Raw genomic sequence first — 288,358 nt, 5'->3', positions numbered from 1 at the left:
CCGAATCATTACAACGGAACGATTTGATTAGTGTAGTGTTAGCTAGCTACATAGTTGTCTTTGCTGTCTTTGTATCTAAGATAATTGTGTAGTTTAGAGTAATTATCTAGCCAGTTATCGAGGTTACCTAGCCAGCAACACTTTCAAACAAAGTCAACAACGCAGCCACTGCTGGCTAGCCTACTTCACCAGTCAGCAGTACTGCATCATTTTAATCATTTTAGTCTATAAGATTTTTGCTACGTAAGCTTAACTTTCTGAACATTCGAGACCTGTAGTCCACTTGTCATTCCAATCTCCTTTGCATTAGCGTAGCCTCTTCTGTAGCCTGTCAACTATGTGTCTGTCTATCCCTGTTCTCTCCTCTCTGCACAGACCATACAAACGCTTCACACCGCGTGGCCGCTGCCACCCTAACCTGGTGGTCCCAGCGCGCACGACCCACGTGGAGTTCCAGGTCTCCGGCAGCCTCTGGAACTGCCGATCTGCGGCCAACAAGGCAGAGTTCATCTCAGCCTATGCTTCCCTCCAGTCCCTCGACTTCTTGGCACTGACGGAAACATGGATTACCACAGATAACACTGCTACTCCTACTGCTCTCTCCTCGTCTGCCCACGTGTTCTCGCACACCCCGAGAGCTTCTGGTCAGCGGGGTGGTGGCACTGGGATCCTCATCTCTCCCAAGTGGACATTCTCTCTTTCTCCCCTGACCCATCTGTCTATCGCCTCCTTTGAATTCCATGCTGTCACAGTTACCAGCCCTTTCAAGCTTAACATCCTTATCATTTATCGCCCTCCAGGTTTCCTTGGAGAGTTCATCAATGAGCTTGACGCCTTGATAAGTTCCTTCCCTGAGGATGGCTCACCTCTCACAGTTCTGGGTGACTTTAACCTCCCCACGTCTACCTTTGACTCATTCCTCTCTGCCTCCCTCTTTCCACTCCTCTCCTCTTTTGACCTCACCCTCTCACCTTCCCCCCCTACTCACAAGGCAGGCAATACGCTTGACCTCATCTTTACTAGATGCTGTTCTTCCACTAATCTCATTGCAACTCCCCTCCAAGTCTCCGACCACTACCTTGTATCCTTTTCCCTCTCGCTCTCATCCAACACTTCCCACTCTGCCCCTACTCGGATGGTATCGCGCCGTCCAAACCTTCGCTCTCTCTCCCCCGCTACTCTCTCCTCTTCCATCCTATCATCTCTTCCCTCTGCTCAAACCTTCTCCAACCTATCTCCTGATTCTGCCTCCTCAACCCTCCTCTCCTCCCTTTCTGCATCCTTTGACTCTCTATGTCCCCTATCCTCCAGGCCGGCTCGGTCCTCCCCTCCTGCTCCGTGGCTCGACGACTCATTGCGAGCTCACAGAACAGGGCTCCGGGCAGCCGAGCGGAAATGGAGGAGAACTCGCCTCCCTGCGGACCTGGCATCCTTTCACTCCCTCCTCTCTACATTTTCCTCTTCTGTCTCTGCTGCTAAAGCCACTTTCTACCACTCTAAATTCCAAGCATCTGCCTCTAACCCTAGGAAGCTCTTTGCCACCTTCTCCTCCCTCCTGAATCCTCCTCCCCCTCCCCCCCCCCCCCTCCTCCCTCTCTGCGGATGACTTCGTCAACCATTTTGAAAAGAAGGTTGACGACATCCGATCCTCGTTTGCTAAGTCAAACGACACCGCTGGTTCTGCTCACACTGCCCTACCCTGTGCTTTGACCTCTTTCTCCCCTCTCTCCCCAGATGAAATCTCGCGTCTTGTGACGGCCGGCCGCCCAACAACCTGCCCGCTTGACCCTATCCCCTCCTCTCTTCTCCAGACCATTTCCGGAGACCTTCTCCCTTACCTCACCTCGCTCATCAACTCATCCTTGACCGCTGGCTACGTCCCTTCCGTCTTCAAGAGAGCGAGAGTTGCACCCCTTCTGAAAAAACCTACACTCGATCCCTCCGATGTCAACAACTACAGACCAGTATCCCTTCTTTCTTTTCTCTCCAAAACTCTTGAACGTGCCATCCTTGGCCAGCTCTCCTGCTATCTCTCTCAGAATGACCTTCTTGATCCAAATCAGTCAGGTTTCAAGACTAGTCATTCAACTGAGACTGCTCTTCTCTGTGTCACGGAGGCGCTCCGCACTGCTAAAGCTAACTCTCTCTCCTCTGCTCTCATCCTTCTAGACCTATCGGCTGCCTTTGATACTGTGAACCATCAGATCCTCCTCTCCACCCTCTCCGAGTTGGGCATCTCCGGCGCGGCCCACGCTTGGATTGCGTCCTACCTGACAGGTCGCTCCTACCAGGTGGCGTGGCGAGAATCTGTCTCCTCACCACGTGCTCTCACCACTGGTGTCCCCCAGGGCTCTGTTCTAGGCCCTCTCCTATTCTCGCTATACACCAAGTCACTTGGCTCTGTCATAACCTCACATGGTCTCTCCTATCATTGCTATGCAGACGACACACAATTAATCTTCTCCTTTCCCCCTTCTGATAACCAGGTGGCGAATCGCATCTCTGCATGTCTGGCAGACATATCAGTGTGGATGACGGATCACCACCTCAAGCTGAACCTCGGCAAGACGGAGCTGCTCTTCCTCCCGGGGAAGGACTGCCCGTTCCATGATCTCGCCATCACGGTTGACAACTCCATTGTGTCCTCCTCCCAGAGCGCTAAGAACCTTGGCGTGATCCTGGACAACACCCTGTCGTTCTCAACTAACATCAAGGCGGTGGCCCGTTCCTGTAGGTTCATGCTCTACAACATCCGCAGAGTACGACCCTGCCTCACACAGGAAGCGGCGCAGGTCCTAATCCAGGCACTTGTCATCTCCCGTCTGGATTACTGCAACTCGCTGTTGGCTGGGCTCCCTGCCTGTGCCATTAAACCCCTACAACTCATCCAGAACGCCGCAGCCCGTCTGGTGTTCAACCTTCCCAAGTTCTCTCACGTCACCCCGCTCCTCCGCTCTCTCCACTGGCTTCCAGTTGAAGCTCGCATCGGCTACAAGACCATGGTGCTTGCCTACGGAGCTGTGAGGGGAACGGCACCTCCGTACCTTCAGGCTCTGATCAGGCCCTACACCCAAACAAGGGCACTGCGTTCATCCACCTCTGGCCTGCTCGCCTCCCTACCTCTGAGGAAGTACAGTTCCCGCTCAGCCCAGTCAAAACTGTTCGCTGCTCTGGCACCCCAATGGTGGAACAAACTCCCTCACGACGCCAGGACAGCGGAGTCAATCACCACCTTCCGGAGACACCTGAAACCCCACCTCTTTAAGGAATACCTAGGATAGGATAAAGTAATCCTTCTAACCCCCCCCCCCCCCCCCTTAAAAGATTTAGATGCACTATTGTAAAGTGGCTGTTCCACTGGATATCATAAGGTGAATGCACCAATTTGTAAGTCGCTCTGGATAAGAGCGTCTGCTAAATGACTTAAATGTTAAATGTAAATCATCAATATGTACCCATTGTTTCTCTTTAGTGCATTTAACTATATGTCGCAAGTAAAAGCCTTGGAGAGCAATACAATTCCATGTCTGGAACGTTAAAACCACCAGCAGACTTAGGAAGATGTAAAACCTTCCTTTTTATTCTATGTCTGTTATGATCGAGTATACTTTTTTAAAAAGAATGTCTTAGGTGGGGCAATTGGTATTACCCACATTTTTTTTAAACGGTGGCAGCCATGCCATTCTAAAGAGGTATATTCTCCCTGTAAGATTTATGGGAAGATTATTACATTTAATTCGATCTGCTTTCATATTGTTGAGTAATGGGATAAAGTTATCTTAAAATATTTTTTGTTTGTTGTCACATCCTAAGTATTTCATATATTTTTGTGGTCCACTTAAAGGATTGTTGTAGATCTTGAGTTATTTGTTACATTTTTCCGATTTCCATTATTTTGTTTTTTCCCACATTAATTTTATATACTGAGATTTTTGAGTATTCACAAAATATTTTTGCAAAGGGGGCATTGCGTTTTAATATTGGTCAGGTATATAGTTTAATGTTTACCAACCTGTTACGTTTGGGTCCTGTCTAATTATTTCTGCAATTGGTTAAATTGCTAGTGCAAACCGGAGGGGGGAGAAGGGATATCCCTGTCTGTGCCCCTTTCTAAATCAATTTCTTTAGATAATGTATTATTACTGTATATTTTTGCTTTAGGACACACAGCTACAGTATGTCATAGTACACTAAGATACGGTTATGGGATGGACGATCACACATAGCCTCAAGTAAAGTAGCTGGGGATGTTTTCAAGCTTAGAGTTAACCACTGTTTCATCCTACCCTGTGTACCCACTGTATCTCAACAGGAGTAGACTTTGCTTGGTGACTCAGTTATGTGGCCAGGGCCGAGGAGGGTAGTCGTCTACTGTTTGTGTGTGTGTGGGTGTGTATGTGTGTGTATATCTGTGTGCGTGTGTGTGTGTGTGTCTATCCATGTATGTGCGTGCGTATGTGCATGCACAAGTGTGGGAGGTGGATAATATTGACACAAAGACAACAACTATTTGTCCCAGTTCTCACAGTGAACGCTCCGACAGCCGGGTTAGAGACAAACAGCTCTGACTCACCACCGGGTTATCAAGAAGCTGTGACCCTCTTATCCTGCTGCTTCGGTCCTGTAATTAAACCTATAGAGTTACCCAGAACCTAGCTACACCTAGCTGCACCTAGCTACTCCCGTGACCTGCATGTGAAGTGGATCAGCCTGGCTTCAGTGCACCTTAACTGAGTGAAGTCGTCACTTCCTCTTGAATTTGCAGACGTGTTGCTGTGCGTTTTGTTGCCAACCTTACTTTACTAGCTGACAACTTTACGTTTTTTTTTTTTTCTTTTTAATTACCGTTTATATTTTTAGTTTTTCCATCACAACTTTTTTCCCTCATTCAACTTTTTCACTCCGGACGCTTTATCTGGACATGGTTCGTCAGCACTTTCAACAGCCGAAGCTAAGTAGTAACATTAACATGATGTCTTCTAATTGCAGTCGTTGTACTCATAATATACAGGAGAACGATCGCCTTATGGCGAGGATAGCTGTGCTGCATGCCCAGCTTCAGACGCAATCGTTAGGCAAGGGTAATTTCAGTGTAGGAAAGGATGAAACAGCGTCTGTGCCACCAGTAAGTACAGATAGTAACGTTAGTATAAATCCCCCCGCACAGTCCCCGCAGCCGGACAACTTTCTCATGGCTTCTGGAGGGAAATGCTGTAGGAATGCTCAACTGGTGTCGCTCATTCAGCCGACAGAAACTTTCAACCGGTTTTCCCCATTAAGTAGCGAGTCGGAGTCTGAGGCCGAGTCTTCTCTTGTCTCTACTCCTCCCGTTACGGGGTCTGAGACGCCGAAGGCTCCCACCATTAGCTCTGACAAATTGAAAACCCTAGTCATTGGCGACTCCATTACCCGCAGTATTAGACTTAAAACGAATCACCCAGCGATCATACACTGTTTACCAGGGGGCAGGGCTACCGACGTTAAGGCTAATCTGAAGATGGTGCTGGCTAAAGCTAAAACTGGCGAGTGTAGAGAGTATAGAGATATTGTTATCCACGTCGGCACCAACGATGTTAGGATGAAACAGTCAGAGGTCACCAAGCGCAACATAGCTTCAGCGTGTAAATCAGCTAGAAAGATGTGTCGGCATCGAGTAATTGTCTCTGGCCCCCTCCCAGTTAGGGGGAGTGACGAGCTCTACAGCAGAGTCTCACAACTCAATCGCTGGTTGAAAACTGTTTTCTGCCCCTCCCAAAAGATAGAATTTGTAGATAATTGGCCCTCTTTCTGGGACTCACCCACAAACAGGACCAAGCCTGACCTGCTGAGGAGTGACGGACTCCATCCTAGCTGGAGGGGTGCTCTCATCTTATCTACCAACATAGACAGGGCTCTAACTCCTCTAGCTCCACAATGAAATAGGGTGCAGGCCAGGCAGCAGGCTGTTAGCCAACCTGCCAGCTTAGTGGAGTCTGCCACTAGCATAGTCAGTGTAGTCAGCTCAGCCATCCCCATTGAGACTGTGTCTGTGCCTCGACCTAAGTTGGGCAAAACTAAACATGGCGGTGTTCGCCTTAGCAATCTCACTAGGATAAAGACCTCCTCCATTCCTGCCATTATTGAAAGAGATCGTGATACCTCACATCTCAAAATAGGGCTACTTAATGTTAGATCCCTCACTTCAAAGGCAGTTATAGTCAATGAACTAATCACTGATCATAATCTTGATGTGATTGGCCTGACTGAAACATGGCTTAAGCCTGATGAATTTACTGTGTTAAATGAGGCCTCACCTCCTGGTTACACTAGTGACCATATCCCCCGTGCATCCCGCAAAGGCGGAGGTGTTGCTAACATTTACGATAGCAAATTTCAATTTACAAAAAAAAAAATGACGTTTTCGTCTTTTGAGCTTCTAGTCATGAAATCTATGCAGCCTACTCAATCACTTTTTATAGCTACTGTTTACAGGCCTCCTGGGCCATATACAGCGTTCCTCTCTGAGTTCCCTGAATTCCTATCGGACCTTGTAGTCATAGCAGATCATATTCTAATTTTTGGTGATTTTAATATTCATATGGAGAAGTCCACAGACCCACTCCAAAAGGCTTTCGGAGCCATCATCGACTCAGTGGGTTTTGTCCAACATGTCTCTGGACCTACTCACTGCCACAGTCATACTCTGGACCTAGTTTTTTCCCATGGAATAAATGTTGTAGATCTTAATGTTTTTCCTCATAATCATAATCCTGACTATCGGACCACCATTTTATTACGTTTGCAATCGCAACAAATAATCGGCTCAGACCCCAACCAAGGAGCATCAAAAGTCGTGCTATAAATTCTCAGACAACACAAAAATTCCTTGATGCCCTTCCAGACTCCTTCTGCCTACCCAAGGACGTCAGAGGACAAAAATCAGTTAACCACCTAACTGAGGAACTCAATTTAACCTTGCGCAATACCCTAGATGCAGTTGCACCCCTAAAAACGAAAAACATTTGTCATAAGAAACTAGCTCCCTGGTATACAGAAAATACCCGAGCTCTGAAGCAAGCTTCCAGAAAATTGGAACGGAAATGGCGCCACACCAAACTGGAAGTCTTCCGACTAGCTTGGAAAGACAGTACCGTGCAGTATCGAAGAGCCCTCACTGCTGCTCGATCATCCTACTTTTCCAACTTAATTGAGGAAAATAAGAACAATCCAAAATGTATTTTTGATACTGTTGCAAAGCTAACTAAAAAGCAGCATTCCCCAAGAGAGGATGGCTTTCACTTCAGCAGTAATAAATTCATGAACTTCTTTGAGGAAAAGATCATGATCATTAGAAAGCAAATTACGGACTCCTCTTTAAATCTGCGTATTCCTCCAGGGCTTAGCTGTCCTGGATCTGCACAGCTCTGCCAGGGCCTGGGATCGGGAGAGACACTTAAGTGTTTTAGTACTATATCTCTTGACACAATGATGAAAATAATCATGGCCTCTAAACCTTCAAGCTGCATACTGGATCCTATTCCAACTAAACTACTGAAAGAGCTGCTTCATGTGCTTGGCCCTCCTATGTTGAACATAATAAACGGCTCTCTATCCACCGGATGTGTACCAAACTCACTAAAAGTGGCAGTAATAAAGCCTCTCTTGAAAAAGCCAAACCTTGACCCGGAAAATATAAAAAACTATCGGCCTATATCGAATCTTCCATTCCTCTCAAAAAAATTTGAAAAAGCTGTTGCGCAGCAACTCACTGCCTTCCTGAAGACAAACAATGTATACGAAATGCTTCAGTCTGGTTTTAGACCCCATCATAGCACTGAGACTGCACTTGTGAAGGTGGTAAATGACCTTTTAATGGCGTCAGACCGAGGCTCTGCATCTGTCCTCGTGCTACTAGACCTTAGTGCTGCCTTTGACACCATCGATCACCACATTCTTTTGGAGAGACTGGAAACCCAAATTGGCCTACACGGACAAGTTCTGGCCTGGTTTAGATCTTATCTGTCGGAAAGATATCAGTTTGTCTCTGTGAATGGTTTGTCCTCTGACAAATCAACTGTACATTTCGGTGTTCCTCAAGGTTCCGTTTTAGGACCACTATTGTTTTCACTATATATTTTACCTCTTGGGGATGTTATTCGAAAACATAATGTTAACTTTCACTGCTATGCGGATGACACACAGCTGTACATTTCAATGAAACATGGTGAAGCCCCAAAATTGCCCTCGCTAGAAGCCTGTGTTTCAGACATAAGGAAGTGGATGGCTGAAAACTTTCTACTTTTAAACTCGGACAAAACAGAGATGCTTGTTCTAGGTCCCAAGAAACAAAGAGATCTTCTGTTAAATCTGACAATTAATCTTGATGGTTGTAAAGTCGTCTCAAATAAAACTGTGAAGGACCTCGGCGTTACTCTTGACCCTGATCTCTCTTTTGACGAACATATCAAGACTGTTTCAAGGACAGCTTTTTTCCATCTACGTAACATTGCAAAAATCAGAAATTTTCTGTCCAAAAATGATGCAGAAAAATTAATCCATGCATTTGTTACTTCTAGGTTAGACTACTGCAATGCTCTACTTTCCGGCTACCCGGATAAAGCACTAAATAAACTTCAGTTAGTGCTAAATACGGCTGCTAGAATCCTGACTAGAACCAAGAAATTTGATCATATTACTCCAGTGCTAGCTTCCCTACACTGGCTTCCTGTTAAGGCAGGGGTGATTTCAAGGTTTTACTGTTAACCTATAAAGCGTTACATGGGCTTGCTCCTACCTATCTTTCCGAGTTGGTCCTGCTGTACATACCTACACGTACGCTGCGGTCACAAGACGCAGGCCTCCTAATTGTCCCTAGAATTTCTAAGCAAACAGCTGGAGGCAGGGCTTTCTCCTATAGATCTCCATTTTTATGGAACGGTCTGCCTACCCATGTGAGAGACGCAGACTCGGTCTCAACCTTTAAGTCTTTACTGAAGACTTATCTCTTCAGTAGGTCATATGATTGAGTGTAGTCTGGCCCAGGAGTGTGAAGGTGAACGGAAAGGCTCTGGAGCAACGAACCGCCCTTGCTGTCTCTGCCTGGCCGGTTCCCCTCTCTCCACTGGGATTCTCTGCCTCTAACCCTATTACAGGGGCTGAGTCACTGGCTTACTGGTGCTCTTTCATGCCGTCCCTAGGAGGGGTGCGTCACTTGAGTGGGTTGAGTTACTGACGTGATCTTCCTGTCTGGGTTGGCGCCCCCCCTTGGTTTGTGCTGTGGTGGAGATCTTTGTGGGCTATACTCGGCCTTGTCTCAGGATTGTAAGTTGGTGGTTTAAGATATCCCTCTAGTGGTGCGGGGGCTGTGCTTTGGCAAAGTGGGTGGGGTTATATCCTTCCTGTTTGGTCCTGTCCGGGGGTATCATCGGATGGGGCCACAGTGTCTCCTGACCCCTCCTGTCTCAGCCTCCAGTATTTATGCTGCAGTAGTTTATGTGTCGGGGGGCTAGGGTCAGTTGGTTATATCTGGAGTACTTCTCCTGTCTTATCCAGTGTCCTGTGTGAATTTAAGTATGCTCTCTCTAATTCTCTCCTTCTCTCTTTCTTTCTCTCTCTCGGAGAACCTGAGCCCTAGGACCATACGTCAGGACTACCGGGCATGATGACTCCTTGCTGTCCCCAGTCCACCTGGCCTTGCTGCTGTTCCAGTTTCAACTGTTCTGCCTGCGGTTATGGAACCCCTACCTGTCCCAGACCTGCTGCTTTCAACTCTTAATGATCGGCTATGAAAAGCCAACTGACATTTATTCCTGATTATTATTTGACCATGCTTGTCATTTATGAACATTTTGAAAATCTTGGCTCTCTCTAATTCTCTCCTTCTCTCTTTCTTTCTCTCTCTCGGAGGACCTGAGCCCTAGGACCATACGTCAGGACTACCGGGCATGATGACTCCTTGCTGTCCCCAGTCCACCTGGCCTTGCTGCTATTCCAGTTTCAACTGTTCTGCCTGCGGTTATGGAACCCCTACCTGTCCCAGACCTGCTGTTTTTCAACTCTTAATGATCGGCTATGAAAAGCCAACTGACATTTATTCCTGATTATTATTTGACCATGCTTGTCATTTATGAACATTTTGAAAATCTTGGCTCTCTCTAATTCTCTCCTTCTCTCTTTCTTTCTCTCTCTCGGAGGACCTGAGCCCTAGGACCATACGTCAGGACTACCGGGCATGATGACTCCTTGCTGTCCCCAGTCCACCTGGCCTTGCTGCTGTTCCAGTTTCAACTGTTCTGCCTGCGGTTATGGAACCCCTACCTGTCCCAAACCTGCTGCTTTCAACTCTTAATGATCGGCTATGAAAAGCCAACTGACATTTATTCCTGATTATTATTTGACCATGCTTGTCATTTATGAACATTTTGAAAATCTTGGCTCTCTCTAATTCTCTCCTTCTCTCTTTCTTTCTCTCTCTCGGAGGACCTGAGCCCTAGGACCATACGTCAGGACTACCGGGCATGATGACTCCTTGCTGTCCCCAGTCCACCTGGCCTTGCTGCTATTCCAGATTCAACTGTTCTGCCTGCGGTTATGGAACCCCTACCTGTCCCAGACCTGCTGTTTTTCAACTCTTAATGATCGGCTATGAAAAGCCAACTGACATTTATTCCTGATTATTATTTGACCATGCTTGTCATTTATGAACATTTTGAAAATCTTGGCTCTCTCTAATTCTCTCCTTCTCTCTTTCTTTCTCTCTCGGAGGACCTGAGCCCTAGGACCATACATCAGGACTACCGGGCATGATGACTCCTTGCTGTCCCCAGTCCACCTGGCCTTGCTGCTATTCCAGTTTCAACTGTTCTGCCTGCGGTTATGGAACCCCTACCTGTCCCAGACCTGCTGTTTTCAACTCTTAATGATCGGCTATGAAAAGCCAACTGACATTTATTCCTGATTATTATTTGACCATGCTTGTCACTTATGAACATTTTGAACATCTTGGCCATGTTCTGTTATAATCTCCACCCGGCACAGCCAGAAGAGGACTGGCCACCCCTCATAGCCTGGTTCCTCTCTAGGTTTCTTCCTAGGTTTTGGCCTTTCTAGGGAGTTTTTCCTAGCCACCGTGCTTCTACACCTGCATTGCTTGCTGTTTGGGGTTTTAGGCTGGGTTTCTGTACAGCACTTCGAGATATTAGCTGATGTACGAAGGGCTATATAAAAATAAAATAAACTTGATTTGATTTGAAGTGAGCAGTAAGATCAGTATCTCTTTAATAAGGGGTGTTCACAGCCAGGCCCAGGGAATTTATACATTCAAAGTTTGTTGGTAATATCTATTGTATACATGATGAAATGCATTTGAAACAGATTTTCACCAATTCTGTGTTTCAGAAAATACAAACAAAAAACAACTTTGTTTTCCTATAGGGATATACTGTATTTACATTTTGAAATGTTAAAAATGTATTTTCAGTTTTCAGGTTTATTCAAGTACAGTGATAATATAATTGAACATATTTTCTGTGAAATCTTCAGTGGAAAGAAGTACAGATGGTGCCCCCCCCCTGAGAGTTTTAATGAGGCAGGGTGGAGGGGTACTGGATGGGTCATGGAGGTCATGGGGTCAGGAAGTAACCCAGGTCTTGGTCTCTTGGGTCACCAAACAGGAAGTAAAACAGCTCCTCAGAATATTACTCACCAGTGAAATGATCACGGCAGAGGACGCAGGGTAATGTAATCAGAGAAAACACAGGTGGAGTGCTGAAGTGTACAGTGTATCTCAAATAGGCTAATGGAGGCTAATGGAGGTGGGAAGAGCAACAGAATTTGGAAAAATAGATAGAATTTGAGCTGTTGGGGTTATGGCTGCCTTCTGCTCTTCCTGTAGTCTCTCTAAGGGAGTATGGGAATCTAAGACTGGTCAATTAAGTTCTTATCGCAGAAGATATCAGATAGTGTAGCTACTGTATGTCATCTTTGGAAGGTAAGATTCTTCAGTGTGCCTTGGTGAACTCACGGTAGTGTTTGAAAAGTAAGATTTGTCAGTATTATTGATTTCACGGATGTTGTCACTGTGTCAGAGCCTCCATACACTAGAGAACTAACTCTCTTCACAACAGAAAGAGTTTATGAATGCAGATAATAGAGGCAGTCTTTGGTATGATATGTAGGGTGTTTGAAATCAAAATAGAAATGTTCATTCAAGTCAGTATTCTGAGATGAATGGACTGGTGGAATATTGGGTGTTGGCTCCCCATGAGTGTTCCAGTCAAATTGCCATTGTCTGAGGTCTTAGTTCCTTCTAGTAATTATATTTCTATGTTGGAAAGGGCAACCGTCTGGTAAGCTAATTTCAAAGCTTCATGAGCGATCTGCGTCGTGTAGCATTTAACATTTGTGAAGGTTTCAAATGGCCAAAAAAGCTATTCACTACTAAGCTTTTCAAAACATAGCTTTCCCTGGTTATTAATAATAAACACATGCATAGGAATGGGACTATTTCAGCGCAGACAAGATCTAGTAAGGAACTGAACAACTCTTCAGACTGGATTCAATCCGCTGCTTTATCATGGTTTTATCTGCATTTTGGTTTATCTTCATGTACTTGTCCCTACACCCTTAAAATAGCTTTACTGTAGTCTTCTACCTGGTATGTTTTACAGTAGACAATTAGTGATTTGTTTACGTCTGTTCCTCATTTTTTGGTCAACCCTGTGATGTGAACTGAACTCTATATCTTTTCAAAACAAACATTGCACATCTAATAGTCTCATAGAGTAAAAGCAGGTGCGCTGGATCTACTCTTTTTGGCCATTCTCTGGTGTTCTGTAGTGGAAAACTTAGTGGGTCGAGCATAACACGTCAATCCTGGTACCCATAAATAGACAAACTAGACATTTTTTTACAATTACATTTTTTTGTAAAGCTTGCATTCAATTGCCACACCCTGTTGCACACAACAAGCTTCCATTCCCCCTGTCACAATGGGATTTATGGCTGATTTAAGAAGAAATCATCAACCCTGTTACGATCAACCCTGTTACTTTATTCGGCACTTACTATAGTAAAGAAAACAACTATTGAGATGGACAAACTTGTTAGAATGCTCTTTATGACACAATGTTACAATTAGGTGAACGTTTCTTTTGACCAAGTTACACTTCTCAAAAGGCACAGAATTGGAGGAACGACCCTTTTATGAGTTATTTTACAACCATCTAAAAGATAACTCTCTGACAAGAACCAAATAAAACCGATTAATTTTAACTGTTTGTTAATGATTAAAAACTAAAATAATAATATTACCTAATAATTAACTCTACACTACTTATACACAATTTAAAACCAGTCATCAATTTAAAACCATCATTATTTTTCTATTTCATTTCCCCTCCTATAGCCTGGGTATGTTTCAATTTCACGGTGGAAACCCCTCCTATAGCCTGGGTATGTTTCAATTTCACGGTGGAAACCCCTCCTATAGCCTGGGTATGTTTCAGTTTCACGGTGGAAACCCCTCCTATAGCCTGGCTGTGTTTCAGTTTCACGGTGGAAACCCCTCCTATAGCCTGGGTATGTTTCAGTTTCACGGTGGAAACCCCTCCTATAGCCTGCGTATGTTTCAGTTTCACGGTGGAAACCCCTCCTGTAGCCTGGGTATGTTTCAGTTTCACGGTGGAAACCCCTCCTATAGCCTGGGTATGTTTCAGTTTCACGGTGGAAACCCCTCCTATAGCCTGCGTATGTTTCAGTTTCACGGTGGAAACCCCTCCTGTAGCCTGGGTATGTTTCAGTTTCACGGTGGAAACCCCTCCTATAGCCTGGGTATGTTTCAGTTTCACGGTGGAAACCCCTCCTATAGCATGCCTGTGTTTCAGTTTCATGGTGGAAACCCCTCCTATAGCATGCCTGTGTTTCAGTTTCACGGTGGAAACCCCTCCTATAGCATGCCTGTGTTTCAGTTTCATGGTGGAAACCCCTCCTATAGCCTGGGTATGTTTCAGTTTCACGGTGGAAACCCCTCCTATAGCCTGGCTGTGTTTCAGTTTCACGGTGGAAACCCCTCCTATAGCCTGGGTATGTTTCAGTTTCATGGTGGAAACCCCTCCTATAGCCTGGGTATGTTTCAATTTCACGGTGGAAACCCCTCCTATAGCCTGGGTATGTTTCAGTTTCACGGTGGAAACCCCTCCTATAGCATGGGTATGTTTCAGTTTCATGGTGGAAACCCCTCCTATAGCATGCCTGTGTTTCAGTTTCACGGTGGAAACCCCTCCTATAGCCTGGCTGTGTTTCAGTTTCACGGTGGAAACCCCTCCTATAGCCTGGGTATGTTTCAGTTTCACGGTGGAAACCCCTCCTATAGCATGCCTGTGTTTCAGTTTCACGGTGGAAACCCCTCCTATGGCCTGGCTGTGTTTCAGTTTTATGCGTGACTTGCTAATGTCTCTGTCCTTGACATACACAGCCACCTCCTTGGGCAGGCACTAGTTGATTTTTATCGCTTTTGAAAGCCCCACTTCCCCAAACCGGGTACTCTCTGTGGCTCAGCATGAATGTTACATTGACACAAGTGAAAAAAGGGAACTCTATGTTGGCTGAGCTCTGAATCCCACCGTCAACAGGCTTAATTATGAAGAAGTAATACCTGCGCCTTTATTTATGTGAAAATAAATATGTGTGAAAGCTTTTAAAACATTTGGTTTATTTGACTTTGTGTTTTTTCGGCGCCACTTCACTCCGCTGACCCTTTTTTCCATAAGGACTCCTCTAGAGGATAGGACGGTCGGCCAAGGAAAACTAAAAGTGTTTGCTTCTGTAGACCAATCAGAATGAGCTGATGGCGATCTGTGGTCCAATCAGAGTCACTGATAGATTTTTCTCAACCTCCATGTTGATTTCATGTATTGCCAGTCCTTGCAGCTGCAGCTTGATATTCATTTGAGAGTGGTAACATTTCCCCAGCCTGGTCTCTCAGCCTTATACCAAACCAGGTATTAGAGCTGCCATTGAGCTGAAACACAAACCCAGGATTGTGCCTTAAAGCGACTAAGTAGATCATTTATTTGTGATCTTCATAATGCTGCTACAGATCACGTGTGGTTAACATATTGATTCTCAACGTCTGTCTTATGGACATTTATGTTGAGTCCCAAATTGCACCGTAATACCTATATAGTGCACTACTCCTATGGGTCCTGGTCAAATGTAGTGCACTACAGTATATAGGTAATAGGGTGCCGTTTGGGACAAAAACTTATGTAGCTGTATGCTAAGACCATTGTATTGACTCGAGGACCACAGCCCACAGTGTGGTAACTCCTATCCAGATGTTATGTTTTTAGGTTTCAGCAAATGGCAAGAGAAAGATAAATCAACATACACTCAATGATATGGTTCGTTTTAAAAATGAGATTATTTTTGCTATACAACCATTTTATTTTCTTAATATGAGGTACTTCTAAATATTAATCAACCAGAGGTTAATGTAGTGTGTTTACCGTATTCTACTGGCATCCAGCAATGCTCGGAACCAAACGAGGAGCTAAGAGAAATATGGATTCCAACAGGTTTGAGAGACTCTTTACCGCACACACACACACACACACACACACACACACACACACACACACACACACACACACACACACACACACACACACACACATCACACATCACACATCACACACACACACACACACACACACACACACACACACACACACACACACACACACACAGGCACGCATGCATGCACACCACCACCACACACCCTTCCCTCCGCCCTGTTTAAGCCATGCATGAGTATTATGAAAGCAAGACCTCCTTCACACTGCTCTGGAAGTGACATGACACCGATGAGGCACCGATGAAGCTGCTGGGTACTTTAGCCACATCTCTGCTGGATCCGATCCCTAGTGTTAATCATGGGTGAGGTTGATTGCTGGCTGGGCTAACAACTGGGCTGCTGCCCAAAGTATGTGTGTGTGTGTGTGTCCGTCCCTAGGTATATGTGTGTGCGTGCATGTGTGTGTGTGTGGTGTGGCTGTAAATGTATACGGGGGATACCGAGGCCTCTCTAAATACTGGGGTTGGTCCTGTCAGTTGGGCGACAGTTTGAGAAGCCTGCGTTCACACGTCAGGACCAGACCTCAGCGGTGGTGGGGCGGCGGCGAGGTCATGATGACCTCACCCATCTGTGGCTTCCCTCCCGTCAGCCGCCAGTGTCCTTATGTATGTGGGAAAGGGTCTTCAAACCTGTCATATCAACAAGCTCTCACAGTCTCACTGCAGAAATAGACGTTGATCCACGTTTCTCCAAACGTCAAATTTCGAAGTAGCTCCAAGGTTAAGGTTTTGTATAGGGTTAAAACTTTAAGCTTAGACACTCATTCTGAATGGTTAAGGTAAGAATTACGTTTGGGATAGGGTAAGAAAATCTAAATAAAAAACGAGTGTCCACCACTGTGGTCAAACACGCAACCTTCTGATCCAGAGTCATGAGATTACGCCCATCCATCACCCCCGTCCATAACGCCCTGGCAAAACCTTGATGGTAATAGCGCTCACTGTTGCCCCCCAGTGGCCGGTTTTGAAGACATTTCCCAACGTCCTCAGGATGTGGACAGATGTCCAATTTCGAAGTCACTCTTGAGCGATCTGCCTGGTCATGCATATATACGCACGCACACACACACACACACACACACACACACACACACACACACACACACACACACACACACACACACACACACACACACACACACACACACACACACACACACACACACACAACCCAACACCCTTCCTTACATACTGTATCTCCACTCTAAGGCTCTCAGCCACGTTCTACCATTTGCAGATGTGAGGTCAATCCCTGGGAAAAACAGATGTTTTACAACACACATACATACATTTGGTGGCACAGGTCACGACATAATATGGAAAAGATTTCAACTTGAGACATTACTGAATATGATGTTTGTTAATATTCAACCTAGGAGTCAGTTAGCGGGTAAGCACTATTCATGGATCCCTGTCAATGCATGATATGATTACTGGCAAAACCAGTACAACTTAGCATTTCTGAGACTATTTCTGAGATTGGTCAGGCAGAAATTATGAATAGTACTGTGAATGTCAGAATAGTCTGTCTGTATTTGGCAAAGTCTGTATATTTTTACTGTCACAGCGAGGATTGCAATTTGGAACCGCTGCAATTACGTGTCACACAGACACGCTGACACTGATATCCTAGTCACCCCACTGAGCCAGACACTCTGAAAATGACATTCTAGTCACCACACTGTGCCAGCTGTACCGGCCAAAAACACTGAGGAAACCAATTAGGGAGCAGGACAAGGATGGAGGATGGTGGGAGAGGGATGTGTTGGGAGGTGTGAGGGTGGTGTGTGTGTATGTGTGTACAGTGCATTTGGAAAGTATTCAGACCCCTTGACTTTTTCCACATTTTGTTACATTATAGCCTTATTCTAAAATGTATTCAATAGTTTTTTTTCTCATCAATCACCACACAATGCCCCATAATGACAGAGCAAAAACAGGTTTCTAGAAACCCTGTATTTGGGGAGTTTCTCCCATTCTTCTTTGCAGATCCTCTCATAGCTATTTTCAGGTCTCTCCAGAGATGTTCGATCGGGTTCAAGTTCAGGCTCTGGCTGGGCCACTCAAGGACATTCAGAGACTTGTCCCGAAGCCACTCCTACGTTGTCTTGGCTGTGTTCTTATGGTCGTTGTCTTGTTGGAAGGTGAACCTTCACAGTCTGAGGTCCTAAACGCTCTGGAGCAGATTTTCATCAAGGATCTCTCTGTACTTTGCTGCATTGGAATTCAGGCCAAATAGTTCAGTCTTGGTTTCATCAGACCAGAGAAGATTGTTTCTCATGGCCTGAGAGTCCTTTAGGTGCCTTTTGTTAAACTCCAAGCGGGCTGTCAAACTGTATGTCTTTTACTGAGGAGTGGCTTCCGTCTGGCCACTCTACCATAAAGGCCTGATTGTTGGAGTGCTGTGGAGATGGTTGTCCTTCTGTAAGATACCCCCATCTCCACAGAGAAATTCTGGAGCTCTGTCAGAGTGACCATCGGGTTTTTGGTCACCTCCCTGACCTAGGCTCTTCTCCCCTGATTGCTCAGTTTGGCCAAGTGGCCAGCTCTAGTCTTGGTGGTTCCAAATTCTTCCATTTAAGAATGATGGAGGCCACTGTGTTCTTGGGGATCTTGAATGCGGCAGAATTTTGTTGGTACCCTTCCCCAGATCTGTGCCTCGGCACAGTCCTGTCTCGAAGCTCAACGGACAATTATTTCGACCTCATGACTTTTGCTCTGAAATGCACTGTCAACTGTGGGACCTTGCATAGACAGGTGTGTGCCTTTACAAATCATGTCCAATCAATTGAATTTACCATAGGTGGACTCCAATCAAGTTGTAGAAACATCTCAATGATGATAAATGGAAATAGGATACACCTGAGCTCAATTTCAAGTCTCATAGCAAAGGGTCTGAATACTTATGTAAATAAGGTATTTCTGTTGTTTTATTATAAATGTACAAACATTTCTAAAAAGCTGTTTTCGCTTTGTCATTATGGGGTGTTGTGTGTAGATTGATGAGGGAAAAAAATATTCAATACGTTTTAGAATAAGGTTGTAATGTTACAAAATGTGGAGAAAGGGTCTGAATACTTTCCAAATGCACTGTAAGTGTGTGTGTGTGTGTGTGTGTGTGTGTGTGTGTGTGTGTGTGTGTGTGTGTGTGTGTGTGTGTGTGTGTGTGTGTGTGTGTGTGTGTGTGTGTGTGGGTGTGTGTGTGTGTGTGTGTTTCGCATTTGTGTGTGTGTGTGTTTGTTTGTGTGTGTGTGTGTGTGTGTGTTTGTGTGTGTGTGTTTGTGTGTGTGTGTTTGTTTGTGTGTGTGTGTGTGTGTGTGTGTTTGTGTATGTGTGTGTGTGTGTTTGTAGGCGACAAAGAGAACGCGGAACTCTATCTTGTAGTAATAAACCCTTTGATTAGACAGGTGGTCTGAAGCCTGAAGGAGTGGCATTGGCCAGAGAGAGAAGGATTAATGATCATCATTCCTAATGTCCGTCTGTCCATCCCCCCTTCTCCATCCCACCTCCTCCTGTTATTGTCTCTGTTTATGTTCTAATGTCCAGACTCTTCTCTTGTTTTTGTGTCATTACGTTTTCATTTTTATTAAACTCTCCAACTGCATCTGGTTCCTAACGCCCTGCGTCTCCATTACACTGTGAGTCTGCCTGGAGTGCCATAGAGGTGGGGTTTGCTCTTTTGTGACTATTCCATTCGTTCCATTGTGCTAGACAAGCTCAATCAAGTGCATCTTAAGTATTTGAAAAAAATATATACAGTATATACTATTTGAACCCTAAAAGCAGTGCAACGTTTTTTTCACCCAGAGGGGTGTTACCACTTCCCTCTCTCCAGACAGGGTGGTCGGTCACTGCTTGCAGGCTTGCCAAGAGGGAGAATATATGACTTACTCTGCCCAGTCAGGACCCAGCCCTGATGTCAACGCCACAGGGCCAGGGAGGATTCTGCTGTTCTAATCAAATCAAATCAAATTCTATACTTTGAGGCCACATGGCCAGGGAGGATTCTGCTGTTCTAATCAAATCAAATCAAATTCTGTACTTTGAGGCCACATGGCCAGGGAGGATTCTGCTGTTCTAATCAAATCAAATCAAATTCTGTACTTTGAGGCCACATGGCCAGGGAGGATTCTGCTGTTCTAATCAAATCAAATCAAATTCTGTACTTTGAGGTCACAGGGCCAGGGAGGATTCGGCTGTTCTAATCAAATCAAATCAAATTCTGTACTTTGAGGTCACATGGCCAGGGAGGATTCTGCTGTTCTAATCAAATCAAATCAAATCATATTCTGTACTTTGAGGCCACAGGGCCAGGGAGGATTCTGCTGTTCTAATCAAATCAAATCAAATCATATTCTGTACTTTGAGGCCACAGGGCCAGGGAGGATTCTGCTGTTCTAATACAGTAGACTTTGAGGCCAGATGTGAACAGAGACATATTAGACCAAATATACACATGAAAAAGAAGGGTTTATTACTTCTGAGCCCCAGACACAGAGCCAGTGAGCATAACACAACAACATGTCATGCACAGACATTTGGTGCATGTACTATTTTGCAACCCCTACCCACAACTCCCCCGTACCCCATCAACCAATCAAAATCACTTATACCCAACAGAGAGCAGACCTTAGTAGCTAATTTCTCCTGCCTCCCTTATTACCTCAGCCGCTACATAGCTTCAATTTGTCATGTTATCTCAAACTTGCAACACCGCCAACTGCCTTTTAATGGCACAGTCAATGAAATGAAAGTTTACTTCAGGACTGCTCTTGGCTATGTTTTTATTTTAGTTTGCTTGCTGTTTAGCTTGCCGTCTAGCTTGCTGTTTAGCTTAACGTCTAGTTTGCTGTTTAGCTTACTGTCTGGCTTGCTGTCTGTCTGCGAGCAGATTTCTTCCTGAGTGGGACTGCAATGCAGACCGATATGCTTGAAAAGAGGATAAGTCACAATCAGCAAAATGTAAACTGGACTAGAGACATGTTTGTGAGGTGACAACGTTTTGTTAACAAGCAAAATTGTGCAGGAATGCTGTTCAACTAATTGTTTACAACTTTATCTAACTAGCTAAATACGTTGTCTAACTGTGTGGCATTAATGATTCCCTTCTTCATAGCTAGTTACAGTAGCTACCCCACCGCTCTTTGCTAGGAAACACAACGGTGCCGTGTAAATGGCTAAGATGTCTCAACTTCTCTTAGACGTTTGTGTCGTCTCAACTCTCCAGTCATATTACTGACAACTAAATACTAAGGCTTCTTACTTCAGTGGCAGAGTAGTGTATTAGTTCCAACATGTATTATAATCAATTCTATTGAGTTGATCAATGCAGCTGAACTGTACTTTTACAAACTAAAATAACCCACATAGAAACCTTCAGCACATGATACAGTATATTCCACTCTTCAATCACACCAGAAGTTGAACATCATTACGTTAGGTTACGGAGAAGTACGGCGCTTGGCACGCCTCCTCAGGTATCCTTTAGTTTAGTCAAACCTTTTAACACCACTATGCTTGGAATAGTTTAACTGGGACCAGATTGGTCTCAGGCTTTAAAATCAAGGACAGTTCTCCGATACACGTGCATACACACACACACACACACACACACACACACACACACACACACACACACACACACACACACACACACACACACACACACACACACACACACACACACACACACACACACACACACACCTAGAGATTAATGGCACCTAGCCTTGTTGACGACAATGGTATATATCCATGCTACATCTCTAATAAACATCTACACAGTGTCTTTCCCTTCAGATAGAGATCATGATACATCTCTAATGAACATCTCCACAGTGTCTTTCCCTTCAGATAGAGATCATGATACATCTCTAATAAACATCTCTTCAGTGTCTTTCCCTTCAGATAGAGATCATGATACATCTCTAATAAACATCTCCACAGTGTCTTTCCCTTCAGATAGAGATCATGATACATCTCTAATAAACATCTCCACAGTGTCTTTCCCTTCAGATAGAGATCATGATACATCTCTAATAAACATCTCCACAGTGTCTTTCCCTTCAGATAGAGATCATGATATCTCTCTAATAAACCTCTCCACAGTGTCTTTCCCTTCAGATAGAGATCATGATATCTCTCTAATAAACATATCTTCAGTCTTTCCCTTCAGATAGAGATCATGATACATCTCTAATAAACATCTCTATATTGTTTTTCGTCTAAAAAAGTAGTCATGATACATCTCTGATGTACAGTATCAGTCAAAAGTTTGGACACACCTACTCATTCAAGTGTTTTTCTTTATTTTTATGATTTTCTACATTGTAGAATAATAGTGAAGACATTAAAACTATGAAATGACACATGGATTAATGTAGTAACCAAAAATGTTTTCAAAATATATTTTATATTGAGATTCTTCAAAGTAGCCACCCTTTGCCTTGATGACAGCTTTACACACTCTTGGCATTCTCTGAACCAGCTTCATGAGGTAGTCACCAGGAATGCATTTCAATTAACAGGTTTGCATTTTTTAAAGTTAATATGTGGTGAATCAGTTGTGTTGTGACAAGGTGAGGATGGTATAAAGAAGATAGCCCTATTTGGTAAAATACCAAGTCCATATTATGGCAAGAACAGCTCAAATAAGCAAAGAGAAATGACAGTCCATCATTATTTTAAGACATGAAGGTCATTCAATCTGGAAAATGTCAAGAACTTTTAACTTTTTTTCAAGTGCAGTCGCAAAAACCATCAAGCGCTATGATGAAACTGGCTCTCATGAGGACTGCCACAGGAAAGGAAGACCCAGAGTTACCTCTGCTGCAGAGGATAAGTTCATAAGAGTTACCAGCCTCAAATTACAGCCCAAATAAATGCTTCACAGAGTTCAAGTAATAGACACATCTCAACATCTACTGTTGAGAGGACACTCTGTGAATCAGGCCTGCATGGTCGAATTGCTGCAAAGAACCACTACCGAAGGACACCAATAAGAAGAAGAGACTTGCTTGGGCCAAGAAACACGAGCAATGGACATCAGACTAGTGGAAATCTGACTTTGGTGTCATGAGTCCAAATGTAAAATGTTTGGTTCCTACCTCCGTGTCTTTGTGAGACGCAGAGTAGGTGAATATATGATCTCTGCATGTGTGAGTGGATCCCACCGTGAAGTGGTGGGATCCACCCACACTTAACCAGCATGGCTACCACAGCATTCTGCAGCGATAGGCCATCCCATCTGGTTTGCGCTTAGTGGGACTTTCATTTGTTTTTTAACAGGACTATGACCCAACACACCTCCAGGCTGTGGAAGGGCTATTTGACCAAGAAGGAGAGTGATCGAGTGCTGCATCAGATGACCTGGCCTCCACAATCACCCGATCTCTACCCAATTGAGATGGTTTGGGATGAGTTGGACCGCAGAGTGAAGGAAAAGCAGCCAACAAGTGCTCAGCATTAGTGGGAACTGCAAGACTGTTGGAAAAGCATTCCAGGTGAAGCTGGTTGAGAGAATGCCAAGAGTGTGCAACGCTATCATCAAGGCAAAGGGTGCCTACTTTGAAGAATTTGTTTAACGTTTTTTGGGTTAATACATGATTCCATATGTGTTATGTCATAGTTTTGATGTCTTCACTATTATTCTACAATGTAGAAAATAGTAAAAATAATGAGTAGCTGTGTCCAAACCTTTGACTGGTACTGTACTGTATATCTCTACCTTCAGATAAATATCCATGATGGCCATTGGTGTGTCAGAATCAGGTTTAGTGTGTATATGTGGCCATGGCATCCCCTCGTTAAGTTACCCCATCCTGTTAATGACTGAAAGGAATACTTATTATGTCTTTATGTGTTAGTCAACTTTATTTCATGAGCTTTACTGCCTCTCTGGGGCGACTATAATCCTGTGCTTGTATTTTGGGAACAACTTTTATTTGTGTTTGTATGATCCCCACCAACCTACTGTCCCAGACTCCTTTTCTCTGACATTTTTGTGTTGAGCACTGTCTACACTGCACATGCACATGCACATGCACACCACAACACACAACTTACTGAAGCTCTTAACAGGTTGTGGTGTTTTGTACTCAGTCCACATGGAGTGGGTCCATATTATTAGCTATATAGGATCAATACGTGTTATTGTAGCTATGTCTGCATTATTACATTATAAAATAAAGGTTACATTTAGGTTAAAGGTAAACCAATATTGTCTTTAGTTGGTTAATAGTCATGTGTTACAGAGGTGGTTGGTGACCCACACATGTGATGAGCAACATGATGAGAATGAATGTCTAGGCTTTAGGCTAACAGGCTAACATAGTCACAGATATTACCCGGGTTTGAGTCCAATCTGTCCTCCCAGGTTCCCCGGGTTTGAGTCCAGTCCGTCCGCCTAGGGGCCCAGGGTTTGAGTCCAGTCCGTCCGCCTAGGGTCCCCGGGTTTAAGTCCAGTCCGTCCGCCTAGGGGCCCAGGGTTTGAGTCCAGTCTGTCCGCCTAGGGTCCCCGGGTTTAAGTCCAGTCCGTCCGCCTAGGGGCCCAGGGTTTGAGTCCAGTCTGTCCGCCTAGGGTCCCCGGGTTTGAGTCCAGTCCGTCCGCCTAAGGCTCCAGGGTTTGAGTCCGTTCACACATGAAGTAGCAGACTTACTTTGTTGAGCTGTAGTTGTTTTCTGACTGTGTTTTTTCTCACTCAGCCTGGCAGGCCTTCTGCTGCAGAGAGTTGAGACTCATAATACATGTGTCTGGCAGTGCTTGGATTCTCTAGGTCCAGATGATGTTTGGCTGAAGCGCAGCACACTTGTCAAAGGGAACTTAGTGATGTTTCATAGGCAATTATTCCCCCTGTGCTGAAGTGTATCCACACACACACACACGCACACGCACACACACACACACACACACACACACACACACACACACACACACACACACACACACACACACACACACACACACACACACACACACACACACACACACACACAGCACAGGTAGGGATCTGCCAACAAAGCTGGGCTTGCCACAAAATAATTGTTTCCACACTGCGCTGTATGATGCATTACAAGACATTTTCTCTGCAGTTTATCCTATAAAAAAGCATGTTTTTACATTTCCACTTCATATGAGCTGAGTTGTAAATTACAGCTAAAATATGAGTAATTGCTGGCCAGTTTAAGTTTTTTTCAATTGCTTACAAGCATCGGTTAATACTGAAGCCACTTTTTCAAAACTCTTCAGTCTGCATTACCAACATGCATCTTAGCTAAACAGTTAATCTCACCTCGAAAACTCACTCAAACCACCAAAACACTTAATACATGTCTCAAAATTAGCTCGGTCGACCATAACACTGGCAGCGGTTCTCATACATTGTCACTCATAACACACTGACCTAAGAGACACTAACAGGGACCATTACATACATTATGAACTTCTCTTTGAAGTGTGAATGATTTCTCATAAATCACTATTTCATTATAGATTAACACCTTTTCACTTTGACTGTACTAAAGTATATGTAACAAGAATGAATCAGAAATGCAGCAATTTGCTTCAATATACTTCATGTTATCTATATCTTTGCATATACAGTGGGGCAAAAAAGTATTTAGTCAGCCACCAATTGTGCAAGTTCTCCCACTTAAAAAGATGAGAGAGGCCTATAATTTTCATCATAGGTACACTTCAACTATGACAGACAAAATGAGAATTTTTTTTTGTAGGATTGTAGGATTTTTAATGAATTTATTTGCAAATTATGGTGGAAAATAAGTATTTGGTCAATAACAAAAGTTTATCTCAATACTTTGTAATATACCCTTTGTTGGCAATGACAGAGGTCAAACGTTTTCTGTAAGTCTTCACAAGGTTTTCACACTCTGTTGCTGGTATTTTGGCCCATTCCTCCATGCAGATCTCCTCTAGAGCAGTGATGTTTTGGGGCTGTTGCTGGGCAATACGGACTTTCAACTCCCTCCAAAGATTTTCTATGGGGTTGAGATCTGGAGACTGGCTAGGCCACTCCAGGACCTTGAAATGCTTCTTACGAAGCCACTCCTTCGTTGCCCGGGCGGTGTGTTTGGGATCATTGTCATGCTGAAAGACCCAGCCACGTTTCATCTTCAATGCCCTTGCTGATGGTAGGCTTTGTTACTTTGGTCCCAGCTCTCTGCAGGTCATTCACTAGGTCCCCCCGTGTGGTTCTGGGATTTTTGCTCACCGTTCTTGTGATCATTTTGACCCCACGGGGTGAGATCTTGCGTGGAGCCCCAGATCGAGGGAGATTATCAGTGGTCTTGTATGTCTTCCATTTCCTAATAATTGCTCCCACAGTTGATTTCTTCAAACCAAGCTGCTTACCTATTGCAGATTCAATCTTCCCAGCCTGGTGCAGGTCTACAATTTTGTTTCTGGTGTCCTTTGACAGCTCTTTGGTCTTGGCCATAGTGGAGTTTGGAGTGTGACTTGAGGTTGTGGACAGGTGTCTTTTATACTGATAACAAGTTCAAACAGGTGCCATTAATACAGGTAACGAGTGGAGGACAGAGGAGCCTCTTAAAGAAGAAGTTACAGGTCTGTGAGAGCCAGAAATCTTGCTTGTTTGTAGGTGACCAAATACTTATTTTCCACCATAATTTGCAAATAAATTCATTAAAAATCCTACAATGTGATTTTCTGTTTTTTTTTTCTCATTTTGTCTGTCATAGTTGAAGTGTACCTATGATGAAAATTACAGGCCTCTCTCATCTTTTTAAGTAGGAGAACTTGCACAATTGGTGGCTGACTAAATACTTTTTTGCCCCACTGTAGCACAGTTTTCCCTCAATTGTTTACACATGTTTGCTGAATCTTTGGGCCATTTTCCCAAACATCTAAACACAAAATCACAAAACTCTACAAATCTCTAGCAAAAGCAAACACTGCATTGAAAACTGTTCTCTCTTTCCAAAATGTTTTATTTGCATCAAAATGACACACACGCGTCATGTGAATAGATCTGTCTACCAACCAACACACTGATGTGCTCAACACAAAACACTACTATGAATATCCCATCAGTAGGTTTATGCTTTATGCATTTTCAGTGTTACACTGTAGTCGGTTGTAAAAGCATGTTACAGTAATGTATACCTACTCAAATATACATAAATAAACACACAAAAATGCAATACGGTAACAAAAACATTGTCATTTATTTCCAAAATGCATTATTTTTGAACACTTGTGTTTTGTATGTAACACTTTCTATACCCAACAGGAGAAAACCAGGAAAAACATTCAGCAAGATAAAGGGTTTTCAGTATAAAAATAAAAAATGAAAGTGGCTCATTCTTTCAAAACTCTAAACACAAAAAAACAAAAACACAAAATGCAAAATGTAAGAACAAAGACATCAGGCTGCATCCTGCTTCCTATTTGATCTGACCACAGCACCTCATCTACATCACAAGCAATGTTCTTCCTGGATAAACACCGGAGAAAATGTGACTGCAGCAGACTGGTGGAATGCCACATTATCCCACACAACGAAGGTAGGGGAGTTTCTTGCCCCTCTCTCCTCCGCTGGCACAAGTCGATTATGCAGGTCATCAAGAAAATAAATGAGTCTCTCTGTATTGTAGGGGCCAATGAGTGGTTTGTGTAACAGCAAACCATCATTGGACAGTGCTGCACACATTGTGATGTTAGCTCCTCTCTGGCCTGGGACATCCACGGTTGCTCTCTGTCCAATCACATTTCTTCCCCAGCGGCGTGTTTTAGCCAGGTTGAATCCAGCTTCATCCACAAAGATGAATGTATGTGCAGTTTGCCTGGCTTCCATCTCCATTACTCTCTAAAATACAGTAAATCCTCAGTTTTACAGTACTTTACATTATGCATCGCTGTGTATGTACCCTGTTTGGTTATTGAACAGACATCTTACCTGGACATATTGATACCGGAGTTCTTTCGCGTTCACCGTTTCTCCCAAAGGGTACAACTGCTTCATCCTTATTTTATGTTTCTCTGGGACTCTGGCCATCGTTGCGCTGACCGTATTCACATTCCCAAAAATGATATTGTCTGCCAGCACTCTGTCCCGAATTTCCCGCATTTTTATTGCATTGTTGCGAATTATCATGGCAACAAAAGCAATTTCCTGCGCATCTGATTCAAGATTCTGCCTCTTCCTCCTGTGGGAGGCAACCTTTGGATCCTACTGAAAAACACAACCAATATATTTCAAAATGTCAGTACATGTAAAAAATGGGATTATACTGCATTGTACTGTAATATGTACAGTTGAAGTTGGATGTTTACATAAACTTAGGTTGGAGTCATTAATACTCGTTTTCAACCACTCCACACATTTCTTGATAACAAACTCTAGTTTTGGCAAGTCGGTTAGGACATCTACTTTGTACATGACACAAGTCATTTATCCAACAATTGTTTACAGATTATTTCACTTATAATTCACTGTATCACAATTCCAGTGGGTCAGAAGTTTACATACATTAAGTTGACTGTGCCTTTAAACAGCTTGGAAAATTACATAAAAATGTCATGGGTCAATTGGAGGTGTACCTGTGGATGTATTTCAAGGCCAACCTTCAAACTCCGTGCCTCTTTGCTTGACATCACAGGAAAATCAAAAGAAATCAGCCAAGACCTGGAGAAAAAAATGTAGACCTCCACAAGTCTGGTTCATCCTTGGGAGCAATTTCCAAATGCCTGAAGGTACCACGTTCATCTGTACAAACAATAGTATGCAAGTATAAACACCATGGGACCACGCAGCCGTCATACTGCTCAGGAAGGAGAGGGGTTTTGTCTCCTAGAGATGAACGTACTTTAGTGCGAAAAGTGCAAATCAATCCCAGAACAACAGCAAAGGACCTTGTGAAGATCCTGGAGGAAACAGCTACAAAAGTATCTATATCCACAGTAAAACGAGTCCTATATCGACATAACCTGAAAGGCCGGTCAGCAAGGAAGAAGCCACTGCTCCAAAACCGCCATAAAAAAGCCAGACTACTGTTTGCAAAAGCACATGTGGACAAAGATCGTACTTTTTGGTGAAATGTCCTCTGATCTGATGAAACAAAAAGGGAACTGTTTGGCCATAATGACCATCGTTATGTATGGAGGAAAAAGGGGGAGGCTTGCAAGCCGAAGAACACCATCCCAACCGTGAAGCACGGGGGTGGCAGCATCATGTTGTGGAGGTGTTTGCTGCAGGAGGGACTGGTGCACTTCACAAGATAGATGGCATCATAGTACACTGTAACTGGGACTGACAATCTGATCAGCCCACTCAATACAATACTACACTGTAACTGGGACTGACTGTCTGATCAGTCCACTCAGTACAATACTACACTGTAACTGGGACTGACTGTCTGATCAGCCCACTCAGTACAATACTACACTGTAACTGGGACTGACTGTCTGATCAGCCCACTCAGTACACTACTACACTGTAACTGGGACTGACTGTCTGATCAGCCCACTCAGTACACTACTACACTGTAACTGGGACTGACTGTCTGATCAGCCCACTCAGTACACTACTACACTAACTGGGACAGACTGTCTGATCAGTCCACTCAGTACAATACTACACTGTAACTGGGACAGACTGTCTGATCAGTCCACTCAGTACAATACTACACTGTAACTGGGACAGACTGTCTGATCAGTCCACTCAGTACAATACTACACTGTAACTGGGACTGACTGTCTGATCAGTCCACTCAGTACAATACTACACAGTAACTGGGACTGACTGTCTGATCAGCCCACTCAGTACAATACTACACTGTAACTGGGACTGACTGTCTGATCAGCCCACTCAGTACAATACTACACTGTAACTGGGACTGACTGTCTGATCAGCCCACTCAGTACAATACTACACTGTAACTGGGACTGACTGTCTGATCAGCCCACTCAGTACAATACTACACTGTAAGTGGGACTGACTGTCTGATCAGCCCACTCAGTACACTACTACACTGTAACTGGGACTGACTGTCTGATCAGCCCACTCAGTACACTACTACACTGTAACTGGGACTGACTGTCTGATCAGCCCACTCAGTACAATACTACACTGTAACTGGGACTGACTGTCTGATAAGCCCACTCAGTACAATACTACACTGTAACTGGGACTGACTGTCTGATCAGTCCACTCAGTACAATACTACTGTCACGATCGTGTGGAGGAGAGACGGACCAAAACGCAGCATGTGGAAAATAAGCCATCTTCTTTTATTTTTTCTACGAAGATGAACATGAAACGAAACACTATTACAAACTATACAAAAACAACAAACGACCGTGAAGCTATAAACGTAGTGCACACACACAGGCTACAAACGTTCAACATAGACAATTCCCCACAAACAGCTAAAGCCTATGGTTGCCTTAAATATGGCTCCCAATCAGAGACAACAATAACCAGCTGTCTCTAATTGAGACCCAATTCAGGCAACCATAGACTTTCCTAGATACCTACACTCAACCATAGACACAGCTAGACTACTATACTAAACATAAACCCAACTACTCTAATAAACCCCCTAAATCTTACAACCACCCTAGACACTACAAAAAACACATACATTCCCCATGTCACACCCTGACCTAACTAAAATAATTAAGAAAACAAAGAATACTAAGGCCAGGGCGTGACATAACCCCCCCCCTTAAGGTGCGAACTCCGGGCGCACCAGCACATAGTCTAGGGGAGGGTCTGGGTGGGCGTCCGTCCACGGCGGCGGCTCCGGCACTGGTCGTGGTCCCCACCCCACCATAGTCACTACCCGCTTACGTAGCCTCCTCCAAATGGCCACCCTCCACATTAACCCCACTGGATTAAGGGGCAGCACCGGACTAAGGGGCAGCACCGGACTAAGGGGCAGCACCGGACTAAGGGGCAGCACCGGACTAAGGGGCAGCACCGGACTAAGGGGCAGCACCGGACTAAGGGGCAGCACCGGACTAAGGGGCAGCACCAGGATAAGGGACAGCACCAGGATAAGGGGCAGCACCAGGATAAGGGGCAGCTCCGGACTGAGGGACGGCAGCTCCGGACTGAGGAACGGATCCTGGCTGGATGACGGCTCTGGCGGATCCTGGCTGGACGGCTCTGGCGGATCCTGGCTGTACGGCTCATGGCTGGCTGACGGATCTGGCTGCTCATGGCTGGCTGACGGATCTGGCTGCTCATGGCTGGCTGACGGATCTGGCTGCTCATGGCTGGCTGACGGATCTGGCTGCTCATGGCTGGCTGACGGATCTGGCTGCTCATGGCTGGCTGACGGATCTGGCTGCTCATGGCTGGCTGACGGATCTGGCTGCTCATGGCTGGCTGACGGATCTGGCTGCTCATTGCTGGCTGACGGATCTGGCTGCTCATGGCTGGCTGGCTGACGGCTCTGGCAGATCCTGTCTGGTTGGCGGCTCTGGCAGATCCTGTCTGGTTGGCGGCTCTGGCAGATCCTGTCTGGTTGGCGGCTCTGGCAGATCCTGTCTGGTTGGCGGCTCTGGCAGATCCTGTCTGGTTGGCGGCTCTGGCAGATCCTGTCTGGTTGGCGGCTCTGGCAGATCCTGTCTGGTTGGCGGCTCTGGCAGATCCTGTCTGGTTGGCGGCTCTGGCAGATCCTGACTGACGAATGGCTCTAGCGGCTCCTGACTGACTAACGGCTCTGACGGCTCGGGACAGACGGGCGGCTCTAATGGCTCGGGGCAGACGGATGGCTCAGACGGCGCTGGGGAGACGGATGGCTCAGACGGCGCTGGGGAGATGGATGGCTCAGATGGCGCTGGGGAGACGGATGGCTCAGATGGCGCTGGGCAGACGGATGGCTCTGGCCGGATGAGGCGCACTGTAGGCCTGGTGCGTGGTGCCGGAACTGGAGGCACCGGGCTAAGGACACGCACCTTCAGGCTAGTGCGGGGAGAAGGAACAGGGCATACTGGACCCTGGGGACGCACATTAGGCCTAGTGCGTTGTGCCGGAACTGGTGGTACCGGGCTGGGGACACGCATCTCAGGGCTAGTGCGGGGAGCAGCAACAGGATGCACAGGACTCTGGAGACGCACAGGAGGCTTAGTGCGTGGTGCCGGAATTGGTGGTACCGGGCTGGAGACACGCACCATAGGACGAGTGCGTGGAGGAGGAACAGGGCTCTGGAGACACACTGGAAGCCTGTTACGTGGTGTAGGCACTGGTGGAACTGGACTGGGGCGGGGAGGTGGTGCCGGAAATACCGGACCGTGCAGGCGTACTGGTTCCCTTGAACACCGAGCCTGCCCAACCTTACCTGGTTGAATGCTCCCCGTCGCCCGACCAGTGCGGGGAGGTGGAATAACCCGCACCGGGCTATGTAGGCAAACCGGGGACACCATGCGTAAGGCTGGTGCCATGTATGCCGGCCCGAGGAGACGCACTGGAGACCAGACGCGTTGAGCCGGCATCATGGCACCTGGCTCAATGCCCAATCTAGCCCTACCAGTGCGGGGAGGTGGAATAACCCGCACCGGGCTATGAACACGTACAGGAGACACCGTGCGCTCTACTGCGTAACACGGTGTTCGCCCGTACTCCCGCTCTCCACGGTTAGCCTGTGAAGTGGGCGCAGGTCTCCTACCTGCCCTCGGCCCACTACCTCTAAGCCCCCCCCCCAATAAATTTTTTGGGCTGACTCACAGGCTTCCTACCGCGTCGTTGTGCTGCCTCCATTCGCCGGTATCCCTCCTCACACTGCGCCAGAGAATCCCAGGCTGGCTCCGGCACTCGCCCTGGGTCGATCGCCCACCTGTCGATCTCCTCCCACGTAGTGTAGTCCATATTACGCTCCCATTTCCATTCCTCCTTGCGCTGCTCCTGTTGCCGCTTTTCACGCTGCTTGATCCCGCATAAGTGGTGGGGAATTCTGTCACGATCGTCAACGGGACTGAGAGAGGACCAAGGCGCAGCGCGTGGAAAGTACATCTTCTTTTATTTTAAAGAAGGAAAAAACAAAACAACAAACAGAACAGACGACCGTGAAGCTATACAAACATCAGTGCTGACACAAAACACTTCGACATAGACAATTCCCCACAAACAGCTAAAGCCTATGGTTGCCTTAAATATGGCTCCCAATCAGAGACAACAATAACCAGCTGTCTCTAATTGAGACCCAATTCAGGCAACCATAGACTTTCCTAGATACCTACACTCAACCATAGACACAGCTAGACTACTATACTAAACATAAACCCAACTACTCTAATAAACCCCCTAAACCTTACAACCACCCTAGACACTACAAAAAACACATACATTCCCCATGTCACACCCTGACCTAACTAAAATAATTAAGAAAACAAAGAATACTAAGGCCAGGGCGTGACAACTACACTGTAACTGGGACTGACTGTCTGATCAGCCCACTCAGTACAATACTACACAGTAACTGGGACTGACTGTCTGATCAGCCCACTCAGTACAATACTACACTGTAACTGGGACTGACTGTCTGATCAGCCCACTCAGTACAATACTACACTGTAACTGGGACTGACTGTCTGATCAGCCCACTCAGTACAATACTACACTGTAACTGGGACTGACTGTCTGATCAGCCCACTCAGTACACTACTACACTGTAACTGGGACTGACTGTCTGATCAGTAGATTTCTATTGCTAGGGGAGTTTTATCATTAATCTGACTGGTATGTGATGTATTGTAACTGTACGTTCTCATGGCTTCTTCAATGTTTACAGCAAATTACATTACATCAACTGCACACTGCAATGCAGGGAAAGAGCTCTCACGGAATAATTTCAACGTAGTGTTTTACACCTGTTGTATCCTGTACACGTGGGGAATAAACTTTGAAACATTGAAAACACTGAATGCAGGCAAGGCATGCAACGGAGATCAGCAAAGGGAACACCTCTTTCTGTTTTGGCCAAGAAATGCTTTAGAATTGTGGGATTCAGTCAGTTTCAGTTGGTGTATACACACACATGCACACATGCACACATCATACACACACATGCACACATGCACACAACATACACACACACACACGGAGATAGTGGTGAGATGTGAGTCACACATGCAACGCCTTGCCTCTGCTGAAGGACTAGAGCTGGGCTGGGGTGGTGGGTTGGTGGATGTAGCCAGGGTGTGAAAACCTAGATAAACCTTGGGTGGGGTTCAGGAAGAGAAATACAAACACCTGTCACCTCCGTGTCAAACACCAGCAACCAATTAGAGACATTGGGAATGAGGAAGTAGAAGTGTTCCAGTTTGCCAGTGTTCTATCTTTCAGGAATGATTTAGTTTGTCTTCTACACAGATGTTTGTCAGGACATGTTTGTTTACTTGTCAATTATTTGAGATTAAGGAATGTGATGGGAAATCACTCAGATGTAGAGAAAAGTACCAAGTTAAAGGGTGGTGAAAAGAGTGAGACAGCTAAGGGCAATTTACAAACCTTATTGCGGAAGATCAGCTTTAGAGCTTGAAATGTAAAGACAATGTTCCCGCCGGAGCAGAGACATGCCTTCATGGCTAACGCTGTATATGTCCCTGAAATAGAAGATACCTTCACATTTCCATTGAGGAATCTGTAATGCTTCTGCCATACAGACTGAATAGAGCCCTTAGTAACACTTGACACACTCCTGTCGTGTTATCAGGTGAGATCAGGTGACTGGTGACACTCCGACACTACAGTCTCACTTGTCACAGAAGTGTCGCGCCCTCTCAAAGCACTTCATCTTCAACAGCTGTTCATTCCTGGTTGGATAAACAAACTAATCCTTCACACACTCTTTCACAAAATGAAGGCTGAAACAGTAGATAAGATGATTCATTATGGAATCTTTTCTATCTCATTTTCTTATCTACATTATACACAAAGAAGTTGCTCCTACTTACGTTATAATGCTGTAATAACAACTTTGTTGTTACATGATACTTTAGAAAATACTTTGTATTTACATATAAATGTAGTTGAGTGGCTGGATTGTGTAATTTCAGTGATACTGCATGGATATAACAGCAATAATATAAAACACTGATGTATTGTTCTGGTTTGAATAATTGAGTCTATTAAAATCTTAATGAGCTTGCTGATGGACAGAAGATTGACACAACATCTAAACATCACTGAAGTCGTCTGGGAATCGTAACGGCTGCCTACCTGTTTTCCTGCTTGGATTCAAACTTCATGAAAGAGCTCCTACCCACCTTAACCAGACCTGGGTTCAGATAGAGTTTGAAATCATTCAAATAACGTATATCGTTGGCTTGCCGGGAGTAGCAGAGAGTGTTTACATTTTTGGGAGTATTCTGTCTGTCCATTAAGCCAGGCAAGTTCAATCAAGCACAGATAAAATATTTGAAATAGCTTCAAATCATATTTGAACCAAGATCTGACCCCAGCGTGAAACTCACAGCTGTAAACCCCCAGTAGCTTAGTGCCTAGTTAGAGGTCAGAGGTCAGAGGTTAATGGGGTGCCCTGGGCTATTCAGCAGGACACTATCCTAAATATAAACTGTTTTTATTGGGGAAGAGCTGTCATTTGACCCCAGGGAATATGTTATGGACAACTTTGCAGTCGGTAGTTATTCAGTGATTCAGCGCAGTAGCTGCTGTTAGTTGCGTTGGTTCTATGCCATGAAATTAACTAACTATGCCATTGAAGTTGTTTACTCGATCTCAGAGTAAATCCAGGAGCAAAATATGTTTTTTATAAATCGATTGAAAAATGACTGTGTCCTGCAGCAATCAGGAAGGATTTAAAAATATTTTTTCTATTTTCAAACTGAAAATGAAGATAGATCGCCCATCTGTTTTTAATCAGCTTCCAATCACGTTCTCTCGTTGGGTAGAAGTCGAGACTACACGTTTTCTCATTGGCTCATGAGTCCAGTTGGTCTACAGCGGAGAAAAAGCATCAATGGGCATGCTCTGCTTCTGGACCTCCTGCTCAACAGATATAAAACGCTGTCCTCCACTAAACCCAGACCCTCCTGTTTCCCTCTCTCTATGTAGACATGTCCATACGCTGTCCTCCACTAAACCCAGACCCTCCTGTTTCCCTCTCTCTATGTAGACATGTCCATACGCTGTCCTCCACTAAACCCAGACCCTCCTGTTTCCCTCTCTCTATGTAGACATGTCCATACGCTGTCCTCCACTAAACCCAGACCCCTCCTGTTTCCCTCTCTCTATGTAGACATGTCCATACGCTGTCCTCCACTAAACCCAGACCCCTCCTGTTTCCCTCTCTCTATGTAGACATGTCCATACGCTGTCCTCCACTAAACCCAGACCCTCCTGTTTCCCTCTCTCTATGTAGCCATGTCCATACGCTGTCCTACACTAAACCCAGACCCCTCCTGTTTCCCTCTCTCTATGTAGACATGTCCATACGCTGTCCTCCACTAAACCCAGACCCCTCCTGTTTCCCTCTCTCTATGTAGACATGTCCATACGCTGTCCTCCACTAAACCCAGACCCTCCTGTTTCCCTCTCTCTATGTAGACATGTCCATACGCTGTCCTCCACTAAACCCAGACCCTCCTGTTTCCCTCTCTCTATGAAGACATGTCCATACGCTGTCCTCCACTAAACCCAGACCCTCCTGTTTCCCTCTCTCTATGTAGACATGTCCATACACTGTCCTCCACTAAACCCAGACCCTCCTGTTTCCCTCTCTCTATGAAGACATGTCCATACGCTGTCCTCCACTAAACCCAGACCCTCCTGTTTCCCTCTCTCTATGTAGACATGTCCATACGCTGTCCTCCACTAAACCCAGACCCCTCCTGTTTCCCTCTCTCTATGTAGACATGTCCATACGCTGTCCTCCACTAAACCCAGACCCTCCTGTTTCCCTCTCTCTATGTAGACATGTCCATACGCTGTCCTCCACTAAACCCAGACCCCTCCTGTTTCCCTCTCTCTATGTAGACATGTCCATACGCTGTCCTCCACTAAACCCAGACCCTCCTGTTTCCCTCTCTCTATGTAGACATGTCCATACGCTGTCCTCCACTAAACCCAGACCCTCCTGTTTCCCTCTCTCTATGTAGCCATGTCCAAACGCTGTCCTCCACTAAACCCAGACCCTCCTGTTTCCCTCTCTCTATGTAGACATGTCCATACGCTGTCCTCCACTAAACCCAGACCCTCCTGTTTCCCTCTCTCTATGTAGACATGTCCATACGCTGTCCTCCACTAAACCCAGACCCTCCTGTTTCCCTCTCTCTATGTAGACATGTCCATACGCTGTCCTCCACTAAACCCAGACCCTCCTGTTTCCCTCTCTCTATGTAGACATGTCCATACGCTGTCCTCCACTAAACCCAGACCCTCCTGTTTCCCTCTCTCTATGTAGACATGTCCATACGCTGTCCTCCACTAAACCCAGACCCCTCCTGTTTCCCTCTCTCTATGTAGACATGTCCATACGCTGTCCTCCACTAAACCCAGACCCCTCCTGTTTCCCTCTCTCTATGTAGACATGTCCATACGCTGTCCTCCACTAAACCCAGACCCTCCTGTTTCCCTCTCTCTATGTAGCCATGTCCATACGCTGTCCTCCACTAAACCCAGACCCCTCCTGTTTCCCTCTCTCTATGTAGACATGTCCATACGCTGTCCTCCACTAAACCCAGACCCTCCTGTTTCCCTCTCTCTATGTAGACATGTCCATACGCTGTCCTCCACTAAACCCAGACCCTCCTGTTTCCCTCTCTCTATGTAGACATGTCCATACGCTGTCCTCCACTAAACCCAGACCCTCCTGTTTCCCTCTCTCTATGTAGACATGTCCATACGCTGTCCTCCACTAAACCCACACCCTCCTGTTTCCCTCTCTCTATGTAGACATGTCCATACGCTGTCCTCCACTAAACCCAGACCCCTCCTGTTTCCCTCTCTCTATGTAGACATGTCCATACGCTGTCCTCCACTAAACCCAGACCCTCCTGTTTCCCTCTCTCTATGTAGACATGTCCATACGCTGTCCTCCACTAAACCCAGACCCCTCCTGTTTCCCTCTCTCTATGTAGACATGTCCATACGCTGTCCTCCACTAAACCCAGACCCTCCTGTTTCCCTCTCTCTATGTAGACATGTCCATACGCTGTCCTCCACTAAACCCAGACCCTCCTGTTTCCCTCTCTCTATGTAGACATGTCCATACGCTGTCCTCCACTAAACCCAGACCCTCCTGTTTCCCTCTCTCTATGTCCGTACGCTGTCCTCCACTAAACCCAGACCCTCCTGTTTCCCTCTCTCTATGTAGACATGTCCATACGCTGTCCTCCACTAAACCCAGACCCCTCCTGTTTCCCTCTCTTTATGTAGACATGTCCATATGCTGTCCTCCACTAAACCCAGACCCCTCCTGTTTCCCTCTCTCTATGTAGACATGTCCATACGCTGTCCTCCACTAAACCAGACCCTCCTGTTTCCCTCTCTCTATGTAGACATGTCCATACGCTGTCCTCCACTAAACCCAGACCCCTCCTGTTTCCCTCTCTCTATGTAGACATGTCCATAGGCTGTCCTCCACTAAACCCAGACCCTCCTGTTTCCCTCTCTCTATGTAGACATGTCCATACGCTGTCCTCCACTAAACCCAGACCCTCCTGTTTCCCTCTCTCTATGTAGCCATGTCCATACGCTGTCCTCCACTAAACCCAGACCCTCCTGTTTCTCTCTCTCTATGTAGACATGTCCATACGCTGTCCTCCACTAAACCCAGACCCTCCTGTTTCCCTCTCTCTATGTAGACATGTCCATACGCTGTCCTCCACTAAACCCAGACCCTCCTGTTTCCCTCTCTCTATGAAGCCATGTCCATGCATGGCTCAGTGCAAAGCAAGCAAGAAAGATGCTATGTGTCAGGTTAGCATCAGCTCCCACAGTCAGCCAAGTGTGTTGAGACAGATTGCACTTTTGCCTTGCCCTGACATCTCTGGTTGTCTGCATTTTGCCAAAGAGCTGTCAGAGATTCAGAGGGGTGGAGGGGAGAAGGGGATAGGGGAGAGGGGTGGAGGGTTGGAGTGGAGAGAGGAGAAGGGATGAGGGGTGGAGGGGAGAGGGTTGGAGTGGAGAGGGTTGGAGTGGAGAGGGGTGGAGGGGAAGGGGAGAGGGGAGAAGGGGAGAGGGTTGGAGGTGAGAGGGGTGGAGGGTGGAGGGGAGAAGGGGAACTGCCTGGTGAGCCTGTTCTTGTCTCAGCGTCTGGACCCAGTGAGTGGACATCGGCGGCTTTCCGGCCAAGGGCTCCTAATTGAGTCTCAGGGCGAAGAGGTGTTGGTAGACCAAACGAGGAGAAGAAGGCAGTGCGTGTGCGTGTGCGTGTGCGTGTGCGTGTGCGTGTGCGTGTGCGTGTGCGTGTGTTGTGAATAGGACCACACACATATAGGACACACACCCACACATGCACCCACACACACACACTGTGTGAGCTTCGTGGGCTGATTGGACGTGACTATTGGTGGATAGGGCCATGGGACAGTAAACCTCTGACACTGGGCAGGAGCAGCAGCAGGAAGCACAGTGGATTAGACCTGGGCCTGGCTGAGGCCTGCATGGTACACCATATCCCACAAGCAGTTATGTTCTCACTAAATGTACTACATTATTCACCAAGAAGAGCAATGCTTTCCAACCTTGTGTCGATGCCAGTGAGTTTATTTTGTTGTAACTTTGATTGGCTGTGTGTATAGTGGGAGATGCCAGGCTCTCTACTTCATACAGGGATAGTATATCTGACAGTCATGAGTAGCAGTCAATACGTCATTGATGTGTAGAAACCAACATATCACATATTAATCCATGCGGTAAATGGATCATGTTTCTAATCCATCAATGGAATCGGTCTTCAACAACTTAATACACAACACTATGACTAGGGCCAGGGGTTCGTCCTGTACAACCTGAACCAGAAAAACCTCTTGGACCAAGCTGTGATACGTTGTAAAACACTAAGGGCTTTATCCACAGCCTTGTTCTTAGGTAGTGTCTCATCCAGGTCAGTGTCTATATAAGTACTGCTTGAAATAGACTCAACCTGTCTCCTCCCTCCCCTCATCCCCTCATCTCCTCCTCCCTTTCTCCTCTTCCCCTCCTCACTTCCTCCTCCTCCCCTCCTCCCTTCCTTCTCCTCACCTCCCCTTTTCTCCTGGCTGAGGAGGATTCCACCAGTGCCGTGATGTCACCAGTTCTTCCTCACACCTAGCCGAAAAGGGCTCAGCGCCGGCCGGTTCAGCCAACCGCAGTCTGGCCGGTTTCCTGTCAGACCATCCCCGAGCAAACAGTGAGAGACGGATGGCAAACACACAGGGCCCTTCCACCTGTTCACACAGCCAGGTCAAGGGTCTGATCTTGGTCAGGTCCCCAGACCTCAGGGAAGAGTGGCAGGGCCCCAGAGCGGCAGCGCCCCAGAGTGAGTCAATGCATGTCAACGATGGGCCAAAGTCAGCGATGTGTTATAGAGAGGTCCGCTAGGACTGTGAGGAAGTCTATGAGGATAATGGGTGCAGGGCTCCGCTTGATGGGTTCAATACAATTCTTTATTTAGCCAGGATAGTCCACTCAACAACAATTCTCACTGCTTTCCAGGAGTATATTTTCCAGGGAGTATAACTAACAGAGGAATCAATTACTCTTCACTGTACACATACAGTACCAGTCAAAAGTTTGAACACACCTACTCATTGCAGGATCTTTCTTTATTTTTACTATTTTCCTGATTGTAGAATATTAGTGAAGACATTAAAACTATGAAATAACACATATGGAATCATGTAGTAACCCAAAAAATGTTAAACAAATCAAAATATATTTTATATTTCAGATTCTTCAAACACTATGATGAAACTGGCTCTCATGAGGACCGCCACAGGAAAGGAAGACCCAGAGTTACCTCTGCTGCAGAGGATAACGTCATTAGAATAACTGCACATCAGATTGCAGCCCAAATAAATACTTCACAGAGTTCAAGTAACAGACACATCTCAACATCAACTGTTCAGAGGAGACTGTGTGAATCACGTCTTTGTGAGACGCAGAGTAGGTGAACGAAGGAGGAGGTGTGATGGTGTGGGGGTGCTTTGCTGGTGACACTGTCTGTGATTTATTTAGAATTCAAGGCATACTTAACCAGCATGGCTACCACAGCATTCTGCAAGGATACACCATCCCATCTGGTTTGCGATTAGTTGGACGATCAGTTGTTTTTCAACAGGAAAATACCCAAAACAAACCTCCAGGCTGTGGAAGGGCTATTTGACCAAGAAGGAGAGTGATGGAGTGCTGCATCAGATGACCTGGCCTCCACAATCACCCGACCTCAACCCAATTGAGACGGTTTGGGATGAGTTGGACCGCAGAGTGAAGGAAAAGCAACCAACAAGTGCTCAGCATATGTGGGAACTCCTTCAAGACTGTTGGAAAAGCATTCCAGGTGAAGCTGGTTGAGAGAATGTCAAGAGTGTGCAAAGCTGTCATCAAGGCAAAGGGTGGCTACTTTGAAGAATTTAAAATCTAAAATATATTTTGATTTGTTTAACAGTTTTTGTTTACATGATTGCATATATGTTATTTCATAGTTTTGATATCGTCCCTAATATTCTATAAGGTAGAAAATAGTAAAAATTAACAAAAACCTTGAATGAGTAGGTGTGTCTAAACTTTTGACTGGTATTGGACGTGTAAAGAAATACATTTCAATTTTTATCCACAACTTTGTCCACAACTTTGTCTATAACTTTATCCACAACTTTACCCACAATTTTGGAAAGTAATAAATGAAAGCACCAGAGTTGAATGTTCTCAGTAAAGCATGCCCAGACTAAAGACTAGCCTTATGTTCTTTGGCTGCTGGACAATTTTCGCGCTGTTTTCCTACAAGAACAATCGTCAGATTTCTTAAGTGGGGAAGTCCGACCACCTAGGTACATTTATCCTCTGTGTGTTCGTGCAGCGATTCAGCCAGCATGTTTATGGAGAGGTGATTGGGGGACAGGTGAGTTGAAGTTGGGAGACCCTTTGTTTTATTTAATTTTCCACTGGGCACACACTGGTTGAATCAACGTTGTTCCCACGTCATTTATATTAAATTACATTGAACCAACGTGGAATAGACGATGAATTGACGTCTGTGCCCAATGAATTTTCTCTGGTAATCCACAACTGTGCTAGCTAGACCTCGCTTAACCCCATTACTTTACCTCCAATCAACACAGGGATGTTAGGCAACATATAATCTCTGTCTCTCCATGATGTCTCTCTCTCTGGATTTTGGCAAAAACCTGTCAAAATATCCCCTTCAATCGCTCGCTCATTTGTACGTGTTCAAGAACGGCAACAAGACCTCCACAGTCATTTCCAGAAAAACTGTCCAAATTACTTTAGTCTTAAATGATCTCTAATTGGCCGCTGTGTTGGGTTACTGGCGGATGCCGTCCAATCACTTTGCCTGTCAGTGAAAGGCTCTACTCATTTCCAGCTGGTTAATGATGGCCAAACGGGTGCTTACCAACATCACGCCATTTTCCAAAGGTTACCACGGATGACTATTAAATGGCTGCGAGGTTTGTTTTACTAAATGCCATTGTCACTTATGGTGTAGCTGCTAGCTGCTAGCTCCCAGTCAGCCCCTCTACGACTGGGAATCATTTCTCTCCAGGTACAATGAAGACTTGTTTGAAAAAGTAGAGTAGGTCCTAGAAAATAACGAATAATGATCATGCTGCAATACGTCTATGTCGAGCCCAGTGGTCCGTTGAGAGGTTTGTGAAATTACACAAGAGGAACAGGGGCTGGTCCTTAACCCACAAACCAATTGCTCAGCATTTAATTTCTACAAGAGCAACTTCATTTTACATTTAGTTGGGCCAAAACAGAGGTTTGATTTGAAAATCCTCTCTTTAATAACATGTTACATTTTACAGCCCTTATTGTTATTGTGTTGATGTTGTGGATCAGGCAGACTCCCTTCCATTAGTTCCTGATGTGTTTTCCAAGCATTCACCAGGGACACCGCCAGGGACACCGCCAGGGACACCACCAGGGGTGAAAGTAAGGTGATAGGTCCAGTACTGCATCCTGCAAAATAAATAGTGCGGTACTCCATACCTTTAAAACGTGAGCCGATCACAATTAATGCAGCATGCCCAAAAGACTATAGGCTACTACACCATTGGTTAACATTACTGCAGGTCAGCCACATGAAAAATTTGCAAATTGACACCTAACTGGGTGGTATACGCTCCAAATTGCATTGTGGTTTGAGGAGAACACTTACATTTTGTCAATGCAGAGATTTGTGGCCGAGACCGAAGTCGAAGCGCACGAGGACAACAGTGGCTTCATCAATTAGGCTACAAATGTAGGCCTAATGACAATCGCAGAATGTCATTACAATACACGTAGTTGTTTTATAACAGATGTCTCATTCCATTCATCAGATCGCGGGTGCACAGCGCACTGTTGAGGTTTGGATGGTGAATGTGTTGTTGTGAGTGGACGAATGTGCACGTGTAGCCTGCAGGAGCACCTTGGTTAGATGACTGTTTGACCATCAGATGAAAACATCATGACTGGTGGTGTGTATGACACACTAAAAGGCATAGGCGGTGTGTCCATAAGGCTAGAGGAAACTAAAGTAAATTCAAGTAAATTGGCAAAATTATATAGCCTAATTAGCTTACTCCTCTCTATACATAAATAAATACACTCATTCAAAATATGCTAATACAACAGAAAGCATGATTTGGCCACAGAGGATCATTAGCTTCTTTAAAAAGCTGTGGATTGTTTTAAATAGCATAGACTGATGTCGGAAGGGCCTGCAATTTGGGCAGCACGCGCTGCAAATACCAAATAGATGATTGTTGAGTTGCGACTGTCCGTGAAAAGCAGAGAGTCCCAGCCAGGCATGTGCAATATTAAAAAATGAAATTGCGGAAAAACTGTTTTGGAAAGCAAATGGCTATTGCATTAATGAGATGACAATGGAAATACTCCAATCTGTCATTCAGTTATCAAAATTCTTAATTTAATTGAGCTAATAGTAGCCTCTTATTGGCACCATTGGAGAACATGGGCCATATCCCAGGTAAATGTGCATGTTCACTGTCTTTTTCACTGGGTCAGTGCCACTTTTGTTTGTTTTTGGACAATCATTTCCTCCTCCAGGTCAGATGGACAGACAACATGGTTTTTATTGATCTGTTTGCCAGTGTCAGCAGAGTAGGCTACCTTGTCATTTTTGTAGTATAAAAAAATGTGTGCGTGCACTTTTGTGTCCTGTACCGGCAAGAAATGAAATCTACTTTCCCCCTTGACACCACATATACTATTGCAGTAGCCAGCAGCCATGCATTCACCACGTCAGTGTTATCTTTTTAATACCTGGGCCCACCTGTAACCTGAGCCCTCTAAGAAGCAACAATAGCAGGCTTCTCTCTGCATGGGGTCGTGTTGCATCAGGGGTCAGAGTGGAAAACACAGGCTCTCTTTGTGTTTTCCCAATGAAGTCTAGGACGAGAGGTAGCTGGGTAGGTAATCAAGGCAGGAGCCGAAAGCATACACCGCTTCCAAATCAGCTCCAGCTTCAGCCAGACCCAGCAGAATTTATCACAAACGTATTAACTTCTACCGGGACTCAAATTGAAACCAGCTCAGGCTCGGCTCACGCTCCACAGGCGCTGAGTGTGAGAAGTGACAGAATGATTTAAGGAGGAATCTAACAACAGATGATGAAGAACTGGGTCGAGAAGGAGGGAGGAGGAGGGGGGGGAGAAGGAGGGAGGAGGAGGGGAGGAGGGGAGAGAGGATTAGGAGGGGAGGAGGAGGGGAGAAGGAGGGGAGAAGGGTAGGAGGAGGGGAGAAAGGGATGAGTGAGGAGGAGGGGAGAAGGGGAGGAGGAGGGGAGAAGGAGTGAAGAGGAGGGGAGAAGGGGAGGAGGAGGAGGGGAGAAGGAGTGAAGAGGAGGGAAGAAGGGGAGGAGGGGAGAAGGAGTGAAGAGGAGGGGAGAAAGGGAGGAGTGAGGAGGAGGGGAGAAAGAGTGAAGAGGAGGGAAGAAGGGGAGGAGGGGAGGAGTGAAAAAGTGAGAGTTTATTCAGAGAAAGCTGTAACCCTGTAAGTTTGGACTTCAGCCCCTCTGTGTGATTATTCGGTTAGTCTCACACGTCTCGCTTTCCCCCAAAACGGATTATTTCCCGTCTCTCACCACCCCCAATTCAGTCATCTCTCAGTTACATATCCCCTTTTTTTATCCTATTCTGTGAAGTTTGGAAGCTGGCACTCCTTCAGCACTCTTTAGGTACTGTAATGTGGTGTGGTCTGGCATACTGACGCATCCGGAAGAGCCATCTGCAAACCCAAAGGCTGAGAGTGCAAGTGGGCTTATCCTGTATGGTTACAGGTGCCTTGTGCTGTGAAGACACATTCTACAAACTGGCACGTTGAGGTACTGTTGACTTTACAGTCTGGTAGTGATCTTTAACAGTCTACTGCATCTCCACAGAAGAATCACAAGAGTGGCTCAGCACGTATAAACCTCCAGTGTACTTCCTCAGTGTTCTGACAATGCCTGCATCTCTGTCCACCCTGTATAACCTTAGAGAATGAGCCTGCATCTCTGTCCACCCTGTTTAACCTTAGAGAATGAGCCTGCATCTCTGTCCACCCTGTATAACCTTAGAGAATGAGCCTGCATCTCTGTCCACCCTGTTTAACCTTAGAGAATGAGCCTGCATCTCTGTCCACCCTGTATAACCTTAGAGAATGAGCCTGCATCTCTGTCCACCCTGTTTAACCTTAGAGAATGAGCCTGCATCTCTGTCCACCCTGTATAACCTTAGAGAATGAGCCTGCATCTCTGTCCACCCTGTATAACCTTAGAGAATGAGCCTGCATCTCTGTCCACCCTGTTTAACCTTAGAGAATGAGCCTGCATCTCTGTCCACCCTGTATAACCTTAGAGAATGAGCCTGCATCTCTGTCCACCCTGTTTAACCTTAGAGAATGAGCCTGCCTCTCTGTCCACCCTGTATAACCTTAGAGAATGAGCCTGCATCTCTGTCCACCCTGTTTAACCTTAGAGAATGAGCCTGCCTCTCTGTCCACCCTGTATAACCTTAGAGAATGAGCCTGCATCTCTGTCCACCCTGTTTAACCTTAGAGAATGAGCCTGCAGTTGCAGAGACACATACATGTAAATGTGCTGCTTTACCCTTCAGTTTTGTATGTGTACCATAGTATATACAATAATGTTAGTGAAATGCATCCGGTTCAATGGCGTGTCTAACATTGGTTGTGTGTGCGTGTCTGTGTGAGCATGTGATTGGGTGCGAATGCATCTGTGTTTGCATGTGTGTGTCCGTCCCTCCCACTGTTCCTGGGCTTTGTTAGGCCAGGTGTGTCTGTTCTGAGTGCAGTGGCCCGGGGAGCCGTGAGAACAAGATCGTGGGTCTCTTCTCTTCCCTCAGCTATCTGATTTATCTCACCCTCTCTGGCATTTTAGCAAACAATAGTGGCCCCTTCAATATTGATCTGGATCTCTCTCTTTATCTATCTCTATGGCTGTGTCCCAGATGGCACTCTATTCCCCCTATTGGGCCCTGGTCAAAAGTAGTGCACTATATAGGGAATAGGGTGCCTTCTGGGACTCAGGCTTTGTGTTGCTCAGGTCCAAGGGAGGCTGCTTTAAATCAGGCCTTGCTGAAGTTTATTTGAATATGTAATTAGCCATGGGTGGGCACTGGGCCTTTGATTATAGGAAGTGCCTGGGGGGAGTGGATGTAAGGATGGCAGAATCTTGACAAAACACTCCAGACTGATCAATCATGAGCTCTGACAGAATGTTTTGTCCCTAATTTCAGAGCACTACGTTTGGGGATAGAGGCATTCTCTTGGTCCTTGGTCACTTTATTCAGGGACAAGGCAATCGGATCTGGTATTCTCATTTCCTCCTTTGACTCTTTTCCCATGGTGTGATGCACCTCAAAGACTGTAGATCCACAGTCTTTTCCCAGGGTGGTGTGATGCACGTCAGCGACTGTAGATCCACAGTCTTTTCCCAGGGTGGTGTGATGCACGTCAGAGACTGTAGATCCACAGTCTTTTCCCAGGCCGCAATGCACATCAGAGACTGTAGATCCACAGTGTTTTCCCAGGCCGTGATGCACGTCAGCCACTGTAGATCCACAGTCTTTTCCCAGGGTGGGGTGATGCATGTCAGCAACTGTAGATCCATATTCTGGGAAGACCCATTTGTGACCAAGCTTTAACTTCCTGACTGATGTCTTGAGATGTTGCTTCAATATATGCACATCATTTTTCTCCCTCATGATGCCATCTTTTTTGTGAAATGCATCAGTCCCTCCTGCAGCAAAGCACCCACACAACATGATGCTGCCACCCCCATGCTTCACGGTTGGGATGGTGTTCTTCGGCTTGCATGCCTCCCCCTTTTTTCTCCAAACATAACGATGGTCATTATGGCCAAACAGTTATATTTTTGTATCATCAGACCAGAGGGCATTTCTCCAAAAAGTACAATCTTTGTCCCCATGTGCAGTTGCAAACCGTTGTCTGGCTTTTTATGGCGGTTTTGGAGCAGTGGCTTCTTCCTTGCTGAGCGGCCTTTCAGGTTATGTCGATATAGGACTCGTTTTACTGTGGATAAATATACTTTTGTACCTGTTTCCTCCAGCATCTTCACAAGGTCCTTTGCTGTTCTTCTGGGATTGATTTGCACTTTTTGCACCAAAGTACGTTCATCTCTAAGAGACAGAACGCTTCTCCTTCCTGAGCGGTATGCAGTGCCTTAGACTGCTGCGCCACTCGGGTGCCCAACTCATGTGGCACCCCATACTTTAGTCTGATAAATAATGTAGTGAGAAGTATCTGTGTGTTTGACACACTTTATAAGTTTGTGTTCTATAATGTGTTTTAAGAGCACAGCAAACAAAAATGTGTCGTTAGGACGTCCCTGGAACATCATCGTACCCTGGATGTCCCCTGTTTTTTTATTTTGTTTCTTTAACCTTCCTTTGAACTAGGCAAGTCAGTTAAGAACAAATTCTTATTTACAATGACCAAAAAAAAGCAAAAAAGGCCACCAAGAAGCAAAGGGCCTCCTGGGATTAAAAACTAAAAAATACACAAAACACACATCATGACAAGAGAGACAGCACAAGTTTGCTGGGAGGTCACGTTCTCTTTCTAATCGGTGAATGGCACATTGCATTCTACATTTTGATCCCGGAGTCCAGTGAGACAGCTTTAACTTGAGCTTCTTTTGGCTCCTGTCCTGCCTGGGGGGGGGGCAACTTCTAGGATACTGGAATGAAAATAAGTGGTTTCACCTCTCAGCTTTATTAGCCTTCTTAGGCAGCCTCTCTTACCCCCTCATGCCCCCCTTTTCCCTCCACCGCTATCCCTCCACCCCTATCCCTCCCCTCCCAAACACTAGCCAGATGGCTGGAAAGTTGACTTTATTTAAATCTGCTAATTATGGATGTTTTCATACTCCCCCTCGTCCTCCATCTCTCTGACTCCACCCCCTCGACCCCCTCCTTCAGATCATGGCTGGGGCATGATGCATGGCATACCAGTGGACCACAGCCCCAGCTTATAGAGGAGACCTGTGAGATTGACACTGTGTTGACATGTGAGGGGAGGAAGGGATTAGAGAAAGTCACACAGACTGATCTGCTGCGTTGACAACAATGACCTGAGTTGGACAGGTAAAGGTTAAAGTAGCAGGTTTGATACCTCACTATAATTGGCTGATTTGTTTCAATATGGGAAGGAAATATTGGGTGTTGAAGATTGCATCTTCTTGCTTTGAAAACGTATTAAGTTACCAATGTAATGACACAGTCATAACTGCAGTAAGAACATTGTAGTTGCATAGCAACTGCTGTGTAATGTTACCCTCAGTTCCATCTAATGATATTTGTATTTGTATTTATTATGGATCCCAATTAGATGTGACTAATGCAGCAGGTACTCTTCCTGGGGTCCAGCAAAATGAAGACAGTTCATACAATTTTAAAAACATTACAATACATTCACAGATTTCACAACACACTGTGTGCCCTCAGGCCCCTACACCACGACCACATATCTACAGTACTAAATCCATGTGTACATGTGTGTATAGTGCGCATGTTATCGTGTGTGTGTGTATGCATGTGTTTGTGCCTATGTTTGTGTTGCTTTACAGTCCCCGCTGTTCCATAAGGGGTATTTTTATCTGTTTTTTAAATCAAATTTTACTGCTTGCATCAGTTATTTGATGTGTAATATACTGTAGTTCCATGTAGTCATGGCTCTATGTAGTACTGTGCGCCTCCCATAGTCTGTTCTGGACTTGGGGACTGTGAATGGACCTCCTGTGGCAGAGAGCTAATATTAATAATATGCATGTCAATCTCTCCTGGCTGAAAGTGGAGGAGAGATTGACATGCATATTATTAATATTAGCTCTCTGTGTACATTTAAGGGCCAGCCGTGCTGCCCTGATCTGAGCCTATTGCAAAGTCATTTTTTGTGGCACCTGACCACACGACTGAACAGTAGTCCAGGTGCGGGCCTGTAGGACATGCCTTGTTGATAGTGCTGTTAAGAAGGTAGAAACCAGGGCCTGTAGGACATGCCTTGTTGATAGTGCTGTTAAGAAGTTAGAGCAGCACTTTATTATTGATATACCTCTCCTCATCTTAGCTACTGTTGTATCAATATGTTTTGACCATGGCAGTTTACAATCCAGGGTTACTCCAAGCAGTTTAGACACCTTAACTTGCTCAATTTCCACATGAATTATTACAAGATTTAGTTGAGGTTTATGGTTTAGTGAATGATTTGTCTCAAATACAATGCTTTTAGTTTTAGAAATATTTAGGACTAACTTATTCCTTGCCACCCACTCCGAAACTAACTGCAACTCTTTGTTAAGTCATTTCAGTCGCTGTAGTAGCTGACATGTATAGAGTTGAGTCATCCGCATACATAGAAACTCTTGCTTTACTCAATGCCAGTGGCATGTCATTAGTAAAGATTTTTAAAAGTAATGGGCCTAGACAGCTGCCCTGGGGAATTCCTGATTCTACCTGGATTATGTTGGAAAGGCTTCCATTAAAGAACACCCTCTGTGTTCTGTTAGATAGGTAACTCTTTATCCACAATATAGCAGGGGGTGTAAAGCCATAACACATACGGTATGTTTTTCCAGCAGAAGACTATGATCAATAATGTCAGAAGCCACACTGAATTCTTACAAAACAGCCCCTACAATCTTTAGTAAAGGGGGCTTTCCCCCAAATAAGAGTGGCAATATTGTCCAAGTTGTCAGACCCCGGTGGCTTGTCATTGTTGATAGGTACCAATCATTTTCTCACCTCTTCCACACTTCCACAATGCTTGTCTTTCATTATTAGGGCAGATATACTTGGATGTGTAGTGTCAGCTTTTGTTGCTAGCATGGCATCCCTAAGTTTGATAATCTTGCCAATGAAAAAGTCATGAAAGTAATTGGCAATATCAGTTGGTTTTGTGATGAATGATCCATCTGGTTCAATAAATGATGGAGTTGAGTTTGCCTTTTTTCCCAAAAGGTCATTTAAGGTGCTCCAAAGCTTTTCACTATCATTCTTTATGTCATTTATCTTTGTTTCATAGTGTAGTTTCTTCTTCTTTTTATTCAGTTTAGTCACATGATTTCTTTATTTGCAATACGTTTGACAATGGATTGTGCAGCCAGACTTTTTTGCCATTCTTTTTGCCCTCTCAACCATACAAATGTCCAGTTCGTCATCAATCCATGGGGATTGAACAGTTTTTACAGTCATGTTCTTAATGGGTGCATGCTTATAAGTAACTGGAATATGTGGCCCTGTGGACCTGTGCTTCTGTTTCCTGTAAAAGATCCATGACACAATCTTCTAATTACAACAGACTATAACATCCTTTTTTAATATCAATATTACGATTTGGAAACTTTACAGTGACTGCAACCAACAGTTTTGTGAAATCCACACTAATCGCTCCGTGAATGTGACTGTAGCTTTGTGAAATCCACAGCAAATGCTCTGTGAATATGACTGTAGCTTTGTGAAATCTACAGCAATTGCTCCTGGAATGTGACTGTAGCTTTGTGAAATCTACAGCAATTGCTCCTAGAATGTGACTGTAGCTTTGTGAAATCCACTGCAATCGCTCCGTTTAATGTGGCTGACTGTAGCTTTGTGAAATCCACAGCAATCACTCCTTGAATGTGACTGTAGCTTTGTGAAATCCACAGCAATCGCTCCATGAATGTGACTGTAGCTTTGTGAAATCCACAGCAATCACTCCTTGAATGTGACTGTTGTCTAGTACATCGTCCCTTTGTAGGACACACACTCTCGACCTGTGAGTTAAAATCAATATCACCCTCAGCCCAATTAGGAATCACTTCTTGGAAGGACATTGCCTTCTCAAGCAGGGACTTGGTTCAAACCCCACAATTGCACCTGCTTCTAATCGTTTGACCTGGTAAAGCTGTCATCCCATTTGGGACACACACCTCAGTGGGCACCAGGGTTGGGGTCAATTCCATTTCAATTCAGGAAGCACACTGAAATTCCTATCCAATGCTTTTCAATAAGAAGATTTTGGAATTGGAATGGGAATTGCAGTGTACTTCCTGAATTGACTGGAATTAACCTTTTACGGGGGCAGCCCGACACCGGTACACTTATGACAACATCCAGCTCAAAGTGCAGGGCGCGAAATTCAAAAGCTAGTTTTTAAAAATATTTAACTTTCACACATTAACAAGTCCAAGACACCAGATGAAAGATAAACTTCTTGTGAATCAAACCAACATGTCCGATTTTTAAAATGTTTTACAGGGAAGACAAAATATGTAAATCTATTAGCTAACCACGTTAGCAAATGACACCACTTTTCTAACTGCATCAGTTTCTTACTCCATCAGGTGCTATCACAAATTCGACCAAATAAAGATATAAATAGCCACTGACCAAGAAACAAATTCATCAGATGACAGTCTGATAACATATTTATTGTATAGCATATTTTTTTTCGAAAAATGTGCATATTTCAGGTATAAATCATATTTTACATTTCAGCTACAAATCAGAAAGTGCACCGAAAGCAGCCATAATATTTACAGACACCAACAGACACCAACGTCAAATAGCTTATTACTCATCATAAAACATTTCCGAAAAATATATAGTTTGCAGCAATTGAAAGATAGGCAACTTGTGATTCCAAACAATATTTCCGATTTATTAAATGTTTTACAGCGAAAACAAAATGTATCGCTATATTAGCGTAGCCACAATAGAGAGACACATTTGGGCGCCCACGACCCGTTCACATGCACGACAGATATATGAAATAACATCATAAAATGAGTCTTACTTTGGCTGATCTTTCATCAGAATGTTGAAACAGGCGTCCTCTGTCCAGATGAGTCGTTGTTTCGTTTCAGAATGAGAAATATCCCTGTTCATTTACCATTTCCAGTAGCCGTGGCCCAACGTAAACACAGTCATACGACGGAACACGGCAAAACTCCCGAATAAAGTTTCAATAATCTGATTAAACTATATTGAAAAAACATACATTACGATGATATGGTCACATATATCCCAAAAAATTCGAGCCGGAGACGTTAGCCGTTCGTTAGGAAGGCAAAACAGAAGTCCATCCCACTTCCTTCAGAATACCGGAAGTTGGCGCTCAGGTCAAAGAAATAGGTTTTTTTCCACCACAGACCAAGAGGAGCAAAAAAATTTCTTCTCTGACATCCTCTTTACACCAATAGGAAGGCGTATAGACTGTCAGCAGACTCGTAGGTGTTAAGACCATGTATAGGCATCAGATTGAAAAGAGCATAGATTTCTGACATTTCACTTCCTGGTCAGGAAAAGTGCTGCAGAAGGACTTGTGTTTCACTCAGAGAAATAATTCCAACTGTTTTAGAAACTAGAAAGTGTTTTCTATCCAAAAAGAATAATAATATTCATATTGTAGAAGCAAGATTTGAGTAGGAGGCCGTTTGAAATGGGCACGATTTCGCTGGCTACTCAACACTTTGCCTTGCAGCCATAAGAAGTTAAAATGGAATTGACCCAAACCATGATGGGCACCTGTCCTCCTCCCACCCCTGAACCTTCAGTCCCCAGTCCTCTCCTGCTGACAGAGTTATGTTCATCATTAAAGCTCCTATTAAACCAAGGGTCAAAGGCCAGCCAGCAGTCCAGATGACATTGTTGAGTCATTAAGTGTAATTGTGGGTTTGTGTCACTATTTGTGCTGGTGAAAATCGTCTTTATGTCTTTGTTCTTCTGAACCGTCAACTTGCGGCTGTTGGAAACAGGAACAACAGTTACAGTCAGCTCCAAAAGTATTGGGACAGTGATACATTTGTTGTTGTCTTGTCTCTTTAATCCAGCACTTTGGATTTGAAATTATACAATGACTATGAGGTAAAAAGTAAAAAGACTGTCATCTTTAATTTGAGGGTATTTTCCTCCATATCGGGTGAATCGTTTAGAAATTACAGAACTTTTTGTATATAGCCGCCCCATTTTAGGGGACAAATTCACTTACAGTGCATTCGGAAAGTTACAGCCTTATTCTACACACATCAGTCTATATAAGGTCCCACGTTTGAAAGTGCATGTCAGAACAAAAACCAAGCCATGAGATTGAAGGAATTGTCCGTAGAGCTCCGAGACAGGATTGTGTCAAGGCACAGATCTGGCTGTCTGGCCAAACTGAGCAATCGGAGGAGAAGGGCCTTGGTCAGGGAGGTGAATAAGAACCCAATGGTCTCTCCTGCATAATGATGAGTGAGAAAGTCAGAGATGCACAAATACAGAATCACAGCCCTAAGACATGCTAAGCGCTCACCATACATTAACAAGGGAGGTTATTTTTTTTGGATGTATGATATTTTTAACTTTCTCACTCATCATTATTCACAATTCATTCAGGACTATCCGTAACTGTGTTAGCATCCACATTAATGTAGAAGTGTTAAGAAAAATATTACATTCTTATTTACAATAAAAGTAACTCCAAATGATTTACCATGAAAAGCCAACTGAAAATTATTCATGATTATTATTTGACCATGCTTGTCACTTATGAACATTTTTGAACATCTTGGCATAGTTCTGTTATAATCTCCACCCGGCACAGCCAGAAGAGGACTGGCCACCCCTCATAGCCTGGTTCCTCTCTAGGTTTCTTCCTAGGTTTTGGCCTTTCTAGGGAGTTTTTCCTAGCCACCGTGCTTCTACACCTGCATTACTAGCTGTTTGGGGTTTTAGGCTGGGTTTCTGTACAGCACTTCGAGATATTAGCTGATGTACGAAGGGCTATATAAAATAAAAAATAAAAAATAAATAAAATAAAAATTCATTTCTATTGGGCACAAAATAATCTGAAACACATTTTAAATAAACAGCTAATGCATCCAACAAGTTTGTAGAGTCACAAGCTTGATGTAATCATTGCGTTTTAGGAATATGGGACCAAATACTAAAAGTTTGACCTCTTTAATTCACATATAAGTGAAATAATCCCAATACCTTTAGTCCCCTAAAATGGGGAGAATATTTACAAAAAGTGCTGTAATTTCTAAACGGTTCACTCGATATGGATGAATATTAAATATTAAAGCATTAGACCTCTCACTAAAGGCATCAGTCATACAAAAGTTATACTTAAATACAAACTGGTTCACTAGTAAATTGGTAGGAATGTCTCATCCTATGTTCAAGAATGGCCTTTTTCCCTTTATTCAGATTACACCTGCTCACTTTCGGTTGTTTGAAAAGGAAATAATCTCCAAAATATCTTTATTTTTTAAAACAAGCCTTAGAAAGTTGGTTGCAATTTCAGTTTAATCCACCTGAAAAGACAGAACAAATATTACAACAAATATTTTGGTTAAACTCAAATATACTAATTGATTTAAAAAAACGAATGATATCATAAATAGGACTGGTGGAGTTATGTCACACATGCAGCTAACACAGACATATGGAAATGTCTGCTCAAAAGTGTGATAAATAAAAACATATACCAATTTATTTTAAGGACCAAAAACTGACAGCTGTGCCATATAAATTGCAAAATAGTTGAAGAGATTTTCGATGTACCTATTCCATGGCACATGGTTTATGTGATATGCAAAACTTCACTTTTTTCAATTTAAATTACTACACAAAATTCTTGCAACCAATAGAATGTTATATATATGGGGGATACAATCTTCCCAGCTCTGCTGTGAGGAGGCAGAGTCATTAGATCATTTATTTTGGTATTGTCCATATGTAGCTCGTTTCTGGTCACAGGTCCAGGAATGGCTGAAGAATTGCAACATTTGCCTATAACTAACTCTGCAGATAGCAATACAGGGTGATTTGAAAAGCAATAGTCAATCAATCAATAATAAAATTATTTTAGCAAAAAAATGTATTTTTAATTTACAATCTGTAGAAGCTTTGAGAATAGAAAGGTTCAGTACTTTTGTGAAGCATCACAGCACAGTTGAAAAAAAAAAAAAAAAAAAAAAAAATTGAAAAATATATGGCAAATAGAAATCCAAAATAGTTGATGTTGAGAGATAGATGGGAGGGGTTGACTGGAGCTGAAGGGTGGGACTAATAACAAGATAACCAATGCAAAACATACGGGGTCTGTAAAATGTATATAGGTTCAGAAATATTGTGAAATAGCAAAGTTACAAATAGAAATCAAACTGGATGGACATCAGAAATAAAGGAAGGACTAAAAACAAACAAAATATAACTATTGTAAAATATATTGTGTCTGTAAAATGTGTATAAGACGTATGAACTGAAGGTAGAAGTGTTTATTAGTTTACTCCAATTGGGGGAAGGGTGGTAGGGTTTGCGGGGAATAATAAAGGTATATTCTTAAAAAAGTATGTATATCGATATAGGTATGTGTATGTATATATGTGTATATGTATGCATGCGTGTAATTATATGGATATATATATTTACCCAAAAATATATGGGGGATTGGAAATGATGCAGACAATTACATTGATGGAAGCAACAATCTTTCCACAATATTAAGCTGATCCACCCCTTAAAAAATATATATACATTTCTTAAAAAAAAAAAAAATTGAATAAAAAAAATGTACTAAATAAACTAAAGTAAAAAATGTAATAAAAAGTAACACAATTATATAACAACAACGAGGCTATATACAGGGGGTGCCGGTACCGAGTCAATGCGCGGGGGTACAGGTTAGTCGAGGTAATTTGTACACCGCTTTCCGTGTGGTAGCAGAGAGAACAGTCTATGACTTGGGTGACTGGAGTCTTTGACCATGTTTTAGGCCTTCCTCTGACACCGCCTAGTATATAGGTCCTGGATGGCAGGAAGCTTGGCCCCAGTGATCTACTGGGCTGTACGCACTATCCTCTGTAGTGCCTTACGGTCAGATGCTGAGCAGTTGCCATACCAGGCGGTGTTGCAGCCGGTCAGGATCCTCTCGATGGTGCAGCTGTGGAACCTTTTGAGGATCTGTGGATCCATGCCAAATCTTTTCAGTCTCCTGAGGGGGGAAAGGTGTTGTCGTGCTCTCTTCACGACTGCCTTGATGTATTTGGACCATGATAGTTCATTGGTGATGTGGACACCAAGGAACTTGAAACTCTCGACCCACTCCACTACAGCCCCGTCACTTTAATGGGGGCCTGTTCGGGCCCTCCTTTTCCTGTAGTCCACAATCAGCTCCTTTGTGTTGCTCACATTGAGGGAGAGGTTGTTGTCCTGACACCACTCTGCCAGGTCTCTGACCTCCTCCCTATAGGCTGGGTCATCGTTGTCGGTGATCAGGCCTACCACTGGTGTGTTGTCAGCAAACTTAATGATGGTGTTGGAGTCGTGTCTGGCCACGCAGTTGTGGGTGAACAGGGAGTACAGGACGGGACTAAGCACACACCCTTGAGGGGCCCCAGTGTTGAGGGTCAGCATGGCAGATGTGTTGTTGCCTCCCTTAACACCTGGAGGCGGCCCATCAGGAAGTCCAGGTTCCGGTTGCAGAGGGAGGTGTTTAGTCCTAGGGTCATTAGCTTAGTGATGAGCTTTGTGGGCACTATGGTGTTGAACGCTGAGCTGCAGTCAATGAACACATTCTCACATAGGTGTTCCTTTTGTCCAGGTGGGAAAGGGGAGTGTGGAGTGCAATTGAGTTTGCGTCATCTGTGGATCTGTTAGGGTGGTATGCGAGTTGGAGTGGGTCTAGGGTTTCCGGGATGATGGTGTTGATGTGAGCCATGACCAGCCTTTCACAGCACTTCATGGCTACCGACGTGATAGTGATAGTCATTTAGGCAGGTTACCTTCGCTTTCTTGGGCACAGGGACTATGGTGGTCTGCTTGAAACATGTAGGTATTACAGACTCAGTCAGGGATAGGTTGAAAATGTCAGTGAAGACACTTGCTAGTTGGTCGGTGCATGCTCTGAGTACACATCTTGGTAATCCATCTGGCCCCGCGGCCATATGAACCTTTGTAATGTAACTGGTGAATTTCTAATAAGAATGAATAATATCTGCTGTCATTACATTGGGGACATGCGTAATAGCATGCTTGCCCCATGAAATGATGTCATTGACCAAATCTGAAAGGTCCCTAAATCAAATACACAAAACCACAACTTCTACCTCTGTATGACATCACCACTCTACCCTCAATGCTGTGAGAGAACTTTAGGCTCTATGTCGGCCACTTCCTTCCCTCCCTCCCTCCATCCCTGCCTCCCTCCCATGTCACCCCTTTCAATAGTCCCCCCCCCCCCTGACAAATAGCCCACTTTGGTAGCCCTTCACTGTGTGGCTCATCTGAGAAGAGAAACGGAATAGAAACCCTTGACAATGCTGAGGGTGCAGGGGGAATAGGGCCCAACAGCCATTCAGCAGGTGCACCTCTGTGGCCCCCCCACTCTGTTCCCACACATATCAGTGAGAGTGGTCTCCAACCCCAGAGAGTTGCCCCTGAATCGCAGTCCAAATATCAGGTATCGATCAATTAATGGTGGAGAACAAGGGCTAGTCCACTGGGGGTGACGTCCATGCAGGGCTCCCATCCAGTGTCCCAGTATCCCACCCTGAAACCTCCCTGTCCCTCCCCAGGCTCGGAACTCACAGAAGCACTCATTTGCAACCCTATCTGTGTGGCTGGGTCCTGGTGAATGTGTGCAAGCTGGGATGGGAGGGACTGAGATGCTATCTGGGGATGGCTGTGGCTGTGAGAACCAGCACTGGCATCTACTGGCCCTGCCTGCGTCTTTGTTTGTCTGGGGGCAGAGTGGAGTGGTGGTGCTGGGATGGACAGGAGGACTCCTGGAGGACAGGGATGGGTACTGGGCTGGGGTGAATCTGTGTGGGCAGGGTGAAAGACAGCCATGCAATGCACAGGTACACATTTACATGAGTAACATGGACACGCACACAAGTGCACACACTCACACACACACACACACACACACACACTGATATTTCTACTATGATGCAAATCAGTCTCAGTATCTACTAGACTACTACAATCTCTACCTCTAGATGGAAAAAGCAATATGTGTGAACTTTGAACACCTTGTATAATGCCTTTCCAGGAAGTGTTATTAGCTGGTGACCATGCTCCTTATTTGACATTCCAGTCCTATCAGTTCAGTGGGAAAACATGTTTGCCTATGGTTGACGGCTGGTGATATGCTGACGTTAATCACTGAGTGTGTGTCTGCTAATTGCATTCTTGACCAAGAGCAAACAGATTTGATCCCCTGTGCTCATAAAGCATGATGGAAAATCATACCCGGTGAACTGAGGTTCCCAGCAAGCATTGTACAGTTCATGAGGGAAGAGCCCCATTCCAGAGTGGAATATATCCAACATGGAAGCACAGAATAACAACCATACTTATAGTTTTCTCTTTGATAACACTGCACATGGCCTGGCCCATTCTATTCCCACACTGGTCCTCTCCCCCTACAGCTAATGCCCCTCGTTCACGACCAGAAACTTAGTGTCCATTCTGTGGGGGTTTCTTTATAGCGTGTGGAATGTGGTAAAAGTGTTTACATGCCATTTCCTGCCAGTCATGGTAGACCACCTCCATGGTAGCCCCAGCAGCAAACAGAGCTGGGAGTCTCAAACAGTTTTATGTAATATCACACAAATGTGCCTAATTTGTTTATTATTAACTGTTCATGTTCAAAATTGTGCACTCTCTTCAAACAATAGCATGGTATTCTTTCACTGTAATTGCTACTGTAAATTGGACAGTGCAGTTAGATTATCAAGAATTTAAGCTTTCTCCTAAAATCAGATATGTCTAGGTCCTGCGAAACGTTCTTGCTACTTACAACCTCATGCTAATCACATTAGCCTACGTTAGCTCAACCGTCCCGTGGAAGGGACACCGATCCCAAAGAAGTTTAACTATCATTGGGGCACACTTCCCCGCCTTAGGCCTCCAGGCAGTCTCATTAGTCTAGTGATTGCTGGCCATGTGACATTGGTGGATACATTTGACATTGGTGGGTTCAAGTGCCATTGGTGGGTTCAAGTGCCATTGGTGAGTGTATGTGACATTGGTGGGTGTATGTGACATTGCTGAGTGTATGTGCCATTGCTGGGTGTATGTGACATTGCTGGGTGTTTGTACCATTGCTGGGTGTATGTGCCATTGCTGGGTGTATGTGACATTGGTGGGTGTATGTGCCATTGCTGGGTGTATGTGACATTGGTGGGTGTATGTGACATTGCTGGGTGTATGTGCCATTGCTGGGTGTATGTGACATTGTTGGGTGTATGTGACATTGCTGGGTGTATGTGACATTGCTGGGTGTATGCGCCATTACTGGGTGTATGCGCCATTGGTGGGTGTATGCGACATTGGTGGGTGTATGTGATATTGGTGGGTACATGTACCATTGCTGAGTACATGTGACATTGGTGGGTGTATGTGACATTGGTGGGTGTATGTGCCATTGGTGGGTACATGCGACATTGGTGGGTGTATGTGCCATTGCTGGGTACATGCAGCATTGGTGGGTGTATGTGCCATTGCTGGGTACATGCGACATTGGTGGGTGTATGTACAATTGGTGGGTTAATGTACCATTGGTGGGTGTATGTGCCATTGGTGGGTGTATGTGCCATTGGTGGGTGTATGTGCCATTGGTGGGTGTATGTGCCATTGGTGGGTGTATGTGGCATTGCTGGGTGTATGTGCCATTGGTGGGTACATGCGACATTGGTGGGTGTATGTACAATTGGTGGGTTAATGTACCATTGGTGGGTGTATGTGCCATTGGTGGGTGTATGTGCCATTGGTGGGTGTATGTGCCATTGGTGGGTGTATGTACCATTGGTGGGTGTATGTGGCATTGGTGGGTGTATGTGGCATTACTGGGTGTATGTGCCATTGTTGGGTGTATGTACCATTGGTGGGTGTATGTGCCATTGGTGGGTGTATGTGCCATTGGTGGGTGTATGTGCCATTGGTGGGTGTATGTACCATTGGTGGGTGTATGTACAATTGGTGGGTTAATGTACCATTGGTGGGTGTATGTGCCATTGGTGGGTGTATGTACCATTGGTGGGTGTATGTGCCATTGGTGGGTGTATGTGGCATTGCTGGGTGTATGTACCATTGGTGGGTGTATGTGCCATTGCTGGGTGTATGTGACATTGCTGGGTGTATGTACCATTGGTGGGTGTATGTGCCATTGGTGGGTGTATGTGCCATTGGTGGGTGTATGTGGCATTGGTGGGTGTATGTGGCATTGGTGGGTGTATGTGGCATTGCTGGGTGTATGTGGCATTGGTGGGTGTATGTGGCATTGCTGGGTGTATGTACCATTGGTGGGTGTATGTGCCATTGGTGGGTGTATGTGCCATTGGTGGGTGTATGTGACATTGCTGGGTGTATGTACCATTGGTGGGTGTATGTGACATTGCTGGGTGTATGTGGCATTGGTGGGTGTATGTGGCATTGCTGGGTGTATGTGACATTGCTGGGTGTATGTGGCATTGGTGGGTGTATGTGGCATTGCTGGGTGTATGTGACATTGCTGGGTGTATGTGGCATTGCTGGGTGTATGTGGCATTGCTGGGTGTATGTGGCATTGCTGGGTGTATGTACCATTGGTGGGTACATGTGTGCGCTGTTGTGGAATAATGTAACTTTCAGAGAGTATTCACTTGATCACAAGAAAATATTGTATAGTTATTCCAGCTACATTTTTGTTGTATTTTATTTTTTATGTGTCATATTTTATGTGATACAGTGACCAAATTAAAGATATTGAACTACATTTCTAAATAGCCTACACATTTAAAATTATTCAATGTATTTTCAATGTAATTCTTCTAATGAATTTGGCATTTGACTTCATGTAAGGGTTTAGTCAGATAAAAGGCTGTAGGTGATCGAGGCTCCTCTTATGCTACTGGAATCTTCATATGCTTTATTTTAACACAGCTGATTAAAATAGTGCTGTCTTCGGTGTTGAGAGTGGCTTGTGTTCTCCTTTCCCCTCTCTGAAAGGCTGGGGAGGGAGAAACCTACAATTACTGTTACCAGACAAGGGGGAGATGATAGAGGGAGAGATGATAGAGGGAGAGATGATGGAGGGAGAGAGGGAAAAGAGGGGCTAGAGAACAGAGAAAGTCCCCTGTGTCCCATACCACCTCCCCCTTCACCACCTCACAAGACCAAAGGGGGAAGTCAGGAGGCTGCGAGCATTACTAAACAAGGGAGGTCTTTAAGACTTAGAGGAACCCTCCCTCCCTCTGCTTTGAGTGACATGTTGTCCGAAGACGTACGTGTGCTCTGCCATTGTAGTTATGACAACAGGGCTAGTACAGTCCTGAACCACCTATGATGCTGACCCCAAACATGACCTCTTCACCTGAGGTCACTTCCTCATTGGAACTGAAGGGTGCCTGCGCAGCCCTGAATGAGTTGGCGCTCTACATAGGCCTTCCATTGGGATGTGTTTTATCACTTCAGCTTATAATGCAAAGGCTATCAGGTAATCTTTATAATAACATTCAGTCATAAACCATCAATAAGACATTTACAATCAGTTTTCTCACCGTTTATTAATCATTACTCCCACATTTGTAAATGTTTGTAAACAACTTTATGTATTAATAAATCATTCGTAAACTGTTTAATTACGGTCCCTTTAATCCATTTACGAGTCATTTAAGTCTGATTAATAAATGGTGAGAAAACTGCTTGTAAATGCCTTATAAATGGTTGATTTCTGAACGTTTGTCTCTATGAGACTTCAGGTGCATTCACAGCAATACAAACACAGATGAACACACAGGACGTACACCTATGCACGAACACACATGAACACACAGGACGTACACCTATGCACGAACACAGATGAACACACAGGACGTACACCTATGCACGAACACAGATGAACACACAGGACGTACACCTATGCACGAACACACATGAACACACAGGACGTACACCTATGCACGAACACAGATGAACACACAGGACGTACACCTATGCACGAACACAGATGAACACACAGGACGTACACCTATGCACGAACACACATGAACACACAGGACGTACACCTATGCACGAACACAGATGAACACACAGGACGTACACCTATGCACGAACACAGATGCACGCATTCACCTTTGCATTCAAGCGTTCACACATACTGTATGAACATGCAAGATACATTTAGGTCTCTATTTTCCTTTTGGGAGTAAACCTGATTTCGCAGTTCATTTAAATTTATAAGAATCAGGGCGAATGGAATATACGTATATGTACTTTCTTAGGTAGTCAGTTTTACGGCAATAAAAACAGAACCTGTGGTCTCAACAGTCGAGGTTTGATGCAAACGCATGTGGAACCTTTTATGCAACCTGCCGTCCAGAAGCCTTAAGAAAATATTATTTTTTCCTCCCTTTTGAGCCTTTTAGTCCTTGCTAGAGGAAAAGCGCGAGCTCCAGAAAACCACATGGAGGAGCGAGAAAATCCACAGGGTCAAATGTCCTGAGTGGGCTGTTCGCCAGGTTTGTTCCACAAGCAGTCTGCCTCACACACACATTCACACATAAACATGCACGAATGGACACACACACACAAACTGGCCCCATAGTTAGGAGCCTCCTCCGAAAATATGAAATCCCACTACGAGGGCTACCAGAAACAGTGTTCCATGACTATGTAAGAGGTTGGAGAGTTTTAGAGTCAAAGCGCTGCAGATCACCCAGGAAGATATGCTGCAGGAGGCTATGGAGCCTCGTGTAAATCTCCTTGTAATTCGTCAAGGGCCCGCGCTCATTATTGCAGCCCGGTTAATGCGTAAACAGGGGCCTCCGCGGGTCCCCACTAAAGTGGCACTGATGATCAGATAGGAGCCAGTGTGGCCAGGGGTCAGGGGAGCATCCTCCACAGAAGATAAATGTTCTAACCTCCACATGTGACCTCGATGAGCAGCTCTGCTACACTGGTACAGTAGTCTAGTTGCTGTGTAGCAGAGATATTTTGGTCTGTAGTACAGGACTGAATACACCCTTCATTTGTGGGGCTATTTGAATAATTCTACATGATCTACTGGTGTTTCACTATTTGCTATGGATTAGGTTCTATTCAGTATGCTTTTATACTGCGCCATTGGGGACTGACTACTCAAAGTTGTCAGCAACTTGGACTAGTTCTGTCTGAGATTCTGTAGTGCAGACCCAAATGGGAATATGCATGCGCATACACTCACACACACACACACACACACACACAACACACACACACACACACACACACACACACACACACACACACACACACACACACACACACACACACACACACACACACACACACACACACACACACACACACACATGAGAACGTTGATCCAGGTGTGAGCTTGAACTTCTGGACAGACCACAGTGATGTACTTGCAGCCACTGGAGCAGGTAAAGAGTTGGTCTAATATGTGGCATGTGCCTGTGGATCCATGACCATGGTGGTCTCATCTGCAGAGAGACCGCAGTCTTATCTAAACAGCAGAAGTCCATCGCTGAGAGAGAGTTGGCATTTTAATGGATATATCTAAAACCTCAATCTCCTAGCTGCTCCGCTATGGTCTCATGCTCTCTATGGCATATGTTTAAATGGATGATTATTTTTTTTACTATAATGGAATCAAATATTCTATATCAAAGATATTCTTCTAGTTTCTTACAAATATATTTCATGGAGACTTTTGAAGGATCACAAGACAGACCCTGGTGGAACCCATAAAATCTCTCTCAAATATTGTCTAACCAGTGATAGTGGCTTATTATCGCCTGGAATTAAACATGATGTTATATCTGCATTACTAATAAAGGCTGGTTTAAACTAGGTCTAACAAAATGTCTATAAACTGTAAGTGACAATTGTCATTGGCAAAAACAACATTTAATTTATTCTCAGGTCTACTCTCTGTAGACCGTCGATCTGACAGTCATTTTTCTTGTAGCAAAGACATAAAACATGTTCAACTTTGACCCTGGTGCAGCGTCCGTTATGGTTACCTGACTGTGACAGCAACAAGACACTACAGAAGTTCTACAATTCTCCGGTAGAACGCCCTGGTTTTATTTTGCCAAACTCATAACCGCAAGCTACAAGCTAGCTAACGAACAATATACAGATTAGACATTCAGCAAAGTAGCTTTTAGTTACCCTTGGATGGTTATTGATTACTGACAGGCATGTACTGTAAAACAACCTAGCATGAAGTCATTGTGCTAACACTAGTTAGCATTTCCTCGCAAAAATACCTCTAACTTCCTTCATACTGGACGCAGAGACATAACAATGGTATCTATAAGCTCATCTGACTCTGACTCCTTGCCAACATCCCAAAGTATATTTTTAGTGATTGCCTCTTAAGCTGTATTTGATTGCTTCCGGCAGAGACGCCCACAATGAGTGAGATAACGTTATTACCCTGATGTGAGATAACGTCATTACCTTGATGTGAGACAATATCATTAACCTGATGTGAGACAATGTCATTAACATGATGTGAGATAATGTCATTACCTTGATGTGAGATAACGTCATTACCCTTATGTGAGATAATGGCATTACCTTGAGGTGAGATGACATCATTACCCTGATGTGAGATAATGGCATTACCCTGAGGTCGATAACGTCCTTACCCTGATGTGAGATAATGCCATTACCCTCATGTGAGACAATGTCATTACCCTGATGTGAGATAACGCCATTACCCTGAAGTGAGATAACGTCATTACCCTGATGTGAGATAACGTCATTACCCTTATGTGAGATAATGTCATTACCCTGATGTGAGATAATGCCATTGCCCTCATGTGAGACAATGCCATTACCCTGATGTGAGATAATGTCATTACCCTGAAGTGAGATAACATCATTACCCTGATGTGAGACAATGTCATTACCCTGATGTGAGACAATGTCATTACCCTGACGTGAGATAACGTCATTACCCTGAAGTGAGATAACGTCATTACCCTGAAGTGAGATACCGTCATTACCCTGAAGTGAGATAACGTCATTACCCTGAAGTGAGATAACGCCATTACCCTGATGTGAGATCATGTCATTACCCTGATGTGAGATCATGTCATTACCCTGAAGTGAGATAACATCATTACCCTGATGTGAGATAACGTCATTACCCTGATGTGAGATCATGTCATTACCCTGAAGTGAGGTAACATCATTACCCTGATGTGAGATAACGTCATTACCCTGATGTGAGATCATGTCATTACCCTGAAGTGAGATTACGTCATTACCCTGATGTGAGATCATGTCATTACCCTGATGTGAGATCATGTCATTACCCTGAAGTGAGATCATGTCATTACCCTGATGTGAGATCATGTCATTACCCTGAAGTGAGATCATGTCATTACCCTGATGTGAGATCATGTCATTACCCTGAAGTGAGATCATGTCATTACCCTGATGTGAGACCATGTCATTACCCTGAAGTGAGATAACATCATTACCCTGATGTGAGATAACGTCATTACCCTGATGTGAGACCATGTCATTACCCTGAAGTGAGATAACGTCATTACCCTGATGTGAGATAACGTCATTACCCTGATGTGAGATCATGTCATTACCCTGAAGTGAGATAACGTCATTACCCTGATGTGAGATCATGTCATTACCCTGAAGTGAGATCATGTCATTACCCTGATGTGAGATCATGTCATTACCCTGAAGTGAGATCATGTCATTACCCTGATGTGAGACCATGTCATTACCCGGAAGTGAGATAACGTCATTACCCTGCTGTGAGATAACGTCATTACCCTGATGTGAGATAACATCATTACCCTGAAGTGAGATAACGTCATTACCCTAATGTTGATCTAATAGATGGTCTCCTGTGCCTTCCTCCTACTCCTGAGGAGAAAGGAATGTGATCAGCTGGATGTTGGATCGGCGGGACGGTACCTTTGTCCCCCTCTCTTCCTGCATTGGCCCAGGCTAGCGCCCCAGTGCTCTCTGGGTACTTACCGTGGCTATGGGGTCCAGATTGGTTACTAATTGGACTGATTATGCAGAGCCAGTAAGCACCATGGCAAGACAGCACACAGTGGGGTCAGAAATCTCTCTGGTAATATGTGTGGAGTCACAGGTCTGTTCTCAGCCCCATCACCACCATCCACTCCTTCCACTGGTGACCATGCCCCAAGGCAGCAGAGAGGGCCACTGGGAGAGAGGAGGTGAGCTAGCCCCTGTGGACTGGGACTATTGGAGTCATGACACCCAAGCCCCCAGGGGACAGTCTCCATATGACTCCAGTCCTTTGAGCTGGCTGGTTCTCACTGGGTAAAGAGGGATGGGAGACAGGGGCTTCCTAATGCACCAGCCCCCATACAGTTTCATGCAATTACATTCCTCTGACCATGACACAACCACAGAGCCCATAATCCGGGATCCACTTAGCCATGACCAATGCTATTATTCTGGGGTCTTATGACCAGTGAGGTGGCCTGAGGCGGCTGGAGGATGGAGGCTGCATGGAGGATGGTTGGCCCAGGGTTGGCGATGTCTCGCTGGGGCAGACAGATCCATGCTGGCCAGGGAACCAGTAATCCGCTCTCTGACCGTCAGACACTGACACTGACATCGTCAGACACTCACAATGGAATTTACCTCATTACCCATAAATACGTTTTTCTGTTTTATGGACGATGTGATGTCACATGCAAAGTACAGATTCCTCTCTTTAATATGATGAGTTGTCAAAAGTGTCAAATGAAAGTAAAACTCAGTCCCGGGGTTCAATAAAAAATGTGACTTCCCTCAATCCACCTGAGAAGAACAATATACAATGGGTCCATCACAGTCATTTAGACAAGGATATGACGGTCAGAAATGACGTCAAAAACAAAAGTGAGAAGACGGGACAGGTTAAAGATGTGACACACTGAGTAATAACAGTAATAATTCAATATTAAACTGATTATGGAAGCAGGCAGATTATGCAATAGTCATGTAAACACCTTACTCTGCTTATCTTAATCGGTGTAAGGTCAACATTGAGGTAAGAATACGCCGATTTAAACACCTGGTTTCCTGAGCAATTTTTCGAATTATTAGGGCATGTAAACACCTTAATCGGCGTTCTTGTGGCGTATTTCAAATCAAATTGTCTTTGTCACATGCGCAGAATACAACAGGTACACCTGACAGTGAAATGCTTCCTTACAAGCCCTTAACCAACAATGCAGTTTTTAGAAAATAAGTGTTGAGAAAGTATTTACTAAATAAACTTAAGTTAAATAAATGAATAAAAAGATTTTAAAAAACAAAAGAGCAACAATAAAATAACAGTAACGAGGCTATATACAGAGGTGTTTGATCTGCACGTGTACTAGCACCAGCCGTGTGAGCCTCCCTCTTTAGCGCGAGTGAAGTGAGTTTGGAAGAACTGAATGTATACATCATTAGAAGTAGTTTTCACATACTAACTTTACATGTCCCAACTTTTTGCTTCCCAAAAAATAACATGGTGGAAGAATGTCTATTTTGATTGGCTGCATTTATCTGAGTGCCCTCAGGTAGCCTGATTTCAGATGTGTCCATGTAAACAGGATTATTAGGGACATCGTTATTCTTGCAAAGCCTGTAAACGTTTTAATCAAACAAATATTTGAATCTGACTGTCCACAATAATCACATTACTGTGTGCATGTAACCGTACTCACTATCTTGGACTGTCAGGCAGAGTTAGAGAAATAATGTAGGAATACTGCTTAGACAAACCTTTTTCTTCCTATGAATATCTTCCTGAATTCCAGAAAGTGGAGTTATTTTGTTTCTTTGTTACCACTTCAGGGGTTAATGTCTTCTATTTTCACCTTGAAAGGGAAAGGAAAATATTCTACGAAAAGACATCATGGCCCCTGTAATTAGCTATTTGCAGGCCAGCCTTCAGCAATACAGCATGTAGTTTATTTACTTGGTGTAAACAAACATCATTGGTTCAGGCTGGTCTATGATTATACAGTATCTGCTGGTGATGGTGGGTGGGATGGCTTCACTTTTATTGCTGGCCAATATTCCATCCACGGGCCAAGATCTGGCCTGAGGTGAGAGGCAGGGGTAGGAGGGTTGACCGCCGGGCTGAGTGGTAGAGGGGTAGACCCTTGTGTAAAGAGGAACATGGCCACATCAATCCCTAAGAAATTGTGCAACGAACCACCCTGGCTCCTCTGAATATGGCCATTGAGTAACGTCAGGTTTGGCAGAAGGCGTGAAACACTGATGGTCAGAACTCAGGACCACATAGCAGTGACCGAACACCCATTTTGGAAACGCTTCACATTAACCTCACTAGGGTACGTGGGACGGGAGCGACAAATTCAAAAACAGAAATACTGATTATAAAAATTCAGAAAACATACAACTGTTATACATGGGTTTAAAGATACACTTCTTGTTAATCCAACCACGGTGTCAGATTTCAAAAAGGCTTTACGGCGAAAGCATACCATGCGATTATCTGAGAACAGCGCCCAGCAGACAAATCATTACAAACAGTAACCAGCCAAGTAGAAGAGTTACACAGGTCAGAAATAGAGATTAATCACTTACCTTTGATGATCTTCACATGGTTGCACTCAGAAGACATTCATTAACTCAATAAATGTTTGTTTAGTTCGATAAAGTCTCTCTTTATATAAAAAAAACCTTTGTTTGCGTGTTTTCTTCAGTAATCCACAGGCTCAAATGCAGTCACAACAGGCAGACAAAAAATCCAAATTGTATCCGTAAAGTTCATAGAAACATGTCAAACGATGTTTATATTCAAGCCTCAGATTGTTTTTAGCCTAAATAATCGATAGTATTTCAACCGGACAATAACGTCGTCAATATAAAAGGTAAACAAGAAAGGCGCGCTCTCGGGATTGCGCATGAAAAAGCTCTGTGACACTGTACGGTCCAGTCATTCAGACTGGTCTTACTCCCTCATTTTTCAGAAAACAAGCCTTGAACAATTTCTAAAGACTGTTGCCATCTAGTGGAAGGCATAGGAAGTGCAATTTGAGTTCTAAGTCAATGGATACTGTAATGGCATTGAATAGAAAACTACAACAACAAAAAAAATCCTACTGCCTGGATGGATTTTTCTCAGGTTTTCGCCTGCCAAATCAGTTCTGTTATACTCACAGACATTATTTGGAAACTGTAGAGTGTTTTCTATCCAAATCTACAAATTATATGCATATCCTAGCTTCTGGGCCTGAGTAGCAGGCAGTTTACTTTGGGCACGCTTTTCATCCGGAGGTGAAAATGTTTTTAAGTAGCTTATTTTCAACTTTTTGTTCTTTCCTTCTAATAAGTTAACATATTAATTGCCCTGCTTCTCCAGAATGTTCGGGACATTGCTAAATAACCAGGGAAACATTTAAAAACTGTTTGGAGGAAACAACCCCAGGGAAATTGAAAATAAGATACACTTTTAGTGTAAAGTGTTACCAATCCAACCATCATTGTGTTTGCACCCTGCTGCCAAAGCTGATGTTATTCAATAGCTATATTCACAGGAACTGAAGTTACCAAAAAAGGTTAACTATCCCTATAAAGGGGCAATCTGCAGTTCAAACAATAGAGAAGTGGCCACTCTGTCACTGATTTGGTAAACAGCTGAGGGATGGGGGTACAGAAATGTAACCACTCTCAACTTAATAGACAGAGCTATGGATGCAAGGACTGTTTATTAAAGTTCTCATGTGTTGAGGCGGTAAAGTGTTTGTTTACAATTACGTTAAACAAAGCTTATCTTTTGGGTTCTGATGGGCTACGACAGTTGAACTAAGCTCATGAGGCATTTATAAGTTATACTCTTCAATAATCAATGGTTATACAGTATATCATTAATTTCAAAGTCAAAAAGTAGCAATGGCAAATGACCCCTTTAAGGATTTGACTATCCTAATAGAAACACAACAGACACAGGAGTGAGGCCCTTTCCGTACTCAGCAACAAGCCAGGCAGATAGCGGCTACTCCACCTCAGTAGAACACCATGGGTAAGGAGACTGTGGTGAGATGTAGTGAGAGCTTCCAGACTCTCTGAGGACCTTGCTTCTCTCAAACCCACACTGACACTGACACACACACACACACACACACACATACACACACAGACACACAAGCACACACACACACGCACGCACACACACACATACGCACACACACACAAGCACACACACACACACATGCACACACACACACACACCGGCCGACAGGTCTGCGGCGGCTCTCGCCATGTGAAGTGCTGAACCAGCTTCTCTGACTCCCAGACACTCCTGAAAGGTGGGAACAGCAGTAGAAGCCAGGCATGTCTTTTTCTTCACGTCGTTCCAGCTACGTGTGCTATGTTGATGTTAAACCTTTCTGCTTCTATGTTTTAACATTAGATACTGGGCTTTGTCACAGTGGGGTAATACAGCCTGTAAAACAACGTGTAACACATCTTTATTTGGGTTCTCTGGTAACCGTTGCCATATGCTGTGTCACATGTTATCATCATATAGAGCACTGAGAGAGAACACTGCTATAGGAGGATAACCTGACAAGGATGTCACATAAAAACAGAGAAAAACCAAATAGTGCAGCACCATTATCTAATACATGCAACTGGTGCAGACCTTAGACAGCCATTCAATAAAACCAACATTATTTTGATTATTTGCTGCTGTGTCTATGAGTAAATATGCGTGTGTTTTCTGTGTGTGTGTTTTCTGTGTATGTGTGTGTATGTGTGTGCGTGCGTGCATGTGTGTGTATGCCTGACACACACTGGCTTGACTTTCTGAGGGGAACTCAATAATTTATGAATAATTATGTTCTATGTTGTCCTCTCTCTGTTTCTCGTTGCTTTCCTCTCCATTTTCTGACTGAAATCAACATTAACTTCTCCTCTACTGGGCTGAGTCATTACCATGACAACAGAGTGGGGCAGGGGGATGGGATGACAGGGTGGGAGGACTGGGGGTAGAGAGGGGAAAGAGAGAGAGAGACAGGGAGAGAGAGAGACAGAGAGAGAGAGAGAGAGAGAGAGAGAGAGAGAGAGAGAGAGAGAGAGAGAGAGACAGGGAGAGAGGGAGACAGGGAGAGAGAGAGAGAGAGAGAGAGAGAGAGAGAGAGAGAGAGAGAGAGAGAGAATACAGGAAGATGCAGAGATAGGGAGAAAGAGAGAGCGAGAGAGTAAGCGAAATACAGCGAGAGGGAGAGAGGAGAGAGGAGAGGAGAGAGAGAGAGAGAGAGAGAGAGAGACCCATGCTAATATCTGCAGCTGGGCCCTGATGAGTTGTGTTGTCAATGCAGCTGGGTTGGGACAGAGAAAGCGGCCCGGATTCCAGCACTCCCCCACGGGCATAAATCTTACCCAGCTGGAGACTGCAACCACTGCAACAATGCCACCAGCTCATTCTGTGCCAAGCTGGCTGGCCTTGTATACGCATACACTCATACACACGCTCACAACTAAATGACATGCATTGTTGTGTGTTGTGTTGTGTTGTGGCTAGGGGGTGGGGACTGCAGTTGTCTGTTGTTGTAGTAGGTCTTGTGGGGTGCATATATTAATCATCTATCATTGGCTCAAATACTGGGCGCTAAATGAAAGACCAGTCACACAAACTCGCTAATTATTCCTTTCATTCCTATTGGCTTTGTCTACATAACAGAGACAGACAAGTTCATGTCATGGTCATAGGCTCTGTGTTTAGTAGTAGGGGTGGGAAACTAACATCTCGCTCTATTCCTTGCTCCTTCATTTATGTAACAACTAAATAAAAGGTGAGTACTTGTGATTTTAATGTACTTTTGTCATCAATAGAATCTATCATATTCCTTAGACTATTCCTGGGGCGACAGGTAGCCTAGTGGTTAGAGACAGGTAGCCTAGTGGTTAGAGGCAGGTATCCTAGTGGTTAGAGGCAGGTATCCTAGTGGTTAGAGACAGGTAGCCTAGTGGTTAGAGACAGGTAGCCTAGTGGTTAGAGACAGGTAGCCTAGTGGTTAGAGGCAGGTATCCTAGTGGTTAGAGGCAGGTATCCTAGTGGTTAGAGACAGGTAGCCTAGTGGTTAGAGACAGGTAGCCTAGTGGTTAGAGACAGGTAGCCTAGTGGTTAGAGGCAGGTAGCCTAGTGGTTAGAGACATGTAGCCTAGTGGTTAGAGGCAGGTAGCCTAGTGGTTAGAGGCAGGTATCCTAGTGGTTAGAGGCAGGTATCCTAGTGGTTAGAGACAGGTAGCCTAGTGGTTAGAGACAGGTAGCCTAGTGGTTAGAGACAGGTAGCCTAGTGGTTAGAGGCAGGTAGCCTAGTGGTTAGAGACAGGTAGCCTAGTGGTTAGAGGCAGGTAGCCTAGTGGTTAGAGGCAGGTAGCCTAGTGGTTAGAGACATGTAGCCTAGTGGTTAGAGACAGGTAGCCTAGTGGTTAGAGACAGGTAGCCTAGTGGTTAGAGACATGTAGCCTAGTGGTTAGAGACAGGTAGCCTAGTGGTTAGAGACAGGTAGCCTAGTGGTTAGAGGCAGGTATCCTAGTGGTTAGAGGCAGGTAGCCTAGTGGTTAGAGACATGTAGCCTAGTGGTTAGAGACAGGTAGCCTAGTGGTTAGAGACATGTAGCCTAGTGGTTAGAGGCAGGTAGCCTAGTGGTTAGAGGCAGGTAGCCTAGTGGTTAGAGGCAGGTAGCCTAGTGGTTAGAGGCAGGTAGCCAAGTGGTTAGAGGCAGGTAGCCTAGTGGTTAGAAGCAGGTAGCCTAGTGGTTAGAGCGTTGGGCCAGCAACTGAAAGGTTGCTGGATCAAATCCCAGAAATGACGAGGTAAAAATCTGCTGCTCTACCCCTGAACAAGGCAGTTAACCAACTCTTCCTAGGCTGTCCTTGTAAATAAGAATGTATTCTAAACTGACTTGCCTGGTTAAATAAAGATGTTTTAAAAATTCCATGAGAAAATCTGATGTCTGATGTTGTAAAATAAATTATTACACTGTCAGCTGTTCTTAAACTGCATTTTTATGGTAAAAAAATGTAACAATTTCTTCATTTCAGTTAAACTGTGGCTCAAACTGATGACAGTCTGGCCCTGACTGAAGGAACACTGACAACCAGACAGGCTCCTTGCAACAGTGTGACAATATGACGCATGGCCACCACCCTCACACACACGCACACACGCACGCACGCACCCACGCACACACACACCCCCCCCCCCCCACACACACACACACCCCCCACACACACACACACCCTCTGAATTACCATGAACTAAAACAACACTCAGGGAGCCACAGTCAGAAACTTGTTCCCAAAACGTTTGTCCACAGCTTGTGGGCTATCATTACAAATCAAATAAAGACCTCTTTATGTCTGCAAGAGACAGTGTCCCTTTCTGGAAGAGGGCGAGATTGAGGCGAGATGAATGCGGGTGCGGGTGGCGCTGTGCAGAGGGGACTGAATGCCATTGCAGCTGGGCGCAGAGCTGGGGCGATGGGGAGAGTTGGTACCAGGGCACGAAAACACACACACACACACACAGAGACACATCCCATGTCAGAAAGGGCATCTTTGTTCAGCCCAGGTGCTTCTCTGGATTGTCTGCTGCATCCACTGCCTTCTCTCTCACATCCTGCATTGCCTCATTCATCACATTCATTATGCATGGTACATTTAAACATCAGGGGCTTCCTGTCAAAAGCCAAGAAAAGGGGGTGTGACTAGCCAGCCAAGTGTGCTCTCTGTGGCTTCGGAGGGGAAGAAAAGGATCCTCTGACATTTTTTAAAGGCGTTGAAAGGACTATAAAGACAAAGGCCATTGTGGCTTGGGAGCAAGCATTAAAACACATGCAAGTGCTGGAGTCCTAAGATATAGCAAATTCTTAAAAAGGATACTTGTTGGAGCTTTTTCACAGTGAGCCAGCTCTAAAATAGCCTCTATTTGGGATCCACATAAATATGCATTGTTCGAGTGACACATAAAGTGTTGGAAGCTTTTGTTGAACAACTTTGGTTAGTGACTGTCTTTAGACAGAGCTCTCCACAGGGTTCGTTACGGAATCCATGTTTGGAAGTCGGTCAGTTTTCATTCGAACTTTAGTTGAGGGATTTCCTAAAATGGATAGCATTTAGCTATGCAGTCAGCTTTTCTTGTCTTCTTGATCAGTTCTTCTCTCCCTTGAGACGATGCAGTTCGGTAATTGCCTGAGGATTACAATAATCTATGTACGGGAGCGTAACCTCCCCAGAGCCTTTGTGTCTCAGCACGAGATAATTCCCAGTACAATGAAGCCATTTTGTTTCACAACGTGAACTGATCATTAGCATCATCTACAACAGTGACCCCCCCCCAGTACCCTTTCCCAACCCTGCCTCAGACCGTATCACCCCCAGCCACTTATCCCAACCCTGCTTCAGACCGTATCACCCCCAGCCACTTATCCCAACCCTGCTTCAGACCGTATCACCCCCAGCCACTTATCCCAACCCTGCCTCAGACCGTATCACCCCCAGACACTTATCCCAACCCTGCCTCAGACCGTATCACCCCCAGCCACTTATCCCAACCCTGCCTCAGACCGTATCACCCCCAGCCACTTATCCCAACCCTGCTTCAGACCGTATCACCCCCAGCCACTTATCCCAACCCTGCTTCAGACCGTATCACCCCCAGCCACTTATCCCAACCCTGCCTCAGACCGTATCACCCCCAGCCACTTATCCCAACCCTGCCTCAGACTGTATCACCCCCAGCCACTTATCCCAACCCTGCCTCAGACCGTATCACCCCCAGCCACTTATCCCAAGCTTTATGACACAGTCAGGATGGGGTCACTGTGGCTCCCTGCATGGTCATAGTGAACCAGGCCTTCATTATAGGCAGGGCTTTCTCCTATAGATCTCCATTTTTATGGAACAGTCTGCCTACCCATGTGAGAGACGCAGACTCGGTCTCAACCTTTAAGTCTTTACTGAAGACTTATCTCTTCAGTAGGTCATATGATTGAGTGTAGTCTGGCCCAGGAGTGTGAAGGTGAACGGAAAGGCTCTGGAGCAACGAACCGCCCTTGCTGTCTCTGCCAGGCCGGTTCCCCTCTCTCCACTGGGATTCTCTGCCTCTAACCCTGTTACAGGGGCTGAGTCACTGGCTTGCTGGTGCTCTTTCATGCCGTCCCTAGGAGGGGTGCGTCACTTGAGTGGGTTGAGTTACTGACGTGATCTTCCTGTCTGGGTTGGCGCCCCCCCTTGGTTTGTGCTGTGGTGGAGACCTTTGTGGGCTATACTCGGCCTTGTCTCAGGATTGTAAGTTGGTGGTTGAGGATATCCCTCTAGTGGTGCGGGGGCTGTGCTTTGGCAAAGTGGGTGGGGTTATATCCTTCCTGTTTGGCCCTGTCCGGGGGTTTCTTCGGATGGGGCCACAGTGTCTCCTGACCGCTCCTGTCTCAGCCTCCAGTATTTATGCTGCAGTAGTTTATGTGTCGGGGGGCTAGGGTCAGTTGGTTATACCTGGAGTACTTCTCCTGTCTTATCCAGTGTCCTGTGTGAATTTAAGTATGCTCTCTCTAATTCTCTCGTTCTCTCTTTCTCTCTGAGAACCTGAGCCCTAGGACCATACGTCAGGACTACCGGGCATGCTGACACCTTGCTGTCCCCAGTCCGCCTGGCCTTGCTGCTATTCCAGTTTCAACTGTTCTGCCTGCGGTTACGAAACCCCTACCTGTCCCAGACCTGCTGTTTTCAACTCTTAATGATCGGCTATGAAAAGCCAACTGAGATTTATTCCTGATTATTATTTGACCATGCTTGTCATTTATGAACATTTTGAAAATCTTGGCTCTCTCTAATTTTCTCCTTCTCTCTTTCTTTCTCTCGGAGGACCTGAGCCCTAGGACCATACGTCGGGACTACCGGCCGTGGTGACTCCTTGCTGTCCCCAGTCCGCCTGGCCTTGCTGCTATTCCAGTTTCAACTGTTCTGCCTGCGGTTATGGAACCCCTACCTGTCCCAGACCTGCTGTTTTCAACTCTTAATGATCGGCTATGAAAAGCCAACTGAGATTTATTCCTGATTATTATTTGACCATGCTTGTCATTTATGAACATTTTGAAAATCTTGGCTCTCTCTAATTTTCTCCTTCTCTCTTTCTTTCTCTCGGAGGACCTGGGCCCTAGGACCATGCGTCGGGACTGCCGCCCGTGGTGACTCCTTGCTGTCCCCAGTCCGCCTGGCCTTGCTGCTATTCCAGTTTCAGCTGTTCTGCCTGCGGTTATGGAACCGCCACCTGTCCCAGACCTGTTGTTTTTCAACTCTTAATGATCAGCTATGAAAAGCCAACTGAAAATTATTCATGATTATTATTTGACCATGCTTGTCACTTATGAACATTTTTGAACATCTTGGCATAGTTCTGTTATAATCTCCACCCGGCACAGCCAGAAGAGGACTGGCCACCCCTCATAGCCTGGTTCCTCTCTAGGTTTCTTCCTAGGTTTTGGCCTTTCTAGGGAGTTTTTCCTAGCCACCGTGCTTCTACACCTGCATTACTAGCTGTTTGGGGTTTTAGGCTGGGTTTCTGTACAGCACTTCGAGATATTAGCTGATGTACGAAGGGCTATATAAAATAAAATTGATTGATTGATTGATTGATTGCCCTGGGCGTAGCCTGGAGAGGTGCTTCCCTTCCCACCGTCCAGCCAGCCCACCATCCCAGCCAGTGTGGCCAGGGTCGTGGCCCCGGGGGCTGGACACTGGGCCCAGTTGGGGCCCCCTGCCTGGTAAGCCTGGTAAAGACATTAAGCATTAAACAGACACTTCTGCTCACCGTCTGGTGACATAGGATAAATGGGAGGACATGGGGCTGAAGAGAGGAACCATCGGGTCCCCAGGCCTTGAAATGATCATCGGGTTAATCTCTGCCCAGCTTGACTTTAATAGGATTTGGGGGGGAGTGAAACCCCTTCAGCAGGATTTACAGGGATGAGAGCGTACCTGCTTAACTAGAGAAGAGGAGCCTGTCCTGAGCCATTGATCCTGCTGAGAACGGTTCCCAGTAAAAAGGACTGGAGGACATCATTATGAAATCAACATCATCAAGCTGTTGTATACTAGCAATATTTCATTGGTTCGACAGTATTCTATATGTACTCAGAGCATGCGCGGACCAACTGGCAAGTGTCTTCACTGACATTTTCAAAATCTCCCTGACTAAGTCTGTAATACCTACATGTTTCAAGCAGACCACCATATTCCCTGTGCCCAAGAAAGTGAAGGTACCTAAATGATTACTGCCCCATAGCATTCACGTCGGTAGCCATGAGTGCTTTGAAAGGCTGGTCATGGCTCACATCAACACCATCATCCCGGAAACCCTAGACCCACTCCAATTCGCATACTGCCAGGTCATACAACAGATCCACAGATGACGCAATCTCAATCACACTCCACACTGCCCTTTCTCACCTGGACAAAAGGAATACCTTTGTGAAAATGCTGTTCATTGACTACAGCTCAGCGTTCAGCACCAGAGTGCCCACGAAGCTCATCACTAAGCTAAGGACCCTGGGACTAAACACCTCCCTCTGCAACTGGATCCTCGTCTTCCTAGTGGTAGCGGTAGACAACAACACATCTGCCACGCTGATCCTCAACACTGGGGCCCCTCAGAGGTGCATGCTTAGTCCCCCCCTGTACTCCCTGTTCACTCATGACTGCGTGACCAAGCACGACTCCAACACCATCATTACGTTTGCTGATGACCCAAAAGTAGTAGGGCTGATCACCGACAACGATGAGTCAGCTTATAGGGAGGAGGTTAGAGACCTGGCAGTGAGGTGCCAGGACAACAACCTCTCCCTCAATGTAAGCAAGACAAAGGCACTGATCGTGGACAATAGGAAAAGGAGGGCCGAACAAGCCCCCATTAACATCGACGGGGCTGTAGTGGAGCTGTAGTGGAACTATCATGGTCCAAACACACCAGACAGTCGTGAAGAGGGCATGACAACACCTTTTCCCCCTCAAGAGACTTATAACATTTGGCATGGGTCCCCAGATCCACAAAAAGTTTTACAGCTGCACCATCGAGAGCATCCTGACCGGTTGCAACACCGCCTGGTATGGTAACTGCTCGGCATCTGACCGTAAGGCGCTACAGAGGGTAGTACGTACTCCCCAGTACAACACTGGGCCCAAGCTTCCAGACATCCAGGACCTATATACTAGGCAGTGTCAGAGGAAAGCCCCAAAAATTGTCAAAGACTCCAGTCACCAAAGTCATAGACTGTTCTCTCTGCTACTGCACGGCAAGCAGTACCAGAGCTCCAAGTCTAAGACCCATGTCACGTATCCCATGTTACCTTGTCCCATATCCCATGTTACCTTGTCCCATATCCAATGTTACCATGTCCCATATCCCATATCCCATGTTCCCTATACCTTGTCCCATATACCATTTCCCATATCCCATGTGCCACATCCCATGACCCATGTCCCGTGTCCCATGTCCCGTGTCCCATATCCCATTTCCCATATCCCCTCTCCACTGTCCCATGTACCATATCCTATACCACATGTCCCAATTTCCATGTCCCATGTCTCATGTCCAATTTCCCATGTCCCATGTCCCATGTCTCATATCCCATATCCCATATCCCATGTCCCATATCCCATGTCATCACAATTAAAGTATAAAGGTTCATAAGTAGTTTATAAACAGTTACTGTAATCATTCATGTATTTATAGTTTGTACATCTAGCTATAGCACACACATACACCCACAAACACGCACGCACGCACCCACGCACGCACGCACGCACGCACGCACGCACGCACGCACGCACGCACGCACGCACGCACGCACGCACGCACACACACACACACACACACAACCCCCCATAACCCACCACACCAACCCCACACCCACACACATACCCAGTTGGCATGTTGAACCACTCACCTACAGTACGGTATGTCATGGCAGCTCTCATGCATTAGAGGCATCAGTCAAAGCTGATGGGTCCATGGAGCAGGACTCTCTCTGTGTGGTCTGAAATCCTGGCAGCTGACAGCAAGTTGGTGCCATGGCCGAGTGGAGGGACTATTTTCAGTCTGCTGACCTCATTTGGTCCTTGTTCTACCAAACACACAATCCCCAGTGCAACATGCAGTATGAGACATGCAGTATATGAGACATGCAGTATATGAGACATGCAGTATATGAAACATGTAGTATATGAAACATGTAGTATATGAGACATGCAGTATATGAGACATGTAGTATATGAAACATGTAGTATATGAGACATGCAGTATATGAGACATGCAGTATATGAGACATGCAGTATATGAAACATGCAGTATATGAAACATGTAGTATATGAAACATGTAGTATATGAGACATGCAGTATATGAGACATGCAGTATATGAAACATGTAGTATATGAAACATGTAGTATATGAGACATGCAGTATATGAGACATGTAGTATATGAAACATGTAGTATATGAGACATGCAGTATATGAGACATGCAGTATATGAGACATGCAGTATATGAAACATGCAGTATATGAAACATGTAGTATATGAAACATGTAGTATATGAGACATGCAGTATATGAGACATGCAGTATATGAGACATGCAGTATATGAAACATGCAGTATATGAAACATGTAGTATATGAAACATGCAGTATATGAACATGCAGTATATGAAACATGCAGCATATGAGACATGCAGTATATGAGACATGCGGTATATGAGACATGCAGTATATGAGACATGCAGTATATGAAACATGTAGTATATGAACATGCAGTATATGAAACATGCAGTATATGAGACATGCGGTATATGAGACATGCAGTATATGAAACATGCAGTATATGAGACATTCAGTATATGAACATGCAGTATATGAACATGCAGTATATGAGACATGCAGTATATGAACATGCAGTATATGAAACATGCAGTATATGAGACATGCGGTATATGAGACATGCAGTATATGAAACATGCAGTATATGAGACATTCAGTATATGAACATGCAGTATATGAAACATGCAGTATATGAAACATGCAGTACATGAGACATGCATTATATGAACATGCAGTATATGAAACATGCAGCATATGAAACATGCAGTATATGAAACATGCAGTATATGAGACATGCAGTATATGAGACATGCAGTACATGAGACATGCAGTATATGAGACATGCAGTACATGAGACATGCATTATATAAACATGCAGTATATGAACATGCAGTATATGAAACATGCAGTATATGAAACATGCAGTATATGAACATGCAGTATATGAGACATGCAGTATATGAGACATGCAGTATATGAGATATATGAGACATGCAGTATATGAAACATGCAGTATATGAAACATGCAGTATATGAGACATGCAGTATATGAACATGCAGTATATGAACATGCAGTATATGAGACATGCAGTATATGAAACATGCAGTATATGAAACATGCAGTATATGAGACATGCAGTACATGAGACATGCGGTATATGAGACATGCAGTATATGAGGCATGCAGTATATGAGACATGCAGTATATGAACATGCAGTATATGAACATGCAGTATATGAAACATGCAGTATATGAAACATGCAGTATATGAGACATGCAGTATATGAAACATGCAGTATATGAAACATGCAGTATATGAGACATGCAGTATATGAGACATGCAGTACATGAGACATGCAGTATATGAACATGCAGTATATGAAACATGCAGCATATGAAACATGCAGTATATGAAACATGCAGTATATGAGACATGCAGTATATGAGACATGCAGTACATGAGACATGCAGTATATGAGACATGCAGTATATGAAACATGCAGTACATGAGACATGCAGTATATGAACATGCAGTATATGAAACATGCAGTATATGAAACATGCAGTATATGAACATGCAGTATATGAGACATGCAGTATATGAGACATGCAGTATATGAGATATATGAGACATGCAGTATATGAAACATGCAGTATATGAACCATGCAGTATATGAAACATGCAGTATATGAGCCATGCAGTATATGAAACATGCAGTATATGAGACATGCAGTATATGAAACATGCAGTATATGAAACATGCAGTATATGAAACATGCAGTATATGAGACATGCAGTATATGAGACATGCAGTATATGAGACATGCAGATTGAGTAGTCGAGTCAAATACAGAGACATTCAGGTGAATGCGTGTGCATGCACTTACACACATGCACAGACACGTCATGTCTAATTACCAGTACATGCATTCTAAATAGTAGCCATTTTGTATGTGAAATTTCTAAAAATAAGTATGCTTTAAATACCAGGATGTTACTCATTTTGGCAGGTACTCACTCGCGTGCATGCACACAGATAAACACACGCACACTGTACAGCCTTACAAGCCTACCATGCGTTTACATTTGACATTTGAGTCATTTAGCAGATACTTTTATCTATACAATCTATACACGTGAGTGATTTGAGGGACGTAACAAGTGCCTTGACAGTGCTGAACACTCTTTTCCCTGTCTTTCCTTTGGCACAGATAAGTCCCAGTGTTAGCCCAGCCTCTCTCTTCTCTCACACTCTCACACTCACCTGTTTATTTCACTGTCTGAACATTGTCTTGTTATGGTGCTGACTCAGCCTTTATGTCTTTCTGTCCGTCTTTCTTTCTTTCTGTCTTTCTTTCTTTCTGTCTTTCTTTCTGTCGTTCTTGTCAATAAACAAGCATCATAGCTGTTTCTCTGTCACTAGATGGATAATATACAGTAGTCAGACATGAACCTTTGGCTTTAGAGACAAAATTAGATTAACCAATTTGACTTGTCACTCAACATCTGTTTGTTGACCTTAGCTAGACTATAGGGATAGGGAGAAGTCTACATTTTAAAAGCCTACTTTGCCTAAATTCAAGCCATTTCCTAATTTAGGGGTATTTATCTCTTGGCGTCAGCCAGGGACACTTAGGTATTGTGGAGCTGAGTTCGTCAAAATACATTCCCCCGTGTACCGCCAGTGGAGACTGACAAGCGTATTTAATACACCCTGATTCGTCTACTGGGTGAACACTTAAAACCAAGGACTCCAGCAGCATTGGACTACGGTCCAGAACATGTCGGAGATGCACTTCTACCGTCCCTGTTGGACTACAGTGTACATTCAAGTTAAGGGCACACGCACATTCATCAGCGTTATGGTAATTTAGGAAGATTTAGGTCTTGGGTTTGGAAGGGGGGGGGTCATAGAGTCATTCACAGGTTAAATGTGAGGTAAAGTATAACAGTGATGTACAGTGAGAGGGTTAAAGCTGTATTGTTCCACAGTTGTTGTCATACTAGGACTAGGACTAGCACTGCCGTTGGTGGACTTTGCTCTTCCACTTGTGTTCTTTAGACTCTCAGGCCATGCTAGATATCTCCTGGACCAGCACTAGGCTCAGGTTAGATATCTCCTAGACTAGCACTAGGCTCAGGTTAGATATCTCCTAGACTAGCACTAGACTCAGGTTAGATATCTCCTAGACTAGCACTAGACTCAGGTTAGATATCTCCTAGACTAGCACTAGGCTCAGGTTAGATATCTCCTAGACTAGCACTAGGCTCAGGTTAGATATCTCCTAGACTAGCACTAGGCTCAGGTTAGATATCTCCTAGACTAGCACTAGGCTCAGGTTAGATATCTCCTAGACTAGCACTAGGCTCAGGTTAGATATCTCCTGGACCAGCACTAGGCTCAGGTTAGATATCTCCTGGACCAGCACTAGACTCAGGTTAGATATCTCCTAGACTAGCACTAGGCTCAGGTTAGATATCTCCTGGACCAGCACTACACTCAGGTTAGATATCTCCTAGACCAGTACTAGGCTCAGGTTAGATATCTCCTGGACCAGCACTAGGCTCAGGTTGGATATCTCCTAGACTAGCACTAGACTCAGGCTAGATATCTCCTGGACCAGCACTAGGCTCAGGTTAGATATCTCCTAGACTAGCACTAGGCTCAGGTTAGATATCTCCAAGACTAGCACTAGGCTCAGGTTAGATATCTCCTAGACTAGCACTAGGCTCAGGTTAGATATCTCCTGGAAAAGCACTAGGTTCTGGTTAGATATCTCCTGGACCAGCACTAGGATCACGTTAGATATCTCCTGGACCAGCACTAGGCTCAGGTTAGGTATCTGCTGGACTAGCACTAGACTGAGGTTAGATATCTCCTAGACCAGCACTAGGCTCAGGTTGGATATCTCCTAGACTAGCACTAGGCTCAGGTTAGATATCTCCTAGACTAGCACTAGGCTCAGGTTAGATATCTCCTGGACCAGCACTAGGCTCAGGTTAGATATCTCCTAGACTAGCACTAGACTCAGGTTAGATATCTCCTAGACTAACACTAGACTCAGGTTAGATATCTCCTAGACTAGCACTAGACTCGGGTTAGAGGACACCAGCATGTGATATAGACCTCTTAGAAATAATTTTTCTGTCCACCTACTGGGAGGTCATGGCGTTACAGAGGAAGGAATGAGTGACACCTCTTGCAGAGCTTGGCTTGTCTATATATTTGCATACTAGACTTCTACTGCAGAGCTTGGATGCTCTACATATTTGCATACTAGACTTCTACTGTACACAGTACAGTATGACCATCCTAGAGACAAATACTTCCTTCAGATTACACAGACACAAACAAATCGAAACTTGTTGGCACACATATAACTCTTGCTGCAAACAGACTCATTCACAGACCCACACACACAGTTATCAAGGTATACATCTCTCTCTCTCTCTCTCTCTCTCTCTCTCTCTCTCTCTCTCTCTCTCTCTCTCTCTCTCTCTATCCCTCTCTCTCTCTCTCTCTCTCTCTCTCTCTCTCTCTCTCTCTCTCTCTCTCTCTCTCTCTCTCTCTCTCTCTCTCTGTCTCTCTGTCTCTCTTGCGCACTTTCTTTCTCTTGGCCTGTCTCTCCTCTCTCCTCCCCCTCTCCTCCCTCTCTGTCTCTACATCAGGTTATCCACCCTCTCCTCTCTACGTCTGGTTATCCACCCTCCTCTCTATGTCTGGTTATCCACCCTCCTCTCTACGTCAGGTTATCCACCCTCTCTCTGTCTCTACGTCTGGTTATCCACCCTCCTCTCTACGTCAGGTTATCCACCCTCTCTCTGTCTCTACGTCTGGTTATCCACCCTCCTCTCTACGTCAGGTTATCCACCCTCTCTCTGTCTCTACGTCTGGTTATCCACCCTCCTCTCTACGTCAGGTTATCCACCCTCTCTCTGTCTCTACGTCTGGTTATCCACCCTCCTCTCTACGTCTGGTTATCCACCCTCTCTCTGTCTCTACGTCTGCTTATCCACCCTCCTCTCTACGTCAGGTTATCCACCCTCTCCTCTCTACGTCTGGTTATCCACCCTCCTCTCTACGTCTGGTTATCCACCCTCTCCTCTCTCTCTCTCTCTGTCTCATTATCCACCCTTCCTCTCTCTCTCTCTCTCTGTCTGGTTATGCACCCTCCCCTCTCTCTCTCTCTCTCTGGTTATCCACCCTCCCCTCTCTCGCTCTCTCTCTGGTTATCCACCCTCCCCTCTCTCGCTCTCTCTCTGTCTGGTTATGCACCCTCCCCTCTCGCTCTCTCTCTGGTTATCCACCCTCCCCTCTCTCTCTCTCTCTCTCTCTCTCTCTCTCTCTCTCTCTCTCTCTCTCTCTCTCTCTCTCTCTCTCTCTCTCTCTCTCTCTCTCTTTCTCTCTCTCTCTCTCTCTGTCTGGTTATGCACCCTCCCTTCTCCCGCTCTCTCTGTCTGGTTATGCACCCTCCCCTCTCTCTCTCTCTCTCTGGTTATGCACCCCTCCCTCTCTCTCTCTCTGGTTATGCACCCCTCCCTCTCTCTCTCTCTCTCTGGTTATGCACCCCTCCCTCTCTCTCTGTCTGTTTATCCACCCTCCCCTCTCTCTCTCTCTCGCTGTCTCGTTATCTACACTCCCCTCTCTCGCCTTCTCTCTGTCTGGTCATGCACCCCTCCCTCTCTCTCTCTCTCTCTGGTTATGCACCCTCCCTCTCTCTCTGTCTCGTTATCCACCCTCCCCTCTCTCTCTCTCTGGTTATGCACCCTCCCCTCTCTCTGTCTGGTTATCCACCATCCCCTCTCTGTGTCTGGTTATCCACCCTCCTCTCTCTCTCTGTCTTTTTATCCACCCCGGGGACTGCTTTTACAGTCTGTAGCTGCTAGTTGGTTCCCCTGTGTCTTAATGACATGAGTTTTTAAGAAATGTCTGCTTGTCTGCATGTTTTCACCTGTCTGCTTTGCTGCATGGTTACTGGTTATTGTCCTATCATGGTCAGGTTGTTATTGGAAAGGAGAATGTGTCCTCAATGATTTACCTAGTTAAATAATGGTTCAACTGGTTAAATGAAGGTTAAATATAAATTGTATCCAAATCTCTCTCTCTCTGTCTCTCTCTCTTTTTCTCCCTCTCTCTCTGTCTCTGTCTTGGCGCTGTATTTGCGTGGTCGCGGAGGGGGTTGGTCCACTGACATGCACAGTCTCACCCCATTGGCTGTAGGTACATCATCCGTGCAGTCTGCCCACTGCCTGCACCAACCACTCCGCACCACCCCCACCTCCCATCCTACCCGCCTGGCAGCCTTGCTAGCCTTGCCTGCCACCCCACCACATTGCCAGCTTCTCAGAGCCCGAATCTCCTGCGTTACAACACCTACAGGGGGAGAATACTCACTTCCTGGTTGAAGTTGGGCTAATTTAAGGGTCAATTTGGCTCAATTTAATGGTCAATTTGGGTCAATTTAAGGGACAATTTGACTGACTGGTATTGATGGTGTGAAAAAAACAAATACAACATGAAATAGATATATTTGACATACTTTGAAGTTGTCCAATACCCTGAAAGGAATTTAGCATTTATGATAATGTAATTATTATCAAGTCTGATGTTTAGTGCAGTGTAGAGAAGACGGGGTAGATAAGGGCAGAGCTGGGGTTTAATAGGGTTAGGGGAGGATATCCCCTGCTGGGTTGGACTCTTCCTATGTATGGTGAAGCCATTAGAAAATGCACCTGTCACTGAGCCCCCCCCCCACTACACACACTCACCGTGTTTATGAGAGAGTGAGAGACAGAGAGACAGAGAGACAGAGAGACAGAGAGACACAGAGAGACAGAGAGACAGAGAGACAGAGCGACACAGAGACTCAGAGACACAGGCAGAGACAGACAGAGACCCAGAGACATAGAGACATAGAGACACAGAGACACAGACAGAGACATACACAGACACATGCAGGATGAGGGGGGAGGGAGTAATAGAGAAAGAGAAAGAGATTGTTTATTTCACTTTTGTTTATTATCTATTTCTCTTGCTTTGGCAATGTAAATATGTTTCACAGGCCAATAAAGCCCATTGAACTGAGATAGAGAGTGTGTGAGTGTGAACAAGATAGACAGACAGACAGACAGACAGACAGACAGACAGACAGACAGACAGACAGACAGACAGACAGACAGACAGACAGACAGACAGACAGACAGACAGACAGACAGACAGACAGACAGACAGACAGACAGAGAAGAATTTCCTAACCAAGCTGGTACTGGGGCTCTGTTCACAAACACAAACAGACCCCGCAGAGCCCCAGGACAGCAATACAATTAGACCTAACCACATCATGAGGAAACAAAAATATAATTACTTGACACATTGGAAAGAATTAACAAAAATGTTTAGCAAACTAGAATGCTATTTGGCCCTGAACAGAGAGTACACAGTGGAAGAATACCTGACCACTGTGACTGACCCAAACTTGAGAAAAGATTTGACTATGTACAGACTCAGTGAGCATGGCCTTGCTACTGAGAAAGGCCGCCGTAGACAGACCTGGCTCTCAAGAGAAGACAGGCTATGTGCACACTGCCCACAAAATTAGGTAGAAATTGAGCTGCACTTCCTAATTTCCTGCCAAATGTACAGTAGGACCATACTAGAGACACATATTTCCTTCAGATTACACAGACACACAAACAATTAAAAAAAAAAGATTTGAGAGACAGAGACAGAGAGACAGAAAGACACAGAGACACAGAGACAGAGAGACACAGATATGTTAAACTCCCATATCTATTGGGTGAAATACCACAGTGTGTCATCACAGCAGCAAGATTTGTGACCTGTTGCCACAAGAAAAGGGCAACCAATGAAGAACAAACACCATAGAAAATACAACCCATGTTTATGTTTAATTAAATTCCCTTTTGAACTTTAACTATTTGCACATAATATGACATTTGTAATGTCTTTATTATTTTGGAACTTTTGTGAGTGTAATGTTAACTGTACAGTACATTTTTATTGTTAATTTCATGTTTGTTTATTATCTAGTTCACTTGCTTTGGCAATGTTAACATGTGTTTCCCATGCCAATAAAGCCCTTAAATTGAAATTGAATTTGAATTGAGAGACAGAGGTAGAGAGACATTGAGATACAGAGAGACAAAGAGGCACAGAGGCAGAGAGAGGCAGAGAGAGACAGAGGCAGAGAGAGGCAGAGAGAGGCAGAGAAGCAGAGAGGCACAGAGGCAGAGAGAGACAGAGAGGCAGAGAGAGCAAGAGAGGCAGAGAGATACAGAAAGAGACAGAGAGGCAGAGAGAGAGACAGAGAGGCACATTGAGAGAGAGACAGAGAGGCACAGAGAGGCAGAGAGGAGGAGGCAGAGAGAGAGTGAGACAGAGAGGCAGAGAGGCAGAGAGAGAGCGAGTCAGAGAGGCAGAGAGAGACAGAGGCAGAGAGAGAGAGAGGCAGAGAGAGAGAGAGAGGCAGAGAGAGAGAGAGAGGTAGAAAGACACACTGAGACAGAGACAGAGAGGCACAGAGAAGCACAGAGAGACAGAGAGGCAGAGAGATACAGGAATAGACAGAGAGGCAGAGAGAGAGGCAGAGAGAGAGGCAGAGAGAGACAGAGAGGCAGAGAGAGACAGAAAGAGACAGAGATATACAGAAAGAGACAGAGGCAGAGAGAGAGAGACAGAGAGGCACAGATGCAGAGAGAGAGAGAGGCAGAGAGAGAGCGAGACAGGGAGGCAGAGAGGCAGAGAGAGGCAGAGAGAGAGACAGAGAGGCAGAGAGAGACAGAGAGGCAGAGAGAGACAGAGAGGCAGAGAGAGACAGAGAGAGACATAGCGAGAAAGACTGTTAGCGCTCTCTCTCACTCACAACTCAAAACAGACAGACAAGAGGAGATTTATTGCCCCAATCAAAGCCTGAATGGCTGCTGGAATTCGACTGTGAATGATGTCACCAACCTGTCCTTAATCAGATACTGTGATTTATTACCCATAATGCATTTGATCTTCCCTCCATTTTGGAGGGAAACAAGTGCCTTGTTTATAGGGTAGCACAGACGTACATCATTATGTGGATGTAGATGTCATGTTATGTGTTTATTTGCTTGCTTCCTGAGTGTTCTCATGATGCATCGGTCCAAGTCCCCCTTATCCGTAATAATCACTCCCATCCACATGCATGGTGGACTGGTCCCAGATCTGTTATTGCTGTTTAAGTAACTCCCACAGGCATTGGCTATACAGCACAAACATATCTGGGACCAGGCTCCCATGGGAGTTGGTCATAGAGAATAAACAGGTCTAGGACCAGGAGGACGGAGCTCCAGTGTACTAACCTGTCTGTCAGTTTGCCCAGCAGCCTGCCAGACCTTCCCTCCTTTTCCCTTGGCACTTGTCCAGTCATTCACCCACTTACAACTAGAGAGGTTCAGTACAACCTCCCTCCTTCAGAAGCAGTCGAGCGTGTCCCTGTAATCAGAGCTTATCTACAGAGGAAGGAGAGCAGCGCCGGGACTGAGGTCAACCAACATCTCAGGACTTCATGCATGCTGCTCAGAATGAGGCAACCCACATCCCTTTCTCCCAAGGGGGTTTCACTGAGAGAGAAAAAAGTGTTTTGGTGTATATGGGTGAATTGCTGATATACTGTATGTATTACAAAGGTGCGTATTTATGTACAATTATTTTTTTTATATGTACTGAACAAAAATATAAACTCAACATGCAACAATTTCAAAGATTTTACAGAGTAACAGTTAATTTAAGGAATCAGTCAAATTGAAATAAATTCATTAGGCCCTAATCTATAGATTTCACATGACTGGGAATACAGATATGCATCTGTTGGTCACAGACCACCATTTGCCTCACGCAGCGCGACACATCTCCTTTACATAGAATTGAGCAGGCTGTTGATTTTGGCCTGAATGTTGTCCCTACTCCTCTTCAATGGCTTTGCGAAGTTGCTGGATATTGGCGGGAACTGAAACATGCTGTTATTCATGTTGATCTAGAGCATCCCAAACATGCTCAATGGGTGACATGTCTGGTAAGTATGCAGGCCATGGAAGAACTGGGCCATTTTCAACTCCCAGGAAATGTGTACAGATCCTTGTGACATGAGGCCGTGCATTATCATGCTGTAAACATGAGGTGATGGTGGCTGATTGCCATCGATAATGTGCAATTAGGTTTGTTGTATCCCTGCCCATAACATAACCCCACTGCCACCATGGGATACTCTTGTTCACACCGTTGACATAAGCAAACCGCTCGCCCACACAACGCCATACATGTGGTGCACGGTTGAGAGGCCGTTTGGACGTACTGACAAACTCTCTAAAATGACATTGGAAATTAACATTAAATTCTCTGTCAACAGCTCTGGTGGACATTCCTGCAGTCAGCACGCCAATTGAAAGCTCCCTCAAAACTTGAGATATCTGTGCCATTGTGCTGTGTGACAAAACTGCACATTGTAGATTGGCCTGTTATAGTCCCCAGCACAAGGTGCACTTGAATAATGACCATGCTGTTTATTAATCATTATCTTGATATGCCACATCTGTCAGCTGGATGGATTATATTGGCAAAGGAGAAATTCTCACTAACAGGGACTCATCAAACCAAAGGATGGATTTCCACCTGTCTAATGTCCATTGCTCCTGTTTCTTGGCCAAAGCAAGTCTCTTCTTATTATTGGTGGCCTTTAGTAGTGGTGTCTTTGCAGCAATTCGACCATGAAGACCTGATTCACAGTCTCCTCTGAACAGTTGATGTTGAGATGTGTCTGTTACTTGAACTCTGAAGCATTTATTTGGGCTGCAATTTCTGAGGCTGGTAACTCTAATGAACTTATCCTCTGCAGCAGAGGTAACTCTGGGTCTTCCTTTCCTGTGGCGGTCCTCATGAGAGCCAGTTTCATCATAGCGCTTGATGGTTTTTGCAACTGCACATGAAGAAACCTTCAAAGTTCATGACATTTTCCGAATTGACTGACCTTCATGTCTTAAAGTAATGATGGACTGTCATTTCTCTTTGCTCATTTGAGCTTTTCTTGACATAATATGGACTTGGTATTTTACCAAATAGTGCTATCTTCTGTATACCACCCCTACCTTGTCACAACACAACTGATTGGCTCAAGCGCATTAAGGAGGAAAGAAATTCCACAAATTAACTTTTACCAAGCCACACCTGTTAATTGAAATGCATTCCAGGTGACTACCTTATGAAGCTGGTTGAGAGAATGCCAAGAGTGTGCAAAGCTGTCATCAAGGCAAAGGGTGGCTACTTTGAAAAACATAAAATATATTTTGATTTGTTTAACACTTTTTTAGTTACTACATGATTCCATCTGTTATTTCATAGTGTTGATGTCTTCACTATTATTCTACAGTGTAGAAAATAGTAAAAATAAAGAAAAAAACTGAAATGAGTAGGTGTGTCGAAACGTTTGACTGGTACTGTATATATATACAGTATATGCGTGTGTTTGATTATTTTAAAGCTTTCACGAATTTACAAGGGAGGTCCATTCTCTTCTTCCTACCTGGACCGGACTCCATTTGTTAATTAGTGTTTGAAACCACAAACAAGGAGTTGTTGTCTATCAAGGACATGGGTAGGATTTGTTCACACTTTGTTATCAAGGAAGGGGGCAGGGGCAGTGGTGGGTGTTTCATTCATATGCAACTTTGTTATGTTACACCAAGTAAAGGTGGGCATCTCATTCCCAGAATAGCGTCAAACTGCTTTTTCAGGTCACCGTAGCGCAATAACAAGTGATTTTAGGTGAAATGGAGCCGGAACATATGTTCCTTGTACTGTGTGGGGATGATGTTGAGGCTGTGTCTGTCTACTTTCAAACACAGGCACCACAAACACCCTGTATCCATTGAAGTATTCTGGACGCCCTCCACACTCTGTCTTAGAGTCCCTCGGTGGAAACAGACTCATTTGTTCGTTTGCTATTGGAAGATGGATGGATTGTGGTCGGCTTACTAAAACGGTCATGCTTTGGGTTTTAGTAAACATCCTAAAACCCTGGAGGATGTTCCAGTGAAATAAGGGAAAGTCTTGAGCAACCAAAACAGGGGTCCTTCTGAGTTATATTTCTCACCTCTTGGCTGAACAAAAATTGTGATACAAAATACATAGGTATGGAAATTAAAATAAGATTTGATTCATTCATGTATGGCACAGCTAAATTGTTTTTGTATGGCGCAGCTGAATCGTTTATATGGCACAGCTGAATCATTTATATGGCTCAGCTGAATCATTTATATGGCTCAGCTGAATCGTTCAAATTATGAGAGACTCTCTTATTTATCTACTCTAAAATGTCTCAGTAATCTTGACCTTTTCCATTTGAGAAAGTGACACTGGCAGACATTTTAAACACGCCGCAGAAATGATAGAGAATGTCCTTTGATGGTAATTACTGGATCGTAAATAGACTGTTTTTACGGGGCTGTTGTGTTGAACCCTGAGCAAACCAAACACATGCCAAGCTTTCCTGGCAAGACTGCTTTATTGGTATTCAATGATAATTAAAAACATTGACATATACATAGGGCGACTGTTTCTCTCCAAGTTAAAGCAAAGACTATTGTGCGTCCCAAATGGCACGCTACTCTTTTAGAAAAAAGGGTTCCAAAATGGTTCTTTGGCTGTCCCCACAGGAGAACCATTTTTGGCTCCAGGTAGAACTGTTTTTGGTTTCAGGTATAACCCTTTTGGGTTCTATGTAGAACCCTCTGTGGAAAAGATTCTTCATGGAACCCAAACGAGTTCTAACTGGAACCAAAAATGGTTCTTCAAAGGGTTCTCCTATGGGGACAGCCAAATGGCCATTTTAGGTACTAGAGAGCACCTTTTTTTCCCAAGACTGTATTCCCTATTTATTGCACTTTGACCAGGGAACATCTGGGACTGGTCAAAAGAAGTGCACAATATAGGGACTCAGGTGCCATTCAGGATGCACACTAGAAGTGTAAATAAAAGGAAATGTATTAAATGTTCAGGCAGGCTGAGTGTGGCGCCATGGAAAGAGTACACAATTTCAAAACATTCCAAATGGATCAAGTGAGGGCGATCTGTCATATTTTGCCTGCGTTCTGACAGGACATATACTGTTACAGTGACCTGACTGAGCAATTGAGACAAATTGGGCGAAATGCTAAAGGTAAACAGGCGAGGGGCTTCCTGAACCTTTTTTGGTTGTTTTTGTTTTGAGAGTCATACTTCACCCCAGTAGGCTTACTTGTATTTTCTGTAAACGAGGGGTTTCAAGTTAGAGCTCATTTGGATAGGCTACTTTTAAAAGGCGGAAGTGTTAGCAGTGAAGCAGTGGCTAGCCAGTATGGTGCCTCGGTGCATTAGGCAGTGGTGATGCAGCTCGCTGGACATGGCCTACTGCGCCACTACAGAAAAAACATTGGGATGACAAATTGCAGATGTAATTGTTGGATATGTTGTTCAGAAATTGTTCCTTTTGAAAAAATTTGGGGGGAGTTTCTCTTCTTCAACCATTTATTATGATTACCAAGGTTGTTACGAGTACATTTCAGAGTAGCTTTTAAGAAAACTATTACAGGTTCATTACGATTTCAGCTGAACAGGATATAATACAGCATTCAGTCAACTGCAGTATCTTCAGACAAGACAACAGTAATAATATGACAAATAATTCAAGAAACATTGTCAGCTTCCTGGCCCAATAACTAACCAGCAAAATGCCTACTCAATAATCATAACCATAACAAAATGATCATAATCATAATCATTACCTGATCTTTCAGTGTTTTTCAGCACAAAATAAATTACAGAATTTCTTACAAATGTATAACTTGCTGAAATTATGTGAGCCACCTCAAAAAATAAACTGCAATCAATTCAATCAATTTTGAGACTATGAGAGTGGTGAACAAGAATGAATTGCATCACAGCGTTGTATAACAAAACAGAGTGTTTTGAATTGGACGTGTCTGATTGGGCCCTCAACAATGATTGGGGTTCGAATGGCGTCACGAAGCCCAGAGCCCAGCTTGTTTAAAACATGCTAATCCAAGCGTGGAAAGCAGGACACTGAAATTGCAGGGCTTCTGAAAGGTGATCTGGCAGCAGAGGCATGGTCCAAGAGCCAGCGTTTACATAAGATAAATACAAATAATGCAGAACATACTAACAGAACCGGTCGCTAAGTAACCACGCATTTATCTTGTAGGAGCGAGACTGGTTCTTGTTATCGTCTGCCATTGATCTGTGCTGTTGCTAGTTTGCTAGCGTCATTTGAAGCCATGACACTCAGGCATTATAACAACTCAACAAAGAGAGTATTCAAAATAACATAACTTGATTTTCTCATCAATTTAGAAAATTTGCTGAAATCTAACAGTCTCTATAAAACTGTGGAAGTTGCATCGTAATGATATCATTCTCTATAAAACTGTGAAAGTTGCATCGTAATGATATCATTCTCTATAAAACTGTGGAAGTTGCATCATAAGGATATCATTCTCTATAAAACTGTGGATGTTGCGTCATAATGATATCATTCTCTATAAAACTGTGGAAGTTGCATCGTAATGATATCATTCTCTATAAAACTGTGGAAGTTGCATCATAAGGATATCATTCTCTATAAAACTGTGGAAGTTGCATCATAATGATATCATTCTCTATAAAACTGTGGAAGTTGCATCATAATGATATCATTCTCTATAAAACTGTGGGAGTTGCGTCGTAATGATATCATTCTCTATAAAACTGTGGAAGTTGCATCATAATGATATCATTCTCTATAAAACTGTGGAAGTTGCATCGTAATGATATCAGTCGCTATAAAACTGTGGAAGTTGCATCATAAGGATATCATTCTCTATAAAACTGTGAAAGTTGCATCATAATGATATCATTCTCTATAAAACTGTGGAAGTTGCATCATAAGGATATCATTCTCTATAAAACTGTGGGAGTTGCGTCATAATGATATCATTCTCTATAAAACTGTGGAAGTTGCATCATAAGGATATCATTCTCTATAAAACTGTGAAAGTTGCATCATAATGATATCATTCTCTATAAAACTGTGAAAGTTGCATCATAAGGATATAATTCTCTATAAAACTGTGAAAGTTGCATCATAATGATATCATTCTCTATAAAACTGTGGAAGTTGCATCATAAGGATATAATTCTCTATAAAACTGTGAAAGTTGCATCATAAGGATATAATTCTCTATAAAACTGTGAAAGTTGCATCATAATGATATCATTCTCTATAAAACTGTGGAAGTTGCATCAGAAGGATATCATTCTCTATAAAACTGTGGGAGTTGCGTCGTAATGATATCATTCTCTATAAAACTGTGGGAGTTGCATCATAATGATATCATTCTCTATTAAACTGTGGGAGTTGCGTCATAATGATATCATTCTCTATTAAACTGTGGGAGTTGCGTCATAATGATATATTAGCTGATCTACGAAGGGCTATATAAAATAAACTTGATTGATATCATTCTCTATAAAACTGTGGAAGTTGTGTCATAATGATATCATTCTCTAAAAGACAGCCACTTGTCATCACTTACACAGCACCCTACACTTTACAAGTATAGACAAAATGTCTATGGGTATATCGTTGTCTATAAGTTCTAAAAGAGGTATAAACGAAAGTGAGAAATTACGCCCATAGATAGTCATAACACATAGTGTGTGACATAGGAAAAGTCCCTGCTGCTATTTTGTAGGCATATTTCATCCACACAGAGAATGTGTCATCGTCTCAGACTCTGGAGATGTGACTTCACTCTCTGTCAATTAGCCAGTGGGACCCGACACCCTCGTCCTGCACGTCTGCAACCGGCTGCACTGCCACTAATCAGCATGTGTCTATGGCTTTATGCAAACCACAGTGTGGATTTCAGCTGTGGCCTGATGAAGTCTTCCATGGCGCCACATGTGGACTGTGTAGGTTGGAACACCTCAGCCAGGACCTGTCAGTTCCTGTTCCAAGCCATCCTCGTCTAAATGGATCCTGATTGGCTGTTTAGACAGGGAAGTGTGCGAAAGTTTGATGTGGGAGAGCTTGAATCAGAATCAGTATCGCTCATTGGAGTGTAACTTCATTTTTGCTGAATGTGCCAAACCACAGATGTACGTTTTGATAAAGAACGATGTTGAAACACATCAGGTTTTTTTTTATATAAAAGAGCAAGATGAATTGAAAAATGTTACAACTGGGTTACATTCTGGGTGTTGCTGTTTTCCCTCGATGGAATACTTCCAATATTTCCGTCATGTTTGCATGGTTCCCCGCTAAGACATCAAATCATAATGTTTCTCTGGTTGAATCTCCATCATATTCAATACATCTAATGGCATGCAAATCTACATATTCTGACGTTCTGACAAGATTCACACACTAACTAAGCTCTGCAAAGTGTTTTTGTTGTGTTAATGTTATTACAGTCAGGTCTGCAGTGTGTTTGATTAGTTTTGATACTCTAGCCCTGTTTATACCTGGTTCTAACACACAGCCTTTGCCCTGATCTTGTCCACAATCTGATTGTGTAGACGATTAAAAGACTCATTGTGATCAGATCTTATACTGTAAGTGTTAACAGACAAGATCGGGTCATGTTCAGGACCAGATCAGGAAAAAAGTATGCATGTTAAGGGCAGGTATAAACAGGTGACTCCACCTCGGTCTATTCTCTGTTTTGTCTACCTCGTGTCCTTCTGACTGACGTACGACAGGGTCATGTTCATTATGCACCAAAGAGGATAAAACAGTCAGAAATGGAGTGAAACGGGGAGGTACTCACTGAAATTGTCCAGTAGGAAATGCACGTTTAAGTTTTTGTAGTTTTCAGTTGCACAACATTTGAAAGCCTTTTACTATGATGTACCCTGTAATGAACACAACTCAGGTATCAGAGAGTGTGACTTAGGGCCTCACCTTGGCTCCAGAATGTTTTATTTTTTTAACTAGGCAAGCTAGTTAAGAGGCAAGCTAGTTAAGAACAAATTCTTCTTTACAATGACGGCCTGCCCTGGCCAAACCCTAAACCGGACGACGCTGGGTCAATTGTGCTCTGCCCTATGGGACTTCCAATAATGGCCGGTTGTGATACAGCCTGGAATTGAACCAGGGTCTGTTGTGAAGCCACTAGTACTGAGATGCAGTGTCTTAGACCGCTGCGCCACTCTAGAGAAACGGTATGAAACGTAACACTCATAAGCTATTTAACAGTAATAGTAATGTGTAGAGATTAGAGACACATTCATCAGCTCTGAGGTGGTAGTATTAGTAATGTGTAGAGGCCAGAGACACATTCATCAGCTCTGAGGTGGTAGTATTAGTAATGTGTAGAGACCAGAGACACATTCATCAGCTCTGAGGTGGTAGTACTAGTAATGTGTAGAGACCAGAGACACATTCATCAGCTCTGAGGTGGTAGTATTAGTAATGTGTAGAGACCAGAGACACATTCATCAGCTCTGAGGTGGTAGTATTAGTAATGTGTAGAGACCAGAGACACATTCATCAGCTCTGAGGTGGTAGTATTAGTAATGTGTAGAGACCAGAGACACATTCATCAGCTCTGAGGTGGTAGTATTAGTAATGTGTAGAGACCAGAGACACATTCATCAGCTCTGAGGTGGTAGTATTAGTAATGTGTAGAGACCAGAGACACATTCATCAGCTCTGAGGTGGTAGTATTAGTAATGTGTAGAGACCAGAGACACATTCATCAGCTCTGAGGTGGTAGTATTAGTAATGTGTAGAGACCAGAGACACATTCATCAGCTCTGAGGTGGTAGTATTAGTAATGTGTAGAGACCAGAGACACATTCATCAGCTCTGAGGTGGTAGTATTAGTAATGTGTAGAGGCCAGAGACACATTCATCAGCTCTGAGGTGGTAGTATTAGTAATGTGTAGAGGCCAGAGACACATTCATCAGCTCGGAGGTGGTAGTATTAGTAATGTGTAGAGACCAGAGACACATTCATCAGCTCTGAGGTGGTAGTATTAGTAATGTGTAGAGACCAGAGACACATTCATCAGCTCTGAGGTGGTAGTATTAGTAGTGTAGAGGCCAGAGACACATTCATCAGCTCTGATGTGGTAGTATTAGTAATGTGTAGAGACCAGAGGCACATTCATCAGCTCTGAGGTGGTAGTATTAGTAATGTGTAGAGACCAGAGACACATTCATCAGCTCTGAGTTTGTAGTATTAGTAATGTGTAGAGACCAGAGATACACTCATCAGCTCTGAGGTGGTAGTATTAGTAGTGTGTAGAGACCAGAGACACATTCATCAGCTCTGTGGTGGTAGTATTAGTAATGTGTAGAGACCAGAGACACATTCATCAGCTCTGAGGTGGCAGTATTAGTAATGTGTAGAGACCAGAGACACATTCATCAGCTCTGAGGTGGTAGTATTAGTAATGTGTAGAGACCAGAGACACATTCATCAGCTCTGAGGTGGTAGTATTAGTAATGTGTAGAGACCAGAGACACATTCATCAGCTCTGAGGTGGTAGTATTAGTAATGTGTAGAGACCAGAGACACATTCATCAGCTCTGAGGTGGTAGTATTAGTAATGTGTAGAGGCCAGAGACACATTCATCAGCTCTGAGGTGGTAGTAATAGTAATGTGTAGAGACCAGAGACACATTCATCAGCTCTGAGGTGGTAGTATTAGTAGTATGTAGAGACCAGAGACACATTCATCAGCTCTGAGGTGGTAGTATTAGTAGTATGTAGAGACCAGAGACACATTCATCAGCTCTGAGGTGGTAGTAATAGTAATGTGTAGAGACCAGAGACACATTCATCAGCTCTGAGGTGGTAGTATTAGTAATGTGTAGAGACCAGAGACACATTCATCAGCTCTGAGGTGGTAGTATTAGTAATGTGTAGAGACCAGAGACACATTCATCAGCTCTGAGGTGGTAGTATTAGTAATATGTAGAGACCAGAGACACATTCACCAGCTCTGAGGTGGTAGTATTAGTAATGTGTAGAGGCCAGAGACACATTCATCAGCTCTGAGGTGGTAGTATTAGTAATATGTAGAGACCAGAGACACATTCATCAGCTCTGAGGTGGTAGTATTAGTAATGTGTAGAGGCCAGAGACACATTCATCAGCTCTGAGGTGGTAGTATTAGTAGTGTAGAGGCCAGAGACACATTCATCAGCTCTGAGGTGGTAGTATTAGTAATGTGTAGAGGCCAGAGACACATTCATCAGCTCTGAGGTGGTAGTATTAGTAATATGTAGAGACCAGAGACACATTCATCAGCTCTGAGGTGGTAGTATTAGTAATGTGTAGAGGCCAGAGACACATTCATCAGCTCTGAGGTGGTAGTATTAGTAATGTGTAGAGACCAGAGACACATTCATCAGCTCTGAGGTGGTAGTATTAGTAATGTGTAGAGACCAGAGACACATTCATCAGCTCTGAGGTGGTAGTATTAGTAATGTGTAGAGACCAGAGACACATTCATCAGCTCTGAGGTGGTAGTATTAGTAATGTGTAGAGACCAGAGACACATTCATCAGCTCTGAGGTGGTAGTATTAGTAATGTGTAGAGACCAGAGACACATTCATCAGCTCTGAGGCGGTAGTATTAGTAATGTGTAGAGGCCAGAGACACATTCATCAGCTCTGAGGTGGTAGTATTAGTAATGTGTGGAGACCAGAGACACATTCATCAGCTCTGAGGTGGTAGTATTAGTAATAGAGGTCGACCGATTATGATTTTTCAACGCCGATACCGATACCGATTATTGGAGGACAAAAAAAGCCGATACCGATTAATCGGCCGATTTATTTAAAAAAACATTGTTTTATATATATATACACTGCTCAAAAAAAAAAGGGAACACTAAAATAACACATCCTAGATCTGAATGAATGAAATATTCTTATTAAATACTTTTTTCTTTACATAGTTGAATGTGCTGACAACAAAATCAAGATTGGATCCCCCGAGCTGACAAGGTTAAAAATCTGTCGTTCTGCCCCTGAATGAGGCAGAACGTTCCTAGGCCGTCATTGAAAATAAGAATGTGTTCTTAACTGACTTGCCTAGTTAAATAAAGATTAAATAAAGGTGAAAAAAACGGCAAATCGGCGCCCAAAAATACCGATTTCCGATTGTTATGAAAACTTGAAATCGGCCCCATTCATCAGCTCTGAGGTGGTAGTAATACGGCCACTTGTTTCTTTTGTAGCTTGTATTAATCTAATGTGCCTCGTATTAGTGCTGGAGCTATGGGATGACCAGAGTGTCGGGCCGGGGGCTTCATCTTTTTCCAGTCGTCTCAAGCTGGTGGATTTAGAGGCTGTGAAAGGCAATGTACTGGCAGCCCCTCCGTGTCCCCACGGTTTGTTACAGAGTCACTCACACTCTGCCCTCACACACAGCCAGGCTCTCACATCTCTGTGTGTGTGTGTGTGTGTGTGTGTGTGTGTGTGCGTGTGTGTGTGTGTGTGTGTGTGTGTGTGTGTGTGTGTGTGTGTGTGTGTGTGTGTGTGTGTGTGTGTGTGTGTGTGTGTGTGTGTGTGTGTGTGTGTGTGTGTGTGTGTGTGTGTGTGTCTCTGGGATTGGCAAATCTGTTCCAATCCCATTCCATGCCAATCAAGGCCAAAATAGTTTCTGTTTTTTCAATACATGTTAAAAGTCATGTAATTCTAAATGTCCAAATACATTGATTGATCATCATTTCAACTGGAATGTAGTGTCTAGTAATCACCAGCAGAAACACTCCACATGGGAAGGACTGTAACACGAGATGGCCTAATTAGCCACTTTGTGTTTCACCTAAATTAGAAAGAAATAATGATTCCAATGCCGACCTATAAAAATATACTGTGTGCTTTACCTCAGGACCAATGGTAGCCAATTAGAAAGTAAATTCACTGATTTCTACTGGTGTAAACACTCCCCCAAATCATTTCAATAAACAAATCAAATCAACATTAGCCTATGGAACAGTAGGAGAATGCACGCTTCATTAAAAGCCAATGTTGTTGGAAGTACATCATGAAATACTTACCTTCGCTAATTACCATGGGAGACCCCCTTGGTTTCACTACTGTAAATATACAAATGAAAGAATATGTGTTCCCTGATTGGAACAAGAGAGACTTCCCGTGATTAGAACGGACTCACAAATCACTTTCGATGCTCTCGTCTGGAACTGGGACTTCCTATTCTGACCCCAAGCAGGACTGAACTTTTTACCCATTAGAATCACACCTCTCAATACAATGTCATTACTGTACTGCATGTTAAATGTTAGAATATAAAGAACTACACAGTTCACAAGTTGACATCTTCCAACCTGAAAGTGATTGCCACCAAATACTATATTATTATGAAGACAACAACTCTTACAATGTTGTAAAAGTTCTTTTAATAAAACAAGAAATGATATGAAACTTGATCAATGCTAAATGCTGCAGAGTCTGCAGAGACGTTTTGCTGAAGAAGCTACGGTCTCTATCATTGTTGTTTTACCAAACTGAGATAAGTGTTTCATGTGCAGACTGTCTCCCCTTGACCTTGTGTCTCTTTCTAATATAGAAAGTAACGTGTTGTCAGCCGCAGCTGGCCGCCACATACGCCTCTGTCTTCTGGTATCTGTCCAAACGGACACAGAAGCAACAATGAAAGATTAAAAAGGGTTACACAAAATAAATACAAGATAAAAAGAGGGTCATCTAGTTTGTACTGAGCACCGTGGCTGCATAATGATTTCACCTGCTATGCCCCAGATATAGACTTTCTCTAAGGGTTGTATTCCACAAAAGATAGATCATAACTATCAAAACAGCCTTACAGTTGTAGCATGTGTCCGAGATCCCTGCAGGAATTGAACCCTCAACCTTGGCCAGGACAAAGCTGTAACCACCTGAGCCACACAGAATTAATAATCATCTTATATTCATTGTAGTGCTAAAGGCTTCCAAGAACAGCTCTTAAGCCCTTGCCTTTTGAAGCCAGGATCCCAGAGGATAAACTAGTTGTTTGGCAAGCCGCAATGGCTAATAGCATCGGAGTCTCTGGTAAATTTGTGGGTGAGTTTGACACCTTTAATCATGTCTATGTGCCCTGTGGACTTGGAACCACATTCCAGAGAGCCAGGCAGTTACCCCTCCAAAGCCCTTCTCCTTTGGTAGCCAAGTCCGGGGGGGTTGTAACAGGGGGATAACAGTAAATAAAAGAGAGTGGGTCTAACTGGGGAACTGACCTTTGGTAGCCCAGGTCAAACAGCTGTGATGAAGGCCCATAATGACCTGGGTCATGTTTATTAGGCAGAGGGACTACCTGGACTTGTCCAATAAGAACTTGACATTGTTTTAGTCTTTAGGCTCTATTCAGTCTGGTTCGCTGAAGCCTTACAGATTCCGCAACAGACATGTAAAGGTCATTTCTGATTGAGGGACATATGCAGCGTTCACAGTGAATGCAGTCTGCTCTAAAGAGGGAACATTGCCTTTAAATTTCAATCACGCTGTAAAGCTGAACTTCCGCAAAGTGGATTGAATAGAGCCCCTATTTAAATTGGTTCTGGTAACACTAAGTGAAGAGGTTGAGGTCTTACCCGTGCTATGCAGTGTCTAATCAATAATCATTTAAAGTTATTGGTTTAACATTTGAAATCCATATCTGTTCCTTTTCTTCCAAATATCTGTTATTTTACATTGCAGTACCTTACAATAGAGTGCTGCTCAGACATTTGATAAATTAAACAGCACAATTTGTTTCTCTAATGATGTCATATATACTATATGTCATTATTGGATGTGACAGTATTCACCAATTTCAACGTCTTACGAAAGGAGTACAGACACTGTGTATTTGGAGTCCTTAAAGTATTCTCTATAATGTGTAAATGTTTCCAACAGTCATACCATTCATAATGTGTTCATTCATAATGTGTTCAGGCCCCAATCTGCAGCATCATTGGTCAGGTTTCATAATGAGGGCATATGATGTCTCACTCACATATAGTTCTCATCATCCGGCTATTAGTCTGAGTAAATAGGCCTTGTCTTCTCCCATGGACAGGAAATGCATGCATTACCCCTCACTTCCCACTCATGAATCAGTTGCTGAAAAAGAACCAGGACAGCTCAAGATAAGTGGCTGGTTTTAATGAATAGAGCGAATAAGGGAAAGTGCAAAGCTATTGTTTGGTTGGGGAATTTATCTCTGAGAGAGGGGACAATGTCCCTTTCATTGTTGTCCCTGTGGTCCCCAGAGGCCCCTAGAGTCAAGTTCATCGCCAGGGAATCAATGGGGGACGCTGAGGGGACGTGGAGGCCAGGGGCCCCAGCAGTCATAGGTCATAGGTCAAACCTGTGGGAGGACGTGAGTGTGTGAGGAGGGGGAGAGGAGGATGTGGATGTGTGAGGAAGGTCGGGGAGATCTGTCCTCCGACAAATGCCTCAAAGCACCGGAACTCCTGCACCTCCCTTGTGAACTCTGACCCCTGCATATAAAATATGATGCCTGTGTCCTCATCTAGCCAGCGCTGGGGACTGGGTCAAGGAATTATAGCGAGAGATTAAGACGGCCACAAGCAGGCCCTGAAAAGCACCAGCGTCATCACCTTCAACGCCTGCCAACACCATGTGGTGGTATTACACTGGAGGGCGATAAAGGAAAGACTCCAACCAATATATAAGACTTCCTGTAAAACACAGTCACAGACCAACAAAGTGTGGGAGTTCATTCAGATTGTTCCAAGTCAGCGTGTAACGTTTCCGGAGCATTCCCGCAATGTTATTGGTTAGTTAACTTTTTTTGCCGCAGTCTGACCCTATTAAAAGTAGAAAATAGAGAGTCAAAATGTAATTTATCTCCATGGAAACGTTTGTATTGTCTGTATCCATGATCTAGTACGCTTCCCAAATGGCCCCTTATGTCCTATATAGTGCACTACTTTTGACCAGAGCCCTATAGAACCTGGTCAAAAGTAGTGTACTATAAAGGGAATAGGGTAACCTTCGGGATGCAACCATAGACAACATTCTCTTATTTGTTTCCACTGCTTGGTGTGGTTGTGGACTGTGACCAGTGTGTTTTCATTACTGAACCCTGTTATTGGACTGTCAGGCGATGGAGCTGCCACAGCTAGGCTACAACTCAACATCAGTGGAACATCCAGAGTAAAGGGTGAATGAGTAAAAATCCTATTTCAACCAGCTGAATGGAGAGCGAGATGGAGGAGTATGGAGGAGTATGGCGCAGTATGGAGCAGTATGGAGGAGTATGGGGCAGTATGGGGCAGTATGGGGCAGTATGGGGCAGTATGGAGCAGTATGGAGGAGTATGGAGGAGTATGGAGGAGTATGGGGCAGTATGGAGCAGTATGGAGGAGTATGGCGCAGTATGGAGGAGTATGGAGGAGTATGGAGCAGTATGGGGCAGTATGGAGCAGTATGGAGGAGTATGGAGCAGTATGGAGGAGTATGGAGGAGTATGGAGGAGTATGGGGCAGTATGGAGCAGTATGGAGGAGTATGGAGCAGTATGGAGGAGTATGGAGCAGTATGGAGGAGTATGGAGCAGTATGGAGGAGTATGGAGCAGTATGGAGGAGTATGGAGCAGTATGGAGGAGTATGGAGGAGTATGGGGCAGTATGGAGCAGTATGGAGGAGTATGGAGGAGTATGGAGGAGTATGGGGCAGTATGGAGCAGTATGGGGCAGTATGGAGCAGTATGGAGGAGTATGGATCAGTATGGAGAAGTATGGAACAGTAGGATCGGTATGGATCAATATGGGTGAGTATGGAGCAAGCACGCACGCACACACACACACACACACACACACACACACACACACACACACACACACACACACACACACACACACACACACACACACACACACACACACACACACACACACACACACACACACACTACATATACCTTGTATGTTCTTGCTCCCAGTTTACTTTACTGTAATTTTTAGTGTCATTCAGCTCCTTTCTATGAAGTGAGGATGTTCAGCATCTGTTCAGACTGACACCTGTTCACAATGACACCTGTTCACAATGACACCTGTTCACAATGACACCTGTTCACAATGACATCTGTTCAACACCCAGTTTACACCTGGTGACATGGTTCCTATCAATCTACAGTAATCCCTGGCAAAGACAGCCATGAAGAATATAAAATTATGACTTAAAAAAGTTGTAAATATTTTTTTTATAACAGAAAGTGATATATGACAAGCTGGGGTTTTCCTGTCAAATAGCAGGGGAACGTAGTGAATAACACCAGCAAAACATGTGTAGCCCTGGGAGTGTCTGCACGACATCTTGAAACCAGGCTGTCACACTGCACACATAGCAGCTACACTCAGTATCTCTCAGCTGATACAGAGTTCCTTTACCTCCTCGTGCCCAGGGCTGGGGAGAAACGGGTATGTTCTATGCATCACATCATTGCTGGGTAACACTTAAAATATGCTGCACGGTGTACATTTTAGGAACTCCTACGGAGTAGGGAGCATCTACAGTATAAGGGGAATGTGAAGAAAAATGAATAGGATTACCAGTCCAGGAAACAGCAAAGGAACGATTCATTCACAACAGCCGTCTGGAACATGCGTATCTCTTCTTAGTGTTAGCATGAGAGAGCAACCCACTACACTATTGTCTGTCTGTGTCTGGTTCACAACAGACCCTGTAGAACACCTGTCACCACGCCCACTACACTAGACTGTCTGGAGGACAAAAACTGGAAAAACACAATAGTGTTTGTGTGTGGGTAGGTGGAGGGAGATTGTGTGTGTGTGTGTGTGTGTGTGTGTGTGTGTGTGTGTGTGTGTGTGTGTGTGTGTGTGTGTGTGTGTGTGTGTGTGTGTGTGTGTGTGTGTGTGTGTGTGTGCGTGTGCATGTACAGTGCATTCGGAAAGTGTTCAGACCCATAGACTTTTTCCACATTTTGTTACATTACAGCCTTATTTTTTGTCCTCATCAATCAACACACAATACCTTCATAATGACAAAGTGAAAACAGATAGAAATGTTAGCAAATTTATAAAAATGTAAAAACTGAAATACCTTATTTACATAAGTATTCAGACCCTTTGCTATGAGACTCGAAAATGAGCTCAGGTAAATCATGGTTCCATTGATCATCCTTTAGATGTTTCTAGAGCTGTGGTTAATTCAATTGATTGGACACACCTTTCTATATAAGGTCCCACAGTTGACAATGCAAATACCAAGCCATGAGGTCGAAGGAATTGTCCATAGAGTTCCGAGACAGGATTGTCTCGAGGCACAGATCTGGGGAAGGGTACTGAAACATTTCTGCAGCATTGTTGGTCTCCAAGAACACAGTGGCCTCCATCACTCTTAAATGGAAGAAGCTTGGAACCCCCAAGACTCTTCCTAGAGCTGGCCACCCAGCCAAACTGACCAATCAAGGAGAAAGGCCATGGTCAGGAAGGTGACCAAGAGCCCGATGGTCACGATGCAGAATTCCTCTGTGGAGATGGGAGAACCTTCCAGAAAGACAATCTCTGCAGCACTCCACAAATCAGGCCTTTATTGTCGTGCGGCCAGACGGAAGCCACTCCTCAGTAAAAGGCACATGACAGCCTGCTTGGAATTTGCCAAAAGGCACCTAAAGGACTCTCAAATCATGAGAAACAAGATTCTCTGGTCTGATGAAACCAAGATTTAACTCATTGACCTGAATGCCAAGTGTCACGTCTGGTGGAAACCTGGCACCATCCCTATGGTGAAGCATGGTGGTGGCAGCATCATGCTGTGGGGATGTTTTTCAGCAGCAGGAACTAAGAGGCTAGTCAGGATCAAGGGAAAGATGAACGGAGCAAAGTACAGAGAGATCCTTGATGAAAACCTGCTCCAGAGGGCTCAGGACCTCAGACTGCACACAGCCAAGACAAAGCACGAGTGGCTTAGGGACAAGTCTCTGAATGTCCTTCAATGGCCCAGCCAGAGCCCAGACTTGAACCTGATCAAACATCTCTGAAGAGACCTAAAAATAGCTGAGTATCGACTCTCCCCATCCAACCTGACAGAGCATGATAGGATCTGCAGAGAAGAATGGGAGAAACTCCCCAAATACAGGTGTGCCAAGCTTGTAGTGTCATACCCAAGAAGACTCAAGGCTGTAATCGCTGCCAAAGGTGCTTCAACAGAGTACTGAATAAAGAGTCTGAATACTTACATAAATGTGATATTTACGTTTATTCTTTTATGCATTTTGTGTTGTCATTATGGGGTATTGTGTATAAATTGATGAGGAAAAAAATAATTGAATGTATTTTAGAATACGGCTGTAACTTAACAAAATGTGGAATATGTCAAGGGGTCTGAATACTTTCCGAATGCACTGTATGTGTCCGTGCGTGTGCATGTATGTGTCCGTGCGTGTGCATGTATGTGTCGGTGCCTGTGCATGTATGTGTCTGTGCGTGTGCATGTATGTGTCCGTGCGTGTGCATGTATGTGTCGGTGCCTGTGCATGTATGTGTCCGTGCGTGTGCATGTATGTGTCCGTGCGTGTGCATGTATGTGTCCGTGCGTGTGCATGTATGTGTCCGTGCGTGTGCATGTATGTGCGTTGTGTATGCATGATTGTGTAATGAGTTGTATGCGTAATACATTTTGAAAGTATTCCATCTATTACCAACGACTAGTCTCAGTGATAACTAACTACAGTGAAAAATATATATATTTATGTTCGATCTAATAAATAAGTTGAATGCTCAGTTATTAAAGAAAACATGGGGATGACCACAAACGACTTCCAAAATAGCTGAATATGTTTTTCCACTGGATTATTTGCAGGCTATATGTCTGGTAAAAGGAGAACGTCCTCCACCCTTCTGGAACATTTTAAAGGAGCAATCTGGGATTGGTACATCACTTTTTTTTTTACTTTTAAATTAAATATGTATAGTTATTTATTTTTTATCTTACCCCATCAGAACCCAAAATACAAGCTTATTTTATTCCCATTTTTTGTAAATGTAAATAAACACTGTATAGCTTAAAAATATGCTTAAAACTATACTTTTGATTTCACCCAAAAAAGGTGTCCTGGTGATCACTTTCTTGTCACTTTAAAAGTGATTTTTGTTGAGGGTTTTGCACTGGAGACTTACTTGAGGGTAAATGTGGATCAGATAAATCTACATCAACTTCTCACCACTGTGTACTGGAGGAGGATGGGTGATGACAGTTTAAGGCTATAATTACATTGAAATACAGAGGGAGGTAGGAGAAAGGGTGTGTGCACCCACCAGGTAGGAACACAGCTAATTATAGAGTAGTCAGGTATTAGTATATTTGTTGACTCACAGAAAGGCAATGTGAATGCAATGGTTGGTTTATGAGGAAATTCGTTGTTGAGTTAATTTGATGTGTGGTGAATGGTGGAGGAGAGTTTAGAGAAGTTTAGACAAGGAAACCAGTATGGGGGATGGAAAGGTGTGTAAATGAAAAATTCAGAGAAAAATTTATGCTGTATTTCTTTACACATAATCCCATTTCAACAATAAAACATCAAACTTAACTGTTGTCTGTTGTCACAGAATAAGCCACAATCAAGGAACATTTTTACTTGTTAGATTTACAATCATAGGATTCCACAATTGGCAGAAAAGTGTATTATTACAATTCTTATTGTTATAATATAACAAAACCATTGCGACACAGTTGTTTATACAATTCCTATATGCAAATGTAGCAGGTTTTCGTAAACCATAATTGCGTGATGAGTAAAGATGAGATGAGAAAAGAAGACTTGCTTTAGTTCCTCAAGCTAATATCTAGGCTTTAGCTCAGCAGGCTAACACAGTTTTGTGGTAGACAGGAGGTTCAGTCTGTCACACAGAGACCTTTACAAGCCAGCATGTCCACCAGCCATCTCAGAGAAACTAGTAGATTGGAGACGCAAGCCAACAACGTGTCAATTCACTGACTTTGGCAAATATTTGACGTGCCAAGGCCTGTGTTTGCTTTCTTACCATCAGTACCATCAGCACAAAGTCAATTTGAAATAAATGTGTTTGTCACACCAGTGACACACATTTTGATTGCCTAGTCTTACACTAAGAGCTTGATGTACCAGAATCAGTCTAGATGCATTGAGAGGTGAAAAAGTCCCCCTTATAGCAGCAGGGGTAAACGTTTCCACTGTCTGATCGGCACATGCTCAGATAATAGGTCTAGCCTCCCAAACCACACGTGAGTAAACTGTGTGACAGTTGTGGAAGAATGCTCAATTTCACACGGATCCCTAAAGGAAATGTAAAACACATGGAATGTGAAAAGTGTACAATTACTGTGTAAGGGCTGTTGTGATGAGGTTAGGAAAGAGGATCTTATTATCCAAGTTGCGGTGTTAAAGGATGGCTCATTTCACCCCCACATACAGTAATGACACATGTTCACAGTGTCCATATTAGGACAGTCACACAGGTCCTAATATGGACACCGTGCAGTTTATTGTGAGATAGGTGATGTTTCAAATATGGAGGACAGACGAGAGGTCAATTATTTTACTGTACATTATGGCAAAGCCATCCTAGGTTTGACTATTTTACCTTTTATACATAAAAAATGTATATATATATATATTATCACACTTTGTTTGTAATGTATCTACTAAAACATTTCAAGAACCATATTCATGACATGTTCTAATGAGATGTACAACAGTTGATCCTACCAAGTTCAGTCTCAAACACAGACCTCTTTGTACTGTTCATGCCTAGCAGGCATATTCACTGCATCTATCATTTACATCTCCTCCAAAAAAGTGAAGTTTACAATCCACGTTATTAATATTGGTCAGAACAACAAATTAGAGTGTAAACATCCTTTGGATTATTTGATGTTTTAAGTAGTTTGCTCTAATGTCTGTGATTGATGGTCAGGTCAAAATGTTGACAGTTTAATTATTCAAACAGGAAAACAAGATGTTCTGGCCCAGAACGTGGAGAATTCCCGACATGTGCTTTAACACGATTCAGGAATCTAAAATGACATATGATGTACAGCGAGGGCTTGGATTACATTTTTTTGCTACCATGAAACTAGCTGAACTTTTTTTGTCCAGCCCCTCTTGTCCAAGTGTCCTCATATGCAAAAGGCAGGTTAACGTTTATTGCCTTGTCCTGGAGGCAGAACTGAGCGATTTCTCCTTAGATAGGTCAGCTGCAAAGTCAAAATTGGTTAGGGTTAGGCATTTAAGGTTAGGGTTAGGCATTATGGTTAGGGATAAAACAGTGGAGGCTCCTGGGGAGAGGACGGCTCATAATAATGGCTGTAACGGAGCAAATGGAATGTCCTCAAACACGTGGAAACCATGTGTTTGATGTTGTTGATACCTTTCCAACCATTCCGCTCCAGCCAATAGCACCTGCCCGTCCTCCTCAGATGAAGTGTCGCCAACCTCCAGATTGGATGACTTTGTGGCTGTGCCAGCTGGGGACCACTTTGCAGAGGTGCCTCCAGAACAAGATTCATTGAAAAGGGAAAGCTGAAACAAGATGCTGTAAAACATCAAGGTGTTTTGTTTCTGCTTTGTTTTCCAGAAAATGTGATTGTTTACAACAAAACATTTAAGCTATTCGGTCTCCCTGGTAACGCTACAGGGTTTCAGTAATTTTCTGAATGTACAGTGACTTCGGAAAGTATTCAGACCCTTTGACTTCTTCCACATTTTGCTACATTGGAGCCTTATTCTAAAGTTGATTAAATAAATAAAACATCCTCAGAAATCTACACACAATACCTCATGATGACAAAGTGAAAACAGGTTTTTAGATATTTTCGCAAAAAATAAATAAATACGTAAATACCTTATTTACATGAGAATTCAGCTCCTTTGCTATGAGACTCGAAATTGAGCTCAGGTGCCTCCTGTTTCCATTGATCATCCTTGAGATGTTTCCACAACTTGATTGAAGTCCACCTGTGCTAAATTCAATTGATTGGACATGACTTGGAAAGGCACACACTTCTCTATATAAGGTCCCACAGTTAACAGTGGATGTCAGAGCAAAAACCAAGCCATGAGGTCTAAGGAATTGTCCGTAGAGCACAGAGACAGGATTGTATCGAGGCACAGATCTGGGGAAGGGTACCAAAAAAATTCTGCAGCATTGAAGGTCCCCAAAAACACAGTGGCCTCCATCATTCTTAAATGGAAGAAGAAGTTTGGAACCACCATGACTCTTCCTAGAGCTGGCAGCCCAGCTAAATTTAACAATCAGGGGAGAAGGGCCTTGGTCAAGGAGGTGACTCTGACAGAGCTCTAGAGTTCCACTGTAGAGATAGGAGAACCTTCCAGAAGGACAACCATCTATGCAGTACTCTACCAATCAGGCCTTTATGGTAGAGTGGCCAGACGGAAGCCACTCGTCAGTAAAAGGCACATGACAGCCCGCTTGGAGTTTGCCAAAAGGCACCTAAAGACTCTCAGACCATGAGAAACAAGATTCTCTGGTCTTAGATGAAACCAAGATTGAACTTTTTGGCCTGAATGCCAAGCGTCACATCTAGAGGAAACCTGGCACCATCCCTACGGTGAAGCATGGTGGTGGCAGCATTATCCTGTGGGGATGTTTCTCAGCGGCAGAGACTGGGAGACTAGTCAGGACAGGCAAAGATGTACAGAGAGATCCTTGACCTCAGACTGGGGCGAAGGTTCACCTTTCAACAGTAAAATGACCCTAAGCACACAGCCAAGACAGCGCAGGAGTGGCTTCGGAACAAGTCTCAGAGCCTGGATTTAAACCCGATGGAACATCTCTGGAGAGACCTAAAATAGCTGTGCAGCAATGCTCCCAATCCAACCTGACAGAGCTTGAGAGGATATGCAAATATGTGAGAAACTCCCCAAATACAGGTGGGCCAAGCTTGTAGTGTCATACCCAAGAATATTCAAGGCTCTAATCGCTGCCAAAGGTGCCTCAACAAAGTACTGAGTAAAGGGTCTGAATACTTATGTAATTGTGATATATCAGTTTTTTATTAGCAAGCAATTCTAAAAAACAGTTTTTGCTTTGTCAATTATGGGGTATTGTGTGTAGGTTGATGAGGGACAAAACTATTTAATCAATTTTAGAATGAGGATGTAACATAACAAAATGTGGAAAAAGTCAAAGGGGTCTGAATATTTTGTGAAGGTACTGTATCACTATCTAGTCACAGCGTTTCATCAGTTTACTGTGTATGACTACTGTACTTCAGGGTTCAGAAGCCCAGCTCTAAATATGTCACACGTTATGCCATTCAATAAGTTCTATGTATTTCACACAGTGTAACTATGTAGAGTAAGACACTGGGAGTCAAAATGTCTCATGTGGTGTTCTGAAGTAGTAAAGTTTCCTCATGGTCAGTAGACATAACTGAATCCTTGATTTGTCTTGTTTAAAAAAAAAACGGTCCATTTTTCTCCCAATGTGGTTTAGTACCTTGTCTGTGGTCGTCCTGTCCCAGCTTGATACCTTCCAAATAAAAAAGAAGGTAAAACACACAATTTATTATACACGTATTTTTACATTTGAAATGTAAATAAGGGAGAATGGACAAGCTTGTCGCCCATAAAACCCCTAAAAATAACAGCTCTGTCAGCGTTGATAGCCTTCCTGTCTGATTACTTGGAGGTCTTGGGGTTTTGAATGGCCAGTTTTCCATTTGAGAGACAGAGAATCCTTTACATTACAGCAAATCCCACAGGCCTCTAGTGGACTAAGTCCTGGGCTCCTGGTGAAATCAGAACAGGCCTGGACCCTACTGTGAGTAGAGTGGACAGCACAGGAAACAATACTAATTCCACCTGAGATCTGGTCTTAACCTACCTTTCAAAACTCAACCACAAACTGTACTGTACAGTAGTACCTGTTTCTCATTAGAATATGCCAAAATAGTGACCTTTAACCTTTGTAGTTTTATGTCACCTAGGTTTATGTACTACTTATATGTCACTTTTGGAGGTCACGTTGGGGAAAATCCCATTTGCAGCTATACTCAATGTTTCCCATTTGTTTGACTGAGCGGTGACTTCTAAAAACATAAATCTACCTGAGCATCTATACCTACTGTATAGTTCTGTTGTCATAAGACTCTCCTCACTCAGCAATGTGTGGTATGTATGTGGCTGTGGCGGACAGGCGGTGGACAACAAAAGCTGTCTGAAGTCCATGTGAATGAATAAACAGTGGTTATCAGTGGTGAGTGCTCTTGCGGTTTGTTTAATGAGTCTCACTGCTGTGTTGTCAGACAGTGGCTGTGACTGGAGCAGACTGCAGGAATGACGGGTCCTGTCTCAGTCATACTGTAGGCCTACTCAGTGTGGGTGTACTGTTGTTGTCGCCTGAAACACTGGTGCATAGGAGGAGTCAGCCAGGTCTCCGGGTTTTCCATGACTGTGTCAATGCAACGCTACAGTAAAAAGATACATGGAAGAGAGATGAAACATTTCACATTCGTCGCAGGATCTCAATAAAAGTCAAAATAGGAGCATGTCAAAATAGTGCCGTTTAACCAGTGTAGTTATATGCTACAGCTGACATTTGACTTATGTCACATAGCATGGTGAGGGTTAGGGACCGGTTAGAATGGAACACCACTACTACTGAGTCTTTCACATGGAAACGTAGCATGGTGAGGGTTAGGGACCGGTTAGAATGGAACACCACTACTACTGAGTCTTTCACATGGAAACGTAGCATGGTGAGGGTTAGGGACCGGTTAGAATGGAACACCACTACTACTGAGTCTTTCACATGGAAACGTTTGGCTTCCCAATCCATGTTGTCTGTAGTGTAAGACTCATTATAGTAACGTATAACTAATACTGTCACATTTTACTGTCAACATTCTGATCATATTTCTAAGGAGATATACTGTGTCCGCAACTAAAATGCTGATCAATACTAGCTGTGAGACGAACCCCAAGGGTGTACTGTGTGTGGTCACCGTTTGTTTGGCAGTTTGAATTATCAACATTGGTCAGCAACTGTAAAAATGCTAAGCATGGACTGACTGACCACTACATTATCAGCTATTTTACTATTTTGCCAAATGAACAGGCGTTGTTGCACGGCTGAAGAAAGACTGTGTAAGACAGGTACAGTGTAACTTTAACCACATCCCGTTGGAGCGTCATCGTCTGAGAGATCTGTTCCTCTTTCCTCAGATCTTTCTTACTTAATCAGGTCATTATCAGTCTAGCCAGGGTTATTACTACATCAGACTCTGTCTGCGTCCCATATGGCATCCTATTCCCTATGTAGTGCACTACTTTTGGCCAGGTCCCATAGGACTCTGGTCAAAAGTAGTGCACTATATAGGGAAAGGGTGCCATTTGGGACGTGACCAAGGTTTCCACACCGGCAGTCTGTGGACGTCTCATAAAAAAACATTGTCAGCATAGCAACACTGCTTTCTGTTCATCAACAGGTGTTCCCCGGCAGCCAATGAGCTTCGAGGAGACAAATGAAGTGAATCGCTGACATATTTCAATGTGGCGAGAAGGGGAGGAGCCATGATAAAATAGCCAATGGGAGCGAAGCAGTTCTTGGCAGATTCTGAGTGGTTACAGTGCAGTGCAGCAAACCTTTCAGTTGGCACATGCTCACAACTGCCCATTCTCTGGCACGTCTCTCTAACTGAGGTCACCAGTCAATCAGTCTTGTGCCATGGGATGCACCTCATAAATACATTATTGATTACTTAACTATGTTAAAGGGCGTGAGTTTCACTATAGCAACAATCTTGTAAAATAACACTATCCTTTGATGTTAGTTTCTGTCTAAAGGTACTCTTTGGTTTACCTGCAACTTATTGATCCTTGACCTTGTGTAAAACCAAACAAAGCAGATTTAACCACCATAACAAAGAATCACTGCATACCTGATGAGCTTACGAAATCATTAACAATTTCTTAAGATATCTGTAAAATGACCATAAAAGTCATTTTAATCTGTAGCACGATTCCATTTGTAACTTTTTTCAGACAATATGCATTATGAGATGGCAGTAATTCAACCAGACATTAGTAAACTACTCACTCACTCACTCACTCACTCACTCACTCACTCACTCACTCACTCACTCACTCACTCACTCACTCACTCACTCACTCACTCACTCACTCACTCACTCACTCACTCACTCACTCACTCACTCTCTCACTCACTCACTCACTCACTCACTCACTCACTCACTCACTCACTCACTCACTCACTCACTCACTCACTCACTCACTCACTCACTCTGTCTCACTCACTCTCTGTCTCTGTCTCTGTCTCTGTCTCTGTCTCTGTCTCTGTCTCGCTCTGTCTCTCTCTCCCATCATCCTGTCTTAGGCTAGCTGCACAATTAACTATCACCACCCACCGGCCCAACCCTACCCTATTACACAGGCTAAATTTACACATAACCATCATGCACTGGTAGATTTAGAAGAATCCCTATACTATCTCTGCTTTCTGCCTGCACCTTCACAAGCTAAATGTATACTGCATAACGTCAGTGCAGAAGTAACGTGGCTTCACTGATTCACCGGTATTCTGTTCCAATGCTTTTGTCATTTGCAAACATTTGTGTTTCTGAATGTGATATCATCTGTGGTATGGTATCTGTAGCCTCATGTACTAAACACTGAGGTGGATAAATACATGGTTCTGTGGTTCTTTTATATTATACAAGGGCAAACATCATCTGTGGTTTTGTTACCAATACAAAGTATATAATCTGTGGTGTTGTTAGCATTACAAATGACATGTTGATAGCTCCGCGGTTACTACTATATTGTGACAATAGACACCATGAGCGATCCCCATCCGTGCAGCTGGCATTACCATAAATATAATTACGTTGTCCGTTGCAATTAACTGATACATAATCACTAACTCGAGAGTCGTAATTGATAAGTGTAATTTATTATGGCTGTTTATCATGTCTGGTTGCTATGTTACCAACTCGTTAAGCTTAAGCCTGTTATATAATATTGATTATGAGACATACTGTATCTTAGATACTATCAACATTTACAGTTCCTTCCGAAACTATTCAGAACCCTTGACTTTTTCCAAATGTTGTTACGTTACAGTCCACAGACTGCCGGTGTGGAAACCTATTCTAAAATGGATTACATTTTTTTTAATCCTCAGCAATCTACACATAAATCCCCATAATGACAAAGCGAAAACAGGTTTATATTAAAAAAAAACGGAAAAACCTTATTTTCATAAGTATTCAGACCCTTTGCTTTGACACTCAAAACTGAGCTCAGGTGCATCCTGTTCCCATTGATCATCCTTGAGATGTTCCTACAACTTGATTGGAGTCCACCTGTGGTAAATTCAATTGATTGGACATGAAAGGTACTCAACTGTCTATAAAAGGTCCCACAGTTGACAGTGCATGTCACAGCAAAAACCAAGCTATGAGGTTGAAGGAATTGTCCGTAGAGTTCCGAGACAGGATTGTGTCATACATAAAAATGTCTGCAGCATTGAAGGTCCACAAGAATACAGTGCCCTCCATTATTCTTAAATGGAAGATGTTTGGAACCACCAAAACTATTCCTATCAGGCCTTTATGGTAGAGTGGCCATGAGAAACAAGATTCTCTGGTCTGATAAAACCAAGATTGAACTATTTGGCCTGAATACCAAGTGTCACGTCTGGAGGAAACCTGGCACCATCCCTATGGTGAAGCATGGTGGTGGCAGCATCATGTTGAGGGGATGTTTTTCAGCTACAGGGACTGGGAGACTAGTCAGCATCGAGGGTAAGATGAACGGAGCAAAGTACAGAGCGATCCTTGATGAAAACCTGCTCCAGAGCTCTCAATACCTCTGACTGGGGTGAAGGTTCACCTTCCAACAGGACTACGACCCCAAGCACACAGCCAAGAACACGCACGAGTAGCTTCGGGACAAGTCTCTAAATGTCCTTCAATGGCCCAGCCAGAGCCCGGACATGAAACTGATCCAACATCTCTGGAGAGACATGAAAATAGCTGTGCAGCAACGCTCCCCATCCAGCCTGACAGAGCTTGAGAGGATCTGCAGAGAAGAATGAGAGAAACTCCCCAAATACAGGTGTGCCAAGCTTGTAGCGTCATACCCAAGAAGACTCAAGACTGTAGTTGCTGCCAAAGGTGCTTCAACAGAGTACTGGGGAAAGGGTCTGAATAATTAAGTAAATGTCATTTTTCCAGAGGGGGATTTTCTCTATAAATTAGCAAACATTTCTAAAAACCTGTTTTTGCTTTGTCATTATGGGGTATTGTGTAGATTGATGAGGGAATAAAAAATTCAATCAATTTTAGAATAAGGCTGTAACGTAACAAAATGTGGAAAAAGTCAAGGGGTCTGAATACCTTCCGAAGACACTGTATGTGTCAAGACAGAGTCATGTCATTGAGGGCAACTTTTGTTGTCAGTGAATGAACAATTGCAACATTTCAAAGACAGGTAGATGCTTGGAATTCTGCTAAATGTATTGCACTGCATGCAGCTACGGTATTTTTGAGTTGACTTATTTGAATACACAAATGAAGGTGGTTGGAATGAGCAACAGGTGTGCTGGTTGTTGTCTGTTTTCTTCACTTCTGCTCGTTGATTTAGATAAGAAAATAGGACATCTGCAAATTTATCTTATTTTCTCAATGTTAACTGACACATATTTGCCTAGTTAACCCTCAAATGAGGAAGTTACATTTATTTCCACTGTTCTTCACCTGTAGTTCATCTTTTCCCACTCTGCCTGCACATTTCCATCGGTCAAAAGGCTGTTAGCACACCTGGCCGCTTGTTGTTATTTTCCATGTAAATGTATGAGTATGTAAAGTATCTAAAGTAATCATTGGGCAGTACTGAATAATAACCTTGTATTCTCCTAGGATCAATGCAGCAATAAAACCAGTGACGTGGGCGTGTCTCCAGCACAGATCATCTCCCAGAAACAGACAACTGCCGGACACATCTGCTTGTTTGGTGGCATATTGGGCTCAGTGCATCACATCATATGGCCCAGGTCTAGTCTGAATGAGGGAGATTCACACTAGCGGAAGGTTGGCACTCTGCTTGTGGACCAGCTCTGGCTTAAGGGTAACCTTACAAATTCCTATAGTTGCTCCCAACAGATCCTTGTCCTCTGTGGCTATTTAGTGACCTCCCAGTGAAGTTGAACCATTAACTAAAACCTTTCACTAAGAACTTTTCCTTCAGCAACAGTCTATTGAACACACAAAGTAAGCATGTTGTACATGCAGCAGCAAACACCTGCTTCTGTCAATACATATATCTCCGAAAGTGTTATGAAGAGAAGTAACCAAGCATTTACTACTACTGAATACCTTTCCGTTTGATTTAATCCCTGCACCGTCCAAGAGTTGCAAGCTGGCCGTCACGCCCTGACCGTAGAGAGCTTTTTATGTCTCTAGTTTGGTTTGGTCAGGGTGTGATTTGGGTGGGCATTCTACGTTCTTTTTTCTATGTTTTGTATCTCTTTGTTTTGGCCGGGTATGGTTCTCAATCAGGGACAGCTGACTATCGTTGTCTCTGATTGGGAACCATACTTAGGTAGCTTTTCCCCACCGATGCTTTGTGGGTAGTATTTTCTGTTTTGTGTTTCTGCACCTGACAGGACTGTGTCGGTTTCGTTCATTCTCTTTGTTATTTTGTTATAGTGTTCAGTTTAAATAAAAAGCATGAACACTTACCACGCTGCGCTTTGGTCCGATTATTCCTCATCCGACGACGACACCCGTTACACTGGCTGGCTGCTTTAGCCATTGAAATGGATGTCCGCTCCCTAAGGTCATCAATCTTTCTTGTTGTACACAGTGAGTAGGACCGTGGGAAATTGAGGCAGATTGCAAGGTGAAAGTCAACACTTAAACATTGGGAGAGTGGGAACCTGAAACCCACCTGACTCCAACGAGGAGTGCTCCTCCTCTGCTCCCCTTCCACCTTCAAACCCCAGTTCTCCCGGAGTCTTGGGTCGACAGGGATGATAAAAACGATGTCACCAGGGTAGATATGTTTTCAGCCTATGATCTGAAACCCATTCCTGAAGACTTGTGGTCAGATTGTGTGTTTTTTTGTCGCTTCCCTGAAAAATCATCAGTGACATGATCGTTGTTGTTCTTGTACATTTCTCCTTCCCCCCGCGTGGCTCTATAGTTTATTCTTCTGCCTGGTCGTTCTACTGGGAATAGGGGAAGCTGGCCTGCATGGGTCTCTACAGTTTCTTCTTCTGCCTGGTCATTCTACTGGGAATAGGGGAAGCTGGCCTGCATGGGTCTCTACAGTTTCTTCTTCTGCCTGGTCATTCTACTGGGAATAGGTGCAATTGGCCTGCATGGGACTCTACAGAATCTCTTTGCTTTTCTCTACATGTATATGACTACCAAGCCATCGTACTGGGTTTAACACAAAAGTGGTAATCTTCGTGCATGTGGTGTGAGAACATTCCAAAATACACACACAGACTGAAGGATTCATTTATATTTTTGCTTAAAAATATCACCTGATTGCAACAATTGTTATGACCACATTCGGTATTCTAAACGTCTACCAGCCTGCTGTATGGCTATCAGTTGTGCAAGGGGACAATCACCTTATAGGCCTAGATATCCAACAGAAATATCTGGAATTTTTGGGGGTGATTTTATAACGAGCATAGAAGTTGGTAGAACAACAATAACAGAAACAGAAGCCTTTTCTTTCAGCCTTGGTATTATCTATTGCTGTCCATGATAGCATAGAGCAGACTGCTGGCCCCCCACACACACACACAGTCCCTCCACCACCACAACACGTGCAGGCCTCTGTCTGACCAAGTAAGGCCAGGGACGGCCTGCACACAGCTGTGACTGTCCAGCCGTGATATCAGCAGGAGCATGGCAGAATGTGTGAGGGGATTGTATGCACGTACACACACACACACACACACACACACACACACACACACACACACACACACACACACACACACACACACACACACACACACACACACACACACACACACACACACACACAGACACACAGACACACACACACAGAGGGGCCTTTATACTGGGCTGGCGTATCGTAGCATATCCTCTCTAGATTCAAAACAAAGGCTAAAGGGATTCACTGCTGTTGCTTCAGATTCTGTCCTGTGTGACTTCTGTTGAACCCTGACATTAGAGTGCCTTATTACAGACATTCAGTGATCACAGGTGGTCTGGCACGGTCACATCTGCTTAAAAACCTGTCACTGACACACTGACATTTGTTTAACTTGTTTAATTTACAAATATTTGAGTTTTTACATTCAGAACTGTCATTGACATACCACGACTTGTTTGACTTCCTGTTGACAAAAATTAGAATTAGAAAATGTACATTCAACTGTCACAGACACATTAACTTGTGTTATTTCATAGTTTTGATGTCTGCACTGTTATTCTACATTGTAGAAAATAGTAAACAAAAAAAAAAAAAAAAACCTTCAATGAGTAGGTGTGTCCAATCCTTTGACTGGTACTGTATGTTACGTCTCCATGAGACGCCATCTTAACCAATTTCATTTGGCTTCAATGCGCTAATGAGTCTTCACGTAGGAATGAATGGTTTCATGTGATCGATGGCTTTGTCCATTCATATATACAGTTATTGGTCAGTACACAGTACCCAATACTTTTTACAATTTATTGACCAATGAAAACTTAAATAAATATAGGTCATATTCCTCTGTTTTTTATCGACTGACCCCAAATTTGAACTCAACTGTAAAATATTAGGAAAATGTATGTTAAAGGAAGATGGTGAATCACCAGTACAGAATGTAGACAGCAACGCCAAACAAAAGAGCCCTTCATTGGTTGCTGTGGACAGGTAGCCTACAACTGCTGCTACTACTACTACTACTGCTGCTACTACAACTGCTACTACTACTGCTACTACTACTGCTACTGCTACTACTGTCACTACTACTGCTACTACTGCTACTACTGCTACTACCCCTATTACTACTACTACTACTACTACTACCAAACAAAAGAGCCCTTAATTGGTCGCTGTGGACAGGTAGCTACTACTACTACTACTACTACCAAACAAAAGAGCCCTTAATTGGTCGCTGTGGACAGGTAGCTACTACTACTACTACTACTACCAAACAAAAGAGCCCTTAATTGGTCGCTGTGGACAGGTAGCTACTACTACTACTAATCCAAATGACCTGGCACAGTTGCTATCCAAGACACCATAGCATGATTGGAAATGAGCAGTAATCATCCCTTTCTGTTCAAATGTCTAGCCTACCTAGTTCATTATTAATGCTATTAATGTGATCTATAATGTTGAATGAATCACTACTAATTGACAACAATATGCTCATTCGTGAATCTAAATGCAGGTGATAAAAGCATATTGCATATTGTTTATGATGTGCTTCCAAGATAAATGATGATTTCTCTCTCATCAGACTCATTTTCCTGTTCATTAAATCTTGTTTATGTAGAAACGGTGAGAAAACACATACAGATAGCTGGCTATTTGAGAGGGGCCTGTCACATGCACACACACACACACACACACACACACACACACACACACACACACACACACACACACACACACACACACACACACACACACACACACACACACACACACACACACACACACACACACACACACACACACACACACACACACACACATATCTCTGGCCCTAGATATGAAAGGTCTTTTGATTCGCTTTGGCCAACATGTTGTTTTTTGATCCCTCTCCTTTCATCCCCTTTCCTAATATTTAGAGGGATTGGCATAGCTGTTTACACTGTGCATTCGCCTCTGCTTTTGAAGTGCAGGACGCACTAGGCTCGCAGCAGGCGCACCAGTAAAACCAACCAGAGACTCAACCCACACGGTTTCTAATATAGATCAATGGGAGTCAAATGGAGGCCAGGCCAAGGGAGGAGGAAAACGTCAGCTGGCCTGAACACTTGTTCTTACTCACACTGAGACCAGGGGCCTGGTGTCTCCCGCTCCCTCCCTCGCCCTCCCTCGCACCCTGAATCAAGTGCAGAGGGCCGACCCCCTGTGTCCCCCCCTGTCTCCCCCCGGTCCCACAGGACACACCTGCTCCTGTTGATGGTGAAAGCAGCAGTGTTTTGTTAAGCCTGAATGCTAACTTTGAAGGCTAGCACAACAGTCCACCACCCCCATCCCAGCCTCCAGCAGCCAGACAAGGCTGTAAATCTGGCCCAGTGAGAGTGGGATTGTGGGAGGTTTAGCGGGATAGGAAGGCCCGACAGCCTGGTTGTCCTTGAGGGAGCGTTTGTAAAGATGTTTACCTTTCTGGGCTGAGCTCACTACTGCATGCCGGATGGACTCTATTCAACACTCTGACTGACAAACGACAAGTGCTTTACAGGCTGATTGGTGCCTTGGGCTTTCGGCTAATGAGGTGCTCTAGAGAGCTGCACTCACAGCAGAGCAGTTTATTAGCCTACTGTACAAAGCAGAGTCCTTTACAGAGCAGTATGACTACACCACAGAACTTCCATCTCCATTTTGATATTCACCCTTTTCTTCATGACATTATAATTGTTGTGGATAATATGTGATATCTAATTTAATCTGTTTAAAAAAGTTTGATCGGGTTAGCTACATGAATAAGTAAAAGTGTGCTATAGATATACAAATTACCTTATGGACTTTTTGAGAGTATGCTGATTGCTATTGGGTAGTCTTTCTGCTTAATAAACTCCTTCAACAGTAGAGAACTGATGAGAACTATTTCATTTACACTAAATAACCCCAAACTACCCCAAATAACCCCAAACTACCCCAAACTACCCCAAATAACCCCAAACTACCCCAAACTACCCCAAATAACCCCAAACTACCCCAAACTACCCCAAATAACCCCAAACTACCCCAAACAACCACAAACTACCCCAAACTACCCCAAACAACCACAAACTACCCCAAACTACCCCCAAACAACCACAAACTACCCCAAACTACCCCCAAACAACCACAAACTACCCCAAACAACCCCAAACTACCCCAAACTACCCCAAATAACCCCAAACTACCCCAAACAACCACAAACTACCCCAAACTACCCCAAACAACCACAAACTACCCCAAACTACCCCCAAACAACCACAAACTACCCCAAACTACCCCCAAACTACCCCAAACTACCCCAAACAACCACAAACTACCCCAAACTACCCCCAAACAACCACAAACTACCCCAAACAACCCCAAACTACACTAAACAACCCTAAAATACCCCAAACTACCCAAAACAACACCCAAATATCCAAATATAACAATTTTAGAGCCATTACAAACTACGACCCATCCACAGGGTGTTAAAATGTAAACATGTCCCTGCTGCCTGTCAGCTGCCATCTGTCACCGAGTGGTCAGCTACTGTATGGCCATTATATACACACTGCACTCCCCACAGAGACCTGTAATGTAGACATTGTCATGCTGTACAAACAGCCTTCCTCTCCCCTCTTTCCACACTCACTACTGTACAGTAGGCCATGGTGTCTGGGGTATGTGTTAAGTGTCGCCTAATAACCTCATACAGTAGCTAATACTGGAACATTTTAAGATCATCTTTCAAAATGTGTTTTAAATATATTTTAATGAGGGGTTTTCAGATGTTATTGACCAGATAGTGAGAGGATGCCAGTGGGGAAAGACAGAGAGAGGTTTTGTCAAAGAGCAGTAGGCCTGATTTAGACCTATGCTGACGGTGTAGTCATGTGCTGGAGTCGGCAGCATTACGGATAGGCCAGCCAGGCCACATCATCTTTCTAATTAAAAACATACATTATAGGGAAGCATCCAGTTGCAACTAACTTGAGGGAGAACTGATGCAAGTATTTTTAACGCCTTTTATTTATCTGTGCAGACTGCATTTTTTCATGCAGGTACGTATAGCTCACTTAATCATAGGATAACTCTAAATTACAATCAAGTTACATTCACCACGTTTCAGTCTCCACATTTCACCTCCCGCCACTGCTAATACAGTGTCCCACTTCATGTCCTCTGCTGCGGCTGGGTGTGTGTGTGTGTGTGCCAGTGTGGCCCTGAGCATGCCTCCATACGGGTGTCTGGGGCAAGACCTGACATCATGTGTGTGTGGTTGTGTGCATGTGTGTGCGTGGGTTTGTGCATACACAGTTGTTTGTGTGTGTGTGTGTTTGTGCATGCACATTTGTGTGTGTGTGTCTGTGCCTCTGTGCATGCCTCCATACCGGTGCCAAGCAGCTCAGTGAGAGGTTATGAGTGTGTGTGGTCCGTTCCGTTGCAGTTTGTAATGATTGGTCAGAGACGAGAGAGAGGATGAGAGTGGTCAAGCCTGTGGCCCATAGCCCTAGGTGTGGGTAAGATCGGTGCCAATGGTACCAATGCCATGGACGGACCGACCAGAGTCTGTGCCATGAGGAATGCAGCCTCGCCAACCACAGGAACGCAGGGTTCCATACTGCCGTCTGAGAACCTGACCCAAACTGACTCAGTAGAGTGCAGCAATGGGAGGGAAATTAAAAACCCAATCAATCATATATTTATTGACCCAAATGGGAATTTTGTAGGCCAGCTTTGGGTGGGCAGACCTCAGCTTCTCAGTCTTTGAAAGATAGAGAGAGAGGGCGAAAAAGAGAGATAGAGAGAGAGCGAGAGAGAGAGGGGGGGGAGACAGAAAGAGAGAGAGAGAAAGACAGAGAGACAGACAGACAGGTGCCGATGGAGAGAGAGACAGAGAAAGAGAGAGAGAGGGGGGGACAGAAAGAGAGAGAGAGAGAAAGACAGACAGACAGACTGGTGCCGATAGAGAGAGATACAGAGAAAGAGAGAGGGAGAGGGGGGGACAGAAAGACAGAGAAAGAGAAAGACAGACAGACACACAAATTGGTTCCCGAGGGTGGGGGGAGGCTGGTGCTTATGGCTAAAACCCAGGGCACTGACAGTGTGCCAGGGTTGGACAGACAGAGTCTTACCAGGCAGCAGCAGCACCAGCCAATACAAGGTCTCCAGTCAACGTCAGAGTGCGCCAGGCCTGTTTGGACTGCAAATTATTACTGGCTGATGGTCTATTATTTTACAAGCAGCCGCTGTTGTTCAGATAGAGGGGTGGTGTGGGGACGCACGTCTCTGCCAAAAGAGGAAAGGGGGAGTCAATTACTTAAACCATCTTTGATAATTACTGGAGCGGCCGCATGTTCTGGACTAAGGCTTTAATGGCACCCTATTCTCTATATAGTGCACTATTTCTGACCTGAGCCCTATATGGTCCGTGGTAAAAAATAACACACTTTGTAGGGGATAGGGTGCCAATTGGGAGGCATCCTAAGTATAGGGCTGTAATAGAACGATTTGTGCTGTTTTCATATTCAATAAAAAAAAGAGGGGAGGGTGGGACGTGTCATTTTCTCCGTAGAATCAACACCTCTGTTTGAATAGAGGAGAGTGAACACGGTTTTTACTTAGTCATGTCCTCCACATTTTTATCAAAAGGTCATTTGGGTTCAGGTAACGTTGGACATTGAGAGTAAGAACAGTGGTGCTACTGTTCATTCCAACACAGCTCAGCAAAAGTGATAGAAATACAGTGCCTATGAGATACAAGTTGTTAGGTTTCCACGGAAACACAGGCCTTGGTATAAAATGGCAGCAATGAAATAATGATCTTGTCGAACAACAGTATTCAGATACACATAGAGATATTCATATGGTTTAGGAAAGAGAATGAGTGATACGTTGATGTGCTCCTGGATAGTGTGTGATAACAGTGCCAAGCTGTTTTTTCTCTCTTCTAGTCAACTAGTTGGAGCAATAAGGCCGGGATTCATCCATAGAGCAGCCAATAGACAGTCCATAGAGCAGCTTTTAAAGGCAGTTTTCCTGATGTTTGTGGAGATCGCATTAACGGTAAACGCTGCAGATTTAGGCTCAATCGGAAATGACCTTTAAATGTCAAGCGTGCTACAATGTGCTGTTTACGCGGATGGGATTGAATACCGGCCAAAGTCCCATACTACTTTTTATTATACTGTTTTGAATTTGTTAAAAACTTGCTGGTTTTTGGCTCTCACTGTTTGTGTGGTTTCCTAGCCCTAAATGCATTCTGTGCTCAAAATGTCCCAGCCACAGTGTATAGAGTCAGTTTAAATGTGGTACAGTATATCATTTCATAACACTAGACTAGAGCCTTAAGTGAGTTTAAGAAGTCAAGTCACTGACTGAGAAATGTGTATTTTGTCACCTCCCATGAAAGAGGCTGGGATTTCACTATTTTTCCAACCCTCTCAGACCAGTTCAATACATTAGGGAAACCTAAGCTACCATTAGTACTTTTACACGTTCTCCTTACAAGTGATGTGGGTTTAATTGAATTGCAACATTATATCGCCAAGCTGGAGTTACACTATGTTATGGTGGAGGCAGTCACTGGCATTTTCAGAGTCCTCAATGAGGGTCATAAAATTGAGTCTGATGGCTAATTTTAGCTGCAATCCAATCCCTGACAATAAGTTACAAGCCTTGCGGGACCCTTTAGTCAACCCATGTCTGGCACTGCCACAGTTGAAAAGTGCCTGTAAAATAATAACTTTTTGGAGAAAATCTGGTGTTTGTAAAGGAGCCACTCACTCCAGATAGTGGGATAACATACATAGAAAGTGAAGTTCAGTGTGTCTGACAAATACAGTGCATTCGGGAAAGTAAAAACCTGTTTTCGCTTTGTCATTATGGGGTATTATGTGTACATTGATGCGATATATTTTGTATTTAATCCATTTTAGAATAAGGCTGTAACGTAACAAAATGTGGAAGAAGTGAAGGGGTCCGAATACTTTCAAATGCACTGTAGGTTGAATCATATAATGAATACTGTATGTAGTGTAGTCCATTCAGACGTGCTTCATCTAATATCATTCATTTTATCACAGCCTAGCTGGGCTGTGTTCATTAGGGCACGCAACGGAAAACAAAAAGGAACTTTCTTCCCCAGCTGTTTCAACCTTTTATCTTTCGTTTAGTGCCTAATGAACACAACCCTGGCTTCTTGGGTGCCCAGCGCCAGTCCAGAGAAAGCCTCTGAGGAAGAATGTGCCAAGGTCTCTCTCACACACTCACACACACACACACACACACACACACACACACACGCACGCGCACGCACACGCACGCACGCACGCACGCACGGACGCACGCACGCACGCAAGCACACGCACGGACGCACGGACACATGCGCGCACGCACACACACACACACACACACACACACACACACACACACACACACACACACACACACACACACACACACACACACACACACACACACACACACACACACACACATTCATTACCTGCCATGGTGTTCTCCTGATTCATGTGATTCTCACTATATTAACAGTGTATGTATTTTATGGAGCTGTTGGCGGGTCGAGCAGCGGCTAATTCAACTCCAAGAGCCCCCACTGCCAGGAGGCAGGCTGGGTAGTTTTGATAATGTTTGATTTTGATACCCTGTTGGCATTGATCGCTCTTCTGAACACTTCTGAATGCTTCATTGGCTAATATAGAAAGTGTTGTCAGTAACAAGCGACAGTAAACACTTCCTGTGGGTGAACACACACTGATTTATTTCTCCTAGTTGTCATTTATGATGCAAAGGGTGACGATTAATGTTGTAGTACTCGAGTCCCGTCTCCAGACCACGTATTGAGTGTCTTGGTCTCCATGTTTCCTCGGTCTTGACTCGGTCTCTGACATCTGAGACCAGTGGAGTACCAAAGTAAATAAACTCATCATTATCAGCCACCGTTCAGTCAACCAATCAAACCGCTTCGCCAGGCCAAATATCCACAATCCTTTTATGACACATTTATTTATCATCGCCTATTGAAACCTGGGCTTCCTACTTTACTGGTAACATATGTTCGACAGAAATACTGGACATTTTGAACTCTATTTATGGTAGCGATCTGACACAATTACAATCATCGTCTTGAATTGGACTCGCATTATTCTGGTGTCGGTCTTCACTCGGACTCGCCCACCTCGTCTCCGTCCCATTCTCGGTCTTGTCCCCCCCTCACGTCGGTCTTGGTCTTGACTTGGTCTTATCCCCCCTCACGTCGGTCTCGGTCTTGACTTGGTCTTATCCCCCCTCACGTCGGTCTCGGTCTTGCCTTGGTCTTATCCCCCCTCACGTCGGTCTCGGTCTTGACTTGGTCTTATCCCCCCTCACGTCGGTCTCGGTCTTGACTTGGTCTTATCCCCCCTCACTTCGGTCTTGGTCTTGACTTGGACTCAATTTTCTCCGGTATTGGTCTAGACTCGGTCTCGCTTTAGGTAGTCTCGAACACAGCACAAGTGATAATAATTAGACCTGGCATGCCATTCAGGATCATGTATAGTGTTGGGCCCATATTAGCAAAGTGCTGATCTAGGATCAGGTCCCCACTGTACATGTATTCTTATTCATTATGATACAAAAGGCACAATGGATCCTAGATTTGTTGGTTTATCTGTTCATGGGCTTGTGTTAGTGATACCTCTGGCACTGTCTGACAGTGGCACGGAGGGTTGGTTCCAAGTGTCCCACAGACAGTACAACACTGCCACCATGTTGGCACTGTGTACTGCGCACTGCATTGGCTCTTTGTACTGCACAGCCCCACAGGCCAACATGTCTGTCCCCTTTATCTCTGTCACATCAGATCATGTCCTACTTATCCAATGGTACCAGACCTGGGTTCAAATATCATTTGAAATCATTTCAATTACTTTAGCAGTGCTTCATTTAGTTTGCCTGTTGCAATATAGAAACGTCCCAGAAGCACAAACCCCTCCCTTATGGCACTGCAGGAAGGCAAACACAAACACCCAAAGTGTTTTTGAACTCAGATCGGAATTCTGCCTGTGATGTGAAATGAATGTAGCTCTTGTAAAACCAGGCTCATCTGTGTCATGTCAGGCATCCCAAAGGGACCCTGTGGGGTCTGATCAAAAGTAATGCACTATATAGGGAATAGGGTGCTGTTTGGGATGCGACCATGGTGGAAAACATAGTGACTCACCACCCCCTGTACCTCAGTACCTGCAAGACGTCTCTTTAAAAATAGTAATTACGCTCTATTGAGTTTCTGATAAGCGGTCTGCTGGTCAGAGCTGTTTGTTCGGAGATAAGATGAAAACTTCCACATGAGAGAGGAAGGTATACAATAGGGTATTGTCTCAAATGGCACTCTGTTCCCTTTATAGTGCACTGGGCCCATATTGCTCTGGTCAATGGTAGTGCACTGTAAAGGGAATAGGATGCCATTTGGGATGTAGCCTAGAAGTGGAAGTAGATGATAGGGGAGTTCTCTCCAGCCGACTTTAATCTCATGAGGTATTTCCACCCACTGCAGGGGGATCTACAGTACATCTTACATTAATGACACACCATCTAAAAGAATGCATGTGAATTTAGCCTCTTTGGTAGATGTCATAATGACGAAGCGAGTGTCTGAAACACGTGAGAACAGAAGAGGTAACCACAGTGACTGAGGCAGTACTATGGTTGAAACCTCAGGGACAAAACGATCTGTATTTTATTTAACCCATCTCACCATACCTACACATCTAATACAGGCTCCGACCCTGCCTTAAAAAAACATAGAGTAACACAAAACCTCTCAGATAAACCCCCAGTGTTTATGGTGTCTGCCCTTGTTGACACAGAGATTCCCTTACCACTTGTGTTAAATGTACCAAGTTGTGTTATTCTACCGAGCCAAAAACTGAAACAATTACTGAAAATGGGGCTGGGGCGGGCTGAGGCGGGCTGAGGCTGAGAGGAGGCCTGTGTTTGAAATAACAAAGACGTGTGACTGTTTAGATCTGATCAACTCCACCAAGTGTTTCCCTTAATGCCTCTGAAAATAAATAGCCGGGTTGAGAGGGTGAATGGGAGCTTGGTCCTGGACTAAACCGCAGGGGCAGCAGTGGTGAGGGCTTGGAGGGCTTGTTTTAGGGGGTTGGACCAGACGAGTAGTGGGACGGGGACACCATCATTGTAGGAACCGTGTGTTAAACGGGTTAGTTAAGTGGTTGGACTGACATACATACAGACAGACACTGATACAAAACACACATACAGTACATATGTACACACACACTCTCACACACACACACACACAGACACACACACACACACACACACTCACACAGACACACACACTCACACAGACACACACACACTCACACCACAGACACACACTCACACAGACACACTCACACAGGCACATACCCACACACACAGACACACGCATACACACACACAGACACACATAGACACACACACACTCATTAAAGTACCACCAGCCTTTTAGAGGCACAATATTATTCTGCCTGTCATCAACGGGAAGATTCATGAGGGCAGGGTAAAAATCCATGACTGTCAATAAACAAACAGTAGGCCTCCACTGAGTTGCATTTACCCGTCACAACACAGGGGTCTGAATGCTTTCCCCACTTTGATCATCTAAACATATTGATTCAGTTCAGTAATGTCACACTATACCTATGGAAAGTGTGAGAGCAGTTTCCTACAGGTCCACATATCTACCCATCTGTCCATAGACCAAGATCATAACATATGGCAATGAAAATAATGAATAAACATCTGTTACAGAAATGAAACATCATCTTAATTAACTCTGGCAGTATTGTTGTTCGATATCATGCGATATTTATGACAGAAAGTATATGTAACATTATGTCAGTGGTGTGTGTATGTGAACACAGTCCATGAATGGGTTCAACTCTAACATGTCAGTGTGTCTTTCTCTACAGCCTGTCCAGTCTTGCCCTGAAGGCTGAGATGACAGGTCAGGTTGTCCTGGTCTCACACCTTAGTACCATTGGAATCACCCTGAGGTGTTTGGTTGAGTTATACACAGCAAAGGGTGACATCATCCAGTGTAATGGGCCTAAAAATAGAAGGCTTTTACGATGTCTGGATGCCCACGTCCACTAAGCCAACACTTCCTGCTGATGTCATACCTGTGTGTCAGAGGCGGGGTTCTGGGGAGAGGTGAGTTGCGGTCACACCTATCAGGGTTCTAGAGGTCTGTGAGACAGTGGGGGCTGTGGGGGGGAAAGGGGGCAGGTTGAGGCCAGTGGTCATGAACCCCCCCATTCAGGAAGTAGAGGTTAAAACGACTTTACTGCAGAATCATTCATGTCTCAAATGGAAGTGCAGTCAAAGGTTTTATATATTGTTGAATTTATAATGAAAAAATGTCATCATTGAATTCATATATTGAACTTTTATTTCATGATTAGAAACTGAATTGAGTGTCTATTGCATTCAGTTTTAAAATTCAATTTCAATTCAATTGAATATTCAAATTCAATATTTCTATATTCTGTTTCAGTATGGTAGATATTGCATTCAATGTCTGTTTATCTAATTTACAAACCATAATTTAAAGTTTATCAAAGTTTAATTTATTAAACTTCTCACATGCATTCAGATTCAGTTTTGAAATTCAGTTTATAAATGTAGATTTAAAACCAGGGATAACATCCTGGTACTTTGCCATCTCGGAAAAGGCTGTTCATTGACTACAGTTCAGCCTTCAACACCATCCTGCCCTCCAAGCTCATCATTAAGCTCAGGGCCCTGGGTCTGAACTCCGCCCTGTGCAACTGGATCCTGGACTTCCTGAGGTGCCACCCCCAGCTAGTGGAAACAACACCTCCCCTTCGCTGATCCTCAACACAGGGGCCCCACAAGGGTAGGTGCTCAGCCCCCTCCTGTACTCCTTGTTCACCCATGACTGCGTGGACATGCACGCCTCCAACTCAATCATCAAGTTTGCAGACGACAGTAGTAGGCCTGATTACCAACAATGATGAGACAGCCTACAGGGAGGAGGTGAGTGCCCTGGCAGAGTGGGGACAGACTGTTAAATAGCCATCACTAGCCAGCTACAACCAGGCTACTCAACCCTGCACATTAGAGGCTGCTGCCCTATATACATAAAGTGTAATATTGGGATGCCAACTCAAAATTGAATACAATTAAACTCTATATATGACATGGTACAGCTGTCTACCTTTTTTAAGTCCATAGCCATTTCTGTGAGGTGTATACTTTTGTTTCAAAGTGGATTTGTTTAAGACTACCAAGAATAACTCTGTGAAAATGATTTAGCCCACTGCAGCAATTAAAAAGCATTGAGTATGATATGGAAAGATGGTTTCCAGGCTCAAGTCTCGATAATGAATATGAATCAACTTTTATAGTTCCATGATCCCTCTCTCACCAGCAGCAGGACACTGGGATAGGCTACATGATCCCTCTCTCACCAGCAGCAGGACACTGGGATAGGCTACATGATCCCTCTCTCACCAGCAGCAGGACACTGGGATAGGCTACATGATCCCTCTCTCACCAGCAGCAGGACACTGGGATAGGCTACGTGATCCCTCTCTCACCAGCAGCAGGACACTGGGATAGGCTACGTGATCCCTCTCTCACCAGCAGCAGGACACTGGGATAGGCTACGTGATCCCTCTCTCACCAGCAGCAGGACACTGGGATAGGCTACGTGATCCCTCTCTCACCAGCAGCAGGACACTGGGATAGGCTACGTGATCCCTCTCTCACCAGCAGCAGGACACTGGGATAGGCTACGTGATCCCTCTCTCACCAGCAGCAGGACACTGGGATAGGCTACGTGATCCCTCTCTCACCAGCAGCAGGACACTGGGATAGGCTACGTGATCCCTCTCTCACCAGCAGCAGGACACTGGGATAGGCTACGTGATCCCTCTCTCACCAGCAGCAGGACACTGGGATAGGCTACATGATCCCTCTCTCACCAGCAGCAGGACACTGGGATAGGCTACATGATCCCTCTCTCACCAGCAGCAGGACACTGGGATAGGCTACATTATCCCTCTCTCACCAGCAGCAGGACACTGGGATAGGCTACATGATCCCTCTCTCACCAGCAGCAGGACACTGGGATAGGCTACGTGATCCCTCTCTCACCAGCAGCAGGACACTGGGATAGGCTACGTGATCCCTCTCTCACCAGCAGCAGGACACTGGGATAGGCTACGTGATCCCTCTCTCACCAGCAGCAGGACACTGGGATAGGCTACGTGATCCCTCTCTCACCAGCAGCAGGACACTGGGATAGGCTACGTGATCCCTCTCTCACCAGCAGCAGGACACTGGGATAGGCTACATTCTTTGCTAAATTTATTTGGAAGAGGAAGCGCCCTCGCATTAAATTCTCTACACTTTAGTGGGAAAATGTGCAGGTTGCCAAAACACCTCAAATGTAAAATTATATTTTTGGACTTCCATCTAACACCTCTGTAGTCATGGTTACATCCTAATACAGCTGTATCTTGGCGCCCCTGGAGAAAAAACGAGTTGCCCCTCACAGACATAATCCATTCCAATATCCCTCTCAAACACTGCGAACTCAAATTTGGTCTTATCATCGCGCAACTTATCTCAGTCTGGCGCCTGGCTGGTGAACATACAAAACCAATCTCAAACACCATCCTCACCTTCGCTTATTTCACAACCGCACTCTCCACCTAGGTAGACCACTAGGTGGAGAGGGGTCTAAAAGGGGTCTAAAAGAGGGATTCTCTATCTCCTATATTACTGAAGGCTACTATCTCTGTGCATTCCAAGATCTCCAGAAGCAATGTAACTTAACAGGCACTTTCTTTTACTTACAGTTCTGCTTTGCGTGCATATGGATTCCCTTGGGCCTATCCAATCCTATCCACAAATGATTTATTCATAGTCGTACACGGGGAATGGTTTATTAATTACATTCTCTGCTGCTTCAAATGACTCAGAAACCAATCCCTTCCCATGCCTCATGGAAGAAAGATCTCGTGTGTAGTACTGTGACCAATTGGACCAGAGTTTGGTCCAACATACAGTACCAGTCAACAGTTTAGACACACCTACTCATTCCAGGTTTTTATTTTATTTTTTACCATTTTACATTTTAGAATAATAGTGAAGACATTAAAATTATGAAATAACACATAAGGAAACATGTAGTAACCAAAAAAGTGTTAAACAAATCAAAATATATTTTATATTTAAGATTCTTCAAAGTAGCCACCCTTTACCTTGATGACAGCTTTGGAACCTTGTGTCATTCTCTCAACCTGTTTCATGAGGTAGTCCCTGGGAATCAAATCAAATGTATTTATAAAGCCCTTCTTACATCAGCTGATATCTCAAAGTGCTGTACAGAAACCCAGCCTAAAACCCCAAACAGCAAGCAATGCAGGTGTAGAAGCACGGTGGCTAGGAAAAACTCCCTAGAAAGGCCAAAACCTAGGAAGAAACCTGGAGAGGAACCAGGCTATGAGGGGTGGCCAGTCCTCTTCTGGCTGTGCCGGGTGGAGATTATAACAGAACATGGCCAAGATGTTCAAACGTTCATAAATGACCAGCATGGTCCAATAATAATAATCACAGTAGTTGTCGAGGGTGCAACAGGTCAGCACCTCAGGAGTAAATGTCAGTTGGCTTTTCATAGCCGATGATTGAGTATCGCTCCTGTTGTCTATAGAGTTGAAAACAGCAGGTTTGGGACAGGTAGCACGTCCGGTGAACAGGTCAGGGTTCCATAGCCGTAGGCAGAACAGTTGAAACTGGAGCAGCAGCACAGCCAGGTGGACTGGGGACAGCAAGGAGTCATTATGCCAGGTAGTCCTGAGGCATGGTCCTAGGGCTCACATCCTTCGAGAGAGAGAAAGAGAGAGTTAGAGAGAGCATACTTAAATTCACACAGGACACCGGATAAGACAGGAGAATACTCCAGATATAACAGGCTGACCCTAGCCCCCCGACACATAAACTACTGCAGCATAAATACTGGAGGCTGAGACAGGAGGGGTCAGGAGACACTGTGGCCCCATCCAATGATACCCCCGGACAGGGCGAAACAGGCAGGATATAACCCCACCCACTTTGCCAAAGCACATTTCAATTAGCAGGTGTGCCATGTAAATGTTTGCCTTCTTAATGCATTTGAGCCAATCAGTTGTGTTGTGACAAGGTAGGGGTGGTATACAGAAAATAGTCCTATTTGGTAAAAGACCAAGTCCATATTATGTCAAGAACAGCTCAAATAAGCAAAGAGAAAGGACAGTACATCATTATTTTTAGACATGAAGGTCAGTCAATCCGGAAAATGTCACAATCTTTGAAAGTTTATTCAAGTGCAGTCTCAAAAACCATCAAGCGCTATGATGAAACTGGCTCTCATGAGGACCGCCACAGGAAAGGAAGACACAGAGTTACCTCTACTGCAGAGGATAAGTTCATTAGAGTTTCGAGCCTCAGAAATTGCAGCCCAAATAAATGCTTCACAGAGTTCAAGTAACAGACACATCTCAACGTCAACTGTTCAGAGGAGACTGAGTGAATCAGGCCTTCATGGTCGAATTGCTGCAAAGAAACCAATACTGAAGGACACCAATAATAAGAAGAGACTTGCTTGGCCCAGTAAACACGAGCAATGGATGTTAGACCAGTGGAAATCTGTCCTTTGATCTGATGAGTCCAAATGTGAGATTTTTGGTTCCAAACGCTGTCTTTGTGAGACGCATAGTAGGTGAATGGATGATCTCCGCATGTGTGGTTCCTACCATGAAGCATGGAGGAGGAGGTGTGATGGTGTGGGGGTGCTTTGCTGGTGACTTTGTCAGTGATTTATTTAAAATCCAAGGCACACTTAACCAGTATGGCAACCACAGCATTCTGCAGTGATACGCCATGCCATCTGGTTGCGCTTAGTGGGACTATCATTTGTTTTTTCAACAGGACAATGACCCAAACACACCTCCAGGCTGTGTAAGGGCTATTTGACCAAGAAGGAGAGTGATGGAGTGCTGCATGAGATGACCTGGCCTCCACAATCACCCGGCCTCAACCCAATTGAGATGGTTTGGGATGAGTTGGACCGCAGAGTGAAGGAAAAGCAGCCAACAAGTGCTCAGCATATGTGGGAACTCCTTCAAGACTGTTGGAAAAGCATTCCCGGTGAAGTTTTTTGAGAGAATGCCAAGAGTGTGCAAAGCAGTCATTAAGGCAATGGGTCGCTACTTTGAATCATATAAAATATAAAATATATTTCGATTTGTTTAACACTTTTTGTTACTGCATGATTCCATATGTGTTATTTCATAGTTTTGATGTCTTCACTATTATTCTACAATGTAGAAAATAGTAAAAATAAAGAAAAACCCTTGAATGAGTAGGTGTGTCCAAACTTTTGACTGGTGCTGTACACATTTCATCAAGAAATCCCAACCACCACATACCCATAGACTTTACTGCACTTTACACAAACTACTGACCATGAAATTAGACAATCCCCAAACTACTGACCATGAAATTAGACAATCCCCAAACTATTGACCATGAAATTAGACAATCCCCAAACTATTGACCATGAAATTAGACAATCCCCAAATTATTGACCATGAAATTAGACAATCCCCAAACTATTGACCATGAAATTAGACAATCCCCAAACTATTGACCATGAAATTAGACAATCCCCAAACTACTGACCATGAAATTAGACAATCCCCAAACTATTGACCATGAAATTAGACAATCCCCAAACTATTGACCATGAAATTAGACAATCCCCAAATTATTGACCATGAAATTAGACAATCCCCAAACTATTGACCATGAAATTAGACAATCCCCAAACTATTGACCATGAAATTAGACAATCCCCAAACTACTGACCATGAAATTAGACAATCCCCAAACTATTGACCATGAAATTAGACAATCCCCAAATTATTGACTATGAAATTAGACAATCCCCAAATTATTGACCATGAAATTAGACAATCCCCAAATTATTGACCATGAAATTTGAAAATCCCCAAACTATTGACCATGAAATTAGACAATCCCCAAACTATTGACCATGAAATTAGACAATCCCCAAACTATTGACTCCGTCCTCAGGGGGCTTCTGGCACATTGTTTCATGTGGTTTGGGAATGTCCAGAGGTTGTACTTTTCTGGAGATTCATCCTGTTCCTGGGTAGAAATATACCATATTTACAATTTATTTTATGGTTAAATGATGACACTACTTTAGACCTATCCATCAAACAGCAGTCTAGCTGGATTAACAGCAGTAAAAAAGATGATAGCCTCACGTTGGCAGTCTCCTCATTCTTTAAGCAGACAGCAGTGGCTGCTATCATGCATGGACATTGGAAACATGTAAATATCTGTAGCACGTATGCATAAGGAGAGTGAAAAAAACATATTTGCACTTTCGTCAGCGTATGATATGACTACTATTTTGAACCACTAATCTAACTTTGGGTTGGGGAAGTCCTGTGGGAGGGGGGTGGCTAGGGAAATGTGTGTCTTGTTTGGTCTTGTCACTTGTTTCTCTCTCTATGTGTGCCTGTTTTGTGTACCTTACCAAAAACTAGACCTTTGATCACAAAAAAAGGAAGTAGAGGATAATGATGTATTTGATAAGTTCATACATATTAGATGAAGTTGGAAACCACCTTTCATTTTTTATTGCAGTTTATTTGGATAGGTACAGATACTGTAGAAGTCAATTGACACATTGAATGAACAATCGTGCAATGTGTTGCACCATAGTGTGTCCAGCTCACACTCATTTTCAACAGCTGCTGTTAGAACGAATGCTATGGTTATAATCATCTTTAGTTCCAGCAACACAGTAGATGAAGGGGCCGTGTCAGCAATAGTGGTAGTGCTGGTAGAAGCCGATGAAGTCATAATGGGTGTCCCAAATGGCACCCTATTCCCCTTAGAGTGCACTACTTTGGACCAGGTTTCATAGGGCTCTGGTTAAAAGTCATGCACTATATGGGTAATATGGTGCCATTTGGGATGCAGACATAGTGTTTACATCATTGTGTTACGATATTTCACCACACAGCATACTGTACTGTATGTAACCTAAGGTGATTCTCCCACACTGTACTGTATGTAACCTAAGGCGATTCTCCCACACTGTACTGTATGTAACCTAAGGTGATTCTCCCACACTGTACTGTATGTAACCTAAGGTGATGCTCTCACACTGTACTGTATGTAACCTAAGGTGATTCTCCCACACTGTACTGTATGTAACCTAAGGTGATGTTCCCATACTGTACTGTACGTAACCTAAGGTGATGCTCCCACACTGTACTGTATGTAACCTAAGGCGATGCTCCCACACTGTACTGTATGTAACCTAAGGCGATGCTCTCACACTGTACTGTATGTAACCTAAGGTGATGCTCCCATACTGTACTGTATGTAACCTAAGGCGATGCTCTCACACTGTACTGTATGTAACCTAAGGTGATGCTCCCATACTGTACTGTATGTAACCTAAGGTGATGCTCCCATACTGTACTGTATGTAACCTAAGGCGATGCTCTAACACTGTACTGTATGTAACCTAAGGTGATGCTCCCATACTGTACTGTATGTAACCTAAGGTGATGCTCCCATACTGTACTGTATGTAACCTAAGTTGATGCTCCCACACTGTACTGTATGTAACCTAAGGTGATGCTCCCACACTGTACTGTATGTAACCTAAGGTGATGCTCCCATACTGTACTGTATGTAACCTAAGGTGATTCTCCCACACTGTACTGTATGTAACCTAAGGTGATTCTCCCACACTGTACTGTATGTAACCTAAGGTGATGCTCCCATACTGTACTGTATGTAACCTAAGGTGATTCTCCCACACTGTACTGTATGTAACCTAAGGTGATGCTCCCACACTGTACTGTATGTAACCTAAGGCGATTCTCCCACACTGTACTGTATGTAACCTAAGGTGATGCTCCCATACTGTACTGTATGTAACCTAAGGCGATTCTCCCACACTGTACTGTATGTAACCTAAGGTGATGCTCCCATACTGTACTGTATGTAACCTAAGGTGATTCTCCCACACTGTACTGTATGTAACCTAAGGTGATGCTCCCACACTGTACTGTATGTAACCTAAGGCGATTCTCCCACACTGTACTGTATGTAACCTAAGGTGATGCTCCCACACTGTACTGTATGTAACCTAAGGCGATTCTCCCACACTGTACTGTATGTAACCTAAGGTGATGCTCCCACACTGTACTGTATGTAACCTAAGGCGATTCTCCCACACTGTACTGTATGTAACCTAAGGTGATGCTCCCATACTGTACTGTATGTAACCTAAGGTGATTCTCCCACACTGTACTGTATGTAACCTAAGGTGATGCTCCCACACTGTACTGTATGTAACCTAAGGCGATTCTCCCACACTGTACTGTATGTAACCTAAGGCGATTCTCCCACACTGTACTGTATGTAACCTAAGGTGATGCTCCCATACTGTACTGTATGTAACCTAAGGTGATGCTCCCACACTGTACTGTATGTAACCTAAGGTGATGCTCCCACACTGTACTGTATGTAACCTAAGGTGATGCTCCCACACTGTACTGTATGTAACCTAAGGCGATGCTCCCACACTGTACTGTATGTAACCTAAGGTGATTCTCCCACACTGTACTGTATGTAACCTAAGGCGATTCTCCCACACTGTACTGTATGTAACCTAAGGTGATGCTCCCATACTGTACTGTATGTAACCTAAGGTGATTCTCCCACACTGTACTGTATGTAACCTAAGGTGATGCTCCCACACTGTACTGTATGTAACCTAAGGTGATTCTCCCATACTGTACTGTATGTAACCTAAGGTGATGCTCCCACACTGTACTGTATGTAACCTAAGGTGATTCTCCCACACTGTACTGTATGTAACCTAAGGTGATGCTCCCATACTGTACTGTATGTAACCTAAGGCGATTCTCTCACACTGTACTGTATGTAACCTAAGGCGATTCTCCCACACTGTACTGTATGTAACCTAAGGTGATGCTCCCATACTGTACTGTATGTAACCTAAGGTGATTCTCCCACACTGTACTCTATGTAACCTAAGGTGATTCTCCCACACTGTACTGTATGTAACCTAAGGTGATGCTCCCATACTGTACTGTATGTAACCTAAGGTGATTCTCCCACACTGTACTGTATGTAACCTAAGGTGATGCTCCCACACTGTACTGTATGTAACCTAAGGTGATTCTCCCACACTGTACTGTATGTAACCTAAGGTGATGCTCCCATACTGTACTGTATGTAACCTAAGGTGATGCTCCCACACTGTACTCTATGTAACCTAAGGTGATTCTCCCACACTGTACTGTATGTAACCTAAGGTGATGCTCCCATACTGTACTGTATGTAACCTAAGGTGATTCTCCCACACTGTACTGTATGTAACCTAAGGTGATGCTCCCACACTGTACTGTATGTAACCTAAGGTGATGCTCCCATACTGTACTGTATGTAACCTAAGGTGATGCTCCCATACTGTACTGTATGTAACCTAAGGTGATTCTCCCACACTGTACTCTATGTAACCTAAGGTGATTCTCCCACACTGTACTGTATGTAACCTAAGGTGATGCTCCCATACTGTACTGTATGTAACCTAAGGTGATTCTCCCACACTGTACTGTATGTAACCTAAGGTGATGCTCCCACACTGTACTGTATGTAACCTAAGGTGATTCTCCCACACTGTACTGTATGTAACCTAAGGTGATGCTCCCATACTGTACTGTATGTAACCTAAGGTGATGCTCCCACACTGTACTCTATGTAACCTAAGGTGATTCTCCCACACTGTACTGTATGTAACCTAAGGCGATTCTCCCACACTGTACTGTATGTAACCTAAGGTGATTCTCCCACACTGTACTGTATGTAACCTAAGGTGATGCTCCCACACTGTACTGTATGTAACCTAAGGTGATGCTCCCATACTGTACTGTATGTAACCTAAGGGGATTCTCCCATACTGTACTGTATGTAACCTAAGGTGATTCTCCCACACTGTACTGTATGTAACCTAAGGTGATTCTCCCACACTGTACTGTATGTAACCTAAGGTGATGCTCCCACACTGTACTGTATGTAACCTAAGGTGATGCTCCCACACTGTACTCTATGTAACCTAAGGTGATTCTCCCACACTGTACTGTATGTAACCTAAGGTGATGCTCCCATACTGTACTGTATGTAACCTAAGGTGATGCTCCCACACTGTACTGTATGTAACCTAAGGTGATTCTCCCACACTGTACTGTATGTAACCTAAGGTGATTCTCCCACACTGTACTGTATGTAACCTAAGGTGATGCTCCCACACTGTACTGTATGTAACCTAAGGTGATGCTCCCACACTGTACTGTATGTAACCTAAGGTGATGCTCCCACACTGTACTGTATGTAACCTAAGGTGATGCTCCCATACTGTACTGTATGTAACCTAAGGTGATGCTCCCACACTGTACTGTATGTAACCTAAGGCGATTCTCCCACACTGTACTGTATGTAACCTAAGGCGATGCTCTCACACTGTACTGTATGTAACCTAAGGTGATGCTCCCATACTGTACTGTATGTAACCTAAGGCGATGCTCTCACACTGTACTGTATGTAACCTAAGGCGATGCTCTCACACTGTACTGTATGTAACCTAAGGTGATTCTCCCACACTGTACTGTATGTAACCTAAGGTGATGCTCCCATACTGTACTGTATGTAACCTAAGGTGATTCTCCCACACTGTACTGTATGTAACCTAAGGTGATGCTCCCACACTGTACTGTATGTAACCTAAGGCGATTCTCCCACACTGTACTGTATGTAACCTAAGGCGATGCTCTCACACTGTACTGTATGTAACCTAAGGTGATGCTCCCATACTGTACTGTATGTAACCTAAGGCGATGCTCTCACACTGTACTGTATGTAACCTAAGGTGATTCTCCCACACTGTACTGTATGTAACCTAAGGTGATGCTCCCACACTGTACTGTATGTAACCTAAGGCGATGCTCTCACACTGTACTGTATGTAACCTAAGGTGATTCTCCCATACTGTACTGTATGTAACCTAAGGTGATGCTCCCACACTGTACTGTATGTAACCTAAGGTGATTCTCCCACACTGTACTGTATGTAACCTAAGGTGATGCTCCCATACTGTACTGTATGTAACCTAAGGTGATGCTCCCACACTGTACTGTATGTAACCTAAGGTGATTCTCCCACACTGTACTGTATGTAACCTAAGGTGATGCTCCCACACTGTACTGTATGTAACCTAAGGCGATTCTCCCACACTGTACTGTATGTAACCTAAGGCGATGCTCTCACACTGTACTGTATGTAACCTAAGGTGATGCTCCCATACTGTACTGTATGTAACCTAAGGCGATGCTCCCACACTGTACTGTATGTAACCTAAGGTGATTCTCCCACACTGTACTGTATGTAACCTAAGGTGATGCTCCCACACTGTACTGTATGTAACCTAAGGCGATGCTCTCACACTGTACTGTATGTAACCTAAGGTGATTCTCCCATACTGTACTGTATGTAACCTAAGGTGATGCTCCCACACTGTACTGTATGTAACCTAAGGTGATTCTCCCACACTGTACTGTATGTAACCTAAGGTGATGCTCCCATACTGTACTGTATGTAACCTAAGGTGATGCTCCCACACTGTACTGTATGTAACCTAAGGTGATTCTCCCACACTGTACTGTATGTAACCTAAGGTGATGCTCCCACACTGTACTGTATGTAACCTAAGGTGATGCTCCCACACTGTACTCTATGTAACCTAAGGGGATTCTCCTGTATTTAATTTTCTTCAACAGATTAAACATAAACACATACCCCCGCCAACTTCCTTGATATTATCAGTTCACCGGCGCATATGACTTGAGCCAGACGGCGAGAATGTGGGAATCTTTCACTCAGGTCTTACAGGTACGGACATGAACATAGGCCTGTTTGTGCAGGCACAGGAACGCATAATCATTCACCAAAAAACACATGAAACAAAACATGGCTTCATCATCCAGACAAGACGTGGCATATCGTATCGCTCAATCAAGGGCATAAAGATGAACCTGACAGTTACATACTTGTCTTCTAGACACTGAGCAGAGGTGACCTAGGTTTAAAGAAATACAACACTTACACACTCAGAGGCCTAGATTCAATCAGATGAAGTGTTAACCGGCGACAGCCGACACCCGCAGTGCTGGTGTTTTATCAGTGTCGGAGGAGGAACTGCATTAAGAGCTGAGCAGCTGCTCCTGTGGTTGTCACGGAGCCACACCCCTCCAACTCACGTTAGAAGTTCAGAACGAGAAAGTGTAGGCTGTATAGCCTCACGCAATAACGACACTCAAATTGAAACTCACTAAACAAAATAATAAGGATTTAAATCAACCTAATGCAGGGTTATCATAATGTGACTCGCTGCATCCAACGGCAGTGTCCATAACAGCCTACCACACGGGGCTGCATGGGGATTTCACAGCTCTAATGAGGTTCCACCTCAGTCATCACTATGCAGAGGTTGGCTAAATCGGACATGATTGAATTGGGCCCAAAATCTTGTATTCTTTTGTTCATCAGTCCCCTGTTAATACAATCCCTCAAAAAGTTTTCAAGATAGAGCACTTTCAGTCCAGAGGAAAAACTGTCATAATGTTATTAGTTGTTTTCTTTCAAATACTTAAAGCGTTAGACTGAGCATGGCTGTAACGCCAGATAAACAGGGTTTGATTGAGCATGGCCGGAGTGCCAAACAAACAGGCTTTTATTTAGCATGGCCGGAGTGCCAGACAAACAGGCTTTTATTGAGCATGGCCGGAGTGCCAGACAAACAGGGTATTATTGAGCATGGCCGGAGTGCCAGACAAACAGGGTTTTATTGAGCATGGCCGGAGTGCCAGACAAACAGGGTATTATTGAGCATGGCCGGAGTGCCAGACAAACAGGGTTTTATTGAGCATGGCCGGAGTGCCAGACAAACAGGGTATTATTGAGCATGGCCGGAGTGCCAGACAAACAGGGTTTTATTGAGCATGGCCGGAGTGCCAGACAAACAGGCTTTTATTGAGCATGGCCGGAGTGCCAGACAAACAGGGTTTAATTGAGCATGGCCGGAGTGCCAGACAAACAGGGTATTATTGAGCATGGCCGGAGTGCCAGACAAACAGGGTTTTATTTAGCATGGCCGGAGTGCCAGACAAACAGGCTTTTATTTAGCATGGCCGGAGTGCCAGACAAACAGGGTTTTATTGAGCATGGCCTGAGTGCCAGACAAGCAGGGTTTGATTGAGCATGGCCGGAGTGCCAGACAAACAGGGTTTTATTTAGCATGGCCGGAGTGCCAGACAAACAGGGTTTGATTGAGCATGGCCGGAGTGCCAGACAAACAGGGTTTGATTGAGCATGGCCGGAGTGCCAGACAAACAGGGTTTTATTGAGCATGGCCGGAGTGCCAGACAAACAGGGTTTTATTGAGCATGGCCGGAGTGCCAGACAAACAGGGTTTTATTTAGCATGGCCGGAGTGCCAGACAAACAGGGTTTTATTGAGCATGGCCGGAGTGCCAGACAAACAGGGTTTGATTGAGCATGGCCGGAGTGCCAGACAAACAGGGTTTGATTGAGCATGGCCGGAGTGCCAGACAAACAGGGTTTAATTGAGCATGGCCGGAGTGCCAGACAAACAGGGTTTTATTGAGCATGGCCGGAGTGCCAGACAAACAGGGTTTTATTGAGCATGGCCGGAGTGCCAGACAAACAGGGTTTTATTTAGCATGGCCGGAGTGCCAGACAAACAGGGTTTGTCTGTACTTTCGGGACTATACCATCGCTTCCAGTGTTATTTTTATTTTATGAATAAAGTATCTTGTAAGATCATATCTGTGTGCTGTCTTTCGTGTTTTTGCTATTTGTGTCATATCTGTCAACTACACAGAAGTACTTTTGATTTTTAAAACACTTTTCATGTTGTAACAGGATCCAGTACATATAGAATATGATACCACACATATGCCTCAAATGCTCATCTATTTGAATGGAACATATATGGGCCCAGAATAGTTGAAGCAGACTATGGCCCCTGGCCCAAGCCATGGATGCTGTCTGCCCAGTGTCTGGAGGACAACTTCCAGGCAAACAGGTCTATGTGTTTCCAAAGCCTGTAGAGTTGAACAGACTTCCTTTAGGTATCAAGTCTAAAGCCTGTAGAGTTGAACAGACTTCCTTTAGGTATCAAGTCTAAAGCCTGTAGACTTGAACAGACTTCCTTTAGGTATCAAGTCTAAAGCCTGTAGAGTTGAACAGACTTCCTTTAGGTATCAAGTCTAAAGCCTGTAGAGTTGAACAGACTTCCTTTAGGTATCAAGTCTAAAGCCTGTAGAGTTGAACAGACTTCCTTTAGGTATCAAGTCTAAAGCCTGTAGAGTTGAACAGACTTCCCTTAGGTATCAAGTCTAAAGCCTGTAGAGTTGAACAGACTTCATTTAGGTATCAAGTCTAAAGCCTGTAGAGTTGAACAGACTTCCTTTAGGTATCAAGTCTAAAGCCTGTAGAGTTGAACAGACTTCCTTTAGGTATCAAGTCTAAAGCCTGTAGAGTTGAACAGACTTCCTTTAGGTATCAAGTCTAAAGCCAGAATCAAAGGTCAGGGTTTGGATTAGGGTTACAATAAGAAATAATACATTAGCCAGTACTTGGGAACAAATGTTTGAGAACAAATGTACAATTAACAACCTGGTTGTGATATGTGAACAAACTTGATAAACCCGCAAGACAGATGGACATGTTTGACATCAGTTTACAAACCAACAGCCGTAAGATTATACAGATGGACATTTTTTACAGGTCAGCACGGCCCTGCAGGTAGTTCAACCTCTCGGTAAAGTCCCATGGATTCACTCCAAGAGACAGAATGTCCAGGTCCTAGTACAAAGAGGTCTGCCAGCCCATGGAGAAAATGCCAAGTCAAACTCAGGGTGGGGTCTGGGCCCAGTTGGGATGAGGATGATCTCAGCGATGGGAAGAGCTCCTACTGTGGAGTAAGATCTATCAGTCTGACGGGAGGTCTACCATAATCCTCTCCTATACACAGATCTTCTGACATGGAGAGGGAGGGATGAGGAAGAATCAAATATTATTTACGTCACAAGACCGTGTTAGCCTGCTGAACTAAAGCCTAGGTATTGGCTCGGAGAGCTAAAGGAAGTCCTCAGGTCTCAAGCAAGGTTAATCACAACATGACTGTGGTTCACTGAATCACCTACATATTGATGAGTAACCTGACTTGAGCGCTAAAGTCTTGCGTTAGCTCCCCGTGCCAACGCCTTGACTTTAGCTCAGAGGGCTAACACTATCTTGTGGCATGCAGGACACCTGAAGTTGAACTCAGTTGGTTCAACGAGGTGGGAGTTGAACTTATTTGTTGTCTGACCGGATCAGTTGGAGAAAGAATGAGTGAATTGTTGATGTCAGTTGATTGTCATTGTTTATCCATGTGTCACATGTATCTCATGTAAACCACTTTAAACAAACCAAGACACATTTGTGATTGTAGAAAGAGCCACTCAACTGTTGGTATCATTCCCCCACTGAACTTTTCAACAACTAAATGGTTTGTCTATGTTGTATGTACAGTATGCTATGGCCCAAGCATGGCAGAGGACACTGTGTTCAATCCCACCTGACAGCAGGGAACTAACACACACACACACACACACACACACAGACTGATCACACTCACTTCGGAGCTTCCAGAGGAGTGATTTGAGGGGAAACGTGGAACCTTGGCCCTGATTACTTGTTTGAGTTCATGGGCTTAAATAAAGACGTTTAATCACACCGTTCATTCAGCGTTCAGAGTTTTCCTGGACCGTACAGGACTCTGCCAACACCCCAGGCAGTCACATCTCCAGATCGGAGAAATAATATTCCCTCAGCAGAGCTGCATGACTCACAAAAACAACTCTCACAAGTTAAACATGATACTGAATTAGTTCACATCTTTTATTCAATGTTTTATACCCTTTATATCTAGAAAGTCTGCATTTCAGAAAAATAGACTAATTCACTGAACAGTGTTATAACATTGTTATAAACTTAAGATATACAAGCATGTCAACTAAAGAGTAAAATGTTGAAACAGTCATAGTTACCAGGCTATAGGTAAGAGTCTACAGAGGTGGTCCCCTAACCTTGAAACAGTCATAGTTACCAGGCTATAAGTAAGAGTCTACAGAGGTGGTCCCCTAACCTTGAAACAGTCATAGTTACCAGGCTATAGGTAAGAGTCTACAGAGGTGGTCCCCTAACCTTGAAACAGTCATAGTTACCAGGTTATAGGTGGTCAGTGTGAATGACGCTGTGGAAACTGACACTATTTTGTCAAACACACTCACAGACAGATGACATCAGAGACACACAACCAGTAGCTGAAAAAGGTCAAATTCCAAGTCAGCTACTTGAGGATGCAGATCTATCTGTAACAAGGTTGTGTTCAGTCCAGTAGCATCAGTGTTGTGTCTTTCTTAACATCAAATCAAATCAAATGTTATTGCTCGCATGCGCCAAATACAACAGGTAGACCTTACAATGAAATGCTTACTTTACAAACCCTTAACCAACAATGCAGTTTTAAGACAATACCTACAAAAATAAAATGTTTAAGTAAGAGATAAGAATAACAAATAATTAAAGAGCAGCAGTAAATAACAATAGCGGGGCTGTATACAGGGGGCACCGGTGTCGAGGTAATTGAGGTAATATGTACATGTAGGTAGAGTTATTAAAGTGACTATACATAGATAATAACAGAATATCAGTGTTGTGTCGTTCTTAACATCAGTGATGTGCAGTAGCGGTACGTGGATAAAATCACCAGGGAAGTCAATCCAGAGAAAAAAGTCATGTTGTGAATATTGCGTTGTTTGTTCTATAACATGTTAGTTCATATGCCTTGTGTAAGGTTCTGTATTTATTTTCTTAGTCAACCTTGTGTTCTGTTTCGTTGTCTTCTTGAACGTAGCCCTGTTTCTTTGTGTTCTTGAACAGCCCTGTCTTCATTTTTGTTCATTGATTTCACCTGTGTTAGTTACTCACCTGGTCTCATCAGCTCCTTATTTAGTTCAGTTCATTCTGTTTGTGTCTTTGTGAGGTATTGTTCGTTTTGACTCTACTCAGCCTTTTCCTAGCTCGTTTGTGAGAACCAGTTATAGCCTTCAGTCCTAGTTTTGATTCACCTGCCTGTTTGCCTACCTGTGTATGACCATTGTCTGCCTGTGACCACGATTCCTGCCTTCTGCGAAATAAACACCTGCTGCGCTCTGTGCGAAATCTACACCTTTTTCTCCCTGAATATTCATTACACCTTTTTCTCCCTGAGTATTCATTACACCTTTTTCTCCCTGAGTATTCATTACACCTTTTTCTACCTGAGTATTCATTACACCTTTTTTCTACCTGAGTATTCATTACACCTTTTTCTACCTGAGTATTCATTACACCTTTTTCTCCCTGAGTATCCATTATACCTTTTCTCCCTGAGTATTCATTACACCTTTTTCTACCTGAGTATTCATTACACCGTTTTCTACCTGAGTATTCATTATACTTTTTCTACCTGAGTATTCATTACACCTTTTTCTCCCTGAGTATTCATTACACCTTTTTCTCCCTGAGTATTCATTACACCTTTTTCTCCCTGAGTATTCATTACACCTTTTTCTACCTGCGTATTCATTACACCTTTTTCTACCTGAGTATTCATTACACCTTTTTCTCCCTGAGTATTCATTATACTTTTTTCTCCCTGAGTATTCATTACACCTTTTTCTCCCTGAGTATTCATTACACCTTTTTCTCCCTGAGTATTCATTACACCCTTTTCTCCCTGAGTATTCATTACACCTTTTTCTCCCTGAGTATTCATTACACCTTGCTACCATGATATATAGGCTTAAGGCCGAGACAATAAGAAGACACAGTGGCAGAATAAATTCAACAACACCTTTGTTTCATCACAAAACCGGAAAGAAACCTCCGTCTGGTGAAATCCACAAAACATATTGCATGTAACAAACAGTTACATAACCTACAGCATGGTCAAGGAAGTTAATATTTCTGACATTTCCAGACTACTAAACAACTATTGATTTAGAACCACAGAGAGTTACCGCAAGTCACAAAGAAAACAGGAGCTGCCTCCACTATTCCAGCACCATTTCAACTTCAACATCTTAACATCATCTATTCACCTCTGCTTGGTCTAATACAATGACGACTAAAAGATAACAATAACAATTTAGTCCAATCAATGTAAGCTAAAAATGATGTGGATGTCCATGGTTCTGATTTGTGTGTGTGTGTGTGTGTGTGTGTGTGTGTGTGTGTGTGTGTGTGTGTGTGTGTGTGTGTGTGTGTGTGTGTGTGTGTGTGTGTGTGTGTGTGTGTGTGTGTGTGTGTGTGTGTGTGCATGTGTGGGTGTGTGTGTGTGTGTGCATTCGTGCAAGTAGAAAAACATGTTGACTCACCCTACTTGTAGAGAAACGCCAATGCCATCCTCCTCTCTTTCATGTTGCCTAAATGGGTTATAACTCTGTCATACAGTACACACTTTTAGTTTTGTTGTCCTAGGCTACCTGGCTAAAATGCTTGTTCGCTGACCTGTTCCTTCATGGGCAACAATGAGCCAGCTAGTTAACATCAGCCTACAAGATCTGGCACAATGGGGGCACAATGTATGAATTTATGGTTGGATCAGAATCGCCATTATAATCATTGTCCAGTATGGAGAATGAAGTAAAAGCACAAGTCTAAATCCCTATCTCCATCCATGGCTAATTTAGGCAAAGGGACCATTTTAGCCAGCAAGCCACCGGAGGACAACGATACAACGAGATGCAACAACTAAAGTTATTCTGTCAGTGACATTTTGCTTTTGATGTGATGTGATTGGTGTGAAGCCACATCCAAACCGGCTTCCGTTTTCAGTTTTTTGGGGGTGTGCAATGACCATTCACAGTTGAGCTCACTCAGTTTAGTTCAACGCTGATTGGCTATTATTTTATCAAGGGAGGCCAAATGCTTACTGGCTTCCCTTGCATTCAATGCTATGGGTGGCGACAATGTCATTGTCACACCCTGGCCTTAGTTATCTTTGTTTTCTGTAATATTTTGGTTAGGTCAGGGTGTGACAGTCATACTCTTTTTGATCAGACAGAGGGGTGCTATTTTGCTTGCTCAGATGCTTTCTCCGGTGAGATACATGCAGACTCTTGCGAATTAAAGGACAATTATCGAACAGAGAGACAAAATATTAATTATTTTATATGTCATTTTTTCTTGGTCATTTTTGGGGGGAAGCCTGGCTTCCCTTGGCATCCATAAATACACACCACTGGTTCAGTAGGGCAGAGTTCAGGTAGTACCTCCCAACTGAACATGACCCAGGGCACCATCACACAAGTCTCAAAACAGCATTCAGAATTCACTAAGGTATCTCTGCCAAGACACAATTCTCAAACCTGCATTCACTAAGGTATCTCTGCCAAGACACAAGTCCCCAACCTGCATTCACTAAGGCATCTCTGCCAAGACACAAGTCCCCAACCTGCATTCACTAAGGCATCTCTGCCAAGACACAAGTCCCCAACCTGCATTCACTAAGGCATCTCTGCCATGAAAAGGGGTCAGTATGCCAGAAAGAGAGTTCTGGTGGTCTCTTTTCATTGTTCTGACACGTTCCCTTACTGTGAACTGTCCACCCACACCATATAAAACCATGCTGAACACACCTGGGAAATAAAATGACATGGAAACCTCTTGTTGTAGAGGGGTCGAAGTAAAACTAGTCACCTCTGCTCACACTAATTGGCTATTAACACTGTTTAACAAACGTTTGTTTCAGTTTTACACTCATCTGCAAATGAACAGACCACAAGTGGAAAATACACAAGCCTGTGTTGGTGCTATGAAAGTGAGTGTTTCTTGCTTGATGACGTCAGCAGCCTGAATAACTTTTATCAGGCAAAGGCCTGTGCAGAACATATTTTATTTAATTTATAAAAGTGTACATTTTGCTAAATCAATCTTGTGTGAAGGGGCCTTATGTAACGTTATTGCTGTAGCAGTATTTCCAATATATACTGTACAGTTTATTCGGAAAGTATTCAGACCCCTTAACTTTTCCCACATTTTGTTACGTTACAGCCTTATACTAAAATGTATTAAATCTTTTTTTCCCCTCATCCATCTACACATAATACACCATAATGACAAAGCAGAAACATGTATTTAGACATTTTTGCAAATGTATTAAAAATAAAAAACTGAAAAATCATATTTACATAAGTATTCAAACCATTTACTCAGGACTTTATTGAAGCACCTCTGGCAGCGATTACAGCCTTGAGTCTTCTTGGGTATGATGCTACAAGCTTGGCCTACCTGTATTTGGGCAGTTTCTCCCATTCTTATCTGCAGATCCACACATGCTTTGTCAGGATGGGGAGTGCCGCTGCACAGCTATTTTCAGGTCCTCTAGAGATGTTTGTTTGGGTTCATGTCCGGGCTCTGGGTGGGCCACTCAATGACATTCAGAGACGTGTCCCGAAGCCAGTCCTGCGTTGTCTTGGTTGTGTTTTATGTATTTTATTTTATTGAACCTGTATTTAACTGTGTGCTTAGGGTCGTTGTACTGTTGGAAGGTGAACCTTCGCCCCAGTCTGATGTCCTGAGCGCTCTGGAGGGCATCAAGGATCTCTCTGTATTTTGCTCCATTCCTCTTTCCCTCAATCCTGAGTAGTCTCCCTGTCCCTGCCGCTGAAAACATCCCCACAGCATGATGCTGCCACCACCATACTTCACCGTAGGGATGGTGCCAAGTTTCCTCCAGACTTAACACTTGGCATTCAGGCCAAAGACTACAACCTTGGTTTCATCAGAGTAGAGAATCTTTTTAATCATGGTCTGAGAGTCCTTTAGGTGCCTTTTGGCAAAATCCAAGCGGGCTGTCATGTGTCTTTTACTGAGGAGTGACTTCCATCTGGCCACTCTACCATGAAGGCCTGATTGGTGGAGTGCTGCAGAGATAGTTGTACTCTGGAGCTCTGTCAGAGTGACCATTGGGGTCTTGGTCACCTCCCTGACCAAGGCCCTTCTCCCTGACCAAGAACCATCTCCTCCGATTGCTCTAGGACAAGTCTTTGTTGTTCCAAACTTCTTCCATTTATGAATGAAGGAGGTCACTGTGTTCTTGGGGACCTTCAAAGCTGCAGACATTTTTTGGTACCCTTCCCCAGATCTGTGCCTCGACACAATCCTGTCTCAGAACTCGACGAACAATCCCTTTGACCTCATGGCTTGGTTTTTGCTCTGACATGCACTGTTAACTGTGGGACCTTATATAGACAGGTGTGTTCCTGCTCCCTAGTGGTGCAGTGGTCTAAGGCACTGCATCTCAGTGCAAGAGGAGTCACTACAGTACCTGGTTCAAATCCAGGCTGCATTACATCTGGCTGTGATTGGGAGTCCCATAAGGCAGTGCACAATTGGCCCAGCGTTGCCAGGGTAGGCTGTCATTGTAAAAAATAATTTATTTTTAACTGACTTGCCTAGTTAAATAAAGTTAAATATAAATAATAATAATTTCCAATCAATTCAAGTTGTAGAAACATCTCAATGATGATCGATGGAAACAGGGTGCACCTGGGCTCAATTTCAAGTCTCATAGCAAAGGGTCTGAATACTTATGTAAATAAGGTATTTCTGTTTCTTTAATACATTTGCAAATATTTCTAAAAACCTGTTTTCGCTTTGTCATTATGGGGTATTGTGTGTAGATTGCTGAGGAAACATGTTTTTTAATGCATTTTAGAATAAGACTGTAACATAACAAAATGTGGAAAAAAGTAAAGTGGTCTGAAAACTTCCCGAATGCACTGTACATGTACTATGTATTTTATTTACCCCTCTTTCAATAGGTGCCCTTCTTTTTGAGGAAGACTTACCACTGTAATTGCTGCCAAAGGTAATTCTACATAGTTTTGACTCGGGGTGTGAATACTTATGTAAATTAGATATTTCTGTATAAATGTACAAATATTTCTGAAAACATGTTTTCACTTTGTCATTATGGGGTATTATTTGCAGATCGGTGAGACTTTTTTTTATTTTGTCAATGTTGAATTCAGACTGTAACACGAGAAAATGTGGGGTATGAATACTTTCTGAAGGCACTAACCATGTAGTCTGTTCCACAGGTCTTTATCCCTGTCATCATAGGGGGGCCCTAGCTGGATACACATGGCTGGGTGTAGTCCTGTGCTGTAGATAATTCCCAATGTGCTGTGTAACAGTGTACTGGTAGACCTGTGAGGAAACTGCTCTCCAGAGGCCCAGCTGCGGGTGGCAGCGTCGGGGCCTGCAAAGTCGAGGCCTGCAGGCTAACATGCCCCATTAGCCTGTGTCTCCGCACCCCGCTGTAACGTCTGCTCCAGTCTAAATACCTGCAACCACTCTGCCTGTGGCCCCCTTGACGCTTTTACTCTTTCACATTTAAAAAATAAAAAATACTCTCAATATCGAGAAAAAACAAACCATGTCCGAGCCAAAATAATGTGTTCAATGTGTTTTCTTTTTCGTAGAAGGGTTTATTTTTAGGAGTGTGTGACGCACTTCAGGGCCTTGCAGGTATTTCTCTCTGTCAACACGACAGTCTCCATCTTGAACTTGGTTCTGGGAAGAGAGGGAGCAGTATAGGTTGCATTGAGAGGGTTCTCAGTTTGAAGATTGAGGAAGCTGGCTGAGAGACAAGCCTCTTATTTTTCATTAGTGCATCTCACTAAGCTGTCGTACTGTACTGGTGGTGGCTACAAATGAAGTGTCCTGTTTCTCTCCCTCTACTAATATTAGACTGTAATGATCCAAGTTGGCTAAAGGTTTTTCCTAATGTAGTTGAAGTGTTTTCTTATTTCACTTCCCATGTATGAGGCGATATATCAAGAACATGCGAGTGTGGATGCTATGGAACAGTAACATACAATAGAAGCTTACATTGGTTTTCTTGGATTTCCACAATATGAGTTTTAGTGATATTAGGACACTGAGAAGGAGTGGTCATAATATTGAGTTTAGACATACCTTCAGATAAGGCTAATCCTCTCTGTTGTGTCAGGACTCATGGGATCCAGCCTGGTTCCTACATTTCCCAGACTGAGGACTGGGGTCAATTCCATTTAAATTCAATCAATTCAGGAAGTAAACTGAGATTCCTATTTCAATTTTCCTCACTCGTCCTCGCCTTCAATTTGAAATGGAATTGAGCCCGACGTGTTCAGGGCTGTTCCAACCAAGGTCAATGCTGTCTTGTACCAGCCCAGATCTACCACTGCCCACTAACTAGAGCATACTGCCTGCTAACTAGAGCATACTGCCTGCTAACTAGAACATACTGCCTGCTAACTAGAACATACTGCCTGCTAACTAGAACATACTGCCTGATAACTAGAACATACTGTCTGCTAACTAGAACATACTGCCTGCTAACTAGAACATACTGCCTGCTAACTAGAACATACTGTCTGCTAACTAGAACATACTGTCTTCTAACTAGAACATACTGCCCACTAACTAGAACATAATGCCTGCTAACTAGAACATAATGCCTGCTAACTAGAACATACTGTCTGCTAACTAGAACATACTGCATGTTAACTAGAATATACTGCCTGCTAACTAGAACATACTGTCTGCTAACTAGAACATACTGCCTGCTAACTAGAACATACTGCCTGCTAACTAGAACATACTGTCTTCTAACTAGAACATACTGCCTGCTAACTAGAACATACTGTCTGCTAACTAGAACATCCTGCCTGCTAACTAGAACATACTGTCTTCTAACTAGAACATATTGCCTGCTAACTAGAATATACTGCCTGCTAACTAGAACATACTGCCTGCTAACTAGAACATACTGCCTGCTAACTAGAACATACTGCCTGCTAACTAGAATATACAGCCTGCTAACTAGAGCATACTGCCTGCTAACTAGAACATACTGTCTGCTAACTAGAACATACTACCTGCTAACTAGAACATACTGTCTGCTAACTAGAACATACTGCCTGCTAACTAGAACATACTGTCTGCTAACTAGAACATACTACCTGCTAACTAGAACATACTGTCTGCTAACTAGAACATACTGCCTGCTAACTAGAGCATACTGCCTGCTAACTAGAACATACTGTCTGCTAACTAGAACATACTACCTGCTAACTAGAACATACTGTCTGCTAACTAGAACATACTGCCTGCTAACTAGAACATATTGCCTGCTAACTAGAACATACTGTCTGCTAACTAGAACATACTGTCTGCTAACTAGAACATACTACCTGCTAACTAGAACATACTGTCTGCTAACTAGAACATACTGCCTGCTAACTAGAACATATTGCCTGCTAACTAGAACATACTGTCTGCTAACTAGAACATACTACCTGCTAACTAGAACATACTGTCTGCTAACTAGAACATACTGCCTGCTAACTAGAACATACTGTCTGCTAACTAGAACATACTGCCTGCTAACTAGAACATACTGTCTGCTAACTAGAACATACTGCCTGCTAACTGGAACATACTGCATGCTAACTAGAATATACTGCCTGCTAACTAGAACATACTGTCTGCTAACTAGAACATACTGCCTGCTAACTAGAACATACTGCCTGCTAACTAGAACATACTGCCTGCTAACTAGAACATACTGCCTGCTAACTAGAACATATTGCCTGCTAACTAGAACATACTGTCTGCTAACTAGAACATACTGCCTGCTAACTAGAACATACTGCCTGCTAACTAGAAAATACTTTCTGCTAACTAAAACATACTGCCTGCTAACTAGAACATATTGCCTGCTAACTAGAACATACTGTCTGCTAACTAGAACATACTGCCTGCTAACTAGAACATACTGCCTGCTAACTAGAACATACTGCCTGCTAACTAGAACATACTGCCTGCTAACTAGAACATACTGCCTGCTAACTAGAACATACTGTCTGCTAACTAGAACATACTGCCTGCTAACTAGAACATACTGCCTGCTAACTAGAACATACTGCCTGCTAACTAGAACATACTGCCTGCTAACTAGAACATACTGCCTGCTAACTAGAACATACTGCCCACTAACTAGAGCATACTGCCCGCTAACTAGAACATACTGCCTGCTAACTAGAACATACTGCCTGCTAACTAGAACATACTGCCTGCTAACTAGAACATACTGCCTGCTAACTAGAACATACTGCCTGCTAACTAGAACATACTGCCTGCTAACTAGAACATACTGTCTGCTAACTAGAACATACTGCCTGCTAACTAGAACATACTGCCTGCTAACTAGAACATACTGCCTGCTAACTAGAACATACTGCCTGCTAACTAGGGCATACTGTTCAAAGTGTTAAGACCCTAAAAGGAAAACACCTCACAAGCGATGATGAATTAAATAAAAATCTGAAAGCAAACAGGCTGTTATGAAACATATTTATCAAACCTAGGGTGCTATAAACGCAGGCCTTGCACAGAGGGAAGGACGTACAGGTGTTCTCTCTTAATTTGACCACTCTGTTGTCGCAAGGAAATGCGAACTTGTAGTGTATTCAGGTTTTAAAAAGGCTTATAACGTTTGTAATTGCCACTTTAAAATGTCAGACTTGATTTAACCTACCGAAAAGTTGATCAACCCCTACAAAAATATCCATTCATTATAACACACATAATAATGAACATTTCCTTCTGCTGAGTGATTCTTTTCCTGCTGTGAGAAACAGGTCAAATTAAGATAGCAAATCTGTAGACGCTGGAGTCACCTCACTACTTCTAATTGAAGATATTACTAACCGATGAGTGCTAATGCCTCTTAATTAGCTGTCTTGCAGGGCTTTTCCATCGGCTTCCAAAATGTCATTTTATTGAAAAATGGGACATCTAGGTTTCTATTTTACCTTCCTAAGGGTGAGTGAGTGTGTAAATGTCAGGTTGAGTTGATGAATGGAGGTCTGAGGTGACTTGTCAAATAAAGATTCTCCATTTCATTCCTTTACACACAGAGCCCTAGGTGTAAGCGGATCGTGTACAATATGATTTGATTTAGTGTTGATATGGGACAATATACCCTTCTGTTTCTATCTTTGGTTGATTTTAGTTTGAGCAATTATACCTGCTTTAGTATCATACAATGGATGTATTACAGTCACAAAGCTCCTAGTGATCGGCCTTTCAATGAAAATGTAAAATCCCATATGTTGATTTCCGTATTAGTTAGATTGTATTAGCTTATTACAGTGTAATGTTTGATTATTTGTATTGAATTTCCAACAAATCACTACACACAAGCAAACAGCAGCACAGTAACACAAATATCTAGGGATAGGCCTTTCTGTATGCTGACTGGTGCAGCCAGGAGTCAGTCTTACCTAAGGCCCTGTCAAACGGATGCCCTGCACCCTGTCTGATTGTTAACACCCCACAGTGAGACCTGTTGCCTTGGGCTATTAGTCATCCTGACAGCCTGGGCTTGTAGGCCTGCCACTCTCCCCGGCCATGACACGTTTCCACCCCTTCCCGCACCTCTATGTTCTGCCGTAGCCCTTATGTATCCCTAACACAACATGGCAAGAGAGGCATGGGGCCGCTCAACTAAAACAAGCACATATCAATTACTGATGAAAGAAGCCATTTAGGGTCTTTACATTTTTTCTCTTTTTTACACACCTTACTGTAGGATGACAGTGTGGAGTGTGGTGAGACCATGGTTAAAATCACAGAGGCTGTGTAAGAATGAGCTGGAGGCGTTATTTGTTCCATGCTCAGAAGCTCTGCAGAAACCTGTACTGCGCAAACACAGTCGCGAGTGGCCTATCGCTTCTGTCAGCTTGACTCATCACAGCTTGTAACAGTGGAAAGGTACATGTAAAAACAGATCACGCCTCACTACAGCTAGAGTAAGTGTTGGGTATTATACGCCAAGTTCGCACTGTTAGTCTATTCTGAACTGTAAAATATAGTAAATGTACTGTTAAGTCAATGTGATCACACCCATTACCCCATCCCCCTCACTTTAGAGGAAACAGCCACTACCACCATCACCACCGCCGCTTGATAAAGTCAACCCGATGGAAACATGGATCCCTCTTCTCTCTTGCTCTACAGGTATGATATCTACTGTAAAGTGTGTGGTTTCTTGTACCTTAATTGTCCATACTCTACTATGAGGATAGCTCAGTGGAAGGATAACTGAAGATGACAAGATACTCAGTAACTATTGGTAGGACAATGAACGTTTGCTTCAACAATACAGATTGTTTGTTAAAACCACAGTGTTTTGTAGCGAAGCCTTCATCAGAGTATGAGGTGAGATGACAGGAACCGTTTCTGGCTGCTAGAGAGATGGCTTGATACTCTTCCAGGCCTTGAAACCTTGCAGTTGTTTTGGAGTTTTGGAATAATGTGACGGTTATATTTCATCCATCATCCCGTACAGTGCTTCTTGTCTGAGACATGTACAGTAGCATATTAGCTGGTTTAATGTAAAGTGTCATTTGAGCATGTGGATTCGTCATTTAGCAGTTTTGACCCAAAAAAATAAAAATATATTCCGCCATTAAAATTCAATCAGATTGATTTACAATGTTATCGATGCACTTAATTTACAAATCCTAATTCTTAAACCAGCAGCAGGGACTTTTATTTTTTTGTTCTATCTGCGTCACGCTTTAAAGCCGACTTCGGGAAAAGACCATTGCATAAAAGGGCAATATGTGTGACCTTGGCATGTGATATGTTGTTTAATCCTCAACGTAACACACACCGGGGGCATACACAACAGCATTACTGTAATAGGTCCATACAGGTCCCACTCCTCTGCTCAATGTTGACTTTCACTTTGGTTTTCACTGGGAGACAATCCATATTTTTGTTAGACACCACTTTGTGACTACTGTCTGTTCTGCAATTCAACGCTAAGTCAGCAGCAATAAATATAACCATTGATTTAATATTAGACAAGAGCAGGGATTCAACACACTGGTAAAACCATTAGGGGCTTCTCTCCTCTCCTCTCCTCTCCACTCCTCTCCTCTCCTCTCCACTCCTCTCCTCTCTTTTATCAACCACAGAAAGGGGGGATTTTCTACAATGCCATGCTATGAGATGGAGGTGATTAGTGGATCGTATATGGCGGTCGAGGATAATATATGTTGTTAATTTACAGCTCTGAGGTTTCTTTAGCTCGTCCTGTGACCGCAGGGCGGTGCTTGGCCAGGCCACATTAAAAAACTCTGAGGTGTAATCAGCAATCAGAAAGAGGAAACCAGATGTCATGCCTTTCATAAATGGCTTCCCCAGAGAAGGTTGATTTACTGTCCTAGCGAGGTAGAGTTCAACCTCTTACAGAGAGGGCTAGGAGTTAGTGGAGGAGAGAAAGAGAAGGGTCTTAGAGTGAGCAGTGACACACAAATATTATTCAGACCTTGTCAACCTCTAGAGTAAGCACTAGTGATCTCGGTCCCTTCTATTCAACGTTCATCCATGGCTTTTTCCTCTAACTTTAATTCTGTAGATTTGTTAAGGACTCTGCCTTGACATACATTTAGAACTCTCCTCACGCCTTGTGCTGAAATCGCACAGAATTATTATGGCCCAAATCCATCAGGAACCAACAGCTGATGTGGCCAGGTTACCACTTGGAATTACGGTCCAGAAGTGAACCAGGTTTGGTTGCCATAACTAAGCCAGATCTTTGCCATGAAAAAGCCTGACTTTGTCCGGCAAGGTAGATGCGGCCCACTTATGGACCTTATAATTCCTAGTGGTAACTGGTCCACATGCACATTTAGACCCAGGTCTAACCTTTGACAACAATGCATAATTTATGCAAAAGTCCAAGTCAGGATTTGGCACAAGGAAGTGAATGAGGCTCTGCTTTCTGGAGACTACACCATCCTTTGAGCCAGTTAGTGGTTAAGGGGCATACAGTATCCACTGTGTAGAAACTGCTGGATAGTGTTTTAAACCATTCGTTTAAATGTCATTGTTACAGTATATGACATTTAGAGCCAGAGCCCATATAACTGTTTCGTTAATGGCAACTTGTTCTGATCCTCTCAGATTCGTTCACAGAGCAGGTGGCTATAAAGTGGTTGACTAAAGGGAGTTTCTCGTCCTTAAAACAAGTTCATTTTGTTTTATCACCATTCTGGCCTCCCCTTAGTTAAATATGGTAGTAGCCTACATTTCCAATAGGACCCTGAAATCATACCCTGAAATAAGTCAGATTTCAGCATGGAGCTACGCCAAGTGACTTTAAGAGCCCTTGTTACTGTTTTTATGCTCTTTCCACTTTTCTCTGTCTGTCTCTTTGCTCTCATTCAAAGGTAAATATAAGTGTTCCTGCTCTGTTCATTCAATGAAGGAAAGCCATTACCATCCTTCTCTGTCACTACCTCAGTCCATATGTTGGCAGGAACACTGGTTTTTATAGAAAGGCTTCTTTTGATTTTGTGACGAGTGGGCTCGTGACCCGCGCAGGCCTTTTCCTCACAGAGTTAATTGTGCCTAAAGCCAGGTAAAGGATTCTGGGATATCTCTGCCAAGACAGTAGAGATGACATGGAGCGAACGGCCTAAAGTGTAATGGACCGTGACACAGCGATTTAGAGTATCTATTTTATTGCCGTTTAAAGAAAATAAAAATGGCTGCTTGCAATGCTGGAAACACAACAAATGAGATGCTAGGCAAGCTTTGCGGACGTCTTGAACGTTTAGGAATTTGATTCTTGGCTTTTATTTGTAGCATTAAGTCCCGTTGCAATTCATTTTTATAATGACGTCTTTAACCTCTGTCGATTCTGAAGTAAGAAGCTCATGTATGACTTTTTAATCTATTTTTAATCCATCAAGCTGAAAACACATGATCTCATGAAGAGTTATGTGATGATTTATAGATGAAAATACGTACAGTATTGACGTAAATGGGTATTCCAAGACTATTGATTTTTCCAACATGGTATCATTGCTAAGCATAACATTGTGAAGATTTTGCGAAAATATTTGCAAGACGGTTGTTGACGCCTAAGTCAATACCTTGCATTTCCTTTTCAAAAGCGTCAGTATAATTCAATGTTCTTTTCTTTCTTGTCACGATCCCCTGATACTCAACACCTTTAAGTCTTAGGATCCTCATTGGTTTAATGATGTCTCCATCATAAATCGTACAAGTCATTACCTAATCACATAACTGAGAGATAACGTATCCACAACTCACTCATACAGTACTGTATGTGTAGTAGGTTCTTTAAGAGTTTGATGATTCAAAAGTTCAAAAGTAGCTCCTGTCTGTTGGTGAGGTGATCTTGACCTCAACTCTTTGGTCTCTACCATTAAACGGCAATCAGCGGGGTATCTGTAAATCCAGAAGCGTTTTTGCGGGTAAATGATTGCTCTGTGGATGTCCTTCTGCTCTATGCATCCCAGGCTAAAGCTCTCCCTCAGGGACCCTCACCAAAGTGGAAAAGAGGCCCATAGCTCATATTTATGGAAATTACCTGGAAGCGTTCCTTCTTTCCCCTGGTGCACTGTCTCTCAGCGTGTGCCATGCAAACTGGAGGGAGGGATGGAGGGAGGGAGTGATGTCTCTAGCAGCTGCCAGTGCAGCCAGGGCCAACCTGCGAATCCAATCAAAGGGCCACTGTGGGGTCTCCAAAACAAAAGAGCAGGGGGCCCTGCCACCGCAGTCGTATACAGGCTCTGTTGGGACTTTTGTTGAGGAAATATGCCCTAATTGAGGGACAGGTTGATGAGTTTTGTCTCTGCTAGCAGCTAGCTAGGCCCTTGGGAATTGGGTGGATGTGAACAAGTGCATGTGTCAAACTGGTGTTTTGAGGCATTGTGGGGTTCAGGCTGGGTTCAACCTTGAGGCTACACTCCATGAACCCTTGGCACCACAGTTGCCGAGGAGTCAATGTTAGTCATGTCCATGTTGAAGAGTCATTGTTAGCCATGTCCATGTTGAAGAGTCGTTGTTAGCCATGTCCATGTTGAAGAGTCGTTGTTAGCCATGTCCATGTTGAAGAGTCGTTGTTAGCCATGTCCATGTTGAAGAGTCGTTGTTAGCCATGTCCATGTTGAAGAGTCATTGTTAGCCATGTCCATGTTGAAGAGTCGTTGTTAGCCATGTCCATGTTGAAGAGTCGTTGTTAGCCATGTCCATGTTGAAGAGTCGTTGTTAGTCATGTCCATGTTGAAGAGTTGTTGTTAGCCATGTGCATGTTGAAGAGTCGTTGTTAGCCATGTCCATGTTGAAGAGTCGTTGTTAGCCATGTCCATGTATAAGAGTCGTTGTTAGCCATGTCCATGTTGAAGAGTCGTTGTTAGCCATGTCCATGTTGAAGAGTCGTTGTTAGCCATGTCCATGTTGAAGAGTCGTTGTTAGCCATGTCCATGTTGAAGAGTCGTTGTTTGCCATGTCCATGTTGAAGAGTCGTTGTTAGCCATGTCCATGTTGAAGAGTCGTTGTTTGCCATGTCCATGTTGAAGAGTCATTTTTAGCCATGTCCATATTGAAGAGTCAATGTTAGCCATGTCCATGTTGAAGAGTCGTTGTTAGTCATGTCCATGTTGAAGAGTCAATGTTAGTCATGTCCATGTTGAAGAGTCGTTGTTAGGCATGTCCATGTTGAAGAGTCGTTGTTAGGCATGTCCATGTTGAAGAGTCAATGTTAGCCATGTCCATGTTGAAGAGTCGTTGTTAGCCATGTCCATGTTGAAGAGTCGTTGTTAGGCATGTCCATGTTGAAGAGTCAATGTTAGCCATGTCCATGTTGAAGAGTCGTTGTTAGCCATGTCCATGTTGAAGAGTCGTTGTTAGTCATGTCCATGTTGAAGAGTCAATGTTAGCCATGTCCATGTTGAAGAGTCGTTGTTAGCCATGTCCATGTTGAAGAGTCAATGTTAGCCATGTCCATGTTGAAGAGTCGTTGTTAGCCATGTCCATGTTGAAGAGTCGTTGTTAGCCATGTCCATGTTGAAGAGTCGTTGTTAGTCATGTCCATGTTGAAGAGTCGTTGTTAGCCATGTCCATGTTGAAGAGTCGTTGTTAGCCATGTCCATGTTGAAGAGTCAATGTTAGCCATGTCCATGTTGAAGAGTCGTTGTTAGCCATGTCCATGTTGAAGAGTCGTTGTTAGCCATGTCCATGTTGAAGAGTCGTTGTTAGCCATGTCCATGTTGAAGAGTCGTTGTTAGTCATGTCCATGTTGAAGAGTCGTTGTTAGTCATGTCCATGTTGAAGAGTTTTTGTTAGCCATGTCCATGTTGAAGAGTCGCTGTTAGCCATGTCCATGTATAAGAGTCGTTGTTAGCCATGTCCATGTTGAAGAGTCGTTGTTAGCCATGTCCATGTATAAGAGTCGTTGTTAGCCATGTCCATGTTGAAGAGTCTTTGTTAGCCATGTCCATGTTGAAGAGTCGTTGTTAGTCATGTCCATGTTGAAGAGTTTTTGTTAGCCATGTCCATGTTGAAGAGTCGCTGTTAGCCATGTCCATGTATAAGAGTCGTTGTTAGTCATGTCCATGTTGAAGAGTCGTTGTTAGCCATGTCCATGTTGAAGAGTCGTTGTTAGTCATGTCCATGTATAAGAGTCGTTGTTAGCCATGTCCATGTTGAAGAGTCTTTGTTAGCCATGTCCATGTTGAAGAGTCGTTGTTAGTCATGTCCATGTTGAAGAGTCGTTGTTAGCCATGTCCATGTATAAGAGTCGTTGTTAGCCATGTCCATGTTGAAGAGTCTTTGTTAGCCATGTCCATGTTGAAGAGTCGTTGTTAGCCATGTCCATGTTGAAGAGTCGTTGTTAGCCATGTCCATGTTGAAGAGTCGTTGTTAGCCATGTCCATGTTGAAGAGTCGTTGTTTGCCATGTCCATGTTGAAGAGTCGTTGTTTGCCATGTCCATGTTGAAGAGTCGTTGTTTGCCATGTCCATGTTGAAGAGTCGTTGTTTGCCATGTCCATGTTGAAGAGTCGTTGTTAGCCATGTCCATGTTGAAGAGTCGTTGTTAGCCATGTCCATGTTGAAGAGTCGTTGTTAGCCATGTCCATGTATTAGAGTCGTTGTTTGCCATGTCCATGTATAAGAGTCGTTGTTAGCCATGTCCATGTTGAAGAGTCGTTGTTAGCCATGTCCATGTTGAAGAGTCGTTGTTAGCCATGTCCATGTTGAAGAGTCACCGTTTGCCATGTCCATGTTGAAGAGTCGTTGTTAGCCATGTCCATGTTGAAGAGTCACTGTTTGCCATGTCCATGTTGAAGAGTCGTTGTTAGTCATGTCCATGTTGAAGAGTCATTGTTAGGCATGTCCATGTTGAAGAGTCGTTGTTAGCCATGTCCATGTTGAAGAGTCGTTGTTAGCCATGTCCATGTTGAAGAGTCACTGTTTGCCATGTCCATGTTGAAGAGTTGTTGTTAGTCATGTCCATGTTGAAGAGTCATTGTTATCCATGTCCATGTTGAAGAGTCGTTGTTAGCCATGTCCATGTTGAAGAGTCATTGTTAGCCATGTCCATGTTGAAGAGTCAATGTTAGCCATGTCCATGTTGAAGAGTCGTTGTTAGTCATGTCCATGTTGAAGAGTCAATGTTAGTCATGTCCATGTTGAAGAGTCGTTGTTAGCATGTCCAGTTGAAGAGTCGTGTTAGCCATGTCCATGTTGAAGAGTCGTTGTTAGCCATGTCCATGTTGAAGAGTCGTTGTTAGGCATGTCCATGTTGAAGAGTCGTTGTTAGCCATGTCCATGTTGAAGAGTCGTTGTTAGTCATGTCCATGTTGAAGAGTCATTGTTAGCCATGTCCATGTTGAAGAGTCGTTGTTAGCCATGTCCAAGTTGAAGAGTCGTTGTTAGCCATGTCCATGTTGAAGAGTCGTTGTTAGTCATGTCCATGTTGAAGAGTCGTTGTTAGTCATGTCCATGTTGAAGAGTCGTTGTTAGCCATGTCCATGTTGAAGAGTCGTTGTTAGTCATGTCCATGTTGAAGAGTCGTTGTTAGCCATGTCCAAGTTGAAGAGTCGTTGTTAGCCATGTCCATGTTGAAGAGTCGTTGTTAGCCATGTCCATGTTGAAGAGTCGTTGTTAGCCATGTCCATGTTGAAGAGTCGTTGTTAGCCATGTCCATGTTGAAGAGTCGTTGTTAGTCATGTCCATGTTGAAGAGTCGTTGTTAGCCATGTCCATGTTGAAGAGTCGTTGTTAGCCATGTCCATGTTGAAGAGTCGTTGTTAGTCATGTCCATGTTGAAGAGTCGTTGTTAGCCATGTCCATGTTGAAGAGTCGTTGTTAGCCATGTCCATGTTGAAGAGTCGTTGTTAGTCATGTCCATGTTGAAGAGTCGTTGTTAGCCATGTCCATGTTGAAGAGTCGTTGTTAGCCATGTCCATGTTGAAGAGTCGTTGTTAGCCATGTCCATGTTGATGAGTCTTTGTTAGCCATGTCCATGTTAACGTGCTTCAGAACGAGGGTCAAGGGGTCATTATGTCAGCAGTGTGTTCAGATAGTCCTGGGGGACGTTATTATCTTACCTTTGGACTGTCAGACTGATCAGGAGTTTGGTCATGTGGTCGTTTTGTCATGGAGGTTGTATTACCACCACCAAGGTAGCGTAAGATCGTTGAAATGTTAGAATGGCTAAATACAGACCTTTCTGCTCCGTAATACAGCATTATAATGTCAGGAGCTTAGTGGTTGTTTAGCTGTAGAGAATCCTAATCCTGAGAGTCATTGCGCCTGACAGTCCACAGGTATTAATGACACATTCATAGTGACCCAGTCACAGCTGGCAATCAGCCAGGGCCTCTGACCTATGAACTAGGCCAATATGGCTGCCATCTTTCTCAATTATCAGCAATCGGTCTGAGTTATTTGTTCAGGACAAAATTGCTCATCTGTGAAAAAACAAACGTAAAAATCCGGCCATAAAATGTAAATGCTTCCATCCGTCTCTATCGAAGTGCGCTCTGAACACGACGTGAATGATACAGACCTCTTTCTCTCTCTCTCTCTCTCTCTCTCTCTCTCTCTCTCTCTCTCTCTCTCTCTCTCTCTCTCTCTCTCTCTCTCTCTCTCCCCCTTCACTCACAGGATCACATTTACAGCCAAACTTCCAAGTTAAAGGATTGCATTTGGTGTTCATGCCCAATATGTAAACACCTTTTCTGATGAGTAAAGCTTCACTCTACCCCAGGAGTATAATACGACGAAAACTGGCCTGAAGTGCATTTGACATACCGGGGTACTCAGAGGCTCTCATATCAGTTCACCCTTTTGATTGCTTGTTTGGGTTTGAGAGAGAACCACACACTCCTGCCAAGAGTAGTGTGGTTATGAACTTTGTTGGCCTAGACTTCAGTCTGTGCTTTACACCAACTGTGCATTTTATTGAGGGGGTTCACTCATTCAGGGATATCATGTAAGACCACAAGAAATGATTAGGAAATCATTGCAGGTCAATACACGTGTGCAGAGATGATTTCAGTAATTAAACATATCTACTCAAGGTTAAAAGCATTCATCAACTATTTATAAATGATTTGCAATGAAGTTGCAATATTAAGTGTAATATTATGTTGATACTATTAGGTATAAACTATTACTATTAAGACATGTATTTCATTGGTAAGCGTGCTTATTCAAGAAAGGTATTATAAAGTGTAACCAAATCAGGTACTTGAACGATATACAATGAATGCAATTCATATACTAATTTATAAAGTATTTATCAGCATGATTAAGCATTTATAATGGCTTACTCAAGACAGTGATTACAAAGTGTAACCAATTTATGTACTCAAATGATGTGCAATATATGTGATCATAACGTGACGCTATCAGGTGTACGGTGTCCATATTAGGATAGCCTCAATCTTAGCAGAACTGAAGTTGTCCTAATATGGATGCCATACAGATGACAAACGGAAAAAAACTGTGTTTTTCCCAGAGGGAAATATATACAGTTGAAGTCGGAAGTTTACATACACCTTAGCCAAATACATTTTAACTCAGTTATTCACAATTCCTGACATTTAATCCTAGTAAAAATTATCTGTCTTAGGTCAGTTAGGATCACCACTTTATTTTAAGAATGTGAAATGTCAGAATAATAGTAGAGAGAATGATTTATTTCAGCTTTTATTTCTTTCATCACATTCCCAGTGGGTCAGAAGTTTACATACATTCAATTAGAATTTGATAGCACACTCAATTAGTATTTGGTAACATTGCCTTTAAATTGTTTAACTTGGGTCAAAAGTTTTGGGTAGCCTTCCACAAGCTTCCCACAATACGTTGGGTGAATGTTGGCCCATTCCTCCTGGCAGAGCTGGTGTAACTGAGTCAGGTTTGAAGGCCTCCTTGTTCATACACGCTTTTTCAGTTCTGCCCACAAATTTTCTATAGGACTGAGGTCAGGGCTTTGTGACGGCCACTCCAATACCTTGACTTTGTTGTCCTTAAGCCATTTTGCCTCAACTATTGAAGTATGGTTGGGGTCGTTGTCCATTTGGAAGACCCATTTGCGACCAAGCTTTAACTTCCTGACTGATGTCTTGAGATGTTGCCTCAATATATCCACTTAATTTTCCTACCTCATGATGCCATCTATTTTGTGAAGTGCACCAGTCCCTCCTGCAGCAAAGCACCCCCACAACATGATGCCGCCACCGACGTGCTTTACGGTTGGGATGGTGTTCTTCGGCTTGCAAGCATCCCACATTTTCCTCCAAACATAACGATGGTCATTATGGCCAAACAGTTTCATCAGACCAGAGGACATTTCTCCAAAAAGTACGATCTTTGTCCCCATGTGCAGTTGCAAACCGTAGTCTGGCTTTTTTATGGCGGTTTTGGAGCAGTGGCTTCTTCCTTGCTGAGCGGCCTTTCAGGTCATGTTGATATTGGACTAGTTTTACTGTGGATATAGATACTTTTGTACCTGTTTCCTCCAGCATCTTCACAAGGTCCTTGCTGTTGTTCTGGGATTGATTTGCACTTTTCGCACAAGTACGTTAATCTCTAGGAGACAGAACGTGTCTCCTTCCTGAGGGGTATGACGGCTGCGTGGTCCCATGGTGTTTATACTTGCTTACTATTGTTTGTACAGATGAACGTGGTACCTTCAGGCTTTTGGAAATTGCCCCCAAGGATGAGCCAGACTTGTAGAGGTCTACAATTTTTTTTCTGAGGTCTTGGCTGATTGCTTTTGATTTTCCCATGACGTCAAGCAAAGAAGCACTGAGTTTGAAGGTAGGCCTTGAAATACATCCACAGGTACACTGTCAATTGACACAAATGATGTCAATTAGCCTATCAGAAGCTTCTAAAGTCATAACATAATTTTCTGGAATTGTCCAAGCTGTTTAAAGGCACAGTCAACTTAGTGTATATAAACTTCTGACCCACTGGAACTGTGATACAGTGAATTATAAGTGAAATAATCTGTCTGTAAACAATTGTTGGAAAAATTACCTAAGTAGATGTCCTAACTGACTTTCCAAAACTATAGTTTGTTAACAAGAAATTTGTGGAGTGGTTGAAAAACAAGTTTTAATGACTCCAAACTAAGTGTATGTAAACTTCCGACTTCAACTGTACGTAGTAATCTGTTAAAGTGTGACCTGTTTTGTTGTACCACAGCCAAGAGTACATTAACATAGCATCAGGAAGCAAACCAGACTAAATCCTGTACACAGTCATTAAACATATGAAAAAAAACAAGCAAAGCATATCAGGTGTCCCTTTGTGAGGTAAATTCCTAAACCACACAATACTTAAATAGGTGTGTTTCCTCTGAGAGATGCAGAGCAACAGGATTAGAAGGATTAGCGAAGAACAGAACAAAAATACATGTCTGCCCGGAAATATTTTGGTGACATATTAAGGTATAGTGACATATTAAGGTATAGTGACATATTAAGGTATAGTGACATATTAAGGTATGGTTCCGTAGGATGTATTACGGGTTTACAAGTTAAACTGCTAAATTACAAACAAACAATCAATCAATGTGTTTTATAACTCTTTATTACATATATATTAATTACTAACTATCAATAAATGACTTGTACTTATAAATCCTAAATAATTGATTTACAAATCTAATCTCATTTAGAACCACTGGCCAGTGAGGTGTCAAGTTAAAATACACGTCACTATAAAATCTAAAGAAAGCATGAACACGGTGTGGCAAAGTCTTAAAATGACCTCCCATCTAGCAAACCTGTGACCTCTTTACAACACTGCTTCAGATAAAACTCTAGTAACGTTAGCATGAGGTTGACGGTGTAGCAGGCTACCAGGCAGCATGCGATGACGTTGCTCTATCTGAGCAGTGGGCTAGCCTCCGTAGACAAGGGCGCTCTATGAGAGAGAAGGGGCTGTTTTTCTGCGTGGCTGAATTGAATTAATGAAGCGAGGAAGGCCCAGTCTGCTCCGGCCCGGTGCTGCACGACCACGGCAGGCAGGTCACCCTCCGACTCTGGAAAAGTCATACTGGGTAGACGAAGAGAGAAGACAAGGAGCCAAGAAGAATATTTACATTAAGACAGTGAATCACTGTTTTGTGTTGGTCTTGCCTGTAGTAATCTCTCCAAGACGCTTAAATCAAAAACGCACGTAATGAAATACGTATGGAAGCTGTGACGGTTTAACTATCGGCAGTGAGTGAGCCAAGTGCCAGGATGTCAACTGCTGTTGATTAGTTGTAATTATTCGCTTCTGCTACGGTGTGACAGTGGCAGACTCTATATCATATCTGTAAGCTCCAAAGCACCTTCTTATTTGATTAAGTCGAGTACTGTGTTTCCGAAAGCACAATCTACCTTTGCCATGCAAGGTCATCCACCTTTCTGCTAAAGCCTGACACATAGATCTGTACTGTCTCTATATGATGGAATGAACTAAATATGTGGCAACTCTTTCTCGCGATATGTAAAACAAAATTCACGGTAGCATTCCATAATGCAACGATGGCCTGGGACTTATTTTTGATAGCCTTGAGTGTGACAGAGAGCATATTAATAAACCGTCTCACCTTCTTCAGGCTCTCTCATGAGGCGCCAATGGAAATGTGGGACGGGTGCCATGGACTGACCGCCTTGTCATGCCATAGCTGCCCTAGCCCCTTTCCCCGCCGGCTCGCAGACAGGAAGGGAAAAAGCAGAGCCTACTCCGAGGCGAACAAACAAACTGTGTTTCAGCCTGGGTAACATGAGCGCTAGGGGGAAAGGGCACTTTGAATGACAGACAGTTCATTGCTGCGCCCATCGGTTGGTTAATCACTACCTGAGTGCACTTTCGTCTTTCCTTCTTTATGTCTCTCTCTTTATTCCTTCTTCCTCCTTTCTCTCTATACTCCTTCCTCCTCTCTCTATCTCTCTCTACTCCTTCCTCATCTCTCTATCTCTCTCTACTCCTTCCTCCTCTCTCTATCTCTCTCTACTCCTTCCTCCTCTCTCTCTCTCTCTCTACTCCTTCCTCCTCTCTCTATCTCTCTCTACTCCATCCTCCTCTCTCTATCTCTCTCTACTCCTTCCTCCTCTCTCTATCTCTCTCTACTCCTTCCTCCTCTCTCTATCTCTCTCTACTCCTTCTCACTCTCTCTATCTCTCTCTCTCTCTACTCCTTCCTCCTCTCTATATCTCTCTCTTTACTCCTTCCTCCTCTCTATATATCTCTCTCTACTCCTTCCCCCTCTCTCTATCTCTCTCTACTCCTTCCTCCTCTCTCTATCTCTCTCTACTCCTTCCTCCTCTCTCTATCTCTCTCTACTCCTTCCTCCTCTCTCTATCTCTCTCTACTCCTTCCCACTCTCTCTATCTCTCTCTCTCTCTCTACTCCTTCCTCCTCTCTATATCTCTCTCTTTACTCCGTCCCCCTATCTCTATCTCTCTCTACTCCTTCCTCCTCTCTATATATCTCTCTCTTTACTCCTTCCTCCTCTCTATATCACTCTCTTTACTCCTTCCTCCTCTCTATATATCTCTCTTTACTCCTTCCCCCTATCTCTATCTCTCTCTACTCCTTCCTCCTCTCTATATCTCTCTCTCTTTACTCCTTCCTCCTCTCTATATCTATCCCTATACTCCTTCCTCCTCTCTATATCTCTCTCTCTACTCCTTGCTCCTCTCTATATCTCTCTCTCGTTACTCCTTCCTCCTCTCTCTATCTCTCTCTTTACTCCTTCCTCCTCTCTCTCGTTACTCCTTCCTCCTCTCTTCTCTCTCTCGTTACTCCTTCCTCCTCTCTCTATCTCTCTCTTTACTCCTTCCTCCTCTCTATATCTATCCCTTTACTCCGTCCTCCTCTCTTATCTCTCTCGTTACTCCTTCCTCCTCTCTCTATCTCTCTCTTTACTCCTTCCTCCTCTCTATATCTCTCTCGTTACTCCTTCCTCCTCTCTCTATCTCTCTCTTTACTCCTTCCTCCTCTCTATCTCTCTCTCTTTACTCCTTCCTCCTCTCTATATCTATCCCTCTACTCCTTCCTCCTCTCTATATCACTCTCTCTACTCCTTCCTCCTCTCTATTTCTCTCTCTCTCTTTACTCCTTCCTCCTCTCTTCTCTCTCTCGTTACTCCTTCCTCCTCTCTCTATCTCTCTCTTTACTCCTTCCTCCTCTCTATATCTATCCCTTTACTCCTTCCTCCTCTCTTCTCTCTCTCGTTAATCCTTCCTCCTCTCTCTATCTCTCTCTTTACTCCTTCCTCCTCTCTATCTCTCTCTACTCCTTCCTCCTCTCTATATCTCTCTCTTTACTCCTTCCTCCTCTCTATATCACTCTCTTTACTCCTTCCTCCTCTCTATATATCTCTCTCTCTACTCCTTCCTCCTCTCTATATCACTCGCTTTACTCCTTCCTCCTCTCTCTATCTCTCTCTTTACTCCTTCCTCCTCTCTATCTCTCTCTACTCCTTCCTCCTCTCTATATCTCTCTCTTTACTCCTTCCTCCTCTCCATATCACTCTCTTTACTCTTTCCTCCTCTCTATATCTATCCCTTTACTCCTTCCTCCTCTCTATATCTATCCCTTTACTCCTTCCTCCTCTCTATATCTATCCCTTTACTCCTTCCTCCTCTCTATATCACTCTCTTTACTCCTTCCTCCTCTCTATATCTCTCTCTCTCTACTCCTTCCTCCTCTCTATATCACTCGCTTTACTCCTTCCTCCTCTCTCTATCTCTCTCTTTACTCCTTCCTCCTCTCTCTATCTCTCTCTACTCCTTCCTCCTCTCTATATCTATCCCTTTACTCCTTCCTCCTCTCTATATCTCTCTCTCTACTCCTTGCTCCTCTCTATATCTCTCTCTCGTTACTCCTTCCTCCTCTCTCTATCTCTCTCTTTACTCCTTCCTCCTCTCTCTCGTTACTCCTTCCTACTCTCTTCTCTCTCTCGTTACTCCTTCCTCCTCTCTCTATCTCTCTCTTTACTCCTTCCTCCTCTCTATATCTATCCCTTTACTCCGTCCTCCTCTCTTCTCTCTCTCGTTACTCCTTCCTCCTCTCTCTATCTCTCTCTTTACTCCTTCCTCCTCTCTATATCTCTCTCGTTACTCCTTCCTCCTCTCTCTATCTCTCTCTTTACTCCTTCCTCCTCTCTATATCTATCCCTCTACTCCTTCCTCCTCTCTATATCACTCTCTCTACTCCTTCCTCCTCTCTATTTCTCTCTCTCTCTTTACTCCTTCCTCCTCTCTTCTCTCTCTCGTTACTCCTTCCTCCTCTCTCTATCTCTCTCTTTACTCCTTCCTCCTCTCTATATCTATCCCTTTACTCCTTCCTCCTCTCTTCTCTCTCTCGTTACTCCTTCCTCCTCTCTCTATCTCTCTCTTTACTCCTTCCTCCTCTCTATCTCTCTCTACTCCTTCCTCCTCTCTATATCTCTCTCTTTACTCCTTCCTCCTCTCTATATCTATCCCTTTACTCCTTCCTCCTCTCTATATCACTCTCTTTACTCCTTCCTCCTCTCTATATCTCTCTCTCTCTACTCCTTCCTCCTCTCTATATCACTCGCTTTACTCCTTCCTCCTCTCTCTATCTCTCTCTTTACTCCTTCCTCCTCTCTATCTCTCTCTACTCCTTCCTCCTCTCTATATCTCTCTCTTTACTCCTTCCTCCTCTCTATATCACTCTCTTTACTCCTTCCTCCTCTCTATATCTCTCTCTCTCTACTCCTTCCTCCTCTCTATATCACTCGCTTTACTCCTTCCTCCTCTCTCTATCTCTCTCTTTACTCCTTCCTCCTCTCTATCTCTCTCTACTCCTTCCTCCTCTCTATATCTCTCTATTTACTCCTTCCTCCTCTCTATCTCTCTCTACTCCTTCCTCCTCTCTATATCTCTCTCTTTACTCCTTCCTCCTCTCCATATCACTCTCTTTACTCCTTCCTCCTCTCTATATCTATCCCTTTACTCCTTCCTCCTCTCTATATCTATCCCTTTACTCCTTCCTCCTCTCTATATCTATCCCTTTACTCCTTCCTCCTCTCTATATCTATCCCTTTACTCCTTCCTCCTCTCTATATCTATCCCTTTACTCCTTCCTCCTCTCTATATCTATCCCTTTACTCCTTCCTCCTCTCTATATCACTCTCGTTACTCCTTCCTCCTCTCTATATCTCTCTCTCTCTACTCCTTCCTCCTCTCTATATCACTCGCTTTACTCCTTCCTCCTCTCTCTATCTCTCTCTTTACTCCTTCCTCCTCTCTATATCTCTCTCTTTACTCCTTCCTCCTCTCTATATCACTCTCTTTACTCCTTCCTCCTCTCTATATCTCTCTCTCTCTACTCCTTCCTCCTCTCTATATCTATCCCTTTACTCCTTCCTCCTCTCTATATCTCTCTCTACTCCTTCCTCCTCTCTATCTCTCTCTACTCCTTCCTCCTCTCTATATCTCTCTCTTTACTCCTTCCTCCTCTCTATATCTCTCTCTTTACTCCTTCCTCTTCTCTTCTCTCTCTCTCTTTACTCCTTCCTCCTCTATATCTCTCTCTACTCCTTCCCACTCTCTCTCTCTTTACTCCTTCCTCCTCTCTCTCTACTCCTTTCTCCTCTCTTCTCTCTCTCTCTCTTTACTCCTTCCTCCTCTCTCTTTACTCCTTCCTCCTCTCTTCTCTCTCTCTCTCTCTTTACTCCTTCCTCCTCTCTTCTCTTCTCTCTCTCTACTCCTTCCTCCTCTATATCTCTCTCTACTCCTTCCCACTCTCTCTCTCTCTTTACTCCTTCCTCCTCTCTCTTTACTCCTTCCTCTATATCTCTCTCTACTCCTTCCCACTCTCTCTCTCTCTTTACTCCTTCCTCCTCTCTCTTTACTCCTTCCTCCTCTATATCTCTCTCTACTCCTTCCCACTCTCTCTCTCTCTTTACTCCTTCCTCCTCTCTCTTTACTCCTTCCTCCTCTATATCTCTCTCTACTCCTTCCCACTCTCTCTCTCTCTTTACTCCTTCCTCCTCTCTCTTTACTCCTTCCTCCTCTATATCTCTCACTCTCTACTCCTTCCTCCTCTCTCTCTCTTTACTCCTTCCTTCTCTCTATATCTCTCTCTACTCCTTCCCACTCTCTCTCTCTCTTTACTCCTTCCTCCTCTCTCTCCTTCCTTCTCTCTATATCTCTCTCTACTCCTTCCTCCTTTCTCTCTCTACTCCTTCCTCCTCTCTCTTTACTCCTCCCTCCTCTCTTCTCTCTCTCTCTTTACTCCTTCCTCCTCTCTTCTCTCTCTCTCTTTACTCCTTCCTCCTCTCTCTCTCTTTACTCCTTCCTTCTCTCTATATCTCTCTCTACTCCTTCCTCCTTTCTCTCTCTACTCCTTCCTCCTCTCTCTTTACTCCTCCCTCCTCTCTTCTCTCTCTCTCTTTACTCCTTCCTCCTCTCTTCTCTCTCTCTCTTTACTCCTTCCTCCTCTCTCTCTCTTTACTCCTTCCTTCTCTCTATATCTCTCTCTACCCCTTCCCACTCTCTCTCTCTCTTTACTCCTTCCTCCTCTCTCTCCTTCCTTCTCTCTATATCTCTCTCTACTCCTTCCTCCTTTCTCTCTCTACTCCTTCCTCCTCTCTCTTTACTCCTCCCTCCTCTCTTCTCTCTCTCTCTTTACTCCTCCCTCCTCTCTTCTCTCTCTCTCTTTACTCCTTCCTCCTCTCTTCTCTCTCTCTCTTTACTCCTTCCTCCTCTCTCTCTCTTTACTCCTTCCTTCTCTCTATATCTCTCTCTATTCCTTCCTCCTTTCTCTCTCTACTCCTTCCTCCTCTCTATATCTATCCCTTTACTCCTTCCTCCTCTCTATATCTCTCTCTTTACTCCTTCCTCCTCTCTATATCACTCTCTTTACTCCTTCCTCCTCTCTATATCTCTCTCTCTACTCCTTCCTCCTCTCTATATCTCTCTCTACTCCTTCCTCCTCTCTATCTCTCTCTACTCCTTCCTCCTCTCTATATCTCTCTCTTTACTCCTTCCTCCTCTCTATATCTCTCTCTTTACTCCTTCCTCTTCTCTTCTCTCTCTCTCTTTACTCCTTCCTCCTCTATATCTCTCTCTACTCCTTCCCACTCTCTCTCTCTTTACTCCTTCCTCCTCTCTCTCTACTCCTTTCTCCTCTCTTCTCTCTCTCTCTCTTTACTCCTTCCTCCTCTCTCTTTACTCCTTCCTCCTCTCTTCTCTCTCTCTCTCTCTCTTTACTCCTTCCTCCTCTCTTCTCTTCTCTCTCTCTCTACTCCTTCCTCCTATATATCTCTCTCTACTCCTTCCCACTCTCTCTCTCTCTTTACTCCTTCCTCCTCTCTCTTTACTCCTTCCTCTATATCTCTCTCTACTCCTTCCCACTCTCTCTCTCTCTTTACTCCTTCCTCCTCTCTCTTTACTCCTTCCTCCTCTATATCTCTCTCTACTCCTTCCCACTCTCTCTCTCTCTTTACTCCTTCCTCCTCGCTCTTTACTCCTTCCTCCTCTATATCTCTCTCTACTCCTTCCCACTCTCTCTCTCTCTTTACTCCTTCCTCCTCTCTCTTTACTCCTTCCTCCTCTATATCTCTCACTCTCTACTCCTTCCTCCTCTCTCTCTCTTTACTCCTTCCTTCTCTCTATATCTCTCTCTACTCCTTCCCACTCTCTCTCTCTCTTTACTCCTTCCTCCTCTCTCTCCTTCCTTCTCTCTCTCTCTCTCTCTTTACTCCTTCCTCCTCTCTTCTCTTCTCTCTCTCTCTACTCCTTCCTCCTCTATATCTCTCTCTACTCCTTCCCACTCTCTCTCTCTCTTTACTCCTTCCTCCTCTCTCTTTACTCCTTCCTCTATATCTCTCTCTACTCCTTCCCACTCTCTCTCTCTCTTTACTCCTTCCTCCTCTCTCTTTACTCCTCCCTCCTCTATATCTCTCTCTACTCCTTCCCACTCTCTCTCTCTCTTTACTCCTTCCTCCTCGCTCTTTACTCCTTCCTCCTCTATATCTCTCTCTACTCCTTCCCACTCTCTCTCTCTCTTTACTCCTTCCTCCTCTCTCTTTACTCCTTCCTCCTCTATATCTCTCACTCTCTACTCCTTCCTCCTCTCTCTCTCTTTACTCCTTCCTTCTCTCTATATCTCTCTCTACTCCTTCCCACTCTCTCTCTCTCTTTACTCCTTCCTCCTCTCTCTCCTTCCTTCTCTCTATATCTCTCTCTACTCCTTCCTCCTTTCTCTCTCTACTCCTTCCTCCTCTCTCTTTACTCCTCCCTCCTCTCTTCTCTCTCTCTCTCTTTACTCCTTCCTCCTCTCTTCTCTCTCTCTCTTTACTCCTTCCTCCTCTCTCTCTCTTTACTCCTTCCTTCTCTCTATATCTCTCTCTACTCCTTCCTCCTTTCTCTCTCTACTCCTTCCTCCTCCTTTCTATCCCTCTATCTTTTCTCTCTGTCTATGCTTTACTATATTCTCAGAGTATACTGTATAATATATGTGCATATATACAGTAAAAAGGAAATGAATCATTTTGCCTAACAGTTGTTTGAAGGAAGTCAGACAGTAGTTGACGAGAAACGATCAACCCAAGGAAGGAGATTGGATTCCCTTGGTGTTTTGATAATAATTAAAATAAGCAGCTCAAAATCGTCTGATATTTTTGGCACATTTTCTTTTGGGGTGTGGTTGCAGGCGCCTACCAAATGATCAACGACTGTAGGTCCTGTCCCAGTCCCACCTAGCCGTCCTCCAGATCTCACCCCCAGAGTCAGGGGATCAGCGATCAGGGCTCAGGACCTTACTACCCACACTACTACTGGCCCTTGGTAATGGGGGGAACTATGACTATGGGACAAATGGCTTTAATCTGAACAAACAAGGGACACAGATCCAAATTATGTGTATGGTGTGTCTCCCAAATTATTTTTAATTCAAAAGTGAAACCTTGTCATGTTTGAGAGTGTATTGTATTTACTGTGAAGAAACACCTCGTGCTGTATATTATACCAACACATTACAGAAAGCAAGATAAATCAACATCTTGCAACATTAAAACCAGAGGATATGAATTTTAACAAACATGAATGTCGGACAGACTTCATAATAACTTTAACAAATAAGCCATTATAAATGCTTTATTAGCGATCATACGTGTTATGAATGCTCATGCATTGTATTTATACATGTTTATAAACGTTTACAAATAATGCTACTTATATAATAGTTTATTAAAGGATAATGATATTTTGGTATTTGTTTCATTACTCCGTTGTTGACATAGTCCCAAGATGCTTTGCATGTCAGCAATGTTATTACAAAATGTAAGCAAATTATAACTTAGAACATAACAACAAGGAGATAAGAATACCATGGTGATCAGTCATTTGTGAGAATTATTTCACAACATAAACACAGCGTAATTAAACATACATTTCAGATTCTATTTTCTTATCGAGAGTATTTATTTTCTCTCAATTTGAGCATGTTTTCTTACATTTTGGTTCTTTACAATAGGCTGTGTAGACTATTCATTATGTTCGTTAAGCCTCTGACAATTCATTGAACCCTACTACACTTATCTTAATGAGCAATGAATACTGGGAACTCTTAGAGTGGGATTCAATGTTTCAACGTCCAAGAAGAAAGAGCAGAATTGACATTCTTATAACAATCCCTGAAGAGTAAATCACTTTTTTCTGGTCAAACAGTGTTTGTCAGTTTTCTTTCCCAATTTTGTCACCAATGGTTAAGTATTTTCCTACTAATATGGAACCCATAGTTATTAAGAAGGAATTTAGCTGCTGTGAAGTTATGAATGGATTGGTACAGATCCCTGTCTGATCAGTATGATTTCATTGACTTGACACAACCTAGGGGTACGTACAGTATTATCAGATATCTTTGACAATAATATCCCATAGATAGATAGAGAGTTAATTGATGATCAGTGACCTCTTCTGTTATAATACAATACCACATAATCCTATCTGATCCCTAAGGAGTTGAGCTCCCTCTAGTGGAAATAGAACAGGTAGTGTGCTTGAGATAGACCAGGTAGTGTGCTTGAGATAGAGCATGTAGTGTGCTTGAGAATAACACTTAGTCCCAGTTTACACTCTTAGAAAAAAGGGTTCCAAAAGGGTTCTTTGGCTGTTCTCATAGGATAACCCTTTCTGGTTCCAGGTAGAACCGGTTTTGGTTTCAGGTAGAAGCCTTTTGGGTTCCATGTAGAACCCTCTGTGAAAAGAGTTCTACATGAACCTAAAATGGTTCTATCTGGAACCCAAAGGGTTCTACCTGGAACCAAAATGGGTGCTTCAAATGGTTATCCTATGGGGACAGCCAAATAACCCTTTTATGTTGTAGATAGCACCTTTTTTTCTAAGTTTAGAACAGTGGCATTGCATAGCCATCAACCACATACATAACATATATCTTGTGAATTTGTCTAATTAGTTATTTCAGTGTATTAATTACCTGTATTAAACTTAGTAAGTTATTAGGAATACATAGTTTTTTTCAATCATATACAACAATGACCCAACGACCTGAATATGCACAATATTGTTTAATACATAATCCACAATCAAATGATTTGATTCCACAGTATTATTTGTGTGTACATTTTGAGACAGATGGGAGTCCACATAATAATTCTAATTTCCTGTTGCTGAAGGATTATTTTCCTGCTGTAGCAAACTGGCTAAAATGAAGATCCTACATCTGTAGGTTCATATTGAACATAGGAGACATGATGGTTTACTATATTTCAGGCTGAATATCCTGTAAGGAAAAGAGCCAAAGAAAGACATTTGACCCCTGAAGTTATCATTAGTACTGGAAACTGTAGAATAACCCATGATCAAATCAAATCAAATGTTATTTTGGCACATGTGCCGATTAAAACAGGTGTAGACCTTTACCATGAAATGCTTACTTACAAGCCCCTAACCAACCATCCCTATCTAAACAAATGCCCTTGTTTAGTTTTAGGAGGGGTGGAGTTATTATACAGAGGTTTCAGAAAGTATTCAGACAATTTCACTTTTTCCACATTTTGCTACGTTACAGCCTTAGTCTAAAATGGATTAAATAAAAAATGTTCTTCAGAAATCTAGACACAACAGGTTTTTAGAAAAATTTGCAAATGTATTAAACATTTTTTTTAAACAAATCTTATTTATATAAGACCTTATTTATATAAATATTCAGACACTTTGCTATGAGACTCGAAATTGAGGTCAGGTGCATCCTGTTTCCATTGATCATCCTTGAGATGTTTCTACAACTTGATTGGAGTCCACCTGTGGTAAATTCAATTGATTCGACATGATTTGGAAAGGCACACACCTGTCTATATAAGGTCCCACAGTTGACAGTGCATGTTAGAGCAAAAACCAAGTCATGAGGTCGAAGGAATTGTCAATAGAGCTCCGAGACAGGATTGTGTCGATGCACAGATCTGGGGAAGGGTACCAAAAAATGTCTGCAGCATTGAAGGTTCCCAAGAACACAGTGGCCTCAATTCTCAATTTCTGAAGACCTGTTTTCACTTTGTCATTATGGATATTGTGTGTAGATTGATGAGGATAAAAATTGTTATAATCAATTTTTGAATAGGGCTGTAACGTAGCAAAATGTGGAATAAGGGAAAGGGTCTGAATAGTTTCCGAATGCACTGTATGTATCCCTTCATCACACATGATTGTATGAAGACAAAGTGAAGGGACTGCCTGTTCAGTCACATGATTGTATGAAGACACAGTGAAGGGACTGCCTGTTCAGTCACATGATTGTGTGAAGACAAAGTGAAGGGACTGCCTGTTCAGTCACATGATTGTATGAAGACACAGTGAAGGGACTGCCTGTTCAGTCACATGATTGTGTGAAGACAAAGTGAAGGGACTGCCTGTTCAGTCACATGATTGTATGAAGACAAAGTGAAGGGACTGCCTGTTCAGTCACATGATTGTATGAAGACACAGTGAAGGGACTGCCTGTTCAGTCACATGATTGTATGAAGACAAAGTGAAGGGACTGCCTGTTCAGTAACATGATTGTATGAAGACACAGTGAAGGGACTGCCTGTTCAGTCACATGATTGTATGAAGACACAGTGAAGGGACTGCCTGTTCAGTCACATGATTGTATGAAGACAAAGTGAAGGGACTGCATGTTCAGTCACATGATTGTATGAAGACACAGTGAAGGGATTGCCTGTTCAGTCACATGATTGTATGAAGACACAGTGAAGGGACTGCCTGTTCAGTCACATGATTGTATGAAGACACAGTGAAGGGACTGCCTGTTCAGTCACATGACTGTATGAAGACAAAGTGAAGGGACTGCCTGTTCAGTCACATGACTGTATGAAGACAAAGTGAAGGGACTGCCTGTTCAGTCACATGATTGTATGAAGACACAGTGAAGGGACTGCCTGTTCAGTCACATGATTGTATGAAGACAAAGTGAAGGGACTGCCTGTTCAGTCACATGATTGTATGAAGACACAGTGAAGGGACTGCCTGTTCAGTCACATGATTGTATGAAGACAAAGTGAAGGGACTGCCTGTTCAGTCACATGATTGTATGAAGACACAGTGAAGGGACTGCCTGTTCAGTCACATGATTGTATGAAGACAAAGTGAAGGGACTGCCTGTTCAGTCACATGATTGTATGAAGACAAAGTGAAGGGACTGCCTGTTCAGTCACATGATTGTATGAAGATAATCAACAGACTCCTCATAATCCTAACCCAAACCCTTCTTGACTTACATTCCAGAAAACGTGTCTAATCTTCTGAACGAAATTGTCTTTGCCCCACAGAAAGAAGAACTTTGAAATTGCAGTCGCAGTGTGTGTGTGTGTGTGTGTGTGTGTGTGTGTGTGTGTGTGTGTGTGTGTGTGTGTGTGTGTGTGTGTGTGTGTGTGTGTGTGTGTGTGCGTGCGTGCGTGCGTGCGTGCGTGCGTGCGTGCGTGCGTGCGTGCGTGCGTGCGTGCGTGCGTGTGTGTCTTTATGTGTATGAGTGTATGTTACATGTTTAAGAAAAACAGTGAAAGGAAGCATAACACCATCCCACAGCCTATTAGGTTAATATCCATTTAATTGGAGCACCTGGGGATTAATTGATTAGTCAATCAATCTTCGCAATGCTGACAAATGGATGGCTGTATGAATGGAACCGAATGGAAGCAGAATCTACATCCCAAGTAACACCATATTCCCTGTATAGTGCACTACTTTTGACCAGAGTTCTATTGGCCCTGGTCAGAAGTAGTGCACTACATAGGGAATAAGTTGCCATTTGGGATGCAGACCAAGGCAGGGCGTATGTAAATGGGAATGAATTAGTCTGGTTATGTTTCAGCTTCTCTTGTTTGGAGTGAAAACATTCCCTGAAGCCTGGGCCAGGTCAGGAGCCTCTCCATCCACCACTGTGGTCAGATCCCATCGCTGTCAGACAGAATCATTTCACCTCATTACCTCTGACCATGTATAAATAGAAAGTCATTCCACCTTCCAGTCCTGCTTTTAACACTTAAATGCCTACAATTAATAACCTCTTGTGACTATAGGCCCTGTGTCCAATACACCACAGGAATAGTGAAGTAGCCTGGTTCTCCCCAAACTGCACCCAGCCCCTGAACACACACACACACACTAACACACAGAGGCGCACACACAAGTGCGTGTGCACACACTCAAACACACGTGTACACACTCAAACACACGTGTACACACACACCCTGAAAAGCAACCACCCCCTACCATAAACAGACACACACACATACCCCGCTCCACCACCTCTGCTCATGTTCATTAGACAGCCATATATCATGTGTTGTGTTTTCCCTCCAGCACGATTTATTGGCTGGCTGATACACTTTAGTATGTGTGCACTGAGCGGGTGTGAACCACGTCATGACAATCCCAGCATCATGCTTACGGCTTTCTCCCCAAAACACAAACACCACATGCATGTTATCCACGCCTTCTCATCCAAACTCTCCCATAAAAGAGCGTTCCATATCAAGGTATGGTTTTGTCCGAGACTGCAGCAGCATGTCATGGCGTGGAAAAATATCCACAAAATCCTCAATGATATGGCTCCCAGAGGCCACCGTAGGCAGACGTTATTCGTGGCAAGTATCTAGCTGATGGACTGTTCCATGGCTGATATAATGACTCTACTGGTACAAAGATATACTGTTACTGTTTCCAAACAACCCTGTACCCTCCCTTTACCATACGTCAACCTCCTCTCCCTTGTACCAGAGCTTAGCATTGTGGGTCGAATGAGTACGTGGTACCAATGAGGTAAGTGCTGCCTATAAGTCTACACAATGGATCTATTGGAGGGTTGTGAAGGGTTGTAGAGGAGGTTATGGTTTTTCGTCCCCCTCACTCAGGGTCCACTGGGTTTAAAAAAGAGCGGGTGACGGGTGAGTTGTCCATCACCCGGCACCTTCTCATCCTCTCCCTGACTTCAAAACCTCAGACTAACCTGTCAGAACAACATTTTTAATAAACATATTGTCACCTTCCAGACTAGTTCTGAATCTAATACATGCCGTAAAATAATATTTACACGTTTTAGACATTATATCCGTAAATATGAATGTGTGTCCCTAGAAATCTCCTGTCCCTCGGGACAACGCTCAGGCCCCTTCATATTCTAGAAAGGCTGTAGCTCTTTATAACAGCCCTGGGATTAACTCACCCACTTCCTCCCCATGGTAAATAACTCAGTGAAGTACTAGTGCTCCAAAAGGTGAAACTCACAATGGATTTCTCAGATATTCAGCATGAAACCACAGCTTTCCTCACCTAGAGCACCCCCTATAATCACTGTGTCAGAGCCAGCGCTCTAAACACCTCAGACAAGTTATTTTTGGACGGGTACACCACTCCAGTGGCGACCGGGGGGGGGGGGTCACCCGACATGCTTAAACCGGCCAATGTAAAATAAGGATATTTCACTGGACTGAAATCACAAAAACCTAATTTACAGTCAGTTGTGACAAGTAATAATTGCAGGTTTGTTCACCGGGCTGTGACCCATATGTCATGTTCTATGCCGTCAACCCAGTGACAAGAGAGGAAGCAAGCCCAATGCTAACAGGTATCTGCCCAAAGGAAGCTAGCTCAATGGTAGCATTCATGTTGATTTGGCCCAATGTTAATTATATGCCCAGAGGAAGCTACCCCAATGGTAACATGCATGTTGATCTAGCCCAATGCTAACAGGTATCTGTCCAGAAGAATCTAGCTCAATGCTTATGTAACAGTATAACTTTAGTCCGTCCCCTCACGAACCAGGGACCCTCTGCACACATCAACAACAGTTACCCACGAAGCGTCGTTACCCATCGCTCCACAAAGGCCGCGGCCCTTGCAGAGCAAGGGGAACCACTACTTCAAGGTTTCAGAGTAAGTGACGTCACCGACTGAAAGGCTGCTAGCGCGCACCATCGCTACCTAGCTAGCCATTTCACATCGGTTACACTTACAGGTACGTTGATCTGGCCAAATGCAAACAGGCATGTTAACCTGCCAATAGGAAGCTAGCCCAACGCTAACAGTTATATTGATCTACCCCGAGGAAGCTAGCCCAATGCTAACAAATATATTGCTCTGCCCAGAGGAAGCCAGCCCAATGCTAACAGTTATATTGATCTACCCTGAGGAAGCTAGCCCAATGTTAACAGTTATATTGATCTACCCAGAGGAAGCTAGCCCAATGCTAACAGTTATATTGATCTACCCTGAGGAAGCTAGCCCAATGTTAACAGTTATATTGATCTACCCAGAGGAAGCTAGCCCAATGCTAACAGTTATATTGATCTACCCTGAGGAAGCTAGCCCAATGTTAACAGTTATATTGATCTACCCAGAGGAAGCTAGCCCAATGCTAACATTTATATTGATCTACCCAGAGGAAGCTAGCCCAATGCTAACAGTTATATTGATCCACCCTGAGGAAGCTAGCCCAGTGCTAACAGTTATATTGATCTGCCCAGAGTAAGCTAGCCCAATGCTAACAGGTACGTTGATCTAGCCTATAACAGGCATGCAGAGGCAAGTTAGGGTCAGTGGGGAGAGGAACAGCCACTTCCCCTGTCTGTCCGATAAGGACCAGGTTGGGGGCTAAGGGTAGGGAGATAGGGGTGATGCGTTTCAGCACAGTAGCAATATCTATCAGTGATAATCTACACAGTGTGTTTAGATTACATTGCAACAAATATAACATGTATTTTCAACACATTTATGATGTGTAAAAGCTCTGTAGTGGAGACAGTATAGTTTAAATTCAAATATTCACAAAACCTCTTCTTATCTGTCTAGACTGTGGAATAGCACTGAGTGTTGAGGATAGATTTGCTGATACCTCAGCTTTCAAAATGTTTTCTTTTTTGGTCTTTATATGTACAGACCACAGAGGTTTATTCAGTATATGTTATCATGTAGCTACTGTATATTCTAGGTGTAAATAATCCAATAATCTCGGTTTAATAACACTTGTTAATTTTTCAATGTCAAGAAAGAAAATGTCCTCTCTCCCTCCATTTGTGTGTCCTCCTGGATAATGACATTACCATGTCTTACTGCGGTATTCAGCCTGAACAGAATGTTGGTTTGAACCTGGCTTTACGGGCAGCAATGATTGAGAGAGGAGCTAAAATGGTGGAATATTTCACACTGTGTTGACACACTCCTACGACTGGAGTCGTAACCCCGGTGAAGTTTCTCATGGTAGGGTATCCATATTAGGACAGCCTCAGAGTCACAAGGAGTTTGAGTTAGAGTCTTTAGAACTTGTCAACTCCTTGTGAATGTTCAGGTTTCCTAATATGGACACCATACTACAGCATATTTAAAACCCATGAATAACCTGGAGCACATGTTTCTGATTGAGGTGCGTAGTGGACTTGAAGACAAAATGTACATTAATGACACTTGCCCTTACTTGTACAGTATTCCGTAGGAATACCATGAAGGTGTGTGTGCTTTTATGTGACAGTTGTTGACTTTTTTGACAGATTGTATAACAATCCAATGCCTCTTGCAGCTCATTGATCCTAACAGTATCGTACACAGCTATACAGTCGATTGTATGCCATAACATGGATTACAGCAACACAACACAGTCATATACTAATTACAAATATTTGCTGTTCACAACAAAAAAGATGGCAATAAGTTTTATATCGAGGAGTTACTTCCCTCTGTCTTTACAAGGACTTTATATACTCTACCTCAGTTCACCTACCACCAGAACCTCATAGTACCCCACTCTGTCGTAACAAGGGTTTTATATACTCTACCTCAGTTCACCTACCTCCAGAACCTCATATACCCCACTCTGTCTTAACAAGGGTTTTATATACTCTACCTCAGTTCACCTACCTCCAGAACCTCATATTACCCCACTCTGTCGTAACAAGGGTTTTATATACTCTACCTCAGTTCACCTACCTCCAGAACCTCATAGTACCCCACTCTGTCTTAACAAGGGTTTTATATACTCTACCTCAGTTCACCTACCACCAGAACCTCATAGTACCCCACTCTGTCTTAACAAGGGTTTTATATACTCTACCTCAGTTCACCTACCACCAGAACCTCATAGTACCCCACTTTGTCTTGTGTACATCTCACCTCCTCCATCTATGGTGATGTTCTCCATGCAGACCAATTTGTTCTGACAGACCTAGCAGCACACAGGGAAACCGACCGACAGGCCGGGAAAGCCATGTTCAACTGGAGGCATGTGCTGAATTTGTTAGCATGTAATTACCATTGCTTACGACATGCGGTGATCTGACCTATGAAATCACTTTGGCTGGTGTTAATTTTAGCCTAACTGCTCTCCCTCAGACCTATTGCTCATTGAGTCCTTGTTGGGTGTAATTTGGTCACCGAGTGCGGCCTGACTGCCTCTCGCAATCAGAGGCTGAGAATAAAAACATAAAGGGAAAGGGAAGGGAAAGGGGGAAATTCAACTGAAATGTGTCTTCCGCATTTAACCCAACCCCTCTGAATCAGAGTTACAACTGCAGCCACCGCTGATTCAACTGTCCAAACAGACTCCGCGTGAAGTCAAGCATGATATGATATTGTTATACTACAGTTATATGGACCTTTTATGGTTAGGCGAGGGCAGGTGCTATGGAAGAAGCATGAGATTATACTGAACAAAAATATAAATGCAACGTGCAACAATTTATACCATTTTACTGATTTACAATTAATGTAAGTAAATCAGTCAATGTAAAATAATTAATACAGACACCTTCAAAAAAAGTAGGGGTGTGGATCAGAAAACCAAAGTCAGTATCTGGTGTGACTACTTTTTGCCTCATGCATCACGACACATCTCCTTTGCATAGAGTTGATCAGGCTGTTGATTGTGGCCTGTGGAATGTTGTCCCACTCTTCAATGGCTGTGCGAATTTGTTGGATATTGAGGGAACTGGAACACGCTGTCATACACGTCGATCCAGAGCATCCCAAACATACTCAATGGGTGACATGTCTGGTAAGTATGCAGGCCATGGAAGAATTGGGACAGTTTCAGCTTCCAGGAATTGTGTACAGATCCATGTGACATGGGGCTATGCATTATCATGCTGAAACATGAGGTGATGGCGGTGGATGAATGGCAGGACAATGGGCCTCAGGATCTTGTCACGGTATCTCCTTGCATTGAAATTGCCATTGATAAAATGCAATTGTGTTCATTGTCCATAGCTTATGTCTGTCCATACCATAACCCCACCGCCACCATGGGGCCCTCTGTTCACAATGTCGACATCAGCAAACCTCTCACTCTCACGCAGCCATACACACTGTCTGCCATCTGCCCGGTACAGTTGAAACCGGGATTCATCCGTGAAAAGCACACTTCTCCAGTGTGCCAGTGACCATCGAAGGTGAGCATTTGCCCCCTGAAGTCGGTTACGACATCGAACTACAGTCAGGTCAAAACCCTGACTGTAGGGTCAGAACAAACCCTAACTGTTACATTCTCAATTACAAACACAAACAGAAGAGCATATTAAACTGAGACAGCACCAACTGCACTGCTCTCATTACATACAAATGCTTTAGTTTCTATTTCTATTTTATAAAGTCACACTGTAGTTTGAATGATTGTCTTAAGACCTTTAGGGGATTCTAGCCAAGCTGACCATGTCTCTCTCTGACACTAAACTTCAGAGCCAATGAATGACTTTCCACCTGGCCACCCTGGTCAACAGCCCTGCACCCTTCACTGCAACTTGCCCAAGCCTCCCCCATTTCTCCTTCACCCAAATCCAGAGAGCTGTGGTTCTGAAAGAGCTGCAAAATCTGGACCCCTACAAATCAGCAGGTCTAGACAATCTGGACCCTCTCTTCCTAAAATTATCTGCCAAAAATTGTTGCACCCCCTATTACTAGCTTGTTCAACCTCTCTTTTGTATCGTCTGAGATCCCCAAAGATTGGAATGCTGCCACGGTCATCCCCCTCTTCAAAGGGGGAGACACTCTAGACCCAACTGCTACAGACCTATATCTATCCTACCCTGCCTTTCTAAGGTCATCGAAAGCCAAGTTAACAAACAGATCACCGACCATTTCGAATCCCACCGTACGTTCTCCGCTATCTGGTTTCCGAGCTGGTCATGGGTGCACCTCAGCCACGCTCAAGGTCCTAAACGATATCATAACCGCCATCGATAAAAGACAATACTGTGCAGCTGTCTTCATCGACAAGGCCAAGGCTTTCGACTCTGTCAATCACCGTATTCTTATCGGCAGACTCAACAGCCTTGGCATCTCAAATGACTGCCTAGCCTGGTTCACCAACTACTTCTCTGACAGAGTTCAGTGTGTGAAATCGGAGGGCCTGTTGTCCGGACCTCTGGCAGTCTCTATGGGGGTGCCACAGGGTTCAATTCTTGGGCCGACTCTTTTCTCTGTATACATCAATGATGTCGCTCTTGCTGCTGGTGATTCTCTGATCCACCTCTAAGCAGATGACACCATTCTTTATACTTCTGGCCCTTCCTTTGACACTGTGTTAACTAACTTCCAGACAAGCTTCAATGCCATACAACTCTCCTTCCGTGGCCTCCAACTGCTCTTAAATGCAAGCAAAACTAAATGCATGCTCTTCAACCGATCGCCGCCCAAACCTACCCACCCGTCCTGCGTCACTACTCTGGACGGTTCTGAATTTGAATATGTGGACAACTACAAATACCTAGGTGTCTGGTTAGACTGTAAACTCTCCTTCCAGACTCACATTAAGCATCTCCAATCCAAAATTAAATCTAGAATCGGCTTTCTATTTCACAACAAAGCATCCTTCACTCATGCTGCCAAACATACCATCGTAAAACTGACTATTCTACCAATCCTTGACTTCGGCGATGTCATTTACAAAATGGCCTCCAACACTCTACTCAGCAAATTGGATGCAGTCTATCACAGTGCCATCCGTTTTGTCACCAAAGCCCCATATACTACCCACCACTTCGACCTATATGCTCTCATTGGCTGGCCCTCACTTCATATCCGTCGCCAAACCCACTAGCTCCAGGTCATCTTTAAGTCGTTGCTAGGTAAAGCCCAGCCTCATTTCAGCTCACTGGTCACCATAGCAGCACCCACCCGCAGCACGCGCTCCGGCAGGTATATTTCACTTGTCACCCCAAAAGCCAATTCCTACTTTGGCCACCTTTCCTTCCAGTTCTCTGCTGCCAATGACTGGAACGAACTACAAAAATCACTGAAGCTGGAGACTCATATCTCCCTTACTAGCTTTAAGCACCAGCTGTCAGAGCAGCTCACAGATCACTGCACCTGTACATAGCCCATCTGTAAATAGCCCATCCAACTACCTCATCACCATATTGTTTGTTTATTCTATGTGTAACTCTGTGTTGTTGTTTGTATCGCACTGCTTTGCTTTATCTTGGCAAGGTCACAGTTGTAAATTAGAACTTGTTCTCAACTAGCCTACCTGGTTAAATAAAGGTTAAATAAATTTAAAAAAATTAAATGACCAAGTCTTCTCTCATAATGGCCTGTTCACAACAGCAGTCTCACTGTATCCAGTACTAATCATAGAGTACTCTTCACTCCCTATACCTCAGACATGCTCGGGGCTATTAGGGGAGATATTAGCTTAATGTCTCCACTCACTGGGATGTGGGTGATTTAGATGCGTTTTAAGGAAGCACGTAACCGTTACAGTATTCAGCATTCGCCCTGTAAAAATAAAAGGATATGGTTTCTGTACTAGTGACAGTCTCTCACATTATAAGCGCAGTAAATGTGTCATCGGGCTGAGGCCTGTGGCCTTGAGTGATAGCTTACCTGGCCTGATGGAAATGAACTGTGATGTAGCGCAGTGTCCACACAACCTTAGAGTTTATATATTTAGCCTTCTGATTATAGTTTGCATAATCAGGGGCTCTTTTCTTCTTCTACTCTCACTCCCTACCGCAGCACGCGTTCCTGTTGACGTTGTGGTTTCCATAATTGGACTCTGGCTCCAGGTGGTTCTGGTTTCCATAGAGACATGTGGCCCTTATCTGCTACTGGTTTTTACGAACTAAAACAATGAGCTCTTTCACTTTCTCCTCTCTCTCGCTCTCCTTGCTTTTACACAACCCTCCCCCTCTGTAGTGAAGAGGTTGTACGCATATATACGTTTTACTCCTAGTGATGTGATTTATATTTAAATAAAATAGTACCCTTGTAACATATTTGACGGTATTGTGTCAATATTGTAACTCTTCAAGCTGTTGTAGTATATTTGTTTGAATTGTTTAATATCTCAAAAAGAAGGGGAATGTGGTTGCTAATTGTTTCTCCAGATGAATTACTTACTTCAGAACAACCTGTGCATTTGTACTGCAAATGGGTTACTGTACATTTTACAGTAACTTACTTGCCACTAGCTGCCTGTCAGTACCTCTAATATCAGATGAATCTCTTCACTTTTTCAGACATAGTCTTTCTCACATGTTGATTTTACTGAATGACTGCAGGCCATTGCTTGGCCAGGTCCTACTGTAACACTCCTGAGTACAAGACGCCTCAGACTCATTTCCTTAATAAAAAATAACTTTGGAAAATCAAATAGCTTTTTTTCTCTACAATAATTTCACTCTGTCATTTCCTGCCAGTTGAAGGGGAGAGGTTTCCTGAGAGAGTCTAATCACTGTGAGAGGTGTGTGCATGCGGGTGTGCATGCGTGTGTGTGTGCATGCGTGTGTGTGCATGCGTGTGTGTATGTGCGTATGCTTGTACACACTCCCTGATGGATGGGGCATGACTCTTATTCCCTGTACTCACCCTACTCCTACAACACATTTGTCTTTGGTCTAACTCCTAGGTCAGTGCATTTGTTCAACACTCAGAACATCATTATTAACATAACAGGAGAGACAGTAGACTATTCCCCTGCAAGTCATAAAGTCATTCCAGTAAAAAGCTCCACTTCTACTAGAGCAGTTGATGTCTAACACTTTTCTCCAGGCTGAAACAGAGGTATCAAATCTGAGCTTTGAGTGTTGAAAGTTTTAGTCCGGAAGAAGACTCCAGCAGATGTATTGCCGTCTTCTCTCTCCGTGTACTGGAAGACAGCCAGCTAGCTCTGGTTCATGCTATGTGCATGTGAGTATCATTCATCTTTTGAAGAGGACTGATACAAGTCCTGCTGACACTGAGACTGTCCTAATATGGACACTGTAAAGGAGATGTAACTACAGATGTAACTACAGTATAAGGTACATTGTGTGTATTGGACATATTGTATGGATTTCAGGCTAGAACTACAGTATAACTACAGTATAAGGTACATTGTGTGTATTGGACATATTGTATGGATTTCAGGCTAGAACCCTAGACATAACTGATAAACCGGAAGTTACTTTCCTACTGTAAGCTTGCAGGGAATTCCTGGCCTCTTTAAAAGCATCCTGCTGTTTCAGAAAAAAAATCTACCATTGACCTTGGCTCAGATCTTCTCCCCCAGCTCCCATTCCCTACCTAAACCTCTACCTTTAAGTCATTCCCTACCTAAACCTCTACCTTTAAGTCATTCTCTACCTAACCCTCTACCTTTAAGTCATTCCCTACCTAAACCTCTACCTTTAAGTCATTCTCTACCTAACCCTCTACCTTTAAGTCATTCCCTACCTAAACCTCTACCTTTAAGTCATTCCCTACCTAAACCTCTACCTTTAAGTCATTCTCTACCTAAACCTCTACCTTTAAGTCATTCCCTACCTAAACCTCTACCTTTAAGTCATTCTCTACCTAACCCTCTACCTTTAAGTCATTCCCTACCTAAACCTCTACCTTATACCACATTTTCTTACTGTAATATTACAGCTCAGTTTTGGAGAATAGCCAATAACAGTTTGGATAATGTCTGAGGTGTCTGGAAGTATCGGATGACAATATTCAGTTGACAAACAAGGACATGTTGAAAGGCACCTGAAATAGAAAAGGCAGACAAATGGAATCTTAAATGTCAGTCATTTATGTTGCATTTGAATAGACCAGTTGCCAAACTACAGGTTGATTGATTCTCTCAATTTGTTATTCTAGACATGGATCCACTTTTCTTAACCTTGAACTTGGGGGATAATCTATCTTCTCTTGCCCTCCCTCTCTCCCCTCCTCTCTCTCTGATTGTACTTTTCCCCCTTTCAGTTACCAAACATCCCAACCTGTCCCGGCATGTCTACTTGCCTGTAGTCACAGTATTTCGAGGGCCCTTAGTTACACATGACCAAGCGAACAGTTCAGCAGCCCGAGGAGGTCTAGAGAAAGCAGTGCTACTTTGTCAAGACCTTGGCGATATCAAACGGAATCAGTTCACAGGGTGAACATCTTATTCAATTTACAAACAGTCTGTGCTTCTAAGGCCCCCCAGGGAAGCTCATCAACAGGGTCAATAGGTCACAAACTTGTCATACCTGTCTGGGTTTTGCCACATTGTCCGGAGACCACTGTAGCTTAGTTAGAGGGTACAGGCAGGTGGAGGAGCTCACTCTTTCTTCATGTTATGCATTTTCTGTCTGCAGCCTGTTTGAGTACTGCAGTGGTTATTGTAGAGTTTGTCACTTGAATTATGTTAAAACTAACTTGTTTATGTGTTGTGCTTTGTGATGTGCCACACAATGTCTAACGTCCCTTCAAAACACTGTTTTTAAATACTGACAAACTTCGGTTAGTCAGCTATTGATCTAAAACAGGTGTGCCTGTCAGGGTCAGTGTCATATTTACATCAGTGGCATTCTGGGAAGTAGAATGTCAGTTGCACTGATTTTCTCACCTCTCCACTTCCTTGTCAGCTTGAAGTAGTGAGTGAGGAGAGGTGCTCTCTAACAGTCCAACAGTAAACAGGAGACCTAGAATGCAGGGAGGAGGAGGTTACAGGGTGTATTTGAACGATTGGCATTTAACGGAGGCAAAGACCTCTTTAGGTTAGTCATTATGTTCTCTAACCTAGGGATCCACAGAGACTGGAGGGCGGTGGACTCCATGCTTACCAGGGTATTGTATATTTGCGCAGCGAGCGGTTTGCAGAAAGACATCCTTGTGAAGGCCACCGGCAACACTCTCGCAGGGCACTCAGGGTGCTGACACGTCGTGTCTGTCATCTCCAACATGGCTGTCAACGCCAAATGGCACTTTCTGGACCTGCTGACCAACTGGTCTGGTCCAGTCCCAACATCTTTGTACGGCTTTGTCTCGTAGTCTACTGAGCTCCCATACACCCCACTGCTATTATCCATTATCCGCACACAGAAGTCTTTCTACACAGCGACATTGACACAAACTCTGAGATTGATTTCATTTTGTGAGCACTGTTTAATGCATACTACTATCTAGGGAGATTAATCAAATATATGCAAAGGGTTTGTACACAGACTCTTGCAAAGGAAGTTTTTGTGTGGGTTCATCCCCATTATGGAATATTTGGCAATGCAACGTTCCCTGTAAAAAGGTACAGTCATTACAGTATATTAGCCAGAGAACAGGTATTATGTTAGCCAGAGAACAGGTATTATGTTAGCCAGAAAATAAGTATTATGTTAGCCAGAAAATAAGTATTATGTTAGCCAAAAAATAAGTATTATGTTAGCCAGATAACATGTATTATGTTAGCCAGATAACAGGTATTATGTTAGCCAGATTAAATGTATTATGTTAGCCAGATAACAGGTATTATATTAGCCAGATAACAGCTATTATGTTAGCCAGATAACAGGTATTATGTTAGCCAGATTACAGGTATTGTGTTAGCCAGATAACAGGTATTATGTTAGCCAGATTACAGGTATTATGTTAGCCAGATTACAGGTATATGTTAGCCAGATAACATGTATTATTTTAGCCAGATAACAGGTATTATGTTAGCCAGACAACATGTATTATGTTAGCCAGATAACAGGTATTATGTTAGCCAGATAACAGGTATTATATTAGCCAGATAACAGGTATTATGTTAGCCAGATAACAGGTATTATGTTAGCCAGATAACAGGTAGTATGTTAGTCAGATAACAGTCATTATTTAGTCAGGTAACAGGTTTTATGTTAGCCAGATAACAGACATTTCACTATGCCATTATGTTAGCCAGAGCTTTTCTTTAGAAAAAAGATGTGAAAATGTTTTATGAATTGTATTAAAAAAAATATATATCATTCAACATACATTCTACTTTTGAAAATGCTATGCAAGTGCTATGTTCAAACATATTACTAATCTAGATAGTTATTATATTTCAAACATGTTATAATTTCCACTGAGACGCAATACTGCTCTGACAAAGGAGCCTGCTCGGAAACATGTTTGCATTTAACATTATGGAAATTAATTAGCCGTGCTGAACCGTTTTTTCACTATTTCAATATCCTAGACATTTCACACAGAGAGGTGTGTGTGTGCATAGGCTGTCATAGACTTTCATAAGTCAACGAACACTGCTATGATATACATGAGTCTGACTGACTGACTGACTGTGTGTAGTAGGTTGGCCTGGTTTAGAGAGAGGAGCTCCTAGGGCCCTGTAAGGTGCTCATAGTGAGAGTGAGTTATATGGGCAGCAGCAGCCTAGTGATGGGAGCTCGGGGAGACCTGGTGTTGATACTAAACGGGTTAATGTCAGCTCTGAGGGCAGAAGGGGACTGAAGGGGATCTCCGTCTGGGACTCCCATCACTGTGGCCTGTTCTGTCAGTGTGTTGAGCTGTTATTCCCATTCATTAATCATGGGTCTAATTTGTTTTACTTGAACTCACTGACACAGAGTGACTGTTATTCCAGTGGCAGTGCAGGGGGAATCTTTCAGGAAAACAGTTGTTCGATTGCAATGCATGGAGCTACCAGGTCTGCCAACTCTGCTCAACCCTGTGTGTGTGTGTGTGTGTGTGTGTGTGTGTGTGTGTGTGTGTGTGTGTGTGTGTGTGTGTGTGTGTGTGTGTGTGTGTGTGTGTGTGTGTGTGTGTGTGTGTGTGTGTGTGTGTGTGTGTGTGTGTGTTTGTCAGTCAATCAGGTGGAACATCTGCAGAGAGATTGACAAAAGGTGTTACATTTTTCAACTTCACTGTCAAATGGATGTTTTCCTCCAATGACAGCTCTAAGTTGATGGGCTGCCATTTCAACAGTAGCGAGGACAAACAACAAGAACTAAACTCTCCGCACGTTTAGTTGTAATGTACTGTATCTCTATGAAGATTGTGCTTAAACATCATGACAAATACATAATATAAAAATGGTTAGACAGTAATGGAGAGTTAATAACACAACAATAAAGGCAATATGATGAATACAGTAGATGCAGTACACTCATTAATAATACTGTATATTTGTTCTGTTCATAAGTAACTTTATCAATGGTAGAATACATGTAGAGTAAAAGGCCTTGCTCTCTCTCCTCCAATATGAACAACTGAATGCGAGGTTACAAAGGTGTACTACTGTAGTTACAATGCAGGGTGAATTACCACTATCAATCATTCTCATTATTAATGGAACAGTTTAGCCTCTTTGGGCCAATAATAAAATAATGTGCGCATTTATCCAACGGCCCAGCTACTTTATTAGTATGAATCTGTACTGTGAAGGTGTGTGTGTGTGTGTGTGTGTCTGTGTGTGTGTCTGTGTGTGTGTCTGTCTGTCTGTCTGTCTGTCTGTCTGTCTGTCTGTCTGTCTGTCTGTCTGTCTGTCTGTCTGTCTGTCTGTCTGTCTGTCTGTCTGTCTGTCTGTTTGTCTGTCTGTCTGTCTGTCTGTCTGTCTGTCTGTCTGTCTGTCTGTCTGTCTGTCTGTCTGTCTGTCTGTCTGTCTGTCTGTCTGTCTGTCTGTCTGTCTGTGTCTGTCTGTCTGTCTGTCTGTGTGTGTGTGTGTGTGTGTGTGTGTGTGTGTGTGTTGTGTGAGTGTGTGTGTGTGTGTATAGAGTATAGAGTATAAGCTTAACCTGTAATCTCCAAATTTACACCAATAGAACTGAAATGACAGGAAATATATTTAACTTATTTTGCCGTTTTCACAGTCAACCAAGTTTTACGTACAAGAAATCGATTTTATGCTCAACATAAAAATATATGTTTTAGCTCCTTCACTGTTTTATGAACCATGTACAGGACTTCAAGTTTGTGCTGAAAACAACAGATTTTATTAAGGTCACATATAACCATGGCACGGATGATAAAAGTATATACTGTGCTTTAAAAATTCTCTCCCTGAAGAATATACATGCACCCACATACTCATGTGATGATAGTACACATACGCACGCATAAACACACACACACACACACGAACACACACACACACATGAACAAACACACACACAAAGAGAGGAGGACTGAAGATTCCTCAACTATGGGCCACTGGAGACTCTTTCTGTACCGTAATGGAAGCAACAGATTAGTCAATCCAGCAGAATGTTGACAGAGGAGTTGAGGGAGAAAGGTCAGTGGGGGTAGAGAATCTGTCATGATATACCCTGAGGACTGCTCTGAGATCTTACAGGACACTCCTGATTTACATGTTTGTAGATAACACCAGTAGAGATTAGGGAGGACACAAAATCACTTTTTAACCAAACTTAATCAGGGTTTATTCTAGAAATACGTTTCACATTGCAATAGATGTTTAAATAAAGTACTTGCTTTTCACAAAGCAATGCTCTCATTTCTTTTGATATGATTGTTTTTTCATTTGTTAAAACAGAATTTACTATTACTTAATCCGACTGCTCTAAATTGATAATCACTTAACCGTTTGGTAAACCTATAGATTTTAAACTGGTTTGTCAGCTACAGATTTTGAGAACTACATAATGAAAATGTAATTTTGTAAAGTAGAAACATATAAAGTACAATATATACTAGAATGTACTATTATGTTGATGACTATTATGATTTTACTTCACAGTAACTTAAAAAAAACTGGTAGCACTAAGACCTCTCTCAGTGAGCTGTATAAAAGCCATAAGCAAACAAGAAAATGCTCATCCAGATGTGGCGCTCCTAGTGGCCGGGGACTTTAATGCAGGCAAACTTAAATCCGTTTTACCTCATTTCTACCAGCATGTCACATGTGCAACCAGAGGAAAAAAACTCTAGACCACCTTTACTCCACACACAGAGACGATTACAAAGCTTTCCCTCGCCCTCCATATGGCAAATCTGACCTTAATTATATCCTCCTGATTCCTGTTTACAAGAAGAAACTAAAGCAGGAAGTACCTGTGACTCGCTCAATACGCGGATGATACGCTACAGGACAGTTTTGCTAGCACAGACTGGAATATGTTCGAGGATTCATCCAATGGCATTGAGTAGTATACCACCTCAGTCACCGGCTTCATTAATAAGTGCATTGACGACGTCGTCCCCACATTGACCGTACATACACTAACGTTCAAATGTTTGGGGTCACTTAGAAATGTCCTTGTTTTTGAAAGAAAAGCACATTTTTTGTCCATTAAAAGAATATCAAATTTATCAGAAATACAGTATAGACATTGTTAATGTTATGAATGACTATTGTAGCTGGAAATGGCAGATTTTTCATGGAATATCTACATAGGCGTACAGAGTCCCAATATCAGCAACCATCACTCCTGTGTTCCATTGGCACGTTGTGTTAGCTAATCCACGTTTATCATTTTAAAAGGCGAATTGATCATTAGAAAACCCCTTTGCAATTATGTTAGCACAGCTGAAAACTGTTGTTCTGATTAAAGAAGCAAAAAAAAACGGCCTTCTTTAAACTAGTTGAGTATCTAGAGCATCAGCAATTGTGGGTTTGATTACAGGCTCAAAATGTCCAGAAACAAAGTCATTTCTTCTGAAACTCATCAGTCTATTCTTGTTCTGAGAAATGAAGGTTATTCCATGTGAGAAATTGCCAAGAAACTGAAGATCTCGTACAACTCTGTGTACTACTCCCGTCACAGAACAGCACAAACTGGCTCTAACCAGAATAGAAAGGGGAGTGGGAGGACCCGGTGCACAACTGAGCAAGAGAACAAGTACATTAGAGTGTCTAGTTTGAGAAACAGACGCCTCACAAGTCCTCAACTGGCAGCTTTGTTAAATAGTACCCGCAAAACACCAGTCTCAACGTCAACAGTGAAGAGATGGGATGCTGGCCTTCTAGGCAGAGTTGCAAAAAAACGCTGCCTAGAAGGCCAGCGTCGCCTCTGCACTGTTGACGTTGAGACTGGTGTTTTGCGGGTACTATTTAATGAAGCTGCCAGTTGTGGACTTGTGGGGCTTCTGTTTCTATGACATATCATATGACACTTAGATTGCACACAGGTGGAAATTATTTAACTATTTATTTGACTTCTGAAGGTAATTGGTTGCACCAGATCTTATTTAGGGGCTATCAAAGGTAACAACACCTTTGAATTGTATTACATTTAAATGTATAAAGTAAAGCATAATGTGTCTGCTTTCGTGTGTGTGTGTATGTGTGTGTGTGTGTGTGTGTGTGTGTGTGTGTGTGTGTGTGTGTGTGTGTGTGTGTGTGTGTGTGTGTGTGTGTGTCTGTGTCTGTGTCTGTGTCTGTGTGTGTGTGTGTGTGTGTGTGTGTGTGTGTGTGTGTGTGTGTGTGTGTGTGTGTGTGTGTGTGTGTGTGTGTGTGTGTGTGTGTGTGTGTGTGTCTCTGTGTGTGTGTGATTAAATGTTGACTCCCCGTTCCTGCTTCTCATCTCCGGTGTTGGTCCTTACAGTATTTATAACTGTTCATTCTAACCAGCAACATGTATTTATAACTGTTCATTCTAACCAGCAACATGTATTTATAACTGTTCATTCTAACCAGCAACATGTATTTATAACTGTTCATTCTAATAACCAGCAACATGTATTTATAACTGTTCATTCTAATAACCAGCAACATTTATTTATAACTGTTCATTCTAACCAGCAACATGTATTTATAACTGTTCATTCTAACCAGCAACATGTATTTATAACTGTTCATTCTAACCAGCAACATGTATTTATAACTGTTCATTCTAACCAGCAACATGTATTTATAACTGTTCATTCTAACCAGCAACATGTATTTATAACTGTTCATTCTAACCAGCAACATGTATTTATAACTGTTCATTCTAACCAGCAACATGTATTTATAACTGTTCATTCTAACCAGCAACATGTATTTATAACTGTTCATTCTAACCAGCAACATGTATTTATAACTGTTCATTCTAATAACCAGCAACATGTATTTATAACTGTTCATTCTAACCAGCAACATGTATTTATAACTGTTCATTCTAACCAGCAACATGTATTTATAACTGTTCATTCTAACCAGCAACATGTATTTATAACTGTTCATTCTAACCAGCAACATGTATTTATAACTGTTTATTCTAACCAGCAACATGTATTTATAACTGTTCATTCTAATAACCAGCAACATGTATTTATAACTGTTCATTCTAATAACCAGCAACATGTATTTATAACTGTTCATTCTAATAACTAGCAACATGTATTTATAACTGTTCATTATAACCAGCAACATGTATTTATAACTGTTCATTCTAACCAGCAACATGTATTTATAACTGTTCATTCTAATAACCAGCAACATGTATTTATAACTGTTCATTCTAACCAGCAACATGTATTTATAACTGTTCATTCTAACCAGCAACATGTATTTATAACTGTTTATTCTAACCAGCAACATGTATTTATAACTGTTCATTCTAACCAGCAACATGTATTTATAACTGTTCATTCTAACCAGCAACATGTATTTATAACTGTTCATTCTAATAACCAGCAACATGTATTTATAACTGTTCATTCTAATAACCAGCAACATGTATTTATAACTGTTTATTCTAACCAGCAACATGTATGTATAACTGTTCATTCTAACCAGCAACATGTATTTATAACTGTTCATTCTAACCAGCAACATGTATTTATAACTGTTTATTCTAACCAGCAACATGTATTTATAACTGTTGATTCTAATAACCAGCAACATGTATTTATAACTGTTCATTCTAACCAGCAACATGTATTTATAACTGTTCATTCTAATAACCAGCAACATGTATTTATAACTGTTCATTCTAATAACCAGCAACATGTATTTATAACTGTTCATTCTAATAACCAGCAACATGTATTTATAACTGTTCATTCTAACCAGCAACATGTATTTATAACTGTTTATTCTAACCAGCAACATGTATTTATAACTGTTCATTCTAACCAGCAACATGTATTTATAACTGTTCATTCTAACCAGCAACATGTATTTATAACTGTTCATTCTAATAACCAGCAACATGTATTTATAACTGTTCATTCTAATAACTAGCAACATGTATTTATAACTGTTCATTCTAACCAGCAACATGTATTTATAACTGTTCATTCTAACCAGCAACATGTATTTATAACTGTTCATTCTAACCAGCAACATGTATTTATAACTGTTCATTCTAACCAGCAACATGTATTTATAACTGTTCATTCTAATAACCAGCAACATGTATTTATAACTGTTCATTCTAACCAGCAACATGTATTTATAACTGTTCATTCTAACCAGCAACATGTATTTATAACTGTTCATTATAACCAGCAACATGTATTTATAACTGTTCATTCTAACCAGCAACATGTATTTATAACTGTTCATTCTAATAACCAGCAACATGTATTTATAACTGTTCATTCTAACCAGCAACATGTATTTATAACTGTTCATTCTAACCAGGACATACTTTATTTGAAAAAGCTAGTCTAATTGCTGGTGTGTGGCCATGTTCCCGAATCCCTAATCCCAGAGCATGGCAGCAGCAGCCACCCTACATCACTCTCTCCCACAGAGACACACACACACACTAAGGTGCAGGATCTGACTCTCTCTCTCTCTCTCTGCTGCAGTGCTTTGACATGTTTATTTGGACAGATGCAGTAAATCCCGACCTTCAGGGGAGGCGTCCTTGGCCACCCTGGGGAGGCATGAGGCCTGCCTTGCTCCAATGATAATTTGTGGTTTCGTCGGACGTTTGCCGGCCTACAAAGACGCCTCAGAAAGGGCAAAGGGCCGGCCCGGGCTGGAACCAGCGAGTTTCATTACAAATAAGCCAAGGACCTTCGTTCTTCTTTAAAGAAGGAAATATTTTCACTTTATTTTCCCGAATTTGCTTTGGCACTCACTTAACTATTTTTATGTGAGACTGTGTGTAAACCCAATTGGAGAGAGAGGAAGAATACGTTAGAGTAGGCTGACGGAAACATTCTTAACTTACACACTTGAGATACACAAATAAATTCATCAGAATGGAATGAAGGATAAAGTATGGTAAGAGGCCGAGAGTCATGAGCACTTCTCTTGTTTCTTAATTAAGGGATACGGCAGAAATGACGCACACACACACACACACACAAAGTAGTAACTTTAAGTACCACTTTTTAAACCAATGCTTGGACCACCCATCATACACTGCATGTCACAGAGTTGATCCCACTAGCAAACAGAAACAGTTGTTTACGCTAAGCTAACCATGACCACCTGAGCTTAATACCAACTGCTACTATCTGGGATCATAGAAAAGATACCCAGCTATGACGCTGCATTAGTAGTACGTTCACATATACAGCTTTTGCTATGTTGTTACTAAACAGATATGACTGGACATAGACTATGGGGCCATTTGAAAAATACGTTTTGAGGTGTGGTGATTAGATTAGAGAAAGTGATGTTAATTAGACGATGAGAGATACTGGGATTTGACGGTCTGGAAGAAGAAAAGCTGTGTTGAAACTTTGCTCATGGAGTCATTGGTAAACTGATCTCCTGATGTACATTTGTATGATAGTGGTGTATGTCGTTAAGGCTTTTACATGGATACAAACGGTAGTCCTCATAGTTCTGAGTAATATTCATTGAGTTATTAATTGGTGAGTGGTCTAATGGTAAATGATATTCACGCTACACATAGCATATATGTCACAACACAGAGGCGGATGCAAGATGCAAGCAACGATGGTTTAATGAAATAGTTTACAGCATCAACAGGACAGACAGAATATACTCAGACAGAATCCAACCCAGGGCCTAGGGCACATCCTCTGATGATAGCGTGCTGAGAAATCCAAGGGAGTGAGTCCGGCTGGGTAGGAAGGAGCGCAGCAGATAATCCCCACAAGGGCTGCGAGAGAAAGAGCACTGACACACAACACAACCTCAGGGAAGAAACAACGATCTGACAACAAGAAACACAGGTTACAGAACATATAAAGGGGAAGATAATTAATTCCAGCTGGCGCAGACAATCAGGCCAAGATTGGAAACCACGCCCACACAAACACAGGAGAGAGAGAGAGAGAGAGATAGAGAGAGAGGCAGTGGATTCATGAACCGTGACACTACCCCCCCCCCTAGGAACGCCTCTTGGCGTTCCCAGACAAATTTACCTGTCGATTGAAATCATCGATAAGGGAGTGATCCAGAATGTCCCTAGCGGGTACCCAACTTCTCTCCTCCGGACCGTAACCCTCCCAGTCTACCAGGTACTGGAATCCGCGTCCCCTCCTTCTCGAGTTCAAAATCCGATTGACAGAAAAGGTGGTCTCCCCATCAACAAGTCGTGGCGGCGGGGGAACCGGGACCGGCGGGTTAATGCGTGCCTGAAACACCGGTTTTATCTTGGACACATGGAAGGTAGGATGAATTCTCCTATACGCCGGAGGAAGCTTGAGCCGGACCGCCACCGGACTAATGATCCTAGTGACCTTGAACGGCCCGATAAATTTGGGGGCAAGCTTGTTAGAAACGGATCGGAGTGGAATGTTCTTCGTGGAAAGCCACACTCTTTGTCCAACGACGTATACCGGAGGCTTCGACCGGTGGCGATCGGCCTTAGCCTTGGTGCGCGCCCCCACCCGGAGGAGAGTCTCACGGGCTCTGCTCCATACGTGACGGCACCTCTGGATGAAAGCGTGAGCGGAGGGAACAGTGACCTCGGACTCAGTACTGGGAAAGATAGGTGGCTGGTAACCTAAACTACACTCAAACGGAGAGAGACCCGTGGCTGCCACTGGCAACGAATTGTGAGCGTACTCAACCATAGAGAGTTGTTGACTCCAGGAAGAGGGGTTCTTAGAAACCAAACATCGCAACACTCTCTCCAAATCTTGGTTGGCCCTCTCCGTTTGACCGTTGCTCTGGGGATGAAACCCTGAAGAAAGACTTACACTTGCTCCCAGTAACCTACAAAACTCCTGCCAAAACTTGGACACAAATTGGGGCCCCCGGTCAGAAACTACGTCCATCGGCAGGCCATGTAAGCGAAAGACATGATCCACGACCGTTACCGCTGTTTCCTTGGCAGATGGTAATTTAGGCAAGGGAATAAAATGAGCCGCCTTCGAGAACCGGTCCACCACGGTCAAAACAACCGTCTTGCCCTGGGAGGGCGGGAGACCGGTAACAAAATCTAGCGCGATGTGGGACCAGGGTCTCGAAGGGACCGACAGCGGTTGGAGTAACCCATCTGGGGGTCGATTAGAACTCTTCCCAGTGGCACAAACCGAGCAAGCCAAGACAAAACTGTGAATGTCACGAGCCATCAGCGGCCACCAAAAGCGTTGCTTCACTAAAAAGCTAGTACGGCTGACTCCTGGATGACACGCTACGTTGGAGCAATGCCCCCACCGAATAACATCGGACCGACACCCCTCCGGCACAAACAACCGATTAGGCGGACAACCGGGCGGAGGCTCTACTCCTTCTAAGGCCGTTTTGACCCTCGATTCCACCTCCCATGTGAGAGTGGAGACCACTAGGGTCCCGGGTAGGATGCACTCGGGAGTGGATGGACGTTCGGAATGGTCAAAAATACGAGAAAGGGAATCGGGTTTGACATTCTTGGAACCCGGCCGATACGAGAGAGAGAAGTCAAAACGTCCGAAAAAGAGTGCCCACCGCGCCTGCCTGGAATTGAGTCGCTTGGCGGTTCTGATATATTCCAAATTTTTGTGATCGGTCCAAACTATAAAAGGTACCCCCGAACCCTCTAACCAATGGCGCCACTCCTCCAGTGCTAACTTCACTGCCAACAACTCTCTGTTGCCAATGTCGTAGTTGCGTTCCGCAGGTGATAACCGATGGGAAAGGAACGCGCAAGGGTGCATCTTGTCGTCAGAAGAGGAACGTTGGGAAAGTACCGCACCTACCCCCACCTCTGAAGCGTCTACCTCCACCACGAACTGACGCGAGGGATCGGGAGCTATGAGGATGGGAGCCGAAACAAAGCGGCTCTTGAGTTTGGTGAATGCAGCCTCGGCTGCATCGGACCACCTGAACGTCACTCTGGGGGAGGTTAAGGCGGTAAGAGAAGCGACTATCTGGCTAAAGTTGCGAACGAAACGCCGGTAGAAATTGGCGAATCCCAGAAACCTCTGTAGGGCCTTACGGGAATCTGGGCTTGGCCAATCCACCACAGCCTTAACCTTGTCAGGATCCATGCGAATACCTTCAGTCGAGACGATGTAACCTAGGAATGGAACGGATTGTGCATGGAAAATACATTTTTCCGCCTTGACAAAAAGTCCATTCTCCAACAACCTCTGAAGCACTCGTCTGACGTGCTGAACGTGTTCCTGGAGAGAAGAAGAAAAAATCAGTATGTCATCCAGGTAAACATATATGAACTGATCAATCATATCTCTCAGCACGTCATTGACGAGTGCCTGGAAAACCGCTGGGGAGTTGGATAACCCAAAAGGCATGACCAAATACTCGAAGTGCCCTCTGGGGGTGTTAAACGCGGTCTTCCATTCGTCCCCCCTCCTTATGCGAACCAAATGATAAGCATTACGTAAATCCAACTTAGTGAACACGGATGCTCCCTGTAACCTTTCAAAGGCTGAGGACATCAACGGTAAGGGATAGGTATTCTTCACTGTGATGTTATTCAACCCACGGTAATCAATGCAAGGACGCAGAGATCCGTCCTTCTTCCCCACAAAGAAGAACCCCGCCCCCGCTGGAGAAGAGGAAGGACGAATGAATCCAGATGCCAGAGAATCAGAGATGTATCTCTCCATAGCCTCTCTCTCAGGAACAGAGAGTGAATATAACTTGCCTTTAGGCGGAGACTCACCTGGCAATAACTCTATTGCACAGTCATAGGGACGATGCGGAGGAAGAGAAGCAGCACGGGACTTGCTGAACACCTCCTTCAGGTCGAGGTATTCAACGGGCACGTTAGACAAATCCACTGCCTCCTCTAGAAACACAGAATCAGACACAGATGAACAAGCAGACACTAAACAGGACTCAAGACACTTGTTACTCCACATAGATATAGAGTTATGACCCCAGTCAACTCTGGGGTTGTGTTGGGTGAGCCAAGGGTGGCCGAGAACTAATGGTGCAAGGGGTGAGTCCATGAGTAGAAATGATAGTGTCTCAGTGTGATTGCCAGAAGTGATGAGTGTGATAGGTTCAGTGGTGTGAGAAATGTTGGGGAGTTCTTGACCATTGAGAGCGTTGACGGATATCTTGTGCGTGAGTGAGGTGATAGGAATCTGGAGCTTGTGAGCGAGCTTGAAGTCCATGAAATTACCCTCTGCTCCTGAGTCCAGTAAAGCTTGGGTGTCGTGCGTGTGGGTGGCCCATCTTAGTCTTACCGGGAGGAGAGTAGATGATGAGGTCTTCTCTGTGATGACACCACCCGATAGTAGCCTCATACTTACTACCGGGCCTGATCTTTTACCGGACAGGAGTGGATAAAGTGGCCCGCTCTACCACAGTAGAGACAAAGTCCTTGGGATCTCCGCCTCTCCCTCTCCTCCCGGGAGAGGCGAGCTCTCCCCACCTGCATGGGTTCGTGAGCGGAGGCTGAGCTGGCCGTGTTCCCGCTGCTGGCATGCCAACCCTCCGTGTCGTTATACGGTCTGTTAGGGTATGCTCGGCGGCCAATACGACTCAGACGAGCGTCGACCCTCAATGCTAGTTCCACTAGTCCATTTAAACTCCTGGGAAGGTCCAGAACATAAATCTCCTTCTGGATCCGGTCCTCCAGCCCATGCAGGAACATGTCCCACTGCGCCTCCTCGTTCCACTGACATTCTACGGCCAGAGTGCGGAATTGAATGGAGTATTCCGATACTGAACGGTCTCCTTGGCGAAGGTCAGCGAGTAGTCTGGCCGCCTCCCTACCCGCCACGGCCCGATCGAAGACCCTTCTCATCTCCTCGGAGAGTGTCTGGAAGGAGGTGCAGCATGGGTCCTGGTTCGCCCACACCGCCGATCCCCAAAGGGCCGCTTTGCCTGATAGCAGTGTGAGTACGAATGCTACCTTAGACTGTTCACGGTTGAAGGTCCGTGGCTGCAACGAGAAATGCATGGAACATCTCGTCAGAAAAGCTCTGCAATAGTCAGGATCACCTGAATAACCCTCTGGTGTCGGTAGCCGTGGCTCTAGCTGGGAATCCGGCTCTGGCGGGGCGTGTTGAACTGCCGGTGTAGGTGGCGCAGCGAGACCCCCCAGCTGTTGTAATTGTTGGGTCAGCTGGGATACCTGCGTCGCAATAGCTTGTACTGCCCGACCTGTGCTAGAGATGTTCTCCTCTTGTTGGTCCATTCTCGTGATACTGCGGGAAATGAATTCGGTCAGACTCGTTGAACTCGCTGCATCCATGATGTGGTCAGATCGTTCTGTCACAACACAGAGGCGGATGCAAGATGCAAGCAACGATGGTTTAATGAAATAGTTTACAGCATCAACAGGACAGACAGAATATACTCAGACAGAATCCAACCCAGGGCCTAGGGCACATCCTCTGATGATAGCGTGCTGAGAAATCCAAGGGAGTGAGTCCGGCTGGGTAGGAAGGAGCGCAGCAGATAATCCCCACAAGGGCTGCGAGAGAAAGAGCACTGACACACGACACAACCTCAGGGAAGAAACAACGATCTGACAACAAGAAACACAGGTTACAGAACATATAAAGGGGAAGATAATTAATTCCAGCTGGCGCAGACAATCAGGCCAAGATTGGAAACCACGCCCACACAAACACAGGAGAGAGAGAGAGAGAGAGATAGAGAGAGAGGCAGTGGATTCATGAACCGTGACAATATATGCTTGGCCTCGAACTGCGCAACTCTGAGCTAAGGTTAACTCAATCATGTAATGCTAGGACATGGATTGCAAGACATTAGCTCTTTGTCTTTCAGCCTCTTAAATAGTGGCATAACGGTAAACATTGACATGTGCAACTTCTGGTATTCAGAGTGGTGATGCAAGGCTCGCTCCTTTGACGAGAACCATCAGATGTTATGTTATGTTATGTTATGTTTACCGTTATGTTATGTTATGTTATGTTATGTTTACCGTTATAGCATCCACATGATCATGGAGTCAGATTGAATTATGGCCACATTCCTCCTACACTAATTCTCTAATTGTCTGTAATCCTCAGTGGTCGTCCTCTTCAGCATTAACATTTGTGTAATTGTCTGACTAAAAAATAAAAACTAGCAGGGTTAGGTTTTCAGAAGACTGAGGAGGGTTTTCCTCCAACTTCTTACCTGGGCTTTGTTCCTTTCATATTTATTTTGATCCTGACAAACTTCACAGTCGTTGCTGATGACCAGCATCCCAATAACATGGTGAGGGAAACAATTACTACTAGGTCTCAGAGTGACATCCCCTATTGAATGGTACTAGTGCACAGCTCAAACTATCTAGCCATTTCACATCGACTACATAAACAACATGAGAAAAGGAAGGGGTGGGGATTTGGGGAAACACCCTGAATTAGCTGAATTAGCCTCATATCATGTTGTTAAAAAAAACGGTCAACCTTTTTTTCTTACTTCCCTCTAAATAATAAAGCGAGGCCAGTTCAGACAGAAAACCTGTGTTCATCTGTCGTCAGGAATTGTCATAAACTGATTTTGCACCAATTAGATTCATCTCTCTACATTTACATAGCGGTCTATTTAAGTTGACCATTTCCCCACATACTGTATATCCTCTGATGGCTGGCGTGCGCAAGCTATGCATTAGGTCTTCCGGCTAATGTGCTGTTGCCCTAGCATGCGTTTCGTGCTATGCTAGTCTACTTTTGTTAGCCCACCACTACCTCAGCCTCCACCTGTTTGGCTCTACATTTGTTTCAGTCAGGGGAATATATATAGGATATTGAGATCACTGTCTGTCGTTATGTTATTATCTAATGGTAGATTCTTGCTCTGGCAGTGAGATAGGGGAGACCTGGGGCAATAAAGGGCCAATTGTAACACAGTGGGTGTTTTTCAATACTACCGTGCTACACGCTCCCATGCTGCGAGTCCGTTGATCGAGGGCATTATCTTGAGTACGTTCTTATTAGGTCGAGAGTGTGGAGAACGCATATATTTTGCATTTGAGATACACTGCACTTCTGTGCTACTGCATTACCTTTGACCTTTTAGACTAAATTGCGTCATAAACATGTTGGCTGCTCATCTATGCTGGACTGTCCTGGATTACGACTGTTGCATCCCCGGTTAAGATCAAGTTGATTGACAAAGTCATGAAAAATTAGAAGAATTGAATAAACTGCTTCCAGCTATGATACAAAATGTGCCTCTGATGTCAAAATAATCCCAGTCGGTAGTATCAGGTTTAACCACATTGGCTATTGTAATAAAGTTGCCTTGATTGACCAAGGCATCTTCTCAGCCAATGTTACAACACACTATTTACTAAGCAGTTGTGGCTGAAACAGCAATTTACAAGAAACATGTTTGATAACGTGCACCAGTGCCATTTCTCACTTTAGTCCAATTTGAAATAAATATGTATTTGTCTCATACTTTGTAGACAACAGGTGGAGACTAGCAGTGAAATGCTAATTTACAGGCCCTTCCCAACGATGCAGAGAGAGAGAAAATATAGAAATAATAGAAAACTAATAACACGTAATAATAATAATAATAATAAATACTCAATGAGTAAGTATAACTTGGCTATACTGTAATCACAGGGTACCAGTACTGAGTTGATGTGCAGGGGTACGTGGTCATTGAAGTAGATACACTACATGACCAAAAGTATGTGGACACGAACTTGCTCATATGGAGTTGGCACCCCCTTTGCTGCTATGACAGCCTCCACTGTTCTGGGAAGGCTTTAAGAACTCCCACCACTGGAACTAAGGGGCATAGCCTGAACCATGTTAAACAGCCCCAGACCATTATTCCTCCTCCAGCTACCTTTACAGTTGGCACTATGCATTGGGGGCAGGTAGCGTTCTCCTGGCATCTGCCAAACCCAGATTCATCTGTCGGAGTGTCAGATGGTGAAGCGTGATTCATCACTCCAGAAACCCGTTTCCACTGCAGTCCAATGGCGGCGAGCGTTACACCACTCTAGCCGACGCTTGGCATTTTCATGAGGCTCCCGACGAGCAGTTGTTGTGCTGACGTTGCTTCCAGAGGAAGTTTGGACCTCGGTAGTGAGTGTTGCACCCCGAAGACAGACGATTTTACGTGCTACGTGCTGCAACACTCGGCGGTCCCGTTACGTGAGCTTGTGTGGCCTACCACTTCACGGCTGAGCAGTTGTTGCTCCTAGACGTTTCCACTTCTCAATAACAGCACTTAGAGTTGGCCAGGTGGCATCCTACGATGGTGCCACATTGAAAGTCACTGAGCTCTTCAATAAGGCCATTCTACTGCCAATGTTTGTCTATGGCGATTGCATGGCTGTCTGCTCGATTTAATACACCAGTCAGCAATGGGTGTGGCTGAAATAACCGAATCCACTCATTTGAAAGGGGTGTCCCAAATACCTTTGTATATATAGTGTATGTACATTCACTACCGTTCAAAAGTTTGGGGACACTTAGAAATGCCCTTGTTTTTGAAAGAAAAGCACATTCTTTGTCCATTAAAATAACATCAAATTGATCAGAAATACAGTGTAGACATTGTTAATGTTGTAAATGACTATTTAAGCTGGAATTTTTTTAATGGAATATCAGCAACCATCTCTCCTGTGTTCCAAATGGCACGTTGTGTTAGCTAATCCAAGTTTATCATTTTAAAAGGCCTTCTAGATCATTAGAAAACCCTTTGTCAATTATGTTAGCACAGCTGACAACTGTTGTTCTGATTAAAGAAGCAATAAAACTGGCCTTCTTTAGACTAGTTGAGTATCTGGAGGATCAGCATTTGTGGGTTCGATTACAGGCTCATTGTCACTTCGTGAATCAAAATAAATGTTCTACCACAGAGACCATATTATTTTGGGAAGCCTATTTGATTCTGAGTTTGGACATTTACAGTTTGTATGTGAGTATTTTTTCTAAGATGTATAATTTATGATTTTCCGAGCTCCCACTCACACCAATATTGACACTAACCAATTACTCAGTAAATAATTGTATAGGCTATATATTATGTGTATGAAAACATTTCCCAAGTCTAACTAACTAGCTAGATCATGCTAGCTAGTTACTGTTAGCGATTGTTATCGAGCACCTGAAATTGCCATTTTCCTTGCTGAAGAATAATTTCTGAAAAAACTGAACATCAAAAACCACAGGTATTGTATTTGTCATGGTTTTCTACTTGTCTTTTTGCTGGGAGTTTAGTTGCTGATCGTCATTAACAGCTAATATTCTCATGCAATTAAAACGACTGGCTATGTCACGACTTCCGCCGGTGTCGGTCCCTCTCCTTGTTCGGGCGGCGTTCGGCGGTCGACGTCACCAGCCTTCTAGCCATCGCCGATCCACTTTTCATTTTCCATTTGTTTTGTCTTTGTTTTACACACCTGGTTTCAATTCCCCAATTACATGTTCATTATTTAACCCTCTGTTTTCCCCATGGTTTTTGTGCGTGTTTGTTTTATGTATTTCAGTCCTTTTGTGTGGGCTTGGTATTACTACATGTATTTGGTAATTTTGAGTAAAGTTACTTTTATTACTCATCTCTGCTGTCCTGCGCCTGACTCCTCTGCACCAGCTACACCCAGACCTTTTACAGGCTAGCTAATGTTACCTTGATATTTTAATAACCAAGGCTTGAAACAACGATTTAAAACACTAGTTTGACTACATACACCACTGATATTTAATTACAGAATGTTTGGTTGTCCTTGACTTGACAAAAACAGGAGATATACTGTAAGGGGGACGTTGTAGATCATTTTCATGAGGAAATCAGCTGTTTTAGGAGATTCTGCTCCCATCCAAAATCACAACTTGATGTAAACTATGCTTTTATCACTGTAATGCTAAAGGTGACATTCTCCTGTTTTCCCTGAAGTCATTTTTAACAAGCAGTGTTTTAGTATTACATGTTTTCTAACTGAAGGAAAGTGACGGCCAGCCGCTGCAATAGATGCAGAACAGCCGTTAAGTCGCTCTGGATAAGAGCATCTACTAAATGACTGAAATGTAAATGTATGACAAACTATATTATACGGATTTCAGGGGATAGTGAAGACCCCTACTCGATGCAGGATCTAGAGACTGTCAAGCCAACACCTTAACCATTATGCCAAGAAGTCCAAACCTCTTGACGAGGTCACTATTGTTGGGTTAAAGTCGCTACAATATGGGTAAAAAATATAATAAATCATGACAGCTTCAGTATTTATTGCTTTATAAACAAATAAAACTACAAAAAGGAAATCAATGGATAGATTTAAAGATATTAAATGGCAAATATTGCATAGATTGCAAAGTGAGATTAAGAAACAAATGCAGTGATGCAAGCATAAAGAAGGATTCTATGGTGGTCCATCGCTGGGAGGGAAAATCTGAAGAGCTGATCCTCTCGTTACCATGTCCCTCTTAACCTAGTCACCTCTAGGTCACCATGTCCCTCTTAACCTAGTCACCTCTAGGTTACCATGTCCCTCTTAACCTAGTCACCTCTAGGTCACAATGTCCCTCTTAACCTAGTCACCTCTAGGTCACCATGTCCCTCTTAACCTAGTCACCTCTACGGCCCCATTTCCCTCTTAACCTAGTCACCTCTAGGTCACCATGTCCCTCTTAACCTAGTCACCTCTAGGTCACAATGTCCCTCTTAACCTAGTCACCTCTTGGTTACCATGTCCCTCTTAACCTAGTCACCTCTAGGTCACAATGTCCCTCTTAACCTAGTCACCTCTTGGTTACCATGTCCCTCTTAACCTAGTCACCTCTAGGTCACAATGTCCCTCTTAACCTAGTCACCTCTAGGTCACCATGTCCCTCTTAACCTAGTCACCTCTTGGTTACCATGTCCCTCTTAACCTAGTCACCTCTAGGTCACAATGTCCCTCTTAACCTAGTCACCTCTAGGTCACCATGTCCCTCTTAACCTAGTCACCTCTAGGTCACAATGTCCCTCTTAACCTAGTCACCTCTTGGTTACCATGTCCCTCTTAACCTAGTCACCTCTAGGTCACCATGTCCCTCTTAACCTAGTCACCTCTTGGTTACCATGTCCCTTTTAACCTAGTCACCTCTTGGTTACCATGTCCCTCTTAACCTAGTCACCTCTTGGTCACCATGTCCCTCTTAACCTAGTCACCTCTAGGTCACCATGTCCCTCTTAACCTAGTCACCTCTTGGTTACCATGTCCCTCTTAACCTAGTCACCTCTAGGTCACCATGTCCCTCTTAACCTAGTCACCTCTACGGCCCCATTTCCCTCTTAACCTAGTCACCTCTAGGTTACCATGTCCCTCTTAACCTAGTCACCTCTAGGTCACCATGTCCCTCTTAACCTAGTCACCTCTTGGTTACCATGTCCCTCTTAACCTAGTCACCTCTAGGTCACAATGTCCCTCTTAACCTAGTCACCTCTTGGTTACCATGTCCCTCTTAACCTAGTCACCTCTAGGTCACAATGTCCCTCTTAACCTAGTCACCTCTTGGTTACCATGTCCCTCTTAACCTAGTCACCTCTACGGCCCCATTTCCCTCTTAACCTAGTCACCTCTAGGTTACCATGTCCCTCTTAACCTAGTCACCTCTAGGTCACCATGTCCCTCTTAACCTAGTCACCTCTAGGTCACCATGTCCCTCTTAACCTAGTCACCTCTACGGCCCCATTTCCCTCTTAACCTAGTCACCTCTAGGTCACCATGTCCCTCTTAACCTAGTCACCTCTAGGTCACAATGTCCCTCTTAACCTAGTCACCTCTTGGTTACCATGTCCCTCTTAACCTAGTCACCTCTAGGTCACCATGTCCCTCTTAACCTAGTCACCTCTTGGTTACCATGTCCCTTTTAACCTAGTCACCTCTTGGTTACCATGTCCCTCTTAACCTAGTCACCTCTTGGTCACCATGTCCCTCTTAACCTAGTCACCTCTAGGTCACCATGTCCCTCTTAACCTAGTCACCTCTTGGTTACCATGTCCCTCTTAACCTAGTCACCTCTAGGTCACCATGTCCCTCTTAACCTAGTCACCTCTACGGCCCCATTTCCCTCTTAACCTAGTCACCTCTAGGTTACCATGTCCCTCTTAACCTAGTCACCTCTAGGTCACCATGTCCCTCTTAACCTAGTCACCTCTTGGTTACCATGTCCCTCTTAACCTAGTCACCTCTAGGTCACAATGTCCCTCTTAACCTAGTCACCTCTTGGTTACCATGTCCCTCTTAACCTAGTCACCTCTAGGTCACAATGTCCCTCTTAACCTAGTCACCTCTTGGTTACCATGTCCCTCTTAACCTAGTCACCTCTACGGCCCCATTTCCCTCTTAACCTAGTCACCTCTAGGTTACCATGTCCCTCTTAACCTAGTCACCTCTAGGTCACCATGTCCCTCTTAACCTAGTCACCTCTAGGTCACCATGTCCCTCTTAACCTAGTCACCTCTACGGCCCCATTTCCCTCTTAACCTAGTCACCTCTAGGTCACCATGTCCCTCTTAACCTAGTCACCTCTAGGTCACAATGTCCCTCTTAACCTAGTCACCTCTTGGTTACCATGTCCCTCTTAACCTAGTCACCTCTAGGTTACCATGTCCCTCTTAACCTAGTCACCTCTACGGCCCCATTTCCCTCTTAACCTAGTCACCTCTTCGTTACCATGTCCCTCTTAACCTAGTCACCTCTAGGTCACCATGTCCCTCTTAACCTAGTCACCTCTAGGTTACCATGTCCCTCTTAACCTAGTCACCTCTAGGTCACCATGTCCCTCTTAACCTAGTCACCTCTAGGTCACCATGTCCCTCTTAACCTAGTCACCTCTAGGTCACCATGTCCCTCTTAACCTAGTCACCTCTACGGCCCCATTTCCCTCTTAACCTAGTCACCTCTAGGTCACCATGTCCCTCTTAACCTAGTCACCTCTAGGTCACAATGTCCCTCTTAACCTAGTCACCTCTTGGTTACCATGTCCCTCTTAACCTAGTCACCTCTAGGTTACCATGTCCCTCTTAACCTAGTCACCTCTACGGCCCCATTTCCCTCTTAACCTAGTCACCTCTTGGTTACCATGTCCCTCTTAACCTAGTCACCTCTAGGTCACAATGTCCCTCTTAACCTAGTCACCTCTTGGTTACCATGTCCCTCTTAACCTAGTCACCTCTAGGTCAGGACACTCTGGACAGAGTCAATTTCCTACCAACACCCCCTCATCCACTCCAAATGTTTACCAATCTCCCCATCCCCAGAAATGTTCTTAATTAATTTGGGGCTATCCCTGTGGCTTCCTCCCAAATGGCCTCCTATTCCCTACATAGTGCATTACCTTTGATGGGAGCCCTATGGGCCCTAACTGTATAGGGAGCCTAACTGTATAGGGAATAGGGGGGCATTTGGGATGTAGACAGTGTCACCTGGTAAACCTCATGCCCCAGGACCCCAATCGGAACTTCGAGGGGCTAAAGGTCACGGTCTGGCCCCTGGCTTATCAAGCCATGTTTATTTAAAGTCTACGCTCGGCAACGGACAACAAACAGAGAGACCACTAGCCTATAGACTAGTAGGAGTAGTTTGGACACAAATCCTGGGGATGCAGATTAGGGGTGTGTTTGTGTGTGTTTGTGTGACTGAGTGTGTGACTGTGCGTGCGTGCATGTGTGCGGGTTTGACTGACAGACTGTGTGTGCTTGTGTGTGTGTAGGTTCATGAGTGTGTGGCTATAATGCTGTCAGGATTGTCATTCTCAATCCAGCTGATGTTGGCTTGCTTTGCTCTGGAGTACTGCAGAGGGAATACTCCTTGGCACCTGCAACACACACACACACACACACACCCCTAATACACAAAGCCTGAGTAGTTACTGGAGCAGTATGTATATTTGCCTTCCCTGGGTAAATAAACTGACCTTGATTGGCACTCAGGTAAAACTAGGTAATGAAGTCACTCATACAAAACCACTGTAACTCAGTTATTAATCCACCTCACCCCTAAAACGCTCAGCTAGGTTACTCAAGATTCACTTCAAATTGCGTGTCCTGAGGATGTTGGAAGATGGCTTTAAAATCAGCCACTAGGGGCAACGGTGAGCGAGACTACAATCATGTTGGCTTGGGTTTATCTCCGGCTTCGAGGGTCACGTGTTCAATCCCAGTGATATAACTATATATTTAACCCTATCCCAAACCTTATCCCTTCATTGAACCAATCAGAATGAATGCAGGAGGAGCTTGCATAAAGAAGGAGTGGCAGCAGGAAAAGGAACACAGGGTGTCCAAAACATCACCAAATTTGACATTTGCAGAATGGATAAATGTCAGAATCTTATTAAGTAAAATTGGGTAAAACAGTGAGATCCTGTTGAAAACATTTCCATCTCTGTCCATGTGTTTATGTCTGAGAATTTACAACACTGTCATACTTAAGCCCAAGGCTGATCTCTATCCAACTAAGATTCTCCACATTCTTCCATTACACAATCTGTTAGATACATTTAGTCTGCATCCCAAATGGCACCTTATTTCCCATATAGTCCATCACTGTTGGCCAGGCCCTGGTCAAAGTAGTGCACTAAATAGGGAATAGGGTGCCCATTTGGGATGCAGACTTAGCACTCCCTTGCAGTCACTCATGACTAGCCCTTCAACCCAGAGAAGGTGATTATGGAAACATCAATAGTGTTAGCATTTGCTTGCTCTCATAAATATATCAGCCAAGCAGCCAGAGACAGTCTTCCTGGAGGTTTATAAAGGCCTCCTCTGGCCATCAGCAGAGTAATTCATATACCTAATTACGGAGGTGTTGGAGAAACAAAAACAGAGCTGCTCCATGAATTAGTTCAGATAGAGCCTGAACTGCCCTGATCTCACTCAGATTCATTTCCTCTCTCTCTCTGTCTCTCCGTCTCCAGCTGTCGACTCGCTGTGCACTCTGAATTAGATAAACAGCCATGAAGTTGATTATCTCTCATTCTCCTTATCAGTCTATTTATTTATCTGTCCTTCTCTCCCTCTGTTCTCCCTCTCCCCCTCTATCTTCCCTCTATCCTCCTTCCCCCCCCTCTCTCTCTCTCTCTCTCTCTCTCTCTCTCTCTCTCTCTCTCTCTCTCTCTCTCTCTCTCTCTCTCTCTCTCTCTCTCTGTCTGTCTCTGTCTCTCTCTCTCTCTACCCTCTGTCCTCCCTATTGCTCTCCCTCTCTCCTCCCTCTCTCACTCCCTCTCTCCTCACACACACTCTCTCTCTCATCCCTCTCTCCTTACTCTCCCGCTCTCCTCCCTCTCTCTCCTCTCTCTCTCTTTCCCTCTTTATCCCTCTCTACCCTCTATCCTCCCTATCGCTCTCCCACTCTCCTCACACACTCTCTCTCTCCTCCCTCTATCCTCCCACTCTCCTCACACACTCTCTCTCTCCTCCCTCTCTCTCCTCTCTCTCCTTTCTCTCTTAGGCCTCTCTCTCCCTCTCTTCACTCTATCCTCCCTATCGTTCTCCCTCTCTCCTCCCTCACGCTCCCTCTCTCTCTCCCTCTCGCCCCACTCTCTCTCCTCCCTCTCTCACTCCCTCTCTCCTCACACACTCTCTCTCTCCTCCCTCTATCCTTACTCTCTCTCTCCTCACTCTCTTTCTCCCTCTCTCCTCCTTCTATCCTCCATATCACTATCCCTCTCGCCTCACTCTCTGTCTCCCTTTTTCTCCCACCTCTCTCTTTCTCTCTCATCTCAATATGTGTACTGTATGTATTAGATAAACTGTTATAAAGTAACATCATGTTACACTTGCCTCATTATAATACCCCCCTGGCAGTCATGATAACGTCCAGTATGCATATGGCACAGATACAAGTATGGGCCTGAGTGATACTGGCTGTGATACTGGATGTGACATGTCAGTGATAACAGCAGTGTATTTAAGCTGAGAACATCCCTCTGGGTATCTACAAGCAGTGTTAGCTTCTTGTGATAACATGTCTTGATAACAGTAGTGTATTTAAACTAACAGTGTAAATAAGCTAAAGAGCTTTGCATTTAATAATTGCTTATACTTGTCCTATTTCACACATGTGTATTAATACCTGGAACATACAGATACTACTGTAGGTATTCTGTTATGACCTGGAACATACAGATACTACTGTAGGTATTCTGTTATGACGTGGAACATACAGATACTACTGTAGGTATTCTGTTATGACATGGAACATACAGATACTACTGTAGGTATTCTGTTATGACATGGAACATACAGATACTACTGTAGGTATTCTGTTATGACCTGGAACATACAGATACTACTGTAGGTATTCTGTTATGACGTGGGACATACAGATACTACTGTAGGTATTCTGTTATGACCTGGAACATACAGATACTACTGTAGGTATTCTGTTATGACCTGGAACATACAGATACTACTGTAGGTATTCTGTTATGACATGGAACATACAGATACTACTGTAGGTATTCTGTTATGACCTGGAACATACAGATACTACTGTAGGTATTCTGTTATGACGTGGGACATACAGATACTACTGTAGGTATTCTGTTATGACCTGGAACATACAGATACTACTGTAGGTATTCTGTTATGACCTGGAACATACAGATACTACTGTAGGTATTATGTTATGACCTGGAACATACAGATACTACTGTAGGTATTCTGTTATGACATGGAACATACAGATACTACTGTAGGTATTCTGTTATGACCTGGAACATACAGATACTACTGTAGGTATTCTGTTATGACCTGGAACATACAGATACTACTGTAGGTATTCTGTTATGACATGGAACATACAGATACTACTGTAGGTATTATGTTATGACCTGGAACATACAGATACTACTGTAGGTATTCTGTTATGACATGGAACATACAGATACTACTGTAGGTATTCTGTTATGACCTGGAACATACAGATACTACTGTAGGTATTCTGTTATGACCTGGAACATACAGATACTACTGTAGGTATTCTGTTATGACATGGAACATACAGATACTACTGTAGGTATTCTGTTATGACCTGGAACATACAGATACTACTGTAGGTATTCTGTTATGACATGGAACATACAGATACTACTGTAGGTATTCTGTTATGACATGGAACATACAGATACTACTGTAGGTATTCTGTTATGACATGGAACATACAGATACTACTGTAGGTATTCTGTTATGACCTGGAACATACAGATACTACTGTAGGTATTCTGTTATGACCTGGAACATACAGATACTACTGTAGGTATTCTGTTATGACATGGAACATACAGATACTACTGTAGGTATTCTGTTATGACGTGGGACATACAGATACTACTGTAGGTATTCTGTTATGACATGGAACATACAGATACTACTGTAGGTATTCTGTTATGACATGGGACATACAGATACTACTGTAGGTATTCTGTTATGACCTGGAACATACAGATACTACTGTAGGTATTCTGTTATGACATGGAACATACAGATACTACTGTAGGTATTCTGTTATGACATGGGACATACAGATACTACTGTAGGTATTCTGTTATGACATGGAACATACAGATACTACTGTAGGTATTCTGTTATGACATGGAACATACAGATACTACTGTAGGTATTCTGTTATGACGTGGAACATACAGATACTACTGTAGGTATTCTGTTATGACCTGGAACATACAGATACTACTGTAGGTATTCTGTTATGACATGGAACATACAGATACTACTGTAGGTATTCTGTTATGACATGGAACATACAGATACTACTGTAGGTATTCTGTTATGACATGGAACATACAGATACTACTGTAGGTATTCTGTTATGACATGGAACATACAGATACTACTGTAGGTATTCTGTTATGACCTGGAACATACAGATACTACTGTAGGTATTCTGTTATGACATGGAACATACAGATACTACTGTAGGTATTCTGTTATGACATGGAACATACAGATACTACTGTAGGTATTCTGTTATGACCTGGAACATACAGATACTACTGTAGGTATTCTGTTATGACATGGAACATACAGATACTACTGTAGGTATTCTGTTATGACCTGGAACATACAGATACTACTGTAGGTATTCTGTTATGACATGGAACATACAGATACTACTGTAGGTATTCTGTTATGACATGGAACATACAGATACTACTGTAGGTATTCTGTTATGACCTGGAACATACAGATACTACTGTAGGTATTCTGTTATGACGTGGAACATACAGATACTACTGTAGGTATTCTGTTATGACCTGGAACATACAGATACTACTGTAGGTATTCTGTTATGACATGGAACATACAGATACTACTGTAGGTATTCTGTTATGACATGGAACATACAGATACTACTGTAGGTATTCTGTTATGACCTGGAACATACAGATACTACTGTAGGTATTCTGTTATGACATGGAACATACAGATACTACTGTAGGTATTCTGTTATGACCTGGAACATACAGATACTACTGTAGGTATTCTGTTATGACCTGGAACATACAGATACTACTGTAGGTATTCTGTTATGACATGGAACATACAGATACTACTGTAGGTATTCTGTTATGACATGGAACATACAGATACTACTGTAGGTATTCTGTTATGACATGGAACATACAGATACTACTGTAGGTATTCTGTTATGACCTGGAACATACAGATACTACTGTAGGTATTCTGTTATGACCTGGAACATACAGATACTACTGTAGGTATTCTGTTATGACATGGAACATACAGATACTACTGTAGGTATTCTGTTATGACATGGAACATACAGATACTACTGTAGGTATTCTGTTATGACATGGAACATACAGATACTACTGTAGGTATTCTGTTATGACCTGGAACATACAGATACTACTGTAGGTATTCTGTTATGACGTGGAACATACAGATACTACTGTAGGTATTCTGTTATGACCTGGAACATACAGATACTACTGTAGGTATTCTGTTATGACATGGAACATACAGATACTACTGTAGGTATTCTGTTATGACATGGAACATACAGATACTACTGTAGGTATTCTGTTATGACCTGGAACATACAGATACTACTGTAGGTATTCTGTTATGACGTGGAACATACAGATACTACTGTAGGTATTCTGTTATGACATGGAACATACAGATACTACTGTAGGTATTCTGTTATGACCTGGAACATACAGATACTACTGTAGGTATTCTGTTATGACCTGGAACATACAGATACTACTGTAGGTATTATGTTATGACATGGAACATACAGATACTACTGTAGGTATTCTGTTATGACCTGGAACATACAGATACTACTGTAGGTATTCTGTTATGACATGGAACATACAGATACTACTGTAGGTATTCTGTTATGACCTGGAACATACAGATACTACTGTAGGTATTATGTTATGACATGGAACATACAGATACTACTGTAGGTATTCTGTTATGACCTGGAACATACAGATACTACTGTAGGTATTCTGTTATGACATGGAACATACAGATACTACTGTAGGTATTCTGTTATGACGTGGAACATACAGATACTACTGTAGGTATTCTGTTATGACATGGAACATACAGATACTACTGTAGGTATTCTGTTATGACCTGGAACATACAGATACTACTGTAGGTATTCTGTTATGACATGGAACATACAGATACTACTGTAGGTATTCTGTTATGACCTGGAACATACAGATACTACTGTAGGTATTCTGTTATGACATGGAACATACAGATACTACTGTAGGTATTCTGTTATGACATGGAACATACAGATACTACTGTAGGTATTCTGTTATGACATGGAACATACAGATACTACTGTAGGTATTCTGTTATGACCTGGAACATACAGATACTACTGTAGGTATTCTGTTATGACCTGGAACATACAGATACTACTGTAGGTATTCTGTTATGACCTGGAACATACAGATACTACTGTAGGTATCCTGTTATGACATGGAACATACAGATACTACTGTAGGTATTCTGTTATGACATGGAACATACAGATACTACTGTAGGTATTCTGTTATGACCTGGAACATACAGATACTACTGTAGGTATTCTGTTATGACATGGAACATACAGATACTACTGTAGGTATTCTGTTATGACATGGAACATACAGATACTACTGTAGGTATTATGTTATGACCTGGAACATACAGATACTACTGTAGGTATTCTGTTATGACCTGGAACATACAGATACTACTGTAGGTATTCTGTTATGACCTGGAACATACAGATACTACTGTAGGTATTCTGTTATGACATGGAACATACAGATACTACTGTAGGTATTCTGTTATGACATGGAACATACAGATACTACTGTAGGTATTCTGTTATGACCTGGAACATACAGATACTACTGTAGGTATTCTGTTATGACATGGAACATACAGATACTACTGTAGGTATTCTGTTATGACATGGAACATACAGATACTACTGTAGGTATTCTGTTATGACATGGAACATACAGATACTACTGTAGGTATTCTGTTATGACCTGGAACATACAGATACTACTGTAGGTATTCTGTTATGACGTGGAACATACAGATACTACTGTAGGTATTCTGTTATGATGTGGAACATACAGATACTACTGTAGGTATTCTGTTATGACCTGGAACATACAGATAATACTGTAGGTATTCTGTTATGACCTGGAACATACAGATACTACTGTAGGTATTCTGTTATGACCTGGAACATACAGATACTACTGTAGGTATTCTGTTATGACCTGGAACATACAGATACTACTGTAGGTATTCTGTTATGATGTGGAACATACAGATACTACTGTAGGTATTCTGTTATGACCTGGAACATACAGATACTACTGTAGGTATTCTGTTATGACCTGGAACATACAGATACTACTGTAGGTATTCTGTTATGACCTGGAACATACAGATACTACTGTAGGTATTCTGTTATGACATGGAACATACAGATACTACTGTAGGTATTCTGTTATGACATGGAACATACAGATACTACTGTAGGTATTCTGTTATGACCTGGAACATACAAATACTACTGTAGGTATTCTGTTATGACATGGAACATACAGATACTACTGTAGGTATTCTGTTATGACCTGGAACATACAGATACTACTGTAGGTATTCTGTTATGACATGGAACATACAGATACTACTGTAGGTATTCTGTTATGACATGGAACATACAGATACTACTGTAGGTATTCTGTTATGACATGGAACATACAGATACTACTGTAGGTATTCTGTTATGACCTGGAACATACAGATACTACTGTAGGTATTCTGTTATGACGTGGAACATACAGATACTACTGTAGGTATTCTGTTATGATGTGGAACATACAGATACTACTGTAGGTATTCTGTTATGACCTGGAACATACAGATACTACTGTAGGTATTCTGTTATGACCTGGAACATACAGATACTACTGTAGGTATTCTGTTATGACCTGGAACATACAGATACTACTGTAGGTATTCTGTTATGACCTGGAACATACAGATACTACTGTAGGTATTCTGTTATGATGTGGAACATACAGATACTACTGTAGGTATTCTGTTATGACCTGGAACATACAGATACTACTGTAGGTATTCTGTTATGACCTGGAACATACAGATACTACTGTAGGTATTCTGTTATGACCTGGAACATACAGATACTACTGTAGGTATTCTGTTATGACATGGAACATACAGATACTACTGTAGGTATTCTGTTATGACATGGAACATACAGATACTACTGTAGGTATTCTGTTATGACCTGGAACATACAAATACTACTGTAGGTATTCTGTTATGACATGGAACATACAGATACTACTGTAGGTATTCTGTTATGACCTGGAACATACAGATACTACTGTAGGTATTCTGTTATGACGTGAAACATACAGATACTACTGTAGGTATTCTGTTATGACATGGAACATACAGATTCTACTGTAGGTATTCTGTTATGACATGGAACATACAGATACTACTGTAGGTATTCTGTTATGACCTGGAACATACAGATACTACTGTAGGTATTCTGTTATGACATGGAACATACAGATACTACTGTAGGTATTCTGTTATGACCTGGAACATACAGATACTACTGTAGGTATTCTGTTATGACATGGAACATACAGATACTACTGTAGGTATTCTGTTATGACATGGGACATACAGATACTACTGTAGGTATTCTGTTATGACATGGAACATACAGATACTACTGTAGGTATTCTGTTATGACGTGAAACATACAGATACTACTGTAGGTATTCTGTTATGACATGGAACATACAGATACTACTGTAGGTATTCTGTTATGACCTGGAACATACAGATACTACTGTAGGTATTCTGTTATGACATGGAACATACAGATACTACTGTAGGTATTCTGTTATGACCTGGAACATACAGATACTACTGTAGGTATTCTGTTATGACCTGGAACATACAGATACTACTGTAGGTATTCTGTTATGACATGGAACATACAGATACTACTGTAGGTATTCTGTTATGACGTGGGACATACAGATACTACTGTAGGTATTCTGTTATGACCTGGAACATACAGATACTACTGTAGGTATTCTGTTATGACATGGGACATACAGATACTACTGTAGGTATTCTGTTATGACCTGGAACATACAGATACTACTGTAGGTATTCTGTTATGACCTGGAACATACAGATACTACTGTAGGTATTCTGTTATGACCTGGAACATACAGATACTACTGTAGGTATTCTGTTATGACATGGAACATACAGATACTACTGTAGGTATTCTGTTATGACATGGAACATACAGATACTACTGTAGGTATTCTGTTATGATGTGGAACATACAGATACTACTGTAGGTATTCTGTTATGACATGGAACATACAGATACTACTGTAGGTATTCTGTTATGACATGGAACATACAGATACTACTGTAGGTATTCTGTTATGACCTGGAACATACAGATACTACTGTAGGTATTCTGTTATGACCTGGAACATACAGATACTACTGTAGGTATTCTGTTATGACCTGGACATACAGATACTACTGTAGGTATTCTGTTATGACCTGGAACATACAGATACTACTGTAGGTATTCTGTTATGACCTGGAACATACAGATACTACTGTAGGTATTCTGTTATGACATGGAACATACAGATACTACTGTAGGTATTCTGTTATGACCTGGAACATACAGATACTACTGTAGGTATTATGTTATGACCTGGAACATACAGATACTACTGTAGGTATTCTGTTATGACATGGGACATACAGATACTACTGTAGGTATTCTGTTATGACCTGGAACATACAGATACTACTGTAGGTATTCTGTTATGACCTGGAACATACAGATACTACTGTAGGTATTCTGTTATGACCTGGAACATACAGATACTACTGTAGGTATTCTGTTATGACATGGAACATACAGATACTACTGTAGGTATTCTGTTATGACCTGGAACATACAGATACTACTGTAGGTATTCTGTTATGACCTGGAACATACAGATACTACTGTAGGTATTCTGTTATGACATGGAACATACAGATACTACTGTAGGTATTATGTTATGACATGGAACATACAGATACTACTGTAGGTATTCTGTTATGACATGGAACATACAGATACTACTGTAGGTATTCTGTTATGACATGGAACATACAGATACTACTGTAGGTATTATGTTATGACCTGGAACATACAGATACTACTGTAGGTATTCTGTTATGACATGGAACATACAGATACTACTGTAGGTATTCTGTTATGACCTGGAACATACAGATACTACTGTAGGTATTCTGTTATGACATGGAACATACAGATACTACTGTAGGTATTCTGTTATGACCTGGAACATACAGATACTACTGTCGGTATTATGTTATGACCTGGGACATACAGATACTACTGTAGGTATTCTGTTATGACCTGGGACATACAGATACTACTGTAGGTATTCTGTTATGACATGGGACATACAGATACTACTGTAGGTATTATGTTATGACGTGGAACATACAGATACTACTGTAGGTATTCTGTTATGACATGGAACATACAGATACTACTGTAGGTATTCTGTTATGACGTGGAACATACAGATACTACTCTAGGTATTATGTTATGACATGGAACATACAGATACTACTGTAGGTATTCTGTTATGACATGGAACATACAGATACTACTGTAGGTATTCTGTTATGACGTGGAACATACAGATACTACTGTAGGTATTCTGTTATGACGTGGAACATACAGATACTACTGTAGGTATTCTGTTATGACATGGAACATACAGATACTACTGTAGGTATTCTGTTATGACATGGAACATACAGATACTACTGTAGGTATTCTGTTATGACATGGAACATACAGATACTACTGTAGGTATTCTGTTATGACCTGGAACATACAGATACTACTGTAGGTATTCTGTTATGATGTGGAACATACAGATACTACTGTAGGTATTCTGTTATGACATGGAACATACAGATACTACTGTAGGTATTCTGTTATGACCTGGAACATACAGATACTACTGTAGGTATTCTGTTATGACATGGAACATACAGATACTACTGTAGGTATTCTGTTATGACGTGGAACATACAGATACTACTGTAGGTATTCTGTTATGACATGGAACATACAGATACTACTGTAGGTATTCTGTTATGACCTGGAACATACAGATACTACTGTAGGTATTCTGTTATGACCTGGAACATACAGATACTACTGTAGGTATTCTGTTATGACATGGAACATACAGATACTACTGTAGGTATTCTGTTATGACCTGGAACATACAGATACTACTGTAGGTATTCTGTTATGACCTGGAACATACAGATACTACTGTAGGTATTCTGTTATGACATGGAACATACAGATACTACTGTAGGTATTCTGTTATGACCTGGAACATACAGATACTACTGTAGGTATTCTGTTATGACATGGAACATACAGATACTACTGTAGGTATTCTGTTATGACATGGAACATACAGATACTACTGTAGGTATTCTGTTATGACATGGAACATACAGATACTACTGTAGGTATTCTGTTATGACATGGAACATACAGATACTACTGTAGGTATTCTGTTATGACATGGAACATACAGATACTACTGTAGGTATTCTGTTATGACATGGAACATACAGATACTACTGTAGGTAGTATTCTGTTATGACATGGAACATACAGATACTACTGTAGGTATTCTGTTATGACATGGAACATACAGATACTACTGTAGGTATTCTGTTATGACATGGAACATACAGATACTACTGTAGGTATTCTGTTATGACATGGAACATACAGATACTACTGTAGGTATTCTGTTATGACCTGGAACATACAGATACTACTGTAGGTATTCTGTTATGACCTGGAACATACAGATACTACTGTAGGTATTCTGTTATGACATGGAACATACAGATACTACTGTAGGTATTCTGTTATGACATGGAACATACAGATACTACTGTAGGTATTCTGTTATGACATGGAACATACAGATACTACTGTAGGTATTCTGTTATGACCTGGGACATACAGATACTACTGTAGGTATTCTGTTATGACCTGGAACATACAGATACTACTGTAGGTATTCTGTTATGACGTGGGACATACAGATACTACTGTAGGTATTCTGTTATGACCTGGAACATACAGATACTACTGTAGGTATTCTGTTATGACCTGGAACATACAGATACTACTGTAGGTATTCTGTTATGACCTGGAACATACAGATACTACTGTAGGTATTCTGTTATGACCTGGAACATACAGATACTACTGTAGGTATTCTGTTATGACATGGAACATACAGATACTACTGTAGGTATTCTGTTATGACGTGAAACATACAGATACTACTGTAGGTATTCTGTTATGACATGGAACATACAGATACTACTGTAGGTATTCTGTTATGACCTGGAACATACAGATACTACTGTAGGTATTCTGTTATGACCTGGAACATACAGATACTACTGTAGGTATTCTGTTATGATGTGGAACATACAGATACTACTGTAGGTATTCTGTTATGACCTGGAACATACAGATACTACTGTAGGTATTCTGTTATGACATGGAACATACAGATACTACTGTAGGTATTCTGTTATGACATGGAACATACAGATACTACTGTAGGTATTCTGTTATGACCTGGAACATACAGATACTACTGTAGGTATTCTGTTATGACCTGGAACATACAGATACTACTGTAGGTATTCTGTTATGACATGGAACATACAGATACTACTGTAGGTATTCTGTTATGACGTGAAACATACAGATACGGAACACGACCCATGAGTTTCACGGTCAGAATCATTGATACCGGATCAGTGAGAACAGTGTGAATGAGGTCAAGTGTACAATTCATAGTACTGTACTGTGGTATGTACTGTACAACATATTTGTCACCGTGTTACTGGCCCAACACTCTAACCAACAGGCTACCTGCCACTTGCGTTTGGGAAGAATCATGTGGGAGTGATATTAAATACTACAGTATCATCACAGCATACCTACAGTATAGTATCTGTATGTTCCAGGCCATAACAGAATATCTACAGTATAGTATAGTATCTGTATGTTCCAGGCCATAACAGAATATCTACAGTATAGTATAGTATCTGTATGTTCCAGGCCATAACAGAATATCTACAGTATAGTATAGTATCTGTATGTTCCAGGCCATAACAGAATATCTACAGTATAGTATAGTATCTGTATGTTCCAGGCCATAACAGAATATCTACAGTATAGTATAGTATCTGTATGTTCCAGGCCATAACAGAATATCTACAGTATAGTATAGTATCTGTATGTTCCAGGCCATAACAGAATATCTACAGTATAGTATAGTATCTGTATGTTCCAGGCCATAACAGAATATCTACAGTATAGTATAGTATCTGTATGTTCCAGGCCATAACAGAATATCTACAGTATAGTATAGTATCTGTATGTTCCAGGCCATAACAGAATATCTACAGTATAGTATAGTATCTGTATGTTCCAGGCCATAACAGAATATCTACAGTATAGTATAGTATCTGTATGTTCCAGGCCATAACAGAATATCTACAGTATAGTATAGTATCTGTATGTTCCAGGCCATAACAGAATATCTACAGTATAGTATAGTATCTGTATGTTCCAGGCCATAACATAATATCTACAGTATAGTATAGTATCTGTATGTTCCAGGCCATAACAGAATATCTACAGTATAGTATAGTATCTGTATGTTCCAGGCCATAACAGAATATCTACAGTATAGTATAGTATCTGTATGTTCCAGGCCATAACAGAATATCTACAGTATAGTATAGTATCTGTATGTTCCAGGTCATAACAGAATATCAACAGTATAGTATAGTATCTGTATGTTCCAGGTCATAACAGCCCATCCTGAGACAGCCGAGACGTCAGTCAACCCTGACACAGCCATGTTTTCCCACCCGTCTGAACCCTGTATCCTAGTCCGAGCCACACATGGTCCGAGGAGGATTGTTCTCCAGGTTAAATTACTCTCATGCTACAGTCTGTACGAGTTTTTGTGGCTGTGTGTGGCCTCCCAAAGGCCCCTGTGTTTTAAAGTCTGCCAGCGACCAGAGGAAACTTAACGTTTTACAGTAATCTCCACCGGTGACAGATCCAGAACAGGTGTCTGCAGGCAGGCAGCACAGGCAGAATGGGAGAGATAGTACCACGGCTTCAGCAGGGGTCAGACAGGCAGAATGGGAGAGATAGTACCACGGCTTCAGCAGGGGTCAGACAGGCAGAATGGGAGAGATAGTACCTCGGCTTCAGCAGGAGTCAGACAGGCAGAATGGGAGAGATAGTACCTCGACTTCAGCAGGAGTCAGACAGGCAGAATGGGAGAGATAGTACCTCGGCTTCAGCAGGAGTCAGACAGGCAGAATGGGAGAGATAGTACCTCGGCTTCAACAGGAGTCAGACAGGCAGAATGGGTGAGATAGTACCTCGGCTTCAGCAGGAGTCAGATAGTCAGAATGGGAGAGATAGTACCTCGACTTCAGCAGGAGTCAGACAGGCAGAATGGGAGAGATAGTACCTCGGCTTCAACAGGAGTCAGACAGGCAGAATGGGTGAGATAGTACCTCGACTTCAGCAGGAGTCAGACAGGCAGAATGGGAGAGATAGTACCTTGACTTCAGCAGGAGTCAGATAGGCAGAATGGGAGAGATAGTACCTCGGCTTCAACAGGAGTCAGACAGGCAGAATGGGAGAGATAGTACCTCGGCTTCAGCAGGAGTCAGATAGGCAGAATGTGAGAGATAGTACCTCGGCTTCAGCAGGGGTCAGACAGGCAGAATGGGAGAGATAGTACCTCGGCTTCAACAGGAGTCAGACAGGCAGAATGGGAGAGATAGTACCTCGGCTTCAACAGGAGTCAGACAGGCAGAATGGGAGAGGTAGTACCTCGGCTTCAGCAGGGGTCAGACAGGCAGAATGGGAGAGATAGTACCTCGGCTTCAACAGGAGTCAGACAGGCAGAATGGGAGAGGTAGTACCTCGGCTTCAGCAGGAGTCAGACAGGCAGAATGGGAGAGATAGTACCTCGGCTTCAACAGGAGTCAGACAGGCAGAATGGGAGAGGTAGTACCTCGGCTTCAGCAGGGGTCAGACAGGCAGAATGGGAGAGATAGTACCTCGGCTTCAGCAGGGGTCAGACAGGCAGAATGTGAGAGATAGTACCTCGGCTTCAGCAGGAGTCAGATAGGCAGAATGGGAGAGATAGTACCTCGGCTTCAACAGGAGTCAGACAGGCAGAATGGGAGAGGTAGTACCTCGGCTTCAACAGGAGTCAGACACATGAAGAGAACAAGGGTGAGTATGGGTCAAGGTTGGACGTAAGCCGATATGAGGATATATAGCTCTTAGAGAAGATTACAGATGTTCATGGAACGAGGGATGTAAATTATCTTCATAGCTAACACAGGCACATTTGCATTGATGTGAAAACTGGAACCATAATTGATGTACACTGGCCTTATCAACTAGAAATTGCATTCATAAAAAAATATTATATATCAGTGTCGAATTCTGAGATCCAACATGGTGCCACTCTGCTGCTAGTGCTGCCTGAACACATTGCAAGTCGTTGGTGTTAGCAGTGGGATTTGAACCTACGCCTCCAAGTGAATAACGTATACTGTTGACAATCTGTCTTATTCCCATTCACTGTTATGCACTTCCCTGCTCTTTCCATATCTTAAATGGACCATGTTGACCATTTACATTTCTGTCATTGAAAACACCAATTTCACTTTCTGTTGATAATAACATTATTATTATTATAACTGGGTAATATACAGAATAATAACTTCCAGTTGTTTGAGTGTCGCGTTTCACCGATGTTGCTATTTTAGTCTCTAGCCATCTTATTTGGTTATGTTTATTTGTTCACCCTTCTAGCATTTTACTGTACTGAGTCTGAGCAGCGCTTTTGGCAGACAACTACCATCTGAGGGAGAAGTAACATATGTTGCCCAGGAATAATTTGTCTGCCACTTTATTTTTCCATGTTTTAGGCTGTTTCTCTGTTTCGTTTTCACAGATATCATTACATACCTTAAGGGAAGTCTGGGACGGGAGCCGTATGGTTAGTGAAGAAAGTCCCATTGCAAATGTACGGTCCCTTACCTGACGTCTTAATACGTCGCAGAAAATCGCGGACGGCGTCGGGCCGTGGGCGGCGGAGAGCTCTTTCAGGAAGTCACTCAAAAAAACGTTTCGGAATTTCGGTTTCCGTTTTATAAAAATGACAAATTTTTGACTTTTTTCTGCATTCTCGAAAATTCCCACAAGAGGGAAAATAAATCATATTGCAGGCGCACGAGCACGTGGCAAACGAGCGCGGCCTTTTCTCCTAAACTGAAAATATTTCGAAGACGAAACTCGGCGAGCGTAGGTTTGGAGTAATGGGCAGTTGGCCCCGAACAAGATGGCGTCGAGACCTCGGCGCTTTTTGAGTTATGGCCATTTTTCTGGGATTAAAGGGTTAAAACGCAAGTAGGGTGCTAATTTGACCGCTTCATGTCAAAGTACATAAGCATACGGTGTCAGGAAAAAAAGAACCAGCCATTTATCTATCGTAATTTAAGAGAAATCGTACATTGACCGTTTGGTGATGTTCACAAAGAGGATTTTTTTTTTCCAAAAAATCACAGATCCAGTTGCAGTGTGTTCAGACGTACATTTTTAAAGTGGGTCTCGAAGCTCTGCGAGAATCCTGTGATTTTATATGATTTTATGAAATAACACACACTCATTTAACCCTCTTTAAATAAGTCAGTTCTTAACATAAAGACTTAAAACTCAATATTATATAAGAGCCTACACCAAGGAGGGTATGTGTTCAATTTCAGCTTCCTATGTCAACTGGAAGTACCTTAAAATGGTGCCACAGGGTCAGGTTTGAAGGGTAATAAAGGTCAGATCTTTTCAAAACTTCACTTGTGTGATTAGACAACCCTCATGAACTGTAATCAGTCATTTTTCCCAACAGATGTCAAAGAAAATCTCTCTCACACAATCACACACACACAAAAAGGAAAGATGGAGTAAAAAAGTACGGTGCTTAACGACACACAAAGCCCACAATGGCATTACTATTATCTCTAGGCCGTGCCGAGTTCAACGAGATGCCCCGCTTGACCGTAGCTCGCTCGGTTTGAGCACAGCGACCGTTACAAGAGAACGGACACAAATGACCTTTTGACCTCAATGTCAATTTCATTTGCTTTTGGGACACAGAGAGAGAACCGTTAAGGTTAGAAACACAATTTCACCTCAGGAGTGTTCTTAAGGTCCTCCCGATCTGTGCAAGCCTAACCCTGACCTTGTGGCATTAACCCTTCACAGTTAAAAGAAGGTGTTTACATCAAATAGTTTACAATGAAATGTCTCCCCATTGGAATACATTGACTGCACCTCTAAATTCAACCTAAAGCCTATGTGGGTTATGATTGTCTTATGAACCTGAAGTGGTTAAATCACCCTAAAAGTGTTTGCCATACCCAACCTGCAGTTTGAGAGAAATAGTGCATTCAACCCTATGTAAATCAGTCAATTTTTAACATACAGACTTAAAACTCAGGATTCTGTAACAGCCTACTCCAGTGATGATATGTGTTTATTTATAGCTTCCTGTGACAACCGGAAGTGCCATAACTGGTGTCAAATGGGCTGTTTCGAAGGGTTAAAAATGTCAAATCTTTCCAAAACTTCATATATGTGAATAGACAACCCTCCTGAACTGTAAATCAGTTCTTGATCCCATCAGATTTCAACAAAAAAAAATACACACCGACACAGAAATGATGGAGGGACACACTGAGGGGCTAAGAGGCAGACAGTGCCTGCAGTAGTTACTTTTGTTCCAACTTTTAAAGAACCGTCAGACCTAGAGTTCTGAAAATTTACAAACCTGTTCTAGACCTCAGGTCGATTGTGCACGGTGAATTATATGACTCTAGAAGGTTCTCGGATCGATAAAAAGCCTCGTGTATTTGCCATGTTTTCAATTCATTTTGACCTCAACGAAACGGACGACCTTTAGAAAAGTCCCAGAGTCTCAAGACTAGGTGCGTTGAAACCGGCTCGGCCCATAGAGACAGACCCCAACGAGCCTGTTTGATTGCTCATTCAAGGACCCCGTAGCAAGGCAATGAAAAAAGTGGAATTTCAGCACCAATTAGGGTTTTGCTCGGGCACCGAATGACCTATCGAGCCGAAACTTGGGATTCGAGGTCGCTTCACATAGGGCTAAACATAATGTGTGAACTGGACCCGCAGCTAGAACATAACTACGTATTATTTGTTTTATTATGGTTTAAATAGAAGGCGCTGTGAATTTTGGGCCTGCTCTGAAATATGTTATAGTTGGCATCTAAAGGAGTTGGAAAAAGTGAGTTTGGAGTCAGATGGTATCAGTTTGGTGTCTGAAAATATCTATTTGACTGATGGACACTGACTTGCTCGTTGACTTTTGTACATTTGCAATATGTTTCAACGGGGAGGTACCATGAGGAAAAAGCGACATGATGAAATTTCACGAAGCGAGCGATGGAGAGGAACCACTATCACTGCCCGGCCATCCTGAGGTCATCAGACCGTTGACTTTTGCATTTCTAAAGTATTTAAGAGAATGTACGTTACATTTGCAATATGATTCAACATCACATCATATTGCAAATGCACGTTAGATTTGCAATATGATGTGATGTTGAATCATATTGCAAATGTAACGTGCATTCTTTAAATACTTTAGAAATACAAAAGTCAACGTCCTGATGACCTCAGGATGGCCGGGCAGTGATAGTGGTTCCTCTCCAACGCTCGTTGCGTGAAATTTCATCATGTCGATTTTGGTGATGGTACCCCCGCGTTGAAACATATTGCAAATGTACAAAAGTCGACTAGCAAGTCAACTAGCAAGTGTCAACAAAAGTCAACTAGCAAGTGTCCATCAGTCAATTGGATATTTTCAGACACCAAACTGATACCATCTGACTCCAAACTCACTTTTTACAACTCCTTTAGAAGCCAACTATCACATATTTCAGAGCAGGCCCAAAATTCACAGCGCCTTCCATGAATGCACCAAAATAGCATTCTGAAATCACCACTAAAATGACATCGCCATATTCTCCAGGCCGTGCCGAGTTCAACGGGATGCCCCGCTTGACCGTAGCTCGCTCGGTCTGAGCGCAGCGACCGTTACAAGAGAACGGACACAAATGACCTTTTGACCTCAATGTCAATTTCATTTGCTTTTGGGAGACAGAGAGAGAACCGTTAAGGTTAGAAGCACAATTTCACCTCAGGAACAATCCTAAGGTCCTCCCGATCTGTGCAAGCCTAACCTTGACCTTGTGGCATTAACCCTTCACAGTTAAAAGAAGGCGTTTACATCAAACATTTTACAATGACATTTCGCCCCATAGGAATACATTGACTGCTCCTCTAAATTCAACCTGAAGCCTATGTGGGTTATGAATGTCTTATGAACCTGTCTTTGATAACAATCCATCAGGCTACTATGAGGTCTACCTGTGTTGATTTTAAGCTACCTGGAGCAACCGGAAGTGGTTAAAATCACCCTAAAAAGTGTCCAGATATACATGACTTGCAATTTTGAAAATCACTGCATTCAACCCTATGTAGATCAGTCAATTCTTAACGTATAGACTTAAAACTCAGGATTCTGTAACAGCATACCCCAGTCAAGATATGTGTTTACCTATAGCTTCCTGTGCCAACCGGAAGTGCCTTAAAATGGTGTCATGGTGCTGTTTCGAAGGGTTAAAAAGGTCAGAACTTTTCAAAACTTCATTTGTGTGATTAGACAAGCCTCATGAACTGTAAATCAGTCATTTCTCTAAGCAGATGTCAAAGGAAAGCTCTCTCTCACACAAAAACACACACACAAAGCAATGATGGAGTGAAAAAGTACGGTGCTTAAAGACACACAAAGCCGGCAATGGCATTCCCATTATCCCTAGGCCGTGCCGAGTTCAACGAGATGCCCCGCTTGACCGTAGCTCACTCGGTCTGAGAGCAGCGACCGTTACAAGAGAACGGACACGAATGACCTTTTGACCTCAATGTCAATTTTATTTGCTTTTGGGAGACAGAGAGAGAACCGTTAAGGTTAGAAACACAATTTCACCTCAGGAATGTTCTTAAGGTCCTCCCGATCTGTGCAAGCCTAACTTTGACCTTGTGGCATTAACCCTTCACAGTTAAAAGAAGGTGTTTACATCAAACAGTTTACAATGACATTTCGCCCCATAGGAATACATTGACTGCTCCCCTAAATTCAACCTGAAGCCTATGTGGGTTATGAATGTCTTATGAACCTGTCTTTGATGACAGTCCATTAGGCCACCATGAGGTCTACCTGTGTCGATTCTAAGCTTCCTGGAGCAACCGGAAGTGGTTAAAATCACCCTAAAAGTGTTTGCAATAAGCACCCTGCAATTTGAGAGAAATAGTGCATTCAGCCCTATGTAAATCAGTCAATTTTTAACATATAGACTTAAAACTCAGGATTCTGTAACAGCATACTCCAGTGAGTATATGTCTTTACTTTCAGCTTCCTGTGCCAACCGGAAGTGCCATAATTGGTGTCAAATGGGCTGTTTTGAAGGGTTAAAAATGTCAAATCTTTCCAAAACTTCATAATTGTGATTAGGCTACCCTCCTGAACTGTAAATCAGTCATTAGTCCCATCAGATTTCAAAGAAAAATTTACACACCCAAACAGAAATGATGGAGGGACACACTGAGGGGCTAAGAGGCAGACAGTGCCTGTGGTAGTTACTTTTGTTCCAACTTTTAAAGAACCGTCAGACCTAGAGTTCTGAAAATTTACAAACCTGTTCTAGACCTCAGGTTGATTGTGCACGGTGAGTTATGTGGCTCTAGAAGGTTCTCAGACCGATAAACAGCCTCGTGTATTTGCTATGTTTTCAATTCATTTTCAGCTCAACGAAACGGACGACATTTAGAAAAGTCCCAGAGTCTCAAGACTAGGTGCATTGAAACCGGCTCGGTCCATAGAGACAGACCCCAACGAGCCTGTTTGATTGCTCATTCAAGCACCCCGTAGCAAGGCATGGAAAAAAGTGGATTTTCATTACCAATTAGGGTTTTGCTCGGGCACCGAATGACCTATCGAGCCGAAACTTGGGATTCCAGGTCGCCTCACATAGGGCTAAACATAATGTGAATATTGGACCCGCAGCTAGAACATAACTACGTATTATTTGTTTTATTATGGTTTAAATGGAAGGCGCTGTGAATTTTGGGCCTGCTCTGAAATATGTGATAGTTGGCTTCTAAAGGAGTTGGTAAAAGTGAGTTTGGTGTCAGATGGTATCAGTTTGGTGTCTGAATATATCTAATTGACTGATGGACACCGACTTGCTACTTGACTTTTGTACATTTGCAATATGTTTCAACGGGGGGGTACCATCACAAAAAGCGACATGATGAAATTTAACACAACGAGCGATGGAGAGGAACCACTATCACTGCCCGGCCATCCTGAGGTCATCAGACCGTTGACTTTTGCATTTCTAAAGTATTTAAGAGAATGTACGTTACATTTGCAATATGATTCAACATCACATCATATTGCAAATGTAACAGTGTGTGTTATGTTTGCAATATGATTCAACACATCATATTGCAAACGTAACAGTGTGTGTTATGTTTGCAATATGATTCAACACATCATATTGCAAATGTAACAGTGTGTGTTATGTTTGCAATATGATCCAACACATCATATTGCAAACGTAACAGTGTGTGTTATGTTTGCAATATGATTCAACACATCATATTGCAAATATAACAGTGTGTGTTTGCAATATGATTCAACAGTGTGTTATGTTTGCAATATGATGTGGTGTTTTTCACTGTTGAATCATATGCAAATGTAACGTGCATTCTTTAAATAAACCCTATGTGGGTTATGAATGTCTTATGAACCTGTCTTCAATGACAATCCATCAAGCCACTATGAGGTCTACCTGTGTTGATTCTAAGCTTCCTGGAGCAACCGGAAGTGATAAAATCACCCTAAAAGTGTTTTACCCAACCAGCAGTTTGTGATATATAGTGCATTCAACCCTGTGTAAATCAGTCAGTTCTTAACGTATAGACTTAAAACTCAGGATTCTGTAAAAGCATACCCCGATCAGGATAGGTGTTTACTTATAGCTTCCTGTGCCAACCGGAAGTGCCTTAAAATGGGGTCATAGGTGCTGTTTCAAAGGGTTAAAAAAGTCAGATCTTTCCAAAACTTTAAGTGTGTGATTAGGCAACCCTCATGAAGTGTAAATCAGTCATTTCTCTAATCAGATGTCAAAGAAAAGCTCACACACACACACACAGACACACACAGCAAGGATGGAATGAAAAAGTATGGTGCTTAAAGACACACAGAGCCTTAAATGCTTTTAGGGGGGATCCAGACTTCCATACCCGCTCTGGGAGCACTATACTACGGGCAAAAATCAATGGGTGCTGGCCTGAGTGATTTATGGAGGTTTTCAAAAAAAGTCAAAAAATATTCTGTTTCATGTTTTGGGTTACCACACACGATTTTCAATACAGTTTTAAATGCTTCATTTTGGCCTTTAAAAAAAAAAAGTTATTTTCGACTATGAAGGGGGTGATACGTTTTTTCCAAATTTTTGACATTTTTTACTTCCTATGAAATCACATTCCAAATGCACAAAACATATTCCTTAAGTACAAGTAAACATTTATAAAAAATTATGATAATAAAATGTGACTAAAGTACTTTCATACAGTTCTTACACATGTGTAATTGACATAAAACTCGAAAGAATTTCAAAAAACGGTCCAGAAAGCACTTTTTTAAAGGGGGTGATATGTTTTTTCCAAATTTTTGACATTTTTGACTTATGACTTTTGACTTCCTATGAAATCACATTCCAAATGCACAAAACAAATTCCTTAAGTCCAAATAAAAATGTCCTAAAAATTATGTTAATAAAATTTGACAAAAGTATTTTCATACAGTTCTTACACATGTGTAATTGACATAAAAATTGAAAGAATTTCGAAAAAACGGTCCAGAAAGCACTTTTTTAAAGGGGGTGATACGTTTTTTCCAAAATTTTGACATTTTTGACTTTTGACTTTTGACTTCCTATGAAATCACATTCCAAATGCACAAAACAAATTCCTTAAGTCCAAATAAAAATGTCCAAAAAATTATGTTAATAAAATTTGACAAAAGTATTTTCATACAGTTCTTACACATGTGTAATTGACATAAAACTCGAAAGAATTTCGAAAAAAGGTCCAGAAAGCACTTTTTTAAGGGGGTTATAAATTTTTGCCAAAACTTTCAAAATCTCAAAATTTTACTCTTGGGTCTTGACTTGCGTTACAAAAGGCCTATGAAAAATTTAGATAGAAAACACTCGCCCACTATAGGATTTTTGGGGTGTTACACAGCTCATTTACAATATGGCATTTGCCATCAACTTTGGACGAAACAGCGCCGGATGTAATATGAAATCCCACACAATCCCATCGTGTATATGGTCCGCTCGGTGCCAATAAGTTGCCATGTTATTTTGTACAATTGGGGGGGGACTTCCCTTACATATATACATTAAAATGCTCCACTCCATCTTACCCAGCCCTTTGAGTTTCTGTTTGACGGAGGCACTGTGAACCTGCATGATGTATCCGTAGACCAGTGTACTACTGCATCAGTCTGATCTGACAGTTTCACCACTTTCTAATATATTCTGATAACTCACTAAATCACATCTTCCTTTTGAGTCTGTATACTTGGTTGAACTTGAAAGAGAAGACATCATGATTTGTACACATTTATTTGGTTCACTTAACTTTGGGTTCTTTTAATGTTGATGAAACTCACATTAACAGGACGATAACAGGGGCTTGACATAACTAATACATATTTATTATAGAATTCTTAACAATCTTCAAATACCATGGAAACTCACATGGCCAACACTGCTATATGACTGTATACCTCTCCATGGAAATCCTATAGCTCCCACTCACTGCTCCACACTGCCACCTACTGTAGCAACCTGTACAAGCATCAGTCTGGCCACCTATTCTCCAGCTTACTGCTACAGGTTGGACCTGGACCTTCTCCTCTCCTCCCTAGTCTGCTGTGACTCTCTGGCAGGGGCTGTTCAGCCAGGCAGGCTTTTATTATACTGTGGTGAGACCTGGCTCCTGCTTATAATGAAGAAGTGGGGGAGAGAGGGGGTGGAGGGGGAGAGAGGGGGAGGTGGGGAATGGAGAGAGGGGAAGGTGGTGAAGGGAGAGGGGGAGAGAGGGGGAGGTGGGGAATGGAGAGAGGGGAAGGTGGGGAAGGGAGAGGGAGGAGGTGGGGAATGGAGAGAGGGGAAGGTGGGGAAGGGAGAGGTGAGGAAGGGAGAGGGGGAGAGAGGGGGAGGTGGGGAATGGAGAGAGGGGAAGGTGGGGAAGGGAGAGGTGAGGAAGGGAGAGGGGAGAGAGGAGAGAGGGGGAGGTGGGGAATGGAAAGGGGGAGGTGGGGAAGGGAGAGGGGGAGAGAGGGGGAGGTGAGGAAGGGAGAGGGAGGAGGTGGGGAAGGGAGAGGTGAGGAAGGGGGAGAGAGGGGGAGGTGAGGAAGGGAGAGGGAGGAGGTGAGGAAGGGAGAGGGAGGAGGTGGGGAAGGGAGAGGTGAGGAAGGGGGAGAGAGGGGGAGGTGAGGAAGGGAGAGGGAGGAGGTGGTGAAGGGAGAGGTGAGGAAGGGGGAGAGAGGGGGAGGTGAGGAAGGGAGAGGGAGGAGGTGAGGAAGGGAGAGGGGGGCTTGGATAAGTTCCTCTTTGTGTGAACAGAAGGAGGTGAAAGGCGGACTGTGTGCGGCGGCCAGGGAATCACCCCTCTGGTTCACTGTCGCAAGGCCCCCAGGTCTTTCCTCTGGTTAGAAGGCTTTAACCCTGCCTGTTCACAACCACACATGCCTGCCACAGTGGATCTCAGTGTAAAGCCTGTCTGCTGAAGTGACTGGGTCAACTAGTAGTTATTATATACTTACTACTTGGTTATTAAAAGGTCATTTAGTATAATTTTATTTTGCCAGGATAAAACTAGAGCCTGATTTTTTTTGTGGTCAGGGAACAAAGCCAAGAGCCTTAATCAAAACCTGTGTTATGAACATGATCATGTCACCTTCAATGAACCCTATCCATTCCTAATTCTGAGTCTAGATTATCTACTGGGTTATTTATACCGCATGTTAACAGTGCCATTCACAGTCAAACAGCAGTGACAAATGCAATGATTCATTCATCTGTGAACAGCTGCTTCTACTTTGACTCATCAGTCATACGTTCAAACTCCAGACGTCCGACATATACAGAGATGGCATCGAACTCCAGATGTCTGACCTACACGGAGATGGCATCGAACTACAGATGTCTGACCTAAACGGAGATGGCATCGAACTCCAGATGTCCTACTTACACAGAGATGGCATCGAACTCCAGATGTCTGACCTACACGGAGATGGCATCAACACGATCAGCTGACTTTGCATCTTGAACGCTTGAGTAGCTTAAACCAACTGAGAGAGATCGAGAGTAAGTCTGTGTGCGTGTGTGTGTATGTCTACACCCCCTTAGAGCGACACAGCCATTGAGTGAGTCACAGGCAGCACCTTCCCCCCCTAAAATCCCTCAACTGAAAAAAACAAATAAGTGTCCTATTGGAATACTGTATTTTACGTTCGATGCAAGCTTCCTCAGACAGACATCCACCACTTTCTCATTCAAGAGGGTCATTTTTGGGCACATGTGGTCTGGATTATGTTGTTGTGACGTCAGAAAGCTGTGGCGCTGAAAATCAATGAGCTATGACTCTTTGCCATGTTTACTTTTAGATTCCATCATTCAATGGGGCAAGCCTGGGCAGAGTGCCCCCTTTTCTCCACCCGGACACACACTCCCTGCACTTAACTAAGTGCTTAATGAAATGCTAGATGTGTGTGTTCACAGTTAATTATTATTAAGGAAAATGTTTTCCAGAACTTTTAAGGGGGAGGAGTATGGTACTTGGCCAAAAAGGGAGCAGGTCAAGTATCTCTGCCAAGACATTAATATCCATCTGTTTGTACAGGGGAGGACCATGTTTCAGTCCTCTGTAAAACTACAAGCGTCCTCCTGGTTTATCCCAAAGATGGAGACAAGAATGTCTCTACAAAGCATCTCAGAGTAGGAGTGCTGATCTAGGATCTGTCTATATGATCTTAAAATCATGATGCAAAATGCAAAACTGATCCTAGTTCAGCACTCCTATGCTGAGACGCTTTGTGGACACGGGCCCAGAACTCTCAACACCCAGATCCAGAAGGTCACATTGGAGACCACAAAATCAAGATCTTTGGTTTATCCCCATCAGACAATAACTACATGTTACATCATCTTCTAGTACATTTAACAGACACTCTTATGCAGAACGACATACAGGAGAAATTATGGTTAAGTGCCTTGCACATTACTGGATCAGAGAATCGAAACAAGCAACTTTTTGGTTACTGGCCCAATGCTCTAACCAATAGGCTGCCTGCTGCCCTCACATCCACATAGGTGTTTATCACTGCTCTAACCAATAGGCTGCCTGCTACCCTCACATCCACATAGGTGTTTATCACTGCTCTAACCAATAGGCTGCCTGCTGCCCTCACATCCACATAGGTGTTTATCACTGCTCTAACCAATAGGCTGCCTGCTACCCTCACATCCACATAGGTGTTTATCACTGCTCTAACCAATAGGCTGCCTGCTACCCTCACATCCACATAGGTGTTTATCACTGCTCTAACCAATAGGCTGCCTGCTACCCTCACATCCACAAAGGTGTTTATCACTGCTCTAACCAATAGGCTGCCTGCTATCCTCACATTCACAAAGGTGTTTATCACTGCTCTAACCAATAGGCTGCCTGCTACCCTCACATCCACATAGGTGTTTATCACTGCTCTAACCAATAGGCTTCCTGCTACCCTCACATCCACATAGGTGTTTATCACTGCTCTATCCAATAGGCTTCCTGCTACCCTCACATCCACATAGGTGTTTATCACTGCTCTATCCAATAGGCTTCCTGCTACCCTCACATCCACATAGGTGTTTATCACTGCTCTAACCAATAGGCTTCCTGCTACCCTCACATCCACATAGGTGTTTATCACTGCTCTAACCAATAGGCTGCCTGCTACCCTCACATCCACATAGGTGTTTATCACTGCTCTAACCAATAGGCTGCCTGCTACCCTCACATCCACATAGGTGTTTATCACTGCTCTAACCAATAGGCTTCCTGCTACCCTCACATCCACATAGGTGTTTATCACTGCTCTAACCAATAGGCTTCCTGCTACCCTCACATCCACATAGGTGTTTATCACTGCTCTAACCAATAGGCTGCCTGCTACCCTCACATCCACATAGGTGTTTATCACTGCTCTAACCAAAAGGCTTCCTGCTACCCTCACATCCACATAGGTGTTTATCACTGCTCTAACCAATAGGCTGCCTGCTACCCTCACATCCACATAGGTGTTTATCACTGCTCTAACCAATAGGCTGCCTGCTACCCTCACATCCACATAGGTGTTTATCACTGCTCTAACCAATAGGCTTCCTGCTACCCTCACATCCACATAGGTGTTTATCACTGCTCTAACCAATAGGCTGCCTGCTACCCTCACATCCACATAGGTGTTTATCACTGCTCTAACCAATAGGCTGCCTGCTACCCTCACATCCACATAGGTGTTTATCACTGCTCTAACCAATAGGCTGCCTGCTACCCTCACATCCACATAGGTGTTTATCACTGCTCTAACCAATAGGCTGCCTGCTACCCTCACATCCACATAGGTGTTTATCACTGCTCTAACCAATAGGCTGCCTGCTACCCTCACATCCACATAGGTGTTTATCACTGCTCTAACCAATAGGCTGCCTGCTACCCTCACATCCACATAGGTGTTTATCACTGATCTAACCAATAGGCTGCCTGCTACCCTCACATCCACATAGGTGTTTATCACTGCTCTAACCAATAGGCTTCCTGCTATCCTCACATCCACATAGGTGTTTATCACTGCTCTAACCAATAGGCTTCCTGCTACCCTCACATCCACATAGGTATGTATCCCTGCTCACTCAATGGCCAATCAGCTTTGACCACCATACCATTTGTATACCAGTTTCTCAACTCCGGACCTTCAGTACCTCCAACATTACACATGTATGTTCTAGCCCCACACTAGCACACCTGGTTCAACAACTCCACTAATCATCAATCCCTTGATTAGTTCAATGATGTGTGCTTGAAGAAAAAAGGTTAACACTGAATGTACTCGAGGAAAGAGTTGAGGAACACTATTATATTATACCAGTGCTGTCTGCTGCCTGCAATGTTGTTTCTCCCTCCCTGCTAATCAACAGCAGTGAGCTGGTCTCAATACACAACCTTGGGGGGCTCTGACTGCAGTATAGGATGGATAATATGCCTTTGTCTGTAGGTAGGCCCCCGTGCAGCATGTCAAGCCCAGCATGATAGTGGCTTCTCTACACAGCTCCTGCCACCCTCACCCAACCTTTCAGCACCTCTCAGCCCACAGAAAGGACCTCTTTGTTCAGGCCCCCCGCTTGTGACGTCCACTCAGTCTACTAGTCTTCCATTAGCAAGAGCCGGCCAAATAACCAGGGATTGTGATGTGTCTAATAACCACCACTGGAGCTCTTGTATTTACTTAAGGAGGGATAGAAAATGATCCCTCCCTCCATCCCTAACCCCTCCTCCAACACAAGACTACTTTTACGGCTCACCTTCGACACGCGGTGTGACTTTAACAAGGCCCAATTGATTGATTGATTGATTTTGCTGACTGCTCAGGACCTTGTGTTTGGGTTGCCACCATTTAAACAGATGTATAATATGCTTGATTTATCATCGGTCTGACAGGAGACAGTGGGTAGGACTGTTCCATAGCTAGCTAATTCATAAGTCATACCATGAAAACATAATAGAGGGTCTAACAGTCTCATATGGAATTGATCAACAGATGTCATTGTTTTTGTTGTGAATTGGTCATCAAGAAATGCTGTGATCTTATTGATGAAACAAAATGACTCAATGTGCATCTATTCTCTCAAAGCGGGTGGAATAAAACACATCCCTTGTAGAAATGTTGAAAAAGGTAGACCAAGTAAGATTCTCTCAACACCATCAGGATGAAAACATTATAGGAACATTCTTTCCAATCTATTATATGTATAATATAGTGTTTAGGTCCGTTGACATTGTGTTCATTCAGGATGTGCTGTTCTAACCCACACTGGCTGGAGTGAATTCTGTGCCCCAGAATGCCATAGTCAGGGTACAGTTTGCTTCTCAGACAGAATTTCAGCCGAGCCAGCAGACATGGTAATAGACATTCAAGAATGTCCTATTTTATTGGAATAGGTCAAAAGGTGTTTTATTGCACATGAAACACAATCCTGTATAAACATAATGAAAAGAAAAAAAACTGAAAAAGGAAAGGAAAAGTTACTCCTCAGATTTTTGATATTAACCGTTGTATTTTTCCAATGTGGTAGGCATGATATTCCAAGGCAGGGTTTAAAAATAAAGTATCCCAGTACTGAGTTTATTTAGCTTGGACTCCATGACACAGATTCCCTTATCATGACTTGCCTTACACTGACAACGTCCCAATACCGAGCCCTGCATGAATTCAGGCCTGGCGTTTCCTTCAAACAACTGTCTGAGAGACGTACAGACTCACTGAGCCAAGAATAGAAATATATGGAAATAAAATCAATATTCAAACATAACTTCTAAAATAAACATTTGTACTTGGTTGACATTGTTGGCAAATTATTTCAAATGCTGCCCCTATTTAGAGAAAGGTAAAACGTGTCTACTAAAGTCAGAATGGATTACAATGATGGCTACTGAGTCACGTGATGCTAGACAGCTTTGGAAAAAAGTGCTCTGTTCACTTATATGTAGGTGTCTATTTAGGGCCTCTATTCGGTAAACGTCACAGTCAAATGATTCTTACCTCAGGGTCAGAGACAACCTGACAAGCTGTTTTCTCACCACAGCATTCCAACCCTAAACCATGGAAGAGAATGGTCAGTTGACTCATACTATGGAAAGTCATTCAAAGCACAAATGAGACTATTGTCAGCATCACACCACAGCATGCTTAGTCATTTCTATTTTACTACAACATCTTTATACTTTATCTCTCTAGGTTTGCGTATTGCACTGAAAGTATATCACATTTAGATGCAAGAATAGATTTCCATTGAGGAGAAGGAAAAAGTAAGCAGGGCAACGTGTGCAGTAGACAAAATGACTCAGGACACCATCTTTAAAGAAAAACAGGGCAGCGTGTGCTGTAGACAAAATGACTCAGGACACCATCTTTAAAGAAAAACAGGGCAGCGTGTGCTGTAGACAAAATGACTCAGGACACCATCTTTAAAGAAAAACAGGGCAGCGTGTGCAGTAGACAAAATGACTCAGGACACCATCTTTAAAGAAAAACAGGGCAGCGTGTGCTGTAGACAAAATGACTCAGGACACCATCTTTAAAGAAAAACAGGGCAGCGTGTGCTGTAGACAAAATGACTCAGGACACCATCTTTAAAGAAAAACAGGGCAGCGTGTGCTGTAGACAAAATGACTCAGGACACCATCTTTAATGAAAAACAAGGCAGCGTGTGCTGTAGACAAAATGACTAAGGACACAATCTTTATTGGTCTCTCTTTGTTTGTGTTTACTTAATCTTTTCCATTTTGGAGAGGTCTTTTTTGTTTGCCCAACCAAATAGAATTTCATTGAATTACAGAGGAAAACAAACAAGTTGAAATGGGGTTATTCTTAACTTTTCTTTAACCATTTTTGGGTGTTTTTCTCAGAGACGGGAAACCCTGCCCATCTCTGCTTTTACTGGAAGTCAGCTCAGGTGTTTCTCTACAACCTCTCAGTCCCTTTCCCCTGTACAAGACGTTACAGCAGTATGTGATGAGGAGTATATGAGTAGGCTTAAGTGATCTATCATAAAATGTCCAAAACTGGCAAAATATGTAAAAAAATATCTATATAATTATTAAAAATGGTTTACTCCTTTAAATCCCCCTAGAGTCTTTTGACTCACCGGTGCTTCCATCTAAGTAACATAATGTGTTCATATTATTTGTATTTAACCTTTATTTAACTGGGCAAGTCAGTTAAGAACAAATTCTTATTTACAATGACAGCCTACCCCGGCCAAACCCAAACCCGGATGACACTGGGCTAATTGTGCGTCGCCCTATGGGACTCCCAATCACGGCAGGTTGTGAAACAGCCTGGAGTCGAACCAGGGTCTGTTGTGATGCCTCTAGCACTGAGATGTAGTGCCTTAGACCACTGTGCCACTCGGGAGCCCATATTTCAAAAATCCCCATCAAAATCTGTAAATTTAAGCTAGAGATATCTTCTTCTTCTTGCATGGGCTGCATCTCAATCCACCGAATGTGGCAAAGCTAAAGAGCTGTTTGTCAGACCAGGAGACATTCCCTAAATCGGTCTTCTCACAAAGCGTCTGACCACTTTATAGAAAGGGGTGACTCTCACAAAAACGATGATGTTTTCCGTTTTGATCCATGTCCCCAACAAGCCAACTTTTATCTGAAATGTCCGAACCGTTAGAGCTACAAAATAATACGGGACTCGTCTAAAGGTAAGCCATACAAATAAACAAAATTATGGAGGTCGTTTTGTGGCAATACAAATAAGGGGTTAAATATGTGTAAAAAAATCCTGTGCTTTCTTATATCTCATAGACATAGAACAGATCATTCAAAACCTTATTCCTTGTGATTTATTTTTGGACTGTGTTTTTTGCAAATGTTTTGTGTGTTATTCAAAGAGTTTATATTGGCTATAATAGTAAACGCCAAATTCAATATTGTATAAAATATGTTTTTACTCGATTTTAACTGCTTACTGATTATGATTTGGTTGTCAATTAAAATGCCATTTGGGATAAATAAAGTTATCCTTTATGCACTTTCAAATTGGACCTATAGCTGGTTAACTTCTTGTCTAACTCTGGTTAGCACTACCGTTATCTCTGATGGTAGCTTTTCAAAGACGATAGCTAGCACTCGGCCACCTATTATAAATAGTAATTAAACAAAAGACATAATCTGTTTATTTTACCAAAAAAAATGTATATATTTTTTTTTACATTTGACCAAGTTAGCATTGTCGCGGAAAGTAAGAGACTCAGTTTTGCAATTTATTATGGGATCTGTAGTATAACTACAGTGCTAAATAAAGGGGGTTATTGGTTCAAGGATGACAATGCACTTGTCCCCCCATCAAGTTGGTCTGGTGGACCTTACTGGCATACAGTGTCATGCTACAGTTTGTCATGTTCACAGGCTAAGTTGGTGGAGACAGACCAGGCTAAGTTGGAGGAGACAGACCAGGCTAAGTTGGTGGAGACAGACAAGGCTACGTTGGTGAAGACAGACCAGGCTAAGTTGGAGGAGACAGACAAGGCTAAGTTGGAGGAGACAGACCAGGCTAAGTGGGGGAGACAGACCAGGTTAAGTTGGGGGAGACAGACCAGGTTAAGGTGGAGGAGACAGACCAGGTTAAGTTGGGGGAGACAGACCAGGCTAAGTTGGGGGAGACAGACCAGGTTAAGTTGGGGGAGACAGACCAGGTTAAGGTGGAGGAGACAGACCAGGTTAAGTTGGGGGAGACAGACCAGGTTAAGTTGGGGGAGACAGACCAGGTTAAGTTGGGGGAGACAGACCAGGTTAAGTTGGGGGAGACAGACCAGGTTAAGTTGGGGGAGACAAACCAGGTTAAGTTGGGGGAGACAGACCAGGTTAAGTTGGGGGAGACAGACCAGGTTAAGGTGGAGGAGACAGACCAGGTTAAGTTGGGGGAGACAGACCAGGTTAAGTTGGGGGAGACAGACCAGGTTAAGTTGGGGGAGACAGAGGAGCAGTCAGTGGTGTGTGTGTGTGAGTTCATGGTGCCTATTCAGAGCACTAACTGTGGTGTTAAACTGGTGATAGACCATGTTCTTTCATGCAGCCACCACCACCCACTCATTTGAAGTACTCAATAAATACATGTTCTGTTAATAAATGTATTACACATTTAGGTCTATTTCATGCTGGCAAAATGTTCTTGCTGGACGGCGGTTGGACACAACCGCCTCGCCAAAACCTGGGCTGGGCTGGCACCACAGGAAATATTTTGGTTCATTCTCCAGACCTTTCCAATACTAAAAAACGTCTTGTTTGTTTACTAGTGGTGACTGGCTATGTAAGAGTCTGTCAGACGTTGAAATTAAAGACTTGTTTTAGCCCAATTATAAGGTATTTAAAAGTCTGACCAATGTGACCTGTCCAACATAGTCAGTTGTAAATCTTACAGGTATGGGAGATGCCGTGCATTAATCTCTCTAGGCCTAACACACACCTGTCTGCAGGCACACATCTACAGAACCGTGCCATGGTCAAGTTTTCCAGACCGCTCTTATTAAAAAGAAAGAACACAAAACGTGTCTCCTGTGTTTACAAAGGGCTGTGGCCACCGAATGAATCACCAAAACCAACACATACTGCATCAGCCAATAGCCATCTCACTGTTCATTAGAATATATTACATTAGATGGAGTGTTGGTCAAATCCTGGGGAGTTTTGTGTCTGCATGGTGAAAGCTACTTGAACGGTTTAGTCTTGAGTCTGTCAACGGTGAATGCGTCAGTTTAGGCAGCACAACAAATACATTTAAGCTGTCATTTAACATTTCAGGCTCTGTCAATGGTTGGTAATCAATTTGCTCAATCAAAGCAGTCATTTCTCGTCTGTTTAACAAATGGCACTCTACTGTGAATATGGATATGATGTAATTATACCTCGCCAGAGACTACATGCAATTGTAGCAGAAGGGAACTCTGTATGCTGTGTGTGTGTGTGTGTGTGTGTGTGTGTGTGTGTGTGTGTGTGTGTGTGTGTGTGTGTGTGTGTGTGTGTGTGTGTGTGTGTGTGTGTGTGTGTGTGTGTGTGTGTGTGTGTGTGTGTGTGTGTGTTTGACCTGGAGCAGACGGCTAGCCTATAAAAAGTCCATTCACACAAGAATTGCTGAATGGGAATACCTTAGGTAAACTAGGTTGGGACGTATCAAAAACAATCGGGTGGTCCCTGTACATTCCTCCTGCCTTTCCCTTAGCAATGGAGGAACAGCGGTTCTCAGTGAGGAGTTCTGGCCCAATCTGCCAGCAAACCCATCAGGACCTGGATGCCACGCTGCATTTCTCACAAAAAAAGAGAGCAGAAGGCAGGGAGGAATGAAGGTCTGAGTGTCTGGGGTGCAGGTTGTGGTGAGGGAAGGTAGGGCCCACCTCTCTGCTCTGCTGGCCCAGGAGAAGAAGATCATTTTGGAGTAAGTGGGACACATTAGGCTGCTGGAGTCCAGACCACGAGCGAGTCTGTCTGGCTACTCTCTATGTGGTCGTCAGTGGTCGGTCAGAGACTGGACTGCATCTGATTGCTTGGATCTTGGATCACGCCACCCTTAGTGTCCATTAAGACCAGGAAGGTTGACCTTTTATTCATAACTCTGAAACTCTGAATCTATCCTGTGTACACAGCTCATGCTTTCACGCCTCAAAATCCCTTTTGCAATATGTAACCACAGAACTGTTCTGTAACCACAGAACACTGAATATGGAATTCAAAGTGATGTTCCATCGTGGAGCTCAAACTGACATGTCGAGTTGAAATGAACTCTGTTTCCTGGTAACACCAGCGGACGGGGAGGGAAGAGGATGGAGAAGAGGGGAGGAGGAGAGGCGTGTTGGCCTCGGCCTGCTGTGTAGCTGTGATGTGGTCATGCTCATGAAGAATGAGGCTCGTAGTAAGATGGTGGCAGGGAGGACAGCTCCATGTTATCACACAGCGCCTCCAAATGCCTCACTTCTGAAGGTCTGCTCACCTGGGAGGGCCCAGCGCAGTGGGGCCCTCATCAATCAAACCCCAGCCCAACCAGGGCCAGTTTCCATAGGCTACAGGACTGGTGGCTGGAGGCACGGCAGCAGGCAGCATGGAGACGGCTCTGACTGACACAGCATTAAACAGAAGGGCTGCTGGGTGGATGGCTGGATGGATGAATGGATGGATGCAATGCCAGGACGGACAGTGGGTAAGATTCCCAGGACCACCCGTACGTAAAAAGTATGCACCCGTCTGCTAAATGGCATATATTATACTATTATATAATTTATTGGTCTGTTAGGAATTAGGAACCTAAAGACAATTAGGTATATTAGGCATGCACACTGCTTCATTCATGTATTGGTCTTTGACAGGACAACCACTGGTAAAACGACACTGTTGTTCCTAAGATTGTGCTGTAATAGGGACACTGTTGTTCCAAAGGTTATGCTGCAATAGGGACACTGTTGTTCCAAAGGTTATGCTGCAATAGGGACACTGTTGTTCCAAAGGTTATGCTGCAATAGGGACACTGTTGTTCCAAAGGTTATGCTGCAATAGGGACACTGTTGTTCCAAAGGTTATGCTGCAATAGGGACACTGTTGTTCCAAAGGTTATGCTGCAATAGGGACACTGTTGTTCCAAAGGTTATGCTGCAATAGGGACACTGTTGTTCCAAAGGTTATGCTGTAATAAGGACGTATATATCTGATGCATTTCTCAGCAACACAATAATCAAATTGTTACATCAGCTCTTTATTATAAAGCAAGGGTTAAGAGGCAAGCAATTGTTACTCTTCCGTTTTCTCACCATAACATTTAAACAAAGCGGATTAGAACAAGGTGAATTAAATATTTTACAAACCTACTTGCCTGTGTCCTAATTAGTCTATGGGGACTCCCAAACCTCCTTTTCATAGAGTCACATTATCCTTGTCGTTACCCTGTTTTAGCAGCAAACTGCATTCAATGGAAAGTTAATGAACATAGTACTTGGCTTCTGTAGCTTGGCTGGAGGCACGTGTCCAGAGGGCCCAGTAGGGGCAAATACCTAGGAGAATAATTTAATAAGGGTGAGATATTTCAGACCGGAAAGGCCCATTGGTAGCCCAGGCCACAAGTTTACAGGGGTCAGAACAATTGAGAGGGAAGTACACCCAATCTTTCAGTGGCCCACATGTGCAGTAACACTGTCAACACACAGGGGAGAGCAGGACCCCTGAGGGTCGTTCATGGGGGGCAGAGGGGGGCCAAACCGCTGCCAGAGCCAGTCACCTTCGTCTAAAAAGGGCTCCTGGTGAACGACGTGGGAAGGTCAGGTGTTTGCTGTTTTTTAAGACGGAGCAGAGTTCCTGTGACATTTCACCTGTTTACTGAGGGTGACATTTTCATAGTCTAAAATCACTGTGCAAAGTGCAAAAAAATACCTTAAATCTCATAATAATCTTGCAGTTTGATTGTATCGGAAACTATTCTTAAACAATGTGAAGGTGATTATTTAACTAGAGTTTAGTAAATTAAACAATACATAAATATCACTTTATAATGTACATTGTTGTAGAAATGTTTCCAATGAAATCACACGAGGATCATGGTAAATGTTGCAGTGGCAGATTATAATGAGGTTCATGGTAAATGTTGTAGTGCCAGATTATAATGAGGTTTATGGTAAATGTTGCTTTAGCACTAAGAAAAGGTTGTCCTGAACTTCTGTATCCCTGTACATTCTTGTACGGCGATGGAGAAGCTTGACATCATAAGGCAGTACTGTACTGGTCTTTGCTGATGTACTATGCATCATAACCAGTCACTTTTAGTCATTCACTGATACATTGCCCATAGGGGGCACAGGGGCACGTGCCTCCTCAGATTTGTACTACTATAAAATAAAATAAAATAAAAATATATTATTATTATTTTTGTTTAAATGTGTTGTTGTTTCTCTCTAATAGTATGAGCCACCAACAGATGTAGGATCTTAATTTGAGCCATTTGCTACAGCAGGAAAATAATCCTGCAGCAATAGGAAATATTATGTGGATTATAATTAATGGACATTTTTGTAGGGGTCGAAACAAACTTCAGATGCCTTTTTACACCTCAAAGACACTATAAGTTTTACATTTCCATTTGCAGGAAAGTTCTCCTGCAACTGGGTGATCAAATTAAGCAATTTTTTAAAGTTGGCTTTAGCTAGCCCAGATTTTGTTGGTACAAAATCTCCTAACCTCATAACTAGCTACCAAGAAGACATTTCAGGCTATCATTTAAGTTAGAGTAGCTAGCTTGTCTAACTATCTAGGCTGGCATGCCTGGTGGTAAGGTTGGTAGACTTAGGAAAAGCAAGCAATTACTAAATGTACTGAATAAGACTCACATTCCTTTCAATCTTTTACTCAGATTTTAGCAGAGAAGCAGAGATGTATATTTCTTCTTTTTTTTACCACCAGTCAGGAGGATACAGACAGCTGATAAGCCGAAAAATAAACATATTTTTACATATAATATTTTCGCATAGAATTAAGTATAATGACTATGGCTCTAGGTTGCAGGAAAAAGCTGTTTCAGGTGTTTGAAAAATGCTAAATTCGCCAACTTCCTAGGCCCTCTCCGGACCACCCTCCATCCATCCTCACATACTTTGTGTCCCCTCAGATTTTCTGGGTAAATGACGTCCCTGAGTCCCATAGTTTAAGAAACATCATTAATGACAGTGAGTATAAAAGTGGGTAAGCTGAGAACTCACTTGATGCAGTTGATACTTGATTTGAAATGTTATGTTTTAACAGCAATATCACTCAGTGGCTTCTGGTCTCATGTGTTTGTGCTATTGTGTGTGTTTGTGTGTGTTTTATTGCATTATTTGTATCTTATTTTGTACATAATGTTTCTGCCGCCGTGTGTTATGACCGAAAAGAGCTTCTAGATGTCAGGACAGCGATTGCTCACCCCGTACTGGAGGAATACTTTATATTTAACGAGTCGGACGTGAAGGATTTACGTCAGACGCCCGACAAGGCCCGCATCCCCATCATTCGCAGGAGAAAGAAACTGAGATATCGGGGATGACACACACAGGCTATTGTAGGATGGGAGAGGACCTGTCTTCCCGCTGCTTGTCCAGTCTAGAGGCTATTGTAGGATTGGAGAGGACCTGTCTGCCGCCCGCTGGTCCAGTCTAGAGGCTATTGTAGGATGGGAGAGGACCTGTCTTCCCGCCGCTTGTCCAGTCTAGAGGCTATTGTAGGATGGGAGAGGACCTGTCTTCCCGCCGCTTGTCCAGTCTAGAGGCTATTATAGGATTGGAGAGGACCTGTCTGCCGCCCGCTGGTCCAGTCTAGAGGCTATTGTAGGATGGGAGAGGACCTGTCTTCCTGCCGCTTGTCCAGTCTAGAGGCTATTGTAGGATGGGAGAGGACCTGTCTTCCCGCCGCTTGTCCAGTCTAGAGGCTATTGTAGGTTTGGAGAGGACCTGTCTGCCGCCTGTTGGTCCTGTCTAGAGGCTATTGTAGGATGGGAGAGGACCTGTCTTCCCGCCGCTTGTCCAGTCTAGAGGCTATTGCAGGATGGGAGAGGACCTGTTTTCCCGCCGCTTGTCCAGTCTAGAGGCTATTGTAGGATGGGAGAGGACCTGTCTTCCCGCCGCTTGTCCAGTCTAGAGGCTATTGTAGGATGGGAGAGGACCTGTCTTCCCGCCGCTTGTCCAGTCTAGAGGCTATTGTAGGATGGGAGAGGACCTGTCTGCCGCCCGCTGCTTGTCCAGTCTAGAGGCTATTGTAGGATGGGAGAGGACCCGTCTTCCTGCCGCTTGTCCAATCTAGAGGCTATTGTAGGATGAGAGAGGACCTGTCTTCCCTCCGCTTGTCCAGTCTAGAGGCTATTGTAGGATGGGAGAGGACCTGTCTTCCCGCCGCTTGTCCAGTCTAGAGGCTATTGTAGGATGGGAGAGGACCTGTCTGCCGCCCGCTGGTCCAGTCTAGAGGCTATTGTAGGATGAGAGAGGACCTGTCTTCCCGCCACTGGTCCAGTCTAGAGGCTATTGTAGGATGAGAGAGGACCTGTCTGCCGCCCGCTGGTCCTGTCTAGAGACTATTGTAGGATGAGAGAGGACCTGTCTGCCGCCCGCTGGTCCTGTCTAGAGGCTATTGTAGGATGGGAGAGGACCTGTCTGCCGCCCGCTGGTCCAGTCTAGAGGTTATTGTAGGATGGGAGAGGACCTGTCTGCCGCCCGCTGGTCCAGTCTAGAGGCTATTGTAGGATGAGAAAGGGCCTGTCGCTGTTTGGACTGGACATGCGTAGGACATTGGCTAGTGAGACAGTTTGGCGTGGTTAAGGGGAGTTGGAAAAATACACTACACACATGCCCCTGTCACACAGACAGACAGATCGACAGATAGACACAGGATCCCACACGCACACACACACACTCACACACAAATCACACGCATAATTCACACTCACACACACACACCTGCACGTACACACACACAGACAAATCACACACACACACAAATCACACACACACTCACTCCCCCAACCCCTAATGGCTCCTATCCCAGAACGTGTTCGGAGCAGAACCAGCTGTATGTAGACTGTGGGCAGGCTGGCCGTTTGGCTTGGCAAAGGCCAGTGGTCGTCAGTACTGGAAACATAGCCCAGAGAACATACATCACATGACTTCTGGAAAAGGTGGTTCCCACAAGCCCCTTTCTATTTACACCCACCACAGTCACAGTCTGCATCCCGAATGGCACACTGTTCCCTATATAGTGCACTACTTTTGAATAGGGCCCATAGGGATCTGGTCCAAAGTAGTGCACTATATAGGGAATAAGGTGCCATATGGAAAGCTATCACAGTGAGACATGGAGGAGAGGATGTGCTGCTTCTCTCCTTAGCTATCGCACATCTCTTTCACCAGGTAAGATACTCAAGGTTGTCTCGTTTGCAATATGCACGTCAGACAATGTTGTTCGTTTGGTCGTGGCACATCAATCTATGAAAAGTAAAATGATTAGGTAGGTTCTTTGCCCAGTGGTTGCATTGGCTATTACATGTATTGATCCAGATTTCAACACACAATGTATCCCAATATGTTATAACGGTCTAATTATAAACGATCTATAAACAGATCCGTAATAGTGTATACTACTTACAAACCCTTAATAAATCCTGGTAAGTGTTCACCACCTCATGTACGTCTTTATGGAATATGGATAGCCTTGTTTTATGGAACACACACACACACACACACACACACACACACACACACACACACACACACACACACACACACACACACACACACACACACACACACACACACACACACACACACACACACACACACACACACACACACACACGTACACACAACCATCCCCGCAGTACACAGAACCATCCCCCCAGTACACACAACCATCCCCCCAGTACACACAACCATCCCCCCAGTACACACAACCATCCCCCAGTACACACAACCATCCCCCCAGTACACACAACCATCCCCGCAGTACACACAACCATAACCCAGTACCTACCTAACACCATGGTGTGGGTAAACACTTTGCATCCGCGTTCAGAACCTGCAAACAATAATCCTTGTGTTTGTCTGGACTATAAGCGTTAACTCGTTTTTAGCAGTGCTCACCCAGGCTACTGGAGTTTCCAGCCATAATTAGGTGGCCTGGAGACCTGGGTTGGTCCCAAATGGCACCCTATTCTCTATAGAGCACTATTTTTGCCCTCTATATAGGGCATAGGGTGCCATTTGGGATGCAGTGGTAATAATGATGGTGAGAAACAAGGCGCTAAAATGCCTCCGGGATTGAAGGAGTGACCTGGTGAGGTGGCATATGAATATGGATAGCCTTGTTTTATGGAACACACACACGCACGCACGCACGCACGCACGCACGCACGCACGCACGCACGCACGCACGCACGCACGCACGCACGCACGCACGCACGCACGCACGCACGCACGCACGCACACACACACACACACACACACACACACACACACACACACACACACACACACACACACACACATATAAACAGGTTGGAGTTGCAAACAGAAATCCAGACCTGTTGCCTGCAAAGAGAGATTTACACCAGCAGACTTCTAGGGGCCTACAGTGATACTGAAAGCTTTAAAGAACAGTGATACTGACAGCTTTATAGAACAGTGATACTGACAGCTTTGTAGAACAGTGATACTGACAGCTTTGTAGAACAGTGATACTGACAGCTTTGTAGAACAGTGATACTGACAGCTTTATAGAACAGTGATACTGACAGCTTTGTAGAACAGGGATACTGACAGCTTTATAGAACAGTGATACTGACAGCTTTAAAGAACAGTGATACTGACAGCTTTATAGAACAGTGATACTGACAGCTTTATAGAACAGTAATACTGACAGCTTTGTAGAACAGTGATACTGACAGCTTTATAGAACAGTGATACTGACAGCTTTAAAGAACAGTGATACTGACAGCTTTATAGAACAGTGATACTGACAGCTTTATAGAACAGTAATACTGGCTGCAGAGTCAGAAAAACCTTGAGCCAAAACACACCATAGGAAAGACAGATTCTGCCAGGCCGATAAAGGAAAGGCATCCTTTTTTTCAGGTTTTCACTCTTTAAATCACTTCTTTATATTCATATTTATGACTACTCCTGGCTAACCCAACCCCGGCCAACAGCTCTGCACCCCCCGCAGCTACTTGCCCAAGCCTCCCCAGCTTCTCTTTCACCCAAATCCAGATAGCAGATTTCTGAAAGAGCTGCAAAACCTGGACCCGCACAAATCAGCTGGGCTAGACAATCTGGACCCTCTCTTTCTCTCTTTCTAAAATCTGCCGCCATTGTTGCAACCCCTATTACCAGTCTGTTCAACCTCTCTTTCGTATCGTCCGAGATCCCTAAAGATTGGAAAGCTGCCGCGGTCATCCCCTTCTTCAAAGGGGGTGACACTCTAGACCCAAACTGTTACAGAACTATATCCATCCTGCCCTGCCTTTCTAAAGTCTTCGAAAGCCAAGTTAATAAACAGATCACTGACCATTTCGAATCCCACCGTACCTTCTCCGCTGTGCAATACGGTTTCCGAGCTGGTCACGGGTGCACCTCAGCCACGCTCAAGGCCCTAAACGATATCATAACCGCCATCGATAAAAGACAATACTGTGCAGCCGTATTCATCGACAAGGCCAAGGCTTTCGACTCTGTCAATCACTGTATTCTTATCGGCAGACTCAACATCCTTGGCTTCTCAAATGACTGCCTTCAATGTGTGAAATCGGAGGGCCTGTTGTCCGGACCTCTGGCAGTCTCTATGGGGGTACCACAGGGTTCAATTCTCGGGCCGACTCTTTTCTCTGCATATATCAATGATGTCGCTCTTGCTGCTGGTGATTCCCTGATCCACTTCTACGCAGACAACACCATTCTGTATACATCTGGCCCTTCTTTGGACACTGTGTTAACTAACCTCCAAACGAGCTTCTGTGCCATACAACACTTTTTCCGTGGCCTCCAACGGCTCTTAAACGCGAGTAAAACCAAATGCATGCTTTTCAACCGTTTGCTGCCCCCACCCGCCCGCCTAGCATCATTACTCTGGACGGTTCTGACTTAGAATATGTGGACAACTACAAATACCTAGGTGTCTGGCTAGACTGTAAACTCTCCTTCCAGACTCATATTAAACATCTCCAATCCAAAATTCCTATTTCGCAACGAAGCCTCCTTCACTCATGTCGCCAAACATATCCTCATAAAACTGACTATCCTACCGATCCTCGACTTCGGCGATGTCATTTACAAAATAGCTTCCAATACTCTACTCAGCAAACTGGATGCAGTCTATCACAGTGTCATCCGTTTTGTCACCAAATGCCCTTATACCACCCACCACTGCGACCTGTATGCTCTAGTCGGCTGGCCCTCGCTACATATTCGTCGCCAGACCCACTGGCTCCAGGTCATCTATAAGTCTATGCTAGGTAATGCTCCGCCTTCTCTCAGCTCACTGGTCACGATAACAACACCCACCTGTAGCACGTGCTCCTGCAGGTATATCTCACTGGTCATCCCCAAAGCCAACACCTCCTTTGGCCGCCTTTCCTTCCAGTTCTCTGCTGCCAATGACTGGTACGAATTACAAGCTGGAGACTTGCAAGCTGGAGACTTATATTTCCCTCACTAACTTTAAACATCAGCTATCTGAGCAGCTAACCGATCGCTGCAGCTGTACATAGCCCATCTGTAAATAGCCCACTGAATCTACCTACCTCATCCCCATATTGTTTTTATTTACTTTTCTGCTCTTTTGCACACCAGTATTTCTACTTGCACATCATCATCTGCTCATCTATCACTCCAGTGTTCATTTGCTAAATTGTAATTACTTCGCTACTATGGCATATTTACTGCCTTACATCCTCACGCCATTTGCACACACTGTATATAGACTCTCTTTTTTTCTATTGTGTTATTGACTGTACGCTTGTTTATTCCATTGTTTGTGTCGCACTGCTTTGCTTTATCTTGGCCAGGTCGCAGGTGTAAATGAGAACATGTTCTCAACTAGCTAACCTGGTTAAATAAAGGTGAAATAAATAAATATATATACCGTGCTTAAACCACATCAGGAGACCATTTTTGGTCTGGTAAAATCTAAAATATATATTTTTGGGAGCGTGTAGTTGCACTGTAGATCAATTGGCACCTAGCAAAAAAACGTTTGGCTACCGATGTTTCTGTACTGTACAATGTAGGCCTACATATGATGGCAGGGTTTGCAAAACAGGAGGCGGACATTTTATTTCTTTATGTCTGTTTATAGCCCAGGGTAGCTCAGCCTAGTCACACTTAACTCCATAAACACAATAGCACCTTGACTGTTTGTGGTGAGCTCAGAACAGGGCATGGCAATTGGTGACTACATGTCCCCATCCCCCTCCCTTCACACACAGACACACACTGCCCCAGAACGAGGCTGAGACCAGGGGTAAAATAAAACGTGGTTGACATCAGCGTCACCCGTGTTACCGACACGTTCGGCTCTGACACCTCCAGGGTGACAGGCTGGCGTTTTGCAGGGGGACTGGAGGCAGGGCTACAGCTACCAGAGCTACCAACCATAGTCCCAGTCACAGCAGACAAAGACAGCTTTCATGTATAGGTAGCTGTTCACTCAGCCCTGGAGACCACTTCAGGTTTTGTGTGTCTGGAAATTAGAATTTGGGGTGGCAGCGAGACGCCATCGGACCCAAAAACCACCAGCAGCAGGGGATATTTATCTTTACACACTTGACATTGACTGCTTACATCCAAATGCCACCCTATTCCCTAAATAGTGCACTACTTTTGACCAGAGTTTGATGGGCCCTGGTCAAAAGTAGTGCACTATATAGGAAATAGGGTGCCATTTGGAACTTAGAACTGGAGTTGACCTAGTTTGTCTGTTTCCCACCACTGCTCAGGCTCATTTGAATGTGTATTTCCTATATGGCCTTCCTCGCCTGGTGCCCCCACCCTTAACTAGGCCTAACTTCATATTGTTGAATCAAGACCAGGCAATGTGGTACAGTATATCTAATAAATAGCCAGATTTCAGGAATAATGACATTAGATTTCTGAATTTCATAGATTTCTATAGCATTCGTAGTGCATAGAATCCAATCAGCACCTGTCCCATCACGTGTAACCTTTTGCCCCCTCTAATTTAGTAGCATTTTACCCTGACCTGTGAGATACAATACCCCTTTATATATATATATATATATATATAAAGTACCTTTCACTGGTAAGTGTAGGAGAAACACATATTCCTTCCACAGCCTTGGCTGTAGTATAATGCCATTGGGTCTCAAGGCTGTGGCTCTGGGCCTAAGTCAACAGAGGCTGCGTCCCAAATGAATCCTTATTCCCTATATACTGTAATACACTATTGCAATACTTTAGACCCGGGCCCATAGGGCTAGTAGTGCACTATATAGGGAATAGGGTGCCATCTGGGATGCGGTCAGAGTGTTGTCTTGTCATGTTAGCAACTCCCAGCGTCAGAGATCCTATTCCAATATTATTTAACAGGTTGTTTTCTCAATGAGAAGAATTATCCTGTCCCTGTCTTTCTACTGTCTCTTACTTCAGTTTGGCTTGTAACAGGACCCTCAGAGCCCCCGTTCCCCTTCCACACACACTGTCTCTTTAATTTGCCAGACTGATTTGAGACCCCGTCTTGAGCCAACAATATTAATTAAGGCCTAATTAGGGCAAAGCAAACAAAAGTCTGTAAGAGGCACCCCTTATTAAAGCAAAGGGAGGACGAGGTGGAGGTGTGTGTGTATGTGCATGTACGTGCGTGCGTGCGTGCATGCAAGTGAGCGTGCGCCCACCTGTGTGTGCATGAGTGTCCGTGCCCTTTTGTGTCTAGCATACAAGTGTGCGCCTGTGCTAGTGTGTGTGTGTGTGGGTTTGCTTGTGTGTGCGTTAAAGCCAGACAGGAGCTGTAACTGTCCTGTAATTAAATAACATGCCACCTCTCAGCCTAAAGCAGAGTCTAGTGTAGGAAGAGTTCTAGGACAGGAGACACATTGAGACACATTCCAACCAGTGTGTTTGTGTGTCTTGGCGCCCTCCAGCCCTCAGCCATTGTTAAAGCGTGACCGGGCCACCGGAGTAGGGAGTAATAATACCAAGGCTCAAACTTGCATATCATGTGACTGACAACTGTGATTCTCCTGCACACCCTGTAGTGGTGGGTCGCGGAGGGCGGTCCAAATGTTCACATTTATTTTGACAGGGCCTATTTGCCTGGGTATATCATGTGAAGGTCACAGTTTTACGTCTCGTAGTCTTAAGATGATTCATAGCAACGAAAAGCAATCAGCAGATTGTCAGTGGTCGGCTGGGCCTGGCAGAAGAAGAGTACGTTGATTTCCAAGTAGAAAAATAATACTTTGTTTTTTAATCATCTTTTCTCTTTTTTGATCTCTGGAAGTCGATGAAAGATGGGAACCAATGAGATGCCAGTAATGGCTGATGTAATGCAGGGTTTTCACTCCTGGCTTCAGTGTTGGTAGTACAACATCCAGAGGGCTCTGTGCTCCAGATGAAACACAGCAGCAGCTATGTCAGAGACTCAACATCACCACAATGACCAGACCCATTAGGAACACACTGGTTGAATCAACGTTGTTTCCACTTCATTTCAATGAAATTACATTGAACCAACGTGGATTAAACGTTGAATTTATGTGCCCAGTGGGGATTCTCGACCAAACTAAAAAAACACTTGGGCTCATGAGTGGCGCAGTGTTCTAAGACACTGCATCCCAGTGCAAGAGGCGTCACTGCAGTACCTGGTTCGAATCCAGGCTGCATCACATCTGGCTGTGATTGTGAATCCTATAGGGCGGTGCACAATTGGCCCAGTGTTGGCCAGGGTAGGCTGTCATTGTAAAAAATAATTTGTTCTTAACTGACTTGCCTAGTTAAATATAAATAAATACCATTATTTCTGCTAGGAAAACCGAAAACAAAGTAGTCAGATGGTTTCAAGAGGCACATGAAGATGCTGTAATGACTTATGACTGAACACCAAGTAATCAAATCTGTTTTATTTTGCTAGCCGTCTCAACGTGACTTAGAGGCCCCCAAGTATCAACAGTAACCACATAAGATATGCTAACAGGTGGGTCTTAGACTCATGACAGACCAGGAAACTATCTAGAGTCTAGGCTATCTGCCCAGGCCTTCCTTTGAAGGAACAGAACAAGCACACTCAGTCAATCAATGCTCTCTCTCTCTCTTTTCATCTCTACGCAGCTGAGACATCTCTCTATTTGTCTGGATGTGATAAAGGGATGTAAGTTCTCAGCCTGAACGTGGCAGAGATAAACTGACCCCATGGTGTTGAAACACTGTCTGAGTTTTTTAAGGGGTCCATATTAGGACAGCGTCCATGGAAGTTGTCACGTCCATTAAGGTTGTGTTAACTCAAAATGATTCTGACACTAACTCCAAGTGAATCGGACACAATTTCCAGTCACAATGTGTGATTGTCCTAATATGGACAACGTACTTGAGGGCTGTGGCTATTCCCCTCTGTCAGACACAGAGTGCTGTGGTCATTTACTGACCATGGCCTGTTCCAGACATGCTGCAGGCCTTTGGCTGTCCACCCCCTCGCCTCTGTACAGGCCACGTCTACTGGCTAAGTGACAGCAGGGAACAACAGTTTGGCGCAGATAGGAGGAATCTCTGTCTTCTTCCTTTGAGGCACTGTCGGGGTGTGTGGGCGAGAAGAGTGCGCCCATTGACTACACAGGACACTCGTTATTGGTCGTCTCCATTCTGGTTATCTCATGGAAGTCTCACAGGAGTCTCATTGAAGTGTCAGTCAATTCCCACAGGACTCTAGTTGGAGTCTCATTGATCCGAGACATCCAACTACTACGCCTCGTGTTTGTTTTTTACAATATCTCTGTCTGCCTCAAATCCAAAATTGTGAATGGCTGCCTTTGTGCCAGTATTTTCTCTCCAATGCCAAGGAGACTGGCCCCTTCAAACTCCACCAGCAGATGTACATGAGTGGAGTTATGAGTTCATAGAAAGAACACATCTTCCAACTAACCTGTGACATAGTTATTGAGGTGTGCAGTACATACACACTGGTAGGTTCATTAGGCACGATCCGGCAGTACGTGTATGTTTTAAATAAGTACATTTCTGACAGGTAAAGAATAACGGACAGAATAACTTTCCTCGAATGACTAGGCCTCTTTTCTGTCCCTCGTCCTCAATGTTTCATCAACCCAAATATTCCACAGTTCCTGTTATGCTTAATTAGTCCACAACTATAAAATCATAACATAAACCGTCTTGGGTTCCCACTACCCACAATGCTCGTTTATAAAACAAACTCGCTCGTGGAGAGAGAGTGAGCTTTTGAATGGTGGTGATGGTGGTGGGTGGTGTTTGGCACTGCCAAACCCTGCGGTAGGCAGGGTAGGAGCAGACCTGGATTCAACTAGTATTTGTTTTTTTCCAAATACTCGAGCTGCGCTTTATCAAGCTTGATCCAATGTAATAGTCCCAAAAGTGCAAACACTGCTTATCTGGTACTTGAGGCATACTCAAGCAAATGCTAAAAAAAGAAGTAGAAAGAAAGCAAGTACTATTCGAACCCAGATCTGGTGGTATGGAAGTCCCCTGTGTTTATGTCAGTGTCAGACAGTGTGTTGGCCCCTGGGCCGGGCCCCCGGTGGTCGGCCCCTACTGCTGCTGCAGGGTCTGGTTCATAGTAAATAAGCAGCTGTATGGCTGTGCATGCACTCTGCACAACGTCACGCTAGGTACTGTAGATGAGAGAGGATGTGGTAGTGGGCACCATGCTTTACACCATTCACAGCACGCTACACTCGCTGTGCTACATAACACTATGACAGGCCCAAATGGCACCCTATTCGCTTTATAGTGCACTACTTTGGACTACTACTCTGGTCAAAAGTAGAGCACTTTGGTAATAGGATGCGATTTGGAACACACTCTTGGCCCAGACGGTGGGGTGAGCACGGTTAGCTTGCTGTCTTCACCAGCAGACCAATACTATGACTGGTTTTAATCCAGAAACAATGTCTTCCTGTTTCATTTAGGGGTACCTTGGGACTGTTTCTAAACACAACAGGCTATGGCATATAGAGATCTAAATTGTCAAAGAAAGTACATACATTCGTTATGCATAGATGCTGTCTGAAACGTTAAGTAAGCCACAGAAATTCTGCCGACTCGTCACATTTATAAAAATCAATGCAGCTTAGGCAGTACCGTTAACACTCAGTATGACTGATGGATCGGTCACTGATATATACTTCTCAAGTTTTGGAAACTTAATTAGTCAAAAAGCTTCTTTTTAAACCTTCGGGCAATGCTAGCAGCTATTTTTATGACATTATTTTTTCAAGAACCGCTGAGGACTCCCAGCCTGCCTTCCCTGGTAACCCACTAGCTAAAAGCTAGTTCCAAGCTTCATTGCTGTATCAACATTTTTGCATAAGAACCGAGGAGCCTGAACAGCAACCCAGCAAGTGCTGACTAGCTTTTTTCTGGCAGATATAAACACACAGATATTAGACAGCCTCTTCACAGCCAGGGTGCAAAAGGGTTGTATTTAAGTGAGGCCCGTAGAGCTGCTGAAACCGCAGTCTGGTTGTATAACATGCTCGGAGGGTCCTGGGCAGTCAAACAGCCCCTAAAAAGTGTCCTGGGTGCGATTGGCTTTCAGTGAGAGCTGAGGAAAGTCCAGTCAATCCCTGTTAATCAGCCGGAGCTGTGTGGTTAACCTGGCTTTATAGTGGCTGGTGATGACAAGGCTTCAGCTACTCACACCAGGCCGGGTTCTGATGCTTCTGCAGCTGCACTGCTACAACCAACACATAAATCTATGTCTAAAATGTGTGGCTTCGTTGAGATCAAATGAATCCAAATGACAGGTTTATAACTCTCTGTGGAACCGAACTAAAAGATATAGCATACTGAATGTCAATATCTGTCTGTTTTTACGTGTCATTATATTCGCTCAGTTGTCTGTTAATAAATGTATTCAATAAAGTTATTCCACTCTATTTGAAAAGAATGGAAGAGCAAAGACTAGTTCCATTACTCCCTGTCTGTTAGAGTGGGTGAATAATATCACTAACATGTGTTCTACTTGCACATCCTCATCTGCACATCTATCACTCCTGTGTTAATTGATAAATTGTAATTACTTCGCCACCATGGCCTATTTATTGCCTTACCTCCCTTATCTTACCTCATTTGCACACACTGTATATAGACTTTCTCTATTGTGTTATTGACTGTACGTTTGTTTATTCCATGTGTAACTCTGTGTTGTTGTTTTTGTCGCACTGCTTTGCTTTATCTTGACCAGGTCGCAGTTGTAAATGAGAACTTGTTCTCAACTGGCCTACCTGGTTAAATAAAGGTGAAATAACAAATAAAAAAATAAATAGGTGGGAATGATCAGGTCAAAGTGGGAGGTAAAGAGGTGTGCTGTATATTGTGGATAATTACTTTATTTATAGAAGAGTGCATTTAAGGACCCTGACGTAGGTCTAGTGGTCTAGTGACGAAGGTCTATTGGTGTAGGTCTAGTGGCGTAGGTCTAGTGGCGTAGGTCAAGTGGCGTAGGTCTAGTGGTCTAGTGATGAAGGTCTATTGGTGTAGGTCTAGTGGCGTAGGTCTAGTGGCGTAGTTCTAGTGGCGTAGGTCAAGTGGCGTAGGTCAAGTGGCATATGTCTAGTGGCGTAGGTCTAGTGACGTAGGTCTAGTGGCGAATGTCTAGTGGTGTAGGTCTAGTGGCGTAGGTCAAGTGGCATAGGTCAAGTGGCGTAGGTCAAGTGGCGTAGGTCAAGTGGCGTAGGTCAAGTGGCGTAGGCCAAGTGGCGTAGGCCTAGTGGTCTAGTGACGAAGGTCTATTGGTGTAGGCCAAGTGGCGTAGGCCTAGTGGTCTAGTGACGAAGGTCTATTGGTGTAGGTCTAGTGGCGTAGGTCTAGTGGCGTAGGTCTAGTGGCGTAGGTCTAGTGGCGTAGTTCTAGTGGCGTAGGTCTAGTGGCCTAGGTCTAGTGGCCTAGGTCTAGTGGCGAATGTCTAGTGGCGTAGTTCTAGTGGTGTAGGTCAAGTGGCGTAGGTCAAGTGGTGTAGGTCAAGTGGCGTAGGTCAAGTGGCGTAGGCCTAGTGGTGTAGGTCTAGTGGCGAATGTCTAGTGGTGTAGGTCAAGTGGCGAAGGTCTAGTGGCGAAGGTCTAGTGGCGAAGGTCTAGTATTCTGCATTGTGTTTCTATCAAGGCACAAGGCGAGACCCAGATGCAGACACAGGAGGCAGATGGTTGGAGTCTTACAATGTTTATTAATTCAAAGGGGTAGGCAAGAGAATGGTCGTGGACAGGCAAAAAGGTCAAAACCAGATCAGAGTCCAGGAGGTACAGAATGGTAGACAGGCTCATGGTCAAGGCAGGCAGAATGGTCAGGCAGGCGGGTACAACATCCAGAAACAGGCAAGGGTCAAAACCGGGAGGACTAGAAAAAGGAGAATGAAAAAAGCAGGAGAACGGGAAAACACTGGTTGACTTGGAAACATACAAGACAAACTGGCACAGAGAGACAGGAAACACAGGGATAAATAAACAAGCGACACCTGGAGGGGGTGGAGACAATAACGAGGACAGGTGAAACTGATCAGGGTATGACAGTATCATATCTTGTAGAGCTTTAGTTTGGATGAACAAGGGAGGTAGTGAAGAACAAAACAGCCTTAAGTCTTACTTCCAGAATAATATTGTGCTGCACTTCTAGTTCACTGAGGCCATATTCTGTCCTGTAAACATCTAGATCACTAGAGCCATATTCTGTCCTGTAAACATCTAGATTACTAGAGCCATATTCTGTCCTGTAAACATCTAGATTACTAGAGCCATATTCTGTCCTGTAAACATCTAGATCACTAGAGCCATATTCTGTCCTGTAAACATCTAGATCACTAGAGCCATATTCTGTCCTGTAAACATCTAGATCACTAGAGCCATATTCTGTCCTGTAAACATCTAGTTCACTGAGGCCATATTCTGTCCTGTAAACATCTAGATTACTAGAGCCATATTCTGTCCTGTAAACATCTAGATCACTAGTGCCATATTCTGTCCTGTAAACATCTAGATTACTAGCGCCATATTCTGTCCTGTAAACATCTAGATCACTAGTGCCATATTCTGTCCTGTAAACATCTAGATCACTAGTGCCATATTCTGTCCTGTAAACATCTAGATCACTAGAGCCATATTCTGTCCTATAAACATCTAGATCACTAGAGCCATATTCTGTCCTGTAAACATCTAGATCACTAGAGCCATATTCTGTCCTGTAAACATCTAGATTACTAGAGCCATATTCTGTCCTGTAAACATCTAGATCACTAGTGCCATATTCTGTCCTGTAAACATCTAGATCACTAGAGCCATATTCTGTCCTATAAACATCTAGATCACTAGAGCCATATTCTGTCCTGTAAACATCTAGATCACTAGAGCCATATTCTGTCCTGTAAACATCTAGATTACTAGAGCCATATTCTCTCCTATAAACATATAGATCACTAGTGCCATATTCTGTCCTGTAAACATCTAGATCACTAGAGCCATATTCTGTCCTGTAAACATCTAGATCACTAGAGCCATATTCTGTCCTGTAAACATCTAGATCACTAGAGCCATATTCTGTCCTGTAAACATCTAGATCACTAGAGCCATATTTTTCTAGGTTTTCTTATTAACACAATGTATGTAGAAACTGTATATATATATAGGGTTTGTTTGTTTGTGTGTGTACTTGTGTGTGTGTGTGTGTGTGTGTGTGTGTGTGTGCCAGTGGAGGCTACTGAGGGGAGGACGGGTCATAACAATGGCTGGAACGGAGGGAATGCAATGGCATCAGACACCTGGAAACCATGTGTTTGATGTATTTGATACCATTCCACTGATTCCGCTCCAGTCATTACCACGAGCCCATCCCCGCCAATGAAGGCACCACCACCTCCTATGGTGTGTACGTGCATGTGCTCCTGCATGCGTGCATGTGTCTGTGCGTCCATATATGTTTGTGTTAGAGACCCACTCTATCACAGCAGATGTCTTGGACTTAACCCACGCTTCCTCCAGGAAGACCCAGGGGAGAGGCAGGGGAGACACAGCCCTGGGGTGGCTGACTGGTTGGGAGAAGAGGGAGGGAGGGAGGGAGGGAGGGAGGGAGGGAGGGAGGGAGGGAAGGAGGGAGGGAGGGAGGGAGGGAGGGGAGGCTTTGGATCCTATCTCTCTGCCTCCACCATGACCTGCCTCCTGGGCACTATCTGCATCTGGGCTAGAGCTACACACACACACACACACACACACACACACACACGCTACCGCTACTCCTTAGCAACAACCTGCAGATGGAGTCACCATTGTGATTGTAAATTCTTCCTTCTTTTCTGAACTCTCAATATTTATTTATCTTCTCTTTCTCAATGTGGCTGCTCTTTCCTTTTATTTTCCAAACAGAGTTTGTCTGTGTGTTCTGTCTGGAAGAGAACCACATGTCCTGTATGTGTCCTAAAGTTACTAGAAGTGACATTTCTCTAAGCAATCAAGTTGTTCTCTACATAGGAGTTGATGTTGTGACACAACATCTGGAACTCAATCAGCTGGAGACACTGTGTGTGTGTGTGTGTGTGTGTGTGTGTGTGTGTGTGTGTGTGTGTGTGTGTGTGTGTGTGTGTGTGTGTGTGTGTGTGTGTGTGTGTGTGTGTGTGTGTGTGTGTGTGTGTGTGTGTGTGTGTGTGTGAGCATGTGTGTATGTGTGTGTGTGTGTGTGTGTGTGTGTGTGTATGTGTGTGAGCATGTGTATGAGCATGTGTGTGTGTGTGTGTGAGCGTGTGTGTGTGTGTGTGTGTGTGTGTGTGTGTGAGCGTGTGTGTGTGAGCGTGTGTGTGTGTGTGTGTGTGTGTGTGTGTGTGTGTGTGTGTGTGTGTGTGTGTGTGTGTGTGTGTGTGTGTGTGTGTGTGTGTGTGTGTGTGTGTGTGTGTGTGCGCATGCGAGAGCGTGTGCGTGTGTCTGTGTGAGCATGTGCATGTCAGAGGAAGCAAGGGCCTCCAGAAATCCGATACACCCCATCCCACTCAGGAAGAGAGGCCTAGTCACACATCAGATAACACACCCAACGACTCTGGATATTTTGGTTGGAGCTCTACATGCATAATGCATGACCTCTCACTGTAACAGTACACACGTGTCAAGAGTCTCCCATCATCGCCACTCTGCTCGATAGATCCACTTCCAAGGTACGGGGCTCCCCAGTGGAGACCCCCACTCAATACGGGGACAGGAAATCAGCACTGACGGTAATGAGGCTGGAGGAAAATGCTCCGAAACGGACCAAACTTCTCCCTTCCCTTCGAATGATTCTGTGGTTTACATTTCAGATTGATCATGGTCTGTTTCGGCTGTCAAACACACTGTTCGCCGTCTGCCTCATTTGAAAAGGGAACAGTGATTTGTGTCCATCTTAGTGACACTGCTGGTGTCTTTCTACGTAGGTCTATACAGTTGGCACGTGCATGTCCATACCTTTTTATTATATTGTGTCAATGCTGTTTCTCAATGACTTTCTCTCTCTCTATTATTCAATTCCATTCAATGTAAAATACGTTATTCATCCTAGAAAATAATAGAAAATAATAGAATGTCTTCTCATCTCAAAGCCCCCATCAGGAGGCCCAGAATCCCCCAGCGAGCCAGTCAGATCAGTCTGTATCTCCACTCACATGTAGCTGCTGTCTCCCACATCCGTCTGGCCCTCCACTTCCTCTTCAGGGACAGTCCCATTCCAGTCTGGCCCTCCACTTCGTCTTTATAGTCAGTCCCACTCCCGTCTGGCCCACCACTTCCTCTTCAGGGTCAGTCCCACTCCCGTCTGGTCCTCCACTTTGTCTTCAGGGCCAGTCCCACTCCAGTCTGGTCCTCCACTTTGTCTTCAGGGTCAGTCCCACTCCAGTCTGGTCCTCCACTTTGTCTTCAGGGTCAGTCCCACTCCCGTCTGGTCCTCCACTTCCTCTTCAGGGTCAGTCCCACTCCAGTCTGGTCCTCCACTTTGTCTTCAGGGTCAGTCCCACTCCCGTCTGGTCCTCCACTTCCTCTTCAGGGTCAGTCCCACTCCCGTCTGGTCCTCCACTTCCTCTTCAGGGTCAGTCCCACTCCAGTCTGGTCCTCCACTTCCTCTTCAGGGTCAGTCCCACTCCAGTCTGGTCCTCCACTTCCTCTTCAGGGTCAGTCCCACTCCAGTCTGGTCCTTCACTTCGTCTTCAGGGTCAGTCCCACTCCAGTCTGGTCACTCCACATCCCCTTCAGTGTCAGCTTGTGTGCTGCTTGTTTTGGTAAACAAACCCAGACCTGGGTTTAAAACATATATGTATTCTTTCAAATTGCCTGTGTGATTCTAGCAGAGCCCTCCTCATTAGACAATTCACCTCACATGCAGGGCGTGACCTTTCCCCTCCCTGACCCAGCAGACTAGCAGGAAGTGGAGGAAGGGAAGTAGCAGAGGAGCTGAGCCTAGGGGGTTTGTTCCAAGACAGCGGATGTAGCAGCAGAGGACGAGGACCATGTGTGGTTTTGATATCCGTTGTGCTGCCGGACAGGAAGCAGAGGTGAACAGCAGGCGGAATGATCTGTTGATCATCTGGGATGCTGGGGCCCCACAGCATTGCAGCAACATTCCTGCAACGGAGGAGGATGTTATTTGTTATAGGGGGACCCAGACCAGACATTGCCGTAATAGACCCAGTCCCAGGCAGACACCTTGAGACTACAAACACCCCCCCAGAACAATTTAGCAACATGCCAAAAACATTTGAGTAGCCATGATGAATAGATAATTTGCTATAAGGGACATAAAACAGACAAGGCCATACACCATGAGACTGGCCATAACAGACCAGAGCACCATACACCATGAGAATGGCCATAACCAAGCAGAGCTCCATACACCATGGGACTGGCCATAACAGACCGGAGCACCATACACCATGGGACTGGCCATAACAGACCGGAGCACCATACACCATGTTACTGGCCATAACAGACCAGAGCTCCATACACAATGAGACTGGCCATAACAGACCAGAGCTCCATACACAATGAGACTGGCCATAACAGACCAGAGCTCCATACACCATGAGACTGGCCATAATAGACCAGAGCTCCATACACCATGAGACTGGCCATAACAGACCAGAGCTCCATACACCATGAGACTGGCCATAACAGACCAGAGCTCCATACACCATGAGACTGGCCATAACCAAGCAGAGCACCATACACCATGAGACTGGCCATAACAGACCAGAGCTCCATACACCATGGGACTGGCCATAACAGACCAGAGCTCCATACACCATGAGACTGGCCATAACAGACTAGAGCTCCATACACCATGAGACTGGCCATAACCAAGCAGAGCACCATACACCATGAGACTGGCCATAACAGACCAGAGCTCCATACACCATGAGAATGGCCATAACCAAGCAGAGCTCCATACACCATGGGACTGGCCATAACAGACCGGAGCACCATACACCATGGGACTGGCCATAACAGACCGGAGCACCATACACCATGTTACTGGCCATAACAGACCAGAGCTCCATACACAATGAGACTGGCCATAACAGACCAGAGCTCCATACACAATGAGACTGGCCATAACAGACCAGAGCTCCATACACCATGAGACTGGCCATAATAGACCAGAGCTCCATACACCATGAGACTGGCCATAACAGACCAGAGCTCCATACACCATGAGACTGGCCATAACAGACCAGAGCTCCATACACCATGAGACTGGCCATAACCAAGCAGAGCACCATACACCATGAGACTGGCCATAACAGACCAGAGCTCCATACACCATGGGACTGGCCATAACAGACCAGAGCTCCATACACCATGAGACTGGCCATAACAGACCAGAGCTCCATACACCATGAGACTGGCCATAACCAAGCAGAGCACCATACACCATGAGACTGGCCATAACAGACCAGAGCTCCATACACCATGAGAATGGCCATAACCAAGCAGAGCTCCATACACCATGGGACTGGCCATAACAGACCGGAGCACCATACACCATGGGACTGGCCATAACAGACCAGAGCTCCATACACAATGAGACTGGCCATAACAGACCAGAGCTCCATACACAATGAGACTGGCCATAACACACCAGAGCTCCATACACCATGAGACTGGCCATAACAGACCAGAGCTCCATACACCATGAGACTGGCCATAACAGACCAGAGCTCCATACACCATGAGACTGGCCATAACAGACCAGAGCTCCATACACCATGAGACTGGCCATAACCAAGCAGAGCACCATACACCATGAGACTGGCCATAACAGACCAGAGCTCCATACACCATGGGACTGGCCATAACAGACCAGAGCTCCATACACCATGGGACTGGCCATAACAGACCAGAGCTCCATACACCATGGGACTGGCCATAACAGACCAGAGCTCCATACACCATGGGACTGGCCACAACAGACCAGAGCTCCATACACCATGGGACTGGCCACAACAGACCAGAGCTCCATACACCATGGGACTGGCCACAACAGACCAGAGCTCCATACACCATGAGACTGGCCATAACAGACCAGAGCTCCATACACCATGAGACTGGCCATAACAGACCAGAGCTCCATACACCATGAGACTGGCCATAACAGACCAGAGCTCCATACACCATGAGACTGGCCATAACAGACCAGAGCTCCATACACCATGGGACTGGCCATAACAGACCAGAGCTCCATACACCATGAGACTGGCCATAACAGACCAGAGCTCCATACACCATGGGACTGACCATAACAGACCAGAGCTCCATACACCATGAGACTGGCCATAACAGACCAGAGCTCCATACACCATGGGACTGGCCATAACAGACCAGAGCTCCATACACCATGAGACTGGCCATAACAGACCAGAGCTCCATACACCATGAGACTGGCCATAACAGACCAGAGCTCCATACACCATGGGACTGGCCATAACAGACCAGAGCTCCATACACCATGGGACTGGCCATAACAGACCAGAGCTGCATACACCATGGGACTGGCCATAACAGACCAGAGCTCCATACACCATGGGACTGGCCATAACAGACCAGAGCTCCATACACCATGGGGCTGGCCATAACAGACCAGAGCTCCATACACCATGGGACTGGCCATAACAGACCAGAGCTCCATACACCATGGGACTGGCCATAACAGACCAGAGCTCCATACACCATGAGACTGGCCATAACAGACAAGAGCTCCATACACCATGAGACTGGACATAACAGACCAGAGCTCCATACACCATGAGACTGGCCATAACAGACCAGAGCTCCATACACCATGGGACTGGCCATAACAGACCAGAGCTCCATACACCATGGGACTGGTCATAACAGACCAGAGCTCCATACACCATGAGACTGGCCATAACAGACCAGAGCTCCATACACCATGGGACTGGCCATAACAGACCAGAGCTCCATACACCATGAGACTGGCCATAACAGACCAGAGCTCCATACACCATGAGACTGGCCATAACAGACCAGAGCTCCATACACCATGGGACTGGCCATAACAGACCAGAGCTCCATACACCATGGGACTGGCCATAACAGACCAGAGCTCCATACACCATGGGACTGGCCATAACAGACCAGAGCTCCATACACCATGGGACTGACCATAACAGACCAGAGCTCCATACACCATGAGACTGGCCATAACAGACCAGAGCTCCATACACCATGGGACTGGCCATAACAGACCAGAGCTCCATACACCATGAGACTGGCCATAACAGACCAGAGCTCCATACACCATGAGACTGGCCATAACAGACCAGAGCTCCATACACCATGGGACTGGCCATAACAGACCAGAGCTCCATACACCATGGGACTGGCCATAACAGACCAGAGCTCCATACACCATGGGACTGGCCATAACAGACCAGAGCTCCATACACCATGGGACTGGCCATAACAGACCAGAGCTCCATACACCATGGGACTGGCCATAACAGACCAGAGCTCCATACACCATGGGACTGGCCATAACAGACCAGAGCTCCATACACCATGGGACTGGCCATAACAGACCAGAGCTCCATACACCATGAGACTGGCCATAACAGACAAGAGCTCCATACACCATGAGACTGGACATAACAGACCAGAGCTCCATACACCATGAGACTGGCCATAACAGACCAGAGCTCCATACACCATGGGACTGGCCATAACAGACCAGAGCTCCATACACCATGGGACTGGTCATAACAGACCAGAGCTCCATACACCATGAGACTGGCCATAACAGACCAGAGCTCCATACACCATGGGACTGGCCATAACAGACCAGAGCTCCATACACCATGGGACTGACCATAACAGACCAGAGCTCCATACACCATGAGACTGGCCATAACAGACCAGAGCTCCATACACCATGAGACTGGCCATAACAGACCAGAGCTCCATACACCATGGGACTGGCCATAACAGACCAGAGCTCCATACACAATGAGACTGGCCATAACAGACCAGAGCTCCATACACCATGGGACTGGCCATAACAGACCAGAGCTCCATACACCATGGGACTGGCCATAACAGACCAGACCTCCATACACAATGAGACTGGCCATAACAGACCAGAGCTCCATACACCATGAGACTGGCCATAACAGACCAGAGCTCCATACACCATGAGACTGGCCATAACAGACCAGAGCTCCATACACCATGAGACTGGCCATAACAGACCAGAGCTCCATACACCATGAGACTGGCCATAACAGACCAGAGCTCCATACACCATGAGACTGGCCATAACACACCAGAGCTCCATACACCATGAGACTGGCCATAACAAACCAGAGCTCCATACACCATGAGATTTCTGCATAAATTGGTCATACATTTTGATCTGAACTTTATCTAGGTCACAACAATAGACAAACAGTCTGCTTAAACTAATAATACACAAGCAATGATATGTTTTCATGTCTTAATTGAATACACCGTGTAAACATTCACAGTGCAGGGTGGGAAAAGTATGTGAGCCCTTGGATTTAATAACTGGTTGACCCTCCTTTGACAGCAATAACCTCAACCAAATGTTTTCTGTAGTTGTGGATCAGACCTGCACAACTTTCAGGAGGAATTTTGGGCCATTCATCTTTACAAAACTGTTTCAGTTCAACAATATTCTTTGGATGTCTGGTGTGAACTGTTCTCGAGGTCATGCCACAGCAGCTCAATCGGGTTGAGGTCAGGACTCTGACTGGGCCACTCCAGAAGGCGTATTTTCTTCTGTTGTGTTTTGGGTCGTTATCCTGTTGCATCACCCAAATTCTGTTGAGCTTCAATTGGCAGACAGATAGACTAACATTCTCCTGCAAAATGTCTTGATACACTTGGGAATTCATTTTTCTGTCAATGATAGCAAGCTGTCCAGGCCCAGAGGCAGCAAAGCAGCCCCAAACCATGATACTCCCCCTCCACCATACTTTACAGTTGGGATGATATTTTGATGTTGGTGTGCTGTGCCTTTTTTTCTCCACACATAGTGTTGTGTGTTCCTTCCAAACAAATCAACTGAAGTTTCATCTGTCCACAGAATATTCAGCTAGTAGCACTGTGGAACATCCAGGTGCACTTCAAACATGCAGCAATGTTTTTTTGGACAGCAGTGGCTTCTTCCATGGTGTTCTCCCATGAACACCATTCTTGTTTAGTGTTTTACGTATCGTAGACTGGTCAACAGAGATGTTAGCATGTTCCAGAGATTTCTGTAAGTCTTTAGCTGACACTCTAGGATTCTTAAGCTCATTGAGCATTCTGCGCTGTGCTCTTGCAGTCATCTTTGCAGAACGGCCACTCCTAGAGAGAGGAGCAACAGTGCTGATCTTTCTCCATTTATAGACAATTTGTCGTACCGTGGACTAATGAACATCAAGGCTTTTAGACATACTTTTGTAACCCTTTCCATCTTCATGCAAGTCAACAATTCTTAATCTTAAGTCTTCTGAGATCTCTTTCGTTCGAGGCATGGTTCACATCAGGCAATGCTTCTTGTGAATAGCAAACTCACATTTTGTGAGTGTTTGTTATAGGGCAGGGCAGCTCGAACCAACATCTCCAATCTCGTCTCATTGATTGGACTCCAGGTTAGCTGACTCCTGACTCCAATTAGCTTTTGGAGAAGTCATTAGTCTAGGGGTTCACATACTTTTTCCAACCAACACTGTGAATGTTTAAATTATGTATTCATTGTAGACAAGAAAAATACAATAATTTGTGTGTTATTAGTTTAAGCACACTATGTTTGTCTATTGTTGTGACTTAGATGAAGATCAGATCAAATTTGATGACGAATTTACGTGTGCAGAAATCCAGGTAATTGCAAAGGGTTCACTTACATTATTTACAGTGGCAAGAGAAAGTAACTGTGAAGTTGTTCCTGATTCTTTACACAGCCCCCATATCAAATCAGAAAAGTGAACTCATCTTTTTTAACCTGTGACAGACTACAGGCTCTATATACCGATACTCAGATATCATTGTATTTTGTTTCCCACTTGTTAGCTCTTGTTTGCCCCAGTCCTGGTAAGAGGGAAGGTCTCTCTCCTGCACTGGCTGTATTTGGATCTCTGGGTGTACAGTATAGCTCTAAGTGGTGGACAGGTCTCTGGGTGTACAGTATCAGGGCTAAGTGATGGACAGGTCTCTGGGTGTACAGTATCAGGGCTAAGTGGTGGACAGGTCTCTGGGTGTACAGTACAGGGCTAAGTGATGGACAGGTCTCTGGGTGTACAGTATCAGGGCTAAGTGGTGGACAGGTCTCTGGGTGTACAGTACAGGGCTAAGTGATGGGCAGGTGTCTGGCCTGCAGGGAAGTCTAGCTGCAGATTGTGTGGCGCTACAGACCTGGGTCCACCACCATACCTGGGTTCAAGTAGTATTTGTTTTCTTTCAAATACTTTAGCTGCGCTCTATTGAGCTTGTACTGCTGAGAAAGAGACCAATGGAATTGTCACTGGAACTTTGGCACTGTATGGCACTACAGCTAGGTTCAATCACACGAGCAATGTATTTGGAAGAAAACAAGTATTATTTGGACCCAGGTTTAGTCCAGCACTGCCTTGGCCTGCCTTGGGCTGGGCTGAGGTTTTTACATCTGAATCTGAGAGGGTCTGGGTACTTTGTCCATGTATCTCAAGTAGCAGACCCCTGCAGTGTCTGGCCGGCAGAGCCTCAGCTGTGCCAGCCTTCAGAAGGCCTGTCAAAACAAGGCTTTTTATTTGAGCGGGGTCCTAAGTGAGTGGTGGTGGTGAGCCCAGGCTCTGACATTGACAGATGGCCCTGTCTGCCGAATATGAATTTGCACCAGCGTATTACGATCCGAGATAACTTTATTTATACAATGGGAGCCTGACGATAAATACAAATTCATATTCCAACACCTGATGAATTCAAACAAACTCATCTGTTCTCCCGAAAAATAATTTTGTCTCCCACTTTTTCCGAGGCGAGTATAAGAGTAACAGTGTGGTTTTGCCTGGTTCATAATAGTCTGCCTGCTTTCGGTTGCTGCAGAAAACCATTCGTCTTCTCTGAGGTAACAAAAGGCTACCTGTGAGTGCAGGCGGGGATCATGCCACACGTATGTAACATGATCGGGCCGGCTGATGGACTGCGAACAGCGTGGGTAGTGATTTTAGAGCGCCAGGCTGATATTGTCACATTTAGGAGAGCATGACCTATCTGTTTCAAGAGCTCTCAAGTCAAGCATGTATGCCAAAGTAAACAAACATGTGTGTGTGTGTGTGTGTGTGTGTGTGTGTGTGTGTGTGTGTGTGTGTGTGTGTGTGTGTGTGTGTGTGTGTGTGTGTGTGTGTGTGTGTGTGTGTGTGTGTGTGTGTGTGTGTGTGTGTGTGTGTGTGTGTGTGTGTGTGTGAGTGTGAGTGTGGAGATGAAGAGGGTAAAACCACACAGTCTTGTCAGAATCATGAAAAGCAGACTGCGTTGATGACAAGGTGGAGGTGTCCAGAATAACCTGATCCCTCATTCTCTCTCCCAAGGGAGAACCTGCAAGCTTGCTGGTTTCCTGTTTTTGGGGACAGAACCACAGGTCTGTGGCATATCTCAAGACGCTCTGTATCACTGTGCACCAGCCCACGTCAGGGACCACGTCCCCCCGATCTCTCCTACGCTCTCTCCGCCCTCCACTCCACTCTTTGATTCACCGCCAAAGCAAACAGGGGACCGCTAGCCCCCGTTCCCATAGCGACAGAGCTCGGGCCATGCACAGCGCTGGCCTTGAAGATTTGAATCTAGCAGTAGGCAGGAAGACAAACAAAGAGGCCGATTCAGGCCGAGCTGCTTTGGACGCAGGCAGGACTTTCTGCTGGACACTGTGTTCGAGATCAGACTACACATGGAGAAAACCTTCCAATGAACTAGAGACTTATCACGTCCAATCAGGCGAGTGATATTAACACATCCTGTCACTTGGTGAGGCCCACTGAACAAAGAGGTTGCTTGTCAGAGTTGGATGGTTCCATTATTAGGAGCGTAATAGGAAAGGATATAGCGTTAGTTGGTGTAATTAGCTCAGTGTACTGTTGAGAGGAACAAAGCGCCTTCTAGTCCAAAAAAACAGCCAGCCACACACAGAAATGGCTCTGTCTTTTGAAAGGGAAACTGCAAGAATAAAGCAGGTACCTTGCCTGGTTGTGTTATGTGTTATTTTTCAGTGTTGACTCTGTTTGTATTTCCTACAAACATGATCGTCCTCTAGTCCAAAACCTGACCTCCACCAGGTCATACAGTGTCTCCTCTAGTCCTAAACCTGACCTCCACCAGGTCATACATTGTCTCCTCTAGTCCTAAACCTGACCTCCACCAGGTCATACATTGTCTCCTCTAGTCCTAAACCTGACCTCCACCAGGCTATACAGTTTCTCCTCTAGTCCTAAACCTGACCTCCACCAGACTATACAGTGTCTCCTCCTCTAGTCCTAAACCTTACCTCCACCAGGCTATACAGTGTCTCCTCCTCTAGTCCTAAACCTGACCTCCACCAGACTATACATTGTCTCCTCTAGTTCTAAACCTGACCTCCACCAGACTATACAGTGTCTCCTCTAGTCCTAAACCTGACCTCCACAAGGACATACAGTGTCTCCTCCTCTAGTCCTAAACCTGACCTCCACCAGACTATACAGTGTCTCCTCCTCTAGTTCTAAACCTGACCTCCACCAGACTATACATTGTCTCCTCTAGTCCTAAACCTGACCTCCACCAGACTATACAGTGTCTCCTCCTCTAGTCTTAAACCTGACCTCCACCAGACTATACAGTGTCTCCTCTAGTCCTAAACCTGACCTCCACCAGACTATACAGTGTCTCCTCCTCTAGTTCTAAACCTGACCTCCACCAGACTATACAGTGTCTCCTCCTCTAGTTCTAAACCTGACCTCCACCAGACTATACAGTGTCTCCTCCTCTAGTTCTAAACCTGACCTCCACCAGACTATACAGTGTCTCATGTAGTCTTAAACCTGACCTCCACCAGACTATACAGTGTCTCCTCCTCTAGTCCTAAACCTGACCTCCACCAGACTATACAGTGTATCCTCCTCTAGTCCTAAACCTGACCTCCACCAGACTATACAGTGTCTCCTCCTCTAGTTCTAAACCTGACCTCCACCAGACTATACAGTGTCTCCTCCTCTAGTTCTAAACCTGACCTCCACCAGACTATACAGTGTCTCCTCTAGTTCTAAACCTGACCTCCACCAGACTAAACAGTGTCTCCTCCTCTAGTCCTAAACCTGACCTCCACCAGACTATACAGTGTCTCCTCTAGTCCTAAACCTGACCTCCACAAGGACATACAGTGTCTCCTCCTCTAGTCCTAAACCTGACCTCCACCAGACTATACAGTGTCTCCTCCTCTAGTTCTAAACCTGACCTCCACCAGACTATACATTGTCTCCTCTAGTCCTAAACCTGACCTCCACCAGACTATACAGTGTCTCCTCCTCTAGTCTTAAACCTGACCTCCACCAGACTATACATTGTCTCCTCTAGTCCTAAACCTGACCTCCACCAGACTATACAGTGTCTCCTCCTCTAGTTCTAAACCTGACCTCCACCAGACTATACAGTGTCTCCTCCTCTAGTTCTAAACCTGACCTCCACCAGACTATACAGTGTCTCCTCCTCTAGTTCTAAACCTGACCTCCACCAGACTATACAGTGTCTCATCTAGTCTTAAACCTGACCTCCACCAGACTATACAGTGTCTCCTCCTCTAGTCCTAAACCTGACCTCCACCAGGCCATAGAGTTTCTCCTCTAGTCCTAAACCTGACCACCAGACTATACAGTGTCTCCTCCTCTAGTCCTAAACCTGACCACCAGGCTATACATTGTCTCCTCTAGTCCTAAACCTGACCTCCACCAGACTATACATTGTCTCCTCTAGTCCTAAACCTGACCTCCACCAGACTATACAGTGTCTCCTCTAGTCCTAAACCTGACCTCCACCAGACTATACAGTGTATCCTCCTCTAGTCCTAAACCTGACCTCCACCAGACTATACAGTGTCTCCTCCTCTAGTCCTAAACCTGACCTCCACCAGACTATACATTGTCTCCTCCTCTAGTCCTAAACCTGACCTCCACCAGGCCATACAGTGTCTCCTCTAGTCCTAAACCTGACCTCCACCAGACTATACATTGTCTCCTCTAGTCCTAAACCTGACCTCCACCAGGCTATACAGTGTCTCCTCCTCTAGTTCTAAACCTGACCTCCACCAGGCTATACAGTGCCTCCTCCTCTAGTCCTAAACCTGACCTCCACCAGACTATACAGTGTCTCCTCCTCTAGTCCTAAACCTGACCTCCACCAGACTATACAGTGTCTCCTCCTCTAGTCCTAAACCTGACCTCCACCAGACTATACAGTGTCTCCTCCTCTAGTCCTAAACCTGACCTCCACCAGACTATACAGTGTCTCCTCCTCTAGTCTTAAACCTGACCTCCACCAGGCTATACAGTGTCTCCTCTAGTCCTAAACCTGACCTCCACCAGACTATACAGTGTCTCCTCTAGTCCTAAACCTGACCTCCACCAGGCCATACAGTTTCTCCTCTAGTCCTAAACCTGACCACCAGACTATACAGTGTCTCCTCTAGTCCTAAACCTGACCTCCACCAGACTATACATTGTCTCCTCTAGTCTTAAACCTGACCTCCACCAGACTATACAGTGTCTCCTCTATACCTAAACCTGACCTCCACCAGGCCATACAGTTTCTCCTCTAGTCCTAAACCTGACCACCAGACTATACAGTGTCTCCTCTAGTCCTAAACCTGACCTCCACCAGACTATACATTGTCTCCTCTAGTCCTAAACCTGACCTCCACCAGACTATACATTGTCTCCTCTAGTCTTAAACCTGACCTCCACCAGACTATACATTGTCTCCTCTAGTCCTAAACCTGACCTCCACCAGACTATACATTGTCTCCTCCTCTAGTTCTAAACCTGACCTCCACCAGACTATACAGTGTCTCCTCTAGTCCTAAACCTGACCTCCACCAGGCTATACAGTGTCTCCTCCTCTAATTCTAAACCTGACCTCCACCAGGCTATACAGTGTCTCCTCTAGTCCTAATCCTGACCTCCACCAGACTATACAGTGTCTCATCTAGTCCTAAACCTGACCTCCACCAGACTGTACATTGTCTCCTCTAGTCCTAAACCTGACCTCCACCAGACTATACAGTGTCTCCTCTAGTCCTAAACCTGACCTCCACCAGGCTATACAGTGTCTCCTCCTCTAGTTCTAAACCTGACCTCGTCTGTCTCCTCTAGTCTAAACCTGACCTCCACCAGACTATACAGTGTCTCCTCCTCTAGTCCTAAACTGACCTCCACCAGACTATACAGTGTCTCCTCCTCTAGTCCTAACCTGACCTCCACCAGACTATACAGTGTCCTCCTCTAGTCCTAAACCTGACCTCCACCAGACTATACAGTTTCTCCTCTAGTCCTAAACCTGACCTCCACCAGGCTATACAGTGTCTCCTCCTCTAGTCCTAAACCTGACCTCCACCAGACTATACAGTGTCTCCTCTAGTCCTAAACCTGACTTCCACCAGACTATACAGTGTCTCCTCCTCTAGTTCTAAACCTGACTTCCACCAGGCTATACAGTGTCTCCTCCTCTAGTCCTAAACCTGACCTCCACCAGACTATACAGTGTCTCCTCTAGTCCTAAACCTGACCTCCACCAGACTATACATTGTCTCCTCTAGTCCTAAACCTGACCTCCACCAGACTATACAGTGTCTCCTCTATTCCTAAACCTCAACACAGGCTATACAGTTCTCCTCTAGTCCTAACCTGAACCTGCCACCAGACTATACGTGTCTCCTCCCTATGTCCTAAACCTGACCTCCACCAGGCCTATACAGTGTCTCCTTAGTCCCCTAACCCTGACCTCCACCGGCTATACGTGTCTCCTCTAGTCCTAAACTGACCTCCACCAGACTATACAGTGTCTCCTCCTCTAGTAGTCCTAAACCTTACGCTCCACAGACTATACAGTGTCTCCTCCTCTAGTCCTAAACCTGACCTCCACCAGACTATACAGTTCTCCTCTAGTCTTAAGAACCTGACCTTCCACCAGACTATACATTGTCCTCCTCCTCTATCCCTAAACCTGACCTCCACCAACTATACAGTGTCTCCTCTAGTTCCTGAAAGACCTGACCTCCACCAAACTAACAGTGGCTCCTCTAGTCCTAAACCTGACCTCCACAAGACTATTACAGTGTCTCCTCTCTAGTCTTAAACCTGACCCTCCACCAGGCTATTACAGTGTCTCCTCTAGTCTTAACCTACCTCCCCCACCCCAGACTATACGTGTACTCCTCCTCTAGTCCTAAACCTTACCTCCACCAGAACTATACAGTGTCTCCTCCTCTAGTCCTAAACCTGACCTCCACAAGGACTATACAGTGTCTCCTCTAGTCCTAAACCTGACCTCCACCAGACTATACAGTGTCTCCTCTAGTCCTAAACCTGACCTCCACCAGGCTATACAGTGTCTCCTCTAGTCCTAAACCTGACCTCCACCAGACTATACAGTGTCTCCTCCTCTAGTCCTAAACCTGACCTCCACCAGGCTATACAGTGTCTCCTCTAGTCCTAAACCTGACCTCCACCAGGCTATACAGTGTCTCCTCCTCTAGTCCTAAACCTGACCTCCACCAGGCTATACAGTGTCTCCTCTAGTCCTAAACCTGACCTCCACCAGACTATACAGTGTCTCCTCTAGTCCTAAACCTGACCTCCACCAGGCTATACAGTGTCTCATCTAGTCTTAAACCTGACCTCCACCAGACTATACAGTGTCTCCTCCTCTAGTCCTAAACCTTACCTCCACCAGACTATACAGTGTCTCCTCCTCTAGTCCTAAACCTGACCTCCACCAGACTATACAGTGTCTCCTCTAGTCCTAAACCTGACCTCCACCAGGCTATACAGTGTATCCTCCTCTAGTCCTAAACCTGACCTCCACCAGGCTATACAGTGTCTTATCTAGTCTTAAACCTGACCTCCAGCAGACTATACAGTGTCTCCTCCTCTAGTTCTAAACCTGACCTCCACCAGACTATACAGTGTCTCCTCTAGTCCTAAACCTGACCTCCACCAGACTATACATTGTCTCCTCCTCTAGTCCTAAACCTGACCTCCACCAGACTATACAGTTTCTCCTCTAGTCCTAAACCTGACCTCCACCAGACTATACAGTGTCTCCTCTAGTCCTAAACCTGACCTCCACCAGACTATACAGTGTCTCCTCCTCTAGTCTTAAACCTGACCTCCACCAGGCTATACATTGTCTCCTCTAGTCTTAAACCTGACCTCCACCAGACTATACAGTGTCTCATCCTCTAGTCCTAAACCTGACCTCCACCAGACTATACATTGTCTCCTCCTCTAGTCCTAAACCTGACCTCCACCAGGCTATACAGTGTCTCCTCTAGTCCTAAACCTGACCTCCACTAGACTATACATTGACTCCTCCTCTAGTCCTAAACCTGACCTCCACCAGACTATACAGTGTCTCCTCCTCTAGTTCTAAACCTGACCTCCACCAGACTATACAGTGTCTCCTCCTCTAGTTCTAAACCTGACCTCCACCAGACTATACAGTGTCTCCTCTAGTCCTAAACCTGACCTCCACGAGACTATACAGTGTCTCATCTAGTCCTAAACCTGACCTCCACCAGACTATACAGTGTCTCCTCTAGTTCTAAACCTGACCTCCACCAGACTGTACAGTGTCTCCTCCTCTAGTCCTAAACCTGACCTCCACCAGACTATACAGTGTCTCCTCCTCTAGTCCTAAACCTGACCTCCACCAGACTATACAGTGTCTCCTCTAGTCCTAAACCTGACCTCCACCAGACTATACAGTGTCTCATCTAGTCTTAAACCTGACCTCCACCAGACTATACATTGTCTCCTCTAATCTTAAACCTGACCTCCACCAGACTATACAGTGTCTCATCTAGTCTTAAACCTGACCTCCACCAGACTATACAGTTTCTCCTCTAGTCCTAAACCTGACCTCCACCAGGCTATACAGTGTCTCCTCCTCTAGTTCTAAACCTGACCTCCACCAGGCTATACAGTGTCTCCTCCTCTAGTCCTAAACCTGACCTCCACCAGACTATACAGTGTCTCCTCTAGTCCTAAACCTGACCTCCATCAGGCTATACAGTGTCTCCTCCTCTAGTCCTAAACCTGACCTCCACCAGACTATACAGTGTCTCCTCCTCTAGTCCTAAACCTGACCTCCACCAGACTATACAGTGTCTCATCTAGTCCTAAACCTGACCTCCACCAGACTATACAGTGTCTCCTCTAGTTCTAAACCTGACCTCCACCAGACTGTACAGTGTCTCCTCCTCTAGTCCTAAACCTGACCTCCACCAGACTATACAGTGTCTCCTCCTCTAGTCCTAAACCTGACCTCCACCAGACTATACAGTGTCTCCTCTAGTCCTAAACCTGACCTCCACCAGGCTATACAGTGTATCCTCCTCTAGTCCTAAACCTGACCTCCACCAGGCTATACAGTGTCTTATCTAGTCTTAAACCTGACCTCCAGCAGACTATACAGTGTCTCCTCCTCTAGTTCTAAACCTGACCTCCACCAGACTATACAGTGTCTCCTCCTCTAGTCCTAAACCTGACCTCCACCAGACTATACAGTGTCTCCTCCTCCTCTAGTCCTAAACCTGACCTCCACCAGACTATACAGTGTCTCCTCTAGTCCTAAACCTGACCTCCACCAGACTATACAGTGTCTCCTCTAGTCCTAAACCTGACCTCCACCAGACTATACAGTTTCTCCTCTAGTCCTAAACCTGACCTCCACCAGACTATACAGTGTCTCCTCTAGTCCTAAACCTGACCTCCACCAGACTATACAGTGTCTCCTCCTCTAGTCTTAAACCTGACCTCCACCAGGCTATACATTGTCTCCTCTAGTCTTAAACCTGACCTCCACCAGACTATACAGTGTCTCATCCTCTAGTCCTAAACCTGACCTCCACCAGACTATACATTGTCTCCTCCTCTAGTCCTAAACCTGACCTCCACCAGGCTATACAGTGACTCCTCTAGTCCTAAACCTGACCTCCACTAGACTATACATTGACTCCTCCTCTAGTCCTAAACCTGACCTCCACCAGACTATACAGTGTCTCCTCCTCTAGTTCTAAACCTGACCTCCACCAGACTATACAGTGTCTCCTCCTCTAGTTCTAAACCTGACCTCCACCAGACTATACAGTGTCTCCTCTAGTCCTAAACCTGACCTCCACCAGACTATACAGTGTCTCCTCTAGTTCTAAACCTGACCTCCACCAGACTGTACAGTGTCTCCTCCTCTAGTCCTAAACCTGACCTCCACCAGACTATACAGTGTCTCCTCCTCTAGTCCTAAACCTGACCTCCACCAGACTATACAGTGTCTCCTCTAGTCCTAAACCTGACCTCCACCAGACTATACAGTGTCTCATCTAGTCTTAAACCTGACCTCCACCAGACTATACATTGTCTCCTCTAATCTTAAACCTGACCTCCACCAGACTATACAGTGTCTCATCTAGTCTTAAACCTGACCTCCACCAGACTATACAGTTTCTCCTCTAGTCCTAAACCTGACCTCCACCAGGCTATACAGTGTCTCCTCCTCTAGTTCTAAACCTGACCTCCACCAGGCTATACAGTGTCTCCTCCTCTAGTCCTAAACCTGACCTCCACCAGACTATACAGTGTCTCCTCTAGTCCTAAACCTGACCTCCATCAGGCTATACAGTGTCTCCTCCTCTAGTCCTAAACCTGACCTCCACCAGACTATACAGTGTCTCCTCCTCTAGTCCTAAACCTGACCTCCACCAGACTATACAGTGTCTCATCTAGTCCTAAACCTGACCTCCACCAGACTATACAGTGTCTCCTCTAGTTCTAAACCTGACCTCCACCAGACTGTACAGTGTCTCCTCCTCTAGTCCTAAACCTGACCTCCACCAGACTATACAGTGTCTCCTCCTCTAGTCCTAAACCTGACCTCCACCAGACTATACAGTGTCTCCTCTAGTCCTAAACCTGACCTCCACCAGGCTATACAGTGTATCCTCCTCTAGTCCTAAACCTGACCTCCACCAGGCTATACAGTGTCTTATCTAGTCTTAAACCTGACCTCCAGCAGACTATACAGTGTCTCCTCCTCTAGTTCTAAACCTGACCTCCACCAGACTATACAGTGTCTCCTCCTCTAGTCCTAAACCTGACCTCCACCAGACTATACAGTGTCTCCTCCTCCTCTAGTCCTAAACCTGACCTCCACCAGACTATACAGTGTCTCCTCTAGTCCTAAACCTGACCTCCACCAGGCTATACAGTGTCTCCTCTAGTCCTAAACCTGACCTCCACCAGACTATACAGTTTCTCCTCTAGTCCTAAACCTGACCTCCACCAGACTATACAGTGTCTCCTCTAGTCCTAAACCTGACCTCCACCAGACTATACAGTGTCTCCTCCTCTAGTCTTAAACCTGACCTCCACCAGGCTATACATTGTCTCCTCTAGTCTTAAACCTGACCTCCACCAGACTATACAGTGTCTCATCCTCTAGTCCTAAACCTGACCTCCACCAGACTATACATTGTCTCCTCCTCTAGTCCTAAACCTGACCTCCACCAGGCTATACAGTGACTCCTCTAGTCCTAAACCTGACCTCCACTAGACTATACATTGACTCCTCCTCTAGTCCTAAACCTGACCTCCACCAGACTATACAGTGTCTCCTCCTCTAGTTCTAAACCTGACCTCCACCAGACTATACAGTGTCTCCTCCTCTAGTTCTAAACCTGACCTCCACCAGACTATACAGTGTCTCCTCTAGTCCTAAACCTGACCTCCACGAGACTATACAGTGTCTCATCTAGTCCTAAACCTGACCTCCACCAGACTATACAGTGTCTCCTCTAGTTCTAAACCTGACCTCCACCAGACTGTACAGTGTCTCCTCCTCTAGTCCTAAACCTGACCTCCACCAGACTATACAGTGTCTCCTCCTCTAGTCCTAAACCTGACCTCCACCAGACTATACAGTGTCTCCTCCTCTAGTCCTAAACCTGACCTCCACCAGACTATACAGTGTCTCCTCCTCTAGTCCTAAACCTGACCTCCACCAGACTATACATTGTCTCCTCTAATCTTAAACCTGACCTCCACCAGACTATACAGTGTCTCATCTAGTCTTAAACCTGACCTCCACCAGACTATACAGTTTCTCCTCTAGTCCTAAACCTGACCTCCACCAGGCTATACAGTGTCTCCTCCTCTAGTTCTAAACCTGACCTCCACCAGGCTATACAGTGTCTCCTCCTCTAGTCCTAAACCTGACCTCCACCAGACTATACAGTGTCTCCTCTAGTCCTAAACCTGACCTCCATCAGGCTATACAGTGTCTCCTCCTCTAGTCCTAAACCTGACCTCCACCAGACTATACAGTGTCTCCTCCTCTAGTCCTAAACCTGACCTCCACCAGACTATACAGTGTCTCATCTAGTCCTAAACCTGACCTCCACCAGACTATACAGTGTCTCCTCTAGTTCTAAACCTGACCTCCACCAGACTGTACAGTGTCTCCTCCTCTAGTCCTAAACCTGACCTCCACCAGACTATACAGTGTCTCCTCCTCTAGTCCTAAACCTGACCTCCACCAGACTATACAGTGTCTCCTCTAGTCCTAAACCTGACCTCCACCAGACTATACAGTGTCTCATCTAGTCTTAAACCTGACCTCCACCAGACTATACATTGTCTCCTCTAATCTTAAACCTGACCTCCACCAGACTATACAGTGTCTCATCTAGTCTTAAACCTGACCTCCACCAGACTATACAGTTTCTCCTCTAGTCCTAAACCTGACCTCCACCAGGCTATACAGTGTCTCCTCCTCTAGTTCTAAACCTGACCTCCACCAGGCTATACAGTGTCTCCTCCTCTAGTCCTAAACCTG

This window comes from Salvelinus namaycush, chromosome 3 (assembly GCF_016432855.1).
Source record: "Salvelinus namaycush isolate Seneca chromosome 3, SaNama_1.0, whole genome shotgun sequence".
In the NCBI taxonomy this organism is placed as follows: domain Eukaryota; kingdom Metazoa; phylum Chordata; class Actinopteri; order Salmoniformes; family Salmonidae; genus Salvelinus; species Salvelinus namaycush.
Note: the sequence above shows the minus strand (reverse complement) of the source record.